Here is a 288,358-nt window from a genome sequence, read left to right on the forward strand (position 1 = left end):
ATCTGCCGACATGATTGCACGTATTTTCTGGGCATATCTGCCGACATGATTGCACGTATTTTCTGGGCATATATGTGTATTTTCTTGAGAAAACCTGCACAATTATGTGAATTTTCTGGGGAAAGGGTCACCAAAACTTGGGCCCACTGTCTTTGCGTTGCACTTTTCAAGGGAACCTGAGGTGAGAATAATATTGAGGCTGCCATATTTCTCTCCTTTTAAGCAATACCAGTTGCCTGGCTGCCGTGCTGGTCCTCTGCCTCTTATTCTTTCAACCATAGACCCTGAACAAGCATGCAGCAGGTAAGGGGTTTCTGACAATATTGTCAGAACTGAGAAGATTAGCTGCATGCTTGTTGCTGGTGTAATTCAGTTTATTACTACAGCCAAATAGATCAGCAGGGCCGCCAGGCAACTAGTATTGTTTAAAAGGAAATAAACCCTCACCCCGGGTTCGCTTTAAGTTACAGTTAGCTCCGCCCTCATCCGGTCATTGCCACGCCCATTTTTTTTGCGCGCCGCAGGTTCTATCCACTATTTTTTGCCACGGCGCGCGATGTAGCCACGCCCATGTTTTGCATAGGGGGCCCACAATTACAATTTTGCACTGGGGCCCACTGCTGGCTGTGTCCGCCACTGAGTAGTAACATTGACTATTTCAAGTTGAAGTAGGAGGGGGAACTATACCCCTTATAAAATCCACTGTATCAACTTGTATTTAAAGTAACGATGGTGACAGCCTATTCTAGTGAATTTTAATGGAAACAAATAAATGTTAAGTTTTATCCCCTTGTGAGGGAAAATTTTGTTAAGTATCTTAATCAGGTCTGTGTTTATATAAGTAAGATAAACCCCCAGATATTTGAATTTTGAAATTGCCATTTAAAATCAAAATTGGCCTTAAGTTATTTCACTGCAGGCTTAGGAAGATTAATGGGCATTGCAGGTGACTTGGCAGAATTCACACTCAGACCCGAAAAAGAAGCACATCTTTCTAGAAGAGGGAGCAAAATAGGCAAAGAAGTGACTGGTTGGGATAAAAGTAAAAGAATATCGTCAGCATACAATGCAATTTTATAATTTACATCAGCGTAACCATGTATGTCAGGATGCTGACGGATAGCAGCTGCCAAGGGTTCAACTGCCAAGGCGAAAAGTAGGGGGAAAGCGGACACCCTTGACGAGTACCCCTTCGTAAGGTGATAGGTAAAGAACTTGCTCCTGGGATACGAATGATAGTATAGGGATCTGAGTATAATATATAGATCGCAGATAAAAAGGGGATGTGGAAACCAAAGTGTTGTAAGGTCAGGTGTAAATACTGCCAACCCACCGAGTCAAACGCCTTATTTAAGTCAAGGCTTAACATAAGGAATCGAGAGTCTGTAAGCTCTGTATCTTGTATCAAGTTAAGGGCTAAACGAACATTATCGTGACCATGACGACCAGGAATAAATCCTGATTGTTCTTTACCAATTAGGGCCTGGACCATTGATGCCAACAGACAGAGTATTTTAGAGAACAATTAACATCATTCATGATGGAAATCGGCCTAAAATTATTAGGTACTGTGTGATGAGTTCCTGGCTTGGGGATAAGAGACATATTTGCTGTCAACATTTCTGAGGGAAACCTGTCCCTTTGTAATATGCTGTTAAATAAAGGGACAATGTGAGGGACCAAGAGGTAAGCAAATTTTTTGAATTATGTAGAAGAAAATCCATCTGGACCAGGGTCAGAATTAGATTTTAGAAATGAAATATATATTGTTTTTTTCAAGACGAACCAGGCTTTCATTGTATGCCATTTTTCCCCCCTCGAACAATTTTGTTTTCTTTGAATTTTAATGGGAAAACAAGGAAAAGGATAGAAAAACACATGATTTCTCAGTTTTACCAATTCCAGTTTAAAAATAAAAAGTGTTACTGTAGATAAAAAAAAACCGCATATTTTGTTTGCCCATTCTTACCGCTTATCACAAAATTTAGATTACATTCCTGTCACAATTTGTGGTGAAGATATTTGATTCTGAAATAATGCTACAGAGTGTATTTTTCACTATGAAATGAGAAAATAAAAGTATTTTTAATGGTAAAACTCAATCTCATTAGCTCAGGAAACCTACATTCCCGTTCACCAATTAGTGCTGCAGCAGATAGTGCCAGAAATGTGCACAGGAGCAAGACCAATCCTGCACAGCACTGCTTCTGCTACAAGACGTATATCTACTGACTCGTGGCTTAGATGAAGTCACAGAGGACGTAGGTATACTGTAGTGGTGGATAAAAGTGGTTAAAACAAGGAACAGCACACAGGGCAACATTACAATCCGGGCAGGTGAATCTGGTTTCTTTACGGACTTTCTTGCCCTTGCTATCAGTCTTGCTGCAGCATACAACACACATCCTGGTTGGTGTAGCTTTTTTTGGAGTGGGAGGTATGTGCTCCGTAAAGTGATGGCCAGTGAGATGCTCAGGATTTACAATGTACGATGCACAGCGCCCAACTCTTGCATCTGCTGTTGTCGTCTGGTACTTCATGCAGATGCATTTGCACATTTTCCAAATGAAATCTGCATGCGTTACTGGCCTGTCACTGTGTTGTTTGTACAAAATGAACGCGTTCCAAAGGCTCTGTTCCAGCAGATGACTAAATATTTTTTATAATATTTTTTCTGTCGTTTGCGGACTGCGGGGTAGAACGTCATCACCTGATCAGCTCTGTCCACCCCACCCATTGTGTTATTATAGTCCAGGATGACTTGAGGCTTGTCAAGGACTTTACCTCCTTGTGTTCTGGTGGTGATAGATAGTTACATAGTTACATAGTTATTTTGGTTGAAAAAAAGACATACGTCCATCGAGTTCAAACAGTATAAAGTATAACACCAGCCTGCTCCCTCACATATCCCTGTTGATCCAGAGGAAGGCGAAAAAACCCTTACAAGGCATGGTCCAATTAGCCCCTAAAGGGAAAAATTCCTTCCCGACTCCAGATGGCAATCAGATAAAATCCCTGGATCAACATCATTAGGCATTACCTAGTAATTGTAGCCATGGATGTCTTTCAACGCAAGGAAAGCATCTAAGCCTCCTTTAAATGCAGGTATAGAGTTTGCCATAACGACTTCCTGTGGCAATGCATTCCACATCTTAATCACTCTTACTGTAAAGAACCCTTTCCTAAATAAATGGTTAAAACGTTTTTCCTCCATGCGCAGATCATGTCCTCTAGTCCTTTGAGAAGGCCTAGGGACAAAAAGCTCATCCGCCAAGGTATTATATTGCCCTCTGATGTATTTATACATGTTAATTAGATCCCCTCTAAAGCGTCTTTTCTCTAGACTAAATAAACCCAGTTTATCTAACCTTTCTCGATAAGTGAGACCTTCCATCCCACGCATCAATTTTGTTGCTCGTCTCTGCACCTGCTCTAAAACTGCAATATCTTTTTTGTAATGTGGTGCCCAGAACTGAATTCCATATTCCAGATGTGGCCTTACTAGAGAGTTAAACAGGGGCAATATTATGCTAGCATCTCGAGTTTTTATTTCCCTTTTAATGCATCCCAAAATTTTGTTAGCTTTAGCTGCAGCTGCTTGGCATTGAGTACGATTATTTAACTTGCTGTCAATGAGTACTCCTAAGTCCTTCTCCAAGTTTGATGTCCCCAACTGTATCCCATTTATTTTGTATGGTGCTAGACCATTAGTACGTCCAAAATGCATGACCTTACATTTGTCAACATTGAATTTCATCTGCCATGTATGTGCCCATATAGCCATGCTATCCAGATCCTGTTGCAATATGACACTATCTTCCTGAGAGTTGATGATTCTGCACAATTTTGTATCATCTGCAAAAATAGCAACATTGCTCACTACTGCATCTACTAGGTCATTAATAAATAAATTGAAGAGCACTGGACCCAGAACAGACCCCTGTGGGACCCCACTGCTAACAGTCTCCCATTTTGAGTACGATCCATTGACCACAACTCTTTGTTTTCTGTCCATTAGCCAGTTCCCTATCCATGAACACAGACTCTTCCCCAGTCCTTGCATCCTCAACTTTTGCACCAGACTTTTGTGGGGAACAGTGTCGAAGGCCTTTGCAAAGTCCAAGTATATCACATCTACAGCATTCCCAATATCCATATTAGCATTCACTACCTCATAAAAGCTGAGCATGTTAGTCAAACAGGACCTGTCTTTAGTAAACCCATGTTGATGCTGAGAAATAAGATTATTTTCTACTATGAAGTCATGTATAGTATCTCTTAGTAACCCCTCAAATAGTTTGCATACAACTGATGTTAAACTTACAGGTCTATAATTTCCTGGATCAGATTTTTTGCCCTTCTTAAATAATGGGAAAACGTGGGCTGTACGCCAATCCACTGGGACTCTGCCAGTTGCAAGAGAGTCACAAAAGATAAGATAAAGGGGTTTATCTATAACTGAACTTAATTCCCTTAGGACCCGAGGATGCATGCCATCCGGGCCAGGTGCCTTGTCTATTTTTAATTTATTTAGTCTTGCCTTCACTTCTTCCTGCGTTAAGTATTTAATATTACAGTTAGAAGATTGAGACTCTTCTGCCTCTGTAGTTTGCAACAGTGCTGTTTCTTTTGTGAAGACAGAAGCAAAGAAAGCATTTAATAACTCTGCCTTACCTTGGTCATCCACCATTGAGTTCCCATCCTCATCCTTTAGGAGTCCTATACAGTCAACCTTTCTTTTTTTAGAGTTAATGTACTTGTAAAACTTTTTTGGGTTAGATTTGATATCCTTAGCGATTTGTTTTTCAGCTTCAATCTTTGCCTGCCTATTTTCTTTTTTACAATTTTTATTGCACTCCTTATAATTGCTTAGTGCAGCCTCGGTCCCCTCCTGTTTTAAGACCTTATAGGCATTCTTTTTCCTCTTCATTTTATCTTTAACCTTTCTATTCATCCATAGAGGCCTTTTTTTATTCCTAGACATTTTGTTTCCATATGGGATATACATACTACAGTATTGATTGAGTATAAGTTTAAAAGCTTGCCATTTCCCTTCAGTGTCTTCCCCTTGTAGTACATTATCCCAGTTCACCAAACTTAGTGCCTGCCTAATTTGAGTGAACTTTGCTTTTCTAAAATTCGTAGTTTTAGTGGTCCCGCTGCCCCGTGGCCTATCAGTCACCAGATCAAACGTTATGTTGTGATCACTATTTCCCAAATGTTCTTGAACCTGCACATTTGATACATTATCTAGTCTATTAGAAATGATCAGATCCAGTAACGCATGCCCCCTAGTTGGTTCAGTTACCATTTGAGTCAAGTAATTGTCCTGTAGTGCTGCCAGAAATCTGCTGCTTTTACCAGAATGGGTAGCCTCAATACTCCAGTCAATGTCTGGAAAGTTGAAGTCGCCCATAATTATGACCTCATTTTTACCTGCAGCTTTTTCAATCTGCTGTAGTAATCGCAGTTCTGCAGCTTCATTAATAAGAGGTGGCCTGTAGCATACCCCAATAAGCAATTGGCAACTTTTATTTCCACCATGAATATTTACCCAAACGGACTCCACATCTTCGCAATCTTCCTCCATCTCATCGTTGAGGACAGCTGTAAGAGAATTCTTAACGAAGAGACAAACCCCTCCACCTTTTTTCATCATGGTCAGGGCTGAGCACACACACGTCCTTCTTGTCACGCCAGCGAAGTGCCAACATTTTTCCCTTTTGCCAAGCCACAATGTCCCACTCTTTAGTTTCTGTTTGGCGAAGGCTGTTGGCACTTCTTGCCGGTTAGGCCAAACAGTTTTGTTTCCGATCAAACGTCAAAAAGTTTAGGGGAACTATAGAAGTTGTCTGTGGTCTCACAGTATCCCTTGTTCATCAAAAGCTCCACCAAAATCAGCACAGTTGAAGTCGCCAGCCCATAGCTGTTGAAAGCAGGGTTAAATTTTGTCCCTTTTCCGGTATACATAATGCTATTCCAAATCTATCCTGTTGATGCTTCGCATAGCATATAGGATTTGACTCCAAAGCGGGCCCTCTTGGATGCAATGTACTGTAAGAGAGAGAGGTCCAGAGGAGGCAATGCAGAGGCACAGAAAGGGCAAAGAGGCACAGAGGAGGCAATGAGGGAGCAAAGCGGGGTCACAGAGAAAGCATAAACGGAGACACAGAGGGGGCAAAGAGGCACAGAGGAAGCATAGAGGAAGCACAAATAGAGATACAGAGGGGGCAAAGAGGGAGCAAAGAGGCACATAGGGGCAGGGCCGGATTTCTGGGAAGGCCAGAAAGATAAATAGGGCGGCATGACTTGGAGAAAGAAGAGGTCATATGTCAAAGTAAATCATCTCTTCTGGTCCCGCAGTGCAGCCAGCCAGCGCACTGCTCTTCACTAATAGCTGAATTCCAGAGTTCCCCAATCCCTGTTTCTCTCTCTCACTTTTCCTTGTGTGTTATAACAATCAGGATCAATCATAACTGTCACCTGATAATCCATTTCTCTGTATGATGGACATACAGATGATGTGAGAAATAGCAGAGATTTACATTACAAAGCAGATAGAACTAAGTTTCGCTGAGTTTTAATGCAGGCATTCACAAACATCAGTGAGCTCTGCTAGTTTCTTCACCTCTTTTATAGCTTTGACACTGACCCCAGCAGTTGTTAATTACTTTATCTAAACCTAATTTATGACTCTCTTTTTTTTTTTTTTTCCTAGCTAGAAGTGATCTCTTGTCTGCTTTAGTTAACTCTTTCCTGGCTCGTTTTCTGTCCTTCGTCTCCTACCATCTATGAGAACTGCAGGAATAAAAATGCTGTTTGTAAGTACCCTGTAGAAAATGGTTTACACTCGGCACTCAGGTGCATCTGCTGGGGGAAGGGGTAATACGGATCGCACCTGTAAAGATGCCGTGCTTAAGCACCACTATTGCACCTGTATGGCAGCCTTAGTGTAAAAGCCAGGTGACGTGCAGCCGGAAACATAAGAGCGGAAAACACTAGGTAAAGACACTGTACAACGAGGCAGACCGGGCACTGTCACCATATATGCTTTATTTCCTCTGTGGCCATACAGTTGAAATATCTTCATGTTTTGTAATACAACACATATACCCATACATTGAAAAGAAACGATCAAACCTTAGAAGTCTGGTGCTGGAGTGCTGGGGGTGGTGGTGACCAGGGTAGAAAGGACAGCACAACAGCCGTTTCACGCCTGACTGGCGCTTGCTCACGTGTGTGTCCTGTACAATGGCGGCGCCACGCGACTTCCGTACATATGTACGCAAGCCGCGCCTCCGGCGCTTGTCATTGGTTAGTGGAGTGAGGTTAGTGAGGTCGGGGGTGAAGGGGCGGGTACTCGTTACTACGAGACTTGTAAACAAACGTGTATTGCTTCTACATGCGCCCGATCTCATGTCACAAAATCTAATCTGTGCATGCATTATAAACTTGTGATACATATCATGCGTAAAGGCCTTGCGTGCTGGCCTGTAATGTTAAAACTTATAAAAACCTTCTCCGTGCGAAAAAATGTTTTTTCTATTCTGGTGATAACTCTTAACGTGTGTATAGACAACTTGTGTAAAGGTGCTTAGTGATTATATTGGAGATAAATCAGAGGCATATTTGCCTCTCTCACCATGTGTTATTAGAAGACATCGTTCTTCATATTTTGGCCTCTTTTTCTGAGGGCATATAGAGAGCTCTACACTTAAAATCTTATTAATTTATTTATTTCATCAAAAAACAAACAAACCTAAAACAACCCCTATATTAGGGGAAGAAGAAAACCCCAATAAGACCCCAAGACCTATAGGGATATATTTCCCCTCTTAGTGTCATAAAAGGGCACTCCACCTCCCTTGCTCTCCGCACTATTGAAATTGTGTGGATGAGCCTTAACTTAATCCCTCACTTCAAATGGTGAGGTGTAAGGAGTCAGGGGCCTTGGGGGACCAAGATTCGACCATACAGAAGGGGCTCTCCCTCAGGGCCCAGCTGGCACTAAAACACCCCCTAGGGCCATACAGGAGAGACCTATGAGACCCGCCATTGCAAGAAAGGGGGGAGAGAACAAGAGGGGAGAACCCAGATGTTAGTTGATCAGGACCTGGTGGTGAGGATAGGTAGGGAGATCATTCTCAAATTATTTACTGTGCTTATTGATCTTTCAAGACCACATAGGCAATCCCCTTAGTGGAAAAATCTTATATGGCAAACCCGAACACGGAAACCCAGATGTGAACCCCGGGTGCCGTGGTCAGAGAAGTGGTGGAAGGGAACACATTGGAGGCCCTCTCCCCGTTTTCCAAGCACAATGGGGATATATAACCCGGGAGGGACAATCCATGGGGAAATATGAATATCTCCTTGTTTATATACTGTGTCCCATTCCTCCACTATGTCTGCCATGAGTAGACCCAAAAATGTTTACTTATTAGCAAACCCAGGTGTACATTACACCTCTGGGGGATATAGAACATATCCCTCCCTTCCTCAACACACCGGCCCTGATGAAGGCAGGGCCGGGCCGAGGCATAGGCTGGAGAGGCTCCAGCCTCAGGGCGCAGTGTAGGAGGGGGCGCACAATTCATTCTGTCATTTCTAATTGTGTATGAAGCAGAAAGAAATAAGAAAAGGGGATACATAGCAGTGACAGCAAGCCAGATAACTAGATATTAAGGTGTTGGGGAGGTTGTGAGCCCTGTGGCCCTCTTAGCCTAATAGCAATCAGTGTGTGACAGCTGGGTGGGAGGGATGGAGGAGCGCACTTTGGTGTCTCAGCCTTGGGTGCTGGAGGACCTTGTCCCTGCTCTGGATGAAGGAATGAGCCGGAGGCCCATACCTTAAAGAGGGAAAGCAGGACACCCAAGGCAAAATGGAGGAGAAGAAAAAGGAGAGAAAGAAAAGGCAAAATGACATGCCGCCCAGTGAAGTCCTTCACAAGAAGGATAGAAAATCAAAAGAAGGATTAGAGGGAGGAACATAGACGGTAAAGGGAAACCTACTGATGGAACTGGGCTCTTGAGAACATGGGAGGTCTCCTATTGGGACCCCCAGGTCCCAACAACCAAACTATGGGTCCAAAAAACATGATAACTCCAGCCTGTCATTGAGGCCTACCGGCCCCATGGCTTCGGTACGCAGGATCAGTCGTGACTCTCGTCGAGTCAATTCTCGATCACGATCACCCCCCTACGTGACTGGGAGACATGTAAAAGACCAGCAAATCTCAAGCATTGAGCCCTACCATCATGGGACTCTCTCACATGTTCAGTAAGTCTTGTGCATCCTTTGCCTGACTTAATTGATTTGAAGTGTTCCTTCATTCTCTCTTTTAATGGTCGAGTGGTTTTGCCCACATAAAAAAAAACAACACATGGGCAAAGAATCACATAAGAGACAAATTTGTTTTTACATGTGATAAAGGCCCTTACCTCCCACTGTATGCCACCCAGGCGGTAATTTAAGCCCTCCCACATATAGGGACAGTATTTACAGTTCCAACACCTATGATTACCTTTCGGGCATGCGATTGTGAGCCAATTGTGTACCAGTGGTGAGCGATACTCACTCCGGGTTAGAGTAGCTCCCAGAGTGGGTGCCCTTCTAAATGCCACCCTAGGGGGGTCCGAGAAAACTTTCTGAAGCACCGGGTCTCTCATTTTTCACATGTCAAACCAAATTTGTCTCTTATGTGATTTTTTGCCCATGTGTTTTTTTTTTATGTGGGCAAAACCACAGGACACATTCATAGAACGAACGTTACATCACAAAAAGTAACTGTTGCGCTTGCGCATAAAAATGAAAGGTTCTATGGAGATATAATGAAATGCGCATGTCAAGCCTAGTACGAACGACTGTTTTCTAACGATGTAGTACTTTTGCAAACGATCGTCGTTTAAAAAAATCCACCAAGGCAGATCTTTCATTTTTAACAATCTAGCTCGTCCATCGTTTGACTTAATGATCGTTGGTTTTTTTTTTAAAACGATCGTCGTTTGAAATGATCGGGGAACGATCATTTCAAACGACTATAGTCGCATGTGTGTACGCACCTTAAGTACTTCAGGGCCACACAACTCTGATTAATTCACAGTGATCACAGGTTTAGGAGTCAAGAACATGCACGGAACTCCGCTATTTAGCAGTGGCAAGTGCACACAGTCACATTGGGAGCTGCTGCAGTTACATCTACACTCAGTCAGGAAGCGGAACTGAAATGACCAAAAATCGTAGCTTCACTTACCTGGGGCTTCTGCCAGCCCCGTGCAACCTTCCTGTCTGGCGCTGATCCTCCGTTCTCCCACCGCCAGCTACTTTCGGTTCCATCACCTCTGCAAATCCACCTGTGTGCCCCGGGACATGCATATCTTTCTCCGCAGCTGCGTCTTGCGCTATTAGTGCAGGACACTATTGTGGGCGAGAAAGATACACCTGGCTTGCCGTCAACTTAGAAGTCGATGGTACAACAGAACCAAAAGTAGCTGGCGGCGGGAGAACGGAGGTTCGTGGAGGACCGGTGCGGGACAGGAAGGCTGCACGGGGCTGGCAAAAGCCCCAGGTAAGTGAAACTCTGTGTATTTTTGTCATTTCAATTCCGCTTTAAGCAGCCACAAGTGCAGCAAAGATTTTACCATGTACAGTACTGGGAAGTGGGGGTGGGGTTAGCCATCAAAGGTAAAACTGCACAGGAAAAAAAAACACTTTGCTGAGCTGTAGTTTCAGCTTCAAAAAGTTAATTTCTGAGCACTAGAGGTAAGTGGTGGGAGGAGTTATGTTATCTGCGCTCCCTGGAAAAGATTAGCTGCTGGTGCCCGTTTCAAGCTCTACTCCGATTACTTCAGTTAGGTGGTGATGGGAATAGGGGGAGGAGTCTGAGTGACTTATAGACTTATGCTAGGGATACACGGCTGCTGGGGAGGATTATCAATTGAGCCTAATGGCTCGATTGATAATATCCGATGTGTCCAATACCCCGCCGGATCGATACTTTGCTCGATACCGGCGGGGAGAACTATAGAATAAACGAGCAGCTGATTAGCAGCCGCCCGCGGGGACGAGCGGGATCGATCCGCGCGCACAAGCGGGGATGCAGCGGCATGATCCGGCGCATAATCGCAGCCGTATATGCCCGGCATTATAGTTCAGTTAGATTGTGTACACACATCCAATTTTGATTGATCAAATTTTACCACCTCCACATAGCATAAAGGTCAACAAAATTTGAATACTATGAGCACATTGCATAGGTAAACTCTCATACTACAAGGTGGTGAAATTGGTCAGTGATTGGCCAATCAAAATTGAAGTTGTGTACCAGGCATTAGTCAATGAGCAGCTGACTTTGACACAGCAATACACTTCTGCAGACCCAGACAGCAAGGTAATAAAAACAAATGAATAACGTAAAAATGGTTTCTATGAAATACACAAAACTTGCCCGTACATTCCAACCAACGCTCCAAACTGGGAAGTCTGACATCAGCTTTGCAGCTTATATGTATATAATGACAAGTTCTGCTGAAGGTTATAGAGGTAGCAGCAAGCCCAAGAGCTAGAGGCTAGAAGTGCAGCAGCCTGTGTGCAGGAGGGGGACACTAGCTGCCAGCTGGCAGTCTGCAGCACTCTCTGGAAGGGAGGGGCAAGCAGCGGAATCCTATGCAAAGTTTAACCATCACAGAACAATAAACTCAATGCTGTGCCCGGAGGCATCAAACACCGCTATGCCCATGAGGATTGATCGGGATAGCTTATTATTGCCACCAGCGCTGAGCCATGCAGGATGGCAGACAGTCCCCGACCTGCACCGATCCGTCTAGCCATGTAGCACAAAGCGACACCTCCAAGTTATTGCAAACTATTTTAACGCGGCTGGAAGTGGCGGCGAGACGCTACAAGCTCCTCCTCACATGAAAGCATCACACTGATGATGAGCAGAGCCTGTATGTGCCAATCACCTTCACATTCGCACGTATGAGCGGCATCATTCATCATCCCTGTGCTGTGCACGATACCCCCGCCGCTGCAAACACAACACTAGTAGCAGGAGAGTGCCGAATGGTGCCCCCACCCCCCAAAAATCCTCATTCTCCCCGCCCCTAACAACGGTCACCAAGGAGGACTGCCTCCTTCCCTAACCCCTCCCGCGCTCCACCCTCTGCTTTCCTCCTATCCCCGCTGCTCCCCGCCCCGCCACCTCTTCCTCTCAGCGCTGCCTGAACTGAAGCGAACTCCTGTAGAGGGAGAAGCGGGCAGTACTAGACACACAGCGGCCGGAGAGCGGGCAGCCAGGCGACAGCATATCCTATCCATAGGGAAGGAGCGGGTGGAGGAAGAGAGCGTCACTGTAGTAGCCGGGAATAGAGCGCGTCCTCTCTGCTCCTCTGTCTATCCAGCCAGCCGTGTGTGCATCTCTCTGCAGCCTGCGGGATCGCATTGTGTGCAGCCGCCGGAGGACAGCGGGACTAGGAGGCACAGAGACCCCCTTACATGTGCCGGACCCCCGGGTGGAATAAGGGAAGCCTAGCTGCTGCCTTCCGTCTGTTTGCAAGTTTATTTCCTTCCCTACCCTTTTTTTTTTACTGTTATTTTTAAGTATTTTTTCTATCATCGCCAAAGACCAGAGGCTGAAGTCTCCACTTTTGTCTGGGTTATTTTTCTATCTACACAGCCATTTTTTTTTTTTTAGATTTTTTTTTTTTAAATTTTCACCATTTTTCTCCAGAGAGATTGGATAATGGTGGGGGAAATGGAGACAAAGGAGAAGCCGAAGCCGACCCCAGACTATCTCATGCAGCTCATGAACGATAAGAAGCTGATGAGCAGCCTGCCCAACTTCTGCGGGATATTTAACCACCTGGAAAGACTCCTGGATGAAGGTACATGAATGGTGATGATGGAATGGTGCTGCTGGGCTCCATCCATGCTCTTGGGCTGTGGACACATGCCTTCCTTGGTCCTGGGCTGTGGACACATGCCTTCCATGTGGTCAGCCATTAGCGCAACTCAGGCAGAGATTTCTACTTCCCCTACATAAAGTTTGGCTATTCAGCTGAGTTTGGTTTCCATTTGAGAGAGAGGCCTCCCTCCCCACCCCATGTTCCTGCCCTGCAGATCTGCAGCCATGTGACTTGCTGTTGGAATGTGGCTTTATCTGCTGCTGCTTACCAAACTTGTGATGCAATAGGGAGAAGAGGGGGGAAGGAGCAGAGCTGGGACAGAATAGGGCAGCCTCTGCTAATGGCCGTTCTGTGCATGCATGCCACTGCTGTGCCAATGTATGCACAGAGCCTGAATGGGTGGGACATTGTTGTGCACTCACAGCTTTAACCCCTGATAACCACTTCTGTTAGACTTTCAAATCAGTTTGCTGTATTAAAGGGACCGACAACAAGTGTTTAAATATTAAAGGGAACCTAAACTGAGAAGGCTATGGATTTTTCCTTTTAAAATAATGCCATTTGCCTGACTCTCCTGCGTATCCTGTGTCTCTAATACTTACTCAACAAGCATGAAGGTCAGGTGCTGTGACTGAAGTCAGACTGGATTAGCTGCATGCTTGTTTCAGGTGTGTGATTCAGCTAAAGAGATCAACTGGGCTGCCAGGCAACTGGTATTGTTTAAAAGGAAACCTCCATACTCCTCTGTTAAGTTTCCCTTTAAGTGTCTGGATATGGAAGTCGCACATGTAGTTAAGCTTTAATAATATACTGAGAGTTCAGCTGGAGAAATGAACACCTCACATTCCCTCAGCTAAATGGCAAGGGATGTTTATTTTCAATGGTAGTCTCAGTCTTGTATTCTTTGCAATAGCCAGAATCCCAGAGGATTTTGCCCTGCGGCTAGCATTCACTTTATCGTGTATACTCATTCCTATGTTGTCCTGAGATTCATCACCACTTGTATTGTGGAGCATTGTCTTTTGACCTTTTTAAGATCTGTCGTATTTAAAAAAAACAATAATTTGTTCTGCTTACTTGCCACCAAGGCATGTGACGAGGCCATATTTAAATCTTTGGCATTTGCTTAGCAGACATCTTTACTGAAAAGTTGTTGTTGACAGTGTATCCATTTCAGTGATTGGCCTCTGATTTCCTTTGCTATGGCCAAGTGTCCTGTATATCTTGCAGGAAGTGTGTTTTTCTGTTTATGCTGCATTGAGCTCAAGCTCAAAATTGGCAGCAATACAGATGACAACTGTTTAAAAAAAAAATCAGCTTTGTAAATTCTCTGAAAGAAGCATACAAATCATTTGCTAGTGGTATTGATCTGTCATGGCGAAGAGAGCAGTCCTTTTATTGTTTTGCTTTGTAATGTTCTGGACTCCAGTGATTTGAGAAAAGCAGCAAGAGCAAAGCACAGTATTTTATCCCTTTTCTGTTGCAAGGTTGTAAGCGAATAAATATACTTCCTGTATGCATTGTATTTTCCGGGCTTTCACATGACAAGGTGGTATGAACAGCTAGAACACTCTTGTGGTGTAGTGTCTTGCTACTGATTATGGATTGTCGGATATCATGCATTAATTGTATGCCTGAAATTCTCATGAGAGAAGATGAACTCAGTGTCAGCCTTGAAGTGATCAGTCTGCACTTGAGTAAATAAAGCCTGCACACTTAGTCTATTCCGCTCTTCTTTTCTCTTTTTGCTTTGAGCCTAAACAGTATGCCCTCTAAGTCAGGTTTACTGCTGATAAAGAAGCATAGTATAGATGTCGCCTGTTTGGCCTGTTCTTTCCTGATAAGGAGGCACAAGCAAGGTTCAGAGCTCAAGAAATACAGCTGCAGTTTATACCTTTTTATACATATTGTTTTGTAGGGTTGTTATACAGTTTATTAGACTTGATGTGAATAACAAGGATCAGTGATTTACGCACACTTATTAACACGAAATGCCTGTTTTAGGCCTTGCAGATCATATACTTGTATGTGGTCCTTTCTTTCTTGCTGTATGATTTAAATAGCATAATAGTAAACCTCATTGATCATATCATTGCATGACTTTTTTATTTTGTCCCTAAAGCAAACTGGAAATCTGCCAGTCATACTGAACAACCCAGTCGTACAGATTTCTCCATGTGTAAATAGATAATATAGGCCTGCTACTGTAACATTCAGATGCAGTTTAAGCATTAGCTGTAAATTTTGGGTGGGTCAGAGGTCAATATCCTGATTACAGCTATTTTGTTTATACACTCGATTGTATTCTGTTTGGCCTGCCCAATACTGGTCACGTACGTTACAATATGATTGTGTGATCTTCCTTATACCTTTTAATATAAAAGGAGGCATGCCTGTTTAAACTGTGTATCCAAATGTTGTTCATTCTGTTGATTCAGATACTATACAGTTGTTTGTCCAATCAGGCTGTAAAGTGTAACACATTATTGGGCTGCTAGTGATCAATACAGTCGGTTTGAGCAGCAAAGTCTTTGCGGGTAGGGCCAGCATTAAGTCTGTTTGTGGGGTTGTTCGAGTATATCATTGTTACTGATAGCTGTGCGTCTAGAAATACTTGAGGCCTTTTTGTGTTAATTGGGAATGTGTTTGTTAGCTGGATGTGGAAGAACTGTTTACTGGATTCCTCTTTTCATGTGGTGGGAGGCGGAGGGACTGTAGTTTTTGCAGCTGTCGGTCAAATGCAAATATGTAAATATTTGTCTTTTAGTCATTGCAGCTGACTCTTCGTGTGTGTGTGTGTGTGTGTGTGTGTGTGCGTGCGCGCGTGTAGTACGCAGCATATAAATATTTCTATTTTTTTTTCTTGACGCATATCATTGATTTCACATCCTGCAGAGTGTATTTCCTTGCATTATACCTGGAAGTAAAATGGGGAATATTGTTTACCTATTTAATGCTACATTTTGAAATTGCTTTAAGTTTGGGGGGTTTCCTAAAGTTCCAGATATACATTGTAAATTGTGATCAGTACATGGGTTTGCACTGTGGTGGGTTTGGCTGGGAATTTTATGGCCTATGTGAGATCTGATTTGTGTAGCTTCTGTTTATATTGTGAACATCAAGGCGTTTAGGTGTAAGGAAGTGGCCATGGAGAAGGCCCTGTGTGCAACACATCGCACAGGAAATGGTGGCAGAGTGTAAATGTGAGACAACACTTCCAGAAAAGCAGGCCATTGTTCAGAAGGCTGTCGCATACAATATCCTGTGTGGACGGAGCCCAATCTGCTGTGCTGTGGGACCTCTGGGGCCCTAGTCTGTGTTTTCCCTGTCCCTTAATAAACTATAAATAGCAAGGTATTATACCATAGCACTGGCATTGGCTGAATGATCTTTCTCACTTGAAAGAATAATAGTAAATCTTCTATATCTGTTAGTGGGGCTATTTGAAGTGATAGCACAGCTGTTGTAGCATTTTTCCATTTGTCATTCCAACTTGAAAAGCCACCGATTAGGCCTATGTAACCAGTTTATCTGCATTTTATTCATGTAGTGCTCCATAACACAAATATGATTTGATGGTTTGAAGCATTGCGCTGTTCTAGTTGTTAACTGAGGAAGACCTGCTTTGTTCTGCTGGGTAATTTTGTAATCCCTGTTTTTCACAACCGTGCCAAAACTTTGGAATAAGTATAGCATGTATAGGCATCGTGGCTGAAGATGCGTGATCTGATTATCAAAGGTGCGAGAGTCATGGTTTTACTTTTGTTTTTGCATTCAGGTTGACACTTTTTATATATTTATTATGTAAGCTACTTCAAAATATATAATGAGCAAATAACAGAATTAGTACATTGGATATAGCATTTATTTCTTATCACTCATCATAGGTGACAATAAAGGGTTTGAATAGCTTGCAATAAATGTTATCCTCTCGCCAGTTTTCTCCCTGAGATTTGTGAATAGAGTGGGTAATGGACAATTCCTCTGTGTGTTAGGTTGTCTGTAATGAGATTATGTGCTCTAGAGCAATGTTTGTGATTTTTTTTTTTTTTTTTTTTTTTTTTTTTTTTTTTTTTAAATCCAGTTATCTTTAGTTTTCTGTTTTCCTTTCTAGTAAGTGGAAAGATTTTGAGTCGTCACAGTACTTTTTGTATGATTGCTATAGTTGTATTTGTGTGTAAGATAGAAATTAATGTAATTACCATTCTAAAAATAATGGTGAAGTCAAGCTCTGACCTATCATCACTACCTTCTTACGTTTTCCGAATCAGCTGTTATGTTTAGTTAGAGTAACTCGATCAGACAGGTTCAGACTTTTGTTTTTTTTCTCTCTCAGGCACTTGGTTGATCTTCCTGTTGCGTGTAGGGCTGTGCTGGCTGCTGGAATCTTTGTGTAGAAGAAGGGGGGAACTTAAAACTTCCAGGAATGCCCAACAACATGCTGGGAGGGAAAACCGTGCATGAAAAAGAACTTTATAACCATTGCTTTAAATCCAAAGCCACTAAGGGGCGCCAGCACATCCTGTACAGCTTGAGATGAATGGGATTTGTGTTTTCAAGAAATCTCATTGACAGGGGTTTATTACAAAGACTAGTGTTGGCTAATATGTTTTTAGTTTCACATGGCTTACATGATAAGATTTTTTATGATGAGGCAGGCACATATTTTGACTGTTTAGCTGCAGATCTCATCTATTTGTCTCTGTTTCTGTAGAATGTTGAGTGCATCTTAAAAAGAGAATATGTTTATTGCAATCCATTTAATATCAAATCTCTCTGCACCAGTTTTCCACCTGGGTGACAAAATGTGTTTACTTCCCTAATACACAGGAAACAAAAAGGAGCAATGTGGCAAATGAGCTTTGCACTTTTACAGCCTGAGGGATGGCCCTTGTTTCCTTGTGGAAAATGACACCTTTCTGGGCATGCATACATGCTTTTGTATTAGCTATGGTGGACATTGTTCATGGATTTAGCAAGATCACGCTTGTCCTTAGATAATTGTGAAATTCCACCAGCTGTCCTGCTGTGCTGTTTATCAGTGTGATAATGAAACAGAAAACACTACACTTGTGGGCAAGAATGCAGACTCCCATGTCTGATAGCAAGACTAATGTATGGAGGAGGTGATCGTTGAAATGCCCACTTTTGTTTCTTCTTTTAAACCTGCAAAGACTTTAATGCCTGGTACACACCATGCAATTTCTTGTCAGATCGATGGGTCAAATTGATAAATTGACAGGTCCAATCCAATTTCTGATCTTTTTTTTTTTTTCCTAAACTCTTCTGCACAAAATTGATCGTACACTTGATCAGACCTGTCGGAAATTAATTCAGCCCATCGATCTGACAGGAAAGTGCATGGTGTGCACCAGGCATTACACTATTCTGTTAAATTATTATATATTTATATAGCTCTGACATTTCTTTGCAGTGCTTTACATAGTGCAATGAGTAAATAAAGAGGAACACACAATCTGATGTCTTTACCAAGGGTTAAGGTCCGTACACACGCCGGACTGGAGGCAACGACGGGTCCGTCGTCACCTCCCGCTGGGCGGGCGTTCCAGCGACAGTCCGGCGGGAGGTGACGACGGACCCGTCGTTGCCTCCAGTCCGGCGTGTGTACGGACCTTTAGTCTTCTATCTCTACCATAGGCTTAAGCTATGTACAGACACTAGATTAAATTTGGCCACTGTAGCTAGACTGTAGCATGTGTACAAGAACCCCCATGACGTCATGCCTGATCTTGATACCCTCCCTGACCCTAAACTGTTGAAGGATTTAGTCCCGATCCCTTTTGGGTGACAATCCTCATGTGTACAGCTTTAGGTTTAATTTTGGTGCTGGTGGGGGGTTTAGGTAAGCTTGCAATTAATCCAAGGAGAGAATATACAAACCCAATGCTGACAGTATCCTGGCTAAACCTGAACCTGGGGCTCTGGCACTGCAGTGAGTGTGTGATCCTCCTAGCTAGAATTTTGTTTTCTTTCAAATGAGTGGCTTGTTACATTCTTTAACGTGATGGATGTCTTTGAGACATCCTTTCTACAATGAATGCTTGATAACATAAAGCAAGGTGTGTATATCCAGCTAAGCTGCACAGGAGTGGTTTATGCTTATGGAATAGGAAAGGGACTTGAATGAAGTTGCCAAGCCTGGGCTTTTGTCAGTGGAAGCATTAACGCTTGGGCAGGGGCATTCAGACGGTCTTGTGGTTACATGTCCAACGTATAGGGTCTGACTTAAGTTACCTGTTATGTGGGACGATCTGTCAGAGCAGCCACATATGATTTGTAATCGCATGCATGCTAGAGTCTTAGTCAGTCGTAGAGTTGTTGGGTCGTAGTTAGGTGTCCCTTGCAGTTTGCAAGGATTTCTTAAGGGCCCATTCACACTAGAGCGTTTTCAGCGCGATTTCAGCATCGCTGGGAAAACGCTAGTAGTTAAAAAAACGCCAGTCCAATGTTAGTGGATGGGATGGTTCTCATCTAAGCGTTTTGCGTTTTGCTGAAACGCAAACGCGTTGCATGCAGCGTTTTTGGAGCGTTTCAGAGCGATTAGCGTTTCAATGTTAAGGATAGGGAAGCAGGAAAACAGCTCTGAAAACGCTGGTCTGTTCATAGTCAGGAGCGTTTTGCCAGCGATTTTACCCAGGTAACCTAGCAAATTACTCATAAAACGCCTCTTCTTCCTGTTTAGATGGCATTTCCTGTCAGAAGAGACAGACAGAGACAGCTAGCTAGCCTGCAGCTTGGAGAGAGTATCTGGAGCACACCATGAGCTGGTTTTGCAGCGAAGATCTCATTACCAGGGTCCAGCCGCACCCCATACTGTATGAAAAGGGGTCCTCATCATATAAACTTAACAAAGATGCGATGCGTGTGTGGGGCAACATTGCAAAGGACTTGTTTGAGGGAAACTGGGATGTTCCTCTCTCTCTCTCTCTCAGCACCTCTGTACAACCCACACACACTGCAACTGTACTATGCCTTTTATCCCAAGTCAGTGTAGCTCCAGTAGCTCCAGCAGCCAATAGGAGTGTTGCAACATCCAAACAACCAATCAAATCAAAAGAAAACAATTTTGTAGGCTAATGACCCCAAAAACGTAAAACGCTGGAAAAACGCTTTCTATACAGTGAAAAATCGCTTGAAAATCACTAGGAAAACCAGGGGAAAAACGCCAGAAAAACGCTCAGCGTTTGCGTTAGCGTTTTGCGTTTTTAAGTGTGATTGGGCCCTAAAGGTACACAAGAGAAAGGAATAACATTTCAACAACTTTCACTTTGTACTTCTACCACACTTCCTTCTGAGAATGCACACAGGCTTCTGTGTCCAACATTATTTCCCTTCTAGAATGTTTTATTATATGGGTTTGTCCTCCTGTGAATTGTGCAGGTTTGTTTGTTTTTTGGCTGCATTATAGCTGGATTTAAAGGGACATTTCTGGTGTATCACAAATTTAAATAGCAAAAAGTTTGCACAGCATATCTGATAAGGATTTGTTGGAAAACGCCACAGAGGCATGTTATGTTACATTACTCGGACGCATAGTCATTATCTTCTCATCATCTTGCTGGTCAGTTTATCAGCATTATTATTCAACTATGCAGTTTCTTTTTGGAGTTTGTGGGTTTTTAAATGATAAAATCAGAGCAGTGTAGCGGATGTGTGAGCAGACCAGGCCTTTGTATCCGCATCGACCTCTTATTGAAGATGTTCTAAACAGGGAAGCAGAGGGACCAGGAAGGAATCCGCTTTTATCAGCAATGAGCAAACCTGCAGGAAAGGGGGCTCTTCCGGCTTGTGGAATACAGCGTTTCCTGCAATTGTCTGCCTGCTACTATGCTAGAACATAAGGTATATTGCATTGTGCCCAATCAGCGTAGTGAGCATTTGCATAGGCTTTGCTTCACATCTGTGTTTATATATAAATATATGTACTTCGCATAATTCAGATGTAGACACTGTAAGCTTAGAACAGATGTGTGAGAAAACAGCACATCTCCTCTTTGTAACCTCTAAACATCCAACTCTCTCCAGCCAGTGTGGATTATCTGCAGTCATTCCTGAGATATTTGCCATAAGCCATCCTCTTGCCAATAAACTGCTCTATGTACCTCTAGGTTTAGTAATTAAAAAAAAGAAATAAACGCTAAAAAATGTCAACTCATTCTCTGATGCTTTTAAAGCCCACAGACGCCATAGATGCTTTTAAATGCCCATAGACTCCACACGAGGAATAGTTTCCTTCAGTGGCACACATGTTGTGATTGTTGTTCTGTATTATCTGTGTAGGAACAAAGGAGATTCAGCAGGAAATGTCTTCATCCACAAGTTGGCTTATTGTGAAATATATAATGTCACACTTTTATACTGTCTTGTTGTAATGCATATACCATATTTCGACCACCTAGAAATTCAGAGGTCATTAGTGAGCAGCCTCAGTTGAGATGTGTTTCCATCGAACAGTTCTAGCTCACAGATGAGGCTGCTTTTAAGACTTAGTGCTTGTTCTAAGGCATTTATAATTAGCAAAGTGAGAGGAGGATTTGTAATAATATAGCTGTAAAGTATCTCTGCTGTAGAATGTATAATGGTCGCCAATCTCTGAGACAGCTTACTGATCTGTGGAATTGCTATCCTGCTCTGCCACTGAACTGGCAAGTATAGTTAGATCTAACCTTCTTGAAGAGCTACGAGGAATTTTTTTTTAGGCATCTGTTCTATTGGCAGAAAACAAGTCAGGAGGTCTATTCAGGTAGCCAAGCCTCCATTTAAATAATACCACTGATGTGTAACTTCTCTCTAATTAATGAGAAGGGAGCTTGCCCCTAAAGTTGCCCTGCTGGGTCCTGAATTGTTTATTAATTTGGCCTGAGCGATGGATATGCTTTTATCATGGTGGTTGTGCTCAGGAAGAATGGGTCCTTGTTTATTCCCACACAAGGGACAGTGAGTTTGTGTGAGTTACTCCCGCAATTTGTAGATTTACTTGGTTTCTTCGCAGAAAGGTCCAGAAAGGTTTTTGTCTGGTGGTGACTGGAGAAGTGGCATATAGCAATGACAGTGATGCTTTGGAAAGCATGGTGCATTCGGAGCAGTGCTTTTCAGCGCTGCTAGATTTGGGCGCAGCCGGCGCCTCCATAGACTATAATAGGAATCACTCCTATTGCAGCGCTCAGTGAGTAACTTTGGCGCCATCAGAAGACGGAGCCGAGGTTGCTTAAAAACACAATAATTCGGCCTCCAGCAATCGCTGGAAGCTGAATTATTTCATTCCCCCACTATCCATGGCGGCCTGGAGGGGGAATAGTAATTAAAACGGCCTGGACTTGTGCAGAAGCAGGATCAGCCATATACCGGCTGTATTCTGCGCCCAAGTCTACCGGCGCCGATTTCAAATGTACTCCGGTGCACTTTATACCCATAGCACCAATGACCTGGAAGGAATGTGTATCTGCAGTTACGTGCTGCTAAGTTACATATTAACTTCACTTCATGTCTGTCATGCGTATAAATGACCAGATAGACGGTTTGCTTTTCACTGAAGAGGTGTTTCATTCAGCACTGTGTGAATTGTGCTTCATATATCTGAGCTGTACAAACCCTTTCATCGATAATTACCCAGCTTTGTGTAAACGCATTGCTCTTCTGACTAGTTGACATGTTTGCTTTATATATGGTTTATTTATTTCCTTTGTAATGAATACCAATGCTTTGATATTCACGGAGATGTGGTCCTCTGTCAGAATTCATTCTTTGCACATAAATAGGCTTGAATGATGCAGTCCCCTTTTGGGGGTTTGCATAAAAATTTCTTTATTACGGCTGTACCATTTGCTAAAAACGGCCTTGGACATGGTGTTATTTGTGAAAGGAATTTCTGTTTTAGCGACGTGCACAATTCCTTTACGGAGCCTTGTCCTTCTGCATTGTTTTCCTTCCTCCCTTCCCACCAGTCTGTACAAGTCTATGAATGTAATAATGTCCTTTTTGTCTGCGATATTGTTGAATATGTCCTAATTAGGGCTGCCTGTGCCATGGATGTGCGCATGCCCCTACAACTGACAGAAGCTGCTGTTCTACTAAATAGTGCTCCTTCCTGACAGCTCCGGCTGATAGAACTACAGCAGGAGTCTGCTACACTAAACAATGGGCCTTTACACACGGCACAGCTGAATGAACGCTCTGCCTTGTCTGGTCCAGAGAAGTGCTCTGCACTGAATTTACACTCCCAACTGTTTGTGCTTCTGTGCTATTTTTTGTGTGCCACTATATACCTATTGATATTTAGGAGTAAGATGTTTTGTCGTATACAGGACGTATTTGTTTAGAGTCCCTCTGATACACAACGTGAGCTTTTGCATCCAGTTAGCGGCAGCTGCATTTTTTTTCCCAGCTAGCTGAAGGATTGCAGTTCCACTGCTGTGATATCCAAATATATGAATACAAACAAAGACCTTATTCATTCTAACATGGAGCTTACTCCACTGACTTCCCCTAAATGGATGCCTTCTCTGTAGCAGCCTAGTATCCTACCCTTTTTTTTTTTTTTTTTTTTTTTTTTTTTATAGAGACCTCCATGAAAAATCATGCCGTTATTTACAATATTCTACGTAGTTTTATTTATCTTATTCATAATACTGTCCTCAGGAGCTGGAAGACTCGCCACACAGGCCCAACATTTCTTGAGATTTTACATTTCTAATAATCCAGCTGTCATATTTATAATTAAGCCAGACCATGTTCCTAAAGTACATCTTATATACATATTGTTTACCTCAGAAAGCAGTGATTCATTATTGATATCTTTCAGTATGAAGCGTATGTTTATTTTCGTTGGCGTATGATGGCGGCTGTTTTGTTTTTTGGAGCATTTTTTTTCCTTAGCGGACACTGACTTGGAAGGATTAAAGGCCCCCGTGCACACGTTCAACCAAAGTGCCTGATTGTTGTCTGATTTTGGTCTGTTTGATAACTATAAGGTGTGTGCACGGGTGGCAAACGACTAGATGACAGATAACAGGCGGTTTGTCTGATTCAACTGGTGGCTTAACTCATGCGACTGTTGTGTTGATATCGCACAATTGGCTACGTGTGTACAAGTTATTTGAACAACTTGTACTTGTTTTGAATGCGGCCAAATCGCGCTGTCCGTCATTCTGCTTGTGTGCACAGTATGCAAACGAGTTGGTTGTTGAATTGGTTGGTGCACGGAAATACAAGTCATGTAATGGCTTGGCTGTGCAGTCAGTCATGTTGTGGAGTTGGTTGCGCACTGTGTTGGATGTGTGTACGAACCTTCAGTGCCTAGTTTCTCAGCATGTGGTTTGTGTACCCCAGGGAGTGCTCATGTTTGGGTCGGGGGCTGCTTCAACTTGTCAATGTTAATCTATTATAGGTTTTGAGATTTTAAAATGTATGTCATAGAAACAGATCTGAAGTTACTTTAGTTAAAACCATAAAGAAATGTTTTAAAATTTATATCCAAATTTTTATTACTTTGGATTCATACAGCGCCAGCATTCTATGGCTCTGTACAATAGAGAATACATAGTACTTATAGTTGCATCAACAATAATGGGATCCAGCGAACACCATATAACTAGGGCAGAGAATGAATTGTATATTGGAAGTGAAAATGTGTACACATCATACAGCATTAATGGAAACGCACTAGGAGAGGCAGCCCCACCCTTTGCAGGCAGAAACCTAAAGGTAGCCATACACTGGTCGATTTTCCATCAGATCGACCAACAGATAGATCCCTCTCTGATCGAATCTGATCAGAGAGGGACCGTATGGCTGCCTTTACTGCAGAGTGTGAATCGATTTCAGCATGAAATCTATTCACCATCTGTGAAGCTGCCACCCCTCCCCCGCCAGCTATACATTACCTTCTCCGACCGGCGCGAGTCCCCCAGTCTCCGCTGTCTTCTTCTCCGCGCTGGGCTCCGAGTCCGGCTGGCTTCACTGAACTTCCTGTCTGGGGAACAGTAGAGGGCGCTCTACTGTTTAAACTTCCTGCCAGAACAGGAAGTTCAGTGAAGCCAGCCGGACTCGGAGCCCAGCGCGGAGAAAAAGACAGCGGAGAGAGCGGGGACATGCGCCGGCGGAACAGCGAGCAAAATCTTCCGCATGGACGGATTGACGGGAACGATTGATTTTGGGCGGAAATCGATCGTTCTGTCAGCGTTTGCTCAACGATTTCACAGCAGATTCGATCAGTGATCGAATCTGCTGTATATCGGCGGGAAAATCGTGGTGTATGGCCCCCGTAAGGAAACATGGTGTGCTCCTTTAAAGAAAAAGAGTCCATGTTGAGATATTGAGTAACACTGCTGAAGGTGATTACATAGTGGTGCAGACCCATCCCTGGCTCTTTTGATTATGAGATGTGCCTAGCTCTTCGAAACCTTTGTTTATATTTACTGTAGTCACAATTCCACTTTGCTTATTGCAAGTAATTGATTTTTATTTTTTTTGTATGGTTTTCTACCTAAATGTGACGACTTGTCTTCTGTATATTTATTTTATAGCACATGTGGGAAAAGGAAAGCAGATTGCTTCTCACTTTACTGGTTCCTGACTAGCTCCCCTAATCATGTCATTTGTATGTATAAGATTTAAAGTAAAAAAAATAGTGAATAGCTGGTAGAGCTGTGCCTGGCAGAATGGGTCCGGATTACACGTGGTTGGTTTCTGCATTTAACGCCACTATCTCTAATCACTCCTTACTATTCAAGTGAAACGACTAGGGAACCGAAGGACAAAACAAGAGCTATTTAGATAATGGGGTGCATAAACCTACTGCCTATTGATTTACTGACTGTATACTTTCCATAACTATTCATGAGGAAAGTGGTTGGTTCCAAATGGGAGGTTTAATGCACAGTGTGGCAGCTTGATAGTGCTGTGTTTTAATATAGCCAAGTGTCTTCAGTCTAAAAGGTACACTTGCATCAGCCTCTGATTAACATAGGGTGAATAACACAGCAATTTATCACACACGCAGCCATGAAGAATGTCAGCAAGAAGGCTGACTATGATAAATTGTAGGGGAATGGGCTCTGAAGTCGGTGGCCACAGTGTCCCACAGCTTAGGCTAGAGCGCTTCTGGGTGGCAGCTGATATTTAGGTTAGACGCGGGGTAATTAAGTGAGGAGGAAGAGCTGCAGTTGTCTGCATGCCTGAGTGGGAAAGACGCTAGTCCCTTTACACTTCACCAATTTTAGTGACTTTAACATATTTAACTGCCAGATGGACAGTAGAAGCTCGCTACTTGGAAGGATATCTATCTACAGATGTCACCGTGCTGCAGACTTGGTGCACAGTACAGTGTCATGTTGAGAAGGTGTAATTTGTTCTACAGCTTCCCAGAAATGTTTCCTTTTTCAGTCTACGTGGATTACACTCCATTAGAGCTGCAAATCTTCTTCCTTTTTTTTTTTTTCTTCCTTAGTCCATCTTCTGTAAATTTACCCCAAGTGTCTAGTATTGCACTTTTGGAAAAAGAACCATATGGATGGGTGAGAGTTCAAACACAACACAAGATAACTGCAATTAATCACGGGTTTGACTTTCCAAAGGGAAGTGAAACTGGTGGATGTACTGCAGGGACATTTCAATAGTTCCTTTATTTAATTATGCTATATGAATGTGGGTTGTGTTTTCAGTGGATGCCACTAATATACTACCTCAAAAGGTAATATTATTAAATTACTTAAGGATTTTTACATTCATTTTCATTTTTCCATTTATGATTTTTGTCATTGAATTCTTACAGTAAAACTGGAGTGGAAAAAAATGGTGAGATAAATATCAGTACAACTAATCCTGAATAGAACTTTCCTGGAGTCGTATTCTTTTTATTTTAAGGGTTAACGTTTCAGTCAGATATTATGTCACATTGACATGGCTGCTGTTTGGTTTCCACATTGACAAATCACCTTTTTAAGTTTTCATTGCTTTTCTGCTATGATAAATGCCTGCATAGCCACACAGAAGCTTTATGGCCTCTAATTAGTTTTCAGGAGGTTAGCTGATGCAAGTCAGACTGATCCCACTGTTAATCCATTGGATATTAACCCTTAGAATACAATGAATAAAAACAGACAAGTTCTTTGTAGCATGGGTTGCTACATGTTCTCATGTTTATATTATGTCACATGTGTCTTCAGGTATGCTTTAAACCTTGTTGGGAGCGTTACATATTGTTGTTAAACCGTTTTATCAGTGTTCTCCCCTAAATAGAATATAAAATGTTGCTAGGCAGGGTCCATGCTTGAGCATAGAATACAGGATGCAGCCGGAGAGGTCTCTGGGTCACCATGTCTATTGAATACAGGATGCAGCCGGAGAGGTCTCTGGGCCACCATGTCTATTGAGAAAAATCAAGCTTTGTGCCAGTTGTAATTATGAAAGTACATCAGGGATTTAATTCTTGGAGTTTGTCTGATGAATGTATTATTTATGAGCTAATAAGATGTGAAATATCAAACAGTAGAGTGTGTGTGTGTGTGTGTGTGTGTGTGTGTGTGTGTGTGTGTGTGTGTGTGTGTGTGTGTATGTGTGTGTGTGTGTGTGTGGCAACAAATGCAACATGGTACAGATAATTACCTACTAGGTTTAGTTTACTGTGAGCTAAATCTATCCTTAAATTTTCAGATTTTTTTCATTGGCTGTGAAATAAAAATGGGAAAATTCTGCTTGTCCTAGCGGATAGTTCCTGCTTGGCTCAGCCCAGCAGCGTGTATTGTCTTACAGACAAGGGAGAAAAAATTCCAGCTGCAGTGGACTTGTTGTTGCCCATGTTTTGAGCAGGGCTGTGGAGTCAGTGCAAAAATCATCCGATTCCTCAGTTTATGAAAATATGAAGAGGAAAAAGCACTTGCACAAAATGCAGCAGGGGTGGATACTGCCACACTGGGCTTACCTGCAGCGTGCTCCAATTGTAGTTCACAATTTCAATCAGAAGAGAGGAAGGAAATGGGCACAGCTGCTAAAATACCCTTTATTGTGCCTGGGTTGACAGATACAAAGGTCTGTGCTTCAATAAATAATCACCACACTGCATGACCTCACTTGGGATTATTATTATTTAGTATTTGTATAGCGCCAACATCTTACGCAGTGCTGTACAGAGTATATATTGTCTTCTCACTCAACTGTCCCTCAGAGGGGCTCACAATCTAATCCCTGCTATAGTCATATGTCTATGTATGTAACGTGTAGTGTATGTATGGTAGTCTAGGGCCAATTTAGGGGTGAGCCAATTCACTTATCTGTATGTTTTGGGATGTGGTAGGAAACCGGAGTACCCGGAGGAAACCCACGCAGACACTGGGAGAACATACAAACTCCTTGCAGATGTTTACCTGGCTGGGATTCGAACCGGGGACCCAGGTTGTGAATGCTGCATTGGGAGAAATCAATTGGAGACTGAGCATCAAATAACATGGCCAGCTTTAGTGATTCTGTATATGTATCTTTGCATTACTGTGCATTTTGTTGGCATTTTAACAACCTTTTTTTGTGTGCTGAAGAGGCTTCTGGTCACAAAAACTTATTGAAATCCGCAATAGAACTGCCCAGCTCCCTTTTCTCACATTTAAAGGGAAGGTTCAGGCACAACTTAAAAAAAATAAAAATACAAATCCTCTTACCTGGGGCTTCCTCCAGCCCGTGGCAGCCAGGACGTCCCTTGTCATGGCTCCGCAGGCTCCCGGTCTTCTCCGGTGGCCGACCCAACCTGGCCAGGCCGGCTTCTGTGCTCCAACGCGCGCCTCACGGGGGCGCGCTGACCTCATCGGACGTCCTCCGGGCTGTACTGCGCAGGCGCATTAGTTCTGTGCCTGCGCAGTACAGACTGGAGGACATCCGATGACATCAGCGCGCCACCGTGAGGTCGTGCCTGAACCTTCCCTTTAAGTGTAATTACTCCCCCCAGCCCCCCCCCCCCCCCCCCCCCCATGCCAAACACTGCATTGAGGTGAATGCTGTTAGTAAATAGAAAGGTTTGTGGTGCAGAATTTTACTGTTGGCCTGTGAGGTCTCCTGTTATAGCGATGAGACAGTAGTAAGGCTTATAGTACAGAGGAGAAGGGTGGAGCTCAGCACCGTTGTTGCTTGAATATATGCGCACGCATGAGCATGTTCGCTGAAAGTTCTGTGAGGTACATGGCGTATATATTGTGTGCAAAATATTGTGTGCAATTTTGGACTCAATTAGGATAGTATTTATTGTGTTCATTTTATACAGGGTCAGTAAATCCCCAAAACATTTCAGGGTACCCAAAGCTTTCAACATTAGAGACTGCATATTAAGAAAAGTTTGTATAAATATGACCGCAGTGAAGAAGTGCAAGGTGTCCTCTGCGACGTGACATTGGATTTAGCTATTACATAATGTAGAAGTAATGCAATGTATACCTTGAAATAAAAATTGTGTTCTAGGTATCTGGGCAACTCCTCTTTGAGTCCAGAGACCACAGGAGAAATAGATTACAGTAGAAGGGCCTGTTTCCACCAAGTACATATTCACTATGTTTTTTTGCAGTAAAAATGAAACCAATGCATATCAATGGAGTAATTTACATTAAATGCTAATTTTTTGCATGGATTACGACGCAGAAAAGAGTGGTGGGTTGCAGGGGGGGGGGGGGGGGGGGGAGATGCAGCACCAGCGCAGCTCTTGCATATCAATGGAGGAGGAGGTGAGCCAATGACAGCCGGGTGCTCACAGAAAGTAGCCGGGTAGAGCACCCAGTTAAGAGCCCCGGGGAGAACACTGCTTTGAAGACTGGCATTCTCTCTAAACACAAAAGAATGCATGGGTGAAGCTGCTTATCAGTATTAAAAATTATTTCAGGATTATCTCTTATTGATTTGAGTAAACTTCGGGGGTCTTCGTGTATATAGCGGAGTGGTTTGTAGACATTGAGGGGTTAAACAGTAGAAAGTGGGGTTTGACACAAATGTGGATACGTCTTTGAGTTTTTAATGAGAATGTTATACATGGAGTGTGGAGGCAATGTGAACAATCCCTTCATACAATGTCTGTGGTACTGCAACATTTCATTTCTTTTGTCACATGAGAAAACTTTCACCTTTCGCTTTAAAAATTCTAAACTTGTATCAACTTCTCCTGCAGGTTTTTAAAAATCCTTTTTATTTTTTTACATTTGGTGTGTGGGCGATTAATTATCCCAAAGGATCTGGAAGGCTTACAACATGACTACTATTAAAATTGCATTTCTCTTCCCTTGGGGCAGATAAATGTGCCTGAAATAAAACTCTTGAAATATTCTTGAGACCACAAACAAATTTACAAGCAGAATATATTAGTTCTACCTTTCAGTGTGACTGCTTCAAAACTACAAAAGAACAGTGGCTGAAATTCTTCTGAAATTTTTCTTTTACTTGTAACAGATAGTTTGTTTCCCTCCCTTCACAAACCATGCCAGGCTAGTCTAGTCCACTTTTTTTCTGCAATAGAGTATGTATTTAAAGGACACCTGAAGAGAGAGGGGATATGGGGGCTGGCATTTATTTCCTTTTCTTGGAGGTGGAGCAGGCAAGACATTCCACAGTGATAAAGATTGCCAGCAGCGCTAATGAATTGAAGAATGCAAATCCTGGGAGAGAAGACTTTGACAGGCAAACGTTCATGCAATGTTTTTATACAGGAGTGTCATGCCGGGGCAACAGGTGACCTGCAGTCTTCTTCAGATGGACTTTGATCTTGGTTTAAAAGACCACTATCACAAGAAAAAAATTGTAAATACAAGTAAACAAAGAAGTATGTTTCTTTCAGAATAAAATGAGCTATAAATTACTTTTTTTTTCTTTGTATACATGTATTACATGTATTTTGAATTTGACTGTTTTCACAATAGTGGTCATTTAAGCATATTGCTAATTTTTTTTTTTTTTTTATACCCAATTACTTGTGCAAAGGTACTCAGAAATTTGATTACAGCGGAGGTACACTAGTGGACCAATACTTATACTGCTTGTATTTGTTTGCAAGCAAGGGTAGCTTTCCTCCATGGCTCCAAATCCCTCCTCCGAAAGCAGCTTAGTTGAAGCAGATTGTAAATTGTGAAAGGTTCAGATTAATCATATTGCCCTCTCTTATGCTGGGTACACACTATGAGATTTTCTGGTCAATTTACTGTCACATCGATTATTTCCAACATGTCCGATTTGCTTTTTGATCGTTTTCCGAGTATTTTTCGATCGATTTCCGTGCACTTTAATAGGAAATCGATCGGAAAATGCTCGGAAAGCAAATCGAACATGTTGCAAATAATCCATCTGACAGTAAATCGACCAGAAAATCTCATAGTGTGTACCCAGCATTAGGAAGTAGGTGGATGTTGTTACTCTTTTTAATCCTTCCCACAGAAAACACTTTCCTGTTTGTAGCTCTGTGACCTCCTGCTGGGTCACCTGCCTGCTCGTTTACCTGTGAATTGCCATCCTCACTATGTCTGCAGATTATAAAATGGGTAAGCACATTACTAGGGCACTTGAAGAAGCAAAACAATATTAAGCATCTGCTGAGCTGTAAAGCATGCCAGAAGTGATACAAATGTAAACTTCTTTGATGGGTAAATGTTAATATACTCAAAATATACCTTACTGATTATTTAGACGTTATCCCGCAAATCCTTTTTAGGATGAGGAAGTCTGCTAATTGTTTGACTTTGGTTAAACAGTAGATAAGCTGGAGTCCCTAGTAGTTCTGAGAAGTCATAAATTCTTATCTCCTTTTACTACTGGATTCACTGTGTAAATAATGAAATGACTTCATATACTTCTGCTCTGAGATTAATGTGCAGCTGACTCACTAGTCCTGATAGGAAGCACTTTTTATGACTTTAGTCACACTTTTCCTGTTAGCTGAAAAGCTTTTATCTTCTCTGTGCCAGTCTTTGTAGTTCCGCCTGTGTGTGTGTTTTTTTTTTTCTCATTGGTGCATCTGGGGGCATAATACAGGGTAATAAAGTCATGACTTTTTAAATGATAAATGAAATTGCCACTGGAGTATTCACTTAACTATCTGTAAGCTTTCATATCTGTGATGGTATAGATGTGCTTCCTGTCTATCACTAAGCAAAGTACTAATAAGTGTCAGGAGGTACCCAAAGAACCCCCTACATGTTAGACTTGTTCATCCCTAGGAAAGAACAGGAGGATGGTTGGGTGGCTGTAACTGCCACATTCACTTCCCATTGGATGTTTACCTACATGTAAGAATATATTAGGACTCTGGCTGGAAGACACCATGTGACATCACCATTGTACCTTGTGTGTGTGGTCCGGTATTAGTCATGGAGAGAATCTGAAGATATCACAAAAGTTTAGGTGATACATGTAATGACTAACTGTAAAAGATTTTTCTGCAAGTTTTCGAAACATTTTCTTCTTCAGGCATGTTTCATAACTGGTTCAGAAGCATACATACTGGTTCAAATTCAGGTATGGTTCTGAAACATGCCTGAAGAAGAAACCTACATTTTTGAAAGCTTGCAAAACAAATCTTGTTAGTCATTAAAGGTATCACCTAAACAACTTTTGTTATGTCTTCGCATTGTGCCTTTGTCAGTATTAAAGGGGAGTAGGAGTCTTTTCTTGAGGGGAATGTTTAATTGTGGAGGAGGGAGTCGTTGAGCACCCAGGAAGAAGAAATCACAGCCATAATTTTTATAAACCCTGCAGTTTGGAAAATTGATATGAACAAATATTTAAAGCGGTTAATCTCAAATTGTGAATGGTAAGTGTGTATTAGGGTAACATTTTGATAGTAAATATTAAATGACCTTATAGAAAATACTGTGTTTTGGGAAATCTTGCTAGCAATGTGGTGTTTATTCTTCATTGACTTAAAATCTACATGTCTTGGAACCCTTTATGTAGATCAGGGAACTGAGAAATCATTGCACCTGTATCTGGAGTATTTATACAAATTGTCCTTAAAGCAGATCCGGGATGAAAAACTAACTATAGCTAGTAACTAGTCTATATATCTTATCTAAAGTTTAGATATTTTACACAGCAAATCTAGCTGCAAACAACTTTAATAGAAAATCATTATTTCTTCCTGTGATACAATGACAGCAGCCATGTTGTTTGTAAACATTACACAGAGGTAGGCTTATCTGTATAATGAGCACCCAGCCTGTGAAAAAAACCTAATCCCCCCTCCCTCCTCCCCTCTGCCTCTGAAATCAATGGCTAGTAACACCTCCTCCTCCTCCTGCCCAGACTGAGCTTCCATGAGCCCTTGCTACTGCCAAGGCTCTCTGAAAACCTCTCTGAAAACCTGTGGGCGTGGTTTATTTAGTTTATAGGGAATTAGAGTATTAAAACAAAAACAAAAAAGTATTTGGCTTGAAGAATGCCCTATAAACAATAGGAAAGGAACACAATTATGCAATGAGTAAAAGTTCACCTCGGATTCACTTTAATGGGGATTTGCTGAGAAAGGAATGAGTACTCGCAGATCTCATTAATTTCAAGTCGATCCCTTTTGGAGAAAATACTTGTTCGGTATTATGTACTCCTTCATCTGCATGTATGTTTAGCCTAAATGTGTGTTCTGGTTTAGAATACTGTATCGTTGGAAGCAAAGGCCGCATTTCAGAGGGCAATTGTCATGGCGCAATGTGACCACCTGTTGTGAGACAGTCTGTGTACATGCACATACCTGTGTGCTCATTGCATTGCAGGAGGGAGGAATGGAGATGTCACAAAGTAGCTTTCATCTCTTATTAGACTTCATACAATTAAAGGGAACCAGAGACTAAGCACCTTTGTGTATTTTACCATATATATCAGTAAGAACATTAGAGAAAACACTTACCCTGGTCTTTTTCATCCTCGCTGCTAAAAGTGTCTGTTATCAGCTGTGATAAGAATCCCGGATTGAGCATTCAGTTTGGCTTTGCAGGGAATAATTATAGCTGAGTCATTATAGCACAGCCACAGGGGGGCAGGCTTGGGCTTGAAAAGACACCAGAGAAGACAGACTCAGCTATAATCTTTCCGTAGCAAAGCTAGACTGAGTGCTCAGTCGGGGATTCTTATCAGAGGTGATAAATCAGATTAAACAGAGAACAATGAAACAAAGAGCAGATTAGGTGTTTACCTTATAAATCAGTGGGAACATGACAGTAAAATACAAGAGGGTGCTTCATCTCTGGTTCTATAAGTGTTTTTAAATGTCTTTGAGACCCTGATTAATTTATCAGTAATACTTAATTTTTACAATATAAGCTGTTTCTCTGCTAAAACTTAGTCCACTAGTCAGTGTGTCTTGATCCATGTTTGAAAATGATGCTCTAAAATGTTCCCGCTGATTCCACAGTGTTCTGTCTCGCTTGCTTAAAGTGGACCCAAATTAAAAATACAAGATTTCAGAAGTAAAATCTATTTTCTGACTAATAATAATAATAAATAGCAGCCTTTTTTTCAGCTGCATGATGACAGATATAAAATATTTTACATTTATTGGAGGAACCCCTCCTTTCCTCTTCATATTGCCGGGACAGAATCCGGCAGACTGGTGGAGGAGATAAAAAAAAAAACCCAAAACACATGCTGCTACTGATGATGTCACAGGGGAGGTGATCTCAGCTTGTGTGGTTTGCAATGGCAAATTAAATTGAATCCCGATCGGACATGTCGCATTGAATCAGTGAATCGAATCGGACAAAACATTGTATGATGTAGATGGGGCTTTATGCAGGGAGTAGACGGTTCTGCGGCATGATCGAGCCATTAGATAGCTCGATTGATAAATTCTGACGTCCGATCACCCGCCGGATCGATTCCGCGCTCGATACTGCGGGCGGGACAGTGGAAAAAGATAAGGGAAATGAGCAGAAGATGAGAAGCGCCCGCGGGGACGAGCGGGAATCAATCCAGGCGGCCGCGGGTACGAGCGGACGGCATAATCGAGCCGCAGAAACGCACCGTCTATTCCCAGCATTACAGAGATCTCCGACTATTCATTGTTTGAATCTCGACATTGAAGTCATTGTATGTCATTGTTTTACTGACCAAAGCACATGACAATTTCTTGCACAGTCTCTGCCCCATATCAGCACCATTAATTCTTATCTGTTTATTTATAGGCGTATCTTATCTGAAAAAGTATGAAATCTAGTTTCTCTTTGTGGTTAAGCAGGCCATACACTGGCCCGATTTGCGCCCGTTTCGACAGCAGATTCGATCACTGGGATCGAATCTGCTGCCAATCGTTCACGCTACACGCCGAATTTCGATCCATTTCGTCCGATCCCGTCGATCGTGCCGTGCGGAAAATAACCGTCGATCGCCCGTGGGTAAAGAGCGCATCGCTAGCGGCGTTCGTGTGCCCGACGACCGACGCAATAGAGCCCGCATACATTACCTGCTCCGCCGGCGCGACTGCAGTCTCCCGGTCACCGCTGCTCTGTCTGCGCTCTGGTCTCCAGGTCCGGCATGCCTCACTTCTTCTAGCCCGGCAGGAAGTTTAAACAGTAGAGCGCCCTCTACTGTTTAAACTTCCTGCCGGGCTAGAAGAAGTGAGGCATGCCGGACCTGGAGACCAGAGCGCAGACAGAGCAGCGGTGACCGGGGGACTGGAGTCGCGCCGGCGGAGCAGGTAATGTATGCGGGCGGGCGGGGGCAGCAGCAGCAGCACCACCACAACAGATTGTGAACGGTTTCAGGCTGAAATCGGTTCACAATCTGTTTGCTGTAAAGGTGGCCATACGATCCCTCTCTGATCAGATTCGATCAGAGAGGGATCTATCTGTTGGTCGAATCTGATGGCCAATCGACCAGTGTATGGCCACCTTTAGACTTTGTAAATAAATGAAAAGACAGAATGACCTCCCTGTGCTTAATTCTTTTTTCAGATGTGGTAAATGGTCAATATCTACCTAATATCAATCATTTGTCATGCTGCCCCAGTGGTATACACCTCCAATTTTAATTGGCTAATGACTGGCCAACACTTCATGTAGTTTGAGAGCTTATCTACACAATATTTATAGTATTCAATGTCTATTGGTCCTCATACTACATGGAGGGAGTAAAATTGGTCAATAATTGGCCGGTCAAAATTTGATGTATATGCGCCTTTAGACGAGATCTAAGGGCAGATCTGATGCAGTATTCTCCTCCCTTGTCACAGCCACAAGATTTGTAGTTTGCTGCAGTTCCAAGCTATGGAGGTATGTTTTACTGCTCATTCCCATCTCCACCAGGCCTTTCCTTGGCTATATTCCCTCAAGCATTGATCAAGTAGGCATCCTTACTTCATAGATTTTTATTAGATTCAATGTTAAGTACCTAAGGTAAAAATGAGAGCCTGTCTTAAAGGACAACTGTAGTGAGAGGTATGTGGAGGCTGCCGTATTTATATCCTTTTAAACAATCCCAGTTGCCTGGGAGCTCTGCTGGTCTGTTTGGCTGCAGTAGTGTCTGAATCGCACCAGAAACAAGCATGCATCTAATCTTGTCAGATCTGACAATAATGTTGAACATCTGATCTGCTGCATTCTTGGTCAGTGTCTATGGCTAAAGATATTAAAGGCAGAGGATCAGCAGGGCTGCCAGGCAGTTGGTATTGTTTAAAAGGAAATAAATATGGCAGCCTCCACATATCTCTCACTACAGTTGTCCTTTAATCATGGGGGAGGGAGTGTTATAGTTAAACACCTGCCTCCCTCCAGCGAGATGATTGATTGCTTCTCAAACAGCCCCCCTCCCCCCTTTGGAGAATGGGCCCTGGCAATAAAAAAAAAAATTGGGGGGGGGGGGGGTGTTGGGGAGAACGCTGCCAAGACTTTAGCCACTTCCATCTGTGTTGCTGTGGCCTTCCCTAGCTCCGCAGCCGCTGCCTAATTGGTATCTGCCGACCTGGGGGTTGCCCAGTGCAACGCAAGCGGAGGTTTCCTAAAGGCTGATGCACACGGGGCACCGTTGTTGCTATTGCTAGCACACAGGAGACGTGTGTAACAGCTTGGCGACAGCTCCGCCTGAGCGTCAGCTGTCTACACGTCTCTGCCCAATAGGCAGAAACGCGGCGGAAGCTGTCGCCAAAAGTTTAGTCCCCCTGCCGGAAGCTCCCTTCTGGCTGTGGATAGCTGTCGCTAGTCCGCACATACCACGCAGTACGCGTGGCGGACTACCGTCCGTTGCTGCGACAGCTGTTGCTGGCGATTGGCCAAGTAAATCGCCTAGCGACCGCTCTGAGTGGCGACCGCTCTGAGGACCTGTCACCGCAACATCCGTGTGCCATGTGTTTGTGGCGACAGTTGTAGCCTGTGTGTATGGGCCTTAAAAGCTCCGGCAGTCTTTTTAAACATGGCTGCAATAACAGCGCCCAGGAGGGCCCACACCTCTTCCGTCCTCATTAAGACAGAGCCTGTCACTTTTTACCTTAAATCTATTGTGCAATGTGCTAATGCTTGGTGGTGTGTATGGCCTATGTAAATATGATGTTTAACCTCCCTGGCGTTCAGTTTTCCCAGGATTTCTGTGCAAAAAGTGTTAATTTATTTTTAAAACCTTTTTTTTCCTGTAACTTGCCAAAATGTGTCAAGCAAGGGTCTTGTATACAGTGCAGGAGAGTATTGATGTGTATGCACGTTTATACTGTTCACAGCATGTTTTTATGGACGGATATATTTCTGTCCATACCGCTAGGGAGGTGTTAATGATTGCTAGTCATTGCATAGTGTAGGCATTCAGCTCTTGGCCAAGCAGCCCATTTTGTTCTTTGTAAAGGGGAGTACAAGCAGGTGTCTCACTACAGCTTGCTATAGGAACTACAGTAGTGGTCTGCTGAGTTGAAGTCTGACTTGGGGAATGGCCGAACGAATCGGCCAAAGTCTGGCACATCTGTACTTGTTTGATTTTTACCTAAAATGATCAGTTATTGCTTCAGGCAGGGAAAGTCTAGTCATGTGACCCTCTAGCCTTGGAGTGAGCTTGCCTGCTCTTCTGTGCAGAATCCTCAGGCTATGTCCCTCCCCCCATATTTGTGCCTCACATCTTTCTATAACATTGGAGGGAGGTTAAAGGGACACTGTAGGGGGGCCGGAGGGAAATGAGTTAAACTTACCTGGGGCTTCTAATGGTCCCCCGCAGACATCCTGTGCCCGCGCAGCCACTCACCGATGCTCTGGCCACGCCTCCTTTTCACTTCTGGAATTTCAGACTTTAATGTCTGAAAACCACTGCGCCTGCGTTGCCGTGCCCTCGATCCCGCTGATGTCACTAGGAGCATACTGCGCAGGCCCAGTATGGTCTGTGTCTGCGCAGTACACTCCTGGTGACATCAGCGGGAATGAGGACACGGCAACGCAGGCGCAGTAGTTTTCAGACTTTAAAGAGAACCAGAGACGAAGCACCGTCATGTATTTTTACATTTTATCAGTGGGAACATGACAGTAAACACCTATCATGCTTTTAGTTTTATTCTTCTCAGTCTAATCTATCTGTTATCAACTGTGATAAGAATCCACTGACTGATTCAGTCTGTTTGACCTGGAATCATTATAGCGGAGTCACACTTCTGTGGAGTCTTTTCAAGCCCAAGCCTGCCACCTCCTGGCTCAGATTTCATACTCAGAGCTGTTGACATGGGAGGGGCTGCTGCTGCCGAGAAAGAAGCTCTGACACACACAAGTGTATCTGTGTGCAGTGTGCAGCCAGTCATTATCCACTGGATGCAGTTTAATTTCTATGAGAGACACTTCCTACAGGCAGCCACACAGCATACCAGAATAATAGTTGAAAGCAGACAGATGAAAGGCTGCAGCAACCCTGCTTGTCTATAGTCTCATAGAGGCTAGACAGCACATGCAGAACAACTCATAACCCGGAAGCAGAACAGGTATGAGCCGGCGGCCATATTGGATATTTCCTGGAGCAATAATGGATAAAAAACACTCAAAAAGGCACACCAGAGTGGCGAAATCATCAGGTAGAGCATTTATTCTTTACAAGCTATCAACTGATATGTTTCTTTTGTGTGAATCGTTCGTCTCTGGTTCCCTTTAAAGTCTGAAATTCCAGAAGTGAACCGGAGGCGGGGCCGGAGCATCGGTGAGTGGCTGCACGGGCACAGGATGTCTGCGGGGGACCATTAGAAGCCCTGGGTAAGTTCAACTCATTTTCCCCTGACCCCCCTAGTGTCCCTTTTAAGTGACAACTTCTCCCAGAGCCTCACATTCTGCATCCCACAAGACTTCACAGTGAACATGGAACTGAATGCAGACTGTGACCTAAGGGAAAGCTCAGTGTACACAAACTGACGTATACCTATGCTTTTGCTATTGAGATATGGGAAGTTGACCAGGATTATGCTGGCAACCTGTGATGCAATATACCGGGTGATTGTGCAAGAAGTTGTAGAGTGTGTACATGTCCAAACTGCTATGTTTCTCTGAAACAGATCAGACATGTCAGAAATCAACTGATTCCCACCGATCGGATGGGAAATTGCGTTGTGTGTTCCCAGCATTTGGTTTACATAAACAAAATATAGAAATTCCCCCCCAAAAAACAAACAAAAAAAACCCAGACCAGTTGTTGTCTAGCTTCTAATCTCACATTCCTGATGTTTACCTTTTTATTTTTTTGTAGCTGTTTGATTCCAGTTTTAATTTATTCTGCTTGTATTATTTCATGTGTGCAGTATAATTGTGTGGTTTATTTTTGTTGTTTTATTTTTTTTTTTTGGCTGGCTGTGAAACTTGTGCGATGATGACCTTTAGCGTATTTGGGTGTATTTGTCGCTCCACCCTTACAAGACGTAATAAGTGGTTTGGCATTAGAGAAGGCTTGCATATGACTGCTCTTCCATAACTGGTTACCTGCCATGAAGATTAATGTTACATTGTGATTTAAACATTTCTGAGAACAACACGAAAGCACAAACACAATTATCCAAGGAGATTCGGCCTTTCTTTTCATTTAATTTCTCCTTAACCTCTTTATTTGTGCTTCTTCTGGATGTTACATTGTGAATGATGTAGAGTGAGTGATGGATGTCTACTACACACGAGGCTCATAATATTCGCTGGAAATTAATTTTATACTGGCGTGTGGGTAATATTGTCCCGTGGAAGTCCTTTTTAGGAGAATCTTATGTGGCAGGATTCCAAAAAGCTGAAGTGAAAGATGCCGCCTGTGCAGAATTTGGTTTCTCCAGGGTATACAATTGTTAAGGATTTGTCTGCTATGAGTGATAGGCCTCCTGCATCAAGTTGGAGCGGCTAATGCCTGAATGGATGTGGTAGCTGCCTGAGAATGATGCAGCCGTTAGCAGTGAAAAATGTCTTCCTTATAATGCTTGTGCAGCAAGGCATGGAGTGAAGCGCATTTTTATAATAAAGGTGATGAATTTAATCGCAAACTGGCAGCCAAATGGAAATTGCAGGCCTTGATACTGGTTGAAAATTGCCTATAAAGCAACTCTTCAGAGAGCAGGCTTTAAATTTATCCACCCATTTCGACATTGAGGAGAACATGGGAATAGCAAGATATTTTGGCCTACTTAGTTCAGATGAATGGTGCTTAACATCTTTTATTTAAAAAAAATAAAACCTTTAGAATATACTGTTAAATGTGCTTACTCTTTCATTAAGTTATGTAAAAATGGATTTGGAGGAAGGCTTTAATAAAGGCTTAAAGGGAGTGTAAACATTTTATGAAGTGAGAACGGTGTAATTTTTTTTTTCCTTGTACCACCGGTTTTATGTTATCTTATTATAATATTGTACAGAAAGCTCTACAACAAAAAGGCTGTGAGATGCAAATGTTCTGGGTTTGCATGCAAATCACTTGGAGTTCAGCTAAATAAAAGCAGGAGCTGTAGCATTTTATTTGCTAAATTCCAACTGTATGCAATTTACATTTGCATAGAGCTCATGTGGTTTACACAGCCCCTTACTGAGAACACTGACTCAACTAAAGAGGGGCTGGAGGAATTTTATGCAAATATAGAGTGGACATACAGACTCCATGCAACTGTATGGTTGTAAAATGCTTTGTACCGTAATTGCCAGATTAAAGGGAACCTAAACTGAGCAGGATATGGATTTTTCATTTAAAAAAAAAAAAAAAAAACAGTTGCCTGACTCTCCTGCTCATCCTGTGTCTCTAATACTTTTAGCCACAGCCCCTCAACAAGTATGCAGATCAAGTTCTCTGACTGAAGTCCGACTGGATTAGCTGCATGCTTGTTTATGGTGTGTGATTCAATTACTACTGCAGCCAAAGAGTTCAGCAGGACTTTCAAGCAACTGGTATTGTTTAAAAGGTAACCTCCATATCCCTCTCAGTTTAGGTTCCCTTTAACCTTACAGCGGATCCGAGATGAAAAACTAACTATAACAAGTAACTGGTCCATATATCTTATCTAAAGTTTAGATAGTTTACACAGAAAATCTAGCTGCAAACAGATTTAATAGAAAATTATTTCTTCCACAGCAGCCATGTTTTTGAAAACATTACACAGAGGCAGGCTTATCTGTATCTTGATCACTAAGCCTGTGGAAAAAAACTAACCCCCCCCCCCTCCTCCCTCCTCCCCTCTGCCTCTGAAATCTCTGGCTAGTAACACCTCCTCCTGCCCAGACTGAGCTCCCATGAGCCCTTGCTACTGCTAAGGCTCTCTGAAAACCTGTGGGCGTGGTTTATTTAGTTTATAGGGAATTATAGGGAGTATTAAAACAAAAACAAAAAAGTATTTGGCTTGAAGAATGCCCTGTAAACAATAGGAAAGGAACACAATTATGCAATGTGTAAAAGTTCACCTCGGTTCCACTTTAATGCTATGTTCACAGTGGGATTTGTGTTCCCTGTAAAAACAGGAAGGAAATAGAAAAGTCGCATTGCACATTATACCATTGTTGCTTTGCATCCAGTATCCTTCACTGTCAACACACACTCCATTACATTGCAGCGCACCCGCCTCACTGAACGTCTCATAGGTTGTTCATTTAAATGTGATTTCCATGTTACAAATGTAAACTGGCTTTGACTGGCTCAAAATGTCAGACGGTCAATGAGATGCAAATCATTCCAAGTTCAATCAGGATTATGCAAAACCCATATGCAAATTTATACAGCTTGAAAAAGAATACTCAAATACTACCAAGGTGAATTTGATCAGGGCTGTGGAGTCGGTCCAAAAATCCACCGACTCCGACTCCTCAGTTTAGGATTCCACCGACTCCTCGACTCCGACGACTCTAATTTGCATATTACAATTTTGTTGATTAAAAGTATGTAACATGAAATTCGTCTCTTAACTGCCAACGCTTAGGAATTTTACAAGACAACTGAAGTAAGAAGGATATGTAGACTACTATATTTATTCCCTTTAGACTAAAACTAGTCCTTGGTAAGAGTACTTGGAAAAGGTACAAACCGGAACAAAGAACATCTATCAGGCCCTAGGCAATGTAAGTGTGGGTACATGTAAGAATGATGTGCAGGTACTCTGCAGGGGAATGAGGAGATTGTAAACAGACAACACCTCTGTGTTCAATGTGCACAGCATTCTCAGTGGATTCCCTACAGCTCTGTGAGGAGTGCATATGTAGAGTATAGTACTACTGTGTAACAAAGTAAACCTGAGACAGGTGAAATTAAAGTTTTTTTATACATACCTGGGGCTTTCTCCAGACGCCTTCAGGATAATCAGTCCCTCGTTGTCCTCCTCCACCACCTGGATCTTCTGCTATGAGTCCAGGTACTTGAGCCAGTCGGGCGTAGTGCGCATGCACACACTACGCCGCCAGGAGCATACTACACCTGTGCAGCACTATTGCGCAGGTGCAGAATGTTCCTGGCTGTGGGAGCGGCATGCGGCCGGACAGCGCTGACTGGCTGAAGTACCAGGACTCATAGCAGAAGATCCGGGTGGTGGAGGACAGCGAGGGACTGATTAGCCTGAAGGGGGCTGGAGGAAGCCCCAGGTATGTATAAAACTTTACTTTTCATCCGTCTCAGTTACCCTTTAACCTCCTTGCCGGTTATCCCGAGCTCAGCTCGGGGTAACCTGCGCAGGAGGATATCTCAGGCCCCGCTGGGCCGATTTGCATAATTTTTTTTTGTTACAAGCAGCTAGCACTTTGCTAGCTGCTTGTAACTTCCGCTCGCCGCCGATCCGCCGCAATCCGCCGCGCCGAGTCGCTCCCCCCCCGCCCCAGAGCCCTGCGCTGCCTGGCCAATCAGTGCCAGGCAGCGTTGAGGGGCGGATCGGGATTCCCTATGACGTCCCGACGTCGGTGACGTCATCCCGCCCCGTCGCCATGGCGACCGGGGAAGCCCTGCAGAAAATCCCGTTCTCAACGGGATTCCCTGCATACTCTGATCGCCGAAGGCGATCAGAGTGGGTGGGGGGATGCCGCCGCTTAGCGGCTATCATGTAGCGAGCCCTTGGCTCGCTACATGATTTAAAAAAAAAAAAAAAAAATGTGCGGCGCTGCCTCCTTGCCGGATTTTTTAGACCGGCAAGGAGGTTAATTTGTAGTCACCAAACCAAATTTTAACAACATATCAAATTATTTGATTTCATCAGCAAAGGGAGTGCATACATTTGCATAAATCAGCATCAATGCAGAATTATTTCCATCTCGTTGACCATCTCTATTAGTGACACAGCTACACATCAGGCTTTATTCTTACAGCATAGATGTGATTTAGTATATATAAGAGATTCCTGTGTACACATCATATATACAGTCACAATCAGATATGTATATCTGACCTTAAAAATGCGGGGGCTGCTTTATTGAAGCAGCACAAGTAACTAATTTTGATTGGTTTATTTCATTTTTGTGGACTAAGCACAGCTATTACTGTATATATACTGTATATATACATTACTTTTAATGACTTATCTGAGAAATAGAACATTTTATCATATTTTCTATTTTAATTACAGTTACAAATTCATTAGGAGTCGGAGTCGGTGCATTTTTTCCCGACTCCAGGCACCCAAAATTGCCCGACTCCACGACTCCCGACTCCACAGCCCTGAATTTGATCGGTCTATTTTATGGTGCATACATTTGCATTTAAAATTTGCATAATTCTGGATGAATTTGGAATTTATATGCATATAATTGATCATCCCTACATGCAGTGTCATTTCCCTACCACAGCCTAAACCATGTCTATGATAGAGTTTTTTTTTACATTCATTGAAAGCATTGTACACTGGTACGAGCGAGGACTGTTGCCCAGGAGGGGTCAAGGCTCGATCCCTTGCATGATAATGCGTGCTCGAGTTTGCAGAGATGCATGTGTTCTGTCATGCAGTGGGGAGTAGGGGCAGATGGTGGTGCACAGTGTGCTCTGTCGGGTGAATCCACCAGATGGCGTGCTGAGGGCGATCGGGTGCAGCGTTACACACTCTAAGTTCTTGCCCCATGTGGGCATTGTCAGACGAGTTTAAGCAAAAATAAAATACCTATTCATCTAGATATTATCTTGTGCCAAAACTATTAGCATCTTGTTTTGACTGACTGCAGCAGCAACTGCCCAGCTACCTGTTGCAGCTACAAAGGATCTTGTTTGTCATAACACTTATTAAAGTGCCCATTCCACAGCTGGAGATAAATCTAAAGGTGCCCATACACGGTACAATCAATAGTTTGAATTTCCGGTTTATCCAACCAAAAAAGAAGAAACTGAAAAGAATCCAAAGATTTTCCTTGTTAATAGTGAACAGTCTATGAATAGATCATTCCTACTAAGAAATAAATTGGGTGGAACATGTACAACTGATTAAAGATGGCTTCCTGTATGGCCAGCATTTAAAGCCTGGTACACACCATGAAATTGATGGGTCGAATAGATAATTTCTGACCGGCCTGATCTGATTTCCGAAGGTTTTTCTGATCAATTTGCATAGAAATAATCATAAAACAGATCAGATCTGTCGGAAATGTTTGGTGTATCTATCTGATGGGAAATTGCATGGTGTGTACAATCCTGTCATGCTAAGTATCCTACAGTGTGCTCCCCTAGAGGCATGCAGTATATAGTGTGCTACAGAATGTGAGAGGGGAAAGAGATTAGAGAGACACCTGCTGTGTGGAGGTATGGAGATGCCCAGGAAAAGAGTGTCCGAATTCTGTTCTGGGGACTGTAAGGAGAGACACAAGTTCCTACATGACACTGATCAGATCCCAGACAGTCATTTCAGGTGACTGTATGTGTATAATTGCATGATATTTACAGTTCTTCACAGTTGTAAATGGGGGTGAATGCCCCATGCTTGATGTAACTGTACCGGTTTTGGGAAGTGTACTCTGTAGTACATGCTGCGTTTCGGTTATAGGTTAATGAACTTTGAAATCTCTGTATTAGTGCTGGTTAGCCTAGGAACAGTATCTTTCTTAGGAAGCACTGTAGATGTTTGTTCTCTGTTGTAAACCGCTTGTACAGTACAATGTATTCCTTTTGTTCTCCCAGGGCTGCATTTATGCATCATCCACAGTTCTGTTAATAGCGGATTCCAACAGAATTAATTGTCAAATCCATTGTTTTAGCATGCTGGCAGTTCTTGGATAACAACCATGTTGCTTTAACATTAGTTTTGGTTGGATTTTTTCATATTGGGCCAACAGAAAAATATATACAGATGGTATTATGCATGAGCCCTTCATACCATGTAGATCCCTTATTTAACATATGAGGAGGAGATTTGTGCATTCCTGAAAGCTCATGGACGATAGATGCCATCTGTGCACATTGATATTCCAATAGCAAAGTTGGAATGCTGCAAACTGTTATTTTTTTCCCTTTGAAATGAAACAGTAAATGCAATTAGATACTTTTTTTTTCTTTAATAAAATGTTCAATTTATTCTTTTAAGACCTGGAAGCAATTTATGGGGTTACCGGTATACACACAGTTTGTAATCTATGTATACATTTGTTAGCAATCAGGTAATTTAAAAGCTGCTAGTAAATGATGGTCTTGAATTTCCTGCACATCGCTTTGCAGCCTGAGATGTGTATGGGCAGCGGTTGCATAGTACAGTCAGGTACTGAAGGCATGTACACTGGAATGAGGAGCCATTGAGGTTAATCCATCATTGTGATGCTGCACCACTGAGGCCGTGGGTGGGCGAGTGAACAGCCTGTACTCCTCATCTGTCACTGAAGAGTGATGTCACTCTTGGCATTGCATCATGGTTCTGGTGCGAGTACACACTGAACAGCATTACACATTTTATTTGGCAGGTAAACCAAATGATGTTCATGCATTACAAAAATAATAAAGCCAATTAATAATCTGGCTCATCTAAAAGTGCCCATTGGTGCAATTTTTAGGGAACAATCTTTTCGATAAGATCATTCAGATCGAAAGAAAAGATTGTATTAAATCATTCCACTGCATTAAAGAACCCAACAAACCTATCTAAACCAGTTACCATCATATCTATAACAAAAATGAAAAAACTTTCCACGCTTATCAACCATTTGTTAGGGAAATGAGTGAAAATTCAACTGTTCAGGTTTGATTGGGCCCACCAGTTTTCTATTTTCGTACAGTATGACCTGAATAATCTGATTAAAAGAAAAATTTGGTAATGTGGCTGGGTGGCATACCTGGTTGTTTTCCGTAGCTGGCCTATATGCTTGCTGGAACACCTCAAAGGTTCTATTGATGGCATATTTTTGAAGAAAGGGTAGGAAACCCTGACTAAGTTCATATCGCTAAATTGTCTTGGCTGCTGCATTGGAGATTGAAACAAGTTTAAAAAAACAATTATAGAGAATTAAACAAACAAGCATGTAGCACATGGGTGGGTAGTTGTGGGTACTCGTGGCCTTTGGGGATTTATATAGGGGGCTTTAATAAACTGTGTTAAAAGTGCATGTACATCTTTGCTCATCATTCTTTCTCGTGTATCTGGCAACCCTTTATAGGGCAGGCAGAGAGGCTCTGTGAGACATTAACCATTTGGAAATGCAGAAATACCCCTCCTCTCCATTGAATCTTACTACAGACGCACATTTCTCAGCACAGAACTAAGCCAGCCCTGTATAAACATTAGAATTTAGACCGGAAAATAAGTTGGTATTGTTTTTCTTGGCACTCCTCCAGTGGTCTGTGACAGTTCACGCATGGCCAGCCCAGCCAAGTGGCAAGTACATCCTGTGGAGGGGAGAGATGGGAGATGAGGCCTCCTGCAGTGCCTATGTGCAGAATAGTCAGATTAAAAATCCTGCCTCTGCTCCTGCATTTGGGTACAAGGAGGCTGGAAATACTGATGTGAGACTGACGGCTGAAATTATCATTTTCAGTAAACAGATGTTTTAGAGTCCACACTGTACTTATGTTTCCAGGCAGATAGTATTTTGTGCATGTTTTAAGCATTAATTATTTCTTGTGAGAGACCTAGTTGCCTGTAGTTTCCTCAGTCGGTCACTTAAATCTGTTAACTCCATCACTTGCCCATGCGCAGTAGAGCCCGGAGGACGTCCGATGACGTCAGCGCGCCGGCGTGGGACGCAGAAGTTCCGGGCCTTGGAGCGCAGAAGAGCCCGACCTGGCAGCCGGCCTGGCCAGGTCGGGTCGGCCACCGGAGACCACCGGGAGCCTGCGGAGCGGCGGCGAGGGCACCTTCTGCTTGCCACGGGCTGGAGGAAGCCCCAGGTAAGTGGAAATTGATTTTTATTTTTTCTCCACCCTCCCTGAACCTTTCCTTTAATTTATTTTAGTGTGTTGCAAAAAAGGTATTTGTCAAAAGGCGCTTGTTCTCAATCTGTTGGCTAAACTGAAGTCTCAGATGTAGCAGAGTTACTTATTGCATCATTTTATACTGTTCTGGACAACCCTGTCAGTTTCTCTGTCACCAAATGCTAAGGGATTTACTTGTTAGATATATGAATATAATTCCCGTGGTTCCTCCTAATGTCTGAGCGTAGTCATTTTTAGGATGAAAAACGGAGGTCTGTTTGTTCTGAATAAAAATAACAAAATTGGTTCACAAAACGTCTTAGTTTTAAGGAGAGAAATACGTTGTTGTTTGGACTGAGCAGCATCTCTGCATCTGCTGCTGTAGAGGCTGTGCTCACAACTAGCACCTGCAAGTGTCAGTTAGCGTTAATACATTTGTTAATTATTGTTGATGTGCAGATCAACCTGCTGTGCATACCTAGTTGTTTATATCTTCTTCATTACACTTACTTGTACAATGTGATTGAAGAAAGAATTGTTAAAACTGTAGTAATTACATTTGATTATATGTGTGAAGGGGAAAGAAACCTCTAGTTTCTAATTTACCTGGCTGGGAGGAATGCATTAAAATCAACTTCAGCCAGCTGTTAAGATCTATCACAACAGGATGATGGATTTGAAGACGCTAATGAATTTAGATGCGGAAAGGCATTGACTGCACTGCTTTAAGCATTGTTAGTGTAAGTTAATTGCATGTACGAATGACAGAACGTGAACGTGTTGGGTTTGGGTGTCAAGTGAACATAAACAAGGCTTTCACTCTAAAATGGTGGGTAATGCAAATGTTTCCTCTTGTGTGGTTAGGTGTACATAATAGTATGAATACTAACAGATGTTTTATGCTCTGAGGAAAAGTAAAAAGTTTTTCTTGAAAGTTGTATTTTGAATTATTGGGATGTAGCATAGGGTTTTACTGACGGATTGTTTTGACGGATTGTAACGATTAGGCTACTTTCACGCTGGTGCGTAGCTGCACACACTATAACACAATGCGATTGTAATGGTCACGTCAGTATGTTACAAGTGCAGTGCAACAGATCCATTGGACATAATTATCTATCTCTTGCACTCGTAGCAACAAATGCTGCCATATGAAGCGGAGGATCTTCATTCTCCTAAAATGCTGATTTGTATTGGAATACAAAGTCCTGTCCAACTTTTTCAGAGGCCGCGTACGCTATGAATGTAGCGTGCAAAGAAAGCCTATAGAGACTGACTAAATTTGTTGTCACTTGTGGCTGGCCTGATTTTTGGATAATCTGCAGATCTCATCTCATCTGTAGATACAGCAGCATTTTATTAGCTAGGGGACTAGCAGCAAGTGGGACTGGAAGCAGATGCACTCATGCAATGCTAGTAGTCACTGGTTCCACCACCAGAATATAGATTGCTATCAAACACTGCCTATCCGTGACTGACTCCTTGTTATAATGTACATTTTTAATAGGTAACTTTGCATGATCTATTGTTTGTTTGTAATAAATTACAAACTTGTGATAGGACTACAGAAATGAGGTGCACATTAACTGTACAATCTCCCAAATTATCGACTGTACAATCAGGTTCTATCAATGGTACTGATCAACAACAAACGATCGATCATTCCGGCAATCCGAATTTCCGAACAATTCTTTTGTTCTGATTGAATTGCTTCCTCCATTTAGTGGGGCTAAACGATCGGACAGTCAATCGTTTGGGAAATTTTACTTTTAGAGGACACCTTCAACTCTTCACAACCATGGCTTTCTGTCACTCTACAACATGCAGTACCCACAACTGAGAAGCACCCTAAAGGCTTCTGTAGCATTGACTACTGCATATGCATGAAGCAGATTATTGGAGCCAGAAGTGCTCAGCAGCTGGGAGACAGCTTTAGCAGAGGTAGAATTGCTGTCACAGAGGTATGTGAGATTTGCAGCTTTGTACTTATTCCTCCCACAAACTGGAGGAGCTCTTGCTTCTAATTACACTCTGCTGTTTGACCGGTCACTGATTGCTTTTTTTATTTTCCTTTTCCTTCCCCCCCCCCCCCAACACAATTGTTTAACTCGAAAATAGTATCAATTTTGTGTAAATTGAGAGCTGCTGCCAGAATACCCAGGCAATGTCATTTCTCTGACTTGCTGGCTCTGTCAGGTGAGCGAAGATGGATGTTTTTTATCTGTGTCCTGTCAAGCAAAGACACCGGCAACTGTGGAGGTTATCTGTCTCAGGATGTATGTCACATGACTTGCAACACTTGGAGATTATAATCTCTGACTACATAAATCACTTGTTTTGTCTGGTAGCCAGGCAGAGTCTAACCTTTTAATTCAGTACTGCTGTTTAGCATAGGTTTTCACTTTACAGTATACCGTGTTTCTCTAAAAATAAGACCCTGTCTTATATATTTTTTTTTCCAAAATATATGCTAGGGCTTATTTTCAGGGAGGTCTTATATTTTGTGGGGGTAGCCAGATCCCCTACTAGTATTTAGCCAGAGTCCCCCCGTGTGTAGCAGCGTCCCCCCAGGAGGTCAGGTAAAGCGGGCGGGTGAGTGATCGGGGGGGGGTGTGAGTGGGTTGGATGGCCGAAGGGAGCAGGAACACAGCACTGACAGTGTCCCCGCCTCGCCCCTTTTCTTATTTTTAGGGGATGTCCTATATTTAGGGGATGCCTTATATTTAGGGGATGTCTTATATTTCGAGTACACTCGAAATATATACTAGGGCTTATATTAAGAGGTGGTCTTAAATTCTGGGAAACACGGTATATGGTTTTAAGAAATTCAAGAAAGTGCAGAAAAATGCTCGAGTGACCAGAGGTTGACCTCCATTATATTCAAACCGAGGTGACATTAGATAGACATGTGTATGTACATTGCCAAGCACACACATCACTATGCTGTTAGCTTGTTTTTTGTTTTTTTTTCTCTGCCTGAAAGAGCCAAACATCATGTATATAAGTGAGTTTCTGTCCATTTGGGGCCTGGTTGGATGTAATCCTCACTGATGAGGAGTTACAACCATAAAACTTTTTCCTGGCAGAAAATGGCTTTGGAAGGTGCGTACACATGATGCCCGTTGAGGTTCGGGATCCTCTGTGTGTGTGTGTGTGTGTGTGTGTGTGTGTGTGTGTGTAGAGATGACAGAGCAGCACGTGTGTGACATCATGCAGCAGGCAGGAGAGCGGTGCAGACAATGCAATCAACCATTGTGGGGGTGAATTGGTCAGCTGGGTGGATCGCTTGCAGGTCTACAGTTGCTGTACACAGGCCTGACTTTTGGCTGAGGCGGTCCTTATCGGCCACCTCGGGCAGGTATGTGTGTATGGGCCTTGAGAGCAGGAACGAGATTAAAAAGGGTCAATAGTTAATATACAGTATTTTATGTTTAGCATACTTCAATTAATGTGTCATTGAACAGAGACCATGAAACAGTAAAAACTTATAGTTGATTTAAATATAAAATTGTGGAATACCTACAAAAGTCATTTTGAGGAGGATAGATACAAGTGTTAATATCATTTTATAATCTCCGTATTCCTTTAACTAGACTGACTTACATGCACATGTCCATCAAGTTAAAGGGAACCTTAACTGAGAGGGATATGGATGTTTCCTGTTAAACAATACCAGTTGCTTGTCAGTCCTGTTGATCTCTTTGGCTGCAGTAGTAGCTGAATCACACACCTGAAACAAGCATGTAGGTAATCCAGTCTGACTTCAGTCAAGCACCTAATCTGCATGCTTGTTGAGGGGCTGTGGCTAAAAGTATTAAGAGACACAGGATCAGTAGGAGAGTCAGGCAACTGGTATTTTAAAAGGAAAAATCCATATAATTTGTTTAGGTTCCCTTTAAGCTCTCTGAACTCCAGACTTTTTCACATATATGTGCCGTCTTTCCCACAATGATCTGGCTCCGTGTTGCTACAGTTTCCTGTGTTGTCGGTATTTGCCTTGCATAAGCAAGAAATTGCTTTCCTGTCAGATTTCTGTCAGATTCAACTTGACAGGCATCTGACAGAAATCTGATGGTCAAATCTGCTGCAAATCTCTATAAGGGCCCGATTCCACTAGAGCGAATCTGCATGCGTTTTTCGGCATACAGATTCGCATAACCAATATAAATCAATGGGCCAGTTTCCACTTGTCAGAAATTCTGTGCAGTGAGCCATCAGAATTCGCACACCGCAAGGCTAGTATGCGATTCGCCTGTGATGTATTTAATAGGAAATTCGCCTTCGTTTTCGCTATGCGAATTTTTTTACATAGTTATTTTGGTTGAAAAAAGACATACGTCCATCGAGTTCAACCAGTATAAAGTACAACACCAGCCTGCTCCCTCACATATCCCTGTTGATCCAGAGGAAGGCGAAAAAACCCTTACAAGGCATGGTCCAATTAGCCCCTAAAGGGAAAAATTTCTTCCCGACTCCAGATGGCAATCAGATAAAATCCCTGGATCAACATCATTAGGCATTACCTAGTAATTGTAGCCATGGATGTCTTTCAACGCAAGGAAAGCATCTAAGCCCCCTTTAAATGCAGGTATAGAGTTTGCCATAACGACTTCCTGTGGATTTACGTAAGTGTTTGCTTAAAATCAATGTAAAAGCACACTGACATGGTTACATTTGCATACTTACAGATGCAAATTTCAACGCGTTATTGAATTAAAATTCACATACAAATGTGTATGAATTTGCATGCGAATTTGTTTTCGCGTTTTCCGCAACGGAATCACACCACACTGGTGGAAACGGGCCCTTAGTGTATGGCCACCTTTAAAGAGAGCCCAAGGTGGGTTCGTGAAATCATATTAGGACACAGAGACATATTGTGTGTACTGTGACCAACCTCTGCGCCTTCTATAGTGCCTTCAGCCCCCCCCCCCCCACGCTCTGCTGTCCTCCCTTATAAAAAGCACCAGGCTAGCGACGCGCCGATTGTTGCTAACCTGGTATTTACCTTGAGACTGTCAGTCACTGCCGCTCCCCCGCCTCCTGTATGTCGCAGCTCCCTGCCTGTGTCACAGGCGGGGAGCCTCGTTACACAGGAGGCGGGGGAGCGGGTATGATCACGGCTGGCAGGCTGTACACGGCGGCCGTCTCCCTGTTCCTCCTGCAGTGGATGGGCGCTCGCTAATCTCACGCATCACAGGATGATGCACCAGTGCGTCCTGGGGAAACCACTCTGTGGCCGCCATCCTGCCATATTTTCTTTTAAACAAGACCAATTGCCTGCTGTCTTGCTGATCTCTCAGTCATCAGTAGTGTCTGAATCACACAACTTAAACAAACATGCAGCTAACATAGACTTAAATCAGAGACATTTGATCTGCATTCTTGTATAGGGTTTATGGCTTAAGGTATTAGAGACAGAGGATCAGCAGGACAGCCAGGCAACTGGTATTTTGAAAGGAAATAAATATTGACAGTGGGAGACTGTTGGCACTGCAACCACATGGGACTAGGCCTCACATGATCCACTCCTGGCCATAAATGCCGGAAGTCCAGCTTAGCGACCTTGTACGCCTCCGCAGAAGTGCTGACCGCGCAAAATTGCTGTCAGGCTTCAGTGCCTTGCACCAACCGCAACCACCCGCCTGCATGGATTGGTACGTGCACAGTATTTCCACAATTTCAGTTGTTTGGATAAACTCCTGTAACGTGCTTATGCCTCTATATGCTGCAAAATAAACAAGCCCACACAGTGCTGACCTTTCTTAGCATCTTTATTCCAGAAGGAAATAATAATGGCAACCTTTATAGCCTTCTCAGTTCAGGTTCCCTTTAAACGTTTACCCAAGTTTTTTCAAAACCTTTTAAACAAAAAGAAAAATTGTTTTGTCTGTCTGCTATAAAAGTACGGTTCTTTCCATGAGCTCTGGGCTGAATGCGTGCCAGCTTTAGCCTGTGACTGCATTATGGAATAAGGTGTTAGTCAATAGAAGATCTCTTGCCTAAAGGTCCGTACACACGCCGGACTGGAGGCAACGACGGGTCCGTCGTCACCTCCCGCAAGGTGGGCGTTCCAACGACAGTCCGGCGTGTGTACGCACTGTCGGTGGACTGATACGGCTGTTTCTGAGCGATCCGCCATGGAACGCCCACCCAGCGGGAGGTGACGACGGACCCGTCGTTGCCTCCAGTCCGGCGTGTGTACGGACCTAAAGACTCACACAGATACGATTCAGCCTGCTTCCTCAAACGTATCCTTAACCACTTCAGCCTTCAGTCGTTTTCACTTTATGCATCCGAGCAATGTTCACCTCCCATTCATTAGCCTATAACTTTACCACTACTTATCACAATGAACTGATCTATATCTTGTTTTTTCCGCCACCAATTAGGCTTTCTTTGTGTGGTACATTTTGCTAAGAGCTACCTTACTGTAAATGCATTTTAACAGGAAGAATAAGAAAAAAACTGAAAAAAATCATGATTTCTCAGTTTTCAGCCGCCATAGTTTTAAAATAATACATGCCTCCATAATTAAAACCCACGTATTGTATTTACCCATTTTTCCCGGTTATTACACAATTTAAATTATGTCCCTATCACATTGTATGGCGACAATATTTTATTTGGAAATAAAAGTGCATTTTTTCCGTTTTACATCCATCACTATTTACAAGCTTATAATAAAAAAAAAAGAAATATTTCATCTTTACATAGATATTTAAAAAGTTTAGTCCCTTAACCAGCCTGGCGGTATGGACGAGCTCAGCTCGTCCATCACCGCCGGAGGCTGCCGCTCAGGCCCTGCTGGGCCGATTTTCATCAAATAAAGTGCAGCACATGCAGCCGGCACTTTGCCAGCCGCGTGTGCTGCCTGATCGCCGCCGCTCTGCGGCGATCCGCCGCGAGCAGCGGCGAAAGAGGGTCCCCCCAGCCGCCTGAGCCCAGCGTAGCCGGAACAAAAAGTTCCGGCCAGCGCTAAGGGCTGGATCGGAGGCGGCTGACGTCAGGACGTCGGCTGACGTCCATGACGTCACTCCGCTCGTCGCTATGGCGACGATCTAAGCAAAACAAGGAAGGCCGCTCATTGCGGCCTTCCTTGTTTATTCTGGGCGATCGGAAGAACGCCTCGAGCGCCCTCTAGTGGGCTTTCATGCAGCCAACTTTCAGTTGGCTGCATGAAATAGTTTTTTTTTTATTTAAAAAAAACCCTCCCACAGCTGCCCTGGCGATCTTAATAGAACGCCAGGGTGGTTAAGTAAATATTTACGTGTTGTTTTTTTTCTTCATTTTTTTTTATTGTAATGTTTTGTTTTTATTAAACATTTTATTTGGGTAATTTTGGGAGGGTGGGATGTAAATGGTAATTTTTTTTTATGTAAATATGTTTATTTTTTTTTTTAATGTAGATGTAGTTTTACCTTTTGGCCACAAGATGGCAACCTTAGGTTTGTTTACATGATGTCACTCTAAGCGTAACATGTACACTTAGAGGGATGTAGGGGGCAGAAAAAGCGACTGCTTCTCTCGGAAGCCTTTTCTGCAGGGGAGAGGAATCAGTGATCGGGCACCATGGCCCGATTCATTGATTCGTGGGCTAACGATCTGCGGCTGGGAGCGCACATGGTCTTCTGGACGTAGCTACCATTAAATGGTTAATGATGGCACAGCTGTATCTGTTTGTCACAAACTTGCTGGTGTTTGATTTGAGGTGCATGTGTACTTGGCTGTCTCCATTTCCTCTGCTGGAAGATGGAGATGCAGCTTTTGCTTGTGCTGCCAGTGCTGTCATGCACATCCTGCGTCTTAGAGGAGTCAAAGAACTTCATGCTTGAAAATTGTCAGGTTCTTTCTAATGAACCATAGACCTGTCTTAACTCAAAACTGTGTAACGTCTATCGGCTCTGACTGGCGTCTGGCTATTTTTTGCTTTTCATTTTGCAGTGGTTTTAAAAGGCAACGCTACAGTCTAATATATGGACTAGTTTTAGAACTCTATGCAGCCTACCAATTATTATTACACTGTACTGACCATAGTTTAAAGTGACACTGAAGCGGAGAAAAAAAAAAGTGTGATGTAATTAATTGTATGTGTAGTGGAGATAATTAATAGAACATTAGTAGCCAGGAGTCTCATATTTTTATTTTCAGTTTATATAGCTTTTTCTTTTTATAATACTGCATCATTTTGTCATATTGTCAACTACAAACCACACTCTCTGTATTTTAAGCTATGAAACCGAACAGAGCTAATGACCCTTTGAACTCCCCTGCAGTAAAAGCTTATCTGAAGCTGTGTCTTACTGTTTATTTATATAGAAGTTCTTCAGAAAATAGGACTGTCTCTGACTGTTAGTCAGAGAGCTCAGAGAAGCTCTTTTGCATAGATAAACAGTGAAGTTTCTTAACTCGCCCTGTACTTGAAACAATATCAGAATCTGTTCTGTGCTATTAATGTCCTATGTCTTAGCTGTACTAAACATAGTGTTTTCCCCAGAATTTTTTTTCAGCCGGGTGGCATGAAAAAGTAGCCGGGTGGGGCGAGATGAGGGAATGCAGGGCCGACGCTTCTCTGCACAACTCTGCTTACAGCAGAGAAGGAGGTGAGCCGATGACAGCCGGGTGCTCACCAAAACTAGCTGGGTGGTGCACCCGGCTACAAGAGCCTGGGGAGAGCACTGATACATAATTCATTATCTCAGAAGTTTATTTTCACTCCAGATTCCTTTTAAGTATATGTGGTTAGAAAATTTCAGCACAAACTGTCATTGGATGTGTATTTGGCATAGGCATCATCATTACTTTTCATTTGGCATACATTTTCATTTATGGACTTGGGCTTGACTTTTCATTTGTAAGTGTTTGGTAAGGGCTGAGGAAAGTAATGATAGTTTTGTCAGCAAGTACTGAAAGGTTAGGCCACGTTCACACTAAACATATACATGGTTTATGATGCATGCTATGTGCATCTGTATTTATTAAAATATGCTGGTTAATGGCCGTATAAAATATTTAGATGTCAAAACACAGATCATCCAAAACACCTTAGTTTGCCTTATTATTTTTTTCACTAGGCATGTTCTAGACGTGGATTAACACAGGTTGATTATTGATTAACACAGGTTGTAAGTTCTAATACGTTTCCATATTGTGGCAAAATGCTGAAAAATATGCATAGTGTGAATGGACTCGGGCTACATTTACACTGGGGCATTGAGGTGCATTGAGTCGAACAATATAACTGCATTGCTTATGGAATACAATTATATTGTACTGGTCCATTCACATCAGTGTGAGAGCATTATGGTGCAAGGGATTATGTTGGCAAAACATGAGGCATGCCGTGTGGTACCTGACATGCACTCGTACAGTAAAACACAATGCATCTTCCCCTCTGTTGCATTGTGATCCTGCTTTTACAGGGTACACAACTCCACTCCCTAATGTGAGCCTTACCTTAAGGCATTGGTATGGAAAGTTAGACTACATACACTTTCCAAACTTCCATTTAACCACTTCTCTACCACAGGGTTTTTCCCCTAAAAACCACAGCAATTTTAACATTTTAGGGAGGCAAGGGTTAATGGGGGTAAAATTTATTTAAAAAAAAACCTAACTGATGCTGATCACTCACTAATGCTGTATTAGTTATCTGAGATCCTCTCACGAGTGATCTCAGTAACTGTAACAGCATAGTGACTGATTCAGTGTTTACACACATTCTGAATGAATGAGCACTGCCATTGGCTTTGGCAGTGCTCATTCAAACTTGTAAGCACTTTGATTGGCTGACCAGCGGGTGCCGATCGCGACCGCAAATCCGCGTGCACGCGATCGCGCACGCGAACGCTCACAGCGGGAAAACAAACAGGAGATGCCTATCTACGCCCCTGTGCCCCAGGTGAATTTTAAAGGGGCGTAGATAAGCGTGGCAAGGGTTGCTAAGTGGTTAATGCATCTTGACTGGTTGGCTGATCAGAAATGCTGGAAAACCATGTCCAATCACTACTGTTATTTCCTTCAGCATCTCATTCCTGCTCGTCCTCGCCCCTTCCTTCGCCATAGAGCAGAACCTGCAGCTCATTGGACAGCTGAGCAGTATGTATGTTCAGGGAAAATTAGCACTAAATGAACAAAAAATGTTTGTTCCATACGACCATTATGGAAGGTGAGAATTGGGCCTTTCCATTGGTTAAGCACTAATAATGAGTAGGGAAATTATTGACCTAAAGTTAACGCCAGTGCCAAAATAACTCTCACCAAAATTCTATGTATGCTATTGAAAATAATTTGCTCAAGCCAGATAATTTAAAATTTTAACCTGCATGTATCTCCAGAATTAATAATTGGCTGTTGAAAAAACATAACTTTCTTGCTCTTTAGCTAAAGCATGTCTGTGTATGACCATTTTTACGTGTACAGCTTTGTGTGCTTTTCAGAGTCCTAGATCCTGCTGGCAGTGCCAGGGTTAACAGTTCTTTTGTATAGCTGAAATAATAGCAAAATATGAAAGTGAAGAGGCCATTGTCATTTCATATATAGTCAAACTTTGTTATTAACTGCGTTGGGGTTGTGAGGAGTTAGCAGATCCTGCTCAAACAGATTAGCCTACATTTGAAATGATAAGAGCTGTCAGCTATGTTTCCCCTATGAAATTGCGCTGCATGTACGGAAAGATGCATGCATGTTTTTATAAATATTGAATTGGTTTTATTATCTTGCTGTTCTGGCAGATTAAGTAAATTGAAGATGTGTACATATTTTCAATCTAAACCAGTGAGTCGCATAGCAGTGACCTGCATTTCGTCCTTCTCCCAGAGCTCCCCTCTCCCCTTGTGCTGTGTTGCTGTTGTAGCATAATTACGATATTTTTTTTATTTGTGTGTGACTGATCTCAACTGTGGGTTTAGATGACTAGTGATGCACAAAGAGAAAACAGATGGACGCTGAAATTCAGCTTTGCATATCTATGGCATCCACGCAGCAAGTTGAGCGATCATAATGATGCTAATAAATTTGCTTTCATAGAGATCTCAACCAATGTTGAATATAAATTGAGCATGTAAGAATGCACAAAATGTAGTTTCCAAAACTGCTGTAATTTAAATTGCTCCTCTGTCAACCATTAAGGTTCTATAAAGTTGGTGTAGCAATACCCGGATGCTAGTTCTGATTTATTAATGAGGGGAAAGGACACTGCTGGGGTGGCCATGGACAGTGATATCTGCTCGGTGGTGTTAGACCCGTGGATCAGCTTTATTGTGCCATCTGAAAGACACTTCCACTATAGCGTGCGGAGGATATCCCCAGTAATGCCTACTATAGCAGTAATTTTAGGCTCTATTCATCCGTACTGTTAAATATTAGGGAAAAAATATCCAGCCTATGCAGTTCCATTCCACTGATGCGAATGTCTTTTTGTCCTTATGTTTATACATTTACAGTTTTTTTTTTTTTTTTTTGTTTTTTTTTTTTTTTTTTTTTTTTTTTTTTTTTTTTTTACACAATACTGTAGCACTAAAAACTGAAAATAAAAATGACTGTCTGTTTTATTTACCATTCGTACTACCGTGTTTCCCCAAAAATAAGACAGTGTCTTATATTTTGTCCTTCAAAATATGCGCTAGGTCTTATTTTCAGGGAGGTCTTATATATTTTAGGGCAGCAAGATCCCCATTCCCCCACCGCCCCTTTACCTCCTCATGACCCCATCCTCCATAAAAATACATCCCCACTCTCCGCTGCCCGACATACCAGTAATTCAGGCGCAGATCAGCGGTAAACTTCTGATTCCCCCACCGCTGCTTATCCTCTGCTGGCCCCGGTCTCTATTTCCAGCCATCATAATTCAAACCGCTGATCAGCAGTGTGGTGAAGGCAGCTTGTTACACTGTAACAGCACTTCTGTGTACAGGAAGTGACATCTCTGTTTATTTCCTGTACACAAAAGTGCTGTTACAGTGTAAGGAGCTGCCTTAACTGCAGTTTACCGCTGGTCCGCGGTTTGAATTATAACGGCTGGCACTGAAGAACGGTGCCAGCAGAGGATGAGCAGTGGTGGGGTAAACAAAAGTTTACCGCTGATCTGCGCTGGAATTACTTGTATGTCAGGCAGCGGAGAGCGGGGATGCATCTTTCTGTAGGATGGGGTGATGAGGAGGTAAAGTGGGAAGAAGGTGGGGGGCAGACGGACGGGTCTTCCAAAGCCACTAGGGCTTATTTTAGGGGTAGGTCTTATATTTTGAGCATGCTCAAAATATGTGATGGGCCTTTCTTTAAGGGGATGTCCTACTTTCGGGGAAACACGGTACTCATACAACTCTCATTAGTTTTTATTCACTCCAGGTTTGCCATAAAGTAAACCTGGCAGCCCCCTGTAGTCCATTTGCTCCCTTGTTGTCTCTCCGGTTCCCTGTGGTGCTCGGCTTTAAGGCATGCGATCCCGCTGGGTTGCGGGCCAGTGCACATGCATGGCCGGGAGCGTCCTGCACAAGCACAGCTACAGTCTGTGAACTGTGCATGCACAGAATGCACCTGGCCACAGGAGCATTATTGGGGATGCGCAGCTGTGACACTGCATGCACAGTGGCACAAAACTCGGCTGAGTTGCAGAACTTACTTGGCTGACAGCGGCAACACCACGGGAACCGGGAGGATGGCGAGGGAGCTTATGGACGAAACCCAAGCTAAGTGTATAAATCCTTTTACTTGTCTTGTCTCAGGTACACTCTAAGCAGTACTTTTATATCACCTGGCGCAGTGGAGAAACACTTAAATCACGGTACTGATTCCCATCAGCCTCCTATTATCTGAAATTGATGCAATTTGGGTACCATATATTGTTGGTGACGGCATAGTGGAGTGAAATTGTGTTACCAAAATACTCTTTCTCCTTTTTTCTTCTGCCTGCATTCTGGTATATACAGTCTAGTTTACATTTTAAGTGTTATGTGAGCTTTACCAGTCTATTTAAAAACAGGTACAACCTTTTGTTGCTTAACATAAAATAAAATACTGCATTTGCTGCTGCCTGATTCAAAGCCTAGCGTTTATTCAAGGTCATTCTTTGTCTGAGCAAAGTGGCAGAAAAATAAAAATGGCATACGTGTTGGCCATGATATTGAAAAGAAATGTGATTCTGTCTTGTCACAACCAACCTTTTGTGAATGTAATTTTAGATCTGTTTTTGATGAAGGTATTGCTGTCCAATTTCAGTTAGTTTGTATATGTTTGGGACATATCCATATTGCAGAAAAGGGACATATCCATATTGCAGAAAAGAGGCTAAACTGAACCTTGAATGGTAGCATGATGGTCTGTGCACTGTACTACAGTAAACCTTTATTTCTTTAAAAGCAAGCACAGGTTACCTTTTTTTGCTCCACTTTAATTTGCCGGTGTCAAAGGATAACTGTACGTATTATAGGACTGGCATAAAAATTACGTTTATAGTTTATTATCCAAAAATTAGTTGCTTACATAAACCTTTCAAACTTTTTTACTTTCAAAAAAAAATCTTTAAATTTAAATCAGAGTACACTGTAAAATTCTCAATATTCCAATGAAAAAGGAACTTGATAAAACGAAGCACCATGAATCATGGGAAATATTTTTTTTTTACTGTTTATATTTCTGATTGAACTGTGAAGTGTTTATTATTATTGTAATTTAATGTAATGCATCAGTTTTGGATAATTAGGAGCTATAAATTTGGCATTTTGCTTCTGGTTACGTACTACATGCAGCTATTCTTTTCAATGTTCTGGCTAGAGTAGACCTAAAATTCTACATATGGACCTTGCCCCAAATTATTTTGATATCCTCCTAGCCAAAGCATTTGCTTGTGTTTTGGACAAATGCTTTTCTGCAAGCGTGCAGAAGAGTATTACTGCTTCTGGTTACTTTTAGCGGTTTTCCACTCCCGCGGGGAGAAATGGAGAAGCGGGGGTAAGCGGCCCTGGAAGCAGTCTTTTGCTTCCAGAATTGTCTGAAATCACGGGAAAGATCAGGATTGGCATGCGGTGCTCATGCAAATGATGGTACAGGCACTGCCCATACACCTTAATAGGCGGCACATTAATGACGAGCGCCGCGGCTGGTGGTAAAGATCCTGCAATCGCCCATGGGAACTGGCCCTTAGTGTCTAATGAATCCTGTTCATCATCATCATCATCCTATTAACAACAAGGGCGACTATTCCATTCACTTTTTCTCAGAAGTTTCCTCCTAGGAGATAATGTTTAATCTTGTGTTTAAAATAACTTTTCAGAACTCTTCAGCTAAAAGTCCCAAAAATAGGTGAACAAGTACTGTCAATTTATTCTGAGTATTTTCTTGCTTGATGGGGACTTTATTGATAAGGTGTGAAAATAACTAGGAGAAAACTTAGACGAAAAAGTGAATTGGGCCCAGGTGCTACAGCCCAACTCTAGTTTACTATGGAGTGGAGAAATCATGGCAATCAGCGTGTCTGGGTTTGAGCGGGACAGCTGTCCAAGTCTATCAAGCACAGCCGATCCCTCATCTGATGACTGAGGACCAGCAGCAGTTGTGTAATTGCAGCTGTTCCCAACAAAATAAAGGTATTTTTTTCCCTACATGATACTATATTACTCACAGCCTTAGAGAGGGGGAAAGCAAAAATGTACCATGTAAGTAACATGTTAAGCTTCATAGAGGGATCAGGATAATGCCAGTGGTAATGTGATTTCTTTGCATAAAAGAAAATATTGAAGTTAGAAAAAAATTCTTAGAAGGGATAATAAATGCTTCCCTACAAATTTGTTGTTTTGTCACGTTGACTGGCTGCTTTTTACTTTTTTAGCACGCTTCACATTTTTCTTTTCTTGTGTTCAGCAGAGACCCGGTAACTGTTTAAACCATCTGCTTTTGAATAAAACATCTGTTAATATACCCGGTTCTAATATCACTTCGTGACAGGAAGCTATCATTTCTCTTACAATTTCTGCCTGAACTGAGGTTTTTTAAAAAGCACTACATGATGCAATAAATTAAAGTATTTGTTGGTTATTGCAATCCATTTTTAAATAACTTTTTTTAGCTTGTTTGTCACTAAAAGATAACAAATAGCAGTTGGCTGTTGTTCAACACCTGATTTTATGTACACCTTTTAGGTTTTCCTTGGTTGTAAAACATAATAATTAAATACAAACTCTTTATTGGTGCTTTCAAATAATAATTAGCATATCCATTTCTTCACGTTAAGCTGTGTTGCCACTTGTTCCATACCATGTGCATCCAGTGAGTGCCGATGGTCTGCTGTGGTCCAGCTGTAGCCATGGGCAGATGCGCTCCCCCGTTTGCTACATCGGGGAACTCATCCATGTGCCCGGGATTATTGTGGACTCCACAAAAGTGTGGTCCGTGTTACGGCATTGGATTCCACTGATCCGATGCAGCGTGACAAGTGTGAACAGCGTCTACTTATAAAATAGGAGCCATTCAATGTGGAGTGGAGAACGGACAAACAGTGTCTGTTCCTCCACTCAAATGGGGTTTGAGCCTAAACTCTTCTTTGACTGCCTTGATGGATAAAACTTGTGCTAGCTTAATGGACAACTAAAGTGAGAGGCAAATGGAGGCTGCCATATTTATTTCCTTTTAAACAATACCAGTTGCCTGGCTATGCTGCTGGTTCTCTACCTCTAATAGTTTTAGCCATAGCCCCTGAACAAGCATGCAGCAGATCATGTGTTTCGACATTGTCAGATCTGACCAGATTAGCTGCATGCTTGTTTCTGGTGCGATTCAGACACTACTGCCGCCTAATAGACTACTAAATACTAAAAGTGCTTTAGTAGTCCTTCATTACATAGAACTTGTAAGACTGTACAATCAAGATTGTATTGTGTGTGGCCACCTTGATGCAATCTATTCTTCTTTAGATGTAGAAGAAGCTATTAGGAAGTTGTCGATTTCATTACTGCCAGCTGGAAGTGGTCTGTGATTTAGACTATATTGGAGGGAATCGCACCAGTGGGGTCACCAGTGAGAGCTAGGATAATCCACTTTAAAGGACGCCGAGGCAAAAATAAACGAATGAAATAAACGATTGTATCTACCTTCCCTCTCTTAAAAATGACTTTTTAAGATATTCCACGTTTCATTTTGTTTAAATCTACTTTTTAAGTTTTAACTGTTTTGTTTTTTGCTCAATGACCCATTCATTGAAGTATGCCAGAGCTAAAATCTATGGATTGACCCTTTTTATCTCTTTCCTGTTCTCAGAAGCCATTTTCTGCTAAGAAAGTGTATTATAGTTGGAATTTATTATCAGTGAGGGCCCCACTGTAGTCACTTCCTGTCTGAGTCAGGACTGAGTCTGCCACTTACATACCCGATATTTAACTCTTTCAGGCAGAGAAAGGAAAAACCGGAACACATCATAGCTATTTGTGTGCTAGGCATTGTACATACCGATGTCTAGCTCATCATGTCACATGTCACCTCTGGTATCCTTTAAGGATAGAACTCCTTTGCTAGGTACAAAAGGATAGAACTCCATTGCTAGGTACAAAAGGTAGAGCAGGATCATCCACCAGGCAACCTAGGCAGGTGGATGGGGCCCACCAGCCAACTTCTTTGACATTTCTCCACTTTAGCTTACCAAAAGCACCACAAGGGGGCCCCAAATCTACTGCCTTGCCTTAGGCCTCATTACCTAGTTATCCATCTCTGACAAAAGGAGTAATTTAACATAGTTTACCCCAAATTGAATCTATATTTATGTAATGATCTGATTTATCCTGCAGTGCCCAGCAAGGAGAAGGTGCCGGGCAGAAGCTCGGAAGCTCTCTGACTGTCACACTCACACTCCTCCCTTGTAATGTGTCACTTCGGCAGTGGTTGGCACATCACTTATAAACAGACTGAACTGTGCGGCTTTCAATGGTCTGATCGTACTGTCAGTCACTGTGACACTGTTCGGTCCATGCAAGGAGGATAGGTCCTATATTTACCCATGTTTATTTCATGATAACACACGTCAGTTCAGGTATGCTTTATAAGTGATTAGCTCGGGAAGCTTTTCTCCAGCCACTTCTGAGGGAAATAAGAGAGCCATTCATGGGTTGTTAATGACCGGATATGGTCGCAAGCTATCATTGCTGCCCAGACCTGAAGTCTATTAGTTATAGTCTCAACCACATTGCTTATGCTATCCTTGATCAAATTTCAGTGGAAAACTGTTAAGAATTAGTAGAACTGCTAATGTACTGTTTGATACCATTTTACACGATGTGGCCATTGATCCCTCACTTGTAGTAATTCCAAAATGTTAAACTTTCAATTGGTTTTAATCAGTTTATTGGTCTAAAGGTACCCATTAACGGTACAATTTTTCCTTCAGACTCGATCTTTTGATGCGATTTGAATGATCAAAACTAATCAAAAGGCAATTGATTGTTCTCATTAATGGAACAATTTAAGAAGGTCTACATTGCTATTCTGTCATAAAATCCAACTTTTGGATCTGTATTTTCCAAGCAACCAAAGAATAGTTTCAAATGATTTGCTCCACAAATAGCACAGTTTTCTATACAATTCGATCATAAAAATTGCGTCAAAAGATCAAATTTGAAGAAAAAATTGTACCGTTAATGGCAACATTAAAGTTGATCATTCGTGTATGCTGGGGGCAATAAATAGTATGCTTGGATTGAGATGCATGACCAGTTGGGGCACTTGGACATGTGTGCTATTTCACAGCTATGGGGATTTGGGTGCGTCCAGAATCGCTCCAGTGTGTGTGAGGTCAGACAGGAAGGTATAAAAGAACTAGGCAGTGGTTACCCGTGCAGCTCGCATTCGGGGAAATGCCGAAGATTCCTGCTGTATTTGACACTAGTGGAAATGGACCCTTAGAAGTCAAGAACATCCTATTTTACAGTTTTTTTTTTTTTGTTTTTTTTTTTAACCTAGCTGGTGGGTAGCACCAGGAGTCTTTTTCAAACTCCTATGAAAAGTCTGTTGCTTTCACTTTAATAATTTAGAATTGTATGCGCACACAGGGGCCCCCTGCGTCCTCAGAATTGTGCGCTCACAGAGGCCCCCTGCGTCCTCAGAATTGTGCGCACACAGAGGCTCCCTGCGTCCTCAGAATTGTGCGCACACAGAGGTCCCCTGCATCCTCAGAATTGTGTGCGCCAGTGCAGTTTCTAGGCTAAAATGCACCCAGGGTGAGGGTGTAAAAATTGCGCCCCCCTCCCCCCCGGTATAGGTAGCCAGCTATAGGTCCCCCCCCGAGTATAAGTGGCCAGGTATAGGTAAGCCAGTAAAGTTGCCCCTAGTATAGGTTAGCCAGGTAGTTGCCTCCAGTATAGGTAGCCAGTATAGTTGCCCCCAGTATATGTTAGATAGGCAGGCACCCCCCCCCCGGTATAAGTTAGATAGGTAGGTGCCCCCAGTATAGGTTAGCTAGATAGATGCCTCTAATATAGGTAGCCAGTATAGTTGCCCCCAGCATAGGTTAGATAGGTAGGTACCCCCAGTATAGGTTAGGTAGGTGCCTCCAGTATAGGTAGCCAGTATAGTTGCCACCTGTATAGGCTAGCTAGGTAGGTACCCCCAATACAGGTTAGATAAGTGCCCCCAGTATAGGTTAGATAGGTAGCTTCCCCCGAAGTATAGGTTAGATTAGGTAGCTGCCCCTCAGTATAGGTTAGATTAGGTAGCTTGCCCAGTATAGGTTAAGTAGGTAGGTGCCCCCTCATAATGGCGGAGGGGGGGAGCCGGAGCCGCGGGGAGGGCAGCCCTCCCTCTCCCCGGGCCGCCCTCCATGCTCCCCCCTCGGACTGCAAGTAGCAGAGTTAGCTCACAGGGAAGCGCTGCTGTACACAGTTGTTACTCACCTCCCTGGATCCGATCGCCGCTCCCGCCCTGCTGTTCTCCTCTCTGCAATGTAGCCGCTGATACACACGCTGTCGCTGCGTCCTGTTTACACAGGAAGCAACCGCGTGTGTATCAGCGGCTAGGCAGAGAGGAGACCAGCAGGGCGGGAGCGGCAATCGGATCCAGGGAGGTGAGTAACAACTGTGTACAGCAGCGCTTCCCTGCGCGCTAACTCTGCTGCCTGCAGTCCGAGGAGGGGAGCATGGAGGGTGGCCCGGGGAGAGGGAGGGAGAGGTCGGGCTGCCCTCACCGCGGCTCTGGCTCCCCCCGCTATCACAGCGCCCCCCTTCCTCTGCGCCCAGGGCAGCGGCACTGGCCGCACGGCCCTAGAAACGGCCCTGGTGTGCGCATACAGAGGCCCCCTGCAGTCCACCCTGCGTTGTCGCAGTGTTTACACCTCTCTGCACAATGTAGCGACATTTCAGTTACTGCTGCCACAGCTTATAATGAAGAGTTAAAAAATAAAATCTGGTTTTCTTCTGTGAGCACTATTTATAAAAGTACTTAGGATGATTAAACTGTCACATTAGTGATTAATGGACAGTGCTTTTGCTGATTTGTCAGCTTTCTCAGTTTCAAAATTCAATCATTTTCTTTTGTGTGTAGAGCCTGCAGGCCTGTAGAAGTCTTCCCTCCCTTGTTCAGCTGCATAGCTTTCATCAGCCCCTCTCCTTCTTCACTCCAAGCAAATCACTGCAGGCCTCTCTCCCTTCGGTTGACATTTTTAAACTCACTTGACATTATTGATGTACTAATGTTTCATGCAGTTATTGGATATATAGATACATGACGAGTCTGAAGTACGTATGAGAAGATTTTATTTTTTACTATTACGTAACAGTCTTTTCACACATCAAATTTGTGTTGTACTGATCTAATTTTGTAGAGCTCAGCCGTTAAACGTTCACGAGTTAACCCTGGCTCAGCTCTCTCTTCTCCTTCATTTCCTCTAGTTTCTTCTAATTGACTGGTAAATTGAATGTTCCTGAGCCAGGTTAAGGAAAGCGCAACACTGTTTTTATTATACCTCTCAGTAAGAAAAAAAAAACCTCAGCTTAAATGGTGGTTTATAGTTCAGGAGCAAACCGGCATAGCTTGTCAGCTTTGGCAATCCTTCCTCTCATTTAAAGGAATGCTATAACTATTTTAGTTTTCTTTTTATAATGTACACTTTGTACAGCTAGCATTTTTACATGAAACCATATTTTATATTTTTCTGTATTTTCATTTGCCTGTATTTTCATTCTGTGAGCGATAATGTCTGCAGCCTAATTAGTGACTAGCCTGGGCATCTCCCCCTCCGCATGCTCTGCACTGCTTCCAGCTTCATTTGCATGGCAACAGCTGTCTAGCAGCTCAACCTACCTCAACCTGCTTCACTTTTCTCTCTACTTTCCTCTGACCTCCAGCAACAAATTAGTGCAGATTATATCCACCGCATGCTGTGTACCAGAGCTCTTTCTGCTACAGAAAAGCACAGCTCGAGATAAACTGTGATACATTGCCCCTCACGTGTGCTGTGATTGTGCCCAGTGTCTGCCGAGTGCTGAGGATATTGCAGTGTTTTGTCATGTTTTTTTTTTTAACAAATAAGTTTTATTGAAGTTTTGGTTATACATCACAACAATTAACATACAACCCTCAGCATCCCACCCCAATCCCCCCCACCCTAATTTACTTGCCTCTTCTAATCCTCTGTTTAGAAGTATATTTATAGATCTGGAAACATCTATGGGGGCCTATTTATGAAAGATGAAAGGCTAACGCCAGAAAAGGGGCTTTTTTATCCCTTCAGAAATGATAGCAATTTACTTCCCCAGTCCAAAGTTAGAAAACATGAAAAGATCACCACTTAATATTACAGCTGGTGTCTTATTTTTGAAGTTTTTGCCAGTAGTTGTCAGTGGAGATGGCTGCTAAGAACTCGCTGTCTGTTCCTGAGTTGGAGAAACTGACTATTGAATTCCACATTGGTTTGTGCACTCTTGCATGAGGTTCTTGCATGGCAACAGAAACCTTAACGTTGCATTCTCTTTATTTTCAAACTCTTGGACTACAGTCAAATGTTGTAAAACATCTGGTTTGCAGAAACTCGATTCTTTACTCATTAAACAAAATAGTACCATACTTGTATTCTGCACAAATAAACCTTAAGTGAAATGTAAATGGCAATCTCCTTGTCTTAGCCAAATTTGCTATAGTCCTGATAGGACTTCTTGATGTTAGAGGAGCTGTCAGCCATACTATCTCAGAAAAAAACCCACATGTATTAAGTAGATAAATACTTGCTCTACTTACATAACATTTGTATTGCACTGTCCACGTTTTGATTTGAGTGATTTTTCTACAGTAAAAAAAGGAAAATCCTTCTTCGCTTTTCCCATTTTAAGTGTGGCTATTTTGAAGCCAATCCTGATGTAATTTCCTCCCTAAAGCTGAGTACACACGTACGATAACGATCGTTCAAAAACGAACGATAACGACAATTGGACCGATAATCGTGTGCTCCAAATTTTCCAACGATCGTTTTTTGGGACGATAACGACCGTTATCGTTCAATCCGACCGATCCAACCCGGCGGATTTTTTCGAAAGATAATCGTTCAATCGTTGCAGTGTGTACAAAGATCGTCCGATAACGCATGTTCTTATTGCCTGTCATAACGTCACTTCCGTTTGCGCACGCATTTTTTAATCGTTCGTCGTTCAGTACTTTATACTTATATCGTTCACGTGTGTACACAATCGTTCATTATGAACGATCTTTTCCGTCTAATTTGAATATCGTGTAAACGTCACGAATCGTTCGTAACGAACGATCTTTATCGGACGTGTATACGAACCTTAACTCTCCTCTGCCTGATTGTGTATGCATTGCCCGCCCTCCACTATAGAAAGTACATTGTCTCAGCATGAGAAAAATTGACCAATCAGAGAGGAACAGAGGTGTTGTAACGGCCCAGCCATCAATGAAAGGGATTATAGATCCCTTTCACTGATCGGACCCCCCCCCCCCGGAGAAAAGCCGACAGCGTCTCTTCAGACGCTGCGGCTTTTCTGAGATCAAAAAGTTCCCCGTCTTCATACTTCTTCCTGGGAGCGAGATCGATCGCTCCCAGGACTTTTTGACTGTGGCCATCTTGTGGCCAAATGGCAAACTACACCAAAAAAAAACCTTTGTATAGAATAAATACATTTTTAAACATTTAAAATCCCCTGTTTACCTCCCACACCAAAAAATACCCACATACAAGTTTTAATAAAAAATTACAATAATAAAAAAAACAAAAACAGTTACTTAAGGGCCCGTTCACACCTGAGCGGGAATCGAACGATTCCCGCTCACGGCAAACCGCTGGCGATTCTGCAAGAACCGCTACACATTGTAGTGAGTGGCAGTGTTCTCACTGCCGTGGTTGCGGTTAGCGATAACCGCAACCGCGCTGCAGCAGCGGTTTGCCGGCGACGGGCCGTTCCGCGATTTGCAATCGTGATTAGCGTGTTTAGCACGCTAATCGCAATCGCTCCAAAACCGTCGCAGTCTCCAGTGATTTTTTTCCGCGCTAATCGCGGGAAAATCACTCCCGCAGCCGGCGTTCTGCGATTTTAAGTGTGAACGGGCCCTAAGGGTCTGAACTTTTTAAATATTCATGTCAAAGGAGGAAATATGATTTATTAAATTATGGGCTTTGGACGCAAATTGAAAAAATGCACCTTTATTTCCAAATTAAATATCGGTGCCATACATTGTGATAGGGACATAATTTAAATGGTGTAATAAGCGGGACAAATTGGTAAATAAAGTACATTTTATTTATGGTAGCAGGTATTAATTTCAAAACTTAATGGCCAAAAGCTGAGCAGTAATGATTTTTTTCCATTTCTTTCTTAATATTCCTGTTAAAATGGATTTAGAATAAATTAATTCTTAGCAAAATGTATCGCCCACAGAAAGCCTAATTGGTGGCAGAAAAAACAAGATATGGATCAATTCATTGTGATGAGTAGTGCTAAAGTTATTGGCAAATGAATGGGAGGTGAAAGTTGCTCAGATGTAAAAAAAAATCTCAACCCTGTAGGCTGAAGTGGTTAACTATCGCCCAATTCAGTAATAATAAACCAGTGGCTCAGGCCACAACTCTCTGATTCTGTACCTAGGCTTTATTTTTTATGGTCCTGAAATTATCTACTGCTAATGAACAGAGACCATGTAGGATTCGTAACTACAGAAAGTTCAAATTCATTTTAGCATCTATCACTAAATACAGATTTTCACTGAGAAGAGGGAAAGCTAACTATCTAAATATGTTTCATTTTCTATATTTTCACTAATAGCACTAAAAAGCTTTATCTAGCACTCAATAGTCATAAGAGTTTGGGCCGAACCTCCGATTTTCGGTTCCGCGAACCCTGTTCGCGAACCTCCGCGGAAAGGCGGTTTCGCGAGGAAAGTTCGCGAACCGCAATAGACTTCAATGGGGAGGCGAACTTTCAAAGTTTTAAAAAATTCTATACACTGCAAAAATGATAGAAAACATGTTTCAAAAGCTCTAATGTCTTGGAGTCACACCTAATTGAGTGAAATACACTTCACTGCTCGAGGACCCACCCCTCCCTCCCTCCTCCAAGCAAGGTCTTTATACCATTTGCCTACCTACACTAATTAGTTATGGAACAGCTGCTACACACTCTGCTAGGGAGTTTTTACTCTCCCACCTCCCTCCTCCCACCTCCCACCTCCCTCCTCCCACCTCCCACCTCCCACCTCCCACCTCCCCACCCCCTCCCACCTCCCTCCACCTCCCTCCCTCCTCCCTCCTCCCTCCTCCCTCCAACCCTCCAACCCTTCAACCCTTCAACCTATTCCCTCCTCCCTCCGGGAGGAGGGTGTCTTCTGGCAGGGAATTATACTTTTTTAAAAGCCAGTATATATCATACCATAGCTGGGAATCGAACCCAGATCACACTGCATGGTGGACACGTCAGTGCATCACCCTAAGCACTGTACCACTACAGTAGTAAGTGAAGCTACCGTAAAAATGTACCATTAATGCTCAATGCAATAGAACCATTAGGTTGCTTAAAGGAGAACTGTAGTGAGAGGTATATGGAGGCTGCCATATTGATTTCCTTTTAAGCTATACCAGTTGCCTGGCAGCCCTGCTGATCTATTTGGCTGCAGTAATAATAATAATTAATATCCAAACATTTGTATAGCGCTTTTCTCTGTCAGACTCAAAGCGCTCAAGAGCTGCAGCCACAGGGACGCACTCAAGAGGCCACCCTGCAGTGTTAGGGAGTCTTGCTTTGAACTCCTTACTGAATAGGTACTTGACCTAGCCAGGATTCGAACCCTGGTCTCCCATGTCAAGGCAGAACCCTTAACCAGTACACTATCTAGCCACTGTCGTGTGAATCCCACCAGAAACAAGCATGCAGCTAATCTTGTCAGATCTTACAAAAATGTCAAACACCAGATCTGCTGCATGCTTGTTCAGGGGTCTAGGGCTAAAAGTATTGGAGGCAGAGGATCTGCAGGATAGCAGGTAACTGGTATTGCTTAAAAGGAAATCAATATGTAGCCTCCATATACCTTTCACTACAGTTCTCCTTTAAAGGGAACCTTAACTGAGAGTGATATGGCTGTTCCTGTAAACAATACCAGTTGCCTGGCAGTCCAGCTGATCTTTGTGACTGCAATAGTGGCTGAATCACACCCTGAAACAAGCATGCAGCTAATCCAGTCTGACTTCAGTCAGAGCACCTGATCTGCATGCTTGTTCAGGGGCTGTGGCTAAAAGTATTAGAGACACAGGATCAGCAGGCAATTCAGGCAACTGGTATTATTTAAAAGGAAAAATCCATATCCTTCTCCGTTTAGGTTTCCCTTTAAGGATTTGTAGCATAAAAGCCAACTCACATTGGCTGGGATTCGAACCTGGGTCTCTCTGTATGGTGGACAAGCACACTATCCACTATACCAACTGAAGCTGGCCTGAAAATGCTGGCCTGAAAATGCTGGCCTGAAAATGCTGGCCTGAAAATGCTGGCCTGAAAATGCTGGCCTGAAAATGCTGGCCTGAAAATGCTGGCCTGAAAATGCTGGCCTGAAAATGCTGGCCTGAAAATGCTGGCCTGAAAATGCTGGCCTGAAAATGCTGGCCTGAAAATGCTGGCCTGAAAATGCTGGCCTGAAAACAAGCTGCATGCTTGTTTCAGGGTGTGATGCAGCTTGTTTTCAGGCCAGCAATTTCAGGCCAGCAATTTCAGGCCAGCTTCAGTTGGTATAGTGGATAGTGTGCTTGTCCACCATACAGTGAGGCCCAGGTTCGAATCCCAGCCAATGTGAGTTGGCTTTTATGCTACAAATCCTTAAAGGGAACCTAAACGGAGAAGGATATGGATTTTTCCTTTTAAAATAATACCAGTTGCCTGAATCGCCTGCTGATCCTGTGTCTCTAATACTTTTAGCCACAGCCCCTGAACAAGCATGCAGATCAGGTGCTCTGACTGAAGTCAGACTGGATTAGCTGCATGCTTGTTTCAGGGTGTGATTCAGCCACTATTGCAGTCACAAAGATCAGCTGGACTGCCAGGCAACTGGTATTGTTTACAGGAAACAGCCATATCACTCTCAGTTAAGGTTCCCTTTAAAGGAGAACTGTAGTGAAAGGTATATGGAGGCTACCATATTGATTTCCTTTTAAGCAATACCAGTTACCTGGCTATCCTGCAGATCCTCTGCCTCCAATACTTTTAGCCCTAGACCCTGAACAAGCATGCAGCAGATCTGGTGTTTGACATTTTTGTAAGATCTGACAAGATTAGCTGCATGCTTGTTTCTGGTGGGATTCACACGACAGTGGCTAGATAGTGTACTGGTTAAGGGTTCTGCCTTTGACATGGGAGACCAGGGTTCGAATCCTGGCTAGGTCAAGTACCTATTCAGTAAGGAGTTCAAAGCAAGACTCCCTAACACTGCAGGGTGGCCTCTTGAGTGCGTCCCTGTGGCTGCAGCTCTTGAGCGCTTTGAGTCTGACAGGAGAAAAGCGCTATACAAATGTTTGGATTATAATTATTATTATTACTGCAGCCAAATAGATCAGCAGGGCTGCCAGGCAACTGGTATAGCTTAAAAGGAAATCAATATGGCAGCCTCCATATACCTCTCACTACAGTTCTCCTTTAAGCAACCTAATGGTTCTATTGCATTGAGCATTAATGGTACATTTTACGGTAGCTTCACTTACTACTGTAGTGGTACAGTGCTTAGGGTGATGCACTGACGTGTCCACCATGCAGTGTGATCTGGGTTCGATTCCCAGCTATGGTATGATATATACTGGCTTTTAAAAAAGTATAATTCCCTGCCAGAAGACACCCTCCTCCCGGAGGGAGGAGGGAATAGGTTGAAGGGTTGAAGGGTTGGAGGGTTGAAGGGTTGAAGGGTTGAAGGGTTGAAGGGTTGGAGGGTTGGAGGGTTGGAGGGTTGGAGGGTTGGAGGGTTGGAGGGTTGGAGGGTTGGAGGGAGGTGGGAGGTGGGAGGTGGGAGGAGGGAGGTGGGAGGAGGGAGGTGGGAGGTGGGAGGTGGGAGGAGGGAGGAGGGAGGTGGGAGGAGGGAGGCCAATTAAAATCTCACTAGCAGAGAGTGTAGCAGCTGTCCCATAACTAATTAGTGTAGGCAGACAACTGAGTCAAATGGTATAAAGGACCTAGCTTGAAGGGAGGGGTGGGCGGGTCCTCAAGCAGTGTGTTTGACCATAACATGTCTGCTGACAGTGAAATGGAGGGTAAAAATTTTGTTTTTTGATGCGAACTGGGCGAAGCGAACTTCCGCAAACGTTCGCCTGCGGGAGGCGAACGCGAACCACCGAAGTTCGCCAGGAACCGTTCGCCGGCGAACCGTTCGGCCCAACTCTATAGTCAATTACATTTTGAATTTTTATTTTTTTTTATTGCTTTTTATAGAAAATATTTGTGCTCGAATTTTGAATTTAGTTTTTACTAAATTATAAACTGAAGCATATTGGGAATGCGTGAAATATATTTTTACTAGTGGCTAACGTCAGGTTGTAGATGGCACTTTTTACTAGTGGTAAAAAATCAATGAGGGTTTTGCCTAGGGTACTGTAATCTTTGAACATTTCCGCCTGTGTAGGCTGAATATAACCTTATGGCCACAGAGGAAGCATAATAATGTAAAGACTGTTACAATAGCAAGAGAGTACAAACCCCTAATCCAGTGTAATCTCTTGCATTGCTAGGGATTTGGTTATCATTTTAAAATCAACCAGCTGATTATGTAAAGCAAACTCCAGTCTAGAACAGAATATGGAGGCTTGTAGCCTGGGAGCCTGTTGTGCTTACTTGCTTGGAGCAGCATTTTTTTCCCTGGTCTCTCAGGTCCATTATGTTGTGGTCTTTTCAATAAATTTGACACACTTGATATATTTCTACCAAGTTCTGTTAGAATGACCTTTCAGATTTAAAGAGCAAGTTGTGTGCTACCTTTTTTTTTTTTTTTTTTCGTGTGTGATTTTATTTTAGCCAATGTTGATAGTTTCACGTCTACTGTGCTCATTGTAAGAGACAGACTGCATATAGAAGTATCAGATGATTTCCAGGAAATCTGTCAGGCTGAATATAGATGGGCACATGTCTCTCCTTATGTCATGATCTGTGGGAGATTTACTTATTTGTGGCCCTGTACTATTGTCAAGTGAGCAGACCTAGAGTTAGCAGTGTGGTGTTGCTCTTTCTACTTTGACTCTAATGACCTAAATGGGACATTCCTTATGACTTATGAATACCCTCTAGTGCCAGACAGGTAACAAAAGTTAGTCTTTAAGCCCAATCTACACGATACGATTCTTTGTGCGATTCAATTACGATTCTATTTACGCTCCGATGAATGCTGCCTAAATGCTGGAGGCCACTGCATTCCCCTGCATGATGCTCAGACTCCATTCAGTTATAGTAAATGGGGCAGAACCGAGAATCAGGCAGGCATACCTGTAGCATTGGACTGTATCAATAAATAAATAAATAAATAAATAATAAATAAATATCACAATGCATTAGTTAGAACATCAGACATTTGTTTGCAGTGTCATATCCTTACATTTTTGGAAACATTGGAAAAACACATATAGTGAAAGTGAGCCCCGAAGCTTCCCTTAGATATTGGATAATAGTTGTACATTTGGCCATTCTCCCATTCCTTGTACACACGATGAGATTTTCTAGCAGATTTACTGCCAGATCGATTATTTCCAACATATCCGATCTGATTTTTGTTCAATTTTCCATAGAAGTGAATGAAAAATCAATTGTAAATCAGATCGGACATGTTGGAAATAATCGATCAGGCAGTACATCTGCCAGAAAATCTCATTGTGTGTACCAGGCATTTGGTTTACCCTGGTGTTTTTATTTTCCATCCAGCCTTGTCTGGGGGATTAGTATTCCACTAGGTGGGCCCTAAGGCTGGTTCACAAGGACGGCAGGCGGTGTCGGGGCGGCCGGAAGCAACGTTGTCCTGTGACGTCTCATTCGGGGGCAGCAGAACAGTGATCGTCTGCTTCCTGTCACGATCGGCGTTTCTCATCCCCCGCAAGGGGACATGAAGCCACGGCGGCTAGGTGACCCTGGACGTCGCATGCAGCGTCTAGGGCCGGCTGAAACAACGTGTTAAATCAGGATCAGAACGCCGTGTTCGCGTATTTGCCGGTAACCGTGCGATGCTAAACGCTCCCATTCACTTGAATGGGAGCGTTTATCCGATGAGTCCTGGACGCTAGGCGGTAAACACCGTGTGAACCAGCCCTTAATTCTATTGATTTCCCTGTAGCAGGAATTCCACAGCCTCTTATTGCTCAGCTGATAACTGTGTGATTTTTGCTGTGCAAATCGCTTAACCACCTGCTTTTCCCCTCAGCTGTAACCGCTCTAATGCTGGGAATACACGGGTCATTTTTTTCTGTTTTTTTTTTTTGTTTTTGCTCGCTTCTCTGCTCGATCGAGTTTGCCACTCGATTCTCTTATCTTCCGCTCGTTTTCTTAGCTTTGTCCATTCACCTCTATCAAGAATCGAGCGGCAAAACGATGGGAGATTGGACATGTTGAAAATTATCTATCTGTCGCAAAAATTACCCATGTATTCCCAGCATTACCTTTTCCTGACTTAAAGAGAACCCGAGGTGTGTTTAAAGAATGCTATCTGCATACAGAGGCTGGATCTGTCTATACAGCCCAGCCTCTGTTGCTATCCCAAACCCCCCTAAGGTCCCCCTGCACTCTGCAATCCCTCATAAATCACAGCTGTGCTGTGAGGCTGTGTTTACATCTGTAGTGTCAGTCTCAGCTGCTTCCCCGCCTCCTGCATAGCTCCGGTCCCTGCCCCCGTCCCTTCCCTCCAATCAGCAGGGAGGGAAGGGATGCAGGCGGGGACTGGAGTTCTGCAGGAGGTGGGGAGAGCAACAGACTGACACTATAGAGATAAACACAGCCAGCTCTGACAAGCTGTTTGTCAGCAGCGTGGCTGTGATTTATGAGGGATTGCAAAGTGCAGGGGGACCTTAGGGGAGTTTGGGATAGCAACAGAGGCTGGGCTGTATAGGCAGATCCAGCCTCTGTATGCAGATAATATTCTTCAAACTGACCTCGGGTTCTCTTTAATATGCAGGTAGAGAGGAGACTGTAGCATCTGACTTGCCCTATACGACGTTAAGAATTACTTCCATGTAAAACACTTCATTTTTTTATTTAAAAGAAATTAAGATAATACAGATATCTTATCTTGCTAGATTGTTACCTTAAAGAGAAACTCCAACCAAGATTGAACTTTATCCCAATCAGTAGCTGATGCCTCCTTTTGCATGAGAAATATATTGCTTTTCACAAACAGACCATCAGGGGGCGCTGTATGACTGATTTTGTGCTGAAACCCCTCCCACAAGAAGCTCTGGGACTGCAGTACTTTTGGCAGTTTGTTACAATGTAACAAGGTTCACAGACAGGAATTAGCTGTTTACAGCTGTCTCTAACAGCCAAAACAGCTAGCAGCAGCTACATAACCTGCCCACAGTAAAAATGTCACCATGTAATAAATGTCAGCATGTAAATCGGGGAGAGGAAAGATTTTACAATGGGCAAACACTGACTAAATCATTTATACATAATTATGGTAAAAATGAAGCACTTTTTTTTTTATTGCATTATTTTCACTGGAGTTCCTCTTTAAGTACCAACTCCACTAGGGTGCTGCGTCAGTTCCAAATCGGATGCAGCAACTGTGCTGTTGCGAAGCCGCAGCCGAATGCAAATGCGTACTGCAGAAAATTGCAGCATATTGTCTGAATAGGCAGTGTTTATACTGTGTAAATACTGTGTATGTGGACGTAGTAGAAATGAGCCCTAAAACGTGACCACCAGCATTGCCCTGCAAATCTTTCTGCCTCCTGCTGCTGTTTTCTATAGGTAGTGATTTAATTGGCCTCCTTTTTTTTTTTTTCAATAAACATTCCTTATTTGCCAGGACTGTGGCTCTGCTTGCTTTTTTTTTTTTTTCCTTTAAATTTTGCTTGGCCAAGAAGTGAGGCAAGTGCCCTGTAGGTGGAAGTGGCAGCTGCAAATACCATTATATGTGAGGAATAGCAGTGGGAGCAGCAGCAAGAGCTGGCTTAATAAGTTTTTAATTGTACGAATTGAAGTATGTTACATGTAAGACTAACGCAAATTTCCCTTTTTACTTTTTCAGAGATCAGCAGAGTGCGGAAGGATATGTACAATGACACAATGAATGGCAGCAACCCTGAGAAAAGGAGTGCAGAGTTACCCGATGGTATCGGACCTATCGTGCAGTTACAAGAAAAACTTTATGTGCCTGTAAAAGAATACCCCGATGTAAGTATATCTTTATACGTGTTTAAAGGATAGGCTGTACATAGCCTCAAGGGGACAGTTGTTTTTTTACATGAGGTTTTGCATACATTTGTTTATGAATCCAAAGCTTAGGCACATTTAATAGCGCTTTATTTTGAGTAAATTTAATCTTTTTTTTTCAAAATACTAAAGGAAGATATTTTGTTTATTTACTTTGCCACATGCCTGCTCAGGCCAACTAACAACCTAGTAAAGGTGCGTACACGCACTACAGAAGCCAACGACGGATCCGCCAGACCCTCCCGCTGGGCGGACTTTCAGCAGACAGTAGTGCGTGTGTACGCACTGTCGGCGGACTGATAAGGCTGTTCCTGAACGATTTGCCTACCTGATAGGCAATGTTTTAAATAGATGTGGCTTTAAGTGCCATGGCAATAACTCCTACCTTCCCCCGATTACCCATGTGACTAAAGGGAAGTGGTACAGTTTGATTGAGATTGAGCAAGCAGCTGTTTGAGGGGTAGTTGCGCTGGTGCTGCAGATATTTATTTTTATATGTTGCTGAAATGACAATAGTCTACAAAGGTTTTTATGCATGATTAGTTGAAAATAAAGTTATGTGAGCTACCATGGTTTGGTTGACCCAGTGAGAAAGTCCATAGGTAAACTCCACTAACCTAATTGGGTGGTCAGCACCCTCTCATACTTCTAGGTTTCAGATGGGATGTAGTAATACTCTCACACTATTTGGCCAAATAAAATTCTTCAAGTTGTAGATGTTGCTCTGATTGGAGAACTGTTCCCTATGGCCTTACTTACTGGGTCACCTAAACCAAAGTAGCTCCAAGTTCTGTTTATAAATTCATAGAAAAACTGCATAAACCCAAACTTTAATTGAAGTTTTAATTTGTATTTTACTTGTTATATTTGTCTAATATTACAGTTGATTCCAGGATTAAGACCTTCAGTTTTTTTTAGTATGTAGTAATAGTTATATCAAGATGGTTGTCTTTTTTATAAAACCAAAATAAACCCAAAATGGAGACATTATTTATTTATAGCAATCAGGTTAATATGCAAAGTGGTGGATAGAATGTGTCTGGCAAACTTCACTACCATATAAGATGAATGCTTGTGATCAGGTACTCTGTTATCAAGCTTGATGGCTTGGCGCTGTTAATAGGTTTTAATACATTATTTCACACTGGGCGAGACTTTCCGGTGTTTCAATTTAGGTATGTTAAATTGTTAATTGATGAATAATTGTTAATATAGCTCTATTTAAGTCTTTGGTTTAGAAGTACTTTGGATTTAAACTGTGCATCCTTATTTTGATGAATGAATGTTTTTAAATTCTAATCGCAAAAAAACTGTTAACTCTGATTAATGTAAAATTCACTGGTTGTGTTCCTTTGTGGCTTCTTAGCCAAATTCAAGAACTCAATAATTATCACATCTAAAGCGCAATGTCCTCTGTGTATTGTGGAGCTCAAAGGGCAGCCGTGATAAACAGCTTGTGCATACTTTTTGACCATTTTGTTAAAATGTTTAATTACGGCAACAAAATGATGAACCTGGGGATTAATTGTACCATAGGGAATTAACCATCCAAATAACATTGAATAATTGATCGCTGAATATCAAGATGCTCTCTTGTATCTTACTAGATCGTGAGTATGGGAGAGCAATTGGAAATGTATCTCACTTGAATACTTGTAACACAATTGCATATAAAATAGTTTAATGTAAAAATACGTGCGGCAAAACTGACCACATCTAAGGGTGAATAGAGGTTGTGACTGCTATGTGTAAACAAAGCATGGTTCACCATATTAGATTGGTGCACTACAAATACTAAGTAGCTGTATACACCATCATGTCATATGAAGAAGAATCAGTGACTGGCCATCTGGGATGCAAACATTTTTTGGAACCAACACAATGGTGCTGGGGTGTCATAAAGTGACACTCTCAAATCAATAGACGTTGCCAGGATATTTGGTATGGATTTGCAATGGCTAATTAGTACAAAGATCCTTTTGTTTCCACATGGGTGCTCCCTGTCTTTCTCATCAGTCCCACTCAGATATTGCACAATGATATTTTTACAATACAGGGTCTCCCCAATATTATGAATAACCTGCCAATTCGATCATATTGGAGGCTTCTATTGTGCCACCTGCTGTTCTTGAGCCCAGAGTATAGCACAGCTGGAAGCTACTCATATCGCAGAGTTTCATTTTAACCACACTTTTAAGGACAACTGTAGTGAGAAAAATATGCAGGCTGCCATATTTATTTCCTTTTAAGCCATACCAGTTGCCTGGCTCTCCTGCTGATCCTCTGCCTCTTTTAGCCATAGACCGTGAACAAACATGCAGCAGATCAGGTGTTTCTGACATTGTCCGATCTGACAAGATTAGCTGCATGCTTGTTTCTGGTGTTATTCAAACACTACTGCGGCCAAATAGATCAGCAAGACTGCCAGGGAACTCGTATTATTTAAGCGGAAATAAATATGGTTCCCTTTAAAACTGTTATAAAGAAGGGTTAAAATTTACCAGAACCCCAAATAACACAAATAAGGTAACAGGTGGGCACTCTGCTTTCTATTCTTTTGAAATTGTATATTTAGAGCTGCAGTCACTGCAATATTTATACTGAGAGATTTTGATATGGTGCCAATTTACCATGCTGTCAGTTTTGCAATTCTCACATAGCACAATTTACCTCCCCTTCAAAAGCAGGTATAGCAGATATAGGTATAATTGCCCTAACCTATTAATGATCTTCCTCCCAGTTGGCTAAAGTTTAAATAGCCTTACTGCTATTTTACAATTTAATTATTAATGATAATGCGTATTTGCAAGATTTGCATGCAGGATCTCTGTGAACAGTCTGTGACATTTCACACTAGTACTTTGAAGATCATGGATGTTGAAGGCAGAGAGAAGGGCAAGATCACATAACACATTTGGCTGGGAGATGGTTTCCCAGCATCACTCTTTCCTGGACTGCAAATAGGGACTCTGATCTGCCTCCAGAAGCAGGCAAATACCCAAGGCTGAAGGAGGGGAGGGAAAAACATGTGATGTAACCCATCAAACTCTAAAGGGTTTCAGGATTTTGCGTACGGAGATATATGCAGACATGTTCTGCAGTGGGCGTTTTATTTATTTCCCTGGCTGTCATCAAGGAATCGGCATATGGAACGCAAATAGCGGAAGTACTGGCATAAATGGAAAGGGTAGTTGGAACGCGGAAGTGGGAGGAGGCGGTGCGCAGAGAGGTGGAACGCAAATGGGAAATGAAAGTAGGAGGGCCACAACTATGCGCATGCGCCAGCTAAGATGGAGCGTAGTATGGGCAATAGCAATGAGTGAAGTCTGCGGCGGAGAAGGGGAGGCGATAACACTGGAGATGTGTACATACGTATGGACAAAAGATAATTTTGCTTGGAGCCAGGTAATGTATGAATAAGGATTAGAGTACATAGGGATAATTCTGCTACGAACAAAGGGGCTGGCAAAGTAACGGGCAACCAGCCTCACGGAATCCCGGCCGCATTGATGACACCCAGGTGTACGTAATATTCTAGAGAGGGGAGGTGGATTTAAGACTCAGCAAACGTATTGGTAGTAGCCCCTGATGAGTCATGTGATGTGACGAAACCGGTAGGGCGGAGCTACAGGACACGGAAGCTGAGTCCATGAGGGGATCTGGAGGCACGGTAGACGCGAGACGCTGAAATCCTGCCCGACCAGAGGGATGGTGATATACAAAGCTCTGTTTTTTAACATGTACGGGCATTACTTGATTTTAATCTAAGTATTAAAAGTGGTTTTACACATAGTCCGCTCTTCGCAGTTTACTTACAGATAAGTCCATGCGGAAGTGCCCTGGTGGCAGAATATAGATGCTGAGTCAAGTATAAATCTGGTGAGCAGGGACATAAAGGGGGGGGGGGAGCGCCTGAGCCCGCAGGTGGTGGAACCCTTCCATGTTGTCACACCCCGGTTTTTGATGAGTGTCTGTCACTTCAGGGTGATATAGTTAGATTGATACAGGTTGCACTATATGTGTTTCTTTGTCTTTGAAGGTGTTTTCTTGCAGCACAGCTTGGGGATGGCAATGTGACTCTGGAGGAAGCGATCGCACTACTACATAGAAAGAAGTAAATACCCAAGGCTACAGTGACACAGCACATGAAAATACAGAAACCTTTATACACCATGCAGTGGTCTGGAAAGACATTAATATCTTCTGTCAATGTAGCCTGTGTTTCTGTAGCCACTGGTGGGCTTCTATTTTCTTTAAACAATATCAGTTGCCTGGCTGTCCTTTTGAACTCTTTGGTTGCAGTAGTGCCTGAATCACCCACCTGGAGCAAGCATATAGCTAATTCAGTAACACTTCAGTAAGAAACCTGATCTATGTGCTTGTTCAGGGTCTATGGCTAAAAGTATTTGAGGCAGAGGATCAGCAGGGGATTTGGGCAACTTGCATTGTTTAAAAGGTAATATCTCTCACCCTTGGTTTCCTTTTAAATGTCAATGAAAGCTACTCATTTATAGTTGTTCAAAAGTTTTCTCTGGTACTAAGCATTGTATTATATAAAATCTTGGGGGTGCTCTAAGTTCTTTAGCCACTTAAGCCCTCAGTCGTTTTCACTTTATGCATCCGAGCAATGGTCACCTCCCCATTCATTAGCCTATAACTTTACCACTACTTATCACAATGAACTTACCGATATCTTGTTTTTCCCGCCACCAATTAGGCTTTCTTTGGGTGGTACATTTTGCGAAGAGCTTCCTTAGTGTAAATGCATTTTAACAGTAAGAAAAAAAGGGAAAAATTCATTTCTCAGTTTTTCGGCCATTATAGTTTTAAAATAATACATGCCTCCATAATTAAAACCCATGTATTGTTTTGCCCATTTTTGTCCCGGTTATTACACCGTTTATGTCCCTATCACAATGTATGGCGACAATATTTTATTTAAAAATAAAAGTGCATTTTTTCCATTTTGCATCCATCACTATTTACAAACTTATAATAAAAAAAAAATAGAAATATTTAATCTTTACAAAGATATTTAAAAAGTTTAGACCCTTAGGTAAATATTTGTTTTATTATTTTTTATTTTTTTATTGTAATGTTTTTTTTTATTATTATTTAACATTTTATTTGGGTATTTTTGGGAGGGTGGGATGTAAATAGTAATTTTTTTAATGTAAATGTTTGTTTATTATTTTTTTTTAATGTAGATGTAGTTTTACTTTTTGGCCACAAGATGGTAACCTTAGGTTTGTTTACATGACGTCACTCTAAGCGTAACATGTACGCTTAGAGGGACGTAGGGGGACTTAGGAGGCAGAAAAAGCAAGGCTTCCAAGATGTTGCTTTTTCTGCGGGGGAGAGGAATCTGTGATCGGGCACCATGGCCCGATGCATTGATTCCTGGGCTAACTATCCGCGGCCGGGAGCGCACATGGCCTCCTGGACATAGCTCTACGTTCAGGATTTCAACATCTAGGCTGCTTAGAGCGGTATTTCACCTTTCATGAAAATACATCCCTGTTCACCAGATTTTTATATAGTATATTCCTGTATGATACCTTTCCTGTTGGTATGGTGCCCAGCCTATCCAGAGATTAGTGACGAGTGACAACGGGTATGCTATTCCCCAAACTCTGGAATTATGCAGAGATGGACATGGATCTGACACAGGGGTTGGGCAAACTGTCATGCACTGTTTTCATGGAGCCACAGAAAATGACATGTGGTGGTGTATAGTGATATTTGTGGTTTCACAGTTAAATGGAAACTTTTTTGATTCCTATGTATGCAATATCTGCTAATTATGCAACATTCTCCCTTATTTATGGCTAGGTTATCAGTTGGATATATTTTTTATATTCCGTTACTTTGCCACGAGTGGGGAGAGCCGTCTCTCGGCTTTTCCCTGCCCCCGTCGCTGGGACAATACGGCAGTGTTTGGGGCTTGGGAGATAAAAATTGTAATCTACTGTATCAGCTAAATTACTTGGAGCTTCCTTTTTGCATTTCTTACAAACTTTAAGCTGGACCATACACTAGCCGATGTGGCCCAATAGATCCCTTTCAGATCAATATCCGATCAGAGCAGGATCTATCTGATCAAAACCTTCACACTCTGGCCTTAACACATTTGCTGATTCAGAAATGCCCACCAGGCACGTTTGAAATTGGTGGATTTCTCTTGGACTACTGGCCATGGGTTTCGCTTGTATTACCTTTAGCCAAGCCATGTCTCCTCCCTGCAATTCAGTAAGCTCAGTCTATAAAATGTTTCACAGTTTTGAAACCCAAAAATCTCTACTAACACTTATTCTGTTTTCCCAGTTCTGTTCAGTATCTTAGCATATGCCAAGCACATCCACAGATATATAGATGGACTTTATATCTGCATATAGTTTACAAAAAATGCCTGTTTTGTAGTCCGCTGCCATTGCTTGGTAATGCAGTGTCTATAGGTTCTCTATTTATTTTCTTTGGTTACAAAGTTTTGCTATATCGTAGTATGGCAGCCTTGGCTTTTGTCTTTCGGACATTATTCCCCCCCCCCCCCCCCCCCCCCCCCCCCACCCCCCTCCCCATCCTTCCAGGTTCTGTATGATGAGCCAAAACCAATTCCGGGTACAATCCTCCGTTTGCACTTGGCGGATTAAATGATTCTGATATCACACACCACCTTATAACAGAACTGTTGTTACAGGATTCTTCCCCCTGAAGGTGCTCAGTCTGTTTTTGCCATACTGTAGGGCCAGTATTGGGGAAACAGTTTGAGATGCATGGGTGCTTTTCCTGTTAAGATGTCACACGTTTTTGCGCTCTGCTCAGTGTAAAGAGTCTCTGACATTTCATACATAGTGATTCATGTTGGTAAGCATGCAGACTGCAAAGTTAATTCTCATAAACAAGTCTTACTTGGCAGATTTATAATTGGAGATCTGCACTGATGAGCACCATTTGAACAGCAGGGTTAATTAATGTATTTTCCCCTCTTCATCTTGGCCTTTAGTGTCCTGTAGCTAATATTGTTTGAAATTATTTAGCCAGAGCGTTTTGTGTGACATCATTTTAATTAAATAGAACAACATAGGCAAAATAAATTAACACTGAGCAAATTTGCAATAGAGTAGACAAAGCAAATGTTACTAGTGCTTGCACTCACATTTATATGTAGAATGTAAATAAACGTCCTTGTGTCCACGCTTGCATGGGTTTTTTGGGGTGCACACTGGTTTCTCCTACATCCCCAAAACATACTGGTAGGTTGATTGGCCTCCCCTTGGTTTGGCCATATATGGGGATTAAAGCCTCATCACCATGGTACAATTTTCCGTCAGATCGATGGATCTATTACTTTCCAACCGGTCCAATCGGATTGCGATCGATTTTGCAATAGATATTGGGTATTTAGCAATGCAAAATTGGTTAGAAACCATTTGGATGTCTGCACACAATGCAATTTCTTATCAGATCACCGGCTGATCTGATGGAAAATTGTACCGTGTAGATGAGGCTTTAGGGATGGGCAATGAGATACAAATAATCCCGAGTTGATGCAGCATTATGCAAATTCAGGCAGCTTGCAAATGGACCAATCTAATTTCTCCTTGGTTGCATACATTTGCATAAACCTGCATCAGTTCGGGATTATTTGCATCTTGTTGACCATCCCTATCAGGACATTACACAGGAACTACGTAAAGATATTGAGTACAGTGAAAATTTAACTTGTGTTCAGCAGAGTATGTTAACACCAAAATATACTTTTATCCATTTCTCAAATAGTGATATATTAAAGTACAACAAATCTGATCAAGAAAGCCCTTTTGCTAAGGTGCAACTATTATTCCATTTTTGTATACAGGTATTCTAAAAATGTCTATAGCTTAAACCTGCTATGCTGATGAATCCAGTTTTAGTGACTAAACTGTATCAGATTATTTTTCTGATTAGTAATTAGTGTCTCCTAGTTTTATGATTTAAAAGAACTTGATACAGTATTCTGTTTATGTAGTTACGTCCTGTCTGGTAATCTGATTTATTCCTCAGACAGTTTTACTTTTAGTCTGTGGTTTAAGAAGCATTAGCATGTGGTATTGGCTGAGACCGATTCTACACAGTCGCCATTACAGTAAATCACAAACCTGACATTTTAAATGGTTCTAGCTGTTCTGTCATTTTACTAAAGTAAAAAAAAAGATTGTAATTCTCTGCCAGGACTTACAACTGAATTTTCTAAGTGAAGTTGATGCTGATCAGAATAGTTACCTGCGCACATTCCAGTTATTTTAAGTAAATTATTCAGTGTCATAGTCACAAGGTTACTGTAAAATTTGTACTTAGACTCTGTAACAAAAAATGTCATCCTTTTTTCTACTATCCTACAAGTTCTTAAACCTATTCTAATGTGCTCTGGCGTACTGCAGCACTTTCTACTATCACCCTCTCTGTAATAAATCAACTTATCTTTCCCCTGTCGGATTTGTCACCCTGTGTCTGGAAGGCTGCCAACTCTTCAGTGTTTATCTGTTATGCACACCCCCCCTCCCCCCTTTAGGCCCCCTCTATGCACACTCCCGTAAGTGTTATTTACATTAGGCAGCGTCTCTGCTCTCTTGTCAGAGAGTAGAGAGCTGCCTTTTACAAGATGCATAAATCGTCCTCTGTTAGACGTGAAAGGAGCTAGGCTGTCACATACTGAGGAATTAGACACACAGCTGTCTGCAGGAAGAAACGGTCAGCCTGTCACTCTTCAGTGAAAGATAGCTGCAGGGAGAAGAAGGTACACACAAATGATCTCTTGAGATTCAAAAGGAAGTGTATGGATGTATTTTCTATGTGTGGACATACTGTACATCAACCTACCGGTTTTGGTGGGCATTTTGTTTGTTTATAAACAAACTGTTAAACAGTTTTTGACTACCGTATATACTCGGATACAAGTCGACCTCGTGTATAAGTCGACCCCAATATTTGAGCCCCTTAAGCTGGAATTGTTCTGTTTTCCAGTATAAGTCTACCCCTAAAAGTTAACGACTGCACTTGGGGACCAGGAGTGGTTAATAGCTGCACTGCATACAGTATTGTGGGTATTGTGGGTATTGTGGCCATTAACCCCTCCTGGCCCCCAAGGTGCAGCCATGCATTGTCTCTCTCCCTCCCTGCAGAGCACTAGTGGCTGAAACCATTGATCCTACCTCCCACCCACCATCACCCAAAGGGTGAAAGGGAATTTAATCCTCCTTCCCTCACCCAAAGCATGTCTACATCTCTCTATCTTCCCCTGTGTAATTGAATGCTGTGTGCAGCAGCAGTGAAGTGCCTGCCGGGATCTTTAATCCTCCCTACCTTCCACCCACCATCACCCAAAGGACGTCCACCACTCTCTATCTTCCCCCTGTGTAAAATGCTGTGGAATCGCCGCAGCCGACTTACGATACCAGCACCAGCTTTCATGCACTCTCCACTTCCTCACTCATGTTGCATCATGTGAGTACGGGAGCCGGCTGTATGCAGACTTGCGTGCATTAGAATACCGCCTCCAGAAGTCACATGATGTTGCGCGAGCGAGGAAGAGGAGTGCGAATGACGGCTGGTGCTGGAATCGTAAGTCTGCTGCGGCGATTCCACAGCATTTTACACAGGGGGAAGATAGAGTGGTGGAGGTCCTTTGGGTGATCGTGGGTCGGTGGGAGGATGAAAGTGCCCGGCCACTAGTCCACTACAGGGAGGGGGAGAGAGAAAGGCAGCCCTCTCATCCTGGCTATAAGTTGGCAAATTTAGGACTATCTCAAGTACAAGTCACCCCCCCCCCCCCCACTTTTACACTTTGAGTTAGTCCTAAATTTCTCAACTAAAGGCCGGTTCACATTACAAAACGCGGACGGCCACGCATGCGGAACGCAACGCATGCGAACGCACGCCATCCGTGTTTGTATGTGTTGCGTGGCTGATCCCATCACTGAAAAGTGAATGGGACAGCCTCGCGGTTTTGCAAAATCTGCGTGCAGCATGCGTTCCCGGACCGCACTGGTCCGGAATGCATGCAGTGTGAACAGCAGACAGTGCCCTCTATGCACTGTCTGATGTCGTGCGTGTCTGCCTCCTGCACGCGTTTCCAAAACGCGGCTGGAAACGCGTGCAGTCTGAACGGGCCCTTATAGCCGAGTATATATGGTACTTTTAATTCGTCGGGGAGCTGCGAAATTGTGACAGAGGGGAATAGGAGATGTCCTGTAACTCACTGGTATGTTTACTTTTGTGCGATTTTAACAATACAGATTCTCTTTAAGGGAAACTCCAGGCAAACAGAATAGCAGAGTACACCTCACACTGGCTCCTGCACTGACCTCAAACACAACATTGCTGTCTGTTTTCTGTTATAAGCTCCATTTATGCTTGAAAGTATCACAAAGTGAAAACCACTTGCAGCGCGAAACCATGTTTGTATTGCCTGGATTTTCTGCTGGTAATACTGGTTAATGGTTTACAAAACTGCTTATGGTTTATATGCATGAAGGTAAATGTGTGTTGTAGTTATTTTCAGCCTGTGCAGCAGATGCCTGCTGTTTGGCCACTTTTAGGTAGGTGGGTGGAATGATTGGATTGTTAAACCATTTAAGCCTCCTGGACGTAGAAGCTACGTCCAGGAGGCCATGTGAGCTCCCGTGGCTGATCGCGCGCGTGTGCTTCCAGCCGCGGATCGTTAGCCCAGGAATCAATCAATCAATCGGGACATGGTGCCCGATGATCGATTCCTCTCCCCTGCAGAAAAAGCGACGGCTTCTTTCGAAGCCTCGCTTTTTCTGCCTCTTGGAAGCCTCGCTTTTTCTGCCTCTTGCGTCCCTCTAAGCGTACATGTTACACTTAGTGACATCATGTAAACAAACTCATGGCTGCCATCTTGTGGCCAAAAAGTAAAACTACATGTAAAGGTAAAAAAAAATACACATATTTACATTTAAAAAATTACTATTTACATCCCACTCTCCCAAAAATACCCAAATAAAATGTTTAATTTAAAAAAAAAAATTACAATAAAAAAAAACACGTAAATATTTACCTAAGGGTCTAAACTTTTTAAATATCAATGTAAAGATGAAATATTTTTATTTTGTTTTAATTATAAGCTTGAAAATAGTGATGGATGCAAAACGGGAAAAAATGCACTTTTATTTCCAAATAAAATATTGTTGCCATACATTGTGATAGGGACATAATTTAAACAGTGTAATACCCGGGACAAATGGGCAAATACAATATGTGGCTTTTAATTATGGAGGCATGTATTATTTTAAAACTGGTTTTTTTCTTCCTGTTAAAATGCATTTACAGTAAAGTGGCTCTTAGCAAAATGTACCCCCCAAAGAAAGCCTAATTGATGGTCAGAAAAAACAAGATATAGATCAGTTCATTGTGATAAGTAGTGATAAAGTTATAGGCTAATGAATGGGAGGTGAACATTGCTCGGATGCATAAAGTGAAAACGACAGGGCTGAAGTGGTTAAAATGTTGCAGCAAGGCTCTGCACTTTCCCAACAAACCTCCCCATCCATGATTACTAATGGGAGAGTTCGCCTTTCAATGGGGGCTTGTAGCAGCATTCTGATGCTTGCATCATTTCTCGATGATATGCACCCAATATGAAGGAATTTACAAACTTGCCAGCTGTCAGGACGTCCTGTGTTGCTGTAATAAAGGTTTTGTGAAATCCATGCAATTCATTTGTGCTTATGCTGCAGCTTGTGTGTAGTGCAACCATTAGGTTTCTTTTCTACATAGAAAAGTGAGGCAGGTGGATCTGTTTGCATTACATTTTCTTCAACCAATTAGAAAATATTTGAATTGTGCTTTGAAGAGCTTGTTGCATTATAAATCATAATCCCCAAAATCTATGGAGCTGTTTAGCCTCTGTTTGGGCAAGATCACTGTCCTGAGACATTATTGGGCTCTGCTGAGCATGTTCTGCCATACGGAGAGAGCATTGTCTGTTAGTGATGTGGAACAATGGTGTACTAACTATTATGCCAGCTATAGTGGGGGACACCTGTACTCCAGATTGTCACCTGCGATGATCACAAATCTGTCATTTATAGCTGCAAAATGCTGAAATACAAGGAAAGTTTTGAAAACTTGCTGATCCTATAATCTAATGCTAAATTACATATAAATCAAGTATAAACACTGTACTATAAATTCTAAATATGACTAATATACAGACTGTTTATGTATTACAATGTACAGCATGCAGAAGCTTCGTTTCCATGGTCATGCTCACAGCTAATATTTTTACAGGTCCAGTTTTAAAATTAATCAAAAAAATCTTGTAATGGACGACAGATTTTTTTTTCCTTTACAACTCTTTTCATTCATGTGCCCCCCTAGAGCTAGCTTGGGTATCTGTTTACAACCAGAGCTAGTCATTTGGAATACCTCGTGTATTTTGTACTTGTTAGTACATATCCCCAATTCGCTGCATAGTTGCTTTCTTTTAACTATATGACTAGAGCTTTCTGAGTGATGTTATCATGATATCTTTCATTTCATGCTGAAATGTGCGGAATGTGGCTGTGTCTCTCCTAAAGTTCACAAATGGCCAAAAGCTGTGTTGGGTTCTTGTTTTAACTGGGTATTCAGTTTGAGGGGGAAAAGGCAAAAAAGCAAAAGCATTGCTGCTGTTCTGAATTTCTGCACACTTGGAGAATTTGCTGCATAAGTACTTACAAGCTGGAACTTGTCCTGAGGAAAACTGTGCTATAATTACTGCTTATAATAATATACTTTTTCTGTCAGACACCTTGAAACAGTCCTATTACAGCACTGGCCGTATGACTGTAAAGTGACTGAGGGAATCTGGAACAAAGAAACTGCAATTCTGTTCCAAGTCAGGTCTCACATTTCATTCTTAATATTTAGAGTAAAGAAATTGGTCAAGTGGGTAAGAATTCAATTTTTCTTTCCGCTTTTAAACACAAGTATGTTATCATGTGCTGCCCCAAAAGGTTTTCATCTAAAGCATTATCCGTGTACTTCTAAAATACATTATATTATACTGGCTTCTGACTTTGTCTGCATTAAGTTGCATGACATCAATAAATCAATGTAACATGTATTATTTTGGTGATTGAAAAATCTAGCAGTGTATTTTTGTTAGTCAGTTGATCATTTCTTTTGTGTTCTTTTGTGCCCCTGGCTCCCACTTTCTCTTGCTCTCTTAAGGGGCCCATACAGTTATATACAGATATACACCGATATACAGCAGATTTGATCACTGTGATTGAATCTGCTGTGATCATTGTGCAAACGCTGACCAATGGATCGTTCCCGTCTCCGTCCGTGCGGAAGATTTCGCTCGATCGACGGCGGGTCAGGAGTGCGTAGATAGCGTCGTTCGAATGTCCGACAACCGACGCTAATGGCAATACATTACCTGGTCTCCGCTTTCTTCGGGTTTCGGCTGGCTTCATTTCCTGCCCCGGCAGGAAGTTTAAACAGTAGAGCGCCCTGCATTAAGTTGGGTTCCGGCAGGCTTCACTTCTTCCTTTTCCGACAGGAAGTTTAAACAGTAGAGTGCCCTCTACTGTTTAGATTTCCCGGGACAGGAAGTACAGTGAAGCTGGAGCCCAGAGCGGAGAAGAAGGCAAAGACCGGGGGACTCGTGCCGGCTGGATCAGGTAATGTATGCAGGGGGGGGCAGCGACAGCTTCACAGGTGGTGAATAGATTTCATGCTGAAATCGATTCACATCGATTCACAATCTGTTTGCAGTAAAGGCAGCCATACAATCCCTCTCTGATCAGAGAGGGATCTATCTGTTGATCGATCTGGTATGGCCACCTTTACACATGCATTTATTTTAGATTTCAAAGACCACTATAACAAAAATTCTAAAATTTAAAATACATGTGCGCATATACAGTACATATAAGAAGTACCATACATTTATCCCAGAGTAAAATGTATTAAACATAACTTTTCTCCCATGTTGTCATGTTTGGGAGGCAGTAAAAATCAGTCAGGTTTTGGTCTAGTCAATCTCCTCATGAAGGATTCTCAGAATTTTCTTTTTATTCTTTACAAAAGCACTCCCTGTAAGGATCTATACAAAGATACACGCCAGCCTACCTACTCACTTGCACACTATTTTAGCAGTTAGATTGAGAGCCTGCTGTGCAATAAACTGTCTTGAAAATAAAGAAAACCCTGAGGATCCCCTATGAGGATTTAAACTAGTTCAACACCTGTTGGATTTTTACGACCTACTGAAAAGGTGCTAATTAACCGTGACATTTTTATTAATTGGAAGGAATAAACTGTAAAAGATCATATTTACCTAACCATGCAATTTTATTCTCAAGGAAATCAGACATGATCATTCATATCCAACAGGCGGATTGATTAACCTGCTATTTATGATCGACTGTATGATCATCTTCAGTTCTAAGGTGATCTACTGCTGACTTTTTTTTTTTTTTTTGCTCATGATTTCGCAGATTCTTTTGATCAGATAAAAGAATTGTTCACAAACCTTGTACCCTTAGTGGGCAATTAAGGTGACTGCACATGGGGGAAAATTACAGGTTTACATTTTTATTTATTTTTTTAGGAAGTGGTACCTTACACTTTTAGGGTTTTTTTTTTTTTTTTACTAGCCCTAAAATGCTAGAGAAATTTCCTTTTTACAGTAGATCATGAGACTGCAGGAAGCATGGCCTTCCTGCTTCTAGTGCGTCGCTGACTTCCAAGTGATGTCATTCTCTTCCCTAACCTATCCATATTGCTGCCTGCACCAAGTGCCTGCCTTGTATGTACGTGTGCATGTTTGAAGAGAAACCGTGACCAAGAGTTGAACTTCTTCCCAATCAGTAGCTGATGCTCCATTTTCATGAGAAATCTATTCCTTTTCGCAAATGGATCATCCCTGTATGGCTGATATTGTGGTGAAGCCCCTCCCACAGTAGACTGTGAGGACCATTTTCCTGGAAGTTTTCTGTCTGTGAACCTCGTTGCATTGTGGGAAATAGCTGTTTCCAACTGCCAAAAAAGCAAGCAGCAGGTACTTCCATCGACATCACCTGCAAGTAGTAAAAATGTCACCATGTGATAAATGTCAGAATGTAAATCTGGGACGGTAAGATTGAATGGGCAAACACTGACTAAATCATTTATACGTAATTATTGTAAAAATGAAGCACTTTTTTATTACAAAATTTTCACTGGAGTTCCTCTTTAAAGCTTGATCTTGTGAAAGGTGTTGTAGCTAGCCTTATGGAATTCCCCAACTGTAAACAGTTGTTCTTTGAATGTGATTTTTAAACATTTTTTTTGTTATATAGCAGAATGTCAGTAATTTTGTTAATTGCTGGGCTGTAAATTCCTGTTAAAAGACCTACCTTTTCAGTTGAAACGCTTAAAGCAAGGTGGGCATATTTTTAAAGGCAGGCCCACCCTTAGTAACAGAGAGAGGAAAAGTTGGGAGAAGAGTTGTTTCTCAGTTGCAGTTTTATCAGTCAACTACTTTTGGGAAGTGGGGGTGCAGTGTTCTCCACAGAATGCTTTTCCAGCCGGGAGGCATGAAAAAGTAGCCAGATGGGACGCGATGGGGGGGGGGGGGGGGGAATGCAGGGACAGTGCTTCTGTGCAACTCTGCTTACAGCTTAGGAAGAGTATTGGGAGGTGAGCCCATACAGGCGGGTGCTCACCAAAGTTAGCTGGGTGGAGCACCCGGCTAAAAGTACCTGGGGAGAACACTGGGGTGCTTCCATTAAGGCAAAGCGGCTGGCATAAAAAAAACACAGTGCTTCCATTAACCAGAATCAACTCTACTCCCTTCTTATACTGTCCTTGCAGTTAAACCATACCCCCCCCCCCCCCCCTTCCCATCTGTATTTGCATTTATGGGTCACTTGAGGACATTGTGCGCAGCATGTATTGTGAATGGTTCAGGACCAAGCTACTGGGAGTATCTGCCCAGCCCTATGTGCCTATGCAGTGGAGGAGCAGGGGAACATGGGGCAATGGATGCTGCCAGAGGGACATTGCTGGATTTGCTGCTATTTGCCACAGCAACATTAAGGGGTCAGAGAGTCGCAGCCTAGAAAAAATGGTACGCCACACTTAAGTTGAACTTCTCTTTTTTTTTTTTTTTTTTTTTTGCAAAACACGTCTGAGACCTAGTGACAGTTGGTATTGTCAGACTTAAACCTGTGTGTCAACACACTTTTTTCCAGTTCACACATCTGCAAATCATACTGTGAAAACGGATGGACTTTTTTATGTTGATTTCTCTTTATGGATGACTTACTTTGTTGCTGTGCGCTCGTTCCGTTTTATCTATTTAGTCAGAAATGTTGACATAGTGGAGCAAATAGGGACATTAGGAGGCTGACTTGGAGCTTAGCAATCAATGAGCTCAGGGCTAAATATATAGGTTTGTGACATTCTAGCAGCTGCTATAAGCACTGCTGTTTGTTGCAGGGGTGTAATGTCCTTAAAAAGGAAGAGAATGTGTTGTAGCTCTGGGAAAAAAAACAAGCAGCTGGTGGTTTTATCACTGGCCATTGACAGCTAAGGTCAGATATTTGGAAGGACAAGCAATTGCTCAGAAAGACAATGCTTCTGTTAGTGCTCCTTCCAAAAGGCAGTCTCCACTGGAATCAAATGAAATACTCTCCCTATACAACATGTTTTTTATAAACTGGTTTGGAGAGAGTGCTGTATTTCCTACTCTCATGCTAGAGTGCAAACTATTGTCCTTGTAGGCAAATAAGTGTGTGTGTGTCCACCTATTTAAATCACAGTTCTATAATGAATATGGACATAAAGATCATTTTGCTTGAATTTGAGGTTATCATCATCCAAATTGAAGGGTTTAGACGTTACTGCTCTGTAAATTATTATGCACCACCCTCTTTTTAAAAGAATCAAATATAATTGGACATCTGACTCCAAACCTATTGACAAGCTTGGGCAACTCCTTTAAGCAGGCCATACACTGGCCCGATTTGCGCCCGTTTCGACAGCAGATTCGATCACTGGGATCGAATCTGCTGCCAATCGTTCACGCTACACGCCGAATTTCGATCCATTTCGTCCGATCCCGTCGATCGTGCCGTGCGGAAAATAACCGTCGATCGCCCGCGGGTAAAGAGCGCATCGCTAGCGGCGTTCGAGTGCCCGACGACCGACGCAATAGAGCCCGCATACATTACCTGCTCCGCCGGCGCGACTGCAGTCTCCCGGTCACCGCTGCTCCGTCTGCGCTCTGGTCTCCAGGTCCGGCATGCCTCACTTCTTCTAGCCCGGCAGGAAGTTTAAACAGTAGAGCGCCCTCTACTGTTTAAACTTCCTGCCGGGCTAGAAGAAGTGAGGCATGCCGGATCTGGAGACCAGAGCGCAGACGGAGCAGCGGTGACCGGGAGACTGCAGTCGCGCCGGCGGAGCAGGTAATGTATGCGGGCGGGCGGGGGCAGCAGCAGCAGTACCACCACAACAGATTGTGAACGGTTTCAGGCTGAAATCGGTTCACAATCTGTTTGCTGTAAAGGTAGCCATACGATCCCTCTCTGATCAGATTCGATCAGAGAGGGATCTATCTGTTGGTCGAATCTGATGGCAAATCGACCAGTGTATGGCTACCTTAATGATTTCATTGTTAGTTATGTAGATTAAAGACCTGGAGTTTTATACCAGGTCAGCAGTTTGCACTTGGAAGATTTTTTGTGAACCTATATCCCACGGATGTCAAAAAGGCCATCCTTAAAGAGACTCCGTAACAAAAATTGCATCCTGTTTTTTATCCTACAAGTTCCAAAAGCTATTCTAATGTGTTCTGGCTTACTGCAGCACTTTCTGCTATCTCTATCTCTGTAATAAATCAACTTATCTCTCTCTTGTCAGACTTGTCAGGCCTGTGTCTGGAAGGCTGGCAAGTTCTTCAGTGTTGTGGTTCTGTGATGCATCTCCCTCCTCCAGGCCCCTCTCTGCACACTGCCTGTGTATTTAGATTAGAGCAGCTTCTCTCTTCTCTCTTATCTTTTACAAGCTGGATAAATCCTCCTCTGAGCTGGCTGGGCTTTCACATACTGATGAATTACATACGGGCAGAGCTGTCTGCACTCTGCAGGAAGAAACAGCCTGACACTTCAGTGGAAGATAGCTGCAGGGGGAAAGAAACACACAAATGATCTCTTGAGATTCAAAAGGAAGGCTGTATACAGCCTGCTTGTGTATGGATGTATTTTCTATGTGTGGACATACTGTACATCGACCTACTTCCTGTTTTGGTGGCCATTTTGTTTGTTTATAAACAAACTTTTTAAAACTGTTTTTAACCACTTTTAATGCGGCGAGGAGCGGCGAAATTGTGACAGAGGGTAATAGGAGATGTCCCCTAACGCACTGGTATGTTTACTTTTGTGCGATTTTAACAATACAGAATCTCTTTAAGCCCCATCTACAAGATACAATTTTTTGTGCTATTCGATTCAATCCATGTCTGATTGGGATTCAATTCGATTTGCATTTGCAAAACAATGGCAAATTGAATCGAATCCTGATCGGACATGCTGGATTGAATCGAATCGATGAATCGAATTGCACAAAAAATTGTATTGCAGCCTTAGGCTGCTAAAAACAGGAAAACATTCCATCAAACAATATTTGGAATTGCGGGACTCGCGTTTTAGTTTGAATAATTTTTGCGTACATATCGTAGCCATGCGCTGGCTTTTGGAGTGTCGCCCGGGCCCCTTGGACGTAATGTCATCGCTTCTGTGCAAGGAGGCAGGGCTATGCGCTGGTAGCTCAATCAAGCTGCAAAAACGTACCGTGTATTCCCAGCATAAGACACAAATCATTTTCAAGCCCTTTGTAGACATATAGCCGCTTAGCATGTGTTACCTTTCCAGTGGTTACTTGATTAGCATAAGTACCTTTTTGAAAGTGCCTGCTTGGGAGCTCCTGCATCCATTTTCTGTAGACCAGACTGATGGAGCTGCAGGCAGTGATCTGCATTGACTTCTTGTGTATGTGGTGCCTCATTGTGATCTGAGTAGCATAATGATGAACATACAGCCTATCACATGAGCCTGAAGTGAGAGGAATATAGAGGCAAACATGTTTGTTTCCTTTTAAAAAAAATGCAAGTTGCCTGGCTGTCCTGAAGATCCTCTGCCTCTAATACTTTTAGCTATAGACCCTGAACAAGCATGCCAATCTGACTGAAGTTTGACTGGATTAGTTCCATGCTTGTTTTGGGACTCTGATACTATTGCGGCAAAGAAAGCAGCAGGACTGTCAGGCAACTGATATTGCATTGAAACAAATATGGCAGCCTCCATATGCCTTTTACTGAGGTTCCCTTTAAAACCATTTTAAAAAAAGGATTATAATTTACTGCAACCCAAATAACACAAAGAAGGTAACAGTTGGGCACTCTGCTTCTTATTCTTTGAAATGGTATATTTAGAGCTGCAGTCACTGCAATATTTATACTGAGATATTTTGATATTGTGCCAATTTCCCATGCTGTCAGTTTTGCAATTCTCACATAGCACCATTTCCCTCCCCTTCAAAAGCAGCATAATCTGTAGGTGTAGAAAGCCCAGCTTAAACTGGTGATTATTTTTGGGTTCTTGTAAAACAATCTTTTACAAATAGAGTGGATTAATAGTCAGCATTTCTAGCAACCAGATTTAGTTTTGTAGTATTTCATACATCCTCTCTGAAGTGAGATTAAATCAATGATTTTTAACTTGTATTAATGTTAAGCACTATAGCTAGTGCTAAAACGCCACATCCCCGCGGCAAAACTAGGGGTTTATACCCCCAAATCCCCTCTGCAAAATCCACGACTTTCTTGGTCGTGGATATTGCTGCTCATGGAGGCAGAGCTTTGAGGGCCCGTTTCCACTATCGCGAATCCGCATGCGTTGCCCGCATGCGGATTCGCACAGTCAGTACAAGTGGATGGGACTGTTTCCACTTGTGCGTTTCCCCGCACGTTTTTCTGTGCAGAAAAAATCTGCAGGGTAGGGCCCTCAGAATTCGCCTGCGTGTGGAATGCAGGCGAATCGCACGCAATGTATTTAATAGGGAAATCGCATGCGGTTTCCCCATGCGGTTTTTGCCGCGATTTCGCATAGGTATTAATGTTAATTTACACAGGCAGTGACATGGTTAAATTCGCATACAGCCTTACCTTTGCGAAATCGCGGCAAAAAACGCATGCGGAATCGCACCCGCATGCGATTTGCCTGCGGTGATTCGGCGGCGATTCCGCAACGCTATAGTGGAAACGGGCCCTGAGCTGCAGCTCTGCCTCCATGCGTGTCAGTCTGCCAGCGGATCTCCGCTTCTCCCAGCCCCAATCAGTAAAGGAAGACTGAGAGGGTCGGGGATTGACGCGTGAAGAGGCAGTGCTACAGCCTTTAGCTCTGCCTCAAGCAGGAAGCGCTCCCCATAGTTTGCAGAGGGGATTCCGGGGTTATAACCCCTCGTTTTGACGCGGGATATCGGCGTTTTAGCACTAGCTATAGTGCTGAACAGTAATACAAGTTAAGATCATTGATTTAATCTTGCTTCAGACTCTTTAAAGCAAAGGTGCACAGAAAGACTACAGAACTCTAAAATTACTATCTTATAGGCCATAGAGGTAGAATTGTGACTACACAGAGTGATATGGACTCATTCATTTATAATGTATTTGGCCACCTCAGAGGCAGCGCTTGGTGCGTGACCATGTCTAGCAAACAAGCTCAACATTTCATGTCATTGAGGTACTTAGCTTGTGGCATGCCTTTAGGACTTCAGTCCACTTTGACAGGCACATGCTAGCTCTTTTCAACATGTTTTACCTTTTTTTTTTTTTTTTTAATCATTATTATTGAGAACTGTGGGTAATACAGTACCAGTTTAGTAAACCTTATCACTTTTAAAGGGAACCTTTGGTCACTTTAAGTGGATAATCCTATCTTTCTAGCATGCCCTGGAGAACATCAGCTAGTCTGAGTCACCAGATAAGTTTTACCCCTTGCCATATCTAGATAGCATATCGTTGTGATTGGTCTGTTGAAAAACTGAAGAGGAATGAGTTAATGGAATTCATCCGAAGGTTGCGACTTGGCAAGGCAGAAAATTAGCTTGAGTTCTCTGGGAATTGAGATTTTAGGATACAGGAATCCATAAGTTAGAGGAATAAGAAAGGTGCCATTTCTGACACCCATTTAACAAGCAGAGTGTCTGGTTGTTGAGTTGATCCTATGCTTGTAATACATTTTGAATGAGTGACCCACAGCAAGTGTGAAGAAAAATGCTCTGATGGCTAACACCACTGACCACATGCTTTTTGCAGCTTAGACACTACAGAAGCCAGAAAGTTAGCAATATAATCATATATACATTAATGCATCAGGCTGCAGCATCACATGGGGCTTAGTGGAGTCAAATTGTATAATAAAGAAAAACTTAACATTTATTAATTGCTTAAAGCTAGGTGTTAAACAGCTGGGGATCTAATCCCTGCATACACAACACATTATATGATGCTACCACGTGCTACAACGTAAATGATCAGATAAACTCATGCCACGCAGCTGACCTTTTTAAAGCCCAATCTACACGATACGATTCTTTGTGCGATTCAATTACGATCCTATTTACGATCCGATTGAATCCGTCATGTCCGATAGGGATTCGATTCAATTCGATTTGCCATTGCAAAATAATGGCGAATCGAATCCCGATCGGACATGTCGGATTTAATCGGATCGTAAAAAGAATCGTAATCTAATCACACAAAGAATCGTATCATGTAGATTGGGCTTTAAATATGTTAAAGATGACCACACCCATGTTCCTTTCACCATAGGCTTCATTTAAAGGCAGTTTAGTGAATAGGCAGGCATCTTACATGCATAATAGTTTTACCGCTACTATGTAATCTGGATGCATAATTAATTCTAGTGCTGAATTCTTGTGATCTTTAACCCAAGTAATTAGTTCCTACACATCCATACCAAAATAGTAAAAGTACTCCAGCAAATGCAAGCTTCATTACAGTAATGTGGAGGATCTCAAATATGAACTTGTAGACTGATGGCAAAGCGGTTAACTTACTAGTAATGACCCTAATGTTGAGAGAGAGATTTGAATTGAGCAGAATGACCTCCGAGCCTCATTAGATATGTGAAATTAACACTGTGTATAGAGCTGGGTATAGAAATAACCCCTTTAGTAAATTAGTAAATCACGACGAAGGGACAGACGCACACAGAGGCAGCTACTGCGGGGGAATGATGGGTGTGGAGACATCCGCCTCTACTGTATTGCACAGCTGGTGCATCGGGTCCTGCTGGAGTACTGCATGTCCAATGTATGGAAATAGCACATGTGAAATGACATCATCCTTCCTGCCTCACCAGGAAATGTGGTGATTGACAACGAATGTTCAATTTTTGCCTTCTAATGATGCCATTTATAAGCCAATGCTAGGCTCTCTTACTTCCTAACGAGATCGTATATGTCTTGAATTCTTAGCTTCCCCCACTTGCACACCACTACTTTGCTGTATAATTCTATTCACCTCTGCCGGTCCCACTCCTGCCTCCACTATACCTGTGTTATCTGTGTAGCTGAAGTCTGGTTGGAAAATAATCCACAGTAGGAAAAAGTCATACCAATGAGTTCAATTCACATTGACTGGTAAGGTCAAGAGCACTGGCTGTTTACAGTTGAAGCTTAGTTTTTGACTGAAAACGGGCAGAAAAACAATTTCCGGACTTGTGACATTCTTCCACATGCCTCTTTTGTACAAAGCAATTTGATTTGTGGCAAATGTACTCCTTTATTTACACTTTCTGTAAATACAAATAGAGAATTTGAAAGCGACCGTGGCTACACTGCAAATAATTGTGCTGATCCCCAAGGATTACAAAAATAATTTTCATTCATATTGCACTTGTGTCGAAAGGTCAGTTCAGACTGTTCAAATGCTGGGAATGATTGTCTTATCAACAAGAGACTAATCTAGCCAAAAGCAGACCAATGCTGCTGATCTTGATAACACGCTCATTCCGCAGAGCAGGTGCATGAAGGCTTAAGAAGCAAAAATAAAAATGCATTTAACTATAATGCATCCGAGATTAGACAAGCTGCTTAAATCCCTTAAATCTACATTATTCACATTCGGCAACAGAAGCATGGTCAGGGTTTTAGCTATTGTTCAATACAGATTAAGCTTTGCAATCACTGTGTAAACGCAATGGATCCTTCTGTATGAGCTGGTTTTATTTCTGCAGCTGAATATATCATGTACTGCAGCATCCACACGGCTTTACCTAAAACAATTTATCAGACACTGATTTTTTTTTAAATGCCTTTATCTGTAGACTTCTTCACTTTGCATCAGCCATGCTTTTGCTCCTCAATTTTGTCAACAAAATGTACAGACTAAATGCCACAGTAAATATTATCAATAAAGAAAGCTGCACATGTATTATGAAGTAGCAAAATAATCGGACAGTAAGCTTAATGTGAACACGCGTGGTGTGTATGCATGAAAATGTAATGGGGTTCCAGGCATATGGATGGAGATTGCATAAATGGGAGCTGATGCCCTAAACCACAGTAAAGTTGTCATGCACAGGAAGTGCATGGCAATTATGCCAGTACTAATGTTGGGTGCACCACCCATTAACCAAAAAGTGCCATGTGCGTTACTGGATGGGGCTTAGCTTGGCTGAGGGGTGAGTGACTACAACTGCAGCTATCATGTATTACAACCCATAATTCGTGCTCCTGACACGAGTTGTAACTTACACTAGAGGAGAACAAAGAGAAATGCACCCTGTGTAGAGAATTTAGCCTGTCTATTTCCCCCTCATTGGTGTCTAATCACAAGTTGTGATTTGATCTCTCTCCTGTGTCACCTGACTGCCACTGCAGATAAGCTCATTTGAAAGAACAGGATGTTAATATTTCTGCTTCCATGAAAGCAGGAAGTAGAAACAGTGCAGATTTATTTCAGGATTTGTCAGCTGTGACAAAGAAATGTTTTCCTTTAAAGAGAATCTGTACTGTCGTATTTGTACAATAAAAAAAAACCTACCAATCGAGTCACTGTGATCTCCTGGATCCCTCTGTGCCGTTTCTGCCGCTCCCCGCTGTGATCTTGGAAACCCTGCAGGAACGCCCCTGGCGGGTGTTTTCAACAAGGAATCCCTCTCCCCCTATGTTTACTTCAGAGATGGTGACAAATATTGTCGCTAATCTCGGGGGGGGGGGGGGGGGGGGGGCGGGGAGGGCAGAGAGCGGAGGTGTGGGGACACAGAGGTTGCTTGTCCGTCCTGCTGATCTCTTTGGCTGCAGTAGAGGCTGAATCACACACCTGAAGCATGCATGCAGCTAATCTAGTCTGACTTCAGTCAGAGCACCTGATCTACATGCTTGTTGAGGGGCTGTGGCTGAAAGTATAAGAGACACAGGGTCAGCAGGAGAGTCAGGCAACTGGTATGTATTTTGAAAGGAAAAATCAATATCATTCTCAGTTTAGGTTCCTTTAAGGCTCGGTCACATTGCAAGGCAAAAAGGGCTGTTTTGCTGGATCGCAATGTATCACAAAAACTGACATCCAACAGATCCCATATGTCATTAATAGTTCACATCATGGCCGGTCTCCACTCGTCAGTTTTTTCTCCATGAGTTGTCTGACAGTTTTGCATTGCGGTCAATTGCTTTTCTGCATGGGAAAAATGCATTCTAGTGTGAACTAGCCCATTGATTAACATTGTTTCTCTGTTTTCCTGTGCAGAAAATGCACAGGAAAACAGGAGTGGAGACAGACCTTTAAGGCACTCTTCCATTAGCAGCGATTGTGCTGCTGAATTGCAAAATCGCTATCGATTTTTAAACCAATAGCCGTGTTCTCCCCAGAATTTTTTTCCAGCAGGGTGGCATGAACTAGTAGCCGGGTGAGGTGAGGTGAGATGAGAGAATGCAAGGCCGGTGCTTCTCTGCACAACTCTGTTTACAGCATAAGAGGAATAGGAGGAGGTGAGCCAATGACAGCCGGGTGCTCACCAAAACTAGCCGGGTGTAGCACTCGGCTAAAAAAGCCTGGGGAGAACACTAGAAAAAGACAGAGTTCAGCACATTGAAACAGCACCACACGTAATTTTAAATATATATACATATAACACTTTATTCAATTTTGTACTTCCAATATAGACATTAAAACATTGAAAACATGACATGCCACAACCATTCCATATACAATTATAAATAAATCATAATGGTTAGAATGTCAATTGGCTGTAAATATCTCTGTGCTAATATCAGGTGTGGGTGCTCAACACTGAGCACACAAACACCTTAAAGAACCCGGGTTCAGTACCTCCTATATACATATAAAGTGCCCAAGTGCTAATACAAATAAATACCAGTGAGTAAATTGCAACAACCAATAATCCTATACATGATCTGTGCGAAAAAGAGCTCAAAATAGTTATTATATCTGTGTGCGAAGTTTGAAAGAGACACAGTCAAGAGGCGTGCATGCAATGTGAACAAGAGGAGGAATACTCAGCCGGGGTCAGATGTCTCATGGAGGAATGGTAATGGCAGTAGAGGCCCTCGGTGGACAACTCCACCGGTTCCGCGGCCGTCACGCCGCTTCTTCAAAGAGTGCGAGGGGATTTCTATCTTGGGGAGAACACTGCAATAGGGTTTGCACAATAACATAGGAATTGCAGTAGATATTTTCCATACCTACCACGATTCGATTTTTACCAAAACGTGTTTTTTTCCCCTGCGATTTTACAATGTAATGCATTGCATATGCAAAATTGTTGAAAAAAATTAGGGACTTGTGCAATCGCTAGCGTTTAACAATTGCGATTGCTAGTGTAAAAGGGTCCTTAGTCCGGATTTGAATCCATTTTCCATTCTGGCAAATGTAATGCAAAAATCTGACCACAGTTTCTGCAGAGACTAGATTCATTCTCAAAAGAAGCCCGTGGTAGAAAAGCATCTGCTCTCGACTCCCAACAGGACACGAAAGACCTCCAGAGTGGACCCTGCACTCCCTGCTCCGAACAGGCTATTTGTGATCCGAGCCTGATAGTGAAGGCTTCAGTTGTTAGGTTGCAATTTTGAATTTCTTTTGAAACCTGATCAGAAAAGACTTATTGGTGACAGTGAGGAATCCACAACTGTATGGTTCTGTACATTATGCAGTGAATAGTACTGCACTGCATCAGTCAATACAAAGCTAATAGTAGCTTTAAATTCAGTTTAAAAAGCAGCTAAATGTATCAATGCAAAATGGACAAAATCCGTTGTGGTAGAGCAAGAGTGTAGCTATAAAAGCAGCTTGTAAAATGTTTAAATAAAATGATTGTATAGACAGCCATTGAGACAAGAGGAGACTGCATGCCCCTCACGGAATACTGCGTGTTTTATAATTGCTGGAAATGTACTGTGTAATCCGTCCACCTCCTGACTGTCAGCCTGATATTGAGACCAGGTTGTGCTGTGCGGGTCAGCTGTGAATCGGCTGTCTCCCAGTGTTGGGGCTGTGACACAGTTTTGTGAGTGAGACCAGGAATTGAAAATTACATCTGTGTTCACCTCAGCTTGATTGATTCTGATCAGTGTTGATTTACGCTCTGGCTCTTCAGCAATCAGACAGTTCCTGTGTGAGCCACAGGGAATTGCCATGCTGTGATCCCCCCAGCTGCAGTCCTTTGAATTGTTAGTGGTGCAAAGTCAATATAAGGACAAGTTTTGCATTTAGAGGTTAAAGAAGAAATCAACACTCTATTGCACTTACTTAGTAAAGGCTTTGCAAAAAGCTGTAATGGTGTGCAAAGGCCAATAGCCCGGAATAAGCGACTGCAATAGGTTACTGTGAATTTTACTTCATAAGCCAAAATGTATCCTTTATGATGGGGCAGTGACAGGAGGTAATGTAATGAGACCACCTAACGGGGGTTGTATCTTTATATCAAGGGAACATCAGAATCATTTTATACTTGCTTCAAAGTGCTAATTCTCATTAAGTAGGGAGTCTGATGCGTAGTAGTGTACTCACCCTGGCTTAAAGTGAACCTGAACCGAGTAAACACATGGTGAGTAAAAGCGTATGATTACATACATACCTTGCTATCATTTTTCAGAAGCTCACCATTTTCTTGTCGGAACTGAAAGCCACATACCATACAATTAAAAGATCCAATTTGACACCAATTTGATAAATACGCTCGGTTGTCCTGATAAATCAAAACTTTTTATTATTTTTTTTTTCGATGAAGAAATCCAATCACATTTTTTTTCGATTTCTTTTGATATTGTTAAAAAATTCAGACCAATTTTATCAAGATTGTGAAATTGTATTTAACCCCCCAAAATTGTATGGAATTATTCAGTACATTTTCTCTTTTTCTAACCAACCAATTTTTTCGGAGTTTACGGTCTTTCGGCCACAAAATCTCAAACACACACGTGTGTGGTACCTCAAAGATTTTGATCGAAACTTCCGATCCATCGGAAAATTAGATCGGAGTGCTCGAATCAAAATCCAATTTTTTATTTTTATGATGTGTGGCCACCTTTAGGTCTTTTTCTCTATATTAGTAGCTGTCAGTTATAACTGAAAGGGCAACTGATGTGCATGGTGATGTCCATTTTTTCCTATGGCTCAAGTACGTAATATTAGTTTTAAGTAATGCTGACCCTGGAAGCTGTGATGGGGTCATCAACCTTTTTAAAATGGAGAATTGCATCGATCACAGTGGATAAACAGGATTCAAAAGAGATTTATAAGCAGACTACGCGGGAGGTAAATATGACTTGTATGTTTAAGACTTTTTTTTTTTTTTTTTATTGTAAAGGTTTGCTTTAAGGGAGCAATTGTTTCCAGGTGACTTTACAAACAGTAGGTTGATGTCATGTACACTGAAGCAGACAGTAATGGCGTTCAACAGTAAAAAGTCAGATGCAGTATTTACACATCCCCACCAGCCAGCTCCAGCCAAACCTAGCACGGCCAGCCCACTGAAGCTCACAAGTACATGCCCACAATCTATGGCTGTAATCCCAGATAACATGGTCAAGCTGAAGCACTCCAAAGCACAGAAATCTGTCTATTCCCTTTGTATGGACATCTTCCACAGACACCATGCCACTTCATACAGCCAATAACTTACACAGGATTGGTAACTCACTAGTCATAACTCCAAACAAATGCAAATTATGACATGCTCTGTAAGTCTTTCACAATGCATGGTGCAAGTATGGTCATCCTCAATGCACTTTTTGGTTTCATCTACTGCCACAGAGCTGTATGGCAACCATGCCATTGTTTCCAATTTCAATGGCTCAGAATTATCAAACTATTTTCTGTCACCACCTCCGCTTCCCCATATGAACTCCCCAGAACACTACCTACTCGCCACTCAGCTATTTGCCCAATTACTGTATGCACCCTTCATGTGCGCTCTCTTCACCCCTAACTTTCCACCCCTCACCATATCGAATAAAGGTAACCTGAGGTGAGAGGGACATGGAGGCTGCCATATTTATTTCCTTCTCAACTATGCCAGTTGCCTGGCAGCCCTGTTTATCTTCTGGCAGAAGTAGTGAGTCAAAACCCAGACACAAGCATACAGCTAATCTAGTGAAACCTGAGTGAACCAAGTCAGAGTACCTGATCTGCTGCATGCTTGTTCAGGGTCTATGGTTGAATGTAGTAGAAACACAGGATCAGGAGGAATGCCAGGCACCTGGTATTGTTTAAAAGGAAATACAATTTGGCAGCTTCCATATCCCTCTCACCTTGAGTTCCCTTTAAAGAGAAGCGGTCAGCCATACTATCTCAGAAGAAAACACATATATAAGTAGATATACTTGCTCTACTTAACATATGTATTGCACTGTCCACGTTTTGATTTTAGTAATTTTTATACAGTTAAAAGAGAATCCTTCTTAGCATTTCCCATTTTAACTTTGGCTATTTTGAAGCTAATCCTGATGTAATTTCCTCCCAGAGACCTGGTTCACATTAGCGTTTTTCTGCGGAGCCGGCCGTAAGGATCCGGCCATCAGAATCAGGAAAAACTGTCAGTTTTTACAGCCAGTGTGCTGTAAACTGTCAGTTTTCTACTATGTAGCTGCAAAATCTTCCGTATCTGTTCCGCTGAGCAAAAAGGTCCGTAAAGTTGGGTCTTGCATCATTTTTTCGTCCGCTCAGCGGAACAGACCATGGAACCGTACGGCCGGTTCCGTTGGCAAATGCTAATGTGAACTGGCACGAACTCTGCTCTGCCTGATTGTGTATGCATTGCCCGCCCTCCACAATAGAAAGTGCACTGTCTCAGCATGAAAAATATTCGCCAATCAGAGAGGAGCAGAGGTGTGGGAGGGGAAAACAGGAGGGAAAGAGGCTTCAGGCAGTCAGGCTGCATTAGTTAAGTTTGCGGGGAAAATAGAGAAGCAAAAAAGGATGACCCAGCATGCCCTGCACCTTCCTTTGTGCATTTCAAATTTTGTGCATACCAAATAAGAGTCAGGTAAAAGGTTCCCTTTATTTCCCTGCCAGCTTCTTATCTGAAACCTAATCCCCTACTTACTTGTGTTTACAAGCAAGGCTGAGGCGACTCAGCGATTGGAGGAGACGAGAAAGATAGTAAAGGGCGGAAATTACATCACGAGTTAGCCTTAACTGTGGGCAAAAGACATGGCCCCCACCACTAACAGAATTATCGTCATTTACTATATAACATTCACTGAAATCAAAACGTGGACAGTATAATACATGTGTTATGTAAGTAGATAAAGTATTTATCTACTTATATATGTGTTTTTTTTCCCTGGCATAGTATGGCTGATCCTACTGCTTTTGTTACACTGTACAGTGTATGACACCAATATTTTATTTGGAAATAAAGGTGCATTTTTTTCAGTTTTGCGTCCATCACGATTTACAAGCCCATAATTTAAAAAATAGTAATATGCCCTCCTGACATGTATATTAAATAAGTTCAGACACTAAGGTAACTATTTGGTGTTTTTTTTTTTTTTTTTTATTATTCTTTTTTTATGACAAAGTTTTATTTGGGTATTTTTGGTAGAGTGTGGAAGGTAAGGAGTTAATTTTAAAATGTCTAGGTTTGTTTTTTAAAATAAATGTATGTAAGTGTAATTTTACTATTTGGTCACAAGATGTCGTCACACATTACTTTCTATTGCGTAGTATTAGTACGCTAAACAGGAATTAATGCGTGGATGTTATTTCCGACATCGCAATGACGCAGGCATCTCATTGAGGGGACTTAGATCAATGAATGGGAACCGCGTTCCCATTCAATGATCTCTGGCCCAACGGATGGCGACAAGTACCCACGTGGGTGAACGTACGATCGGCCGCATCGGCGTCTTTTTTTCATGGACGTAGCTACTACGTTCAAGTTTGCATTTTTGGATGTAGGAGCTTCGCCCTAATGCTGGGTACACACAATGAGATTTTATGGTCGATTTACAGTCAGATCGATTATTTCCAACATGTCCGATTTTCTTTCCGATCGATTTTCCGAGCATTTTTCGATTGATTTCCGTTAACTTTAATTGGAAATTGATCGAAAAATGCTTGGAAATCAATTGGAAAGCAAATCGGACATGTTTGAAATGAATCTGACAGTAGATCAGCCAGAAATTCTCAGTGTGTGCCCAGCCTAAAAGCTAAATCCTCCGTAAAAGTAATGGGCAAGATTTCCATTTGCAAACTTAGCCAGTATATTGCATTTTCAAGCTTGGGCGCTTTTTTACTGAATACTAACTCATGTTAATCACTTCATCTTATCCCGCTCCTTGTGATATATCTACTCTGTAAAGAATATGTAATAGGTGCCCACTTAAAAGCGTATGAAGAACAAAACCTTAGCATGATGCACTGTTATATACATCCGATTGAAACATTTAGTAGTGAAGCAGACCAGTGCAGAAGTGCTATTACAGTATAGCTTAAAAAAAAATCACGATTTTCCGGTCACACTCACCTATGCACTCACTGTTGCCCATAAAGATCAAGCTCAGTCCTTTAGACAGTGCTTCCCAACCCTGTCCTCAGGTACCACCAACAGTACTTGTTTTGCAGAAAACCACAAATATGCACAGGTGAGGTAATTAGTGTCTCAGCAGAGCTATTTTATCTACCTCTATGTATTTCCACAATACATGCACTGTTGGGTGAGCCTTGAGGGCAGGGTTGGGAAGCTGTGCCCTAGAACAGTGTTCCCTAGCCCTGCCCTCAAGGCTCACCAACAGTGTATGTTTTGTGGAAATCCACAGAGGTAATCAGCTCTGCTGAGACACTAGTTAGCCCACCTGTGCACGTTTGTGGTCTTCTGCAAAACATGTACTGTTGGTGAGTCTTGAGGACAGGGTTGGGGAACTGTGCTCAGTCTAGAAGACACTGCAGACAGCTAGCACTATATAGACAGGTTTCAGTGGACAGGAAAGTAGGAACAATGCATGATATAGCAACTTACTAGATTCACTGCTGGCCTGTATTGTCTAGCATGAGTATACTAGGTTAATCAGTCATCTGCAAAATGTGTAAATGCCCAGTGGGCGTCAGCACAGAACCCACACTTTCTCTCTTGTCCACCCAATTCTAAAGAGTGGTAAGGTACACAAGTTGATGGCTTGTTACAGGGTAAGATATGAAATGTGTGAGTGTATTGTATATAAAAATTGACATTATTTTTTTATACTCCTATGCAATCTACATGCATTGGGCTTTTTTATTCGGACTGCTGAAAATATTTGTGGAAAGAGAGCTATGACTAGTTTGAAATGTTTTTCATGCCATTTGCTTTTAGACGGGGGAAATCTATCACATTTAGCCTCTTACTTGGTTGGCTTATAATAACCTAGCTTTAAAAGGTTACTAAAAAGTGCCATTAGGAACTAGGCTGCAATGCATTGGAAGGATGTGGTTTCTTTGTTTTTGACGGATGATAGAGGAATATATTTTTTCTGTCTGTTTTTGCTAATAGCTTGTATTTTATACAAACAGGAACATTTGGTAAGACCTTGCAAATCAGTGTTAAGGGGCCCATACACTCAGCCGATTTTCTGGCCGATCGATCGATTGCAAATCGGTTGGCCAATCGACCGATCGATGGCCGATTTCGATGGATTTCCATCGAACTGGCAGGGTGGAAAATTTAGGTCGATCTGATGAGATTGCTTATCAGTTTGCATTGGCCTTAATGGAAATCTGATGGCAAAAAAATGCCATCAGATCGAATTTCAATAGATTTCAAACTGAAATCTATTGGAATTCTATCCTGGTAAAAAATGTTCTAAAAACGCATCAGATAGATCATCAGATGCATTTCTTATCTATCTGCTGCCATTCTGACGGGTGTATGGGCGCCTTTAGGCTGTGTATAGCCATTCTAATCTAACAGTCTGGGCAACACAAGTTAAATCCATAAGATTCTTACCACTTTCTACACCATTAGAAACTGAAATGTTTTTACCTTTAAACAATATTTTCTTATTTGTATTTTCTTTTTTGTGTTTTCTCTATTAATACAAAAGAAAAAGAATGACATCAAGTGATAAACATTTGACCCTGTTTTTTTTTTTTTGTGTGCTAGTTTTTATTAAAGTTTTGCATAGGTAGTTGTACAAACATAAAGGCAGTGTTGGTGCCGCAAACACGATGATCAGAAGTAGCATACACCGTCTTCTGCAGACTAATGGAAGTAATATTCCCTTCTGACAATTAGTGATGCTGAGGCTGTAGTTCTCTACATGCACACTAGAAGTACATTTGAATAGCATGCTTGTTGCAGTTTTGATATTAAAGAGCTTTATTTGTTAAATGCATGGTCTAAAGCCAACCTGATGTAAAAATAAAATGATAAACCATTATATATAGGCCTACTCCTAAATGGGACTTTCCCGGTATTCCATATTCTTATTTTGTTATTAGAGCTTAAAGGGAATCTTAATTGAAAATTTATGAAATAATGACTTGTATGTGCAGTACAGCTAAGAAATAGAAGATTAGTAGCAAAGAAAATGTCTCATATTGTTTTGCAGTAAAGAAAGAGTTGGGAAACTTCAGTTATCTGTGCATAAGAGCTTCTCTGAGCTCTTAGACCAAGCTTGGTCAGCTGCAGTGCTGTTTTCTGAAGCAGTTATCTCAACCTGTCTCTCACGTTTTTTTGTTTAAGGTTTTACTGCAGGAAAGTTCAAAGGGTCATTAGCTCTGCTCTGTTTCATAGTTTAAAATACAGAGTGTAGTGTATAAACTGCAAATATTAGAGAATGATGCAGTGTTATAAAAAAAGCTATATAACTGAAAAAAAATGACTCTCTTCTTTGATACTAATGTTCTATAAACTATCCGTACTACACGTACAATTCATTATATTGTATCAGAATTTTTTTTATCCTTCCGGTGTCACTTTAACATGTATATGTACTAATTTCTCACACACACACACACTCACACTCACACATGTATGTGTGTGTATGTATGTATGTGTATGTATATGTGTATATATTATTATTATTTTTTTTTTTTTTATGCTGTCCAGCTCCCAGACAAATGTTGAACTGCTGAACTTGTCAGATTCCCGCACTTAGGACCTGAGCTCACTAACACAGTTGTCCGCTTTCAAAATCTGTAACTTTGATGTGTAATTGAAAGGTGGCCACAACTGTGTCGGGCCCAGGCCCTTATGCTGGGAATACACGGGTCGACCGGCGGCTCGATTAGCCGCCGGATCGACCCCAGCCGCGTCTGCGCGGATCGATTACCGCTCGCCCCTGCCAGCGTTTCCTAATCCCCGCTCGATTCCCTGCCATTGTCTGCAGGCGGGAATGGAGCGGGCGGGGGTCGAGCGGCATGATCGGGCCAGCTGAATATGATCACCTGGCCGGATCAGCGGGCTGATACACAGTACAGAAACGTACCGTGTATCCCCAGCATTAGAGATGTTTTTCTCAGCCACACAGTTTAACTGCCTCTATTAGTGAGAGCTACCATAACTGCAATATGACTACAGAGAAACTGCAATTAAGAACCCTTGTTTCTTACCTCTTAAATGAGAAAACTGAGAACACAGTTCAGTTCTAAGTAGGGCAGCAACTTTTCAAACGCCTGTTTTGTATCACCTATGACTTAAGTCTTAAGGTATCATTTAATGGGATGAGAGCAGGTTTTTATTCGAAAAACTTTGGCTGCTAGCGCTTAATGTTACATTTGACTCAGCTCAGAGTGCTTTGGAAGGAGACAAATGGCAGAGAGGAGGAGCGCTTTGTAGTGTGACAACGTTTTGATGAACAAGCGCAATTAAAATACACTTACTATGTGAAGCTTAAAATCAAGCAGTGATGTCACCAACACATGAAAGTCCAGCAGTGGTTCACCCGGGCACCATCTTCCATCTGGTCCACAAACCACCCTTGGCCACAACAGTTCCGAGGCTGCACCCATTCAGGACGCATTGAAGGGCTCCAAGTCCACCTACATACTTGATTTTAACCTTCACGTAATATTTTAATAGCGCTTGTTAATTAATAAAAACGTCACACTATGGAGCGCTCCTCTGCCCTTTGTCTACTCTGAGAGATCAGCTGTACATAGAAATCTGTAGCATGCCTTCTTTAGGAAATCTGAGATTCTCTATTGTTTTAGTTTACCTTTATGATTTAATTGAACTCCTTGATGTCTTTTCACAGACATGGATGGCGAATGCAGGAAAGGGAAGGGTCTTTCACTCCTGTGTAATATTGCTGATCTGCTTCAATATTTGGTTCAAAATATATTCATTTCTAGATGGAAAAGCAGGCGTTATTGCTGAGCCCTGCTCTACTATAAAAGCTGTCGTCTGGACATTATCTATTTATAGCTTCATGACTTTGAAAAGTGAAGTCCTGGAGTGACTTGCTTGTCTTTTTAGTGGCAATCCATTAAATGCATGTTAAGGTGTTAGTGTTACCTTAATAAAACCAGCAGAGTGACTCTCCTTTGGTGGACCAGTGAACTAAAGGATTTATGATTATTCTAGGACTGTGGAGTCTGAGCCAGGGCTTTTTTTTTTTTTTGGTACCTGAAAACTACTAATAAATTTAAGCTGTAATTGAGAGAAAATATGATTAAATGTTCGATCTAGTTTTCAGATAACAGTCATCATAAATAACATGTATACAGTAATAGCAGTGCTTAGTCCAGAAAAATGAAATAAACCCAGTGTTCTCCCCAGATTTTTTTTGAGCTGGGTGGCATGAAAAAGTAGCTGAGTGGGGCGCAACGGGGGGAATGCAGGGCCAGCACAACTTTGCTAACCGCATCAGAGGAGAGTGAGGAGGCAAACCAATGACAGCCGGGTGCTCCCCAAAATTAGCCGGGTAGAGCACCTGGCGAAAAGAACCCGGGGAGAACACTGAAACCAATCAAAAAAATTAATTGTGCTTCTACAATAGAGCTCTGATGTGTACGCAGCAATAATTTATACATAACCTGTCTCCTGTAAGAATAAAGTCTGATGTGTAGTTGTCACTAGTTGGGATGGTCAGTGAGATGCAAAAAATTTGGCGTTGACGCAGGTTAAAGCAAATTTTGTATGTAAATGAATGCACTCCCTTTGCTCATGAAATTAATTAATTTGATATGTTAAATTTGGGGTTGGTGACTACAAATTAAGCTACACAGTAGTACTATACTCTGCATGTGCACTTCCCACAGAGCTGCTGTGAACCCACTGAGAATGTTGTGCACATTGAATGCAGAGCTGTTGTCATCAGTAAACCTGGTTCAGATTGTGCATGAACAATGCGTAATAAAGGGAGAATCCACCCATTCTTCTGCAGAGTGCCTGCACATCACTCTTAAGCTGCGTACCCACGTTTCAATTTTTCAGACAACTACAATTTTTTTGAGTGAGGAGAGGTAGTTTCCACGTTCTCGCAAAGTGGGTACAGACGCATAATAATAATGACTGTCACGGTGGATCGGATCTTTAAAATCCATGATGAAAATAGGTACGTTAATGTGAGAGATCGCGGAAAAGCCGCCGCGAGTGCTACTGAGCAGGCGGCTGATTCCGCGTCCAGTGCGGCGGTTTGCACGCGGAAGCGTGTCTGGCGGCAGAGCGGGACGCGGAAAAGCCGCCGCATGCAACAGTTAGGCGGCTGATTCCGCGTGCAGCGCGGCGGTTTGCACGCAGCAGTGTGCAGCTGGTGTGGCTGAGCCTGTTAGTTCACACAGGTTTAGAGCTACGCACGCACGCACGCACGCGCGAGCCAGAATTCAGGACCTTTATGCCAGCAGGAGATGTCAGCTGATCAGGATGATCAGCTGATTCCTGCTGGACTCCTGATTGGCTGAGTGGTTCGGGCGGGGCGGCAGAGTCATGCAACTATATATACAGCTTGCTTGTCAGTTGCTGGTTGTCTGCTGTTGCGATCACTACGTGGAAGCACTCAGACCTTTAGTCAGATCCTACAGTGTGTTAGAACCAGGTGGACCTGGGAATTCACACTTAGCCAGTTTACTAGTACTGTTAATCTGTGTATTTATTCAGACTAGTTCCAGGGTGCTGAGACCAAGGACCTCGCACTCAGACTAGGCATTGTTTGATAACTGTTATGACTTATTGCTTTTCTGACTACTCCTCTGTCTTCTGATTCAGTACCTCGCATATCTGATATACCGTTGCCAGACCCTGCTTGCCTTGGATACCGAAGCAGCCTTCTGTCTTTGTACTTTATCTGTCAGTGTGTTACCGACCAGGCGTGCCCGACCTCGAGAGCTATCTCTCCCCTTAGGAGATAGTCTCCAGACCAGATAGTGACATCCACTTTCGGGTGTCACTCACTCCCTGGTCCTTCCTACCTCCAGCCTGACTCCTCCCCTTGGAGAGCCTCAGGCTGCTGAAAGGTTCCTGTGCCTTCCCGAGCAGTATTCCAGCACTGCTGGTGCATTACTCAAAGTATTACTGTTACACCAAACACTCACATACCTATAGGTGTCCAGAGGTTAGCAATACATCTGTATTATCGGTGATGCTGCAGATCATCAATAATCAGGCATATATCTGCATTTTGGTGATACTGCAGATCACCAATAATCAGATTCTCTCTGCGTGCTGACACCAATCGTTACAGTTAATGCTTAAAAGTTGGAATGTCCCCAACACATTATCTGTTCACTGGAACCCTGTATCAACTGGGTTTCGGTGCATTGATCTTCCACCCTGCAGAAAATTGCCATGGACTTTTCTGTATCGGATATAGAAAAGGTAGAGGCCTTTTTCTGCAAGGTGGCAGGGCTACACACTGGAACCTGGCTGATATGGGGCTCCAGTGAATCTTTTTATACAGACAACTTGCCTGGGAATTCACTTTGGCAATGACGGGAGGGATCGCTGAAAGGTTAGTTTGTCAACTCCTTGGGCACAAGCTTGTTGTTCCCAAACGCAGATGCCATTTTAATATAGCTTTAAGATTTAGCAGTGATGAAATGTCTTTTATGTTAGGGCCAGTGCACACCAACAAGCGCTAGCGTAATCGCAAACGCTCATCACTTTTTGATGTGATTTTTCTGAGCGACTCTAGGCATTAGATTTTCTAATCACTCCTAGCGATTTTTGTAGCGATTTGGTGTAGTGTTTTTTTTTTTTTTTTTTTGTTACAGTAGAGAGAGCTGGAACTGAACCGATTCTGTAACAAAAACGCTTGGAAAATTGCTCTGATCTAGTGCTTTTCAGAGCAATTTTCCACTTTCCTATACTTAACATTGAGGCTGAATCACCTCAGAAAAGCACAGAAATGCTGCAGGACCCGTGTTTGCATTTGGGGGGAAATCACATTGCTCTGGTGTAATCGATCCCATTCAAATACTTTACCCAAGCGCTTTTCAAAGTGCTAGCATTTTTAGTTTCAAATATTTTTATTGAAAATTCTGATAAAAGATAACAGCTTTGAAATGTTCCCTTAGCAAAGGGCATTTTGCTTTCACATGACAACAATAAAAACATGAATTAACAGAAACAGAACATGCAGGTTGCAATAATATTCATAGATTAAAGGGACCAAAAGGGTGGACATAACCCCTAGAAGGAGAGAGCACAGGATCGCAGTCCTAGCGATTGTGAAGCTGAGTCCCAGGGTTGCCATGTTCGAGTGAACGACAAAGTATTATCATTAAGAATTGCTAAAAGCCTTTCTGATATAAGTAAGTATATCCATAATAATGGCATCTGTTGAGTCAAATGAAAGGGTTGGTTTTAACCACTGGCGGGCAATATGGAGTCAGGCCGCTTTGGCTACATGTTGGGCCAGTCTGTGCTGTGGGTATTTCCACTTCATAGGCTTATTTCCCAGTAGGAGTTGAAAGGGGTCGGGAGATAGGGATGTTTCAAGAGCTGTGCTTATGGCAGAGGTAACTTGGGCCCAGAATTTTTTAGCTTCTGGGCAGAACCACCAAATGTGGGGAAGATCACCCAACTGGCCACATCCCCTGAAGCAAAGGGGAGACTTGTCTCTAGAAATGAAGTGCAGTTTCTGAGGAGTAATGTAGGTGCGGTGCAAAAATTTGTAGTTTGTTTCAATGTGTGTAAAGTAACTACTTCCTTTTGCAAGCGTGAGGCAACATTTAGTCCATTGTTTTGTGGTGTTTGGCCCAGATCTTCTTCCCATGCTATCATTGAACGAGATTTATCAAATTCCAGGGGTTGTGGTATTACTGAGTATAGGTAGGATATAAGACCGCCTGTCAATGGTCTTTGAGTGCACCAGTGTTCATAAATAGTGCGATTTGAGGAAATGGGTAAAAATTGTGTAACAGCTTTTAAATAGTGATAGATCTGCAGCACTCTGAAGTATACTTTCGGTGGGAAGGAGATGTGGGAACAAAAATCAGGCCAGTTCGGGAGTTTATCATTTACTAAAAAGTTAGTCACAGTACAAAAATTATGGGAAATCCACCACTGGAAGGGACGTAACTCCCATCTTGGTGGGAAATCGGGGTTTCCAAAAATAGAAAGCTGAAGAGGCAGGTTAGATTGCAATTTCTTAGTAAATCTCAGTCTTTGCCATATAGAGAGGGAGTGGGCGGTTAAAGGCGACTGTTTTTTATATTGTGCTGGAGAAAGGCTTGGGGCCCACTGCAATGCTTCCAAGTTAATTGGTGCCAATAAGTCATTTTCAATGTCTGCCCATAGGGGGCGGTTATTAGAGGAATGCAATTGAGCGAGCTGAGCGATCTGGGCTGCCCTGTAGTAACTATAAAGATCAGGGACACCGAGGCCGCCCCTTTCTCTGTTAAGAACCATAGCACTCTGCCTTATTGTACTCTTTTTTTATTGCTTGAAATAAACTTAAATATGGAGGTTTGCAGATCCTTAAAGGGAACCTTAACTGAACGGGGGGTATAGAGTTTTACTTACCTGGGGCTATTACCAGCCCCCTGCAGCAGTCCTGTGCCCTCGGCGCCGCTCTGGAATCCTCTGGTCCCCCGCTGTCACTTAGTTTCGTTTTTGACGACTCACCAGTCGCCGGCCGCCATGCGTATTATTGGACGCATTCACCAATGCAATTAGCGCTATTGCGGACCGCAACGCGTACAAAAATACGCGTTGCCGCATTCTATTTTTGTACGCGTTGCGGTCCGCAATAGCGCTAATTGCATTGGTGAATGCGTCCAATAATACGCATGGCGGCCGGCGACTGGTGAGTCGTCAAAAACGAAACTAAGTGACAGCGGGGGACCAGAGGATTCCAGAGCGGCGCCGAGGGCACAAGACTGCTGCAGGGGGCTGGTAATAGCCCCAGGTAAGTAAAACTCTTTACCCCCCGTTCAGTTAAGGTTCCCTTTAAGGGCTGCTTTAGTTATCTGAAAGTGCTAGCATTTTTAAAAGCACTCAGGCGATAGAATTATAAGCAGAGGAGTCAGAGGATTTTTGTACCGACTTCACAGCCCTGGATTATTCTAATGCCTGGTACACACTATGCTATTTCCTGTCAGATTTCGTGTCAAAACGATAATTTCCAACAGGTCTAATCTGAATTCCAATCATTTTTCAGATCGATTTTCCAGTAGGTAGTCCCCGACTTACGAACACCCCGCCGATACAAACGGCATGGATTCAGTGTTTTCATGGAAACAAGCCCCCCCCCCCCCCCCCCCCCCCCAAAAAAATTCAAATTGGACTTGTATTTTTTGAGAAAATCTATTTTAAAAAATTCAAAGAAAAAATGGCTTTTAAACTTGTATAAGCCGGTACAGAGGACAGGGGTGACACGGGGACACTGGAGGCACAGGGAAGGTACAGGGGACAGAGATAGCACATTGTTCCGACTTAACAGATTCAGGTTAAGAACGAAACCACAGTTCCTATCTCATTCGGTAACCGGGGAGTACCTATACTTTGACTCGAAATCTGACCAGAAATTGCATGGCGTATACCAGGCATAAAACCTTCAAAGAACAGAGCAGAAAGGCTACCCATAAACTTTTGGTGTACTACCGTATTCTTGTGGTTAAAATGTTGTGTGATGAAACTGATTAATACTGCAATATAATTGCATTACTGAATTTTAGTTTTATTTTAAATTGGTAGCAAAATACCGGTAGTGGTGTGCCATGTTTACACAGAGAAATGGCTCCTCATTAGTCTGTACTCAGTGTTGCCTGTAGTCTGAGTACTGAAAAGGAATGAGCAGTGGAGACAAAGTAAATTGACTGATTTAGACCCCGTCTCACACTTAACAATATAATAGGTAACAGTAAGTAATTACGCTTCTTTCGTTTCCCTGGACTTGTCACAACAACCTCTCTGCTCTTTGAGAGATACAAAGAGTAAAATTCTCCATGATGCATGCTCTCAATGTCATCACTTTATTATAAAAACAAACATTTACACACACTAGGTGAAAAAGTACTGTCAGAATTATGCAAAGTATTGTCTTGCTTGCTGGTGGTGTGAAATATGTTTTATTGATAATTTGAAAGTATAGCACCTAGGGGAAAACCTAGAAGAAAAACTGAATTAAATAAGGGCTTGTATGTACAAACACATGAGAGTAAAAAAAAATCCTAGTCCAACAAGTTTTATCAGAAAGAAGCTATAACATGAACAACTCATTTAACTCAAAAGAGGAGTGCAGCCACAGGAAGCTATCATTTCCCTCATTTACCCACCATTTGTGAATGTGACAGTCATCTTGTAAGCAGAGACTTTGGTGAAGTTGTAGCATGGGTCATTTTGTTGAAAGGTGTTCTAACAGTCTTTTTTTGCCCCTCTTTTTAACAGTTCAATTTTGTTGGACGTATTCTGGGTCCCAGAGGACTAACTGCAAAACAGTTGGAAGCAGAGACTGGATGTAAGATTATGGTCCGAGGCAAAGGCTCCATGAGGGATAAAAAGAAGGTAATGTTTATAGTTTCACACATGCATATTTCTAAAACCGCATTTTTCTGAAACAATACTTCTGTTGAAGCTAAATCATCTCTGTGAACAAGGCAAGTCTTCCTATGACAACCATCACCATAATGTAACATTTTCCCTTTGTTTTGTCATTGATGGTTTTAGCTGCCTGTCATTGTGAATATCTGACAAGCCGATAAAAAAGTCAATAGAGATGGGGGTGGGAGAATGTCTGATATTTGCATTATGGAGAGTTGTGAAAGACTACAGCTTGGTTTCAGAGACACCCTAGTTGAAAGCAAGAGAGAGCTATGTCTATATCTTGTATTTCCCCTTGTCCTGCTTGTTTTATGTTCTTAAAGTAAATATTAGATGTTTGATAACATGCAAGGAGAAAGGTGGTTTTATGTATGCCACTTTACATGTACAATTGCTTAAAGGGACTCCGAGCAGTGCAGAAACTATGGAAAGATGCATATCATTTTAAAGCTCTCTTTCTCCTCTTTCCAATGATATATAAACCGCCACCCTACGCCTTTTAGTTTTCGCTATTTTCGCGATTGAAATTGCTGTGGCCGCGATTTCAATCACGAAAATAGAGAAAACTAAAAGGCGTAGGGCGACGATTTAGGTGTCGCCAGAAAGAGGAGAAAGAGAGCTTTAAAATGATATCCATCTTTCCATAGTTACTTGTATTACACAGGACGACACTTTCCTCAGTGTCAGCAGCTCCATTCAGCAGAATGAAGCTACTGACTTTAGGAAAAAGTCGCCCTGTGTAATACAAGTAACTATGGAGAGATGGATATCATTTTAAAGCTCTCTGTCTCCTCTTTCTGGCGACACCTAAATCGTCGCCCTAGGCCTTTTAGTTTTCTCTATTTTCGCGATTGAAATCGCGGCCACGGCAATTTCAATCGTGAAAATAGCGAAAACTAAAAGGCGTAGGGCGGCCGTTTATATATCATTGGAAAGAGGAGAAAGAGAGCTTTGAAATGATATGCATCTTTCCATAGTTTCTGCACTGCTCGGAGTCCCTTTAACCGGTTCAGCGCCGCAGTGCCGAAAATATCATGCATCCGAGCAACGTTCACCTCCCATTCATTCGCCTATAACTTTATTGCTACTTATCACAATGAATTGATCTATATCTTGTTTTTTCCGCCCCTAATTAGGCTTTCTTTGGGTGCTACATTTTGCTAAGAATTATTTTTTTCTAAATCCATTTTAACAGGAAGATTAAGGGCTCGTTCCCACTGTTGCGACGCGATTTCGGCCGCATTCCGACGCTTGTAAAAACGCATGCGGATGAGTTTCCGCATGCGTTTTTACCCGCGATTTCGCATGCGATTTCGCATGGCAGGGTGCCATGCGAAATTAACCATGACACTGCCAGGGCTAAATAAAATTGAAAAAGGTGCGAAATCGCACGCGAAATCGCGGGTAAAAACGCATGTAACAAACGCATGCGTTTTTACTATTAAATACATTAGCGGCGATTCGCACGGATTCCCGACGCAGGCGAAATCGTTGGCTCTTTTGTGCGTTTTTTTCACGCTGAAAAAAACGCACCTCAACAACGCTACAGTGGAAACAGGCCCATCCACTTTCATTACATGTGCGGATCTGCATGCGTTGGACGCATGCAGATTCGCGATAGTGGGAACGAGCCCTAAGAAAGAAATGAAAAAAATTCATTATTTCTCAGTTTTTGGCCATTATAGTTTGAAATTAATATACGCTGCCGTAATTAAAACCCATGTATTTTATTTGCCCATCTGTCCCCTTAATTACACCATTTAAACGATGTCCCTATCACAATTTATGGTGCCGATATTTCATTTAGAAATAAAGGTGCATTTTTTCAATTTGCATCCATCACTATTTATAAGCTTATAATTTTAAATAATATAATAACATGCTCTCTTGACATGTATATTTAAAAAGTTTAGACCCTTGGGTAACTATTTATGTTGTTTTTTTTTTTTTTTTTAATTGTATTTTTTTTATTTATTTTTTTTAATAAAAAATGTATGTGGGTAATTTTTGGTGTGGGAGGGAAACTGCTTATTTTACATGTAAAATAAGCAAATTCTTTAATTAAAAATGTATGTGGGTGCAGTTTACTATTTGGCCACAAGATGGCCACAGTGAGAAAAGTCCTGGATGCGAACAATCTCGCATCCAGGAACTAAATTTCAGAGGAGTTGTTTCCTGGGGACAGAAATACCACGCTCTCTGGAGAGAAAGCGTCGGTATTTCTGCGGGGAAGTTAGATCGGTGAATGGGAATTATATTCCTATTCACTGATCGTGGGGCTAGCGGCGGGTGTGCGCGCGGGCACGTGCCCGATCGCGCGCACCACGCATTGAAAGCAGCAGTGCCTTTCTGGACGAGAAAGCTCGTCCAGAAAGGCCGAACTGGTTAAAGGACAACTGTAGCAAGAGGTATATGGAGGCTGCAATATTTATTTCCTTTTAATCATTACCAGTTGCCTGACTATCCTGCTGATCCACCTCTGCCTCTAATACATTTAGCCATAGACCCTGAACAAGCATGCAGCAGATCAGGTGTTTCCGACATTGGCAGATCTGAACAAGTTTAGCTGTATGCTTGTTTCTGGTGTTGTTCAGTCATTACTGCAGCTAAATATACCAGCAGGGCTGCCAGGTAACTGGTATTGTTTAAAAGGAAAATATGGCAGCCTCCCTATTCTTCTCACTACAGTTGTCCTTCAACCATTTAAGGACCGAGGTGATTGAAATCTACGTCCTGTTTTGGTGGGCTCCTGGCTGGCAGGACGTAGATTTCAATCACCGTCCGCAGCGCGCATTTGCAGTTTCCGTCACTCCCCACAGATTGCGCCACTCAAACCAGACGTGGCTTGCCGCATTCATTGGCTTACACTGATAGACACGGTCAGGAGCCAATGAAAGCAGCTCCTGACCGGCTCACATGACTCTGCCATCATAGAGGTGGCAGAGTCTGTCCTGGGGGTCCCGGCGTGCGGTGATTTGTCAGGATTCCGTTGTTGTTGTACCAGTGGTCTCTGGTCCTTAAGGGGGCAGAGACTGCTGGTACTTAAGTGGTTAAATTATAACATTACTACATGTTAAAGCATACTTTTAGAAAAGATAAAAAACAAACTTGCAAGTCCTTATGTTTATACATCCTGCGAAAGTATCATGTTTGCTAAGTGATAGTGCAAAGATACAAGTTATTATGTGCCGTAATAAGTCTACATTAATTTGTGCTTAGCCTGACAACTAGATAATGTATGCACATTTAAATAGAAATCTGAAATCTTATTTAGTGATCAAAAAGCAAATTTTATTTTTACATTTCAGAAGTAACAGCGCTTTATCAGTTTAACCTTTGTTCTAGCTTTTTCATTCTTAATGGTAGTCCTTTTTAATTTGAGAATTTTTAATTAGAGACACACGAGTAGTAAAATTCTATATATTTCCATTTTGTTTGACACATCTACTGCTAACAAAAAATAACAAATTCAATATTTTTTTAGATTTTAAAAGCTAGAATGCCCAAAAGCTATTAGGTTTTTGTTCAACAGTTTAGCACCTAAATCTCAATTAAGCTTTTAAGCAAATACCGTATATACTCAAGTATAAGCTGACTCGAGTCGGCACCCGCTTTTTGTAGCTGCTATTTTTTATAGGGTATTTGTAAGCGATATTAGTTGCCCACTATTTTATAGTGGTTATTTGTAGCCGCTGTTAGGTGCCCACAATTTTTTTTCCCCAGGCACTGCTGGCCCCTGCTAATTCTAGCCGCCCCTGGTGCCCAAATTTCCTGCTGTTGCCGATTATCATGGCTTTTTATAAGGGTACCTGTGATGGCCCCCAAAATTCCTGAATCTAATAACTGTCAAATTCAAGGAATGCATTAATTGCTGTAAATTAAAACCTGAAATGGCAGTTTCCTTTAGGTTTTAAATTGGGTAGTTAGGCTTTCTCACCCAGGTAGAATGCAAACTGCCTTTTCCACTTTTTAATTACATAATGGATTTCTTAGTTTTGTTGAGCTTATTTTAGTAAATCTGTTTTTTTTTTCTTTTGCTTTTAATATTTTTTTTCAGGTTAGTAGCTTTATGCATGAAAGAAAGCATTATCAATTGTATTTAGCACTAAGTAAAAACAGACAGAGTTTCTCTTTTGCAAGTCTGAATGAGCACACAGAATAGCGACACAGAAAAGCCTGTGTATATCTACCCCAAAACAGATTAAAAAGTCAGCCTGGGCAAGCCCAGGAGCCCAAACTATGCTGGCGGATTGTTTTTTTTTTTTTTTAGAATAAATCACTGCTGCCAGATATGACAGCTGTGCAGCCTCCAGCAGCAAAAATATCATTATTGTTTTGTTCAGTTTGTAACAGAGATAATATTGCTTGTGCTGTTTTGTTACATTAGTGTAATGAAATATTAGGAGTTATTGAATGGCAGGCTATTCATTTGACAGGACAGGTTTAAGGATTTTTTTTTATTTTTTTTGTATTCTAACCCCTCTGTCTTCACATGTTATATTGTTAAGTGTACTTCACTATGCATTGTCCTAACTAGCAATTATTACTGTTTTAACACGCTGCATGCAGGCTGTTACCAACATACTGGAATGCAGTATGTTGGCTCTAAACAAGGTAAGCAAGTGTTGTATTTTATTCATTGTACCGAATGTCTGACATAATTTTTGTGTTTGTGTTATCTAATTGCCTTTACCTACAACTGTTCAATTAATGTGGTATAGAGTACTTGTACCACTCAGTAAATAATTAACTGCTACCCGTAGCCAATCACAGGTCTCGCTGTACTTGTTGATGGGAGGAGATCTCTGGCTGCTGCTCTTTCTATTGTTCAATTCAACTTACATAAACATGTTAAACTGACCCTGAGATGAAGAAAGCTACCGTTTTTACTTACCCCGGGGCATCCTCCAGCCCCATAAGCATGGCTGTGTCCCTCGCCGTCTTCCTACGATGTCCCGTTAAGCCGCGGTGAGCCCCGGTAAACAGCTCAGTGACGTAAGCGGCGGACCTTCTGCACAAGCGCAGAAGGCCTCGGCTGACGTCTCTGACTGAGTCCGACTGCGCCGCTTGCTGGGAGTTGACTACGGCTGAACAGAGGATTTCAGGAGGACGGCAAGGGACGCATCCATATTTATGGGGCTGGAGGAAGCCCCGAGGTAAGTATGGGTCGCTTTAAATGAGCATGGATGTTACTGGTGTATACTTATCGCAACTATCCTTTCGTCATTTATATTAAATTATATGTATACAACTACTGTAGTTTTATAACACAAGTTGGGTGAAGTAATGACAGCAGCCGATACTACAAAAATGTCAATGAAGATTTGTCTACCACAGTTCTTGTTTGTAGTGCCAAACTTGTATGATACTTAGCTTAGTACTCCACCTGATAAGTGCTTTTTGACAGATTTGATATGGGTTTAAAATTTTTTTTACCACTGTCTGTTGGTAGGTAATGTAGTTTATCTAAACAGAAAATAAAGGGGGGGGGGGGGGGGGGGGGGGGTTGGGTGTTACAAAGCTAGCCTTTACATTTGTACAATCAAAGCGGAACTTAAAGGGACTCTAACAACATTTTCAGTCTTATTTCTTCTATCCTATAAGTGCCTATACCTGTTCTAATGTGGTCTGTCTTGCTGCAGCCTTTCCTAGTTGCACAGTGGCTGTATTATCTCTGTTATATAATCTAATCTTCTTTCCTCTGTCAGCTTTGTCAGGCTCAGACACTCAGGCAGGAATGTGCTGCTCTGCTTGTGATAGGATAGAAATTATACACACCCTCTCCACGCCCCCTGCAGGCACTGTGTGAGTCACAGACTGAGCTCCTTTCAGCCTATCACAAGCTGGTTAGCAGCCATGTCTTTTGTTTGTAAACACTGCCTAAAACTGGCAATTACAAGCCAGGATTGCAGCAGGGAGTGGCAGAAACAGCACAAAGGGGCCCAGGAGAACATAATGAATAGAATGGTATGCTTTTTATTGTAAGAATTTTAGAGTACAGATTCTCTTTAAACCAAGGATTGGACTTCTTCCTAATAAGTAGCTGAAAGCAAACCCCCTTTCCCATGAGAAACCTTTACCTCTTCTCAAATAAATCAATTTGTCAGTATGGCTGATATTGTAGAGAAGAAACCCTCTCACTGTGTGATGTTATGACCATGGTCCTGACAGTTTGCCATCTGTGAAACTTGTTGAATTGTGGGAAATAACTGCTTTTTGCAACTGCCAAGCAAACCTTCTCTCCCTCTGTGCGCAGAACTCTCACTAAACGAAGATTCCTTACAGATCACCTGGCAGGACTAAAGATGTTGCCACCAGTGTTAAATTTCTGAAAATAAATCAAGGGGAGAAACTATTTTACAATGAGCAAACCATGACTAAATCATTTATAAATGAATATTGTAAAAAATAAGTGTCAGGAACTGGCCCGCGGCACGCCTGCGTTATACGGTTCCCGACTGCGGGTTTGACCAGATTAAGCGGGGAACAGCCTTATTTAAGCTACAAACAAGGCTGGAACCCCTCAAACACTTCCCACTGCCACCACTAGCGTTGCTAGACACGTCCCCTCAGCTGTCGAGGGCTAAACACGCAATCTGCGTTTTCGTATTTGGGTCAGCTTTGCGCTTAGGCCGAATACGAGAACGCCACGCACCCACACACACAGTACAGTTGTACAGTAACACAGCACAATCAGACAATGATTTGTAATGCAAGTTACACTGTCGTGCAGCAAAACCACTAACAGTCGTTCCGAACGATACTGTTAGCTACTTGCACTGGCGTTTCGTACGTTGGGTCAGCTGCGCGCTTTAGGCCAACGTATGACAAACGCCCCACACACACAATGCAATTACAATTCCATGTGGTAGTGTTGCTCAAGCATACAATTAGGCACGGACTTATACACAGCTACACTGCAGTCTCTTCTAGGCTATGAGGGTTAATTTAGTATAGCAGAAGTCAAGCTTATTAAATAATTTAATATTCCAGGAAAAAGTGGAACAATGCAGAACAGAATATATACAAAGATTACAAAAAACAAAGTAAAAAAGTTACAAAATTAAGAGTTACAAAGATACACACAGCGATTTTGCTTACCAAAATAAACGGGGATCCAGATAGAAGAATCTTGGACTTTTGTGGACGGACACAGTTCTGGCTTTGACCAGGAGCCCCTTAGCTTGGGCCGGGAGTCCAGCTGCCGCTACCGTCAGAAGAGAACTGATTTGAGGTATCTGTCCCCTGGTTTTTATAATGAAATATTCGCCTCGAGGCTGTAAGCCTGTGTGGACGGGGGGGGGGGGGGGGGGGGAACGACGACGACGACGACGACGACGACTAGATTTAATTACATCCTCAGTCATAATTGGATTTCCAGAGATCCAACATCCACTATAGTACACACGCCCCACAGAGGACTTCCTTAGTCCAATTTCCCCAGGTTACAATGTCTATACATCTAAAGATTGCCTGTAAACAGACACAGACAATCACATCCGAGATTGTCTGCTATTGTTCTCCCTCAGGTGACTGCTAGTGGCCTAATGAGCCCCTTCCTTGCCTACTGAAGGTGTCTGGTCTATTCAATAAGACACTGGCAGTTCCTTTGATCTCTGCCCTGAATGACTGTTTTAATCTACATACAGACATATCCAGGTGACACCTTTCAAAAGCCAGACTGGCTGGCCTACCTACACCTCTGACAAAATATATAGCTGAAGGCGATAGAAAATGAAATAAATATGTTCCTGTTATCCTTACATCATCAGCACCCCAATATATCACCACAATAAGCAGTTCTATTCACCATTTTCACTACAGGTCCTCTTTATCCTCTTTTTAATTAAAAAAAAAAAAATCACCCCTTAGTTTTCAAACACAAAGACACAAAGGAATCTTCTTACATCTATTGTTAATTTTGAGTAAAGATGAACATGGCTTAGGTTTTTATTTATTTATTTTTTTGTGTGCACTAAAATCACACAAAAAACAGATTAATATTCGCCATGTAATTCATTCATGTTGTTTGATCCACAATGAGCCAGGATGTCATCATCTTTACTACTGATAGACAAGAAAAAAAAATAGACAGCACCAACTGCCATTATCTGTAACTACACCCACTAACAACGTGATAGGCCAAAAGGTTTTTTTTTTTTTTTTTTTTTTTTTTTTTAGATATACATATGCACATTCTGGTTGTTTGGCAGTTGGAAACAACTGTTATTTCCCACAATGCAATAAGGGTCGCAGAAAGGAAATTGTCATGACATGACACTGTGGAGGGGTTTCACCACAATATCAGCCACACAGATTCCCTGGTGATCTATTTGAGAAAAGGTAAAGATTTCTCATGGGAAAGGGAGTATGATGAAGTTTAATCCTTGGTTCCTCTTTATTGCTATGAACGGGAGTCATCGGAACATTGACTCCAATAGTCTTCAAGTTTTTTTTTACAATATTAAAAACATGTAACTTTTAAAGTTTCAAGTTTGTGAATTCTTTAATGCAATATGATAATGGTTTCATTCTTCTGCGTCTTTAGAAACATTGCATGTATAAGAGTTGATACAACACAGAGCAGGCCTTGTTTGGTTGCATTGTTTGAGGAGATTCAAAGCAGTTTTAATACATTAAAAATGAAGAGTTGCTTATGGTATGAAAAGTGGAGGACGCATAAATGGAAATAAAAGCATATTTGCAAAATGAAATTAATAGCGATGTTAAGGACTTGCAATGTGTAATGATTTGTTTCATTATGAAAACCACAGATTTTAAGATGAGTTGTCAACAAAAATTCTAACCACTTTTTTTTTCTCCTGTACATGAATTGTGTATTTTCCCTTTTTGGATGTAATCATTTTGGCATTTGTGCTTGGTCAGGCAGACATTTGATTGCTGCATTTTCGTAGGTGCTGCAGCTTTGTCCCTGTTCAATTAGGGCCCGTTCAGATCACAAATGCGGATGGCCATGCGTGCGGAACGCGTGCGGACCGCAACGCGTACGAACGCATGGCCATCCGCGTTTGTGTGCGTTGCGTGGCTGATCCCACTGAAAAGTGAATGGGACAGCCACGCGTTTTAGCAATATCTGCGTGCAGCATGCGTTCCCGGACCGCACAGGTCCCAAACGCATGCAGTGTGAACATCAGACATTGCACTCTATGCAATGTCTGATGTCGTGCGTATCGGCCACCTGCACGCATTTCCAAAACGTGGCTGGAAACGTGTGCAGTGTGAACAGGCCCTTAAGCCTTTCATTTTCAATAAGCTGATCCTGTTGAGCTGAGAGAGCCATAAACGCCACATATTTTAAAATGTAATTCCGTGAGGGCCATACAATGTTTCAAACTGGGACACTAGGGCTCATGTCCCTGTTGCCATGGTGATGTGTATACAATTGATCCGCCAGACAGTGGAAGTGTCAGATAGTGATGTCCAAGTAGATGCAAATTTATGTACCTTGAAAATGAACCAATCAAATCCTGCTGAGGTAAAATTTGATTGGTTCATTTTCAAGCTGCATACATTTGCATAAAAATGTGCATACATTTGCATCAACTCGAAGTTATTTGCATTTACTTGGCCATCACTAGTGTCAGACACGTCTTCAGCTTCTCTTGGGTTTCAGCAACATCTGCAATTTCCCCAAGAGTCAGACAGGAGAAATACCAACTGAGGGCTGGTGCACACCGAGCGGCTTTTTCAGCGTTTCTGCAGCCGCTTGCGGCTGCGGATACGCTTGGTCAATGTATATCAATGGGTTTGTTCACACCAGAGCGGGAGGCGTTTTGCAGAAACGCATACTCCTGGGGTGAGGCATTTTTTGGATTGTGGATGCGTTTCTGCCTCAGTGTTAAGGAAAAACGCAAACCGCTCTGAAAAACGGCAGTTCAGAGCGGTTTTGCAGGCGTTTTTGTTACAGAAGCTGTTCAGTAACAGCTTTACTGTAACAATATCTGAAATCTACTACACCAAAAACGCTTCACAAAACCGCAAAATGCTAGCTGAAACGCTACAGAAAAATAACAAAAAGCGTTTCAAAATCTACTAGCATTTTGCGGATCTGCTAGCGTTTTTTGGTGTGCACCAGGCCTCACAGCTTGTACAATTAGCTAGCTTATTTGGGGGTTGATTCACTTTGTAGGATGAGATCCCCACACTTTGATTGGCCCAATAGGCTGCCTGTCATACTGTACAAGATTATTGCTTAAATCTTGCCTTCTATCGAACTGTAAAAAGGGGTGCAGCGTGATTGCACAGGTAAATGATCCATCATAGTATAGGGACACCCTTAAAGTGAAGTGGGTTGTGTAAACTATAGTTAGCCATTATTGGTAAAATGACTGTACAGATACAATTAAGATTATAGACAGCCACACACTAATTTTGAGGTATAAATCTTAATAGTTTTACTACATTGGATCACTTGGAATTCACTGAGAAGTTGTGAAAATAATGTGATCTGAAGGAGTATTTTTAAAATAAGAGAAATACTGTTATAATTATTGGCTAAAAATTGTATGCTCAAGTTGTAATATAACCTTATAGCCCCAAAATTAGATAAGTTTCGTAATTCATGGAATATCCTCATAGGTATACGTTCACAAAAATGCCAGGCATCAGCATGTGGTACAGGTGCGCTTGACTCACACACATCTTTGAGAATGCTTGCTGGTTCAGATATCTTTTGAAGCCTGTAAAATATTTTTTTGCTTTGTCTGCCATTTAAATGTCAGGTGTGAAAAGTGTCAATTCATCCATGTTTTGGGAGATTGTGTGTGTGTGTGTGTGTGTGTGTGTGTGTGTGTGTGTGTGTGTGTGTGTGTGTGTGTGTGTGTGTGTGTGTGTGTGTGTGTGTGTGTGTGTGTGTGTGTGTGTGTTTAACCACTTCCCGACCGCCGTATTGACAAATGGCGGCCGGGAAGTGGACCCCGCAAGGACCGCCGTATAGACAAATGGCGGCGGTCCTTGTAGGGGCATGGGCGGAGCGATCGCGTCATCTGTGACGCGATCCTCCGCCGGCGCCTGTCTCCGCTCACCCGCCGCAACATCCCGCCGGCCATACGGAAGCGCCGGTGGGATGTTAACCCAACGATCGCCGCATTCAAAGTGTATAATACACTTTGTAATGTTTACAAAGTGTATTATACAGGTTGCCTCCTGCCCTGGTGGTCCCAGTGTCCGAGGGACCACCAGGGCAGGCTGCAGCCACCCTAATCTGCACCAAGCACACTGGTTTCCCCCCCCCTGCTTCCTGATCGCCCACAGCACCCCTCAGACCCACCCCCCTGCCCACCCCCCAGACCCATGTTTACACCCAATCACCCCCCTAATCACCCATCAATCACTCCCTGTCACTATCTGTCAACGCTATTTTTTTTGATCACCCCCCCCACCCCATCAATCACCCCCTGTCACTGCCACCCATCAATCAGCCCCTAACCTGCCCCTTGCGGGCAATCTGATCACCCACCCACACCGATAGATCGCCCGCAGATCCGACATCAGATCACCACCCAAGCGCAGTGTTTACATCTATTCTCTCCTCTAAACACCCACTAATTACCCATCAATCACCCCCTATCACCACCTGTCACTGTTACCCATCAGATCAGACCCTAATCTGCCCCTTTACGGGCACCCAATCACCCGCCTACACGCTCAGATTGCCCTCAGACCCCCCCTTATCAATTCGCCAGGGCATTATTTACATCTGTCCTTCCCTGTAATAAACCACTGATCACCCATCAATCACCCCCTGTCACTGCCACCCATCAATCACCCCCTGTCACTGCCACCCATCAATCAGCCCCTAACCTGCCCCTTGCGGGCAATCTGATCACCCACCCACACCAATAGATCGCCCGCAGATCCGACATCAGATCACCTCCCAAGTGCAGTGTTTACATCTGTTCTCTCCTCCAAGCACCCAATAATTACCCATCAATCACCCCCTGTCACTGCTACCCATCAGATTAGACCCCTATCTGCCCCTAGGGCACTCAATCACCCGCCCATACCCTCAGAACGCCCTCAGACCCCAGCCCTGATCACCTCGCCAGTGCATTGCTTGCATCTATTCCCCCCTCTAATCACACCTTGCGACACCCATCAATCACCTCCTGTCACACCCTAGCACACCTACCCATCAGATCAGGCCCTAATTTGCCCCGTGTGGGCTCCTGATCACTCGGCCAAACCCTCAGATCCCCCTCAGACCCCCTTCCGATCACCTCCCCAGTGCATTGATTGCATCTATTTTCCCCTCTAACCACCCCCTGAGACACCCATTAATCACCTCCTGTCACCCCCTAGCACTCCTATCCATCAGATCAGGCCCAATACAACCTGTCATCTAAAAGGCCACCCTGCTTATGACCGGTTCCACAAAATTCGCCCCCTCATAGACCACCTGTCATCAAAGTTTTCAGATGCTTATACCCCTGAACAGTCATTTTGAGACATTTGGTTTCCAGACTACTCACGGTTTTGGGCCCGTAAAATGCCAGGGCGGTATAGGAACCCCACAAACTGACCCCATTTTAGAAAAAAGACACCCCAATGTATTCTGTTAGGTATATGACGAGTTCATAGAAGATTTTATTTTTTGTCAAAAGTTAGCGGAAATTGATTTTTTTTTTTCACAAAGTGTCATTTTTCACTAACTTGTGACAAAAAATAAAATCTTCTATGAACTCGCCATACACCTAACGGAATACCTTGGGGTGTCTTCTTTCTAAAATGGGGTCACTTGTGGGGTTCCTATACTGCCCTGGCATTTTAGGGACCCTAAACCGTGAGGAGTAGTCTAGAAAACAAATGCCTCAAAATGACCTATGATTAGGACGTTGGGCTCCTTAGCGCACCTAGGCTGCAAAAAAGTGTCACACATGTGGTATCGCCGTACTCAGGAGAAGTAGTATAATGTGTTTTGGGGTGTATTTTTACACATACCCATGCTGGGTGGGAGAAATCTCTGTAAATGGACAATTGTGTGTAAACAAAACAATTGTCATTTACAGAGATATTTCTCTCACCGAGCATGGGTATGTGTAAAAATACACCCCAAAACACATTATACTACTTCTCCTGAGTACGGCGGTACCACATATGTGGCACTTTTTTACACCCTAAGTACGCTAAGGGGCCCAAAGTCCAATGAGTACCTTTAGGATTTCACAGGTCATTTTGCGACATTGTTGGTTTCAAGACTACTCCTCACGGTTTAGGGCCCCTAAAATGCCAGGGCAGTATAGGAACCCCACAAATGACCCCATTCTAGAAAGAAGACACCCAAAGGTATTCCGTTAGGAGTATGGTGAGTTCATAGAAGATTTTATTTTTTGTCACAAGTTAGCGGAAAATGACACTTTGTGGAAAAAAAACAATTAAAATCAATTTCCGCTAACTTGTGACAAAAAAATAAAAACTTCTATGAACTCACCATGCTCCTAACGGAATACCTTGGGGTGTCTTCTTTCTAAAATGGGGTCATTAGTGGGGTTCCTATACTGCCCTGGCATTTTAGGGGCCCTAAACCGTGAGGAGTAGTCTTGAAACAAAAATGACCTGTGAAATCCTAAAGGTACTCATTGGACTTTGGGCCGCTTAGCGCAGTTAGGCTGCAAAAAAGTGCCAATCATGTGGTATCGCCGTACTCGGGAGAAGTAGTATAATGTGTTTTGGGGTGTATTTTTACACATACCCATGCTGAGTGGGAGAAATACCTCTGTAAATGACAATCTTTTGATTTTTTTACACACAATTGTCCATTTACAGAGTTATTTCTCCCACCCAGCATGGGTATGTGTAAAAATACACCCCAAAACACATTGTACTACTTCTCCCGAGTACGGCGATACCACGTGTGGCACTTTTTTGCACCCTAACTGCGCTAAGGGGCCCAAAGCCCAATGAGTACCTTTAGGATTTCACAGGTCATTTTGAGAAATTTCGTTTCAAGACTACTCCTCACGGTTTAGGGCCCCTAAAATGCCAGGACAGTATAGGAACCCCACAAATGACTCCATTTTAGAAAGAAGACACCCCAAGGTATTCTGTTAGTAGTACGGTGAGTTCATAGAAGATTTTATTTTTTGTCACAAGTTAGCGGAAATTGATTTTTGTTTTTTTTCACAAAGTGTCATTTTCCGCTAACTTGTGACAAAAAATAAAATCTTCTTAAATTCATTTAGGTGGTAGGTTGTATGAGCGAGCAATAAACCGTGAAATCTGCAGTGGTCTGAATGGAAAAAAAGTGGCCGGTCCTTAAGGGGGGTAAAGCCCTAGGTCCTTAAGTGGTTAAAATAAAAATATATATAATATATATATTTTTTTTATTTAGATTGTGTATTGTCTCTGGTGCTTACGCCTTTTTAAATCAAGGAGGGGGGAGGGACAACGAGGCAGTACACAATTGGCTTTTTGCTAGAAGGGCATGTATGAACACAGTGGGCTTCTTAGCTGTTTTCTATCCTGGCAGCTGTATTGCAGATATACAGTATGTGAATCCAAGGATCGACTGGAGGTGGTTAGACATCACAGATCTGCCTTGATGTTCTCCTGACTGGATACTCTTTGGAGATTGAGCGTATATTATTATGCGAATGCCACATAAGCGCTTTAATTATCCACATGTGTTTGCAATGGGATATGACCATACATGAACTGGGTGTAGTTTTGCTGTGCTGATTAGAGAAAAACTCAAAAGATTTGCACCAGCTGTTCCACTCCTCCTTCCTCTAGTAGCATGCCATTGAAGAAGCATGCAGTTAAATGCCTTCGCTTAGAAGGAAACCGCTTCAGTTATAGGACTGCACTTCCCTGTGGATCCTACTGTCCATGTTCTACCAAGCCATGCTCCGATATAACCGAGCTATCTCTCACCACTCCTCCTTCCTCTAGTAGCATGCCATTGAAGAAGCATGCAGTTAAATGCCTTCGCTTAGAAGGAAACCGCTTCAGTTATAGGACTGCACTTCCCTGTGGATCCTACTGTCCATGTTCTACCAAGCCATGCTCCGATATAACCGAGCTATCTCTCACCACTCCTCCTTCCTCTAGTAGCATGCCATTGAAGAAGCATGCAGTTAAATGCCTTCGCTTAGAAGGAAACCGCTTCAGTTATAGGACTGCACTTCCCTGTGGATCCTACTGTCCATGTTCTACCAAGCCATGCTCCGATATAACCGAGCTATCTCTCACCACTCCTCCCAATCAGGACAGATGAGTAGTGTGACCAGCAATGCCGTTTAAAGTGAACCTCCGGACTAAAAATCTACTCAGCAGAACTGAAAAGGCATTGGGTTTCTTTAACAGTTTCACAGCATCAGAACTTGTTTCTCTTATACAAGCCTCATTTTTAGCTGCACAGAGGAAAACTGCCCGGGCTTTTTTCCACTGATGCTGTGCAAAGCATGATTGGATTTCTGATTTTGTTGTTCTCGTTCTGCTGTTTTGGTGCAATTTTTTTTTTTTAACATTTTGAATTTGACATTTGAAGCCTAGCGTGTGCAGCTGGGAGGGGTTATCAGGACACAGGATGGTTGGAACTGTGTCTCCTGCTCCTGGTCACCTCCTTTCAACCAAAAAGATGGCTGCCCCCATGACAAAGATGGCAGCCCCCATGAATCACAAACATTTGCCTGTTCTTTTAAAACAGGGTAGGTAAGAGATTATATGACCTATCTATTCTAATTAACATAACTAATGTAACTTGATGACAGTATGTTTGTTTAGGATGAAATTCCCCTTTAACCTTTTCCACATAGAGGTCTATGGGTGCTGAAGGGGTGTGCCCAGCAAAGGATGTTGGGGGAGGGCTTGGGATGGCAAGCTCTAGTAGTCTGTATGTTAGAGTCTGCCCATTATTAGGCGAATACAGTTACCAGAAATAGTCAGGTTACAGCTATTTTTTCTATAGGAATAAGGGCATTTAACAGTGGTTTTTAATAAGTTACATGAAGGTTATGAGATTAAAAGGAGAGATGAGTATAATCAGAATTCAAGTTGGATGTGTTTGATTTTTATTGCTTTTATCTAGATTGTGCTAGCAGATCACCAGCTTTGCATTGTTGTGGGTTTTCATACCGTTGTTCATTTTTACTGTTACTATCTGCCATGAAGAATGGTCAATGCGATGCATATGGTTTAGAGTTAATGCGAGATTATGCATGTAGTTTTACATGCAAATATATGCAGCTTGAAAATGGCCCAGTAAAAATTCGCCAAGGTGAAATGTGGTTGGTCATTTTTCAAGCTGCAGAAATTTGCATTTTCAGTTTGCACAATCCTGCATTAGCTCAATTATTTGCATCTCATTGACCACCCATATCTGGCACACTTTGGCATATTTAACCTAATAGCTATCACCGTCTTTGATGCACACTAGTGTCAAGACCTATTGTGTCAGCAGATCAGCTCATGTGAATTACTTGGAGCGTGTGAGATGCCGTCAGTGAAGTGTTAGCACGTAGTATGCTTGAATCTTCCACACAGCAATTACAGTATGGTGAAAGGCTATGAGCCCTAAGGCCAAAAAGCAGACACTTGCACACAAAGGTGGACATGTCAATTAATGCTTGTGCCTACGAGACCTTTGCTATTTTTTACGTTTCCACATATCACTTTGAATTTGTATGGTTAGTGAAACTTGATAAAGCAGTCACTGTTGCCCCTTTTTTGCTGAGCTCACTGCTTCAAAGTGTTGCAGGAAATGTTTTGAAGCATTGCTAACATTCTTAGAAATCTCTCATTACTTCAAGGGTAAATATATAGTGATTTTTTTTTCTTTCAAAATTATTTAAAAATCTTAGTACTTAGTACTTTAAAATAGATTTGTGTAATATATTCAGTTTTGGAGTTTTTTTCTTTTTGTGGCCTTACCTGATTGTTTGACAGGCCTTTTTTGTAACCATATAAGCAGTTTTTGTTAGGCATGATACCTTGGCTGCACTATCAGCCAACCATTTGTTATAAGAATGTCTGCTACTGCCCAAATAATGACCTCTCCTTGCCAAAATCCAGACCCAGCACAATAGATAAAATTACATTTTTTGCTGCATCAGTACCTATGGTCATACTTTGCTGATTGGAATGTTTTGGCAAGCATTATGCATTGCTCTGCAGAATCTATGGGTAGTCTGCAGGTGTTTGGCGAGCTGAAGGTCCTTGTTGGCACTGCAGCGATGTACCGAAACTCATCTAGCACGACACACCCAAATTGAGAAACAAAAGAACATGAATACCAGTAATTTAAAAAATTAGGGTAAGCCCACCGTTATTGGGTTTACCCTAATTTTTTTTAATTACTGGTAGTGTAACTAGATGTCACAGGAGTTGAAAAAAATATTTTGTTCTGTAGACAATTTGCCAGATTTATCAAGTAGTTACGAGTGTTTTTATTATTTAATCACAGTTGGAAGAAAGTAGTGATCTGCACATGTTTTGGGAGGTCATTACTCCTGAGGTAAGACGATACTGCATTATATTTTCATGCTGTACTGGTAAAGCAATGTGAAAACATTGTAAAAATCTGTAGTAGTTATTCATAAGTGTAAAGCATGTGCACAGCCATCTCACTGACATATCAAACTGTCCTGTCTTGCTGATGATTCACACAATAGTAGTGTGTAAAAGATTGATGGTGGTAACTACATCTGCAAAGGTGCGTACACACATGCGACTATAGTCGTTTGAAACGATCGTTCCCCGATCATTTCAAACGACGATCGTTTAAAAAAAAAAAAGCAGCCAACGACCATTAAGTCTAACGACGGACTAGATCGTTAAAAACGAACGATCTAGCTTGGCGGATTTTTTCCAATGACGATTGTTTACAAAAGTAGTACTTTGTTGGAAAACGGTTGTTCGTACTAGGCTTGACATGCGAATTTCGCTATTTCTCCATGGGCTTTTTCATTTTTATGCGCAAGCGCAATAGTTGCTTTATGTGATGTAACGTTTATTCCAATGATCAGATCGTTACACACCTTCAAAAGCGAACTTTACTTAGGTCGTTCTTTCGTCAATTAAAAGTTTGTTCGTCGTTCACACCGAACGATCATTGTCGTATGTGTGTGTACGTAGCTCAAGTATATGCCTAGCATCAGTAAGTTATTGATATTCAGATAGGGCTCGTTTCCACCATAGCGAATCCGCATGCGGCGCCGACATGCGGATTCGCTTGGTACATTGAAGTGACCGGGGCTGTTTCTATATGTGCGGCGTGCGGGAGCGATTTGGCGGCGGGCCAAATCTGCACGACGGGACCCACAGAATTCGCCTGCGTCGGGAATCCATGCGAATCGCCGCTAATGTATTTAATAGGAAAAACGCATGCGTTTTTTACATGCGTTTTTACCCGCGATTCGCGTGCGATTTCGCACCTTTTTCAATGTTATTTTGCCCTGGCAGAGTCATGGTTAATTTCGCATGGCACCCTGCCATGCGAAATCGCACGCGAAATCGCGGGTTAAAACGCATGCAGAAACGCATTCGCATGCGTTTTTACAAGCGTCGGGATGCTGGCGAAATCGCGTCGCAACAGTGGAAACGGGCCCTCATACCATAGGCCGTAGGGTAAGAGTAGATAAAGTAAGTAAATGTGGAAAGAATGAGTTGGGTGGAGGTCACCATATGGGATGGTAGGACAGGTGAGGACAAAATGTCATATGCTATTTGTGGCGTAGTGCCTAATGAAAGATAAAATTGTGGCTTCTGTTATTGCGTCTCATGTTTGTCTCCTTTCCCCACACTCCTGTATGTTTGCTTTGAGCGCACAAATCCTCCTGCAGGCCAGAGGTTTACTGGTATGTTATGGTATGAATGCTAAACAATCATATAAGCCTGTGTATAGAAATGCAGGTGGTAAGGTGTTATAAAGTTTATATTCAGTGTATGTAGACATACATATGTTAATGTGTTATCCTGGCTTATCAATAACAGTTTGATTACCCAGAGACAGTTCTGAATTGTTTTTAGAGGATGGAATTTGTTTTAAAATTGGGATGAGCTTACTTATTAGCCATGTTTGACCTCACCTGAGCAGTTAAATTGAGAACAACATAGATCTTCTTTCTAGTTCTAGCTTTAGTTAATTAACCATGTCTGATTAAATAAATCTGGAGTTTCTGTAAAAGAGGAAAGTCCATTTTATCAATGGATGTTGTTAATTAGACTTTTCAAATTAAGTCTTGATTAGATTTTAATCGATGCTACTGAAAGATACACATGCACGTTACATTTCTGTTGGATACAGCAGATTTGTGTTTTTTTCACACATTGTACTAGGACTGCAGCTAGAAACAGCATCAAGAAGCGTGTGTAAATTGATTTCCACCCGTACCATAAATCCTTTCACAAAGAGCTTTGATTTGAAAATAATTTTTCAGTAGTAAACCATAGCAAAAAATGCAGAATTGATGGAGTCAAGATATTTGTTGCTCTCAGGTCTTGTGTTCAGTGTATATATTATTTCCCAGGCTGTCTCGTTTTATGTAGTTCTTTGCAGAGCATATTAGATTGAGAATTCCCAGAGGAGCTCACATTCTAATGGTCCACATGCTGTGGGGTTACAAGTGGCAATTAATCTGTATCACAGGAGGAAGCCAACTCCATGCAGATAGTGAAGCTGGTGGAATTTGAACCCAAGGTACTGGAGCTGTAGCTAAACTTAAAAAGCGGATGGAAGCTGCCATCTATTATTCATTTACAAAATACTTGCCTGGCTTGACTTTTAGCCTTTAGAAGTGCCTGAGTTGCACATCTGGAACATACATGCAAGTTCATGGCGAAAAATAGGTTTTTCAAAAGTGAGTCTTCTATTGCTGTTTACTCCCCTGAAGCTGCAGCTGTCCAGAGACACCTACGCCTAACACCTGGGTTCTTTAAAGAAAACCTGTACTGAAAAGTCAAAATAAGCATACACAAGTCATACTTACCTTCCATGTAGTCTACTCCTCAGTGTCTTTCTCCTGTCCCGCGTCCTATTTGTTCACTATGATCAAGGGAATTTTCCGTCCTCCATTTTGAAAATAGCCATTACCCATAACAGCTTTCTGGTCAGCACACAGTTAAACTGTAACATCGCCCACTTGAGACATAGGGAAACATGGACATTACCTGGTACATCCGTTTTCCTCTCAGCTATAACTGACAGCAACTGATATTTTACTGACAGCAACTGATATATTTCAGATCTGACAAAATATTGTCAGAACTGGATGGGATTATTGTCAGAAGAAAATGGTGAGCTTCTGAGAGGAATTGATGGCAAGGTAACTATGTAATGTTCATTTGAAGTTACCTCATGTGTTTATTTTAAATATTTTTACTCAGTACAGGTTCTCTTTAAGGCTAGTTACACACCAGGACGTTGCGCTTAGGGGACGTTATAGGGCACATAACGTGCCCCTAACGCAACGCATGGTGCTCTCTGGTGTGGACGTTGGAGTGAGCCGCGTTGTGCAGCTCACTCTGGCGTCCGTGATGCGTACTCTTGGACGCATGCGGCATCTTGTGGTCCCGCCCGGCCAATCGCCGCACAGAGCGGCCGCTCCAGGAAGTAAACACTGTACGTCACTGAGTGCAGTGAATATTAATTAGCCATGTGCCCGGCCGCTCTCCCCTCCTCCCCAACATGACTGAGCATGTGCAAACAGTCTAACGCAGCTTAGCCGCCTATAACGTACTGCATGCAGCACTTTGCTGCGTTACAATGTAACGCAACGTGGGCAGTGTGAACAGCCCACTTGTGTTACATTGCTGTGCGTTGGGGGAGCGTTACAGGCTGCACTAACGTGCGCCTGTAACGTCCCTGTGTGCAAGAAGCCTAAAAGGAACCTGAAGTGAGAAATATATGGAAGCTTGCCATATTTATTTCCTTTTACCGCTTGCCTGGCATCCCTGCTATTCTGTTTGTCTGCAAAAGTGTCTGAATCGCATTATAAAAAAAGGATGCAGCTAATTTTGTCAGACCTGACAATGTCGTCAAACACCTGATCTACATATGCTTGCTCAGGGTCTATGGCTAAAAGTATTAGAGGTAGATGATCAACAGGGCTGCCAGGCACCTGGTATTGCTTAAAAGGGAATAAATCTGGCAGCCTCCATATCATTCTCACTTCAGGTGTCCTTTAAAGCTACATTCACAGTGGGGTGTTGTAACACAGAAAGTTGCGCTGTCTGCAATATTAAACCTGTGCCATGTGACAGGGTGTGGTATGCAGGCAGTGCGTTACAGCATAATGCATACTGTAAGGGCTTATTTCCACTGGAAGCTCTGGGCATTTCCAATTCAGCCGCAGCTCCTGTTCTGCTGCGCAGCTGCAACCCGAATGGCTTGGGGATGAGACTGCACGCTGCATCAATGTGCAGCATGCAGTCCATGTTCACACTGAAGTGCAATGTGGATGGCAAGCCATGTTTACAGATGGGCACGCTTTCCCCATGCAGCTCGCATGCAGGGAAACGCTGGAAAAGGGCCCTAACTGGGATATTTTTCATTGACCGTTTGCGACACAATGTGTGCATAATGTGCGGTTGGACTTTTCTGTTGCTCTCCTGTGTGTACAGGGAAAGGTGAACATAGCCCAATCAGCTCTTAAACTGAAAAAACACATTTTTCTTACTACCCATAGTTGGCTCTTATGGGGTTTTGTTTTCATACACCAGCCTCCTCTATTTATTGGAAAAGCATTAGAAATGTACATTGCAAACTGGCAGGATTTTAAAAGATTAAGCAATGTTTCAAGATTTAGAAATTGCCACTTGTGTACACTTATGCTCATGAGCCTGTTTACTGGTCAGTTAGGGCCCTTTCACATTATAAGGATTCTTTCACATTGAATCTGTTGTGTTCCACTGCAGTGAACATGCAAGGATATTCCTATGGTCCTTTCACATTGCATGTGGTGCGGCGGGTTCTGTTGGGGTAACGCTCAACATGCTGTGCATTTACAGTGACACATAACGTGTGTTTACAATGGCAGTGAAGCATACTTTCATTGTACTGTATGGACACAATGTACATAGGGCTTGATTCACAAAACTGTGATAACACATAGCACTCCCGTGCTAGCGATTGGGCACAAAAATTCGCGATTGCGCTTGGAAACGCTAGCGCGGCCGTGCTATGAGTTATCATGGTTTAGTGAATCAAGCCCATGGTGTGAAAAAACCCTCAATCACAAAACGCCATAGTAAGAATGCAATCGTTTTTCCTTTTTGATTTTAGTACAATTGCAAAGTCCCTTAAGCCCCATCTACATCATACAATTTTTTTGTCCGATTCAATTCATTGATTCGATCCAACATGTCCGATCGGGATTCGATTCAATTTGCCATTCTGTTGCCTGGCAAAACAATGGCAGATTGTATTGAATCGAATCCCGATCAGACATGTCGTATTGAATCGAATCAATGAATTGAATCGGACAAAAAATTGTATGATGTAGATGGGGATTTAGAATGACGATAAACGGCATCATAACAAAATTGCAGCATGCAGTGTTTTCCCCAATTGCGCAGAATTGCATCGCACTTAGCACAGCTGTCCTTGGAGTCGGCATACAGTCCGATAAAAGGATCAAAACCTATAGTGTGACTGACTGGGGCCTTTGAAATGCCGGGTTTCTTTTATGGTAACCTTCATGAGCCTGTCTGTTCAATTCTGGAGCCAGCAGAACATTTTCAGAATCCAACTCTATCAGCAACAGTTGTGGAAAACATCAGCCTTCAGCAGCCAGCTCTAATTTCTAGGGAGGCGCTCATATGATTTGTGTGAGCCTGGTGTATAGAAGTGGACAGGTTTAAAGCGGACCTGAACTCAGAAATTCCTCTATGCTCTTAAAGATGCACAACAGCATAACCTTCAAAGAAAGAAATTTCTTTGTTACAGCTGATACTCAACCTGCAAGAAATATGGCGTATCTACTTCCTGCTTTCATGGAACCAGACATTAACATCCTGTGCCTTTTAATTAGCTCTGACACAGCTGAGCGATCAAATTACAATTTGTAAAAAGTCGCAGAAGAGGGGGAATTGGACAGACTAAATTCTCTAAAGCCATGCAGGGTGCATTTCTCTGTTTTCCTTCCGTCCTGTGAAAGAGTTCAGGTCTACTTTAAAGGACAACTGTAGCGAGAGGTATATATAGGCTCCCATATTTATTCTCCCTTAAAGAGAACCCGAGGTGGGATTTAATTATGTTAGTGGGGCACAGAGGCTGGTTGTGCACACTAACACCAGCCTCTGTTGCCCCATGGTGTGCCTCCAGGACCCCCCTGCGCGCCGCTATACCCCCCGCAGTGCTAGTGACACACAGCGTGTCACCAGCACAATGTTTACCTATGTGCTGTTAGCGCCGCTCCCCCGCCTCCTCCGTATCGGTGCTACCCGCCCGCATCCCTTCCCTCCCGCTGATTGGAGGGAAGGGTCGCGGGCGGGTAGCGCCGATACGGAGGAGGCGGGGGAGCGGCGCTAACAGCACATAGCGTGTCGCCAGCACAATGTTTACCTGTGTGTCACTAGCACTGCGGGGGGTATAGCGGTGCGCAGGGGGGTCCTGCAGGCACACCATGGGGCAAAGGAGGCTGATGTTAGTGTGCACAACCAGCCTCTGTGCCCCACTAACATAATTAAATCCCACCTCGGGTTCTCTTTAAGCAATACCAGTTGCCTGGCAGCCCTGCTGATCTATTTGGCTGCAGTAGTGTCTGAATAACACCAGAAACAAGCATGCAGCTAATTTTGTCAGTTCCGACATTAATGTCGGAAACGCCTGATCTGCTGCATGCTTGTTCAGGGTCTATGGCTAAAAGTATTAGAGGCAGAGGACCAACAGGACAGGCAGGCAACTGGTATTGCACAAAAGGAAAAAAAAAAAAGACGGCAGCCTCCCTACAGTTGTCCTTTAACTTGGGCCTAAACTTTTGCAGGACCAGCTAGTGACGATGAAATAGGTGTGATTAGAGAATCAAAGATGTCCTGCAGTTGGGAGACAATGACCACATTGGCGACACCTATCAAACTTCTAATATACTAGGCATTTCTAAATACATTACTACAGTGAATTTGCTGCAAGTTGGGCTGCTTTGACTTTAGTTCTGCTTAAATTTTAGTCAATGACGCCAAGCAGCTGCTTATCAATTAATAGGCAGTTGGCTAATTTACCAGCCGCTAATTGGCTGAATTGAATCCCTTTGCTTGGTGAATGGAAACTTGCTTGTTAGGAGAATTTTGCTTACTGCTATCTGGAAGAAGTGTACCTGCATGTTGGAACATGAGCTTGAGGTAGCGGACGCTGTTTTGTTGAGTCACAACAGCAAGCCTTTGAGGCACGTGGCAGTAATAAATATTTTATGAAATATGCCTGTTAGGAAAAAACATTTATATAGTGAATTTGATGCAGGGCCAATTCAAATCTGCATTTTATTTAGTATTTTTAAACCAGGAAGGAGCTTGCAGGATATAGCAGAAACACTAGCATTCATGTGGCGTTACAGGCAGAGAAAGGAGGCATTGTGCTGGAGCTTCCTTCCTGCTTTCAGACATGGGAGAAGAATTAGAAGTAGCTTGACTGAAGTAAGACGCTTGTGCGCTCATTATTTCACTCCCCTTAAAGGGCAATTCCAGTTTTGTTGAGAAAAGGCAAACTGTTCTTTTGAGTATTATGTTACAGGGATTATTTCAGACCACCATTTTGTATGCATATTATTAAACACAGTCCTTCTACAATGTTTCTAGCTTAAATTAGCCAAAAGAAGTGACAAGCTAATTACTCAAGCTACAAAGTGGACATTTATATACAGCCTGTTCTCCAAACAGAGTGCTGTTGCCATGGTTGTAAGAAAGTGCAATTTAATCTTACTGTCAGTTTGGTAAGTCATCAACTAGCTGCAAATGGCTATGGAAGCATAATGTTTAATAGCATTTAAATGTAACTGCCAAAATATTAGCTAGCTTGCTTTCTCTTTTATAAAGCACTGACATTCCACAGTGTTTCTAAGGCTGCGTTCATACTAAAATGTTGAGAACAGAACTCAGAATTAAATGCCTGTTCAGACATGGCTTTTGCATTGAACATGTCATAGTGGCATTGCTATAAAGGCAGGTCCGACTTCTGTGCTATGTCCATTATTATTGTGCAAACAGTGAGCTTTCATTCTGTCACTGCAATGGACGGAACTAACACCGACCAGAACAGACAGAAGGAGCATGATGGCATGTTTAAAATAGGATCTTTTGACGTGTCTGCTGTTGTTCGGCCTATAAGATGGACCATTTTTGTGTAAACCGAGCATAACAGTACCTGGGTGATAGACTTGTCAAAGATTTCTCCCTGTAAGTGGCTTAGTCCAGGTTCTGATATTCAATAACAAGTGCTGCGTGCTTTGTGCATATTACTTCTGCAATAAGGTGGGTGTTTCAAGACTGACAAGTGTTCTTAATCAGAGTAGAGTGGGTAATTTTGTCATTGTTTTTGGTGTATTTCCCCATCAAACACTTAACCTTCCTGGCGGTAACGTAGTTTGGGGTAAGCCGCGCAGGAGGATTTCTCAGGCCCTACTGGGCCGATTTGCATAATTGTTTTTGTGCTACACGCAGCTAGCACTTTGCTAGCTGCGTGAGCACACCGATCGCCGCTGATTCGCCGCTACCCGCCGCGCCGTATAGTTATATAGTGTTTTTCAGTAATAAAGTGTGGTTTTTTTTTTTTTTTTATAAGATTGCATAATTCTCTAATATTTGCAGTTTAGACACTACTCAGCAATCTAAATCAGTGGGTTCACTAGCCTGCTCTGGAAAATCTTCCCTGCAGAGGGAAAAAAGATACATTGGGCTTGAGTCACAAAGCCGTGCAAACTGTTTAGCACGGGTGAGCTAAACAGTTAGCACATGAAGTGCCGTTCGTGGGCTTTTGCGCGCACAAAGTGCCGTGATTCGCGTGATCACGGACTTTTGCGCACGCAATTTGCCGTGAATCGCCACTTCACGTGCTAACACGGCTTTGTGAATCAAGCCCATTGTCTTTTAAAGCTTATTGTCTCAAGTGTCTGGGAGAGTTCTCTGCGACTTTGAAAGTCGTGGAGCTCAATGGCTAATTTGCATAGATAACAACTGGAGTTTCTTAGCTCTTCCTTTACTGGAAACAATATTAGACTTGTGTCCCTGCTGCTAATGTTTTTTTTCTTAGCTGTACTACACATACAAATCATTAGGTCATAATTTTTTTTTTCCTTTCAGTGTCACTTTAACCTCCCTAGCACTCTGATTATATGTGGCGCACGGCCGCAGGAGGGGTTTTTTTTTTGGCTAATTTTTTTTTTAATATGTAGCTAGCTTAGCGCTAGCTACATGCTTCCCCCCCCCACCCCCACCCCCCACCGCCCTTCCCTATCCCACCCACCCCTCTGATCACCGCTGGCACAAATACCCAACAGGAAATCACGTTCTGAACGGGATTTCCTGTATGGGCTTCCCCCGTCGCCATGGCGAGGATCGGACTGACGTCATCAACGTCAAGGGGAGTCTCGATCCACCCCATAGCGCAGCCTGGCGGTGATTGGCCAGGCTGCGCAAGGGGTCAGCGGGGGGGGGGGGGCTCTTTCGCAGCGTATTGGCGGCGAGCGGAGCAAACACGCAGCTAGCAAAGTGCTAGCTGTGTGTTTGAAAAAAAAATTATGCAGATCGGCCCACCGGGGCCTGAGCAATCCAGCGCAGCGGTACTGGACGAGCTGAGCTCGTCCGTAACGCCCAGCTGGTTAATGGCTGCAAACCGGAAATGTGAGAGTATAGGGTGTCTGCTCTTGATTGAAACGTACACCTCTGGGATGTGCACCACTGAAACGCACACCTCTGGGATGCGCACCACTGAAACGTACACCTCTGGGATGCGCACCACTGCAATGTCCACCTCTGGGGGGGCCCCACCACTGCAACTCCACACACTAAGCTACTGGAAAAGGGTAGGGCAGGAATATTCAAAATGTTCTTTCCAATGTTCCTGGCCTTCCGTATTTGGGAAAATGTATAGAATCTATGGTAGAATGTGAAAACCATGAATTTATAGTTATGTAATCATTGGCCTACTTTATATCGTACATTTTGTCTCTGTTGTGAGCAAAGACAAACTTGTTTAATGTTTCAGCAATATTCTCGTCTTTTATGGGATTAGTTAATGCTCCGCCTGGCACAATACATATGCAGGACAGTCCCCTTCCTCCATTGTGTGAGTGAACTTTGGAACAGATGAGATCAGTCGGCTACACTCTGTTCACATGAACATTGGTTATCATACAAGTCCCAGTGTACATCCTTGTGTTGTCTCCTTGCAGTCTTCTTACGTAAGTTAATATATATATTTTTGCTGAACAACATATTTCAGGCATTTCGGGAAGTACTGGTGACATTGTGTAACAGTGTACACAGATGCCTGGGAGAGGAAGTGAGAATGCTGACAACCACTGCTGTGCTGTGAATAACATTTTTCATTTTTTGACACAGTGTAGCGAAGTAAATACAGTAAATTCTGAGGTATAAGACTACTTTTTAACCCTTGAAAATCTTCTGAAAAGTCAGCTGGTCGTCTTATATGCCAGGTGTCATTGATGCCGGGTGTGTAAGTGTTACTGACTCTCAGATCTCACTGCTGAGAACTGTAGTGAAGTGGCGTAGGTGCACAGTGCGAGATCTGAGAGGCAGAGGAGGTGGTAAATAGGATACATGGGCGGGCTAGATGGGTGAAAGAGGCGTGTTTTATGGGCACAGCGCAATCTATTATTCCATACTGCTCTGTAAACAGGTAGACAAGGAGAGCTGACCAATCCAACCAGTCAATCGCCTATATACTGGGTACCACATACAGTACAGCACCAGTATCTTTTTATACATAGCACCAGTTTATGATTTTTTTTTTATTTGGTGTGCGTTGGAAGAGGGGTAGTCTTATACGGTGAGTATATGCCGAACTCTATATTTTAACTGGAAAAGTTAGGGTTTCATCTTATACGCCCAGTCGTCTTATACGCCGGAATATACGGTATGTCATATTAGAGTAGCTGGCCATGCACTGTACATTTTTCATGCCCAATTAGATGTGGAATTGGGCAAAAATTTTAGTGTTTGTGTTCCCTACAGTAAAATCTTATCTGAAGTTGTCTTCAACTGTTTCTTTGATGTATATGTGCTTCAGAAAATAGCACTGCTCTGACTAAATTAATCAGAGAGCTTAGAGAAGCTCTTTTGCATAGATAACAAGTGAAGTTTCCCAATGCTTCCTGCACTGGAAACAATATGACACATCTTTGCTACTAATGTTATATTTCTTAGCTGTACTTCATACAATTCATTATATCATAAGTTTACTTTCACTTTTCCCTTTAATATCCACCATAAATGAGCAGATGCCACGTACTGTATTGTGCAGCTAGTGGCATTGCCGACCGATCGGGAGTAGACAGGATTTCTGCTGAAAACTTACCTGTTAGTGAATAGTGCAAGGTGGCATACAAGGCAAATGACCAATATTAAGAATGTATCGGAAATCAGATAGGACCTGTTGGAAATTAATTTGACCTGTCGATCTGACAGGAAATTGCATTTGTACCAGCCATAAGAGGCGGTAGATTTTTAAATCAGGTTGTTTTGCTTAAAAAAAAAAAAATTATCATAATGAAAAGTCTTATGCACGGTGGCGTAGTGGTTAGCGCTTTTGCCTTGCAGCGCTGGGTCCCCGGTTCGAATCCCAGCCAGGTCAACATCTGCAAGGAGTTTGGATGTTCCCCCGTGTCTGTGTGGGTTTCCTCCGTGTGCTCCGGTTTCCTCCCCCCCCCCCCCCAAAAAAAAAAAAAAACCATACAGATAAGTTAAATGGCTTCCGCCTAAATCGGCCCTAGACTACGATACATACTGTACACATTACATACATAGACATAGGAGTAGGAATTAGATTGTGAGCCCCTCAGAGGGACAGGTAAGTGAGAAGACAATATACTCTGTACAGCGCTGCGTAAGATGTCGGCGCTATATAAATACTGAATAATAATAATATTATTATTATTATTTGCTGTTGCATGTTATTTTTGCAAGGTTATTGAAGTCCTTTTGAATTTTACAGTCATTCTAATTTTGAGAACTACCATTCAAGTAGCTGGTAAGAGTGTTGCAGAATGATTGCTTTAATTGTATTGCAGATGTGGAATATTTTGTTGGGAAAACACAAGCTTTATGAGCTCAGCATGCAGTTTATGATCATATTCCTTTGCTTAAAGGAGAATGTTTTTACTCCTCGGTTTTTTCGTGGGATGCCGTCAACTGTAGATTATCTGTCATTTTTGACAAATAGATTGGAAATCTATTGAAAATCAATCTAAATGCATTATTGGACCATTAGATCCAATGTAACTCTATGGGCCATCGATCTGCTGCCAGCAGCAGATCGACCTAGATTTTCCAACCTGTCAGATCAAATCGATCGAAATCGGACACAGAACGATAGATTTTATAGAATCGATTTTTGATTGATTCCATAGAATCGATCGATGGCTGAAATCGACCAGTGTATGGGCCCCTTTACATGTAAAAAGATGAGGTGAAATGAGTTTTTTTTTTTTTTGTTTTTTTTTAAATAATAAACCTAATTTTGAGCATGCATTTTTAATTCCCACCGCACAAGTGGAAACGGGCCCTTATACTTTTAGCGATAGACCCTGAACAAGCATGCTGATTAGATGTTCCTAAACTAAAATGTACTAGATTAGCTGTATGCTTGTTTCAGGTGTTCAGATATGACTGCAGTCAGAGATCAGCAGGACTGCCAGGCACCCAGTATTTAGAAGGAAATAAATATGAAGGAGGTAAGTCCACCACTGCCTCCTCTAATTACCAAATTTTTGGCTTTTAAGCTCCCTTAAAACCCCTTTTATCCTTTTGGCGCCTCTGTTCTCTCCTATATAATACTGTACCCATTCACGCAGCACTGTTAAATTAGTCTGCAGATTAATTGTCAATAAATTGAGAATAAGCAAAAATAAGATTGGGGAGCCATTTCCCTTATGTTGTTTGCTGTAGGAAAATGAAATTAGGGGAAACGTCTACTTACAGTATCAAAAAAGTTTTTATTGAACAGAACCAAAAATGATTGCACAGTGTATTCCCTTATCCCCTCCTAAAATACACGGCCGTGTATGCCTCTATTGTCAGCTGACCAACCACATTCACTCATCAGTGCAGACATTCCTCATACACAGAACTGTAAGGCATCTTACAGTTCTGTGTATGAAGAATGTCTGCACTGATGAGTGAATGTGGTTGGTCAGCTGACAATAGAGGCATACACGGCCGTGTATTTTAGGGGGGGATAAGGGAATACACTGTGCAATCATTTTTGGTTCTGTTCAATAAACTTTTTTGATACTGTAAGTAGACGTTTCCCCTAATTTCATTTTCCTACAATAAATTGAGAATGGCTTGGCGCTGGGACAGATAATCTTCTCAATAGACATATTTAATGAACCTCTGGCAGACACTCCAGTTCTTTGTCACGCTGAAGTGAAACTACCCACAACCTCAGCTTTTGGATGGTATGAGTAGAGATTGAAACCAGTGTGCGGTTTATATTTCCTGGGTCCTGGTAGGCCTTCTTCTCCTCACTTCCTGCCTCAGACCATTGTCTCCAAGAATAGAAAATGAGTGACTCCATGGAATGTTGACATGGACAACAAAAAAAAAGCCTGACAGAAGGGTACATCATCCTTCCAAGTAATATAATGCATATTTGTATTGCTGTTAGATCCAGTCACCTTCTGTTGTGCCACGAGAAACCGGAGGAAAAACAAGTATTCTACTAACTGTGGGAGACTTGGCATTATGGCATCATATGACACCTCCAATCTTACTCTTCTGACTATCAGGCAGACAGCAAGCATGGTTCTGTCCCCATGCACACAGGCAGTGTGTATGTAATCATTAGAAGCCACCACAACAGCTGAAAACTATTGGAAATTTCAAGGAAAAAGAGATTAAATCAAATGATGCTCGATGCTGCATGTTATACAGATTCAAGGGTATCGCTAGCAGTAGTTGGGCAATAGGTGCTAATGAGTCCGGTGTATACAAGGCAAGTAACCATGATTGCTGGCAGTTCAAGGTTTTTTTTAGCACATTGGCTATCATTCATAAAGCATTTCCGCATGCGGAAATGCATAAAACAGCTGACTTTACCGAACACTCGGCAAAGTCAGCATTCATAAAGGCTCTTTCCGCATGAAAAGAATGACACTACCGAGCAGAGTGATAAATCACCGCCTTGTGCGATGATTATCGGAACAAATGTAGCAAAATGTTAATTCATAAAGATCACCGCAAGCGGTGTGAGGTCGGGAAGTACCCCGCTCCCTTTGATGTGGCGATACCAATGTAAGTGAATGGACACACACAGACCTCCCAGGCAGCTGCAGCAGAGCGGAACACGGAGAAATGTATCAACTCGGCAGCTTCCGTGTCTCCGCAAGCCTACCACCTGCCTACCGCCAGCCTAGTTCGGGGAATCTCCGCACTGCTTCCGCACATGGATACTTTTTTATGAATGCCCACCCAGAAGTCTAAAACACAGCCAGCTATGTTTTCCCGCATTGATTCCCCTTACCGACAGCTCCTTTATGAATGATAGCCTTTGTGTGTTTCGCCTTTATTTTTTATTTCTTATGTTTATTTAAGCAATAAGTTTGTCTAATTGCTATGCAATCAAAAAACTATAGCTACTTGAAACCGTACAATGAAAGGTAATCATTTAAACAAAAAAAGGGAAATGTGCTCAGATCTAAGCATTCTGAATATTGGAATTATTTTCTCTTTTGTGTATAATTATAGGTGGCTGGCTAAGCAATGAATTTCTGAATATGACCCTGGAATATCATCTAGGCTTTGTTGCTGCGGAGTGCTGGTGTTGAGAGAGCTCAGCAGCATTGTGTGTTTCCCTGATAATGGCTTGTGCCAGAATAGCTGTTAAATAGCTACTTTTGTTTGATGTAGAAAGTATTGGTTCCAGAATTGTTCCTGCCAGCTTCTCAATTCAGCTGAAACTTGAACTGACAATTGATGCTGCTTATATATGGGCTTTTCAATACCTTTCTTATGGGGTAAAAACTGTATTGCTGGTTTCTAACGGCTTTCCAAGAATGTTTTTGTATGTGAAGGTTATTGCATGGGAAGGTTAAACTGGAACTCCAGCCTGAGGAGGGCTAGAGCATGTATCAGGTTGGTTACAGATTTGTCTGTGTACACTAGAAAAAGATTCCTCCTCACTTCCTGTGACATTTAGCAGTAGGAAGGAAAATGTGGCTATTTCTAAACACAATTTAAATTAAAGTAGACCTGTAAGTGTGACATTATGGGTCTATCCACACTACATCAGACTTAGCAGGAGTCTGATGTAGTGCATACAAATATGCTGTACTGCTCCATTGATGAACTGTGGTGCATTGCAAGCTCAACTGCCACTTTACGCAGCTAAGTGGTGAGATTGTCCATCGCGGTTCTGATTGCTTTGAACTGGCCCATAAAAGAATCATTGTAGGCTTTGCCTGATCGGTTTATGGCTCTGCATGGTGTCTGATCCAATGTGCGGCAGTGTTTTTATTAAAAAGTGCACACCTACATGGCCAAAAGGAATTTTATGCTATAAATTGCTGCTGCCATAGATGTAAATGTCCATGCAGCAACTCTGTGCCCCATCAACTCTCCACTTCATTGAAGGTGCCTGGCCTGCTACCCACACAGTCACTTCCCTGCCCTTCTATTGGTTTAAAGGGTGGAGCAAAACTAAACAGAGGTTCCAACCTCTCACCTTTTTGTTCAACTAAAAATAGCAATATGGCTGGTTTCCTTCGCATGATGGCTATCGTTGGGGAGCAAAGCCTGAGTGATGCTCCCATGTTATAGACGATGGGGAGCAAGGTTTTACCCTGAAGTGCTGTCCTTCACGCTCCCCACACATGTGCGAGCACCTGACGAACATCCACCGCTGTATCTGGGGGTCTCTTTTAATAAGGAGACCTCAGAGCTCCCCTTCAGGTTGCCGCATATTACCGAAGCCCCCCCCCCATGTAGCTGTGCCGGGCGCCCCTGTCAATGTACATACCACCGCTAATCACCAGCCGCCTCTCGCCGCAACTCTCCCAATGGTGTAAATGCAATGTATGTGTCACTGTAATTGCTGTTATCGGAGACCCAGCAAAGCATCTTTGAAGCTCCCCATTGGTCTACTGTCTGAGCTAATGAAAATGGTCTAGACAGTGGACCAATGGAGAGCTCCGACTGGAGCTTCAAAGATGCTTTGCCTGTAATTACACTGACACTTACTTATAGGATTTGGCCGATGGTTATTCAGCCTTGCCACTGTCTTTTAGGAAGAGAGCTGCAAATAAGGGTATTATGTCATGCACCCTTTATAGAGGCTTGAAGTGTGTGTGTGTGGGGGGCATTTTGTCTGCTTGGTATGAATTTCACTTCATTCTAGATTCATTTTTTTTCCAACCAGTGCTTCTTTCCCTTCTGCAGTGTATATACTTGTCTGAGCAGCAGAAAGTATCTGACTGAGGAAGTTAATCGTCTGTAATGACCTCGAATAAAGTAACATACAAGCTATCTTTCATTTCTATAAATTCACTCTGCAGATCACTAGCTGTTAAGTTCAGTAATTAATTTTTATCTTATTGTAGCTGTATAGCAATTTCATGTGGAGCTAATTCACTAGCGGCAATTCAGAGCTCAGAATTGCTATACTTCAGCAGGTAGCTTTTCACACATTCCTTTATCTGCCACAAAAAAAAATTCTTAGCAGTCATGCAGGCTGAGTACATCTCTGAGGGATCTTCATAGAGGATTTAACAAAGCTGAAGCTCACTTTAATATTGCTGTAGTCTCAGGAGGCGTCACACCTTACAGCATTATAATAGCGGATGTGTTTCCCAGCTGCAATAATATGGCTAGTCATGTTTTGATTTAATAGAAGCTGAAATGTTAACAAGTGCTACTACAGTATACAGTGAACAGCGATAGAGTATGAGTGGGGATGTTTTCATGGCAAATAATACTTTGTCTCAAAAGAGGCAAAAGAGTCGGCACTCCAGTGAACTCTGCTAGCAGAGGGCATGTTGCATAAACATGCACTCTCTCCTGGCAGCCTCCGTAGAAGCGCATTTTGCACAACTTATTGCTTCCATGTTGACATGATGTGTCCTTATTGTCATGCAAGTGTATTGTGTGCTGAAGCATCTGTGTACATCACTCTGGATTAAAAGTTTTATCAGCAGTGCCGATCCTTTTCTTCAATTGCAAAATAATACTTTGTACTGGAAATCTGTATGCACCCTATAGCTGTGGTGATTGGCTTGTGCTCTCCTGCAGCTCACCCAGAATGCCTCCTTGTGTGTGTTTTCACGCTCTTCTAGTTACACCAATGTAAATTGATTAGGTTGTGTTGCTTCTAGTTTGTGCTTCAAGCCTGCCAAACACTATTAAGACTTTTTCTTTTTATATGCTAGACTTTACAAAAACAACACATATTTTGCCTATGTAATGCAAATCCAGCTCCTATTGATCAAACATTGATGCGTAAAGGCAGGTGTTCCAAACTTACATGTCGTGACGTTTGGTGGTGGGGGCAGGACTCGCAGCACCTGAACAACATTCCAATAGTTTTGTACTGCAACAAACATTATGAAGCAGCTCTTTTTGATATGAAGCCAACCACAATGCAGTTTGACTTCTATGGGGCACTGGTTGCTTATGTGCTCAGATCGGTTAGTGTTGGGCGATAAGATAGCAGGGCCCGGAGGCTAGTGTTAGATTAGGCGGTAGGGATGTTCTTCAGTGTTAGACGTATAGATAGAGGGGCATTATGCCTAATAGACACCATACAATTTTCTGTTCGATTTTCTGTAATGCTGGGAATACACGGTACTAGATGGCTCAATTGATAATTTCCGACATGTCCGATTACCCGCCGGATCGATTCCGCGCTCGACACCGCATGGCGAACAATGGAAAAAGATAAGGAAAACTAGCAGAAGATAAGAGAATCGATCAGGCGGCATAATCGAGCGGTACAAACGATTCCTGGCAAAAGATTTTCTGCAAAGGTGCGTACACACGCACTACATCCGGCAACGACGGGTTCGTCAGACCCTCCCGCTGGACGGACGTTCAGCCGACAGTAGTGCGTGTGCATGCGCTGTCGGCGGACTGATAAGGTCCAGACTGATAAGCTGAGCAGATCGTTCAGAAACAGCCTTATCAGTCTACTGACAGCGCGTACACATGCACTACTGTCGGCTGAACGTCCGCCCAGCGGGAGGGTCTGACGGGCCCGTCGTTGCCGGATGTAAAGCGTGTGTGCGCATCTTAAATAGATTATTTTCTGTGAAGTACTGGTAGAGACTGGTCATTATCTCTGGTGCATTGTCTTCTGGCTATCTCATGCTGAGTAGAACAATGCTTAATTGCTAGGCAGATAGATGGTTAGATAGATCATTTCCAACATGTTGGAATTTATCTATCTGGCAGGTAAATCTAACAGAAAATCTTAAGAAAATTGTATGGTGTGTACTAGGCATAAGGAAAGGGTATTTGTATTGGGTGTATAGATGGGGGGGTTTTCTTGGGGAGGGGGTTATGATTAGGCATATTGATAAAGATTTTGAGGGTGGGGGAACTTAGTTGGGCAAATAAGGATTTGCTTTGGGAGGTGGGTTATTGTTAGCAGATAGGCAAGCAAAGTAGATTACTGGTACAGTCATAGGAAATTATTGAAATTCTACCTATCAGCACTACACCGTACCAAAAGTAGTGCTGGGCATTCACGGTAGGATTCTTGCTTATCAATCGAGCCGCTGATGGCTGAATTGATAATTTCCGACGGTCCGATGACCCCGCTCGATCCCCGTGGGCGGACAATAGCGGGGAATCGAGCGGAAGATGAGGAGCGCCCACGGGGATGAGTGGGAATCGATCCGGACGGCGGCGGGGGTCGATCCGGTGGCTAATCGAGCCGCCAGGTCTACCCGTGTATTCCCAGCATATCAGGCGCCTGTGCTAAATGTACCTACCATCAGATCCATGTCACATCAGAGGTCTTCTGACAACTGTATGGCAGTATCCACGTAGGATATCAATATTGTTTCGATATATTAAATATATGAGCAACGTTTTTTCATTTACGAAAAAGGGTGGAGGCGGGCTACCAAATACCACTTTTCCAATTGTTTTTTTCTCCAATTGGATTGGTGCCCAATCAGGGTGAACATTCAGTTTTTTCCAAGTTGTCATAAATAGCGTCTACTCTCTTATGCTAGAGTCAGGCCAAGTACATGACTACATCCGAGTGACTGTTTCCCATTATTCTCCAGTTAACTGGTTGCCTCGTGGGCCACTGCTTTACTTATTTGGTAGGGCGATATTTATATTTAGTTTGTGTATTTTGCAGTTTGCCCTGAGCTCCGCTTTAACTCAAGCTGGGCTGTCAAATGCATATGCAAAGTATTTCCTTTTGTTTTTATCATTCCTTGCCATGCTGTAGAAATAACATTTTTCCAATAGTGTGGCTTTTTTTATTTCAATGCTTGAGTGATGATTACAGTTTTGACAGATGTAGATTAATCTTCAGGTCAAGACTGTACACTATAAGGATTAAAATAAAATGGATAACATTTAAAGAAACTATCAATCTTTCTCTGTAACTCACAGTATAACAAATAGAGAATACTAATGAAAAATTGCACAGGTCGTTCTATTGACCCTTTTTAAACTTCTCCTGTGTGTGGGTGGCTTACTTTCAACACTACATCATTTAGGATGTCTGTTCATTAAAGATCTATTCATTCTTGCTCTTACGTGGCATATATATATTTTTTTTATTTTATTCTTTATTTCTCCAAAAATTTACCCGAATCTTACAAAAAATCCAATACAAAATCTTTACAAAATGTGTTCCAGAAGAAGTTCCTTTCCTCCCCCAACATGACTTATCCCAAGTCTGACCCATTTCCTCTGTTCCCGGAACTATTCTTCATATCTCACCCCCTACTATTATTCCGTTATAAATCCCGTCTCCTTCCTATCAATTCTTATATGTAAGGGCCAGAACTAAGGGCACATCCTCTGGTTATATGCCCCCTCCAAAAATGTTAGAGTAAATAAAGGAACCTCCTTCCAAGAAAGGTAGCACCACCACCCAAAAATAAAAGTAGATACCCACCAGTCCCACTTGTCTGTTCCTCCATACTCCCCACAATTTCCCCCCTAGATCTCCCTGCCCATGTGGAAAACAACCCTTCTTATTACCTATCTTATGCTACCCCACTACAGTATTCATCAGTTTCTCTGAATTCCAGCCATTTATCCCAACCCCAGTTTTCTTTTCCTTTAATTATGCTCGAAAGTTCTTCCATCCAATAAACTTGGTCTACCTCCGCAAACCATTCCTTTAGGCTACTTACACACTAAGATGTTGCGTTTTAGGGGACGTTATGGTCGCATAACGTGCCCCTAACACAACGCATGGCGGTGTTGAAGTTGGATGTCAGATTGAGCTGCGTTATGCAGCTCTCAAAGCAGCCGATCCAGGTTCGTGATAGGAAGTACGGATCTTTTTGAGGATTCGGATCATTTGAATCGGATCATTGAAAAGATCTGGATCTTTGAACCAAATCATTTGAATCATTTTACTAGGGAAGCAGACTGGGGGTGAAATGACCAGCAGGACAGGACTTTCCCTGCACTGTTCCTGTTTCTTCCAGACAGACATCCACTGTGAACCGAATCTTTCATTGTGATGATCCGGATGATTCAACTCACAAAAAAGATTCGGATGAAATGAACGATTCGTTCATGATCCGGACAACACTACAGTCCCACCACGAGTCTCTGCAGTGCAGTGAATATGAATTAGCCATGTGGCTGGCCACTGAGGAGGAGGGGAGACCTCCTCCTCCAACATTACTGAGCATGTGCAAACAGTCTAACGTGGCTTACCCCAGTATAACATACAGCATGCAGCACTTTGTTTAAACATGCTGCGTTACAAGGTGAGGCAACGTGTGCACTGTGAACAAGCACATTGATTTTACAGTGCTGTGAGTTAGGCTGCGTTACTGGCTGCTGTAACGTGAGACTTTAACGTCCCACTGTGATACCAGCCTTATAGTTGGGGCCTGTTGGCATTTCCAATTTCTTGCAGTTAAGATCCGAGCCGCATTAATTAAATGCATCCCCAGTGACCCCCTGTACTCTCTAATCCCTTTCTCCACTAAATGTAATAGATATACCTCAGGACCTGCCAAAATTGGTATCCCCGCCAGCTCCCAGCCCCATTTTTTTACTCTCCCAGTATGTAATGAGGCCTTCGCATGTCCACCAGATATGCATGAAATCCCCTCTTTCTTTACCACACCTCCAACATATTGGGCTTACCCCGCTTATCTTATTTAACCTATCTGGTGTATAATACCACCTCATCACTATTTTATAGCCGGATTCCTGTATCCTGGTGGACATCAAGGCCCCATATGTCATTTTAACTATTCTTCTCCATTGGGAACACGTCCGTTCCCTCCCCGTGTCCCTTTCCCATTTTATTTTATATTTTAAGGTGTGATCCTCCTCTTCTAACGTGGCATATATTAATGGAGTATACCACACCATATTATGTTATTAAACCTCTGTATTTAAAGTTTGTCTGGGTTTAGACACTTTTTTTTAAAACAAAAAATATGGGTGAGTTCCTCTTACAAAGACAGTTCCACACATGCCTTTTGTTTACACTCGTGATGCTCTTGTCAGTACATAAAATATTTTCATGGCCTTTTGTTTCTGAAATTGATACGGAGGCTGCCATATTTATTTTCTTTACACAAAACCAGTTGCCTGGCATCCTGCTGATATCCTGGTTGCAGTAGCATGTGAATCACACTAGGCTCTCAATGTGTAGTACGCATACCCCAGGGGGTACTTCCGAGGATTCCAGGAGGTACTCTGGCTTTCACATTAGTTCCTTCTAGGGAATTGTACCCAGCTGCAAGATTATGCATAATGCATGTCCTGGGAGCAGTGAACACCAAAGTGTATTGGTGGGCGGGGGGGGGGGGGGGGGGGGGTGCACAGATAGCCCCCCCCCCCCATGAACTGCCACCATTGGAGTAACCATCTGCATCCACACCCAGGAATAAGGAATAGTGTGTGTGTGTGTGTGTGTGTGTGTGTGTGTGTGTGTGTGTGTGTGTGTGTGTGTGTGTGTGTGTATAGATATATAATGTATACATACAGTTCTTGCTCAACTTTGCCGCTTTCTTCCTTCCATTCGGGTCGATACATTACACCACAGTGGCCGTTCTATACACGATAATGTTTTCAGGCTTGTTCTTATTTTCTTTCTTGGGCATTCTTTGTTACACAGCTTCCTCTGTGTGAACTCTTGCTATTAGAAGCACAGCGGGAGCAAAGGTTTTTGCTAATTTCCCTGGCTATAAATGCCCAATTAAAACTGTGTATCAGCAGGGGTTAGGACAATCAGTGTGTTCTAATGCTGAATGTTACAGAATTGCCGCTGCTGTTCAAACAGATAATTAGTGTGTCATTTGAAACCTGTTCTTGGTGCAAGCCAATAACTTTTATGTTTTCCACCAAATATTAAATGCTTCATACAGTCTTTTTCAACAGTATTCACAACTTTCACAAACTTGTATCTTATTAAATAATACATTTTAACAGATATGTTGTGTGCTGAAGCTCTTTATAGGGGCATGAATTCCGCATAAGAATACGATTTAAAAACGTTATCACTATACAAGTAATTATGTAACTAAAAGCTATCAAATATTATACTTCAACATCAGTCTATAACTTCTCCAACTTTTTTTTTTTTTACATTGTTGGAACTTGGAAACCATAGCAACAATATACATGTGGAACAGGCACCCAAAATACTCATCTGTCTACGCCACTGGTTTGAAAGTTTGAACGAACAGAAAACCTTTCTTCCTTTTCACCCTTTACCTACAATGACCCATCCCTTCCACAGAAGGTGTCAGGACAACATGCAAGCGGCTTTACACTGCGGAAACTGCCTTTTAGGCTGGAATTACACTTGTGTGCGCGATCCTGCAGGCATTTTCTGGGTTTGCAGTGTTGTGCATTCGCTTTGTGATCGTGGTTTCCGGACAAGATATTCTGCATTTGTTCACAACTTTTGGTTTGTGTATAGAATACAGGGATGCACATTTTGTGCAGGAAGAAGCAAATTGCTGAAGGATTTGAAATCGTAGCACAAAACATGAATGCAAAATGCAAACGACATGCAATTCCCGAGCGGGCCATTGCCAATAGTGGCCAGTGCAAAATGTGGACAGAACTAGCAGTCAACAAGTGGTAAACTATTCGTTCTACATTTTTATTTCAAGTCACTAGGGATTTTTAGTGCAACTTTAGAGAAATTATTCTTTTCCATGTTTTAAAAGGTTGATCATCAGGAAAAGAAAAGTGTTTCCACTATTGTGGCATTGGAAAATGTTCCAAAAAAATCACATTTTTAAAAGTGGAGAACTTAAGTGGGGGGAAGTTTGGCAGTGGCTGGTTTATACTATGGTACTGTTGTTTTACTATGATGCTGTTTGGTTTTGAGGCTAGTTGCACACCGGGGCATTGCAATGTATTTCCTGGAAAACAGGATTATAAGGCACCGGAGGGATACAGTACATAAATGTGCTTCACTGCAACTGTGAACAGGCGCACCGTCCAGTAATGTACAGCATGCCTCACATATACTGATGGATTCTGGCACACCGCTAACGCACACCAATGTGAACATGCCATTGCAAGGTAATTGCATCATGGTTTTTATGGGATTATATTGTCCAATGCAATATGAAAGTGACCTGACAGAACTGGTTGGATATCTTTAGAGATAGGAAGAGTGGATTTTCTACAGTAATTGAAATACTCATGCAATATGTTTGAGTGCCTGTCAGCTGCTCCCCCAGCACAGGGTGGGCACTTGCTAGTGGTCAGCACAAGCAATGGAAAGGCAACCCTCCTATAGATGGGCCATGCTCACACGACCAGTCGCTTTTTTCCCACCGGATAACGCCACCACGTATCACAGTGACACAGGTAGTGTTTCCAAAGCTGCTACTCATCTGCATGGAAGTGCAGCCGAAAAAGGCATGTTTGGCCGTGAGGCCCAAACTGTCCAACAAGCTGTCACTGAAAAAGGGGCCCTAATTGGTTTTCTCAATAACAAGGATTTTTTTTGTATTCTTATTAAAGGTGGCCATACACTGGTCGATTTGCCATCAGATCGACCAACAGATAGATCCCTCTCTGATCCAATCTGATCAGAGAGCGATCGTATGGCTGCCTTTACCGCAAACAGATTGTGAAGCGATTTCAGCATGAAACCGATCACAATCTGTGGAGCTTCCCCCCACGTACATTACCTGATCCGGCCGGCGCGACTCCCCCGGTCTCCGCTGTCTTCTTCTCTGCGCTGGGCTCCGGGTTCCGGCTGGCTTCACAGAACTTCCTGTCCAGGGGAAGTTTAAACAGTAGAGGGCGCTCTACTGTTTAAACTTCTTACCGGGACAGGAAGTTCAGTGAAGCTGGAGGCCGGAGCGGAGAAGAAGACAGCAGAGACCGGGGGACTCGTGCCGGCAGGAGCAGGAAAAGTATTGCCGCTGTATTGCGTCGGGCATTCGAACCCCACTATCGACGCACTCCTGACCCGCCGGCGATCGAGAAAAATCTTCAGCACGGACGAATCGACGGGAACGATTGATTTCAGTCAAAAATCGATCGTTCTGTCAGCGTTTGCGCGACGATTTCACAGCAGATTCGACCACAGTGATCGAATCTGCTGTATATAGGCGGGAAAATCGTTAGGTGTATGGGCCCCTTAAGGGAGACAGCAGATTTGTTATCTAATGGTATTGTCCTTATTCTGAACTTTCTCTTAGAATCTTGTTTAAGAACTCTGTTTTTTAAACTTTGGCTTACTTGATTAACATATGTGGGCTTCTTGTGACGTTAATGAAGACTGAGTGAAACAAATCCATGTAGGTAGACATTTCTGCTTTAGCTACATCAGGATAAGCTTTGAATAAGCCACGTTTTCAATTTTACATTTCCTCCTCCATGATTTATGCTCCCCTGTGCTGGACACATAGCTCTGGCAGTCAATTAGAGAGCTGTGCGCCCTTCTAAACTCAAATTAATTAGGTTAATAATTCAACAATATTCCCCTATGTGTCAGGAATTACCTGCAAATGATAATTGTGTTTGCCTCGATCACTGAACTATGCTGGGAATTTACCTGGAATCTTCCTCTGAGCATAAAGCCTTTTGTTAGAAACTTTCCATCTAAAATGCTTAAATGAAGCATCAATTGATCTGCAACTTCCAGTTGTCTAGGAGTGCTCAGAGATCTGAAATTTGTAAACATCAAAGGTACAATTCTCAAGGATAAGTTTCACTCAGGTAACATGAGTGTTTTCCTAAATGGAGATTTTAGCTGCCTTAAATAAAAATACTTTTATTTTTACAAAATGCTTTAGTTTTACTAAATTATTTATTTTTCATCAGCAATACAGAATACATAAAACATTTGCTATCAAAACTATTTTATCTAAATTCTGACTTCGCTCCAGTACCCCTTTTTCTTAAAAGTTGTATGATGACTGCCAGCAGCTGTGTACATAGTCTCACCGATAGCACAGTCTAAGGCCTTATTCACATCTGAAATCGAGATCGGTGACTGCAACGATTCTCATTTTTTGGTACGTTATTTTTCCCCCTCTTGGCGCTCCACTGCACGGTACGATTTTGTGCAAAGCACTTTTGCAGAGCGATTCTGTTTTTTTCACTTCCTGACATCAGCGTTGATATGAACTTTCTCATAGAGATTCATTTCACAAGCGTTTTGTGGGCGATTTTGAAAATCACCTGCACTTTAAAGAAGGCCGAAAATGCTCTAGATGTGAATGAGCCCTAAAGCTATGTACGCATGTCATGATTTTTACTACAACCGGCAATTTTTTTGCACGCTGAGTGATCGCTTCTGCAATTTCGCACCATGGGTACATGTGCGCGATTAAATGAACAATGTTTTGAGACATGCAGCAATTAAGACAGTCATGGCAGATTGAATCTTTAAGATCCTGATGACTTTCACGCAATGTTCGCGATTGAACTCTCGTTTATCGGCAAGTAGGAATCTGGATCGAGGGGATGCTCTGTAGTCTGGTCTGTCGCTGTGGGTTCCTCCACCCTTCTTCCGGTGAGTAGGAGCCTAAGGAACACTCCACAAAAAGGGCGGATCGCTCAGATACAGCCGTATCAGTCTGACGACAGAGCGTACACACGCCGGACTGTCGCTGGCACGCCCACCCAGCGGGAGGCAACGACGGACCCGTCGTTGCCTAAAGTCCGGCGTGTGTACGGACCTTTATAATGCACTGCCCTCTTCTGCAGCACTTTGAAGAGTACATAGTCATGTCACTGACTGTCCTCAGAGGAACTCGCAATCTAATCCTTTCCATAGTTATAGTCTAACAACCTACCATAATATTTATATACTTATACAGTGCTGACATCTGCAGCACTTACCACGTCCACTTTTTCCTACATGGGTACGCCCACTTTTTCCTGTGTTCATTACTCCCCCACCAGTTAATCCAGCTCCTGAATAGCACGCCTACTAAAAATTCCTGGAGCCACCCTTGCCCATAAGGTAGGTTTGTAACACAGTATTACTCTTAGGGGGGAATGCTGATGCGCCCATAATGGAGGTTTGTAACACAGTATTGCTATTAGGGGTTAGAAGGAATGCTGTTGCTTACTTATGGGGGGCTGCTCATGTAGCCCTCCTGTCTTTGTGAAGCCTCCATATTCCTCTCACTTAAAATCATGTGCGTCTGTTAATAGTGCATTAAATAAAAAAAATTCCATGTAGAAAGCAAGCTTGCATATCCAAGATATTTTTCCTGCAAATAGTAAAAATGCTTTAGACTTAAATGAGCCAGTTAATTAATATGGGTTTTCAGTTTTAATGCTTTTCCAGGTTGCAGAAAATTCTTAATAAAAAAGAAAGGAAAAAAGTGTGAATTAGGACCTGAGTGATTAGGAATTTTCCTTTCAACCAGGAGACTGGTGGTTTTATGTTTGTTATATTACTGCAGCCTGCATTAACTTTGATTCTACATATAGAATTGCGGCACACACATCCTGGGCGACTCTTTTGTGTCCCTTTACCATCTGATTTCATTTTCATTTTGTTCATACTTTCCTTGTAAAGATTTATTGGTAATTGAAGTCACTTACAATTGACCAATTATGTCATATTATGTCCTATATCTCCAGAGAGTTTTGAGTAATTTGCATCATGCCAATCTGGGAGTAAACTGTACCAGCACTATGCAGCACTTGTTCCTACACAGCTTGATCTTTCTCCTAATGGCTTCCCTTTCCCCCTCCTCAGTATTAGTCGGCTTGTATGCTTTTAGGATCAGCTAATAATGGTGAGACACTGTGCATACAACTTTGTACAAAAACTATGCAGAGGAGTTGTGCTAATGGTCCTACGTATTGCATGCTGACATGCTTTGGAAGGAAAGTTGTATGAGGAGAAAAATGAAAGAGAAAAATCTTTTAGCAGCAAAGTTTGTACAAGTATGTCATGTTTGTTTGCCCCCAATAGCGCCACATCTTCGCATTAGTTAATGGCATTAATTGCTTGTGCATTTATGCATACTGTACATGGGAACTAGATTGTGATCCTCTCTGAGGGACAGTTAGTGACAAGACAATATACTCTGTACAGCGCTGCGTAATATGTCGGCCCTACGTAAATACTTAAATAAATACATATAAGAATCCGCACATATGTTCTCCTTCAGAGTGCAGCACAAAAACTAAATGGGACATTTTTACCTGTAAATGTGCATTCAGACACTAGATTTTAATGACTAGAGCTTAATTACAGGCAATTCCTGATTGTTTTGCTGGAAAATCTTGTCAATATAGTTGTTCCATCATGTCACGTTTGATTGCTAAATGCTGAACAAATATACATTTTTCTTATTGTTCTGCCATGGGTGCCGTGCCTCTCACTAATCTTCCACTCATTGTCCCTCACCTCTATATAGAACAGAACAAGCTGCTTGGCCTACTTCAGCCTACATAGCATACAATTAATACATTCAAAGTGAACCTGGCTAGATGGGTCCTGTATTGTCTGTTTCCTATTCAGAGTATATTGCATTTTTAATTTGACAGACCAGTTCTCTGGTAGCTGTTCATATTACTCCAACTAATCCATCATTGTGGGCATGAGAGTTTAGGGGAAGGCACCAATCCAGTCTTTCCCTACAAGTAAATACTGATCAACTGACCCCCTCCTGCTTGCACTTTCCCTGTGGTGACACTAACTCTGACCAGTACTGTAGTACTATGGTTGAGCAATAAGTGTATTAAACCCTTACCACACTCTAGCCAGAAGAGCTGAATAAAAGCAGTGGGCAGGGTGGTGAACAGTACTTATGGCTTTTATCAACACATTGGCGGGAGTTGATGCTTCATTGCATTCTGAGCAATCCCTCAGCAGCAGAAGGCAGCATTGGGTGAGGTCAGGCTCTGTGCATTTGAGACCGAAGGCTAGTTGTGATGTGGTGGCATGCTGTTATAACATCTGACCATGGTGATATAATGGCTATTTATGAGGTTATTTCAGGATATTGTTAAATATATGTTAGTATAAGAGGAAAAAAGTTTGGTGGACCCAAAGAAAAGATGTAAGGTTGCGTGTATGTGAAAGGTTTGTGTCACAAGTGAAGGATATGTTATAGACACTTGATTATTCACAAATGGCAGGTGACCTTTATGCAGTATGTTCTGATAACTGATAAAATGTATACAATATTTCTACCCAAACAATGATGTGTAATCAATGGCCACCAAAAAAAGAGAGCTGCAGTGAAGCCTCCTTAAAAATACCCTATATACTCACGTATAAGCCTAATTTTTTCAGAACAAAAAATGTGCTGAAACGTTACCCCCCCTCTGCTTATATGCGAGTCATTGGAGCAGAACAGATGGTGGAGCAGGTTTTGTTCCAGGCAGAGGAGCATAAGTATATTGTATTGCACTAGTAATCCTGCTCTTGCCAACTTGCTCTCTTCTGTGTCGTGCCCCCATCTCCTGCAACATGGTTTGCAGAGTGCGTTGCTCAAGACTACCGGTGTTCCCTGGCTTGTGGAGCGGATCGTGCAAGCAATGTATCGGTGCAATAATGTGATATTTGTTGTCCTGTGTGGCAGTCGCTGTGTCTCATATCTATGATGCCATCTAGTGGCGTCCTAGGGCTCGGCTGTATCATTTTGAGGCACATCTAGCTACTGTGGAGGGTGCTATACTGGAGAGGGGGCTTATACACGAGTCAAGTACTTTTTCCTGAGGGAAAATGTGTGCCTCGGCTTACATGTGGGTCTGCTTATATGCGAGTGTATACAGTAGTTGGGTGTAACTAAATGTGTGCAGAGTTTGAAATATATATATATATATATATATATATATATATATATATATATATATATGGTATAAAGATCTGTTATGGTTGTACACACTTCCTAATCTAGGTACTTACTCAGACTCACTCTTTGCAAAGCTATTTGTAATATTTATATTTACCATACTTCAGCAGTTCAAACACCAATTGTTCTCAGTTTGGAACTGGGCCAAGTTAATCTGCAGGGAATGCATTTGCTTAGCCCAGGTCCAAGCTGCATACATGAAGGTCTGCATTATTTGCATGGTATTGACTGTTGGTTGAGTAGCATATTTAACTGTTTTTTTTTTCTCCTGTAGGAAGAACAAAACAGAGGGAAGCCAAACTGGGAACACCTGAATGAAGACCTGCATGTACTGATCACAGTTGAAGATGCTCAAAACAGAGCAGAAATTAAGTTAAGAAGAGCAGTTGAAGAAGTGAAAAAGTTACTTGTTCCAGCTGTAAGTACATCATATTAAACCTCTACATATTCTGTCAAAACCATTACTTTTGTTTTGCCAAGTTGTATGTAGTATGTATGTAGTAGTTGTATGTTTTTATGCCCACCTCATGCTTCTGTAGGTGTTTATCCTTGGCATCTGTGGTCGTGATGCTGTTTTGTTGGTTTTTGGTAATATCTATATCTGTCAGAAAGAAAGTGTTTTACTTTGCAAGTTTGTGGTACATTATAGTTCCGGGTGATAGGAGTATCTGAAGTAAAAATAGTGTCAATTTTTATATTCAAACTAGATTACAGCCTTCTTGGTATCAATTTACTAATTATCATTAAACCTGATCTATAAAGCACTAACCAATTGTGCAGCGCTGGTCCGTGCAATTTTCTTCTTTTAGTATATTTTGTTTATTATGCTTTGGGGTAGCACATTGAAAAGCTAAAACTAACCTCTTACTACTGAAACGCAAAGGTTATTTTATATGGCAAGCCACTGCATAGAATCTTCCGAGTCAGGTCTTATTGATTGCAAGTTCAGTGTTTTGTGTGAAAATGTACACTCCTTTAGCCTTTTGCAAACTAAAAGCCCTTTAAACAGCAGTGTGAAGGATAGTGTAGAAATTCCAATGGGCCTAAAGCAAGCCGTTAAAGTAATGCTATATTTTCCGAAGCAGCATGTTCAGGTTCAGTGGATATATATCAGCTAACAGGAGCTTCAGGTGATATTTTTCTTACAATGTGGTGTAAAATGTCTCATGGGCCTCAGGCCCATCAGCGATTCTGTGTAATGTTTATGTAAGGAGTCCTATCTTCTATACCTATACTTAGCCCTGTCCTTTATTGTGAGTTCTTAAGTGTTGTCTTTTTTACTACCAGTAATGCTGGGAATACACGGTTCGTTTTTGCCTTCGTTTAAACCTTCGATTCGTTCGGTAAACGAATCGAGTGTTGAAAACGTATGTGAAAATAGTCATAATCTCATTATAGTTTCGATTAATAGACCCCAAAAACGAACGACTAGTGATCGAACATGTTTGATATTATCTCTCTTTATCCATCTAATCGAGCCATTGGTAGGCTTGATGGCTGTTCAGATCGATTATACATTCGTTTTTGCTAGTCCGTCCCTGTAAAAAGGGATTTTCGTTTCGTTTCTTTGCAGCCTTCGATCATTGGAAAAACGAAACCATCAGAATCGGAAAAAAAAACTAAACCGTGGGTGGTGATATTAACCGTATGACTGATTATTTCGGGATCGAAAAGGACAAAAGGCACAATCGAAACGAAGGTTTAAACGAAGGCAAAAACGAACCGTGTATTCCCAGCATTAGGACTACTGTTTTTGTCAGCTTGTTTAAGAAACTTATTCTAGTGCTGCTTCTACATAGTAAGAATTCTTAGTGTCAGTTGGTTAACATTTTAATTGGAGTACATTTGCCCTGAATTCAATTCAATCTGCAGTATCAGTGTTCCATTTACTTTATAAACTTCAGATAATTGTTCTATGTAATTTTCTGCCTACCACCCACATTGATATTCTCTGATTAGATCAGGATCGCCATATTAAGAGCCCTTTCATATGGACCACAAAATGGCACATTTTACCACGCTCCTCAGCTGACTATCACTTTCCGGTTGTTGTGTAATGCAGCTTACAGGGAGCAGCATTTGTAATGGCATGTGTGTCAGCAGTTGTCATGTGATGCAGTTACCTGGTAGTAGTAATAAAAAAACAAAACAAAAAACTTGTGTACATGCATGGGGGGGGGGGGGGCCACTACGCCACCTCCATAGCTGGATGCTTATAACTACCCACAAGTGTCTGATGGATGAGGAGTAGCATCTGACAAGTGTTAAACGTACTGCTGTCAGCTGTCCATGTGAATGAGCACCAAGTGTTTGGTGCATATACACATAGTTTTGTTTTTCAGGGTGGGGGAGGGATTCGTAACATTGCCATACTTCACTATGTGTGTCTACCCCATAATGACTAGACTCTCCAATGCCTCCATGGGCGGAGTTTATTGGCTAAGTGCCATTTTCTTCCCATGTCCATCAAATCACTGAGTTCGGCTTTGCACCTCTGAGGGCTCGTTTCCACTATCGCGAATCTGCATGCGTCCCAACGCAGGCAGATTCGCACATGTAATGCAAGTGGATGGGCCTGTTTCCACTGTAGCGTTGTTGAGGTGCGTTTTTTTCAGCGGTAAAAAAACGCACAAAAGAGCCAACGAATTTGCCTGCGAGTGGAATGCATGCGAATCGCCGCTAATGTATTTAATAGTAAAAACGCATGCGTTTGTTACATGCGTTTTTACCCGCGATTTCGCGTGCGATTTCGCACCTTTTTCAATTTTATTTTGCCCTGGCAGTGTCATGGTTAATTTCGCATGGCACCCTGCCATGCGAAATCGCGGGTAAAAACTCATGCGGAAACGCATCCGCATGCATTTTTACAAGCGTCGGAATGCCGGCGAAATCGCGTCGCAACAGTGGAAACGAGCCCTCAGTAGTCTGCTGGTCATGCTTGGTCTGTACTCGGACATAGAAAGTTATAACAAGGCCAAAGCTTTTTGCTTTGATATAAATATACCTGGGGCATAGATGCACCCACAGGAACCTGTATTTATTTAAAGTGGATCCGAGATAAACTTTTACTCATTTGCATAATTGTGTTCATTTCAAATAGTTTATAGGTCATTCCTCAAGCCAAATACTTTTTTTGTTTTGTTTTAATACTTTAATTCCCTATAAACTAAACAAGCCTCGCCCACAGCTCCTTTTGTGCCTTGGCACTGTAGCAAAGGCTTATGGTAGCTCAGTCTGGGCAGGAGGAGGAGGTTACTAGCCATTAATTTTAGAGGCAGGAGGGAGGAGGAGACTCCTGTGACAAACAGAACATGGCTGCCCTCATTGTATCACAGGAATAAATAATCATAAACGTTTGAAGCTGTTTGCAGCTAGATATGCTGAGTAAACTATCCTATAGTTTAGATAAGATATATAGACAAGTTACTTGTTATAGTTAGTTTTTCATCTTGGATCCGCTGTAAAGTGAATAGTAATCAATGTTCAAATCTGTGCTGAGTACTGTTTATCTGTAGAAACAACTCTGCGAGCCTGTTAGTAAAAAAATGTTTTGTGGGGTAGCTGCCTTCTACCAGCATAATGCTTTTATCACCTCCACAGGTCATTTATGCTAATGCCTGTACAGGTGCCTTCTAGTCTCCTTCCCCGGACAGTCTTTCTATGTATTAATAGGCCTTTTCATGTTGGTCAAATTGGACCCCAAAATAATTACCAGGAGAGAAAATTGGCACGTTTCTGTCCTGCACCCTCACATCTTCCAATTGATCTAGAGGAAAGTATAAAAAAAAAATCCCTTACAAGACTTGATCCAATTAACCTTTAAGCCCAATCTACACAATACGATTCTTTGTACGATTCGATTACAATTCTATTTAGGATCCGGTTAAATCCGACATGTCCGATCGGGATTAGATTCGATTCAATTCGATTTGCCATTGTTTTGCAATGGCAAATCGAATCAAATCCTGATCGGACATGTTGGATATAATCGGATCGTAAATAGAATTGTAATCGAATCGCACAAAGAATCGTATCGTGTAGATTAGGCTTTAAAAGGAAAAAAATTCTTCCAGACACCTGGTGGCAGTCAGATAAGATCCCTGAATCAACACTGCTGGAAATTACCTAGTAATTATAGCCATAAGTGTCCTTCAATGCAAGGAAAGCATCCAGGCCCCCTTTAATCTTATTTTTCACATTAAACCACTCTAATGGTGGCCATACACTGGTCGATTTGCCATCAGTTTCGACCAACAGATAGATCCCTCTCTGATCGAGTCTGATCAGAGAGGGATCGTATAGCTACCGTTACTGCAAACAGATTGTGAACCGATTTCAGCCTGAAACCGTTCACAATCTGTGGTGGTGGTGCTGCCGCCGCTCCACCCCCTCCACCCCATACATTACTTGCTCCGCCGTCGCGACTGCCCCCGGTCACCGCTGCTCTGTCTTTGCGCTGGTCTGCTCTGGTCTCCGGCATGCTTCACTTCTTCCTGCCCGGCAGGAAGTTTAAACAGTAGAGCGCCCTCTACTGTTTAAACTTCCTGCCGGGCAGGAGGAAGTGACGCATGCCGGAGACCAGAGCAGAGACTGATCAGTGGTGACCGGCGCGACTGCCCCAGTCGCGCCGACGGAGCAGGTAATGTATGCGGGCTCTATTGCGTCGGGCACTCGAACGCCGCTAGCGACGCGCTCCTTACCCGCGGGCGTTGAACGGTAATTTTCCGCACGGAGCGATCGACGGGATCGGACGGGATAGATCAAAATTTAGCGTGTAGCGGGAACGATGCAACAGCAGATTCGATCCCAGTGATCGAATCTGCTGTCGATCGGCGGGGAATCGGCCTAGTGTATGGCCAGCTTTAATGTAAAGAACCCTTTCCTAAATAGATGGAAAAACTTGTTTTTCATCCATACGTAGATCATATCACTTTGAGTTTTTTGCCCCTATGCTTTTAAAAATGACAAACTATTGTATTGCCTTCTGATGTATTTATAATCTGGTCACTCCTTAGCTATCTTTTTATCCAAGCAAAACATAGCATTTGTCCAACTTTTCTTGGCAAGTGAGACCCTACATTACTCATATTAATTTAGTTTGTCAATGTTCTTTCTATAGTGTTGTGCCCAAAACTGTATCCCATATTCCAGATGTGGGCTCACAAGTGATTTTATACAGAGGGAGTAGTATTCTGGTATCCTGGGACTTGTGTGTGATGTGTATTTTAGTGTGCAGGGCTTAAGCATTCTGCAGGCACTCTTTAAAAAAAGAGGCAAAGCATCTTTTTATATAGTACACAATCTTCCAACATGATTTTATGTTGACCACTACAGGTCTTTGTAGGTTCATGGACTTTTTTTTTTTACACTTTTTTTTACCGGTTGTTGTGTTTGTGTTCAGAGCTATGCCAGAATCCTGTGGTTTTAAATTCTTGACTTAAGAGGGTTGAATAATTGAATCAATATAAATATTATTCGGTTTTGGAAGATCCATTTTCAAATGTTTGTTTTTTTAATTTTTGTGTTATGGAGAGATCTAACTTCTAAATGGTGCCAACAAAATGGGAGTGAAACACCCTCCACTCCGGAGAAAGTGTTTAGACGTTTCAAATGACACACATTTTCATTCAGACGTATATTCAATCTCACATCTTCTAATGCTATACTTTGTCCATAAGCCGGAGAGGGTGACATCTGCTAAATAGTTTTTTTCTTTTCAGCTTTTCTTTTCCACTATGTGAGAAAGAAAGGCAATTTCTTTTTCTATCCCAGCAATATAGACATGACACACTGGTATTTCGTCAATAGTAGAAATGTGAAATTAGAGCTCACACACCTACAGATTAATGTATCAACACTACAAGATTGAGCTGCTTCTTCGCGAGGCAGAGAGAGTATTCTTTGAAGAGATTTAGGTTACAAAAATATCAAGAATAATGGCATCGCACCTTCAGTGCCTCTGCAGCCAGTAGTAGCCCAGTTAACTGTTTGCTGTGTGTGTGTGTGTGCGTGCGTGTAAGAAAAAAAGGTTGGGGGGGGGAGTTCAACTTTACTCTTAACGGAGTATTTGTATTTTTACATACATGGATTAATACCAACCTGACCTAGTAAGGAAAGGACCACTCCCCAACTTAAAGGGACCCTGGGCTGTAGTTAAAAATGGAATTTGAACTTGCCTAGGGCTTCCTCCAGCCCCCCTGCGCGGTCCTCCGGCATCCTCTTCTTCCTCCTCTCGATCCCACTGGCGTCTCCGGTAATCGATGACTTTGGGTGAAGTCACATGTTCGTGCCGCCAGTTGCCGTAAGCCTTCTGCGCATGCATGGTTCTCTAAAGACTGAACTGCGCAGGAGACTTACGGCAACTGGTGTGATGACATGAAGGGTCCGAGGCGTGCACGTGTGACTTCACCCAAAGTTGCCTGTTACCGGAGTTGTCAACGGGACTGGGAGAAGGAAGAAGAGTATGTCTGAGGACCTCGCAGGCTAAGGGGGGGGGGGGGGGGCTGGAGTAATCCCCAGGTAAGTCAAAATTAAGTTTTTAATTACAACTCAGGGTCCCTTTAAAATCTGGTCAGTTTGTAGTGATCTGTAATACTGACTTTTCTGCTTGATCCCCGTTAAATGTCTGCAGATGTCTAATGAAGAACTGATTCAATTGCTAGTATTGGACCAGTCAATGCAGTACAGCTCTATACTACTGTAGATACCATGCTACTTCTCAGTCAGCTGAAATTTTTCCACAGGCACGATCACCATTTAAATGAAGACTGCCCAAGATCAATTGAAAGTTGTTTGATTGTGCATGTTAGACCAATACATCACCGTCTGGTTCTGTGGTACATGTGTGATTTGGAGTGGTAAAGCTGAGTGAGAAGCATTTCCGCTCACTGGCCTTTTTCCCTTGCTTAATGCAGAGAGCTTCAGTTTCATCCTCGTGATCGGTATTTGGCATTACTTCTCTTGATCCCCTTGTCCCCTCTTCTTCTACTTATGCTCAAGCATGATTAGTATTTGAACACTATTGAACTTGCTGTTTATTAAGCTGAAGCATATGATTTTTTTGTCTAGGAAAATGTATCTAGAGTAGCAGCTCAAACATTTGGGCATATTGTGTGCCTGGCAGCAATCTATATACGTGGGAAGGAAAGCTTACGTTTATACTCTGTCATTTCATGCACTGTTGGTCTGTTCTACATTTAGACTGATCAGATCACTTTACAGTATTGCGTTTAATGCATGAGCACATTTTTATTCATTATCTTGCAATTAACAGTTGTGCTACCATAGTTCTGAGAAACTGAAAGAATTGTCTTCTTCAGATTAAAAATATACAGAAGATTTACACACACACACACACACACGCACACACACACACACACGCACGCACGCACGCACGCACGCACGCACGCACGCACGCACACACACACACACACACACACACACACACACACACACACACACACACACACACTACACTTTATACTATGAATAAATAGTGGTGCAAATCAGCCAGCAGTAGCATTTTAGAACAGAGAAAGCTGTTGTGCAGTCAGCCAGCTCTGCAAATGTACCCTCTAATTAATTAATTAAAATCCAATGTCAAGGTAGTGAGATACAATCAAGAGGCTACTCATGTTCTCAAACTTGACAGGCAGAACAGAGCTGGTTGACTATCATTTCGTGCATTTGCAGCACTTTATCAAGACTTGACAAAGTTCTGTAATTGAAAAAACACACACTGACATTAGTTCTGTATCTTCTATTCTTCTCCTTTGTGGGCTTCGAGTAGTCTGCTAGGGCGTATCTTTTATCACTCTAGCAAAAGTATTAATTGATGCATTGAATGTTAAAGTGTACACAAGACTGATGGAAAAAAAACTTGGCTACCAATGAAGAGATATGGTCCTATGGTCCTCCAGAGGTTTTCCACATCCTCCTTGACCCCCACTGTTGCCACACGTGCATGCTCTGAGCATATCGAACAAGGGCTTGTATGCTGTGTACAAGTGCAGATGCGTCTGCGCAGCAAGCAGAACTCTCTTGTTAGCAAGTGGCTCTGTGCTACTAAACAGGCAGGGCTGAGCTCATGCATGAAGGTGAGCATGAAGGTAATGTAAAAGCGGGTCCCGGGCAGCAGCAGTAGTCTTGAGGGAAGGCGTGGGAAGCCCCTGGAGGATCCAGAGACTTTCCTATTCATAGGTACATTCACCTTTGGTTCACTTTACGTTCAAAGTGCTGGCTGAGTGTGACTTTCTCTCAGCTCTATGCTGCCTGAAGTACTGAGCTGGGCAGCCCTACACAGCCCTGCCTTTCAGTTTGTGCCATTTTTGAGCTTATTTACAAGCATGCAGTTAGTGGTGCCACAAGTCCTGCCCCGTGTGGGTAAGTGACTTATTTACTTTGCTGGTGTAAGTCATCCTGTAGCTTCACTATCCGCTTACACTGTTTTTACAGATTGTGTTTTTGTATTGTTGTTTTGATGTCAAAGCAGTCAATGTTACATGTAGTCGAACTCCCGTACCTCACCAGTGATTTTTCATTTGCTTCACATGAATGTGTCACCTCTCAGGCCGTACATCTATTCTGTGTTTTAGCACTGCTGCTTCCTGTATCTCCTGGGAAGATGCTTGACACACAACTTTAGTCACAGACGTATAATTATCCTAATAGTCCCTTGATATATATTTTCATTCCTGTTTATTCCCAAATGTTTTGTGCAATGTCTCTGCTTAGCAGGCACAGCATACTGCTCCTCCTGTGTGGTCAAGAGGCCGGGAATGATGTGCAGATGTCTGTTGGGCGTCTTGTGGGCACAATGCTTTCATTCCTGAACCCTTTAGGTGGCAATTGCCCATGTGTGCACAGCCTTATGCTGGGAATTCACGGTTTTGTTTTTGAGCCATTTAGATGGCTTGATAGATAATTTCCGACATGTCCGATCTCCCACTCGATTGTTTCGCCTCTCAATTTGTGATAGCAGTGAATGGAAAAAGATAAGAAAAACGAACGCAAGATAAGCGAATCGACTGCAGAATCGAGCGGTGAAACGATCGAGCAGCAAAAACGGGCCTTGTATGCCCAGCATTAGAAGCAATGAGCTCAGGCTGTACATTAGACAACCTCATTAGCATCCTTAAAATACTGAGCTAATGCTATTTCAGTACAGGTAACTCTTTCCTGTCAGATAAGTTTTGAAGTGGAGATTAATTATTGGAAAGATATGTTTGTGATTTGTTCGCTGTATGAAAGCTGGCCAGAAATCTCACAGTATGTTTGTTTTATAAAGATTAGACCAAGACCGATCATCTGTTAGCTTTTCTCGTATCTGTCACACAAGTTGAAGCATACCTTTCATTTGTAGCAAACATGCCTGTGTGTTGGTTAGTTAAAACGCAGTCTCCCAGTGTGCAGCTAGGTATACATTTTATTTGAAGTTTTTATAAAATAAAAAGCAGCTTTTAAGTACAGTTATTTCAAGTGGTCTGTTTGATGAAACAGTGGTTGGAACAACACATAGTTCATTACTTGTTCCCATCTCCCTGTCCAGTTGTATGGCTGTTTCCCTTCTAGCGAGCTGGAATGTGGGAAGTGGGTGCGGCTTGTTTGGTTATAATTATAACAGGATACGTCTATGTCTTAGTTTGTAAAGGAAATGAGTCGTCTGGTATATTTTGGTAAATGGAAGCAAATGTTGATGTGAAAAGTGTACACGTTCATCTTAAAGAAAACCTGAACTGAACATTAAAAGTCAAAATAAACATACACAAGTGATACATGCCTCCTGTATAGTGTACTCATCAATCTATTTTTCCTCTCCTGCATCCTGTTTGTCCACTGTGATCAATGGAATTATCCGTCCTCCATTTTGAAAATGGCTATTACCCCATAACAGCTTCCTGGTCAGCACACTGTTAAACTGTAACATCGTCCACTTGAGCCATAGGGAAACATGGGCACATCAGTTCTCCTCTCAGCTGTAACTGACAGCAACTGATGTATAACTGACAGCAACTGATATATTTCAGTTCTGACAAAATGTTGTCAGAACTGGAAGGGATCACTGGAAGAAGAATATGGTGAGCTTCTGAGAGGAACTGATGGCAAGGTAACTATGTAATGTTAATTTGAAGTTACCTCGTGTTTATTTTAAATAATTTTACTCAGTACAGGTTCTCTTTAACCACTTAACATCTCAGTCGTTTTCAGCTTATGCATCCGAGCAATGTTCACCTCCCATTCATTAGCCTATAACTTTATCACTACTTATCACAATGAACTGATCTATATCTTATTTTTTCCGCCACCAATTAGGCTTTCTTTGGGGGGTACATTTTGCTAAGAGCCACTTTACTGTAAATGCATTTTAACAGGAAGAATAAGAAAAAAAAATGAAAAAATTCATTATTTGTCAGTTTTCGGCCATTATAGTTTTAAAATAATACATGCCTCCATAATTAAAACCCACGTATTGTTATTGCCCATTTGTCACGGTTATTTCACCATTTAAATTATGTCCCTATTACAATGTATCGCGACAATATTTTATTTGGAAATAAAAGAGCATTTTTTCCGTTTTGCATACATCACTATTTACAAGCTTATAAAAAAAAAAAAAATAGAGAGAAATATTTCATCTTTACATAGATATTTAAAAAGTTTAGACCCTTAGGTAAATATTTGTTTTTTGTTTTTTTTATAGTAATGTTTTTTTTGTTTTTTTTTATTAAACATTTTATGTAGGCATTTTTGGGAGGGTGGGATATAAAAGTGTTTTATTTGGGGAAATATTGGTGTATTGTAATGTTTTTGGGAATTTACTTGTAGTTTTACTTTTTGGCCACAAGATGGCAATCTTGATTTTTTTTTTTTACATGACGTCACTCTAAGCGTACAATGTACGCTTAGAGAGACACAGCTTCAGAAAGAGCGAAGCTTCCGAGAGAAGCTGTCGCTTTTTCAGCGGGGGAGAGGAATCAATGATCGGGCTCCATAGCCTGATAAATTGATTCCGTGGCTACCGACTCCGCGGCCGGGAGTGCGCGTGCACGCGCGCAATCGGCCGCGGGAGCGCGCCTGTCCTCCTTGACGTTTTTATACGTCAAGGAGGACAAAGTGGTTAATGTCACCCCCCACACATATATTACCTGATCCGGCCGGCGCAAGTCCCCCGGTCTCCGCTGTCTTCTTCTCCACGCTCGGCTCCAGCTTCACTTCACGTCCGGGGAAGTTTAAACAGTAGAGGGCGCTCTACTGTTTCAACTTCCTGTCGGGAAGTGAAGCCTGCCGGAACCCAGCGGCGAAGGAGCAACGGGGACACGCGCTGGTCGAGCAGGTAATGTATTGCCGCTAGCGTCGGTCGTTGGACATTCGAACGCCGATATCGACGCACTCCCGACCCGCCGGTGATCGAGAGAAATCTTCCGCACAGACGGATCGACAGGAACGATCGATTTCGAATGCAAATCTATCGTTCGGTCAGCATTTGCACAACGATTTCACAGCAGATTTGATCACAGTGATCGAATCTGCTGTATATCGGCGGGAAAATCGTTAGTTGTATGGGCCCCTTTAGCGTTCAACCCAATATATAGGGTTTTTATCTTTAATCATTTCCTGATATACTGGCAACACACAGCTTGTATGCATTTGTACATTAGAAGGTGGTACATCCTTTTACTTGAAGGGAGTGACTAATCTCCTAGTGGTCACTAGACTGCTTCTTTTTCCTAAAAATCAAGCATAATGTTGTAAAAGGTTTAGAAAAGCTGTGTATTTACAGTAGCAGCTACTCAGGGCTTCAGCACCTCTCTGCATTCTGCTATGGTATTCTGCACAGGCATTTCTGCTGTGAGGGGGAGTAAACCTTCTTCTGAGAACCAATAGTTCACATTTACACATAACTGGAGAGGGGAAGAAGTGTTTACCCTCCAGTTTCTCCTGATCAAGACTGCAAACGGTTGTGATTAGTCATTTGCGTAAAAAAAAATAGTATACAAATTTAGAGGTATTGCTGCTAAAGTAGAATTTCACTTCTTGTCCTGCCTTTAAGGCCCAGGGTGACCTGGATTTTCCATCTTGTAGTTAAAGTGAACCTCCGGACTAAAAATCTACTCAGCAGCACTGAAAAGGCTTGGTGTTTAACAGTTTCACAGCATCAGAACTTTGTTTTTCTTACCAAAGCAGCATTTTTAGCTGCATTTTTAGCTAAGCTCCACCCATCAAAGAAAACTGCCTGGGCTTTTTGTCCATGATGCTGTGCAAAGCATGATGGGATTTCCTATGTTCACGTTGCCTAGCAACTGGGAGGGGTGATCAGCACACAGGACAGTTGGAACTGTGTCCCATGCTCCCTGTCACCTCCTTTCAACCAAAAAGATGGCTGCCCTCATGAAATCAAACATTTGCCTTTTCTATTAAAACAGGGTAGGTAAGAGATTTATATTACCTATCTATTTTAATTAACATAACTTATGTAACTTAATGACAGTATGTTTGTTTAGGCTGAAGTTCCTCCTTAAGCGCCATTCATACTAGCTACAGTGCAGTTTGGCTCTTTGTAGAAGTTGCTGTTCTCTGACCTGAAACCGTGCTGAACTGTCTGCACTACTTGGCACCCCTGCCAATGGGAACACAGGCCCTTATTACTCACTCCTTAAATATCATGAATGGTTCTTTTATTCATAGGCTCACAATAAATGCTAGTTAATCTGGCTGTCAAGGCTGATTATACTCTGCATTCACTTTAAAGTGGTATTCCACTGTGTATAAAAATTCCCTCAGTTCATATATTTACATCAAAAGAGATATTAAAAATCTTTTCAATTTTCTCATGGATGCATTTGCAAACAGTCTTAGCTTTTCTGCCAGGAAAATGATTCAGTTTTATGATTAACACAGGTAATCTTTCAGGGATGATGTGCACTCTTAAGTACAGCAAACTACACATGCAGGAAGAGGAGAATAGCTGGGTGATCTGTATTTTTGCATACAACAATAAAAGCTGCAGACGTCATACTTGGAAAAGGTAGCTATTTGTCTACCTCTGCAAAGTGTCCAACTATAAAATGTAAAGGTCATTTTAAAGTGGACCTGAACTCAGGACTTCATATCTGCTCTAAAAGATACACAACAGCATAACCTTTAAACAAAAAACATTTCAACATATTGTTTGCAGCCTGTACTTTCAAATGGGATTATCTGCTTATCAGCCATAGGCAGTCATGTGACACGGGGGGGAATCAAATTACAACTAGTGATTAGAAGGGAAATTAAATGGGCTAAACTCTTTAAATACGTACAGGGTGCATGTCTATTATGTTTTCCTCGTGTCCTGTGCAAGAGTGCAGGTCCACTTTAATAACATTAAACCATGTTTTTTTGTGTGTACCTCTGTTGCATGCCATAGCAAGATAAACGGTTCAGGACCGCACATACCATAGCTAAAACTGCGCAGCACTTGTGGCTGCTTAAGCCTGATGCAGTGTAATTTTAATGCCACAGGCTCCTGTGCATGGGACACGATAGCATGTCCCCGCCGGCACAAAATTGAGCTGTCTAAAGACAGCTGAGCTCCGTGCCTCGGTCAGGAGACAATTTAATTTGCTTGTGACCCCTTGATCATAGTGAGCCAATCACAGTGATCTGAAGGTTAAAAAAAAAAAAAAAAAAGACTCTGCACTTTAAGAGGCAGGAGCCTCATGGTTAGAAATGAGTTGAGAATCCTGATAGAAGAATTTCTGCTGCTGCCGCTTTGTGTGTTGTTAAAGATATTCAACTGAAATGTTTGTATTTTTTTTATACTGTGAATAATCTTTTGTTAACCGCTGATTTAAAAAAGAAATGAGTTGAGAAGGTTAACATGTTACACACACAGTCCACCTAATACATAGTTGATATCTTACAAGTCATCCTATCATCATCATTGCCTGTAGCAGGAGTAAGGCCTGATTCACACAGGCAGCGCATAGGGCTGTACTTCCACCTCTGATATTCCTTCTAGTTTTATGACAGAAGTTGTAAAGGATAAGTGGGGAGTATTTGGGTAGGTAAACGCAGGTAGGCACAAGCTGAACATGCATGCAAAGTGTGGGCCAATCTGCTTCGGCAAACCTCCAAATACATTTAACTTGGTTATAATCTGCAGCGTCTGTATTTTCTGGCCTTATTTCCAATCTGAGAAAATTGCATCAAAATTGCAGTGAGTTCTGAAAATCTGAATTTCATTGATCATATCTAAACTAGATTTCATTTATTGGTATTTTAGTGAAGGCTGTCTGTTTCTTAGTACAGGACAGTAGGTGTTGCTTGTGGTAGGCAGTATGAGGTTCTGGGAGTGGCCAGAAAGAGTAGGTTTACTGGCAAGGAGTTATGGCTTCAGGTATATTTGAAACCGTTTTGCTGACATGTAAAGATCTGTGGAATATTGTGGCAATAAATGTCAATCATGTCTATATTGCTAAAGGCACAAGTCTTTGTCATGCTTGCTGCATGTGCTCAGCATTAGACTTTCCCCATGTCATTCACTTTGAATGACTATTCAAACGGAATGCAGGAAAACTACTATTAAAAGTGGGCAAGTAGCTTTCATCACTAACTTGTTGCAGTGTGCTTTTACATTTTACAAAACCGCATCTTCTGCCCTATAAACGCTGCATCATGTAGTAAATCTAATTCTATTTGTTGTCTTTTGGCACTCAATGAGAATAGGATTTCTAATTTTACGATCTTTAAATTGGCTTTGACTTTTGAAAGTTATCGTCTGCTGAAGTTTCAAACACTTAACCTAGCTGGCCAAGTTTCAAATCTCTGAAGCAATATAGTCAGGCTGTTGCGATATTGCGTGCCATTACCACTATGCACGCCGGACTGAGATTTTCCAGCTTGCTCAATCAATGCATTGACAAAATTGTTGATTGGACATACTTGTTGCGGCACAGATTTTCATTTGATGAATTATCGTATGGTTGATCGGGCTGCAATATCGCTAGATGTATGGCCAGCTTATCACCAGGAGGCTTCCTGGTGATTGTAAGGGTGATTTGATGAGCTAGGTTAGAAGGTGGCTGCAGTGAGCCGTGTGTTTATGGATTAGTCTTAGGGGTTGTTAACACTCAGATCACACAACACAATTTACGTCACAAATGTTTTGCTATTTATTTTCAGCAATTGTTTTGAAAATCCTGCTCTGGGCATGAAATACTGCATGCAGCATGTTTGCGATTTATACAAATCGCAAATGCTGCATTGAGAATGGTCCCATAAGGGATACACTACAGTGTTCTGCCCAGAAAAACTTTCCAACCAGGTGGCATGAAAAAGTAGCCGGGTGGGGCAAGATGAAAGAATGCAGGGCCGGTGCTTCTGTGTGCAACTCTGCTTACAGAATGGGAGGAGGTGAGCTGATGACAGCCGGGTGCTCACCAAAATTAGCCGGGTGAAACACCCGGCTAAAAGAGCCTGGGGAGAACACTGCACTATACACAGCACTTTCTTGATCACTGCCTATGAGCAAACTGTACTGAAATTCTGCATAAAAGTGCTCTAGGGTGAACCAAGCCTTAGCTTGAATATCCTAATCAAGATCAGATTGCGGCTGCATGATCAGTAGGCCTCTTAAGCCCTGTACGCGTGTTGAAGTTGTTTGAAACACTATCGGGCGACATTCGGTATAAAAAAATCTAGCCAAACATCATTAAATTATGACAAGCGACCAATATCATGTATTCTGCCCAATTCAACTGTTGGATCAATTCACATGACTATATTGTGTTCATTGTCATTCAAATGACATTGCTCCAGAGCATGCATATGTCATGTGAAATGTCACTTTTTTTTTTTTTTTTTTTAACTCTATGGACTTTTTTTTTTCAACCCAAATAACTATGCAACTATTCTAATGGACAGTATTCGGATGATAAATAGTCGGTACATGAGTGAACAACCTCATTTAAGATATCCACTCATTTGTAAGGCTTTCTTAATCACCCACAGATCATGCATGACTGTGGCCCTGTTTTCCTGCTTGCAGTCAGATTGGGAAGTCCTAATCTATGTAGCACTTGCCTCCATGCTTCTTGGCTGACCCTACTAGAGAAAAGCCTCATCTGGATTAAATGTTCCTACTAGTTTCCCTTGAGACAGTTGTAGTTTGAGATGTCTCTCCGCATGGACATAAGCAAACAAGCATGTTCACGGAAAGATCTTTTATAAACCATCTGAGGTTTGTAGATACCGTAAGTTGTGTTTTTTCTCTCCCTCTTTGATAAGGCTGTGTAAAACTTAAATCTATAAGCTTGCTATACACCAGCGGTTCTGGATGCTTGCTTGGCTTACAGGGGCGAAAAGGGATAATTTGCATATTCAGTAGAGCATTGTGGGTAACCACATATGTTCACTTATAACTGAATTATTGCAAATTTTCTTCTGTTTTAAGAAGGCAAATTACACCAAGCTCTCATAAATGTGTATCAAAAAATGAAATTATGTACTTGTCTCTTTAGGTAGACCAACTTCCACTTTGTAAAACAGACATTTTGACAGTGTTTGTCTGTGTTGTTTAGACTTCAGATGGTGTCAGAGTGGTTAGATGAAATCACATTGAGCCTGGCTGCGCACAAGCCCCATGAATATGTGATATTTCCAGACCGCCTATCACAGGACAAAGAGGACACAGCTGTCTGACCTACAGTGTAGGAAAGCCTACTCAACTCTGCTCTCCTTTCTTTCAGCTAGGACGTTTGAAACTGGTTTGTTCACACATAAATACATTTGACCTTGAATATGCTGTACTGCAATGTTGAAGCATCATGTACACTCATCAAGAATAGTGTCTGACAAAAGGAAATACACACTTTGATTCTAGCTATGACATGGAAAGACAAAGAATATGTAAAATATCACTTTCCTGGCTACTGTGCTGCATGTTTTGTTAAACATTGTAGCTCAGTAAGTGCTGTATTCTCATTTGCTTTATTTCCTTTGTGGCATTGTTCCGTGCTTAAAGCTGCAATCTCTTTTTTATGTTGGGAAAACTTGATTTAATATAACAAGCAACTGTTTTTACTTGAAATTCAGTGACTGCTAGTTGTACATGTCAGAATTTTTTATTTTTTTTTAGGTTTAAAATAAAACTAATGCAAATATTAAAGCAACATGCCAAAGCCACAGTTCAAGCCTTAAAATACAGTTATTGTGATCCAGAATAGTGTGCAGTGAGTAGGCAGGCTGGCCACATCTTTATATAGGTACTTTCTAGGCAGTCCTTTTACTTATTAAAGGAAATGTTGAGAATCCCCCATCAATGGAAGGACTAGTCAGAGCCACTTAGATGTGTCAGATACCTCCTTTAAGTGACCGTGAAATAGGAAAAAGTTTTTTATACAGCATTTTACTGAAGGACAAATGTACCAGTACATCCTGTATGCTGTGTGCACACATTACACATTTCTGTGATAGTGGTGCTTTAACTTCCAAGCAGATGGTAAAAGGTTAACCTGTTACACACACAGCCCACGTAGTACATGGAGCGGATTACTCCATAGTTCTCCTATCATCACATTTTGTGTAGTAGTGTGTTAGGTTGGATTCACACAGGCTGTGGATACAGCTGTGCTTCCACCACCTGTGATGTTCCCCTTAGTTGCTGACAGAAGTCCAGGAGAGTGACATCTGGGAGCTGCTGAGGGATAGAAAACAAATGCATAGGCACCGGCTGAACATGCATGCAAAGTTTGGGTATGTCTAATGTGGATGGTCTCTGGGAGCAGCCATCGCTCAACACCCCATTTCCAGAACCTGAAACCGGTTTTGTGCTAGCTATAGGCATTAGACACTAGTTATAGGTATCAACAGTCGCATGCAGCTATTCTTAAATCCAAACTTTGCTTGGATCATGTTATGATCATCTGATGTCTCCATGTATCAGAAGCATGGAACTTAGATTTAGAACTAAAACCGACATCTGGCACTGTGTTTTGCTAACACACTTACATATTTATAACATTATTAATTTGACATTGGTTAATCCTTTAAGCTACTCATTTGGAGAACTGTATTTTTAAGTCTTATGTTGATCTTCAGTTTATATATGTAAATAAAATCCCTCAGTCCATCTGCTGTCTTGCAGCATAATAATTTCTTATATGAAGGTAGTTGTGTAGATCTGCTCTGGAGCTCTTCCCTTTGTGACCTCACAGCATAGAGCTGAACATTCAGTCAGCATAACACCGGAGAAATGTACGCCTCAATCACTCACTACCTGAGGGTCTTATTCAAATTGTCAAGAATGGTCAAGTCAACACAAATCAACTGCTTCAGGTACTTTAAAATAAAAGGCCGTAGGCAGGGAGTCATGAAGCGAAGATCCACTCTTTCTTTTGTAATTGACTTAGGTTGAAGGCACTTAGTGGTCCCTGTGTAATGTGTGACATTACACCATCATGTGCAGACATTAGCCCTACTCCTTGTCATTCACAGCAGGCAATTTACATCATATGAGACTAACCACTGCTCAGTATAGTCTGCTACAGAAAAGTAGAATAAAGCTTGAAGAATTAGTATCCTTATATCCCAGCCAGATTGTTCATCTGTGTTGGGATTTTTTTCTTTCTTAATTAAGTGACTTATTTAGAGGAACTGCTTAAGTAATTTTACAGTGGTGCTTCTCTATGCTAACATTATGATGAAAACCTCTTCACTAGAATGTTGATTAGCCTCACATACATATAGATCATGCATACTATGTAGAAAACTAAGCTATTTCCTTCCTTGTCTGCACAAGCATGTTGGATTATTATGGCTCTGTACAATTTAACAAGCTGACACATCATTGCATTCCAGCGGTTCTGGAGGTGTGTTTAGCTTCTAAGGGTACAATGGTTAATTTGCATATATTCAGCAGTGGTGCTCTGGGAGACATCTCGAGCTCACTCCAACCTGAATTATCGCAAATTCTTTCTGTTTTAGGAAAGCAAATTTTTGTTTTTCTGCACAAGCAGAAGTACTTAACACATTCTAAATGTATAGGATAAAGGTGCAACTATATAAATGCACCTGTCAGTTTGTATAGATGTTGAACTCAGTTGTGTCGGCACCGAAATTCTGCATACACAGCTAATTTGTAAACACGGGATGTTAACCCTTTGCCTGCTTTCATGAAAGTAGGAAGTAGACATACTGTAGATTTATTGCAGGACTTCTGTATGCTGTAACAATGTTCCTTTTTTTTTTTTTTAAGATTATTATGCTGTTGCTTCTTGTTTGGAGCAGAGAAGAAGTTCTGAGTTCAAGTCCACTTTAATTTCCCCCCTCCTACTGCCACAGCTTACTGCCCCTCTCACAGCAAACATCACCTAGACAACAGGCTTATATCACTGTGTAAATCTCTTCAAAAGGGAGCGGAGAATTGAATTACCTTCTGACCACAGTGTCCTTATCTTATCTGACACTTAAAACAGGGGTGGAGGCGCCCAATGCATAAAAGATAGGCTAATGAGCTATTAATCTTATAAATAGAGAGGGAATCTTACCTCTCTTGAAGAATGTGGACCAGTTTATTGAAAAAAGGTCTTTTATTCAAGCACATAAAATTGACAATGCGTTTCGTGGGAACTTGCCCGCTTCCTCAGGTCAGTGAAAAAAACAGGTGCCTTAACTGCTATAGCTGTATAGCAAGCATGAGCGCCTCTCTGCTCTCTCTTGCTACACAGCCATAGCAGTTAAGGCACCCGTTTTTTTCACTACCTTCAAGACCTTTTTTCAATAAATTGGTCCAAATTCTTCAAGAGAGGCAAGATTCCCTCTCTGTTTATAAGATTAATAGCTTATTAGTCTATCTTTTATACATTGGGTGCCTCCACCTCTGTTTTAAGTGTCTTGGCATACCTCTTTTAGAGGTGATAGTTTTGTAGTTGTCCTAAAGAACTTCCGGAGTGCGACCACCCAGTTCCTGTCACAGACCTGGGAATCCGAGCGGGGACGGTTAATTTCCCGCCTGCTCTGATGGTGGTTGCACGGATTTGCATCCCACCTTTGTGAGTAATACATCCTTAGCAATTTGCTTTCCTGAATCTTACACAATTCTGCACCATTGGGCTCCTGGTCTCCTTTCGTCTTTAAATGAACCTAAGGTTGTTATAACCACAGGAACTATCAACATAAGTTATCTTATCTGAAATTGGAAGCTTTATTTGCATCCTGATATACGCGGTGTACTGTATCTATAAGAAAAAACATACTTCCCACAATGCCGCTGGCACTGCACAGTTTCCGCAGTTGGGGGGTCACATGGGGACTTAATTTACATAAAGGGTTTACATATATTTTGGGGAAATAACCTAATTTTTTTGGCAATAGATGTTACAACTCCCTTTAAAGTGGTGCAACAGTGGATCGTAGTTAAAATCTGGGGCACAACAATATCGGCTTGGAGTGAAATCTGTGTAATGGTAGAGTCCCCTGTTCATCTGTGTTAACAATTTTAGCCTCCCATAAGGCTATTTAATTTATTTATTTATGTTATATAGTAAATTAAGAGTATTCTGTTCCTGGCAGGGAAGATTTTCTGCCTTAAAGGACAACTGAAGTGAGAATACTATGAAAGCTGTCATATTTATTTCCTGTTAATACTAATTGCCTGGCAGCCCTGCTGATCTATTTGGCTTCAGTAGTGTCTGAATAACACCAGGAACAAGCATGCAGCTAATTTGACAGTTCTGACAACAATGTCAGAAACGCCTGATTTGCTGCATGCTTGTTCAGGGTCTATGGCTAAAAGTATTAGCTGCAGAGGATCAGCTGGATAGCCAAACAACTGGCATTGCTTAAGGCTTCTTGCACACAGGGACGTTACAGGCGCACATTAGTGCAGCCTGTAACGCTCCCCCAACGCACAGCAATGTAACACAACTGGGCTGTTCACACTGCCCACGTTGCGTTACATTGTAACGCAGCAAAGTGCTGCATGCTGTGCGTTCTCCGCGGCTAAGCCGCGTTAGACTGTTTGCACATGTTCAGTCATGTTGTGGAGGAGGGGAGAGCGGCCGGGCACATGGCTAATTAATATTCACTGCACTCAGTGACGTGCAGTGTTTACTTCCTGGAGCGGCCGTTCTGTGCGACGATTGGCCGGGCGGGACCACGTGATGCCGCATGCGTCCAAGAATACGCATCACGGATGCCAGAGTGAGCTGCACAACGCGGCTCACTCCGACGTCCACACCAGAGAGCACCAGGCGTTGCGTTAGGGGCAAGTTATGTGCCCTATAACGTCCCCTAAACGCAACATCCTGGTGTGTAACTAGCCAGTTATCCTAAGTTTTTTTGTTTTGTTTTTCTCCTCTGGTCTGCTGTGTCATCTCTGGCCTGCTAGTAAACACGTGTGAGCACAGGATCATGTTGCAGCCTCAGCCTGTCGCACTGAAGTGTGCTGAGACCAATCAGTGAGAAGGAATGTGGGAGGGGAGAAGCTTTCCTTGATGATGGCATAGAATAGAGGCTGGGTGACTGAGATAAGATAACTGCAGCAGAGACAGTTCTGAATAGATTGGATAGCTTGCCACTGCAGGGTAAGATTCCTGGCAGCATTACAAACACATTGCAGTGTTTAAATGGAATTTGATTTTGTGGCTGACAATCCTGTGTTAACTCCTTTTAACAGAACATGTATGTGAAGAATTGTATTACCATATCACTTATTTTATATAAACTAGAATGGCTAGAATATACTGTAACTAACTTTTTAAGTACAGAATAGTGGACTTTTTATTTTGGGGTTGCAGGGGATCAACAAAATGTCAGCGTTCCCTATATTTGTCTTCTTTCTACGTTATAAATAGGCACTGTCATTGAGTCCTATTTTACTAGTCAGGTGGCTGCACTACCTCCAGACAGATAAACATAGCCTACCTTTTTTTAGCTTGTGTAGTCAGCTCTTTTAGTACAGACTGTTTGTGTGTCATTATGTTCTGGTCACTGTATTTAGTGTTCCCAACATACAAGCAATTTATTGCTCATAGAACTGCAATATAGCCACTCTGCTACATGGTTTCCCCTTCTTCTCTCTAACACAAGACAATATGGTTGTCTTTTTAATTAAAGTTCTGTCTAATGCTGCAGGGCTCATAAAATAGATTGATGTTTAATTGTTAGCTAAATTACAAGACAAAATTAAACAAGGGAGTAGTTTGTACTTTACATAGCAGTTAGCTACACCTACCACTATATGCAGGTCAGACCCAAAAGCAGTGGGCAGGGTTGAACAATTTGCTATAACAAATGAGCTGCATTTGTCATGTTCATATTAAATATTTTTTTCCTATTTTGGAAGGCTCTGAAAATAACAATCCATTTCCCACTACATATTTTAGTGTTGATGCAGTAATTTAAGAGCAGTACATTTAGTGGCTAATTTAAGTACCTGTAGACTCTGCAATTTACTCGCAGCTTAACAAGCACCCTTGACTGAATCTGCTGCAGACTAACCTACAAATACTGCAGACAGTTGTCTTTTTTTTTTGTTCTTTTTAAACAGTTCCTAGTGGCACTGATCAGACAAACACATCTTGGCTGAGAGTTCAGAGAAGACTGGGATGGCTTCTATAAATGTAGATTATTCAGAATTGCAGGCGTCGTCAGTTCTATATAAATATAACTGGTTGACAGTACCATGCATAACCGGTACTGAAGAATCTGTCCAGGTGGATTCATTTTTGTCCAATATCAATTATTTGGTACGACAGCATATAAATTGGCAACAGTCAAGCAAAGCATCATAGATATATGGGTACTGTTATGGTCTGTTATGGTTGAAACAGAATTTGGTGAATGGTGAATTTTGCCTTCTTAAAACAGAAGGTTGACTTGTGAATGAAAAAATAAGTGTGTGTGTGTATGTGTATATTATGAGGCTTGATGAATAAAATTGTTTATTTGTATAATTTCACATCTAAATTTAGTCAGTGTTTGACCATTGTAAAATCTTTCCTCTCCCTGATTTACTTTCTAAAAAATGTATTACAGGTGGCAACATCTTAGTACTGTCAGGTGATATCTGCAGAATGTTTATTTACGGAGATTTCTTAAGCCAGTAGAAAAGTCTCTGGTCTCCCAGAGTGCTCGTGGGGAGGATGGGGGGTACATATCAATACTATACTTAAATTTAAAGCTATAGGAGGTATTTTTTATGCTGAAATCAACGTAAAAGTAATCTGTTTCCAAACGTCTTCCTTTGAACGACTTGCTAATCACCTTCTGCTGTTTGAGGTAAATGTCCTGTCATGAATATCCCAGTAGCTCAGATGATCACGTGACATCTCAGAGCACATTTGCCTCTGAGCTTTCAGATTTTAACATTACGGAATGCTTTTTTTTTTTTTTTTTTTTTTGAGGGGGTGCTGCTGCTGTATGTTTTTTTTCAGTTTAATCAGAAGATACTCCTAGATTTTTTTTAAGCAATCAGCAATGGTGTGAGATAATGTGCATTTATGTAATGCTTATTTTTTTTTTATTTATTTTTTTTGCGGTTTGTAAAAGGATTTAATCCAATCTGCAGCTGGTTTAGCTGGCATTAAATGGCACAAGTGAGTCATTTCCATATGACTCATCAGGCCGGAGTTTTCAGGAATGCAGTGTCAGAACTGTGATATAAATTAACATTTAGAGTTTTCAGTTTGGATTGGCTAACACTCCACCTGCTGGCTGATTATTACTATTAAATCTAGAATCCTGTCTTATTTTATCTGATATAAAAACTGAAAACTACAAAGAAGTGCTCAGTATAAAGGTTGCCACTAACTATACAATCCAATTTTACCAAATCTATGTAGTATAAGGGTAAATTGAGTGAATATATGGAATGGATAATTTAGGCAGGTCCCTTATATTAGATATAGACATAGGAATGGTAAGATTGGATGAAGAAGATTGGATCATTAGTGGCCACCATAAAATGTCTGTTAATGGTACAATCCAGATTGTAACATTATGTGGAAATGAGAAATTAAGTCCTGATTATTATAATTATTGTAGTGGGCAGAAGTATTTTTAGCACTTTGCTTTATCCTTCCTGGCAGTGCCACTTTATAAAATGTATTAAGGTAGCCATACACTGGTCGATTTGCCATCAGATTCGACCAACAGATCCCTCTCTGATCGAATCTGATCAGACAGGGATCGTATGGCTACCTTTACAGCAAACCGATTGTGAACCGATTTCAGCCTGAAACCGTTCACAATCTGTGGTGGTGCTGCCGCCGCTCCCCCCGCCCGCATACATTACCTGCTCCGGCCGGCTCGACTGCCCCTGGTCACCGCTGCTCCGTCTCCGATCTCTGGTCTCCGGCCCCGGCATGCTTCACTTCTTCCTGCCCGGCAGGAAGTTTAAACAGTAGAGCGCCCTCGAAGTGAAGACCCGGAGACCAGAGCGGAGACGGAGCAACGGTGACCGGGGTGAGTCAAGCCGGCCGGAGCAGGTAATGTATGTGGGCTCTATTGCGTCGGTCGTCGGGCACTCGAACGCCGCTAGCGACGCGCTCCCTACCTGCGGGCGATCAGCGGTAATTTTCCGCACGGGGCGATCGACGGGATCGGACGAAATAGATCGAAATTCGGCGTGTAGCGGGAACGATGTGACAGCAGATTCGATCCCAGTGATCGATTCTGCTGTCGATCTGGCGGGAATCGGCCTAGTGTATGGCCAGCTTTATAGTTTATTTTTAGGTTTTGATATAAAACAAAGATAAAACCCAGTGTTTCTCTGCACTGTTAATGGAAACTTACCCCCAGATGTGCTAATTAGTTGACTCTCTGCCTGAATAGAGCTGGGTTGTGTAGTGTTTGTTAATCCGCTCCTCCCCATGAATGAAATGTCCCACAGGAAGGGAGATTATCCAATGGCTCATTTCAGTATTTATCACTTTTCCAACCCTTGGTTGTTAAAAATAGATGTCGAAGTTTGTTTTTTTTAGTTTTGTTTTTTGCTTAGTCTAGCAGCATTGACCATGGAAGTGGTAATCTTCTTTTCTTTACAAATGCCCAGTTTTACAATTTCTTGCCACAGAAGTCAGTTTCAAAAGGTGCAAACTAGTCATTCTGGTGAATATTCATGCTGACAATAATTTTTGAAGCAAGCACTTAAACAGTATTGGAAAAAAGCAACAAATCTCATCTTTAGTTTCTACTGGCTAGAGGATACTTTGGTTAGGGTGGTCATACACCATGCGATTATTTCAACAGAGCGTACATTCGGTTTATTATCAACACAAATGCTGTGTTTTACAGGTACCATTAGATAAGGCATCATTTGTTAACATCTGTCAGTTAGAAAAATGATAGGAAAAGAGCCTTTTAATGTGAAAGAAATGAAAATGAAGGCAAGCTTGCTATGATAGAGCATATGATTTTATATTGGGCGGGGTTCCTTGGGTTTAGTTGGGCTTCAAAGGACAATGGATCCCACCTGAAGTATCTTCCCTTTCCTCCTTTGTGAACAGGACTATGCTTCCAGCAAATACATGTCTCAGTTTTTTTATTAGGTATATAGAAAATACTGCATGAGATAATACATTAGTAATTTCCATGTAGCAGCTGGCAGGTTTTAAATGGCAAGCTTTTGTGCTGGATTATAGTACTGAGTACAGCGACAGTTCCAAAATAGCCCTGAAACCTACAGAGTTCAGATTACACTCTGTAAACTTTATCTCAAGGATAGACACTAGTTCTCCTTTTTATGCATGTAAAGGCTCATACACACATCCAGCATTATGCACAACCAATCGCACAACATGACCAACCGCACTACAGGTTTGCACGACAAGTGCATACACACACGCCAACCAACTCACTTAAATACTGCAAGCGAAACGTCAAATTGCACAACATGTCCACATTCAAAAACAGCAAAATTGTTCAAACGACTGGCCAACCTGCAAGACAGTTGTTCAGGTTGATCGGCCGGATGGATCTAGCAAACCACGTGTTATCAGTTGGTCGTCTTGTTGTTTGCCAGCCATACACATGCCCAACTGTCTTCAAACAGACCAAGTTTAGTCTTATGTGGAAGCTCGGCATGCTTTACAAATACGTCATTGTGGAACTGCTGTATAGTAAAATACATAAATATTTTTTTATTTTTTTTTTATTTTTTTTTAAATTTCCCATCATGGGGACCCTAGTGTCTAAAGGTGCAATTGCAGATGAATCTTGAAGAAAGCAATAATAATTAGTTACATAGTTGATAATTGAACACAAATGGCGTGCAGAAGCGAAATGTGTTTTTGGCCGGCTAGGATTCCCAGACCCTGCTACAGCTTGCTTCCTCTCCCCTCTACTTGCAGCTGGTGGGCAGGTTAATCAGCTTTGCCTGTTCAGCACCCAAAGTAGCAAGAAGTATAGTAGACTACATTTCCCAGCATCCCTACATTACAGTAAGGGCCCTTTTCCACTAGCAATCGCTAGCGTTCACGCTGAACGCTAGCGATTGCTGAATCGCAATTAGCGGCGATTCCCCGACGTTCGCGGCCGCGATTTTGCTATGCTATGCACTACATAGCAAAATCGCGGCAAAAGTCGCTCCGCGGCGCGATCGCGATCAAGTAAAAAACGAATCGCGGTAGTGGAAATGACCTACCGCGATTCTTATGTTAAAAAGCAAACCGTAGCGATTGTAAAATCGCTAGCGGTTTGCGTTTTTGCGATTCAGCGCTGGTGGAAAAGGGCCCTAAGATTACATTCATTATCCTGTTATCAGCATCAGAAACACTTCCTATAGATCTATACCTATATTTATTTAGCCTAGGCTGATTACTTATGCAGATTTATCCACTCGGATTCTTGGATACCAGATGTTGTTACTCCTGACTTCGGAACACACAGTTAAGCTGGCCATACACTGGCCCGATTTGCGGCCGTTTCGACAGCAGATTCGATCACTGGGATCGAATCTGCTGCCAATCGTTCGCGCTAAACGCACCCGCCGATCCGATTTCGTCCTGAAATCTGATCGGTCCATCGATCGCGCCGTGCGGAAAAATACCGTCGATCGCCCGCGGGTAGGGAGCGCGTCGCTAGCGGCGGCCGATCCGATCAGGTATACATTACCTGACGCTGGCTCCCGGGCATCTTCTCCGCGTCTTCTCCGCTCTGTTCCTGCTTCCATCCCAGCGTACATTAACTACCTGTGTCACTGCAGTGACCAGGAAGTTCAAATAGAGGGCGCTCTATGTGAACTTCCTGGTCACGGAGTGACACATTGTATGCTGGGATGTGGTGCGGGGTGCAGCGCGGAGAAGAGGACCCGGAGCCAGCTTTAGTTAATGTATACGGGGGGGGGCAGACGGCAGGAGCAGCTCAACAGATTGTGATCGGTTTCAGGCTGAAACCGATCACAATCTGTTTGCGGTAGAGGCAGCCATACGATCCCTCTCTGATCAGATTCGATCAGATAGGGATCTGTCAGCTGGTCGATCTAATGGCAAATCGACCAGTGTATGGCTACCTTAAAACATTCTGCAGTGCTGCATCTTACCAGCAGAAAATATGTTGCCACTAAATCGAGGTGAAGAAAGATTTTACAATGGACAAACACTGATGAAATACATTATGCAGTAATAAAGTTTAAAATAAGCAATTTTATTTATTATGTTCAGTAAAGTTCCCCATGAATGTACAGTGTTAATTGTCTGCCTTCTGCTGTGCGGTTTCAATAAGCCCCTGACTAATACTCTGGCCATACCTTACTGACTGCATTGCTGCTGCCTCTTAGGGCCCTTTTCCACCAGCGCGTTTGCGCTGGCTGAATCGCAAAACCGCAAACCGCTAGCGATTTTACAATCGCTACGGTTTGCTTTTTAACATAGGAATCGCGGTAGGTCATTTCCACTACCGCGATTCGCTTTTGTCGGGAACGCGAACGCGCGGCGGAGCGATAATTGCCGCGATTTTGCTATGCAGTGCATAGCATAGCAAAATCGCGGCCGCCAACGTCCAGGGAATCGCCGGTTTTGCGATTCAGCAATCGCTAGCGTTCAGCATGAACGCTAGCGATTGCAGGTGGAAAAGGGCCCTACTGTTTACTACCCCTTACTACCCAAAGTCCCTGTTCCATAACAAGTTGGGTGCAAGTGAATCCTACAGGGAAACCTTTGCTGAAAATGTTATAATTGGCTTTGGGGGTCATCGGGGTCCTAAAAGAGATTTGAGTATTTAGGGAGCAATTAGATTTGATAAATTTAACTCCACTTTAGTGTAAGGCAATAGTCAGATAATTTGGTTACATTGCCAGTATTGACCTGAATGGCTTTTTGATACATCTATTAGTTTTTGCCACTCGTAGCATTTGTATGTTTTCTAAAGTTTTCAAAATACAAAAGCATGGTTTGGATTCTTACAGTTTCTGCACTGTGTAATTAACTGCAGTAATGAACTTCTCAGCATGAGCAGCTGAATGGCAATGCAGGAGTTTTGTGCAAGAAGGTGTTGCCTTTGCTTCCCTCACGCATGTTTTAATCTGAACGGCCAATCTGTCTGGGGACCAGGAGCACAGTAATTAGCAATCTCTCCTGACTGTCAGAGCGGAATTGCCATTATAGTGGTTTAGCCGTAGGATAAGAAGGATTGGTATGGACCTGCCTGTCTACCACGGTAAATGAGTTGCCATGGGAATTTTCAAATATAAGAGGTGTTCCTTTCAAGCAGTTTCGCGAGTTTGAATAAACCCATAAATTGATGCTTTGAAAAGTAGGATTCCTTCTTCCTCTGGTATAGGTTGAACAGCCAGAAAGGCTGTTAAAAAGCAGCTTCCATTCTTAATGAGGAGCAGTTCAACCATGCTCCCTCAAAGGCGATCCGCTTATTAAGGCTAAACTGTTTCTGCTAAATACAGTACTGTAAGCACATTTTATGAGACAGTTTGCATGAAGTCCCTTGAGTGAGACAAAACGAAATAACAAGTGCATTGTTCCAAACCAAGACTGAATATCCTTTTGGTAGATTAAATCTGTTTTTGAGTTATCCTGCTAAACATCAATGTATTGTTTCAATGTACATTATGCTGCTATTGATTTTTAACTCCTGTGTATGTGGTGTTCAGCTCTGTGCTTGACAGTTCAGCCTGATAAGGCACACAGTGTGCGCATGAAAACTTGAAACAAGAAAGGTTTCTGAACTTGGACGCTTGCTAGGTCACACTTTAATGCATTTGCAGCCGAGGCGCACGTTCACTTGCAAGAAAGCCACGCTTTGACCTGCTGACTCGTTCATTGGCTCGAATGCCACTGAAATGTGAGAAAATGGACTTTGTATTTTCACAAATGCCTAAAGTGATGAACATCACTTATGCTTGTTTAACCTTCAATTGTACTCGGAACGTCAGCTGTAACCATCAGAACTGATGCTCTGTTGCTTTGCAGGCGGCCTCCGTAACATTTTAATTAAAGCTTTTGTATGTCTAGATTTTTTAAATCACCTGAGTAGATATTTCCTTTACTTCATTTCCATGGATTGTTCAGGCACAGGATTGTTCAGTATTTTATTGTATGTATGGAAAATGTTCTTTTCTGCACATTTTGCATTAATAAATAATCAAGTCTTTATTTATAGGCTGACTGTAAACTGTAGCTTTGGAGCTTTTTTTTTTTTTTTCCACAGTGTAATACATCAGTCTATTTTAGTTATTTCAGGTTGATACAGCATACTATACTTTTTCTTTTTAAAGTGAACCTGAAGTGAAAGTGATATGGAAGCTGTCATATTTGTTTCCTTATAAACAATACCAGTTGCCTGGCAGACCTACTGATCTATTTGACTGCAGCAGTGTCTGAAGTAGACCAGAAACAAGCATGCAGTCAATCATGTCAAACACGTGATCTGCATATTAAGAGGAAATAAATATGGCAGCCTCCATATAACTCTCACCTCGTGCTCACTTTAAAAATCACCCCCAAGTACTGATCGCATTATTTTGCAGAGTTTAGAATCCAGGTATTTCGACATAATTATTATTATTATCGGTCATGTGACCTGAAGTCATTCAGCTAAAGGAATTAACATTCCATGGATGGAGTTGCTGATTGGCTCAGACTCCAGAAAAGCAGACAGAGTGTGAGAAGAATGCAGTCTGCAGCTTGAAAATCTATACTTAAGTGGATGGTGAATGGGGTTCCTGATCAAGTGAATTTTAAGTGGTCCACACAAGACTGGAGTTGATCAAGTTTATGCTCAGGTGGATTCTCACCCAATTAATAACTTTCTAAAGGGGCCAATACACTTAACGATTTTCCCGCCGATATCCAGCAGATTCGATTACTGTGATCAGTCTGCTGTGAAATCATTGCGCAAACGCTGACCGATCAATTGATTTCCGTCCGAAATAGATTGTTCCTGGCTATCCGTCCGTGCGGAAGATTTCGCTCGATCGGTGGCGGGCCGGAAGTGCATCGATGGCGGCGTTTGAATGACCGACGCTAGCGGCAATGCATAACCTGCTCCGCCGGCGCGTATCCTCACTGTCACGGCTGCTTCCTTTCTGCTGGGCTCCGGCAGGCTTCACTTCTTCCTGTCCCGACAGGAAGTTTAAACAGTAGAGTGCCCTCTACTGTTTAAACTTCCCCAGACAGGAAGTACAGTGAAGCTGGAGCCCAGAGCGGAGAAGAAGACAGCGGAGACCGGGGGACTCGTGCCGGTCGAATCAGGAATGTATGCAGGGGGGGTGGCAGCAGCGGCAACTTCACAGATGGTGAATCGATTTCATGCTGAAATCGATTCACAATCTGTTTGCAGTAAAGGCAGCCATACGATCCCTCTCTGATCAGATTCGACCAGAGAGGGATCTGTTGGGCGATCTGATGGCAAATCGGCCAGTGTATGGCCACCTTAAGTAGATGTTTTGAACTGCCAAGTCAGTTTTTTTGTTTTGTTTTTTTGCCGTGCATATAACTTACCGTATTCACATAATTAGTATGAACATATTTGATCAGTGGGAAAGATTAAAATCTAATTTGGAATTTCAGAAACTCTAGGTAGCAGACTGTTATTTGGGTGCAAATCCACTTTAGTTCAAACACCAATACTGCACCAGACTGGAAAAATCCATGTGCTTGCAGTTGAACTTTAAAGTGTAACTGTCGGGCATAAAATCAAAAATCAATTCTTTATTTTTATCTGGTAAACCAGTAATAAGGATGCTAACCAGGCAATCCAAAAGTTATTTTTTCTTCTCCATAAATTCATCCCCCAGTTTCCCTGGCTTTTACTTGGTACATCTGCCACACAAAGGAAGTTGCAGGGCATGCTGGGTTTTCTTTTTTTCTTCTTTCCTTCCCCCTCAGACATAACTAATGCTGCCTGATTGGCTGAAGCCTCTTTCCTCCCTTTTTTCCCTTCGCACACCTCTGTTCCTCTCTGAGTGGCCAATATTTTTCAATGCACTTCTACTGCAGACCTGGGTGGGAGGGCTAGTTTCCATTCCATGTGCGTCACTCCCAGTGTGTTTTTTCTTTTGGGGGGGGGGGGGTGGTCTTCCATTCATTACTGAATGGGATTGCGGGCTGAAGCACCCCGAAATGCAGCATACCGTACGTGGCGATTTATTACTGAATGGTTGTGCATGAATGGAAACGTGTCCCTGCGACCTTGTTTCCAGAAGTGCGCATGAAAGCGCGCTAAATGGAAACGAACCCTAAGGGGAAAAATGTCAGGATTGGCTTCAAGACACAGACAAAAGAAAAAATCCTAAGAACTATTTTTTTTTAACTATAGAAAAATCGACAAAATCAAAATGTGGACAATGCAATATGTGTGTTATGTAAGTAGAGCATGCATTTATCTACTCATATAACCATAAGTGTTGTAAGTGTTCTTAAAGTATTTATTTTTGCCTGATCAAAATAAATCAGTAGTATAAATTTAAAGGGAAGGTATAATGGCCTGAAACATTCACATTTAAAACCCGTACAGTATTTCTGTGTTGCAAGACATCTGCAAGGAATTGTTTTGTAATGGCTTTTAGTTAAGTTGTAAGCAAGCATGATTCAGCTTCATTCCTGTGTTTTGAATTCTTCCTACTGGAAAATGTTCTGTTCCCAAGTTCCTGTTCAGTTGCATTGATGACTTCTGAGAGGTTAGAACACATGGAAACAGCTGCTGGAAGAGATTCCATTAAAATGCGATAAAGCTCAGTGGTAAGCAGCCAGCTGTAATGGAAGGGGTGGACAAAAACCAACAACTGAAGCTACTAGAAGCTGTCCGAAGCAGCCTCCTCCTGGAAGCTCCTGTCGTTATCTGTACTTTTAAAAGCCATTACGTTCCTAGCAGGTGTCTTGCAAGATAGAAGGTGGCATAAAGGCAGTAAACCATAAAATGTGCCCTGCAAGAATACGGAGATACATGTGTAATTTATATTTATTTTCAATGACAAATTTAGTGCTACTTTTACAGCCTTTTTTAAAAAAAATTTTTAGGGATTTAATTAACGGAAGATCTGTTAACAGGCGTTCCAGCATTTAGATTCCTTAGATTTTTTTTTTTGCTTTGGCTTTGGAATTGCTTACAGTGGGGTGCTGCATTCCCGCACTGAAGCGTAAGTGAGAACCCTGCAGATGGCCATCTGTTCTGTAGTGCCTCTGCAAAGCACGGCTTACACCCTGCATGGCTCTCTAATGGATGTGCTAAACAGCATGCAAATGTGGCAGCTTGGTCACCGTAGCTTGGGGGGAAGGAGGGGGGGGAATGAAAAACCATAGCTTGGGGGGGGGGAAGGAGGGGGGGGAATGAAAATAAATTTACCCGGAAGGGAGAGTAACACGGGTGGAGGGAACACTTCCGGGTACACAGATACAGATCTACACAGATCCCAAGTGTTTCCTCCACCCGTGTTGCTCTCCCTTCCGGGTACACAGATATAACGCCAGCCAGCACAACCACTGGCTTGGCGCTCAGGCTATCCAGAATCCGTTCAAGCACCTGTACTTGACCTGAGGAAGCGGTTTGAGCCGTGAAACGCGTTGTCTATAGTGCAAATAAACTTTCGAACTCTCTACCCAGTGGAGTCTCTTTATGCAAAGCGAACACCGAATACAATACAAGGGCGCCTCCTATCCTCCTCGCAATACAACATTTTATCACCCCACTAGTGGGGTCCTTCGTTACTATCCAGAAGTGAAGTTTTTGTCCAAAGGAGCAGCAACCAACCATTCCAAAGACCGAGTGGGGACGGGACTTCCCTACATGCTTGTACAAGTGGTTGCCTTTCTAGCAACCCACAATTGTGGGTATAACTACTCTTACCTTTATTTCAGTTACTTGAAGATAATACACCATAAGGGCTCCTGGTACCCCTGCGGTTTTTTCTTTTCCTTTTTTCTTAAAGCCCCCAGATTTGTTATTTGTTAGTTGCATAACATCCAGAATTTTCCGCTTTACAGTGGGCCAGGTGCTGAAGTATTTCTGCAGTTAAGTCACACCACAAGTATGTACACAAAAATGTATTGACTGGTTCACATTTTATGTGCTTCACTTTTTTTCATATATAAATAAAAATGTGTACTTTTTCTTATGAGCATTATTTCATAACAAAAATGCATATACAGTGTATATAGCTACAGTACATAGGTATAGAGATGTAAAAGCATGTAAACCTATGCCTCTTTGCTTTTAAATCCGGATCCCCGTGACCCCATTCCTCTCTTCACCAGGGTAAGCTCTGTTCAGCCGCCATTACAACTTTGCTCTCATACTTTGGTGGGATGCTTTTTGTCTTACTTTCTTTGCTGGCCATGGTTCATCACATGTGGTTTTCTAATATCGGTTATTAGAGGTTGTTTCCTTGTTTCACTGCACCTGGTTTTTCTCCTTGGAAAAATACTTTTTCCCCTATCTACATATTGTGTTTCTTTTCTAATTTAACCACTATTGATTCTGATCCCTATGTTGGGACAAGCATTTGCACCTTACTAATTATGATTACACACTTGTTGCACATTTATTCATGTTTCATGAAATGACCTATGATTAACTGTATCACTTAGCACTTTATTCAATTGTATTTTGCACACTGCTAAGCCAGCATATTGTGGTTTGTCAGTTCCACAAGACCATTTTTTGATTGGGGTTCCCTAGACTGTCGGCAATGCTGATACAAATACCTAGCTGCTGTGTTTTTTATAATCTATACTTTCAATAGAGGAGCCTATCATTTTTACCAGATTTTTGTCTGTATCGGCTTGCTGACAGCCCCGGGACCATTTTGTGCTGAGCGGGGCCAAAAACACCCCACATGTTAATATTTTACATTGTAATATAAAGGAATTTATGGATGGCAAGAGGTCAGGGGATCCTCAGTATGTTTTTAAAGTGTTTTTATGATTGTTGTTCTTTAAATAAACTAATACATTTATATTTAATACTATTGTGGCTTGAATATTATCTTACTATAGATAGGAGGGGACTACTTTTTCTTTCATTTATAAATAGATTACCCCCGGATCGTTGATCCTAGTCCCCAGAGATGATCACCATTTACTGGGTAGTACTGTCAGTGGATATGACTAGACAGGGATTTCTAGGGCTCAAATCTTTGTGGAAACTCAGCTCTAAAAGCAACAGCATAATAACCTTTAAAGAAACACATGATACATATCCTGGAATAAATCTGCATTGTCTTCTTCCTGCTTTCATGGAAGCAAAAATATTGTTAGCACCCTGTGTTTACAAATGAGCTTATCTGCCATGACAGTCAGCTGACACAACTAAGGGCTCAAATTACAACTTGTGCATTTCTATAGGTTTTCCTTCTCTCTTGTGCAAGAGTTCAGGACCACTTTAGTGTTATTTACAAATCTAGTTGCAGAACACATCAGACAAATGACACATCAGACAAATGATCCACAATAGCTAGGATTCAGTTGATATTCTAGAGATTTCTGCTTACATTTATGTAATTCTATATGGAAAGAATTAGTATACTTTTTTTAGGTAGTCTCTCATATTACATTAAAGTGGTAAGATTGTACAATCAAGATTGTATCATAAGTGGATACTATAATTCTGTTGTGTGTTCCATTACAAGTCAAATTGAAGGTCCTATTTATAATGAGAAACCCTGTAACAGCACAGGCCCACATTTCTTGTCAGATCTATGTAGAGTAGCAAACCTTAAAGGGATACTGTAGGGGGTCGGGGGAAAATGAGCTGAACTTACCCGGGGCTTCTAATGGTCCCCCGCAGACATCCTGTGCCCGCGCAGCCACTCACCGATGCTCCGGCCCCGCCTCCAGTTCACTTCTGGAATTTCTGACTTTAAAGTCAGAAAACCACTGCGCCTGCGTTGCCGTGTCCTCGATCCCGCTGATGTCATCAAGAGCGCACAGCGCAGGCCCAGTATGGTCTGTGTCTGCGCAGTACACTCCTGGTGACATCAGCGGGAGCGAGGACACGGCAACGCAGGCACAGTGGTTTTCTGACTTTAAAGTCAGAAATTCCATAAGTGAACCGGAGGCGGGGCCGGAGCATCGGTGAGCGGCTGCGCGGGCACAGGATGTCTGCGGAGGACCATTAGAAGCCCCGGGTAAGTTCAGCTCATTTTCCCCCGACCCCCCCCCCTACAGTATCCCTTTAATGTGCTCACTAATAATACAATCTTTATTGTACAATCTTAACAAAATCTATGTAATATAGAAGGGTAATGTAGCCGAATATACTTTGAATTGATGATTTAGGTAGTCCCTCATATTACATAGTAGTAAGATTGTACAATCATGATGATTTATCTTTAAGATGCCTACACACAGTATAATTGTCACTTGTAGGGAACAGGACTGGACCCCTAGGGGGACAGTCTTGGCCACAAGCTCATACACATGTCCTGTTAGGCCCAGTGCACACCAAAAACCGCTAGCATATCCGCAAAACGTTAGAGGTTTTTGAAGCAAATTTTCAGAGCGATTCTAGGCATGTTTAGAGAGATTTTCTATGCCATACCTAGTGTTTCTTGGAGCATTTTTGTGTAGCAGATTTCATATATTGTTACAGTAAAGCTGTTACTGAACAGCTTCTGTAACAGAAACGCTTGGAAAACCACTCTGATCTAGCGTTTTTCAGAGCAGTTTTCCACTTTCCTATACTTTAACATTGAGGCAGAAACACCTCAGAAATCTAAAATATACAGCAGCCCCTGAGTTTGCGTTTTGCGTTTAAAGCATCTGGCCATGGAATCAAATTGCCACACCATAGACCTGCTGCTGTCGGCTGAATTCTTCACAGAGAAATTGAGGACCGGTTCAGACTGACTGCTTCAGCCTTTGTTTATCGATGGGATCCACCACATTCTGCATTGAGATGAATGGGGGCATTTATCCCAATGCATTTTCCATAGATTGGGAAAGCACTGCAGTCAGCGGCAGGTATTCACGGTTACCTATCCCCTTATTGTGCAGTCATGCGCCTGCGCAGGGTGCTCCTGGCTGTGGCAGCACACCATACATGCCAGCTCCCTCCATTTCTCATATTCCTTTGCGTCCCTGGTATCCTTTAAGCATGCCAAAACGAGCTGCTGGCAGCCAGCCGTGTGAACCAGCCCTCATCCTGCACCCTCTGTACAATCCATGCAGCTGAGACACCCACAGAGCCTTAAGGTAGCCATGCACCTATAGATCTGTAGCAGATTCGACCATCAGATAATTTGTCCGATGCCTGTCAAGTGGAATCTGGCAGTAATCTATCTGATGTGTGCCACCCACTAGGAACAGATTTCCAATAGATTTCAGAATCGTACTGAATTGAATCAGAATGAAATCTATGGGAAATCGATCTAAATGCATTATTGGACTATTATATCCAATGCAACTCTATGGGCCATCGATCTGCTGCCAGCAGCAGATCGACCTATATTTTCCATCCTGTCAGATCAAATCGATCGAAATCGGTTGATAGATTTGATAGAATCGATTTCTGATCAATTGATGGCTGAAATTGACCAGTGTATGGGCCCCTTTAGGGCTTTTTTTCACCAGATGCGCTTTGATCCAATTTCTGAAGAGGTTGTGTTTTGCCAATCACAGGGTCCATTTTTATTTAATAAGGTAATTTGTGGGGCTTTGTTACCTCTATGGGAGGCAGGCCGGTGCTCTTTTATGTCGAAACTGTTCTTAGTCTTCTTTTCATCTGTTCTAGCACAGTTGGCCTTTTTGCATTATACACGGTTTTACCAGACAAACTCATTTTTAGTAGGAAAGACCTTCTTTAGTATGTACTATTGGGGGTGGGGGCTGGGGTTAGATCTGAGAATCACACCCTAGCAGTGCTAAACATAGTCATGTGTTTTGTAAGGCTTCTCTATGTGGATTGCCTAGAATGTTTTTTTATTAAATTTGCTATAAAGGTGAGTTCCAGCAAATCTAATGTGATCTTGTGGTAGCTGCGTGAAAGGGATCTAAACATTAGGCTGTCAGCAGTGCAGTAGTGAGCTTATACTTATTAATAGGCTTTCTGTTTTTGAAAATAAAATGTACAACTGTAAATAGACCATGGTTTAATCTCTCGGTGCTGAATGTAAAGGCATGTTTGATTAATTACAGGCTTTTAGCTAGCTGGTCACATGTTTAGCAGCCAGTGCAGCTTTTTCAAAGATCTCTTGGTCAAAGGCTCTTTGTTTTCAGTCTCAGACTAGCAGATCCAAGCTCCACACCACAGTACTTCTCAGTACTATGAAAAATAACCACCGGCTGGTGAAAGGGGGCCCAGGAACAAAACGCAGCAAACAGTATAGCTTTCTCCCAGGCAACACTGTGTTTCTAGCTTCTAAATAGGTCATGTGACTGGCACATTTGTCCCCATAGAGAACATTTTCAATTCTTTAATTCTTTTCAATTGAATATGAATGGATGCAGGCCTGGCTGGTAGACAAACAGTGACTAGCTATATTTCCTTTGCTACTCCCTAGTTTCTCCAGCCGTGTTTATGCTTATATGCTTAGTACAGAGAATATGTAGCACTTATATTTTCTGATATGTTTTATACCTCCTCCTACCAAGAAAATTTGCCAGATTTAATAAGAATCTGTACAGAATACTTACAGGATTGCAGTTATTTATTTGTAGGATTTTTTTTTCTTTCAAACTATTAAAAATGTGGCTGCATTTGGGTTTGCGAGAGAGAAAGAGGGCTTGATAGTAAGGCCTTCCTGCAGCACAGCTGGAAGCAGCAGAATGTAACCAATGCTGCGCTACAACAGTCAGCCTTGTATCTGCATCATCCTAGGTGCTGTACAGTTATACCAGTTTGACAGCGGTTTATTCTTTTTTTTCCACGGACAGGAAGGTGAACTTTCTGTTTAGTGCAACAGTGACAGTAGAGCTGTGTTGATGACTTATTTATCTCTGTGCCTGGTGCAGGGAGACCAATGGCTCGATCCCTGGTTTCCCTCTCTAGAAAACTGCTTAGGTCATCTCTCCTCCTCTTCCATAAAACAGTAGGCGCTGCTCACTCATAGCTGAGCACCATTTCTGTACGGTGCTCATAATCTGGCCTGCCGCTCCAGCAATCCGTAATTAAACTTGTGCATGAGGCGTTCCCTTCTGTGCCTGTGTTAGAGGAGCTGTCAGTCATACTATCTCAGAAAATAAAAAAACACACACACACACACACATATATATATATATATATATATATATATATATATATATATATATATATATATATATATATATATTGTATGTATGTATGTATAGATATAGATATAGATAAATACTTGCTCTACTTACATATCTATTGCACTGTCCACATATTAGTGATTTTTCTACAGTACAAAAAGAGAAAATCCTTCTTAGCATTTCCCATTTTAAGTGTGGCTATTTTGAAGCCAATCCTGATGCCATTTCCTCCCTTACTCTCCTCTGTCTGATTTGCCCGCCCTTCACTATTAAAAGTGCATCGTCTCAGCATGAGAAATATTGGCCAATCAGAAAGGAACAAAGGTGTGGGAGGGAAAGAGGCTTCAGCCAATCAGGCTGCATTAGTTAAGGGTTAGGGGAAGTAGAGAAACAAGAGGACAACCCAGCATGCCCTGCTACTTACTTTTTGAATACCAAATTTTGTGTGTACCAAATAAGTCAGGTAAACTGGGGAATGATCATTTATCAACAAGAAAAGTGATTTTAACTTTTGGATTGCCTGGTTAGCACCCTTATTACTTATTTACCAGATACAAATAAAGAATAGATTTTTGATTGTATGCCCAATTTTAAGTCCTTTTGAGGACACTTTAAGTCCTTTTGAGCTTACAGAATTCTGGAAATAATGGCAGTCTGTTTAGGAGGAGATAAAAAGCAAGAAAACACTACCAAATGTTTTTTTTCAACTCCACTAAGATTTCATGCAGTTTTTCTGGACATTTTTGGGACACCCAAATTTAGATGTGGTTTTGTACCTCAGAGTCTGTAAATTTTATGGACTGAAGAGAAGAAAGCACAGTTAGAAAAATCTTGGAAACTGCGTACTTTTTAAGGGTGATTATATATGAGAGCTATGTCTTAAAGGTGGTGTTTGGATGTCAAATGTCTGAGGTGGAAAATTAACACATACGAAGACTGGAATGTATATGATCAGTATGTGACCATTTCCTTTGCTGCCTAAACAATGCAGCTATTCAGTTCATATACCACTGAGATCTGACCGGAGCTGCATGGCTCTGTATAGCAGATTATGCACAGTTTCATTTCATTACTGCAAAGAATGTTGCGGTTTGTCTCTTGATAAAAGCATGTACATGGGTACTGCAGAGTTTGCCTTTTCTCATGCATGGGTAACAATGGTGAAATAACTCCCTTAGCTATCTCTGTCATTTGTATCCTGTGTTGATGCTGTCCTATTTTTCACTGAAGTCAAAAAAGTTCACTGAAGACTCAAAAATGTCTGTGCTGTCAAAGTAAACCTTTTACCTGGTGTTGCTCTGAGGAGATTCACATGATTAGCTACCAGCCACTGACAGCACTTGGTATATGGGGTGGTTAGAACCTCTGACCAAGAAGACAGGTGCTGATTGGTCATCTTGCTTTTAGTGCAGATTTCTTTTAAACCTGAAGAATATATTTAAGAGTTATAGTATAGTTAGCAGCAGTAGCCTAGGGTGTAGTGTGAGTGCAGAATAGTTGTACCAAAAGTTTATGGTATTTTTTATATTTTCAGATACCACTAGCATTACCGTATGTATATTGATTCCTAGATCACTATCAACTTTCTAAAGCATTATGTATATGGATTCCTAGACATATATAGCTCTCGCACTCACTCATGCACACTCATACGCGCACACTCATACGCGCACACTCATACGCACACACTCATACGCACACACTCATACGCACACACTCATACGCACACACTCATACGCACACACTCATACGCACACACTCATACGCACACACTCATACGCACACACTCATACGCACACACTCATACGCACACACTCATACGCACACACTCATACGCACACACTCATACGCACACACTCATACGCACACACTCATACGCACACACTCATACGCACACACTCATACGCACACACTCATACGCACACACACACACACACCCCCGCCCACACACCTCGCGCCTCTGTCACATTTTCTCTCCGCTGTCTCACTCTCCCCTCTCTCTCGCCTATGTTACATTCTCTCTCTCGCTCTCTCTCTCTCGCGCGCGCCTATGTCACATTCTCTCTCTCTCCTCTCCTCTCTGTCCCTTTCCCCTCCTGCTGCCCATGTTTGACTGGAGAGTAGTAAACACCTGAATGTAAAACTCGGTTAGATTAAATGGGATCATGTCAGATAGGGTGATGGGCAATGTAAGAAAGATAATGCTAAGACGTTTCCCTAGTGTATCTTTAACATTATGACCCACAAATTTGTCAAGTGAATTAGTGGAGTCATCTTTGCATATCATTTCCACTGAGGCTGTACTTTGAAGAAGATAAGCAGGCTATGTTGCTCCAGAGAAATAATGATGCTAATTTATCTTTGCCTGTCCACCTAGGAAAGGAAAAGCTCGGCAAGGCATTCGGAAAGGAAATTGAGAAATAACTGAGCCATGCTGTGCAATTTCTTTCAGTTTATTTTTCTGCTATGGTTTTCAAAATTCTAAATTGTTTGTCAGCTGGGACTTTTCCTGATTTCTATACTTCACTTTTATCTATTTAAGACTACAAATAAGACTTATGTTAATAAGGCACAATATATACAGTATGTGTGTGTGTCCATTCATTACTATCCAACAGATGCAAGTGATTAGAATAAGTATAGGCCCATTTTAACCAGTTGGTTTCCTCACCATAGTATATTTGCATCAGCTTGAACTTCACTAGGCGTTCAATAATGTAATAAGAAGTCAGCTGCTTGTCCTTTGCTATTTATCCTGAGGAATATTTTACCTTTCCTTGTCTTGTGTAGCTATTCATCTTTCCAGGATTGGGCGCTGGTGATCTACTGGTTCCCGAGTTGGTCATCTTGCAATTTTTTGACATGATTACCTGGTTTTATGGTGGTGGGAGTCTGCAGTGGAGCCCAAAGCAAAAATATCCAATTAAACTCCTTATTAACCCCCTTCTCCATGTGTATTGATAATTTGATGGCTTGTCTACAATCCTGCTTTCTTGGTGAAAGCAGAAGTTACAGAGATACAGAGACTTCAGTTGCTGGACTGGCACCTGTATTATGGACTGCAGTGCTTAGCACATACAGTCACCATGGCAGTACTGTGGGAAGGGTGTTGGGGTTGTTTTACACAGTGTTTTAAAATCTTTTTTTATTTTTTATTTGTTTTGTTCTTAACAATACTGGTAGGCCCAGATCAGACCTGCACCCAACTAGGCCCCTGCAACTGTTGTTGGCTACTGTGCTTTGTTCTTAATTACCGTAGTTAGGGTTATGTTTACTATTTATATTAACTTTGGTAAAATATCACTTGGTAATAGATCCAATTCTAATAAAAGTGACAGATTATAAATATCCTGTTCAAGATTATTTTCTCATTCTCTTGAGCTCTAGTTGCCTTTCATTAGCTTAGAGAGTAACCTTTGGTGCTACTATCAGTCGTCTGGTCATGTGAAGCTGACACAGGAGTGAGAGCGTGTTTCCTGTTAGTCATGGTTTGCAGATGAGTTCATATTGAAATGCCTCTCTCCAAGAGCAGCTGGGTCTGTTTACTTTTTTATTTTCCCATACTGTCTTTTTGTTGTGGGCATTGTACGTTTGTTTTTAAATAAAAAAAAGTCTGCTTTGATTTAAAGATGTAGTGTAATATGACTGATTCTTCTTGAGGCTAATAAAACAACATTCCTTTTTGCTGCTATGACCAAGCCCTGTCCTGTCCTCCCCATTACTGTATCTCTAAAACGTTCCACAGCTCACATTCCTAATGGCTTCTTGTATTGAGATGGTTGGAAGCAAGTTATGTCTAGTATTCTGCCTTCAGATATTTACTGGAAGTCTGCTATAGATCATGCTATACATGTACGGTCCACTCTTGCCTTAGGAATGCTACTATCTTTAGTATACTTGCAGGGATTTAAGCGCAGCACTACATTTTTGGTACTTGAATATCAAAGTATCTACTGTAAACAGAACAGCTGGGGTTTTCAGATAAAGTGAACAACTCCTATGCTACTTCATCATCCAAGATAACAATTCACATTTTCTTATAAGATACCCATTCAGGTGAATTAAGCATTTGAACCAAAAGTTCGGTCTATAAAGCAGGTGTTTTATAGTATACTAGTAGACCCAAGCCCGTTTAAAAACGAGCTCTAAGTCTTTTTCCTGCCACCACCGCTGCTGCCGGGAATGCAACCGCCCACCTTGCTCACCCGCCCACCTCGCTCCCTGGTCCCGTCCACCTGTCTGTACTGCGCACATGCGCAGTAGGCAAATAACAGGGACAGCTTGACACAGCGACACAGGGAGATTATTGTATAGGATTCTGTGGAATTTATCGTTTTCAGTGTACAAAGTTTTTTTTGTGCCCATGAAACATTTTTGCATTATTTGTTTAATTATGACCTGGGATGCAGGGTTTACACGACTGGATGCTTGTGCTAATGTTAGATGCTACTTGGAAGGACTGAATAGCAGTCTGTGAGTTGCCCAGACTCTTCCCCAGTACAGTCATCACCAAAATGAGGTACTCAGGGCTGGGAAAGACCACCTAACCAGCCTTTTCCTGTAGACACCGGGGAGCAGAGAGAGGAGGTGGGCAAGGTCAGATGATGACTGGGCAGAAAAAGAAACCCACACTCTGCGGGCAGATCATGTGCCTAACTATTCCAAAGGGAACATCTCTGGAACAGACATTTGTGACATTTGTTGGAGCAGTAGAATATTACTCTATTCACCTTTATGAACAGTGAAGAATATAGGAGGGTAAACTAGAGCTTTAATAAGTGGGTTTTCAAAGTTCTTGTTACAGAAGAACAAAAACACTCAATTGTCTTGACTGTAATGAGTTGTATAGAATGAGCTACTCAGCATTCCAAAGGCCTCAGAACATGTATGGCTGAGGCTAGACGCAGGTACCTGTGTAATGTTGCTCTGTCTGTATATACATAGATTTCTGTGGTGTACCAGAATGTTTCTATTAAAACATGAAAGCTGGTCAGTTTTGGTTATCACCACACACCTGCATGATTGACACTGTGTATTCTTTCTGTGCCTCAGTGTTTGTTACAATAAATGCAACATCGTTTGTCCTTATAGCTTATATGAGACTGTTGCATGGTAAGGTTTTTTGTTTTTTTGAATAATTACTAAATTGCAGTGGAAGGTTCCCCTTTGTTAGATACATAAAAGCATTCCACAGCATTCTTTGTCAGACAGGAGATTCACAGGGCAGCAAGCCGGGGAGGTTGCAGCTGTTACCATGCATGACATACTTCAGGGGCCCCGAGGGGAGGTGACAGGAGCGCTGTGCACAAACTGTGTGGCCTTCTAGATCCCTCGGGGCCAGGAGGCATGGCTGGTGTATGAATAGTGTCAGCACAACATTTCCCTTTTACTATTCTCAACCAGCAAGTTCCTCTTTATAAAATCATGCAAGAGATTTTTTTTTTTTTTCATAGTCATAGCTGTTTTCCTAGAGCACAGCTGCCTTACAGAAATCAGAAGTCGTCTTCATAGCAAGTGAATAGATGTGCAATCCTGTTTACGCTTCTCTAGTGTAGATCCCCTCCATATAGCCTATCAGTCCTAACATTTGTGTAAACGTAATATTGCAATATTTATGCTACATAACGTTTCTTAAGATTGTGTTTATCGTGTACATACGGAATACAAGGGGAATGTTGAAGAATTAAGAGGATGAAAGGCTTGAGTCAATCGCTTGGGCTTATCCTAAGCAATGCAAATCCGGCTTTAAGTGACCTTATTGATGTTTGCTTAAAGCGGCTTCTTCCTAGTACAAATGACTGAGCTTTGTTGTAGATACTATACAGGTAGTATTGTGTCCCGCTGGACATTGCTTATGCATCCCATGTGCATCCTCTCTTTGCTTAAACAGCTAGAGCCTCCAGGAATGCCTGGAGCTAAGATAGATTGCCTGAATGTGCCTTGTTTGATCAGCTGTCAGTTGGCAAGAGGACAGGTCAACAGAAAAAAAAGAGCCCCACTTTAGCAGAGGACACATCAGAAATCAGGCAGGAACTAAGGTGGGGCAGAATAACAAAAATGTCTGCATGGAATGTGAAGCTACGCTTTTTTCTTGCTGTGATTTTGATCCTGGCATAGTATTAGGTACTCCTTCTCAACACCACACAGAAACGCAACAAGAGCTATCCTGGGTTGAAAATGGATTTTATATGAAAATGCACCATCTTCTGGTGGCAAGTGGAATGAAACCTCCAGCTTGCTTTATCTATTTTTTTTCTTCCCTTTTTACTACAAATGCCCTTTATGCAATAATTGCATGAGCTCATAGGGGTGAAAGTAGAAGCTTTGAAAAGCATTTTTTTTTCCAAAACACATTGCAGACAAAGAATTTCTGTGTGGCACGAATGTACCAGAGACGTTTTTTCTCAGAGAATTGTTCAATATTTACCTCAGCGATTTGCTGCTGATCGTGAAGTGCTTGCAGTAGTAGAGGCACTCTTTTTAAAGGGCCACTTCATGTCTTACACTCTGCATCATGTACTCTGCAGTAAAGGGGGAATTACTGTGCTGTTTAGTCTTGTTGTATTTAAAACGTATTTGCAGAATACAAGGGCTACACACTTTCTATAATGTGTTATAACCAAAATGTGTTTTCCAAATAAACATTTTATATTGAGTACTGCAATGATCCTTTGTTTGACATATTAACTTGTCTTTTTCTGCATGCCTGGAGGCACCCTCTGTAAGACTGAAGTAAAAGGGCTGCAATCCCTTGTGTTTTGACTAGCGAGAGAATTGTGTTCCTCCTTTTAGTCGGCCTGCAGTGAGATTTCATCTCAGACCTAAATCTGAACTGAGATCAAAGAATCTGCTTTTGTTATTGGGAGTTTACTCCCTGCTGATTGCAAATGGCAAATATTAATTATTTAATGCTTTATATTTTTCCTTATCAAAATGCTTTAGATCTCCTTCGTACTGAACTTTTGTGTAAATAAACTGCAGTATAGTATATGTGAACCATTTTATATGGCAAAAAAGATGATTTTTTTTTTTAAACCAGTTTTATGATTTATATAATTCATCATTCATAGCACTTGTACAAGAACACCCAAACCTGGGCATAATAAAAATAGACACTGTGACGGAACCCATAGGAAACCATGGGTCCATTGTGTATGTCTGGAGCCTATTCTCAGCCTGAACTGGCAGGCAAGTGAGAATATGCTAGGAAGTGGGCTTGACAGAAGCAAAGTGAGGCCTCTTTTCCAAGGGGAGTTGAGCTGTGTGCTCAGCAAGCAGTTGCCGGGCAGTAGTAAGCAGTTGTGTGAGTTTGAGGCATTTCACTGCCTGTGGAAAAGAGGCCTCAGGGCTGTTGCACACCAGAGCGGTTCTGGAGCGGTTTTTAAAACGCTTGCAGGGGGAAAACCGCTTGGTTAATGTATTTCAATGGGCTGGTGCACACCAGAGCGGGTTGTTTTTTCCACAAACGCGAACTCGGGCGCTGCAGCATTTTTTTAGATTTCTGAGGCGTTTCTGCCTCAATGTTAAATTATAGGAAAGTGGAAAACCGCTCTGAAAAACGCTAGATCAGATTGGTTTTCAAGGCGTTTTTGTTACAGTAGTTGTTCAGTAACAGCTTTTACTGTAACAATATTTGTAATCTACTACACAAACACGCTCCAAAAACGCTAGGCATGTTTAGAAAACCTCTCTAAACACGTCTAGAATCGCTCTGAAAATCTGTTTCAAAAACCTCTAGCGTTTTTCGGATCTGCTAGAGGTTTTTGGTGTGCTCTGGCCCTAATGCTGGGTACACACTGTGAGATTTTCTGGACGATTTACTGTCCGATCGATTATTTCCAACATGTTCGATTTGTTTTCCGATAGATTTCCGAGCATTTACCGATCGACTTCCTATTAAAGTGAAATCTATCGGAAAATGCTCGGAAATCTATCGGAAAGCAAATCGGACATGGTGGAAATAATCGATCTGACAGTAAGGCTACTTTCACATTAGGATTTTGCGTTTGATGCGACATTAAGGTCGCACGACGCAGCCCTAACGCAATGAACATACACTTTCACAGTGTGACGTTAAAGTCGCACGTTAGGAAATGTATTTACTAGGGTATGAAAACGGCGCATGAGGAACATTTTAAAAAAGAAAAAACATTACTGAGCATGTGCAACACACATAACGTAGCAGAATCATTGCTAAACGCACAGCATACAGCACTTTCTAATAACGCTGCACGTTACACACTAACGCAACGTGTGCACTGTGAATGTCACACAGAGTTTGCATTGCTGTGCGTTACTCTGCATTAAAATATTTCATAACGTGCGACTTTAACGTCGCACTGTGGAAGAGGCCTAAATCGACCAGAAAATCTCAGTGTGTACCCAGCATAAGAGTATGGAGCTAATAATGCTTAACCCATTAGCAGCTTCAATAGTTATCTCGTTTGAGAGAAGTGCAATGCTTTTGACCTCAGTCAGCAGAACTCAGTGTGCTGTAAATATCTTGGAATGCTTCATCTCCCTGCTAACAGAAAATACAGAAACTGAAAGCAGAAGTTCTCTATTATTGTCTCACGCTAAGGGAGAGAAACAGGCGCCAGGGTATGATTAATTTGTTAAAAGCAACTACAAGGAAAAAAGTTTGAGGTGGCTTACCTCAATGATGACACCTTCAAAATAATTTGTAACGTACTTTAATATGCACTTGGCAACGCATTTCGTGAGTCTCGGCCTACTTCCTCAGGCCGAATACAGTGCCTAAAATCATTAAACACAGGGCGCTCAGTACTCAGCTGATATCCTTATACTCTTATAAACCTCATCACAGATATATAGATATAGGTAGAGGTTCAAAAACTTATTTCACTCAATGAAATGCAAATCAGTTGCTATCTTTTATTTAAGGTTATTTTTTTCGATTTTCATTTTGATGTGCTATCTGCCACTGTTAAAATAAATCTACCATTGAAATGATACTGTTCTGAGACTTTATTTCTTTGTCATTGGACAAACTTACAAAATCAGTGAGGGGTCAAATAATTATTTCCTCCACTGTGTATATATATATGTGTGTGTGTGTGTGTGTGTGTGTGTGTGTGTGTGTGTGTGTGTGTGTGTGTGTGTGTGTGTGTGTGTGTGTATGTATATATATATATATATATATATATATATATATATATATATATATATATATCACACTACATATAGTATATAAGAATATCAGCTGAGTTCTGAGAGCTCTGAATGTCTCCAAGCATCAGCGAGGCTACAGGTGCGTACACATGAACTACGGCCACCAACGACTGGTTCATCAGACCCTCCCGCTGGGCGGACTTTCAGGCGACAGTAGCGCATGTGTACGGACGGCGCACTGATGAGGCTGTTTCTGAACAATCCGCCGGGTGCCGGGAGGAGCTAAGCAGCTGTGAAGCAAGGGGGGGGCGGGGCGGCAGAACTCATTGTCGTGCACTGCCCTATCATATCTGGAGCTGCCTGGAAGGGATGGGACTGGCTGCTGACATTCATGCAGCCAGGACAGAGAAAAGAGGTGTGGATTTGCTCAGGGGAGAGTCTGCAGCTTCAGGTTCTCTCCCCAGCCTCAAGTCACACAGGACTAGTATGCCTGCGCTCCGCTCACATGTGCCACCTCCGCTAGATGAGCTGCCTGCAAGTTAATAGATGTGAATGCAATGCAGACACAGGCAGCAAGCAAAGTTGGGCGGTTGATTGCGAACTAGAAGAGAGGCTTTCTGTTATAGCGGGTGACCGGTATAGACAGTTTAGCTGTCACCTGCCTCACAGATTTCTGAGAATTTCTGCGTTCTGCCCCTTACATCCCACCCAGCCAATCACTGTTAATCCTTTAGCAGGAGGTCACACAGGCAGAGAAGCACTCCTACAGTGCTAGGCGAGCGGGTTTCAAAACATCCGGGCGGCCCGCCCACCTAATTAGCGTCAAGTCCTGGGGCTGCAGTTTGCAGGAGCATCTCCTGCTTGGGGGGCGGAGCTCCACCCCGCCCTCAGGAAGACTGTTATGCTGGGAATACACGTTTTGTTTTTGCCTTCGTTTAAACCTTCGTTTCGATTGTGCCTTTTGTCCTTTTCGATCCCGAAATAATCGATCGTACGGTTAATATCACCACCCACGGTTTCGTTTTTTTTTCGATTCTGATGGTTTCGTTTTTCCGATGATCGAAGGCTGCAAAGAAACGAAATGTAGTACAGGGACGGACGGCATAAACGAATATATAATCGATCTGAACAGCCATCAAGCCTACCAATGGCTCGATTAGATGAATAAAGAGAGATAATATCAAACATGTTCGATCACTAGTCGTTCGTTTTTGGGGTCTATTAATCGAAACTATAATGAGATTATGACTATTTTCACATACGTTTTCAACACTCGATTCGTTTACCGAACGAATCGAAGGCTAAAACGAAGGCAAAAACAAAACGTGCATTCCCAGCATTAGACGCGTAATTGCCGTCTATTTACATGTACAGCGCTGCGATCGGCAGCAGCGCTGTATTGGGGGACAGCCGTGTGACACGGCTGTCCCCTCCATAGGCTGGATAGTGATCGGCTGTCATAGGCTGAAGCTGAGGGAGGGAGCAGGGGAATAGAAATGAAAAAAAAAAAGCATTTTTATAAAAAAAAAAAAACTCTGGAGTGATCAGACCCCACCAACAGAGAGCTATGTTGGTGGGGGGAAAAGGGGGGGGGATCACTCATGTGCTGTTGCGTGGCCCTGCAGCTTGGCCTTAAGCCAGTACTGTTCTATAAACTTAGTAAACACATTTCAGCATGCAGCATTTACCCCGTAAAATAATCCCTAGCTGTAAATATGCAGAAAGACTAGCCCCGCCTTCTTACCTGTCCGTGCATTAGTACAGAGACTGCTATATCATGATTGACATATAGCAGAGCTACTGGCATTTCAGATGCCATCAATTAAACACGCATAGCAGATTTGCAAGATTTAATAAGGCTGTATGTTTATTGGACAATACACTGTTATGGAAATAGAAACCCTTTATCAGGTTCATGTAATGAGGGCATGTGTGTCAAATGATTGTGTACATTAGGCTACTGCTCCTTAATTGGCTGGATGTGCTGTCTGGTAAAGGTTGCTTTAATCACAGGACTGGCTGACAGGATTATACAGATCCTACAGTACAGCTCGGATGTTGTTTAGCTGTGCTTGGAGCTCCATATTTAGCATACTGTATATTATATGTAAAAAAGTATAACCGAATAATCCCCAGCTAACTGTAGGTAACAAGGCCCAGTGGCTATAATTATGCTGTAATGCTTATTTTTGTTAGGCATGAAAGTATAGAGTCATCACCAGTCTTGAGTTTTGCTCTTAATGTACAATTTATTACTAGCTGTGACTTGCGGATTGATTAAAAGTAATGAAAAGCGTGTTAAGACTACTGCATTGAAAAAACCACAAGTGAATGACTAGTCTAAGCACTATATTAACTGAAGTGATTTATTGCACTAGTACAGCACTCCGGCCTACAGTTAGCAGAATAGTGCACTCCAAACAAGACATCTGCTTACTGGTTCATATTCCCTAAAGGAAGCAATATTGCCTTAGAATTTGTAAAACTTTCATATTGCTGCATCTGCTGAGCAGGAGTAAGATTTTATAACCACAAGATCATAAAGCTTATACTGTACCTGCTTGAGAATTCCTTTTTCAACCATTGTATTTTCATTAAATCTGTTGAACATGTACGTATTTGACCACTCTCAAAGCATTGATGTCACCAACTTAATTACCTTTTATACGCTTGTCACGGCCAACGATGCCCATTCATCCCTGTGGAGGGATGAAAAATGGCTGGTCATCACCAGCCTGTCCATGTAGAATTGATTGGTTCACCATATTACTGTGCTAGATCTTAATCTGATTTCTGCTGAAATCTAATTTAAAAAAAATTCCTTAGTGGCCAGCTAGTATATTGCTGCTTGGTGCAGTACAGAGCTACACGGTTATTGAACCACCACCTGATCAGTAACTTATACCATCTTTTGTGCTTCCAAAAGATAAACTTTGATTTGTAAATTTAGCTTAAAGTGTATCCGAGATGAAAAACTAACTATAAAAAGGAACCTTTCTATATATCTTATCTAAAGTTGAGATAGTTTACACAGCAAATCTAGCTGCAAACAGCTTCAATAGAATATGATTAATTATTCCTGTGATACAATGAGAGCGGCCATGTTCTGTTTGTCATCATTACACAGGAAATCTGCAACTGCATCTCCAGCCCTCAGCTCACTCCCTCCTCTTCCCCTCTGCCTCTGAAATCACTGGCTAGTAGCCTCCTCCTCCTCCTCCTGCCCAGACTGAGCCCCCATGTGCCCTTGCTACATGGGTCTGAGTGCCTTGGCATTTTGGAGAAGCTGTGGGTGAGGCTTGTTTAGTTTATAGGGAATTAGAGCAGTAAAACAAAAAGAAAACGTATTTGGCGTGAGGAATGCCCTATAAACTATATGAAAGGAACACAATTATGCAATGTGTAAGAGTTCATTTCGGATCCACTTTAAGTAGGTCATACACATGTAGATGTCTGCCCAATGTACCTAAGCAATCGATTTATGGAGGAATAGATTTCTACCACACACTGCAGAACAATTTTTCAATAGATTCCAGCTACAAAAATTGATTGAACCGCAGCGAAAAGTGCAACACTATGGGACACCGATCCACCATCTCTCCCACCCCAATTGTCCAAAACCTTACATCTGGTCTAATGAATGCTTCTGATCAATTTTAGGACAAAATCGTTGAGGCGTTTTGGTGGCATCGATGCCCCAAAAAAATGCTGAGTTGAATGGGAAAATCGGTGTGTATGGCCTGCTTTAGGTTTTCGCGAAAGATTACTGGCAGATTTGATCAAAGGGATTAAATCGTCTGGGGAAAAATGAATGGTTATATTATTATTATTATTTTTATTATTATTTAGTATTTATATAGCACTGAAATCTTCCACAGCAGTGTACAGAGTATGTTGTCTATCTGATAGTTATAGTCGTATGTGTGTATGTATCGTGTAGTGTATGTGTCGTAGTCTAGTGCCACTTTAGGGGGAAGCCAGTTAACTTATCTGTATATTTTTGGGATATGGGAGGAGACCGGAGCACCCCAGAAGAAACCCACACAGACATGTGGATAACATACAAACTCCATAGTGCCCTGGCTGGGATTCGAACCAGTGACCCAGCGCTGCAGGGCAAGAGTACTAACCACTATGCCACTGTGAAAGAAAACTGACAAGATTGAAAGCTACCAACCCTTTCTATGTTTTTCTTAAAGTATAATCCAAGTATTTTGTTGTACACATCTTATCTTTGGATACTAACGCTTTCTGTTTTCTGCACTTGCAGGCCGAAGGAGAAGACAGTTTAAAAAAAATGCAGTTGATGGAACTGGCCATCCTTAATGGAACCTACAGGGACGCTAACTTAAAATCACGTAAGCATTTTCTTCCCCTTCCTTTCCTTCTCTCCCTGGTTTCCTTTTGTTTGATCTTTACAGTATATGGCTGATCAGATCATCATGTAGCTGATAGCATTTGCTCTGATTTTGCTTTCTATAAACTACACTAAACAAAACTTTCTGCCTTCAACACCATTACAAACATGACCAGAATATATAGAATAATTCAGAAATGTTGTTAGAACAAAATCCGTTTCATGGGAAGTGAGTTTGCAGTGAGTATGAACAACAAACTGTTAATAGGTGTTGTCTTTTAAAGCAGACCTATTATTAAAATTTTATTTTTGAAACATAGCACAGCAGTATTTCCTAAATAAATTGAGTTAAGTTTTGCTTTCATAAAAAAAAAAAAAAAAGTATTTGATTTTCACCTTCAGATGAGCAAGAAGTGGCTCTTTAAGTCATTGAGTGAACATGCAAATCATTTATTTGTCCCTGAAAGGCCAGGCATACATGCAGAAGTGTTGGTGGACAAGGGCTGTTTCACACTGGGCGCTTTGCTGATCGCTGGCAGTCAGCAAAGTGCTGCTACTAATGCAAGTCAATGGTAGTGTTTACACTGTAGCAATCACCAGTGATAAGTGATTTGCTGAAGTCTCAAACATGGCAGCATTTTTGGAGCAATTCCATTTCAAAGGTAAAAAGATCACAAAACAAAATCGCTCTAAAATCCCTTTCCTGTACAGTGAAAAACAGTGTTTTTGTTGATTCCCAGGTGATCAGCAAAATGCTACCAAAGTGCCCAGTGTGAACTAGCCCTAACGAATCTATAGTTTATTCAATTTACATACCTTTCTAACCCTACTTGCAGACTGTCTGGGTCAGGCTGTTTTGGTCTTTAAGGTAATTATTGGCTATAGCTGTAGACATAGGATTTATGGAAGTGGTATTCCAAGAGACCCAGTTAAATTATGGAGACCCAGAATTGCTAGGAATTCAGTAGAGCACTTAAAGGATACCTGAGTAGTAAATTGTAAAAGCGGGGGAGCAGGCATATTTAGGAAGCGGTCCTCATAAAAAACTGCTTCCTACACATGCCTGCTCCCTCTGTTTTTACAATTTACAACTGCTCTGGTATCCTTTTAGTGCTCTACAGAATTACTAGCAATTCTGGTTCTCCATAATTTAACAGAGAGCATATTTGCAACTATTCAATTGGTCTGTATTATGAGTTTGAGTACATGACGTCTGTGCCTCTCAGTTCGGCACGGGGAGAACCGACTGACTGCTCTCCCTGCTACCGCTAAACTCCGGGGTGGCGTTAAATACTATTCCCCCTCGGAGTTGTCTCAACTTGGGAGATATAATTTGGAGTCTGGCAGCCCCAGAACCCCAAATTACTGATATGCGGGGCGCAGCATCGCATTAATGCTCTGACGGTGCCCAGCTTTGGCGCTGAGCTGATTCGCTGTATTATGTACCCTATGTTTGTTTCTTACTTTGTACAGCACCACAGAATATTTTGGCACTCTATAAATCAATAATAATAATATTCAGATTCACTTGAGCAAAAAGTTACCACCATAATGCATCTCTTTAGGACAGTGAGTAAATACGCAGATCATCCCTATATGGCACTGAAAAGTCAGGTAAACATCCAGTGCCTATGGTTTTTAGCACAATTCATTTTGAGCAAAAGGAAGAAAACTTTTTTTATTAATATTGTAAAGATGAAAGCTTCTTGCCTACCATTTTCTCTGAATGCAGTAATTCAGGTCTCTGGCTTCTGGTAATGAGCACTCCTTCAGTGCAGCGGCCATTCAAATACTGTTGTCCATGCAACACTTTCCACCATTCGTTACATATGCAGTGGGCAACTGACATCCACTCCTTAACATGTTAAATCACTTCCATGATGGGTAATGGCACCCACGCCTTAAAGCACTAGGATCCCTGGTTCATATCTGGGCCAGAACAAATAACAAGCAAATATGGCTGCCACAATGTACCTACTGTATAAAGTTACAATCATTGCTTGGGATATTGACCCGTAAAACAGTCCTAGACTCCCTACTACAGGGAGTGCAGAATTATTAGGCAAGTGGTATTTTTGAGGAATAATTTTATTATTGAACAACAACCATGTTCTCAATGAACCCAAAAAACGTATTAATATCAAAGCTGAATATTTTTGAAAGTAGTTTAGTTTGTTTTTAGTTTTAGCTATTTTAGGGGGATATCTGTGTGTGCAGGTGACTATTACTGTGCATAATTATTAGGCAACTTAACAAAAAACAAATATATACCCATTTCAATTATTTATTTTTACCAGTGAAACCAATATAACATCTCAACATTCACAAATATACATTTCTGACATTCAAAAACAAAACAAAAACAAATCGGTGACCAATATAGCCACCTTTCTTTGCAAGGACACTCAAAAGCCTTCCATCCATGGATTCTGTCGGTGTTTTGATCTGTTCACCATCAACATTGCATGCAGCAGCAACCACAGCCTCTCAGACACTGTTCAGAGAGGTGTACTGTTTTCCCTCCTTGTAAATCCCACATTTTATGATGAACCACAAGTTCTCAATGGGGTTCAGATCAGGTGAACAAGGAGGCCATGTCATTAGTTTTTCTTCTTTTATGCCCTTTCTTGCCAGCCACGCTGTGGAGTACTTGGACGTGTGTGATGGAGCATTGTCCTGCATGAAAATCATGTTTTTCTTGAAGGATGCAGACTTCTTCCTGTACCACTGCTTGAAGAAGGTGTCTTCCAGAAACTGGCAGTAGGACTGGGAGTTAAGCTTGACTCCATCCTCAACCCGAAAAGGCCCCACAAGTTCCTCTTTGATGATACCAGCCCAAACCAGTGCTCCACCTCCACCTTGCTGGCGTCTGAGTCAGACTGGAGCTCTCTGCCCTTTACCAATCCAGCCACGGGCCCACCCATCTGGCTCATCAAGACTCACTCATTTTATCAGTCCATAAAACGTTAGAAAAATTGGCCCAGTCTTGACGTTTCAGCTTGTGTGTCTTGTTCAGTGGTGGTCGTCTTTCAGCCTTTCTTACCTTGGCCATGTCTCTGAGTATTGCACACCTTGTGCTTTTGGACACTCCAGTGATGTTGCAGCTCTGAAATATGGCCAAACTGGTGGCAAGTGGCATCTTAGTAGCTGCACGCTTGACTTTTCTCAGTTCGTGGGCAGTTATTTTGCGCCTTTTTTCCACACTCTTGCGACCCTGTTGACTATTTTGAATGAAACGCTTGATTGTTCGATCACGCTTCAGAAGCTTTGCAATTTTAAGAGTGCTGCATCCCTTTGCAAGATATCTCACTATTTTTGACTTTTCTGAGCCTGTCAAGTCCTTTTTTTGACCCATTTTGCCAAAGGAAAGGAAGTTGCCTAATAATTATGCACACCTGATGTAGGGTGTTGATGTCATTAGACCACACCCCTTCTCATTACAGAAACGCACATCACCTAATATGCTTAATTGGTAGTAGGCTTTCGAGCCTATACAGCTTGGAGTAAGACAACATGCATAAAGAGGATAATGTGGTCAAAATACTCATTTGCCTAATAATTCTGCATTCCCTGTATTTCCATAATATGCCATTTATGCCTTTAGAAACATATTTCTAATTAAATAAAATAAGTGTAAAAAGTTGATAAATGCAAATTTTTCCAAAGTAAACACGGTTTACAGCTTTAAATATATGCTGTTAAGTTCTTTGTTGGGAGTCTGGGAGGGTTGCCAACATGCAAATTGGCTGATGTAATTATCAGAGTGACGTGAATAATATAAGGGCCTATGCCCTCCATGCTTTAAGATGAGTTGGAATCTTGCTACCTCCACTCTCGTTGCATCATCATGGCTGACACACTAAAGGCATTGTGTTGTCATGCACCATGTTGGTGGCTCATTCAATTTGATTAAATAGGAAAATCTACATTGAGATCAGTATGCAGTGTGTCAGTAGTTTCTTTCTTGTAATACCACAGGGGTTTTTTTTGGGAGGGGGGGGGTTGTTGGAATTATTTTTATACCTATTGAACTAGAACTGTGATCTGAAAACTTGGTTCTCCAGCTGTTAAGGAACTACAAGGCCCACAATGCATTGCAGGAATCTGACAGCCACAGTCATGGTTCATAAAGGCAAATGCATTGTGGGACTTGTAGTTTCTTAACTTGTCGCTCGTCCCCGCCCGCCGGCGCTTCCTTATCACCGCTCTATTCCCTGCCATTGTCCGCCGGCGGGAATCGAGCGGGCGCGGGTCGAGCGGCATGATCGGGCCAGCTGAATATTATCAGCTGGCCTGATCAGCTGGTCGATACACGGTACAGAAACGTACCGTGTATCCCCAGCATAAGAAATGCCAATCTAGTATAGAACAATTAAAAACCTTTAAAAAGATAAGATAGAGGTAGACTTATCTCCAGCTAAAACAAATGCATAACAGTAGTAAACAGTCTGACCTCTCACCTTAGGTCCACACAGTAGCGTGCTTGCATTTTATTGCATATTTTAATTTGCATGTTAGTCATTGTTTTTATAACACTTCAACTGTAACATTCTAAAAAGAAAGTCTGCTGCATTATTAGAAAGTATGAGGTGACAATGGTATTAGAATATGTTCACGAAAAGCATAATTTTTACTTACTGATAACAAACATCAAAACGCCTAAATAGCTGAATAGTTTTAAGGAGCTGTGCTAGCTGCCATCTGTTTGCCATGGACAGGAAGCAGTTGAGAACATCACATCTGGCACCCCAGCACTAAGCCTTGTGAACCAGTGTGCCCTTCGCTCCTGCTCTGTTCCACACATTTCATACAATTTAAGAACAAATTCCAGTACCTTTATGCGTTCATTAAAATCATTCAACAGAGCTTTAAAATGTATTTGAAGTCTGGGTGAAAGATGTCCGTTTCATAACAAATTAGGGAGAAACTGCAAGCAGAATAACCAGTAATCCAATATATTTTTTGGGGGATGTAACTATAAAAAATTTAACAGTATAAACCCTGTATTCAAGAATTTATTTAAAAAAAGAGTAGTGAAGGTGCTAAGACAAATGTAGCACGCCCTAGATGAAAATATATACTAATAAATGTTACAACTAGTATCTGGCTGTATGTACAGTAAGAATTTAAAAGAAAATTCTTTGCTTGTAAGCTACTGCAGTTACAAAAAAACTATATAAATACCAACATAATATTGTGCCAAAAATATAAGCTTTGAAAAATATTAAACATAAATGGGAAGACATGGTATATGAAAAGTGAATAAACGTGCTCTGAAGTGGACACATAGCTAATCTAATGGGAAGGCCTGCAGTTGGCTCACACACAGTGCTTCATATCAGCATATCCTCTATGAGGCAATGAAAAGAGAGCTATACTTGACCCATATTTGTCAATGGCGCATTATTTCCAGCATAGTTTTTTTTTTTTTTTTGCCAAATGATTTAATACATATATCCATCAGTGTGTTTCAAGGCATATTCCTATGTACATTGGCAGCCCTATTTGCTGATTTCATATTTAGGCTCTGTGTTATGGTGGTGCTGTACTGGTTCAGTTCTCACGCTTGATTTGAAGGGGGAAAAAAACCCTCTGCCTAGCAGTATTTAGTCATGAGAAGCCTTTTCCCCACATATGGATAATCTCCTTTCTTGTCTTTCTGTTTTTTACACACATAAGAGATTCAAGCTCAGCTGTTTCAAATAACATTTTAGTGATCGATCTGCTTTAAATATCTTATGCTAATGCTATAAGCTTCTACAACACCTGTGTATTCAGCTGAACTACAGCCAAATAATTCTAAAGATGGTCTCCCACATGACCAGTCAATTCTGAGGGTTGTGCTGTTACTATTTGCAGCTTAGACATGGCATAGGTTGCGCTCGCCCTCCACAGAAAAGGGAACAGTCCAAGTGACAACATGGGAACCAGGTGGCTTCTTACTATCTCAATGGCTACCCGCTACTGAGATACTTCTCTAACCTATCACTGCAGTTTCTGTGTATGTAAGTTCTTCTGAGACTGGAGGAAAGGGAAAGCAGTATGATCTTTCATTTCTCCTTCTTTTCCCAGTGCCACTGATATGTATTTTACACTTTGTTGTCCAATACAAAGGGCAGCAGAAACCAGAGATGGCCAGTTAGTTCTTAATAGTGCAGTGCTGCAATGGTACAAAAGACTGTGCACTGTTGAGAGATAAGAAAAATAGTGTGCCCTAAAGCCACGTACACACGCTACAAGGAGTGGTAGCATCGGCTGAGAATCTAGTATGAGTAAAGTTATTCCCTGAGCTAGATTAATGTTTTGGCATGTCTGACATTGACCCCTGAGCGATTTGTTCCCCTCGGTACTTTGGTACATGTGTATATACACCTTAAATGTAAATGATTAAAGGACCACCCGAGGTGACATGTGACATGAGATAGACATGTATGTATAGTGCCAAGCACACAAATAACTAGGCTGTGTTCCTTTTTTTCTATCTCTGACTGAAAGAGATAAACACCCGGTATGCAAGTGGCAGTTTCTGTCCGGGTCAGGACCAGGTCAGACTGGGTCAGGCTATAGCATAAACCTTGCTGATAAGTAATTACAGCCATAAAACACTTTCCTGTCCGTAAATGGCTTTAGAGAGCAGGAAAAAGATAAAAGGACAATAATTCAAAGGTTTGAGCTTTGTCATACTTCAATGAAGATGTCATTGACATAAAACAGTAAAAACTTAAAAACTAGATTTAAATATAAAACTGTGGGATATCTTAAAAAGCCATTTTTAGGTGGAGGACAGATGCACTTGTTTTTCTCATCCATTTATTTTCACCTCGGAGTAAGGCAAAAAGATCCCTTTATGTTAGACACTGCACATGGTTGGGCATTTAAATGTGTGAACTCCAGCTTGCATGCTTATGTCTAAGTGTCAGGTCTAAAACCTGGTACATGCCTTCAATTTTGATTGGCCAATCACTGACCAAATTTACCACCACCATGTAGTATGAGCATTTACCTACACAATCTGCTCATAACAATTAAAATCTTCTGAGACTACATAAAGGTGGTAAAATTAGCCAATCAAAATTAAAGGTGTGTACAAGGCTTAAGGTGGTAGTTGATAAAGGCAATGGGAGACAGCTGCAGACACTGCCTGAGAGATTGCAGGCTTGATGCTTACGTAACTAACTTGTTTAATCAAGGTTCTGTTTCTGTTGCTTAAACAAGTTACTTAACCATTAACTTTGTGATTACTATAAAAAGTAACATTTTGGATGGTTACTACAATGGTTATTAATGCATTTCGACTGTATATTAGCTGTGTGTCTGAGTTATTTTTACTGCAATAAAGTTTTTATAGTTACCAGCTTTTTATTCTTGATATTAACTGTTTCCTCAACCTTTTTATAAATGTTTAAGTAATGCTGTTGTAAAAGTACAGTATGATGATTTGTTCCATCCTTCATTTTTGTGTTCGACATTCAGTTCTTCTTTCCTCCATTCTTTTTCTTTTGTGTTATGCATTTAAGCATGCTTTCTGTACACTGCCGAGGTATACAAATGCCACATAAGCTGTAGGCATTTCTGCATGCTTTTGCTGCTCTACAGCTGTTGATCCATATCAAGCTTTAAGCTGGGTGCTCTTGAAACATTTAATGCAGCTTTGTTATGGTATGCAGGATTAAATGAATGCATGTCACGGGACATTTACCCTTTGAAAATCAGATGTGCTCCTCCCTCTTCCCCCAGGCATCTGCTACTTGCTAGGTACCTGCTCCCTGCCGATAGCTCTGGTTTGTGCATCTCTCTAACCATGTGCATTGCACAGACATACCACAGAATTATGCCTTCCAAACTATTTACTATTTAATGTATTACTCCTCCGATACATTTTTCTGTCTTTCTGCAATTGTCATATTATTAGTAAACGTTTTTATATCATTCACATGTTTACCATAGCACGCAATAGATAATATCAGCATTTCCCTGCCTAATCAGATTGTAATAGAGCTAGTTTGTAGTAGTAATTGGAGATGATCAAAGAATTGCTAATTTTCCCATGTTTAGTTGCAATCAATTTGCAATACATGTGCAGACTGAAATTGGACCTATGAAATAAGGTTACAGCTGATTTGATCATCTCTAGTCATAATATTTTAAATAAATACTTCCCTCGGGAGAGGGAAGCCTCTGGATCTTCCCTCTGTTCCAGCACTGAGACCCCCGTAGCTACACAAAGCATGTCCGCACTGTGCATGTGTGACGGCTTGCACATGCACAGTAGCAGAAGCGAACCCCCCTTTGCATTGTGGGTGAGCTTTGACAGGTATGCGGGGTCCTGGCGCTGGAACGGCGAGGAGGGCGACGGGAAGCCTCTGGAGGACTCCTATAGAGACTTATTGTAACTTCCTGATAACACCACCCAGAAGTCTTGGCACCAAGATGTCCAATGAATCAAAATTTTGATAGTGTGATGGGAATCGATCCCTCTTTTGAAATTCCAAACGGAGGGGGATCAATTGTATTCATATTAGTAGGAAAGCAGTGGTGTGTGGCACTTCCTGTGAGGCTTGTATGTGAGCTGAAAGGGTCACACAGGTCAATGCATTCCGTGGCCATGCAACACTGTACGCTGCTAGTTTTGACAGTCACTTGAAAGTGTGCTCCGTATAAAGGAAAGAACAACTAGTATAATCTTGCTTGGAAGAAAAAAGGCAAGGCAAATATGCATCTTCTGTCCCATACAGTTTAATAGAGTGATATGACAGTCAATATTCATTGCAGCATCAAACACTCAGATGCAGATCCAGTGCAATAACAGTGTAATACCATACATAGCTTACATGTCCGGTGGTAGCAAGGTCATCGGTGTAGGAGGTGGGTGGTAGGCACTAGACGGAGCGACGGCCGTTTCGCGTCAGTATGACGCTTGGTCACGCTGCGTACCCCTATGGTACGGAGCATGCCCAAGCGTCACACTGACCAGAAACGGCTGTCGCTACACCGCCTAGTGCCTACCACCCACCTTCTGCACCGATTACCTTGCTACCACCGGACATGTAAGCTATGTATGGAATTACACTGGATCTGCATCTGAGTGTTTGATGCAGCAATGAATATTGACTGTCATATCACTCTATTAAAATTTGTGGGACGGAAGGTTCACGTTTGCCCTGCCTTTTTTCTTCAAGCAGGACCAATCGTTTTGCCAAATTGGGTGGCAGTCATACACTGGTCGATATGATCAATAGTTTATGGCTACACCACTCAGCCCCCTCCAACACCTGATGCACAGCCCTTTGCCACACGCTTTCCCTATTAAGCTCCTGTGGCCGGGAGTGCACTGCACCTGTGCAGTAAGCAAAAATTGCTACCGCAGATGTGCAGAGCACTTCCAGCCACGATATAGGACACGCAGTCAGTGCCATGCATGCACAATGACCGACAGACTTATCGGTCAGCTGGTTTATGGAGGGGGGCAGCGGAGGAACAGTTGAGCGTGGGATGACAGTGAAGGACCAGGAAAACTTCAGGGGGCTGGAAGAAGCCCCAGATAAGTAAATGGACAATATTTTTTTGTTTTGTTGGGTTCACGTTTACTACTTTCCGACCCACAGGCAGAAAGTGGCCACGTGTGTGCCCCCCCAGCAATCTGTGAGACTTGTTCAAGTGCATTACATGTTACTCCTATACAGCTGCCCACTCACAGAGCTCTTTTTTTCCCCCAAGATCTTAAAATGCCACATTTTGCATTCTGATGCCTGAGTATTTTTTTTAAATGATTTTGTATCACTGGCCTTTCATTTGAGCAGCCCTGCATATGTACAACTGTTTTTCTTTTTATGATTATTATTTTACCGCTGTGAAGTTTTCTTTCCTCTATGGCAAAATCACTGGCTCCTCTAGCATTATTTTCCGCCATGACACTTCTTATCTGCAGTGTTTTCTGTGTACTAATTTTCAATAATCAGTAGCACTTCTAAGATACCTTTCTGTAAGGTATTTGCTTTGGTTAAAGCATGTTTGCATTAAATCACATGGGTGATATTGGATAGCTAGTTGGCATTTGATTGGTGTGCTCTGGCTCTTTGTGTGATCAGCGCATGAACTAATGATTCTCCTTTTTTTCCCCTTCCTCCCTGCTTATTTTCTTTTCCTTTTCTTTTCCTTTTATCTATTTCTTGTCCTACTTTTTGTACTGCTGCTTCTACACTTCCTTCTAATTTTTCTTTGCTTACTGTAGCAGCCCTTGCCTTTTCTCTTGCAGCGACAGCTCAGGCCCCACGGCTAATAACTGGGCCTGCGCCTGTTCTGCCACCAGCTGCTCTGCGTGCACCTACGCCAGCTGGCCCTACCTTAATGCCTTTGATCAGACAAATACAGACAGCCGCTGTCATGCCAAATGGAGCCCCTCATCCGACTGCAACACTAGTCCAACAAGGACCAGAAGCTGGCTTGATCTACACACCCTATGATTATCCTTACGCTCTGGCTCCAGCTACATCAATTCTTGAGTATCCTATTGAAACCAGTGGTGTACTAGGTAAGATGATGTTTACGTGGTCATAATCCGTACCAAGAACTTCTTTTAAAATTTGTGTTAAAACTGCTTTGCTTCTGTTTGTTTATGTCATGAAGAAAAATGACCTGTTTTGACCTTTGCTATTAGATGGTAGCATATCAGGTTAAAGAACCACTAAATCTAAAATAAAAATTTACAGAAAATATTTATTAATAAAACTGTTAGACCACTGAAAAGTTTGTTTTGTAAAGTGTTAATTAGAAGTTACTATTTATCAGCATGCTCCAGTGAAATTTACAGCTCTTTTTTTGTGATCATGAAAGTTAAGTACAGAACACCTCTTGAATTCTAATGCCAAATTACCTTCTAAAATGTTAGAACGCTGAGTAATTCCTGGCAAATTTCACATTTTTTGCCTTTTCTTGTAAAATCTGATTTTGGCCCCACCCCTTCAACATGCCATATCTCTCTTGGTTCTAAAGCTGGCCCATGTCATACAATCTGCATTGTCCAGTCCTTTTGCTTCAGAGTTTTTAAACTCAACAATGCAAAGCTGGACTTTTTGCAATGATAATCCTGCCACGCCACCTCCCAGAACATCAGCACTGTATGGCAATCACTCCGTGTGAGGTCAGGTCTCTGTCAGATTTTGAGCGGAGTTGGACAACACACTAGGGCTTAATAGAGCCCCCTCTTGCACCACAGAGGAGATTGAAAGTCTGACAATTATGACAGGTTTTCTTCAGTGAATTTTTATTGGTGCTACTACAGTATGCTGTAACACTATTAAAAAAGTGCATTCACGTTTCAGTAGATAGAAGTTCATTTTCTGTGCTTTAGCAGGAGAGAAATCATCTTCTGTATCATTCATTTGTGGGGAGTCATTTAACCTATTTCCCTCCAGAGGTTGATTTTAGGCCTCGTTCACATCTGCTGCGCTGAAAAACGTGTGAAAGCGCGTGGTAAAAAACGTGCGTGCTGTAGTGCGTGTTTCTGTGCGTTGCGCTGCGCTTCTTTAAAGCACTTTTTGCTTATTGTAGCAGCAGCAGTTGTCAATAAAACTTTGTTTTTGTATGTAAATGAATTTTTTTCTCCAATTAGGGGTAAAAAACGCATGCGCTTCTATGCGCTTGTACGCGCTTCTATGCGCTAAAAAAGCCGACCCATTCACTTGCATTGATGTGCGCTTTACAGCTCAGAGCACAGAAATGCATGCAACACTACGTTTTTGTAACGCTGCTCAGCGCAGCACATAGATGTGAACCAGCTACATTTAGTTACATGGAAAAACCAATACCTTGCTGAACGCACAGGGCAGTGCGCTGTGAAAAGCGCACAGAAACGGCCCTGATGTGAACGAGGCCTTTCATTAAACAAGAACCGCACTGAAAATAACCAAATTTTTTAATAATTAATAAATATATAGTCAATGTTTGCTCACTGTAAAATCTTTCCTCTCCCCACTTCTGTGTTCTGTAGCCAGTAGAAAGAATACCTGGTCTCCCAGAATGCTCTGGGAGGCAAATACCGCATAGCTTAACAGGCCTAGGCTGGGACATCACTGTGACGGCAGGGCTAAATACCAATATACAGCAATACAGGTATATAGTTATAGGAAGTGTTTCTGGATGATGAACCTAAAAGTAGATATCCTGCATAATCGACTACTTTATTGCCACTACGGTGCCCCTTTAAATTGCTTTAGAGTTACAACAGATATTAAATGACAGGTGAAAATAGCCAGACCACACATGTACTGTATCTCAAGTTCAGTGTGTACTTTCTGGCCAATCACTCTTATGGACAGTTATAGAGGGTACCTACTGATAACTGAGTGTAGATAGCATATCATATGAAATCTATTGACTCTTAAACAGCTATAGCCAGGAGCGCTTAGTTGAGCACCCTTCTCCCCCTTATGAAGGAGACTAGGAGGAGCCATGCATAGACACTGCCAGCATCTGCTTGGATTGCCTTCAGGCCCGGTGTCCCCAATTTTACCTAAACTGATTTTGACTGCAAAGACTTCAGTTGCTGCAGTTGACTGAAAAATTTTGGTATTGTATATTTCACTTCAGATATATGATGCACACTTCTTTCTCCATGGACTGTATGCATATTACTTGGTGTGGCTTATAATCTCAATATTTGCCAGAATTTGTGTGGAAGCGCCTTGTTTATTTTGTGGCAAAATATATGCATGGCCCATAATGAGGTCTGTGTATTTATTAGTGTATAGCCATGCCTTTCCAATATTTCATTAGATGTGATTTAGAAAGATGTGTGTGGAAAAAAATGTGCATTTATGGACAGAACAATTTGAAATAATTCATTATTGCAACTTTTAGCCTATTTTAAATCAAACCAATGGTTTTTTTCCACTCTGCTTACATTCACCAATTTATCAATGGATCATTTAGAGCGACTTAGAGTTGACGTTGTCATTAAATGTGGGGATTGGTTTATGGATAGTAATTATTTAAACTCCAGTTTTTAAGCTTATTGAAAAAATGTGGAGTTCTCTCCCTCTCCCCATGAAGACTACAGTACTTTCTCCATTGAAATATTGCCCCAGGAAGTTTAATTCAGCAAAAAGGATTTTTATCATCTTATTTGTGCACTAATTAGTTGATTTATTAAATGTCCAGTCTGCTAAAGTGCACACACCAGCCCATTTTAACCCCTCAACGGAGGGTTGTTAAGTAATGTAGTCTACAGATGCTGCAGTTCTAGAATGGTTTCAACTGCTTTAAACAGTTCTTCCTAAATGATATGATTCTCAAAAGCTGTATGAAGGACCCTTAAGTTAACATAGATGTGATAGGAAGCCCCAACATATATGCATCTAAACTGCCATCTCATGCCTGTAGTTACCATAAGCCAGTGCAGGAAACCTGGGAAATCAAGCCCTAACATGATTTAAAGTACCCCTGAATCAGGGAAAATATTACTCGCTGAAGCCTATGACGGGCTAGATTTTCTCATCCTGAGTCTCCAGATGCTGCTGTTTTGGCCTGCTAGCTAGGTACTATGAAGGGGGTTATTTGGCATAAGCTAATCAAGAGGTTTTTCTACAGACCCTTTACTAGATCTGTGCAAACACCCAGTTGCAGATCATGTTGTCTCCCCCCCCCCCCCCCCTGGAGTGGGGCTTTAAATAGCTTTAATACCACAGCTGCCTTAATACCACAGCTAAGTGAATAATTATATGTATCATGACTTGGTAACACAAAACATTGTATGTTGTGGTGTTTTTTATTTTGTTTGCAAGTAAAGTCAGTGTTGTATTGCTTATTTGCAAAGATTGGTATTTTGTTCCCATTATTTCCCATAAAAATTAGAGCCAATATTAAATGCCACACATTTTTCAGTACATTGTTGCAGCTTACAGCTGTAACTGGGCTGTAGTTAGAGGAAGGCAGCAAGAGTTTTGACAAAGTTCTTAGCAGTTTCTAGATGGCCATGGCCAATGAGATGCAAATTAGTCTGAGGTGATGCAAGATTATGCAAATATAAACAGCTTTAAAATAGACCAGTGGAATCCCATCTGGGATTCATTTGATCCATTTTCAAGCTGTACACATTTGCATACAATTACATAACCCTGCATCAGGTCAGAATTATTTGCATCTCATTGACCATCCCTAATCCCAAGTAGTGGCTGCCATTGTAGTTTGGCATACTACCACCAAGTCTTAAACCTTGACTACCCTACCTTCTTAATTTAGTTTTAAAGGGTAATTTGAACTTCTAACTGAAATATTCAGAGTCACCACCAAATTGGTCCCTGATAAGCCGTTAAATTATGATTTTATTCTTTTGAATTAATGTGAGAATCCGACTGCCTAAGTTTTATAAACTCTTCCCTCCTTAACATCAGCTAGTACACTGACACTTCTTCTACCCCTTCTTGATCCTGTGAAACCTTTGCTGGCTTAGGACAGAGATTTCCAACTCCAGTCCTTGAGGGCCAATATCCATGCCTGTGTTTAGGATGGACTAAGAAATGGGGAAATATGTTTTACTTGATGAACCACACCTTTCCTGATTCAGTCCCATCAATTAATTTGACCTTTGCCAAACAAGTGTGTGAGGTCCTCGGTGCTTTAGGGACCGGAGTTAGAGATCCCAGGTTTAGGACAACAGGGTAAAGCGAAGTACATGCTGGATAAAATATGTTGCATATTAACAATGAGACCTGCAACTGTTCTGTACATAAAGCAATAATATATTTGTATAGTGCTTTTCTCCTGATGGACCCAGTGACTGAGAGCTGCAGCCATTAGGGGCACACTTAGTAGGCCACCATGGAGCCCAAGGACTCCTTACTGAATATGTACTGGCTTTAGCCAGGAGTCAAATCCTGTGTCAAGGGTGGTGTCTTTAACCAGTGCACTATCCAGCCACAGTGCAGATAGATTGGCGACATTTATTTTAAAACGGGCCTGAACTCAGAACTTCCTCTCTGCTCTAAAAGATAAGCAACAGTGTAATAACCTTTAAATAAATATATTTCTTTGTTACAGCTCACAGAACTCCTGCAATAAATCTGCAGTGTCTAATTCCTGCTTTCATGGAGGAAGACAAATATTTAACAGTGTTTACAAATTTGCTGAGGCTGCCAATATTTTTGTGCTGACACAGCTGAGAGCTCAGATTACAATTGTGATTACTTGCAGCTGAGGTGGAATTAGACGGGCTCTTCTCTCTAAACACAAACAGGGTGGATTCATCTGTATTTTCCTTATGTCCCCTACATGAGTTCAGGTCCACTTTAAAGTGCATGTTGAAAGGGTGTAGATACTTAGATCAAAACAATGATGACCATTGGTGCATATAACAAGATTTGTATATACTGTACAGTCTTCCGTGAACAATAATCACCCAAGTGGACCAGCCAGGATAAAGCTTTTATTGTGCCCAAAAACTAACTTTTTTTTTTTAATCCATTTAGATCATTAATTTTTTTTTGTTCAATGAGCCAGTGTCTTATCTGCAGTCATGGATTGTTTATTTTTAAATACATTTCCACTAGGAGACACGGCAGACTTGGAAACTGCTGCGGCTTCTAGTGGAAATGAGCCCTAAATCTTCTATTCTCAGTAAGCCGTGCATTTAAGTCGTGCTATGTACGGCTATAGGAATTCGTCTGCATGCTGCATATATGTGCAGCATGCTGTCCAGAGTCACCCCACATTGCGATCTGGACAGCAAGCCACTAAATAGGCAGTGTTTCCCCACCCCACTTGTAAGCAAGGACATGCTGCAGATTTGGCCCGGATTCAGGCATAGTGGAATTGGGCTCTTAGTTGCATCTGAATGTGCTGCTAACTGCACAGCAGATTTGTAATGTTGAGTCAATCCATTCCATTCCTGTGTGCACTCAGGTATCAGATCACAGATCTATGAGTAACCCTGAAACACTGAAACCTGATTGGGGATGCAAAGAAATCTGCTTTACCACCAGGCTGGTCCATAGCTTAGGTGTTAAACCATATATTTACTGCTGTTAAAAGGGAAGTGTTTGTAAATCGAAGGCAGCAAGGGGAAGCATTTGGCAGTCTGACTGGGTTAATTGGTCCCAAGTTTCAGTTCCTAGCTTTTGTATCTGTGCCCTTCTCGTAACCACCATTTCAACAATTAGACCTAGAACTCACTCTTGATTCCCTTCCTTTTGTCTTCAGGTATGGCTTTCCCAACGAAAGGCTAAGAATTCAAGAAAATCTTAAATGGCCCTTCATTGATGACCTGATTTTAATTTTAGCAGTTGCCTAGTTTCAGCAGTCTCGAAAAAAAAACTCTAAGAAAGAACTTTACCTAGCAGTCAGTGACTTACTTGCACTTTTTTGTTTTGTTTTTTTATTTTGCACATAGACAAAATAAGTATTTTGTTGATCAATATTTTATATAGTCTATACATTTAGGAATAGCAGTAGTGCGTGTGTAGTAGAATACTGACTGCTAAGTCTTTTCCTCTGTTGTGCGCTTTACTAATCACCTAATTTGTGTGGATCTTACTTCTTGACTTTAGATCTTAAAATGCCAATAATATGACCATATAAAACTGGATTCTTTTTTTTCTGTATTTTTATTACTGATGCCAGTATTAAAGTAAAATGAAATAAAATGCCATGCAGCTGCAGGTAAAGCACTTCACTGATTATGTGACTAGTAAAGCTTCATTTTACTTGGGTCTAACCAATTTCAAAAGATACTGCTACTTAATGGCAAATCATTGCGTTATGATGCCTGTGAGTGTCACAGGTGCTTGCATGCACCAGCTGATGTCACAGGGCAGAACATGTTAAAGTCAGAGGTGCGATATTTGATACTGAATGCAATATTAATCGGCACACGTTTCTTACACATACTGTAGCAAAGACTTTCTGCTACTGTGCCTTAACTTGTTGCTTTCTTAGTCTAAATGTTTTTGTAGCAAATCTTCATGTAAAACCCAGTTTTGAAACCTGCTGTTAATGTTGTTTTGTATTTTTGTTCTGTTTTCTAACTATGTCTTGGTAATTACAATTTAACTAGGTGCGGTGGCAACTAAAGTGCGAAGGCATGATATGCGGGTCCATCCTTACCAAAGGATTGTGACCGCAGACAGAGGTTAGTTTAGCTGTGTAGTTTTTGCTTTGAGAAATGCTATTTCAGTAAGTTACCTTTACAGCACCAGACTTAATAAGCACTCCAACTGCAGAGCAGATAGGTTGAGGTAGGGTATGGAGCTGTGTTGCCAGCTTCAGCTTTTGTTTGGTTTCCAGTTTGATCCTGTTGGCAGTAAATAGTTTTTGCTTTTAGAACAATTGAAACCACTGCTCACCGTTGGCATGCAGGATTAGTATGGTGTTGCAAAGAGAGAAGTGCTTAAATATGAAAGAAGCTTATGCATTTTGGGGAGCTGAGAAAAATTAATTTGTATATGAAGCCCACTTCCATCCAATAGCCTTGAAGTCCATCTCTACCTAGTAGTCCTATATAGATAGAGGCCACTTGTAGTCTTGCTGGTGAAGGTTACCTATTGCCAATAGTCTTGCTCATGAAGGCCACCTTTGGCCAAAACTCCTACTCGTGAAGGCCAGCTTTGGTCATTAGTCTAGCTGATAAACCCATCTACACTCAGTAGTTTAGATTCAACCTATCTTTACCTATAGACTTAGATGCCATGAACATGGTTTGAAATAAAGCTAGTAATAAGACTGTGGTACAAAACTGGGAGCAATGTTATGTTTTAAAGTGAAGCAGTTATGCAAAAGGAAATAGGAAAAAATCAATCTTCTGTTAATTTGTCATTTTGCGTTATTGGTGAACTGTAATGCAGATTTACTACAACCCGGATTTTGTGAGAAATGATGTAAAATCCCATTTCCTGCCTTGTATATCTAATTGCAGGAATGCCAACACTGAGCTCCAAGTGCTCCCCCATAGCTAGTCATGTGTGGTGCTTGAATAGCACAGTCTTGGGAAGAAACTGAGGGTGTTCATAGCCAGTCAGTGGAGTCTTTATTTAAAGTCTCGGCAGCATTACTCATGTCAGAGAAACACAGGTTTAGTTGTCACCATTTTCCGCACAAACATTTGTTGTGTTAAGTCTTCTGAGCCTTGACTTATCGTTTTTACTTTGTAACATAACATTTTACTGCAAAACATATTAAACATACATTTTAGAAATGTTATTCTGTGTAAATAAGCAATCTCAAAACAAGCTTTCCTTTCATTTATGTAACACTGTGAAATGGTAAAGCAAGACTAAGGCTAATATTACTGTTTGAGGGATAGATAGGAGCTAGGAGAGCGCACCTATAATAATAATTTTGGTTTAAGACTAAGGTGGTATTAAAATATAATGGAACCTTGGACAAAAATGATGATAGTATTGGAGCTGGGAACGGTTTGGAAAATTGATCCCTATGCAGAGCATTCTTTCCTGTTTAAGTACATTTGATTATTGAAGGGCAGCCAAGTGAATGGTTTTTCATGATCTTTTATCCTACAATATCCAGATGAATTGTTGTAATAAAGTGACTGAAATACATGTTATAATCTGTAAATGATGTTGCACAGTTATGAAACCTGTGTGTACTGTGTATAGCCAGAGACTTTGCAGAGGATATATCACAGGTATGACAGTCCACCTGATCTTGCAGCAATGCTGCATGTATATAACCTTGTAACGACATCTCATGGATCTTTTAATCCAGTTACATATAAAACATTTAATGTACAATAAAACATATTGTTATACATGACTTTTGACTGTATAAAGGCATTGTGGTATTAAGGAACCACATTTTTATTTATTTTATTTTTCTGCTTGTTAGCAAGCAACGTATCCAAGTCCCAGTTCTTAATAAGAACTAAAGGGAAGGCATTTTCATTTCACTGCTCCTACTGATGCTAAAAATACTGGAAGGGAAAAATGGTTAATGCGACCCAGTCAGCGACATGTCTCTTTGTTTTTCCCTTATAAAGCTGACCAGTAGCTAAATGTCTTTATGACAAAGCTATGTGTGAATCTACTGGATTTCATTTTACGAAATGCCACAAGTCTGACTTTGCACTGAATATTTCTCATTGACATCTCCTCTGCGTTAGTCATTATGGCTACAGTACAAAAATAAAGAAAATTGAACCTCATAATATATACTCAAGCTGTTGAGAGTCTTAAATATATACTACTGTTAAGTGGACCAAGTATAGTGAAGGAGAATGTGAGTTATTGAGGAAGGAAGAGCTCAAGAACACTGGAAATGTTAAACTTTCCACTTGAGAACTTTTTATGTTTTTACTGTATTTTTATTTTTTATTTTTTTTTTTCAAAAAGAAAATAGTATTTACAGATGGCGTAAAGAAATATAAAAACTATAATGCAGGAATGTATATGAAATTACAGATTTTATTGTATTTGCAAAGTATTAGCTTTGAAAATAAAGAGGGCTGTTTGTAGTTATAAATGCTTTATTAGTGTATAAGATTTTATGTACTTCAAATTTTTTGAGTCTAGAAATGTTTAAAAGAAAAAGCCAGGACTTTTACAGTGTTTACATAAAAATGCATTTTATATGTGTCCTATATATGTAATTTAGTATTTCAACTGGAAATGCTGCCAGTAGCAAATAGCATTAGCAGTTCCTGGTTCAGATGATGATGATGCCTACTGTGCTAGAACAGTGTTTATTATTGCTTTGTATTATGAGGCCAATATATTTTGTGTTTGTAAATAGAAAATGAGCAATAAAATTTATTGAACAAAACTTTTGTTTGGCCCATAGTTTATGTTAAACTGTTTTTTACTTATTTTCCTTTCATTTTTGTTGAATAAATCTTTAGATCCATTGCTCTTAACCAGTTAATAATCACATCATCATTAATAATAGATGCTTCAATGCTTGCACCATTGGGGAGTACTAATGCTTAATAGCAGTCAGATACTGATTGTGTGCACTGACTGTCTCAAAATTTCTTTCACAGTTTCAAGCTGATTTCATTATTTTGTCTCAAACTTCCGACTGCTACTAACCATTAGCCCTTAGTTTTATTTCCATTTTTTTCTTCTTGTTAACCAGTTTTTATGGTCGTGGGCTCCTCCTTCACACATTCGAATCATGATACACGGTGTCATGATTTTGTTGCATTCTGTAGATGGTGTCAATCAGTATTCCAGTATTAAACATGCTTGTTTTTATTAGTTGTGATTAGTTTTTTTCATGTTGTCATTAAGCAGTCACTAGCTGAAACTAATCTCTTCTCTATCTTTTCTTTCTTTTTTATTTTATTTTTTGTTGTTTTTTGTTTCTAACCACCCAGCCGCCACCGGCAACTAACCTATGACCTTCTGACCTCTGAATTCTTCACCCAGTGATGACCTGACCATGCCTGCCTGCTGATCAGTTAACTGGTAATCGCCTCTGCTTGTCTGTCTTCAGTGCAGCGAGCTGAGGCACTTGTCCGTTCGTCTTACCATCTAACAAAAGACACACGGAAAAAATAATTTTCTTCCAACATTTTTTTATTTTGTCCCCTGATTGGGTGAAAATGAATCTAGTACCTGCACTGATTAATAGCAAAGCAATAAGGTCCAATTCAGCCCTTCGCACTGATCCTATTTTAGTGTTCTAACCAAACGAACGGTCTAAAAGCTTCACCTACAGTACTGGCAAGACAGCTGATTTTCAACTACCAATGACAGAGGCAGTTACTGTGAGAAACTTTTTGGGAACTTTTAGTTTGTTTAAATTTTTTTTTCTCCTCGTATAGTAAACTAAAAAGCTGAATGTACTGTGTTGTGATGATGCATCATGCATGAACCTGATAGGTCAGGGATTTCACTGGTGAAGTTATTTACATATTTAAGACAATGTTTGAAACCTAAATTAGGACTTTGTCACTACAGTGCCCTCAGAGGGTCAAAACATTGCAATCTGTCTTTTTAATATTGCCTGCCAAATTTGTTACATTATGAAGGGTGCCATGAACAATTCTAACTTTTTAGTGTTAAAAAAGATACTTCAACACTGAGATACAAATACGACTGTTGCAATGCAGTTCGTGAAGTATTATCTTCAAAGCCTCATGTAATAGTGTGTTGGAATAAGGTACATGCATTATGTATCACATTACTGGGCAAACTGTTCAAATATTTGTTTTTAGACCTCCCTGTATAGAACAAACATTAAGGATGTAAAAGCCATGCTTGCCTATTTGCTGTATAACTGTAATGAAATTGTAGATATAAGTGTAGTGCATTGAAAAAAAAATGAACAAAAAGTAGATACTTTTACTATACAAGGGTGCTGGTGCAGAAAAAAAATATATTTTTGGAAATGTAGCGTTTTATACTTTCAAGTGTTATAAAAAAAGAGAAAAACAAAAAAAGTAAACCCTTTATTGCATTGAATGATTTTAATTTTTTTGGGTGGTAGTCAAGAAATAAGACCAAAAAGAGCCTTTTGTCTTTTTTCTCCCACTTTTTGTTCTCCTTATTTTCAGCATTGGTAGAAGTTTATCGAAAAGAAAGTGCCTTATTTTTCTCAGTCACTCTGTCCCGTGTCTCATATATATATATATATATATATATATATATATATATATATATATATATATATATATATATATATACAATATTATGTGTGTTACATATAGGGCCAAGGGGAGGGGGGCTATAGTTATTTTTTCTGTTGCCAAGCAAGTTTAAGGGCCACATCCAATTCCCCGCCTGTTTGAGAGATTCCAAAGTTGTTGCAAAATGCAAGTCAGTCGCTCAGTAGACGTAATAATTCCTTACAAAAAACTGTCTTTGCCAAGATATTTTAAGTAGCCATTTTCCACTGTTCATTTCATAGTTGGAGATGTCAATTTTTATATTGCCATATGTCTGCCTATTTAAATCTTTAAAAATGAAATCTCCATTTAACCAAGTTAGTTATAGCATTTAAGTGCCATACATGTGGCAGAGTCCTAACACATTTTTCTCACCACCTTATCAACATTTCTTCATATGCTGTTTTTGTTACGCAACCTCTGTTAAAGGTCAAGAAACAAGTCTAAAGCATTTAGATTTCAAGCACTTTTATGGTGACCTCATTTGCCATCCCCTCACACTGAAATAACTTAATAGTTAATTTACTATGCAACAGGCATTCATGCTTTTTTTATTCAGAAACATTTATTTTACATGCCACCTGCTTTGTCTTCCTGTTCAATTCAATTTTTATTCTGTTTAATTTTTTGCATCACTTTACTCTGCTTTGCTGGGAATGATTTGAACAATTTTGCGACACTTGCGCATCTAGAGAGAACAATCAATTTTAAAATCAGTATTTGATCCAGATTCATCTCAAGCTCTGATAAGACTGGGCATTTTTAAATGTTTGTTAGAAGACCTTTTAATTTTTTTGAAAATGATGGATAGCGTTCAAGTCTTTTCAGTAGACATGTGATACTCAATATGTAATTGCTACAAGCGAACAAACTGATAGGTCATCATTTAAAAAAGAAAAAATACTCGACTTGTGAAAAATCTCCAAATGCCTTGGATCTCAGTATTATGAATTTTATGTTTTCTTTATTCTTATTGCTTAGGTAGTTTCTTTCAGTCTTTTTCCTTTGACAGTATTATATTTTTTTTTTGTTTGTTTGTTTTTTTGTTTTGTTTTTTTAGAATGATTAGATGGGAGTGTTGCTGATATGTAACCATACAAATGAATTGTATTTGTCTTTTCTTTATAACCTTCGTAGTTTAATGCTATGTATGTATCATAACCAACTTATTGCCTAAAAACCTGTAAAATAATGTATTTACAGCCATTGTTACAAGTTTATAATGTATTTTTCTATCTTGTTTTATATGTACGTTATATAACATTCAAAAGAAGTTTTCCTGATTTGAGACAGAGGATACAAAAATGCAAAACCCACAATTTTGATAGCTAAAACAAAAATGCCAATTGTTTTGCAGTACTTTATTATATTGGGAGTATTGTCTTTCTTGGCTTTTAGTTAGTGACTGGATGACATTAGACCTATTGGGTTTTAGTTGGGTTTTTACATTGCTTGCATTTTAATTCTTTGGTTCTTTGCTGTTTCTATTAACCCCATAGCATTATTTTAATAAATGTTATAATACCAAGATACTAACTCTGGACTTTGTCTGTTTATTAACATTGTATGTTTCATTAAATATAAAATCTACAAAAACAAGAATGTAAAGTCTTGAGTTACTGGACTAACACTGAAGAGCGTGACAACAGATAACCCAGCGTTACTTGTTTAATACTGTTTGTCGCCTGACATTCTGCACACTGTTCTAAAAAAAAAAAAAGCTTTGGTCAATCTGGCTTTGTCTTGCCAGTATGTGCCAGTAGAGGTGGGAACAAATGATTCTTTACTACAACAGGCATTGTCTTGCCACTTGCCTTTCCAGCATCTGCATTACTAATGCCACACTTTCCTTCCTTGTTCTTCAAATAATCAGCTCTCTGCAGAAGAACAAGTTTTCACGTGTCCTTATAAATAACACACTCATTATAGCATTTTTATTTTATTTTTTTAAGCTAAAAATAATTTTGATTTTATGTTTGTTTAATATGATATGACATTGAAATCATTCTTCTATGCTCTAAATTATTGCACAGTTAGTCACCATCACTGTTTTCAAATCATTTTTCAACCTGTATTGAATATTAATACCTAATGGACTTAAAATTGTAATATGACTTGTATAGTCTTTACTAACTGGAAGCTAAGACTCCTCTTTCAAAAGTGTTTAATAGAAAATTAATCTGTTGGCCATAGCAACCAATCAGAACCGTTTAATGCAGGTTTAGGTTAATGCAAGCAAATCTATTCAATTTTGGATGCGGTGTTGTATTTTTAGTTCTAAAATATGTGCAATATGCTCTTTAAAATCTTCTTCTTCTGGCCCAGAGTAGCATAATAAAAGGTGTATTCTGATTGGTTATAAAGATCAACGCTAACGCTTTTGATATATGAGATACTTTAAAAGCTCAATATTCGCACATTCAGGACTTAAAAAGCTCTGTTCAGGGTAAGACTTAAAGTGAACTTGTGACAATATAAACATGGGAGCTAGTTTTTGTTTTATACGTTATTGGTTCTCATCTCATTACTTTTAGTACATCCTGTCCTGGAATAGGCATGCAGACCATGAAGCCCAAACAGGACTGCCTTGTGCTCTTGTTCACAAGCTTACCAAGTAATGGAGCTTTAGAATGAGCAGGGCATCCACACAAAGTTCTAAAAATTGCAACTGTGGTAGCTCCCATACCTCTGTCATCAGAAGTTCACTTTAAATTGCATTTCTTTGTTTAAAACTGATGCACAATTTTCATACTTGGGACAGCCAAGCCTATTTCTGTTCATATTTTTCAGGGACTACTGGTAAAAGTTGACAAATCTAATACTACTATAGAATTTATACTGTTTATAGATATGCTATATTTTCATATCAAGCTATCTCTGCATTTTGAAAAACACAGTGGTCTCCTAGGAACATAGAGGTACTTTTAATGTGTATATTGCTCATAGCAACCAATCCACCATATGAGCTTTCAGTCCCCATTTTGGGGAAGAAGGGGGTGCAAAAAAACTCAGGTTTGTTTAGGTGCCATTGGCAACTACAACGCTTCTTCTTTTCAGCGTTTACACATATTTTGCTATTTGATGGATGCTCACAAACAGTTCACAAAAGGATACTGCATTCTAAAGACATAGTAAACCTTGAAGAACACTTAATGCAAGAAATGTATGAACATGGCAATTGACTATCTTTAATTATTGTAAGATTTCTGGCTGTTAATAGTCTGCAATCCTTTGACAATTTGCAACTGTTTGTGTTCTTTTTTTTTTAAATATTGAACATAGAACTGGTTTACACCTAAAGCAATTCTGATGGCATTCTGGGCAGTACAAACATTTGATAAGCAATGTATTATGAGACATTACCTTCAATGAAAAGCGTACAAGAAGTTAGTAGTTCATCCCATGAATCAAGGCAGATTTGTGATTTGTAGCTACAGATTGCTGAGGCTAGCAGTTAAATGTCTTGTTACTGGAATGTTTCATTGTGCAAGTTACCGAATACATTGCTTTTGGGTAGTCATTTGTAATTAACAATAGAAACTCAATGAGAATATGTGTTGTTGGTACAGAACACTAATGAATTTTTTTTGGGTAGTTCAACCGAAAATTGTCATTAGTAACTAAAATTGTACTGAAAAAAATGCACAATTGAATAACCCCTCCCTTCTTCCTACCAAGCTTCTATATTGGTCCTTAATGTAATACAAAACATACAAGCATACATAAGAGTAAACCAAGAATGTCTAAAGGTGCCTATTAACAATCCAATTTCCAAAACCATCCACTGTCCTGTTACGGTTGTTCATTAGAGAGATTGTACTAATAATGGGCACCTTTATGTAATGGTTATATTGGCCAGCAAGAGCTCAACTCTCTTTACTTTGCTTCTGGTCTATCTGAAGCCATTGTTGGTTATGGTACACCAATTGATGTATTCTCTCAGCAAAGGTAATCCTCCTCCATTTAAAAACAGCAAACATTGAAGTGTTTCAGGCAGTATTTTTGCAGACCTCAAAAGCTCCTGACACCTTTCGCATTTCTGTGGCTATCCTTGTCACGCAAAGAGTCAGAGGTTTTTGGAGCATCCTGGCTGATGTAGACTAATACTTTTCACTTGTGCTTGCAGTTTATTTAGTAAGACGTGTACACTGTTTCACTTTGTGCACAGTTTTCTAGAGAAGGCCTAGAGGCTGTTTTTCACTATCTCTGTTCTGTGTACAATTTTCTGTATAAGAAATGTTAAACCAGTACACTGAATGGAATGCTAGACGGGGAGAGTGGATTACTAAAGCACCATGAGGGTGCCTACTAGATATGATCAGCAAGATGTGATTAATATAAGCTTGCATGCTAATTGTATGCAGATTAGAATTATACTAAGCAAAATTGTTGGGCAGGGCATTTAAAGCACAACTGTAAGAGGAATATGAAGGCTGCCATATTTATTTCCTTTTAAGCAATACCAGATAACTGGCTGTCTTGCTGATCCTCTGCCTCTAATGCTTTTAGCCATAGACTCTGAACAAACATGCAGCAGATCAGGTGTTTCTGACATTGTCAGATCTGACATTAGCTGCATGCTTGTTTCTGGTGTTATTCTGACACTACTGCAGCCGAATAGATCAGGTGGGCTGCCAGGCAACTGGTATTTAAAAGGAAATATAGTAGCCTCCACATTCTTCTCATTTCAGTTGTGGTTTGTCGCTGTTCCAAGATGTGTACAGTTAGCATTACATTTTCATTCAGGATGGAATTGTTAGCATCCCATTGACTAATGTCTACACCAAAAGACTTGTATGCACATTTACAAAGAAAAAAAAAAATCTGCGTGCATAGAAAGTAAGGGACTTTGCTATGATGAATCCCCGCTGCACACAATGGCAAAGCATTTGTTGCAGGGATAATGTTTAATAATCATCCCTGTAATAATTATTTTGATTTAAAATGCAACAGAGTGTCCCCCTTGCCCCCTTTTCCCTCCATCCCCTGCTCAGGCTGGTATAACCCAGGAATAGCAGAGTACACCAATCATGGTGCGCCTGCCTCCTGGGCTATACCAACCTACCAGTTTCATACTGCTAAGCATACACAATGTAAGTTCCCATCAGATCAACTGCTCGAATCAATCTCCGATATATCTGGTCTGCTCCCACTTGATAACATGTTCAGTCTGTGTAGTAGTGATTTGAATATCAATCCCGTTCTTGGGAGCAGATGGGACATGTCAGAAACTATCGATTTTGACCCGTTGATCTGACAGAAGATTGCATTGCGCATACCCAGCATAAGAATGGGGCAATCTGCAAAAGAGGGGGTGGTAAAGCCACCTGCAGAGGGGGCCTGTGTTGGAGTTTGGGAGCACTCACAGATATCTCCTCTCTACCAGGAAAGTGGGTGTAAAGGTGCGTACACACGCACTACATACGGCAACGACGGGTCTGTCAGACCCTCCCGCTGGGCGGCCGTTCAGCCGACATTAGTGCGTGTGTACGCGCTGTCGGCGGACTGATAAGGCTGTCTCTGAATGATCCACTGACTCGTCGTTGCCGGCGGTAGTGCTTGTGTACGCACCTTAAAGGTAATCCTTTTAATTAAACCTCTTTTTAAAAAAAAAAAAAAAAAATGTAAAACCTCTTTAGTTTAGTTCAATTACCTCTTTAGTTAAGTTTAGCGTGTGTATGACACTATTTATACAATAGGCTTGCTGTCTGGGTTGCATGCTGGTGCAATTCAGATGCCATGCTGCAGTTTGCCTCAGCAAGCTTCTGAATCCCATTGCTGCAAATGGCATGGATATAGCGATTTGGCTGCAGCTTTGCAACAGCACGGGTGCCACATCAGATTCAGAAACGGATGCAGCATCCAGCGACAACCGGCCTTATAGTGGAGGGAAAAAGGAACACAGAAGAGGGATTGGTGGTACTATATATACTCATCACTTCCTGCTTATTTTAATTGGCCCAGTTTCAAGGTTCAGCATTCAATTTGAATTAAATCTGCACGCAAGCTGGTATTTGTATCTCATTGGCCATCGCTAAAATTAAGCCAAAAAAGTCAGGAGCTCAGTCATGGTAATTTGTAAGTTATTCCAATACCCAGAGGTTAAAAGATTGCGCTCCACAGCACAGTTATTGATAATTAACAGATTTTCACCAGTTCCTTTAGGTAGGGGATGCACTTGCTCATAAAGAACACATATATTCTCCAGTCCAAATTTAAATCCAGTTAAAGCCGCGCTCTTACTCCAGATATCGTTATGTCCATAAACAAGAGGAATAGGATTTCCCTGCAGAAACAGACTTCACATAGCGCAATACTGCATAAAATTAGAACGCCCTGTGACCACTCCATGACAGATGTGTTGAGCCTCCACCAGGAACACTTAATTGCTTGGGGTACAATCCCCCTTAGTGGGTTACACTCACCATGTTACCTCTTGTTCTATAACCACATCAGCCCTCCAATCACCTGGGCGTAACTCCTTAAAACCAAAATCCTTTTAAAAGATACAAAGCGGGATTTGCATTGTGTAAAACCATAAGATATTTAATAGCTAAAACCTACATACAATCTGCGTACCAGATATAAAAGAACAAAGCGCTTATCTGAATGTGTCAGCCACCGCCGCGGTCGGATCCCGCTGCATGCTTCAGTCACCACTCAGCTCGACCCACTTCCTGGTTTGCGTCCCACGTTACTCCAAGCTCCGCCCTACACGCTTCGTCAGAATGACTCCTTAGGGGCTCTGAGTAAAAGCACTTTCACACAGTAAAATCGACTACCTTTTAGGAATCTTTCCAGTCAACACAGAGCTGAAGTTTAGAAAGACCATACAATTAACTGAACAAACATCTGTTACATACTGGCTTAACTTAATTTTTGTTTCGGTTTCTATAAGGGTTTTCAAAGTGCCATGAGAACAAATGGTGATTGTTTTTTTTTTTTATCCTGTACCGAACATGAAGGTGTGAGCAAATCCCGTAACCTCCATATTTAATTGAAAATAGTATGAAGAGAACTTAGACAATTTAAAACTGAGATATTTAACTGTAATTTTTTAAGCATTTTGAAGCATGCACATTTTTAATACATGCAATTGGTGGCACCCACCAGTGAACCCTTAAATGCTGCTGAGGTCTGCGATCCATAATGAGCTCATAATCGTGCAGTTTTCTGGGAGAGGCTGTGTGGCTGAGGACCATCTCTTGCTTCCCCTTACAGTCAAGTCAGAATTCTGAGAGGCCACTACTGCAGCCAAATAGACCAGTAGGACTGCCAGGCAACTGGTATTGTTTAAAAAGAAAGCAAATATAGAAGCTTCCATATTCTTCTCACTTCAGTTGTCCCTTAAAGGGATACTGTAGGGGGGTCAGGGGAAAATGAGTTGAACTTACCCGGGGCTTCTAATGGTCCCCCACAGACATCCTGTGTTGGCACAGCCACTCACCGATGCTCCGGCCCCGCCTCCAGTTCACTTCTGGAATTTCTGACTTTAAAGTCAGAAAACCACTGCGCCTGCGTTGCCGTGTCCTCGATCCCGCTGATATCATCAAGAGCGCACAGCGCAGGCCCAGTATGGTCTGTGTCTGCGCAGTACACTCCTGGTGACATCAGCGGGATCGAGGACACGGCAACGCAGGCACAGTGGTTTTCTGACTTTAAAGTCAGAAATTCCAGAAGTGAACTGGAGGCGGGGCCGGAGCATTGGTGAGTGGCTGCGCGGGTACAGGGTGTCTGCGGGGGACCATTAGAAGCCCCGGGTAAGTTCAGCTCATTTTCCCCTGACCCCCCTACAGTATCCCTTTAAATGAAATTCAGCACGGAGAAGTAGTTTCTAGATCCGCTTTCTACATTGTATGGTAGTTTTAAGTTGCGCTTGTAGTTGCAGTGACTATTTAGATAGTGTTTTTTGGAAGTGCTCTTCAACTCGTGCAGAGATTTCCACTACAGAAGGAAGTAAAAAAAAAATTAAATTACCCTCCACATAATGGAGGTTTGTAATGGAGTATGCTATAGGTTTTTTTGGGGGTAAACCTCACTGCTTATCTACGGGGGGGGGGGGGGGGGGCTGCTCCTCTGGCCCCAGGCCAGAATGGTATGTGCCACCTTTTCCACCTGTCTGACCGCATCTGCTGCATTTTGTAGTTCCTGGCAGTTTTTCTTGCACACGCTGCAATGCATGCCTGTATATGTAGTCTGTGGATGCGAGTACATGCCATACCGGCCAGGGGATCAGCACCCTGTAGGTGTAGGCACACTCCATTATGAACCTCAGTTATGAGGAGGTTCATTAACAAAAAAATGACCAGTGCTCATGTTGATTCAGACCAGTGCTGCCAGAGAGTCGAAAGATCTTGGCCATCCAATAGTAACATTTAACCTTGCCCTTAGGTACATAACTTTCTCTTGGTTCTCTGAGGAGCAAATGATAACTCCTTTGCTTTGTAGTGCACATGACAGTGCTTAGGTGTCTGTCCATTGGCTGTTTGCCATTGCATAGTAACAGTGAACCAAGTACTCTATGCTGGTGGAAATGGGAGGATCATTTTTAATAAATTGAGGCTTCTGCTTGTTTCTATGTCGCTCCGTTTTATTAAAGGAGTTCAGTCAAAAACGCATACCTTGATTGTTGTCCTTTAAGGGCCAATCTAGCGAGCAAACTCCTTAGATGCATTTTGAGGCATATTTGTATTTACTTTTGTACATAAAGGTACAATATACAGTGGATATAAGTGTATATCTCCCTTAAATGTCTGTTTTTTGTCATGTAAAAAAAAATGAGATCACAATAAATCCCCCACCTTTAATGTGGCTGAAAAGCTGTACAATTTAAAAAGGTAGAGGGAAAAAGTAAAAACCTACAATAAGCTGGTTGCCTAAGTGTGCACATTTTTAAATTATACTTTGTTGAAGCACCTTTTGGATTTAATTGCAGCATTCATTTTTCTTTAGTAGTAGTCTATGATCATGGCAAATCTTGACTTGACAATACTTAAAGGACTTACAATACTTAAAGGACTTACGTCCGTGGGGTCGGGAGCGGCACGGGGGGCGATCAGACTGCGGGGACCCGGCGGAACTGCACGGAGGGCGCAAGCGGCGTCCTCCGTGCATTTAAAACTGATTAAGGTACTTATCTTTTTTTCGCTATTTGGGCTCGTAAGTCCTTTAATAACTCTTGCTTACAAAAGCATTCCAGATCTGTCAAATAAGGATGCGCTAGAGCGATTTCAGGAAAAGCAAAATTGTCCAAAGTGCAGAGGGATTGGGCTGTGTAAGCAGGTGATAACTCACCTAGGCTGCCCCCCCTCTTAATGCATTCCACACTGTTCTCCATATTCTGACACTTATGCCTCCACAGTGGAAGTGGGGGTTTAGAAGGCGTAAGTATTCAGAAATGGGAGAGGCAGCAACCTAGGTGGGAGCCCAAATTCCACACATACGCTCATCTCTTGTGCACAACTCTCTTTCGGTCAACCCACAGATTTTCTTTTGGATTAAGGACTCTATTTTGGGTTTTCCATTCCAAAACTTCAATTTTATTCTGGTGAAGCCATTCTTTGGTTGATTTGGATGCACACTTTGGCTTATTTGTGTTGAAAGGTGAAATTCCTCTTCATCTTCAGTTTTCTTGCAGGCACCCAGTTTTACTACTATTTGCTCAGTATTGTTCAGAACTCCCTCCTCCTTGACTAAAGATCCAGTTCCAGCTGAAGAAAAGCAAACCAATGCATGATGCGGTCATGCTTTACTGTGGGTTTGGTGTTCTCTTATGAAACACACTTCTTTGGAATTGTAGCCAACAAGTTCAACCTTTGAACCTTTGATTTGAATGTTTTTATGTACTTGGGAGACTTTTTTTTATTTTAGTCAAGTCTAAAATAAATCTTCCATCCTACCCTATAGTCAGACATATTATTATTTAGTAGTAATTAACAGTGCTGTACGGAATATAGTCTTGTCACTTAACTGTGTCTCAGAGGAGCTGACATTGTTCCTATATAGTCTCCATTTTTTATGACTTCCCTTGCTGTGCTCCATGGTGTATCCAGTGGTGTAAAGATTGAAGGCAAGGAACACTCTTAGCAGAATCGCATGCATTTTCCCCATAGCGCATGTGTTTTTGCTAAGTGTGTTCCCTGAGTTGTAATTGTATCAAAAAGTGCTTCAACAAAGTTAGTTTAGGGATGTGCACACTTATGCAACCAGCTTATTGTATGTTTGTGTGTTCAACAGATTTGTTTTTCAATTGCATTGTACAGTTATAAGTCATTAAACATAAGAAAAACCCACAAATAATCTCAATCTTTCTTGCATTACAAAAACCTGACATATTAATGTGGGATTGTTCACGTTTTAAATCTACTACAGGTATTAATCTAGCAAAAGTACCTACATGACTGTAAGCTGCCTTTTTGATGGGTTTAAATTTGTGCAATAAGGGCCCTTTTCCACCAGCGCGTTTGCGCTGGCTGAATCGCAAAGTCGCAAACCGCTAGCGATTTTACAATCGCTACGGTTTGCTTTTTAACATAGGAATCGCGGTAGGTCATTTCCACTACCGTGATTCGTTTTTTACGCGGACGCGCGGCGGAGCGATATTTGCCGCAATTTTGCTATGCAGTGCATAGCATAGCAAAATCGCGGCCGCAAAACGTCGGGGAATCGCCGGTTTTGCGATTCAGCAATCGCTAGCGTTCAGCGTGAACGCTAACGACTGCAGGTGGAAAAGGGCCCTAAGTCTTTGTATTTTGCATGTTTTTGTCATTTGCATTTTTTCTTTTTTTTGATCATGCCGAGTTTTTCAGAACTTGGTTAGGAGATCATTAAAAAAAAAAAAAAAAAGTATGAATACTGAAATAATAGTGGTATTAAAGGACTACTATCGTGTAAAAAAAAAATAAAGAGTAGGCTGTTAAAATCTGACATTACCAACAGATTTTGGTCCAGTTCGTCTACTCATGGGGGATTCTCTGGGTTTTCTTTGTTTTCAACAGCATTTCCTGAACCTCAGTTGCAAAGTCTGACAAAATAGTGTTGCAAGTGATTAGGGAGGCCGGCTGGTATCTTAATATTTTGGCAGTTAAACTGCTGTTCAGGAAATGCTGTTGAAAACAAAGAAAATCCTAAAAATCCCCCATGAGGAGATGGAATAGGTCCAAAAGATGGAGGTTCTGTCAGATTTTAACTGCCTACTTTTTTCGCGATAGTGGTCCTCTAGGCTGCTTTCACATTAGGACATTACAGGCGCAAATTAGAGCAGCCTGTAACGCAGCCCAACTGACAGCAATGATAAATAAATGGGCTGTTCACAGTGCCCACGTTGCGTTGGAGTATAACGCAGCACGTTAAATGAAAGTGCAGCGTGCTGTGCGTTATACTCGTATGTGGCTGCATTCGGATGTTTGCACATGCTCAGTACTGTTTTTTTTTAATTTGCCGCATGCGCCGTTTTCGTTCGATAGTATGCGTCAAGAAGTACGCATCACGAGATTCGTAACGCGGCTTTATATAACGTCCAACTTCAAAGCTAACATGCGTTGCGTTAGGGGCACTTTTTGCGACCTTAACGTCGCATCTTGGTGTGAAAGAGCCCTTAATAAAAAGCTTTTATTCATCATGAAACATCAATCTTAAATTTAGATTACTAATGCAGTGTTAAAAGGGAAAACTTGCTGAGGATACTGAGGTTAGAGGATATTACAACTATGTTACTGCTTTAGATAAAGTTTATAGGGTATAAATACATTATCAAAATTGAGGCATGCTTAATGTATTTTTTTTACAAGAGCAGATGTTACACAAGAATAACAGGTTCATTATGTGTGGTGCATCTGCTTACACTTGGCTTTATAATTCGTACAGTATCTCTTAAAGTGAAAACCTACAGGAAAAGCGCAGCTTATTAACCTAGTAACAGCTAATAGGCACGTCTCTACTGCACCACTTAAATTCAATTGGTGGGGCCTACAACAACTGTGAACCTGGTCTGCACTGCTAATATTCTAGAGGTTCATGTCCATAGCAAAGCTGATGGCATACTGTGTTGGGGAAAGTTGCTGACTGCTGGAGAGTCACATGATCAGCTGATCATCAAAGCTGAATCCCTGGAAGCATGTAAGAGCCAGAGGGATGACCTGTTACCGTAGTTAGTAAAGGCTAGTTAGACCAGGTGGGCGATTTGGGTTCTAAGGGGGGCGGTAAATTTGTGGGGGGCGACAGGGGGGCGATCAGTATGAAAAGGCAGAAAAAATAGTGTCGCAGTGTCACTCGTTTTTAAGAAAATTATGGGCAAAAAATATGATCTGTAAAAAATATGCAAGTGTGCATGATAGTTGTGTAATTCCTCAGGGCTTGTTGGTCACGCGCCGGTGTAATGTCAGATATATTGCAGCCCGGAAGCAGCCTTCCTCACGGAGTATCGCGCATGCTTAGTGGGAAGTTAGATATTATTTACCTGAAATATCTCCGCTTCCGCACCACGTACACTCCCAAAATTTTCAGGGGAGGGAGGGGACCCCCAGATCTAGCTCTGTGTCGAATTGCAGCCCCCGAGCCCCGCTAGTTCCCGAGATAGGTTTGCTGCAATCAGTCTCGGGAACCAGCGGGGCTCGGGGGCTGCAATTCGGCACAGAGCTAGATCTGGGGGTCCCCTCCCTCCCCTGAAAATTTCGGGAGTGTACGTGTTGCGGAAGCGGAGATATTTAGGACGTTTTACGTGGCTGCACAATTTAACCTTCTGCCGCCCGCGTCACGCCAGTAGGCGTGGCCGCGGCGGCAGCCCCAGGACCGCCTAACGCCAATTGGCGTAAAGTCCTGGGGCTCTGTTTTGCATGAGATCGCGCGCATGGTGCGCGCGCATCTCATGCTCGGAGGGCGGAGCTCCGCCCCGCCTTCAGTCTCCGAGCGGCTATTGCCGCTCGGGAGACTGTTAGACGGCGATCACGCCGTCTATTTACTAGGTGCAGCGCTGCGATGAGCAGCAGCGCTGCACTGGGGACAGCCGTGTGACACGGTTGTCCCCATGGGGGACAAGAGAGCGATCGGCTCTCATAGGCAGAAGCCTATGAGAGCCGATCGCCGTAATTGGCCGGCTGTGGGGAGGGAGCGAGGGAGGGAAAGGAATTAAAGGAAGAGGTTTTGTTTTTTTAAAAAAAGTGACAACATAAATATTTATTAAAAAAAAAATAAACATGGGGGGAGCGATCAGACCCCACCAACAGAGAGCTCTGTTGGTGGGGAGAAAAGGGGGGGGGGGGAAATCACTTGTGTGCTGAGTTGTGCGGCCCTGCAGCTTGGCCTTAAAGCTGCAGTGGCCAATTTTGCTAAAAATGGCCTGGTCACTAGGGGGGTTTAGCCCTGCAGTCCTCAAGTGGTTAATGGGACGTAGGCTCCTACTGCGCATGCGGGGCTGCACAACGTGCGGGGCTGCAATAGCTGACATTACACCGGTAAGGGAATTGGTGCAAAGTAGTTGAGTCACCGGCTATTTTTAGCTGGCAAGGTCACAGCGCTACCCCCTCCACTGGCACTACCACCTGGCGTAAGGGTATACCGTACTAAGAGAAGGGGGGCGACAGGGGTGAGTCGTCTTCCCCTAAGGGGCGATACCTCATAAAAGGTTGGGAACCACTGAGTTAGACATTTTCAGAAACTATATGATTGAGTATCTCTACGAGTATCTCTAATGCCTGGTACACACTATGCAATTTCCCATCAGATAGATGGGTCGATAGATAATTTCCAACAGATCCGATCAGATTTCCGGTCATTTTTTTTCTGATTGATTTTAACACTTCTATGCAAATCGATCAGAAAATCCATCAGAAATCAGATCGGACTTGTTGGAAATGATCTATTCGACCCACCTATCTGACGGGAAATTGCATGGTATGTACCAGGCTTAAGATTTGTTTTACAGACTTGCGTGGCAGGTTTACTTGTATACTACACCTTTAGCACATAACACAGATAATACAATTTAGATATATTGAATCAACCTGTAAGGAGTAAGCAAACCACTGGAACTAGCTCAAACGGTTATCCCTATATTTGTAGACCATGATGGTTACAGTAAATACAGTAGCAGTATAGATATGTATGTCAGTTGTCATACGCCTACAAAGTATATGTTACAATATTACAAAATGTTATTAGTAATTGGCATTTCAAAACCAAAGAATCAATGTACTTAAAAAAATACATATTCGATCACATAAAGTTGTTTAATTTAAACTATAATATCTAAGCAAAGCAACGGCCTCAGAAATTTACACTATTAAAAAAACTGTCCACTACTGTAGGTATACCTGCTAAATATTTTATATACTTAGCAACGATGCAACAACCTAAGTACAAGGTTAGGACCAGATAATTAAATGATATAGAAGTATGTAAGTTGGTCCATAATGACAAATGTGCAAATAGTTTGCACAACTGCACAGAAGTGTGGCCCAAAAGGGGAAGGGGATGCTATAGGACCCCACATCTAATCGCATCCAAGTGCACACAAGAAAATATCCAGAAAAGCTTGATTAACCTGGTAAAGATGATTCCTGTATATAAAGATGTGCAGCATAGTATTCCTGAGAGCTCTCTGCAGAAATAAGATTATCATGAGATACGTCTGCTACTCGGTTACACTAATTGTGATCTCTTAAAAGACAGAACTGTATCTAACTTTTCTAAACACTACACTAATAAAAACTTTTCAATGGGACTAAATAACTGCATGTAAACTACAGGTTAGTAACCCAAACCAATCTTTCACACACACCATGCAATTTTTAACACATCTGATCATTTTTCTGAGCACTTCTTTACCAAATTTATCAGAAAAACAATTGGAAACCTGATTGGGCCTGTCAAAAATAATCGATTTGACCCGTCGATCTGATGGGAAATTGCATGGCGTGTACCAGGCATAAAGCACAGTCCAGCTGGATCCAACTTCTGGAGGGTCAGACCACAAGGAATGCCTTAGAAAACAGTAGACTGTTGCCCAAAATGATTTGTTTCAGGCGACCACTCAATGGCGACAGATGAGGGTATTCACTGTGCACAAACAAAAAAATGCCCAAGACTTTAGGAAGGTATAATGAAAACCGTGTGGTGAGCATGTCCATTACATGAAGATGCAGGCCAGATGCCCAATTAGATCATTTGTTCCTGGCATGTCAATTCAGCACCCATATGTGCACAATGGCTTTTCCAACCAATCTATGGTTCCTGGCAAGGTTTTTTTTGCGGTGGGGGGGGGGGGGGGTTCCTGCTCACATGACAGTAGATTGATTAGTTATTTGTGTGTCTACACAGCTAGACAGGTGCAAGGCTGATTCTTATTTACAAGATTGTCCAGTCGCTTTGCACACAACAAAATACATTTATAGGTTCTGATGCTCGGTTGGTAAAATCCCTTCCTTCAGCAGAAAATCTGTTCAGTTTTTTTGGCAATTAAATGCATTTCCTTTTATAGTATTCTGTTTGCTAATGTTACCTCTAATGTCGACAGGGTGTTGGAGACCAGACATAACAATTCAGATCTGGGCAGTCAGTCACCTGGGTAGTTAGCGGTAGAAAGATACCAGTAATCAATCGCTGATAGTTTAAAGAAATCTTCATACTGTATGGTTTTCAGTGCCATGAGTTCCAGTTTATAAGACCTAATGCACAGATACATTATCCAGATTTACAGGGTTCTCTATCACAGTATGTTTCCCAAACCTGTCCTCATGTCAGGCCAGACTTGAATGGTTGTGGTTATCCCCATTGCTATGACACTAATGTCCCTCTTTTCATAAATGAGGTTATACACTGTTGGTGGCACTTAAGGAGTTTGGGAAACAAACTTGGTTTGTAAATTGTCTTATGTTCCGCTAGATTTTCATTTAGGCTGGATTCACAGTGGTCAAAGTGCATAATGCACGCGTTAAAATGTGTGTGAACCACAATGGAGACTGGACATAGACTTTAATGCAAAGCCTGCATGCAGCGAGTTAGAATAATGTGATCAGTTATAACACAGTGCTGTGAACAACCCCATAGAATTTTATGGGCAGGGAGTTGACATGCAGAACTATTCTGCAACGCAACCGATCACTGTGAACAGGGTCTCAAGACTGTAAATAAATCAATTTAACATTTTAGTATAGAATCATTTTCCAAAGTTCACCTTTACCAAAGATATTTATACAAACTGACATCTTTATATAAAGGAGGGCCAATGGGACAAAACTGCCAGTTACTGCTCCAGCTAGGAGGAGAATTCCCATAAGTTACTGCTAAAAAATCAGAAATGTGACCATGTGTGAAATGTCATTTTGATGCATAGCACATTTTCCTGCTAGAAATAGCTTTTTATGAAATATTTTAGCTGTTCAAAACTCTACACGCATTGAGGAAAATTATTCTAAATTGCATCTCTTGTATAGTGTTCAACTTCCTATCAAATACTGGAGGATTAAAAAACACCGTCTGTCTGTCAGTTGATGGTGGCATATTGATAAGAAATTCCACATTTGAGTATGTTTTTATTTATTGCATATTTATTGCTGTATATGTAAAAAATAAATAACTCCCCTGTACATCTTGTGCTTTTTTATTCTATTGGTTTTATTAAACGTATTTTAACATTTTATGCTTTTATACTATAAAATGTATGCATTTATTTTATTATACGAATTTTAACCTATGAGAAAAGGAAAATCCTGAGGGATCCAGAATAATAAAGTTGAATTCAGGTTGAAGGCTAAAATGTCTTGTCTGAAATATATAAATGCGTCTTAAAATGGACCAATCAAATGCAGCAGCTGCAGTATTTGGTCAATTTCCAAGCTCCATATAATTTCCTACATTTACCATAAAAATTTACATCAACTAGGAAATGTTTGCAATTAATTGACACAAGGATTCCTGTTTGGTTGTAATGTGACAGCACTGATTTATCTCATTGACCATGCCTAATCCATAGTATGGCCAATTGCGCATTAGGAAAATTGCTTATCAATAGACAAAAAAAATAACCTCTAGGAAATACTGAGAAATGTTGGGGCAGAACACATTTCTTGCTGTTCACCTCCAGAAACACATGACGTCAGCTGGCTATTCACAGAATGTCCCTGGACTCTATTTGAGACACAGATGGTTGAAAGAAAAGACAATAACATTAAAGCGGAATATAACCCTGCATTTCAACTTTGCTCTAAAACATTTTTTACAGTATATTATATGCAACCAGCATTTTTTTTTTTACTAGACCAGCATTGGAAGGGTTACACAGGGCTTTAAAGTTCCTGGAGATTTCTGCAGACGCATCCGAAGCTGAAATAGATACATTTTGTTTACATAAATGTATCTAAGTGTTGAATGTGACTCATCTCTCTGACTGAGAAGGAGCTTGGAGGACAGCCAAAGAGTGTGTAACATTTATCAATAGATACATCTAACTAAATAGTATGTAACGATCTGAACTTCTGCATATCTCTCCACGGAACTTGAAACCTCTGTGTTTAACCCTTCCAATGCTGGTCTAGTAAAAAAAAAATGCTTTTTGCATATAATATGCTGTAAATAATGTTTTAGAGCAAAGTTGAAATGCAGGGTTATATTCCGCTTTAAGGTTTACCTGAGACAGGTAAAAAATGATTTTATGTGGTGCTTTTTCCAGCAACCGTAGCCTTACAGGTCCCTCTGTTTCCTTCTGGGTCTTTCCATTGTGCCTCTGTGTCCCTCAAATAACTTGTCAACTGGAGCAGTCTTGGGCTACTGCACATGCTAACATGCATGAGCAGTAGCCCACTATGGACGATATTTCAGAGGGGGACAGCGGCACAGCAGAGCAGTACAGCAGGAGGAAACTGAGGCCTCTTTTCCATGGGCAGTTGAACTGTGTGATCAGCAAGCTGTTGCCATGCAGCAGTGAGCAGTTACCAGGCAGCAGTGAACAGTTGTGAGAATTTGAGAGGCATTTCACTGCCCGTGGAAAAGAGGCCTCAAACTCTCTTTTCCACAGGCAGTTGATAGGCAGTGAAATGCCTCTCAAACTCACACAACTGCTTGCTGCTGCCTTGTAACTGCTTGCTGAGCACACAGCTCAACTGCCCATGGAAAAGAGGCCTAAAATAAATCTTTACCTTATCTTAGGAGTATTCTAAAGGGCACCTGAAATGAGAGGGATATGGAGGCTGGACCATTTATTTACTTTTAAGTAATGCAAATTGCCTGACTGCCCTGCTGGTGCTCTGCCATAGACCCTGAGCAAGCATGCAGATTAGATGGTTCCGTCTGAATTAGCCACATGCTTTCAGGTGTGTGATTCACACTACAGATCCCATGATGATCAGTAAGATTGTCAGGCAACAGGTATTGTTTACAAAGAAATGTGTATGGCCGCTTCCATATACCTCTTGCTTCAGGTTCCCTTTAATGGAAGTAGGGCTAACCTGGAAGAGATGGCTCTGTAAAACGTGACATTTCTCCAGTGGGCAGCACGTGTTTGTACATATATCTTTGCAGAGAGCATTACTGTGGAGTTCTATGCTTTGCAGTTGAGTTTTTGTTTTTCTTTCCCTTCCCTAAAACTACAGGGGTCTAAATGCTGGATACAAGCTTGTATTGTATGCTTCAAATTTCAAAAAATAAAATACATTTCACTTCACCTAAGCCTGGTAAACACACACAGTTTTGATTGGCCAATGACTGGCCAATTTTAACCCCTCCATGTAGTATGAGGACTTACAGATTTTGAATACTATGAACAGATTGTGTAAGCTCTCATACTACATGGAAGTGTTCAAATTGGCCAATAAAAATTGGAGGTGTGTACCAGGCTTAGTATACACACCACCTCCAGTAAACCAAAGATTAGTTGGAGGTGTGTATACATTGCATTTTTTTTTTCTGTACTGTGATCACCACTCAATATGTGCTCCTCACTAAGGATGTTCCATGCAAATAATTTCAAGTTCATTCAAATTGTATGCAGCTTGTAAATTAACTGTTGGAATGAAGACACTGCAAGATTTGCCATTTTCAAGCTGCATAAAAATAAGCATCAATTCAGAATGATTTGTATCTCATTGAGCATCCATACTCCTCACACATAGCTTATTGGGTTGGTTGTGTAAACTTCCTTTTTTTATTCTGTTCTCTGCTGAGAAAAGAAAAATCTGAAGGAGGGAAGAAATCTGTACTACAGCAGTCAAGATCCAAGGACATTACAGCAAAACCCTGGGTTGGCACTGGAAACATGGTATTATAGACTGTATAGTTTTAACACCACTGACGGAGGATAGTGTCAGTCTGCTGGCAGTCAGTAGGGGATTGCAGGTTGGTCAATCACAGGCATGATCAACAGCATACTAATTTTATAAATTGTTGCAAATTGCATGCATCTTGAAACTGCTAATCCAGGTTGGTTCCATGCTGCATTCAAAATACAATATTTGCATCAACTCAAATAGAAGCATCTCATTCTGGTGCAGATGTTAAACATTGACACTATGGCCCTAATTCACTAAGATCATTCTATAAATAATAAGGCAAGAGTAAACTTACCACCACACAGTGAGAGAGTTAACTTGTCTCTGTATTCCATAACCATTTCAGCCCGCTGAGATTTTTCACCTTATGCATCAGAGCAATTTTCACCTCCCATTCATTTGCTAATAACTTTATCACTACTTATCACAATTTATTGATCTATATCTTGTTTTTTCTGTCACTAATTAGGCTTTCTTTGAGTGGTACATTTTGCGAAGAATTATTATTTTATAAATGCATTTAAACGGGATTAATAAGAAAAAATTGGAAAAAATTCATTATTTCTCAGTTTTCGGCCATTATAGCTTTAACCACTTTCCCCTCCACTACAGTATATCTACGTCAGCTGTGGCATCCTCCAAGCCACAGCGACGTAGATATACTGACCTGGCTGCAGCCCTGCTGTGCACGGTCGGGTGCTCTTTAGAGTGCACCCTCCGGCACTATCAGCTGCAATACTAATTGGTGGAAGGGAACATGTTCCCTTTTGGCCAATTAGTATACCCCCTCCCATGAATGATCGCTGCAGTAGTGAACTGCAGCGATCCTTCACCTGTCCCCCTCGGCGCACATATAGTTAATAAAAAGGCACAAGCAAGCAGCCACACTCACCTACCTCGTTCCTGCGACTGTCCTGAAGGCTGATCCTCCGATCCCCGCTCTGCAGTCAGCCGCATATTGCCGGAAACCCGGGTCCCGGCTTGATGACGTCATCAAGCCGGGACCCGGGTTACCGGCAATATGCGGCTGACTGCAGAGCGGGGATCGGAGGATCAGGCTTCAGGATAGTCGCAGGAACGAGGTAGGTGAGTGTGGCTGCTTGCTTGTGCCTTTTTATTAACTATATGTGCATGGAGGGAGCTGCCTGATGGGGGGGGGAGGGGGATATGCAAAGGGGGGTATACATGTTTACTGGGGGGCATCTGAGGAACCAAGGGGAGGGGGGGTTTACAAATTTTGCACATCTGGGCACCTGGGGGGGGGGGGGCATAACTTAATACTGGGGGCACATTTGGCTATAATGGGGGGCAGCGCTAATCCTGGGGGTACATCTGGCCATAATGGGGGTAATCCTGATCTGGAGACACATCTGGCTATAAAGAGGGGCACTATTCCTGGGAGTGTCTGTCAATCTATTCTGGGGGTGGCAAACACGGGACACATCTGGCTATGCTGGGGGGGCTAATATTGTGGACACATCTGGCTATACTGGGGGGGTGGGGTGATACTGGGGACACATCTGGATATCTATACTGGGGCGACTTTAACTGGTGGCACAGTTTTTATGTCAATCGCACTTTTTATTTTTAAACAGAAATTGGTCAAAATTGAGAAATAGTGAATTTTTTTTATTTTCCCCCCTTTTTCCCATTAACATGCATAGAGCGGAACATTTTACTTGGGACCAAATATTCCCCAATGAAAGCTTAGTTTGTCTTAAAAAAAAGATATATAGATCATTTATGTGGCACGAGTACAGATTAAGTTATTGGTGATTAAACAGGGACACCGCTAAAGCGTCAAAACTGCTCTGGTCAATAAGGGGAAAACAAGGTCTGGATGCGAAGTGGTTAAAATAATCCACGCTACCATAATTAAAACCTATGTATTTTATTTGCCCGTTGGTCTCGGTTATGACACCATTTAAATTTTGTCCCTATCACAATATATGGCGCCAATATTTTATTTGCAAATAAATTTGCATTTTTTCCATTTTGCATCTATCACTATTTACAAGCTAATAATTTAAAAAAAAAAATGTTCGTAGTATACCCCCTTCAAATGCATATTTAAAAAGTTCAGACCCTTAGGTAACTATTTGTTTTTTTATTGTATTTTTTTTTTCCAATAAAAATTTTATTTGAGTAATATTTTGGTGTGGGAAATAGTTAATTTTTAATGTTATTACATGTGTAAATTATAATGTAAAAAATATGTAGATGTAGTTTTACTATTTGGCCACAAGATGGACACCTTGGGTTTTTCTCACTAACCGGAAGCACAAGGATGACTCAGAAAATTTTACGTGCAGAAAGACTGAAGCCTCTTTTAGGAGCGCTTCAGTTTTTCTGCTGGGGACATGGATCAGTGATCGGGAACCATGTTCCCGTTCACTGATCCCAGGGCTGCCGGGGGACAGCATGGGGGCGTGCGCCACTGCACCAGAGCAACCGGCCGGACGTGAGCTTCACGTCCGGGCGGCAGAAATGGTTGTTGCCTCCTGTGTAGTTATTTTCACACGCAGTTAATTAACAGCCCATCTTTAACTTTAGAATTCTGGAGTTATTTTAAGGATTGAAGAGTTAACTTGGTACTTATCCGTTAGCCGGGCGCATCCGGCAGGTGGCGCTAATTGCTATTCCCCCTCCAGGCTGACATGGATAGTAGGGAAAGATGTTACTCTGGTGGAGTTTTGTCGCCACCTGCCGGATGCGCCCGGCTAACGGATAAGTACCATTAACCACTTGAGGACCCACCCTTTACCCCCCCTTAAGGACCAGCGCTGTGCTGAGTTATCTGTGCTGGGTGGGCTCTGCAGCCCCCAGCACAGATCATGTAGCAGGCAGAGAGATCAGATCACCCCCCTTTTTTCCCCACTAGGGGGATGATGTGCTGGGGGGGTCCGATCTCTCATGCCTGCATGTGGCTGGCGGGGGGGGGGCAGCTCAAAGCCCCCCTCCGCGGCGAAATTCCCCCCTCCCTCTCCTACCTGCTCCCCCCCCCCCCTCCCGGAGATCAGGGCTGCACAGGACGCTATCCGTCCTGTGCAGCCAGTGACGGGACGTCCCCTGTCACATGGCGGCGATCCCCGGCCGGGGATCGCCGATCTGCCTTACGGCGCTGCTGCGCAGCAGCGCCGTACAAATGTAAACAAAGCGGATTATTTCCGCTTGTGTTTACATTTAGCCTGCGAGCCGCCATCGGCGGCCCGCAGGCTATTCACGGAGCCCCCCGCCGTGAATTGACAGGAAGCAGCCGCTCGCCCGAGCGGCTGCTTCCTGATTAATCAGCCTGCAGCTGGCGACGCAATACTGCGTCGCTGGTCCTGCAGCTGCCACTTTGCCGACGCGCGGTATGAGTGCGCGGTCGGCAAGTGGTTAACTTAGACAGAAGAGTTAACTTTAGGTTTGCCTGAGGTAAAATGTTTCCTGAATACTACATGCCTTATCACCATGGTGACAACTCTAGAAACGTTATTAAAGACAGGAGATAAGCTTAGTGGATTGAGGCCTGTGTCAGTTATTTATGCAGCTAGATGGCAGTTCCTCTCTAGTCTGTACTTGAGATTTCAGTTGCCATAGAATAAGAGCATATTTTGACAATTTTAGAATTTAAATATTCTTATTTATTTAAACCAGATCCTGTATTCTTTCTACAAATGGCAAAATATGGCCTGCAGTATTTTTTTTTTCTCCACTTCTCCAAAGCCTTAGCTTTTGCGCTCACAGCAGGTAGTTGCAAACCTCTAAATATATAAATGCAGCTTCATTAATGTGTACCAACTTTGGTTTCTTGTGTTTCTTCAATTGTGGTTGAAACCTAATGGGACTGGAATTGTGCACAATATGAAGGTAAGTGAAGTGTAGAGTGCACTCCTGAATTAATGTAAAACTTTGCACAGACATTGGTTCAGTTTTCAGTTCTTTCCCATTGTGCAGAGGACAAGGGGGGCATTAGTTCTGATTGGAGAGATATCTTGCCATCTGCTGGGAATGTATGTACAGGAAAGCAAACCATATGTAGGCTGAATGTTACCAAAGCGTCAGACTGATTAATCCCCATCCAACTGGAGTTCACTCCTATAGTAATTAAAACTTGGAATACATGGTACATTCAGTGTTTATAGATAGGAGTCTATTGAGCATCAGTTGGACCATCTATCTGCCACTGCTTCTTCACATCTCACCTTTGCATACAAATGTGTACAGTTCTTCACCAACTTGGAATTTTTTGCCTTCATAGACCATCTCCAGTTACCCTCCCTGGTGGTGACCCTGAGTCAGGCTTGGGGTGGAAAAGCCAGGAGTGGTGATCGCAAGCCTGACGGGGTAGCTGCTGGGGTATAGGCAGAGCCTGCAGCAGGTGTAAACTCCCATCCCCAAGGATCCAGGTGCTGGCAGCCATTCTTCCTGTCTTCGGAGGCTCTGGATCCCTCTGGTGAGATTGGGGTTTGTCATCATGATCACTATAGGGGTACAGTGCCTCCGGAGGACAGAGGGAGAATTGCAGTGCTGGATCCCAGGGAGCTGAGTAGGTGCAGGGCTGCTGCAGTATGATTTTTTTTTCTGGTTTTAGGGTCAAAAACCGTGAGAAAAAAATTGCACCGCTTTTAGACTCCAGAAATAATCATGCCACCAGGGAGGTTAAAGTGAACCGAGCATCATTTTTAACACCCAGGGCAGCTCTATAGCAAATAAAAAATGCATTCTAAAAAATGTGTTTTATTATTAAAAAAAACTTTCATTTTACCTCATTTTTTAACATCTAAGGGTTAAAATAGCCGCTTTGTCCGTCGCGGACGCTGAGCAGGAGATGGTGGAAAACAGATAAGAAATCGCCTCATTAGACTTAATTGACCACAAACAAACCCCCATTGTACTTCAAACAGAAAACTTTAGTTACAGTTGAAGAATTTTACACCTAGCCTGGATAATGCCAGTGGTAAAACAGCAGGGATTGAGCTTCTGAACAATGGCAGCCCTTGCAGCTATTTGAAGCCAGGAGCTGCTTAGATCCTTTTAAGGGGCTTACTGGAAACAATTGGTTGTGCCCAAATTGCCTCTAGTCCAATCAGATTGGATCGAAAAACTGATTCCATTAACCCTCTTGCTGGTCCAATTCCCACGGCAAGGGGGCAGCGCAGCACTTTTTTTTTTTAAATCATGTAGCGAGCCCAGGGCTTGCTACGTGATAGCAGCTGAGCAGCGGCATCTCTGCAGCCACTTCCGATCGCCTCCGGCGATCAGAGTAAGCAGGAAATCCCGTTCAAAATGGGATTTCCTGCTGGGCTTCCCCGGTCGCCATTGCGATGGGGCGGGATGACGTCACCGGCGCCATGGACGCCAGGACATCAGAGGGAATCCCGATCCACCCCTCAGCGCTGCCTGCCACTGATTGGCCAGGCTGCGCAAGGGGTCTGGAGGGGGGGGGGGGGGGCGGCGCGGCGGGTATCGGCGGCGGCGAGCAGATGTTACAAGCAGCTAGCAAAGTGCTAGCTGCATGTAACAAAAAAAATGTATCCAAATCGCCCCAACGGGGCCTGAGAAATCCTCCTGCGCAGATTACCCCGAGCTGAGCTCGGGATAACCGGCAAGGAGGTTAATCTGATTCGCTAACTGAAATGCATAAGTTTGCACACAAGATGGAATTGCTTGCATCTCTAACGATCTCTACCCAGATCCAGAATGAGAGAAAGGCAGAAGGTGCTCACTTTTGAAATGTTAGAAAAAGTACATAAAAGGCTGAATTCGTGGTAACAATCACAACTCACATTTCATTACACATACATATAAAATGATGCAATGAAGTATTCCAAAGGGAATGTATGAAATTCTTTTAGAAAACTATAAAAAGTAAAGTGATATCACCACAAGCAACACAAGATGAACAGGATGAACACTGCAAGCAACCCAAACCCCATGGCAGTTCAACTGAACAGTGAGATGAAGTACAGGTAAGGGGTTGTGGGCACCTAAGCACTTTCTGCCTCCAGCTGCTGCTTTCAAGGTTCATCACGCACTATTTAAAGGAGAACTGTAGTGAGAGGTACATGGTGGCAGTCATATTGATTTATTTTTAAGCAATACCAGTTGCCTGGCAGCCCTGCTGAGCTATCTGCCAGCAGTAGTGTTAATCACACCAGAAACAAGCATGCAAATTATCTTGTCAGAACTGACAAAAATGTCAGAAACACCTGATCTGCATGCTTGTTCAGGGTCTAGGGCTAAAAGTATTAGAGGCAGAGGATCAGCAGGCTAGCCAGGCAACTGGTATTGCTTAAAAGGAAATAAATTTGGCAGCCTCCATAATCCTCTCCCTACATTTCTCCTTTAAAGGATATACGTAAAAGGGAAAGAGGCGCCCTGATGTAATAAAAGCATCTAAAATCAGCTTAAAATCGAAAAGTGATATGAGGTAGCTTACCTCAATGACGAAACCTCTGTAGTTAATACAAGGGATTTTTATTAGCACAGGCAACGCGTTTCGCGGGTCTCAGCCCGCTTCATCAGGCCAGTAAAAGTGCCTATAATAGCAACAAGAACTCCTCAATATACTTGTACATGTATATCAAACATAATAGTAAAAAATGTTCTACCAAGATCATAAACATTGCATCATATCATATTGATCAAATTTTTAGATGCGTTTTTGTACATACATAATGTGTTTTTATAAATTATTATTATGTAAGAAAGAGTAATACTGGTGATAATCGTTAGCAGTAAAGATACTAATCGCAAAAAAAGGAGGAAAACTTAATGGGCCTGATTCACAAAGCGGCGCAAACCGTCCAGCACGGGCGCGCCAAAACAGCCAGCATGCGAAGCGCCGCCCGCGGACCCCCGCACGCGCAAAACGCCACAACCCGCGCGATCGCGGCCCCCCGCGAATCGCGGCAAAACGCGCGCGCAAGAGCCCGCAACCACGCGAACCACGGAACCCCGCGCGCGCAAAAGCCCGCGAACGGCACCCCACACGCCAACCGCCCAGCACACCCACGCCAAACAGCCCGCACCGCCCCGCGAACCAGGGAGTAAATTCAATAATAATTATAATAATAGTCGCTGCTTTATAAAAATAAATAATAAGTATCAACATTGTTGGTAATATTGAGAATCCATAGTAAAAGTATATCGCTCATAAAATCATAATATAAATTTGTATAAACACAAATAACAATTAGGACTTGGCCAGCTATTGAATATAAATATACATATAAGTCAAACTAAGGTGGTATCTCACAGCTACATAAGCTATTCGATCACAGCGCTAGTTGCTCTTTAAAAAATAGACTGGTCACAAATAGAAAGAAAAGACACAGTATTTCATTGTGCTAAGTTTGAGTATGGTGGGTGAACAGCAGGGGGAGCGTTAGGTGGTCTGCAGGAATGAGAGTCAGAGCACTTACCAAATAGAAAAGATCATCTAGCATAGGGAGCCTCTGTAGGGGGCTCTGCAGAGCTGTCTTAACCACCCTGGCGTTCTGATTAAATCGCCAGGGTGGCTGCGGGAGGGTTTTTTTTAAATAAAAAAAAAACTATTTCATGCAGCCAACTGAAAGTTGGCTGCATGAAAGCCCACTAGAGGGCGCTCCGGAGGCGATCTTCCGATCGCCTCCGGCGCCCAGAATAAACAAGGAAGGCCGCAATGAGCGGCCTTCCTTGTTTTGCTTATATCGTCGCCATAGCGACGAGCGGAGTGACGTCATCGACGTCAGCCGACGTCCTGACGTCAGCCGCCTCCGATCCAGCCCTTAGCGCTGGCCGGAACTTTTTGTTCCGGCTACGCTGGGCTCAGGCGGCTGGGGGGACCCTCTTTCGCCGCTGCTCGCGGCGAATCGCCGCAGAGCGGCGGCGATCAGGCAGCACACGCGGCTGGCAAAGTGCCGGCTGCGTGTGCTGCTTTTTATTTGATGAAAATCGGCCCAGCAGGGCCTGAGCGGCGACCTCCGGCGGTGTTGGACGAGCTGAGCTCGTCCAGACCGCTCAGGTGGTTAAATAACTTCTGTAATGTCTGAACAGCATGCTTGCTGAAAAAGGGGGCGGTACCGGAAGTTATTGATGACATCATCACACAAAGGGCCGCCCACCGGAAGTACTGGCGGCACCATTTTGGTTCTGGGCGATGTATAGGGAAAGGCTATTGAATGCCAGCACTTTGCTGATTTAATAGAGAACATCCAGATGCTGGGGGAAAAAAGATTTAGTAAATGGACACTAGATGGCAGCAGTGTTAACAATTCTTCAGTATAGATAGTGCTGGAGATTTGTGCTTGTTATAAAAGCTTCTTTAAACATAGGTGACTTATAGTGAATTCTCAAGGTTGGTCTGAACTTCACTATCTCAATTGGAACCAATTTTACTAATTACATTATATTAATAATACTAAAATAGTGAATAATAATTATTATGCTAAATTATTACAAAATGCTATAAGTGCATATTGTTGGTATCAGGTTGGGTATCATAATTTGCTCATAAATTTATTAAGAAGTGTGCATGAAATAATATTTTTAGTTATGAAAAATGATTAAAAAAAAAAAAATATGATAAAAAAATAAAAATAAATAAATAAATAAAAAATTACATAAATAAATGAATAAAATATATAATAATTAATAAATATGTTTCAAAGACATCATTATAATGCCGTCATATGTGCATAGTGCGTGTTGTGCTTGTCATTTGATAGCTACTAGCTCATAAGCATTACTATTGGGGAAAAGGAACTGGAGAGGTGGAGGAGACAGTTGGAAACTAGGAAGTGTAAGTATCTGGTCCAGGGGGAAATTATGTATGGACAGAGTTGGTAGATAGTATATCTTATGGGGATGCGTATAGTGAGCTGGACCTCTGAGTTAGAAATTGTGCTCTAAACATTCATTTAAACCCTCTGGTTTGAGGGTTCTCAATCTGAAGATCCAGAACATCTCTCTTGCCCGCAACCGAGCTATTCGATCGGAGCAGGAGGGATTGTCGGGTATCTGTTCTATGGGCATGAAGAATAGTGTTTTTGGATCCGAGTTGTGGCACTCCGCGAAGTGCCTTGAGAGACTGTGTTTGGTATATGCTTTGGTGATGTTCCTTCTATGTTGGCCGAGTCTGGCTCTTATTTGCTGAGTGGTACGTCCAACGTACTGTTTTTTACAGGGGCAAGTGATGAGGTAAATAACATGGGTGGTGCTGCAGTGGAATGAATGGGTGATTTCATACGAGTCTTGTGTGATTTCACAAATGAAAGAAAGTTGCCCTGGATGCAGATAATCACAAGCCAGACATTTAGATGACTTGCATTTTTGTATATTTGGAGTGGTATTTGAACTAGGTGCATGGGATACTAGTGCTCGTGGTCTGCTAGGGGCTACAATGTTTTTGAGGGTTTTTGCTCTTCTGAAGACCAGCTTGGGTTTAGCCTCTAGTTTGGGGCAGAGGTAGGGATCCTTTAATAGGGTTGGCCAATGCTTGTTGATTATAGATCTAATATTTTTGTGGTTAGAGCTAAAGCGAGTAATGAATGTGGGTTGAGGGTCTGGGGTTTCGTCTTTTTTAGTTTTTGTCTTTAGGAGGGTCTCCTGGTCAAGTTGTCTAGCTCTATGTCTAGCAGATTGAATAAGTTGTTTTGGAAATGATCGTTCTAAGAACTTGTTTTCCAGATTGTCTGCTTGGGTGTCATATATAGATAAATCGGAGCAGTTTTTTGTCTCCTGTGACTTTTTCTACAGGGTGTTCATCCACCCCTACTACAATTGCCTTTAAAGGATACCTATATTGATGATAAAAAAGGGTTTAACTTACCTGGGGCTTCTGCCAGTCGTCCAGTGCCCCGCAGTCAGCTAGTTTGGTTTCCGATGACTGGGCAGTCAGTGGTGACTGCACGCATCCTTGATCACGCTTCCGTCAGTGGCCACTGAGACTGCGTGGCCCTGCCCGCACACGTCCTCGATCATGCTTCCCTTACAGTTGCTCTTTAAAGTGAACCAAGCACCATTTATAGCACCTAAGGCATCTCAAAAGCATATTAAAAGTGCATACTAACAATGTGGCTTAAAGAGAACCTGAGGCAGTTCATGGGGGGGGGGGGGGGGGGGGGGCAGATCGGACACAAAGGAATGGTTTCTGCCTCAGTGTCCCCCCACCACGCTATGACCCCCCGAGATTAGCGACAATATTTGTCACTATCTCGAGGGTAACCAGGGAAGAGGGATTCCCTGTTCAAAACGCCCGCTAGGGGCGTTCCTGCAGGGTTTCCAGATCTGCCAGCTCTCTCTCCCTGGCCATGCCTCCTGCCGCTCCCCCGCCCCCCTGCGCGCTGGGAGAGAGAATCTCTCCTTGCAGTGTCATTACCCAGAGGTCACGAAAGTGAAACTGGGCCAGTGTGGCCCACAGTAGTGGTGGTTTTGTGGTCTACCTGATCCACTCAGCACCCCGGATCAGGTAGCCTACTTTTTTTTTTTCATTTCACGAGCCCACCTTGGGCTCTCTTTAAAAAGCATTTTAAGACAAGGTGTGAAAATATCACAAAACTTGGAGAAAATGTGATTTGCTTATGAGCCCATGTTGTAAAATCACTTTTATTAGCCCATCCAAAAAGCAAACAGAGACTGTCTGGCTAGGAACACACTAGACAGAAACACTAGCTTTGCGGAAATCGCGTGTCTTACTGCTAATGAAAGTCTACAGGCTCACTGGCGTAGGGCCCGCAATCGCATCAGCTGTGACTGGGCACTTGTGCTGGAGGTGTCCACACTGCCTCCCTCTAGTTATCCCTGCAATAGCCAAGGCTGTAGATCAGGAGGAAGTAGCAACGGGCTCACAGCTGCAGAGAGGGGGGGTCTGACTCTCACCTATACTTGGCTACCTATACTGTAGACCCCTATACCAGGCTACCTATACTGGGGGCAACTATAGCTGGCTAGCCTATATTGGGAGGACCTATACCAAGCTACCTATACTGGGGACCCCTATACCAGGCTACCTATACTGGGGGCAACTATAGCTGGCTAGCCTATATTGGGAGGACCTATACCAAGCTACCTATACTGGGGACCCCTATACCAGGCTACCTATACTGGGGGCAATTATAGCTGGCTAGCCTATATTGGGGGGACCTATACCAAGCTACCTATACTGGGGGCAACTATACCTGGCTACCTGTACTATACTGGAGGCACCTATAATACGTGGCTACCTATATCTAGTTAATATGAGTGATGATGATTAGACTAAACTGAGCAGCACAATAAAGGTGCGTACACACATGCGACTATAGTCGTTTGAAACGATCGTTCCCCGATCGTTTCAAACGACGATCGTTTAAAAAAAAGCAACCAACGATCATTAAGTCTAACGACGGACGACCTAGATCGTTAAAAACGAACGATCTAGCTTGGCGGATTTTTACCAACGACGATCGTTTGCAAAAGTAGTACATCGTTGGAAACGGTCGTTCGTACTAGGCTTGACATGCGCATTTCGCTATTTCTCCATGAAACTTTTCATTTTTATGCGCAAGCGCAATAGTTGCTTTACGTGATGTAACGTTTGTTCTAACGATCAGATCGTTACACACATTTTAAAACTAACTTTACTTAGGTCGATCTTTCATCAATTAAAAGTTCATTCGTCGTTCTCAACGAACGATCGTTGTCGCATGTGTGTACGTAGCATAAGAGGCTGGGGATGTAGTTCAGAGCTGGATAGCTAACTGACGTAGTTCAATCTGTGAGTAACACTCCTCCCCCCCAGGAAAAGTGACATTAGCTGGCCCCCCTTTTGCTAAGACACTATTTCCTACTCCCTGACCCCCCCCCCCCCCAAACAGTGAATAGTGGTCCTACTCACTGGAGCACCTGCAAACTATCAGGAGTGCTCTTCCATCAACCTGTGTGCTTCCACCTTCATCCTTGCGGCGCGCCTCTTTTCCGCAACAACCATGTTATGTGTGTGCGCTAATGCTGATGTGTCAAGGATAAGAGGCGCCCACAAGGATAAAGACAGAAGCACACAGGTTTTGGGGGTTTCAAACTAAGTTGCTAGTAAATCAGCGTAGAGGGGGGCTACATCCAAATTCCGCATCAGGGCCCAGAGGTCTGTAGCTATGCCACTGTATGAGTTGCATGTAAAAAAACAATGCATATTTATATTTATATTATTTATATTTATACGCTTTTTACAGTGCGCATTTTTGGAAAAACACAACTTGCTGCATAATTTTTGAAAAACATATAATGTATCTCAATGGAGACACAGAGAAATGTGTTTTTAGATGCGTTCTCTATGCTTTTTTTAAATTAGATGCTGTATTTTACTCCATTGATAGAGGGAAAATAATAAAGCGCAAATGCACCAAAAATGCATGAAAAACATGAAAGCAAATGCAAAACTCAAAAAATGCACCAAAGAATAAAACATTGCAGAAAACACATGGTTTTCTGCACGCCTAGTGTGCTCCCAGCCTTTTGGATGTGCTTATAAAAGTTTTCTGGATGTTACATCATGGTGTGCTGCGATCTTCTGTGTTGAGTACCTGGATTATGATCAAAGCACAACAGTCGAAACTGTCACTATTTAATTGGGAGAATTTTTCAATGCAAAAAGAATAGCTGCTTTGGTTCAAGATACTAATTGCCTTTACCTACTTGTGGACCGACAAGCTCTGGCACCTTAAGGACCAGAGCCTTTTCTTTATTTTACACTTCATGATAACTGTGATTGGCTCACAGTGATTAGGGGTCTAGAGCCAAAGAAATCGGATCCTGACCAAGGTACATGTCTTTAGCTGAGTTTTGTGCCGGAGGGGACACACGATCATGCCTCATGCACGGGATAGGGTGGCGTCAAAGCTACACTTAGGCAGACACAAGTCCATTGTAGTTTTAACCACTTAAGGACCATAGGCTTAAACCCCCCTAGTGACCAGGCCATTTCTAACAAAATAAGCCACTGCAGCTTTAAGGCTTTACTGCAGGGCCATACAACTCAGCACATAAGTGATCTCCCCACTTTCCTGCCCACCAACAGAGCTCTCTGTTGGTGGGCTGTGATGGCTCCCAGGATGTTGTAAATATTTGTATGATTTATTTGTTAATACATTTCTGGTTTTTTTTTATTTTATAACCCTCCCTCCCCCCGCCAGCCAATCAGTGTGATCGGCTGTCATAGGCTTCAGCCTCTAACAGCGGATAGCTTTGGTGTCACACGGCTGTGCCAAGTACAGCGCTGCCGTAGATTGCAGTGCTGTACAGACCAGATAGACAGCGTTTTGCCATCTAACAGTCTCCTAGCGGCAATTGCCCCTGTGAGACTAATGGCAGAGCGGAGCTCCGTCATCCAAGTGGAGATGTGTGTGCGATCTCCTGCAAATCCCCGCCCCAGGACTTTACGGTGATCTGTGTTAGGTGGTCCTGGGGCTGCCGCCGTGGTCACGCCCATCTGAATGACGCGGTCGGCTAGAGGTTAACTATGGCCAGCCCTGAACCTTATGTCCCTGCATTATACAGAACAGGTTGCAAACTATTTTTTGACTGGCCGCTCAGTAATACAATTAGGGCCCTTTTCCACTAGCAATCGCTAGCGTTCGCGCTAAACGCTAGCGATTGCTGAATCGCAAGTGCAGGAAACTTCCCGGCGATTGCGTTCACGATTTTGCTATGCAATGCACTGCATAGCAAAATCGCGGCAAAGATCGCTCCGTGGTGCGATCGCGTTTGAGTCAAAAACGAATTGCGGTAGTGGAAATTACCTACCGCGATTCCTATGTTAAAAAGCAAACCGTAGCGATTTCAAAATCCCTAGCGGTTTGCGATTTTGCGATTCAGCATCGCAAACGCCACCAGTGGAAAAGGGCCCTAAGCGTATTTTTAGCAATGCTAGCAGTGTATATTGAAACTTTTGGAGAGGGATCTAAAGGTGGCCACTAATGATACAATTTGCTGAACGATCAATTACAAATGATTCTTCGTATGTACGATCGTAAATGATCATTTGGGACCACTAATAGAAAAAAAATCTCATAACCAATGCCATCAGATTATTGAAATCAATCCGAATTTTGGTTCGATCCCATCAATCTGATCAGATTGGTTAGGAGATTTTTGTCCATTAGTGGTCCCAAACGATCATTTACGATGGTTCATATGAAGAATCGATCATTCAGCAAATTGTATCATTAGTTGCCACCATAAGATTATATACTGTATATATAACTGGTGTATGTTTGTATAGTTTTGTATTGGGAATAAAGGTTTCTTCTTACACAGTCTATCAGTCAATATAGATCAAGACTGGATTCATGCTGTACACGTTACATAATGCACATGTCATAATGTGTGGATTGAACTGCAATGGACACTGCACGGAATACCAAACATGTTAGTGCATGCAGCAAGTTAGAATAACAGAATCCATTACAACGCAGAGATGTGAACTTGCCTATACTGTGTAATTGTAGAGGCAGTGAGTTGACATGCAGAATGATTCTGCAACGTAACTGATGCAGTATGAATGCACCCTAAGATAAGATATACTGGAAGTGCAGAGAGAGCAAAAGGATACATTTATAGTGTTTTTAACAATGTTTTTTTAATACAAATATGGTATTTGTAATGTAAGAAAAGAATGACCAATAGTTGTTCCCACACTTGAAAGTTCAGATGCAGAGACACACTTCTGATCACATACGGAATTCAGAAATTTCAATTATAAACGATAACTATATAAACATCAGGCAAGTCCGTATTATCAATATCTTCCACTATACTGTAGTTGTAAATCCGCAATTAATTTACAGAAATTATTATTACAGGTTGACTTTAAAGTGTACCTGTACTAAAAAAGTTCCCCATGGGGTACTTACCTCGGGAGGGAGAAGCCTCTGGATCTTAAAGAGGCTTCCCTCGTCCTCCTGCACAGCCCCAATCCAGTGCTGACACCCCAAAGAAAGAGCTTGTTGACACTTATTGGCATTTTGCACCAGTGCACTAGCAATGTCCCGCATGGCTTTCTATAGAAAAGGTGGCCCGGATCAGGTCTGTGCTAATGTGCTGCAGGCCTGAGGCACCTGTGCAGTAGTATGGCCCTGATCAGGCTCTGCTATTTCCATCAGAGCCCAAGCATCCCGTACATGCACTGGCACCACCCCACGTGTACGTGCGCAGAAAGGCCACTCTTCGGGGGTCCCAGCACTGCAATGGGCTGATGTACAAAAAGAGGAGGAGCCTCTTTAGGATCCAGAGGCTTTCCTCTTCCAAGGTAAGCATCAGATTTTTTTTCCTTTTAAAAAGTCACAGCTAATTTGTGATAAATTTGTAACTGGCTGTGTGCATAGCAATACACAAATACAATTATTTCTGAGGGTTACCGTTTGGGCTCTTTAATTGTTAGTTACCAATTTTTTCAATTAAAATGTTATGAACTATGAATTAAAATGTACTGAAGAATAAAATTGTCATAGTTTTACAAGTAATACAACTTTAATTGTGTTCTTTTTATCAATCGTAATATATTTTTTAAATAAAAAGGTACACATTTATCATTTATTGTTGAATTAAGCTAATTTAACAAATTTAACAAATGTAATAGGATTTTTTCCTCCTAAAATATAATTTTGATATTTATTTTTCTATATACAGTGGGAAGCCTTTGCATGGTCAAGAAGCTTCCCAGATACTTCTACAGCCCACCAACCCAGCGTAGAGTCCCTCTATATCTAATCAACTCATGAGTCAAATACATTTTTGTCTGGCCATGAGCACATCCAGACTGGGCAAGCACGAGTAAACTCCAAGCATGCCCAGTAGACCGAAGCACTTGTGCACAGAGTAAAAAAGCCCTGCAGCAGCTTTGTTCTACTGGCTTGTGCGGACCGTTCTTGCACATACCTAATCTAGATGCACTCATTCATGGCTGGTAGTGTGACCAGAAGAACAGGGGCCCTTCACTGGAATGGTGGGATCTATGAGGATCTAAGAAGCCTCCAACCTACCAGAGATTCCCAGCTAGTAAAGTAAGTATCCAACTTTTTCCTCACTCCCCATTTCAGGCTTGTTTTCAGGACAAAAAGAAATTGGCTCTTGATTGATTCCTACACCTCAGCTCTCATTAGACAGCTGAGTTAGCAGCATATAGCATGCAAACAGTTAGGCCCCGTTCACATAAGCGTTAAAAAGCGGAACGGGAGCGAAATGTATACTGTACAAATGGAACAGATGCGAACGGATCCAATGTTAACCAAAGGAACCATTCACATGGGTCCGTTCAAACGGACGGACCGCAAAGTTGCTGCAGTACCAAATTTTCCGGAACGCTAATGTGTCTTGTAGTCACATGATGCAGAAGAAGATGGAAAGCCTGAAACCCTCTCTACCGCTGGCTTCAATAGACCATTCGGTATGTTTTAACTCTCGCTCACCCAGCTGCTGCACCCTCATTCACCCACCAGGCTGCTGCACTCTGCCTCACCTGGCAAACGGAGTGAAAACCGATCCGATCGATTGGTGATCGGATCCGGTGAAGCAGAGGCCGGCTTGATCCCTCGGCTTTATGCAATGTGAATTGGGCCTTATTTTGTTTATTATTTCTTTATAAAGTACAGTCATTTATTGAAATCACTTTATTTAAATGTTGTTCTTTTCTGACTAAATCAATGCTGTAGCAAATCCAGAAGAAGTGTTCGGTACATTGGTCAGGGATCCTGAGTTACTTTTGAACCAAAGGGTATAAAAAAAAGACATAGAAAGAGATAAGAGTGAATTATAATCGCCTCATTCCTGCAGTTTTTTATTTCCAGGATTTTTGCTGTGAATACAGACAGAAATTAGTAATGCATTAGTCACAAAAATAGCATAGTAAGATATGTAATATTCCAGGTGACAATGATGCATAATCCAAATATAGTTGATAACAAATTCAAACAGTGACAGCCTGTGAGCCTGCAGACAAAAGCAACATATTAGCTATGCCATAGATAGCAGACAAAAGCAACATATTAGCTTGGAAAAATACAAAAATTGAAACCGAGAGCCCAATATGGTGTAGTATGTCACAAAAATTGAATTACAATGTTACAATAACAAGTAATATACTCACAAGTCTGGGTTACCACAAAGGCAACTACTGGATGCACAGGTGGGGAGAATTATAACCTGACCCCACTCAGGTATTAAGAAGTCGCTCTCTGTAGACAGGAAAAAATGGGGATATACCCCTCCACCAAGGGTGGACTAGATCAGATTGAACATTTGTGATAACAGAGGCGCCAAATTAGAGTAAAACCATCTAAGATCAGTTTAAAAGGAGGGGGGTTGGTGGATACCACCCTCAGGTATACAAAGACCAGCCAATGAGTCGTTATATATAAATAATATAATTTATTATAGAATCTCCAGGCATGCAACGCGTTTCACGGGTCAAGTGCCCGCTTCATCAGGCAATCAGTGTTGGAGATACACGAGGCTGTATCAATTTTCAGGCCCAGCGCCTACTGGGCCTGAGAGGTAATTGTGTGTGTGTGTGCCTTACCAGCCCAGAGGGGCTGGTAAGGCACTATCAGTACACCGACTGTACAGCTATGAACAGACCTTCCCAGAGGACTGGAGAAGGTAACAACAGAGAGAATACAGAGAATAGGCTAACTAGTCCTTACCAGGGGAGCTGGCTAGGAACTACTGACGAATAAATAACGAGTGCTCATCAGTGGAGCTGATGAGCCTCAGAAACCAATCAGGCTAGGCCCCTTCAGAGGTGCTGGCTGGCACTAGCTGAAACTAATAAAGGCTAGGCCCCTTCAGAGGTGCTAGCTGGCACTAGCTGAAACTAATAAAGGCTAGGCCCCTTCAGAGGTGCTTGTGGGCACTAGCTGCGAGAGCACTGATAAGTACGGCCAAACCTTCCGGCGGGAATGGCTACGTACTATCAGATACGGTAACTGTACAACTTGTCTAGACCTTCCCAGAGAAGCTGGCAAGGTGCTTTCAGTTACAGAAACTATAATAGAGAACAGTAACTAATAGTTTAGCAGGACCTCACCAGAGGGGCTGGTGAGGTCCTATCAGTACGTACAAGAGTACAAGCCCCAGCAAGCTGGAGATGCAGATACTCTGGCGATAGACTCTCCCGAGGAGCGGGTGATTCAGACTGTACTGCAACCTAGTGATCACCTGGGAAGCGGTGATTAAGAGTGTACTGCAGCCTAGTGATCACCTGGGAAGCAGGTGATTAAGAGTGTACTGCAGCCTAGTAATCACCTGAGGAGCAGGTGATAAAGAGTGTGCTGCAGCCTAGTGATCACCTGAGGAGCAGGTGATTAAGAGTGTACTGCAGCCTAGAGGACACCTGAGGAGCAGGTGTTACAAACAATACTGCAACTAATGATCACCTGAGGAGCAGGAGATTAAGACAATACTGCAGGCTAGTGAACACCTGAGGAGCAGGTGATTTTATACTAAGAATCCCTCACCAGAGGCTAGGCCCCCTGGTGAGGACAGAGTAGTCAAACAGGCAAAGTTCGGTAACAGAGAGGTGAGTATTAGTACAGAAATCGTAAGGCGGAAGAGTAATCGATAATCAGGCAAAGGTTCAGCAACTTTAAGGCAGATAGGCGGAAGTACAGAATCAGTAAGCGAGATCAGAGTCAGAGTATAGCCAGAGTCATACACAGATATCAATAACAATTACAATATAACAGAATCCTAGTCTAGGTGTGAAGTCCTTGGTTTCAACACCTGGGGTCTAGTCTAAGGTCTGAGCGCTAACACATAATGTATTCACGACAGCAGACAGCGCCAGACTGAAGCCCGGAGGCTTAAGAAGCAGAGGAGACCTCACTGGCACGCCCCCTGCAGTCAGCCAATCCGGGGCGCCGTGAGGCTCCTCTGACGTCAGCTGACCAGCAGATCAGCTGACGAGCCTCCTCCTAGCATAAAGGTCCTGTCTGTGCATGCGCCCGCGCAACACAGTGACCTCATGGGAAAAAGACAGTCCCGTCCCCGGCGTCCTAGACACCGGAGGGACGGGCAGGGGCGCGGAGGCAGCCGCGGCGGCGGTGCAGTCCGCCGCGGCTGTACTCGTTACAATATGCAATTCACTTTTTCTCCTGAGTTTTCTCCTAGGAGATAATTTTTCTACCTCTTTTATACTAACTTTTCAGCATTTTACAATTAAAAAAGTACCAAAAAGTTTTTGAAAAAGTACTATCAAATGTATTTTGAGTATTTTCTTGCTTTCTGGTGGCTTAAAATGCTTTTTATGACAAGTTGTGACAATTTCACCTAGGAGAAAACTCAGGTGAAAAAGTGAATTGCATATGGGCCGATGTGTTGTTTTTTTTTGGTCGATTTTCCATCCGATCAATTTCCGATTCTATTTTCCAATCAATTTCCAATTCGATTCTGTTATCTTTTCTTATCTATTTCCATTCACTTCTATGAGAAATTGATCAGATCGGACATGTCAGAAATTATCTATCGAACCATCTATCTAACACAAAATTGTATGGTGTGCACCTAGCATAAAACAGGAGACCAGACTTCGAATCTCGGCTCTTCCTGTTTAGTAATCCTGCTCCTATTCAGGAGACCTTGGGCAAGACTCCCTAATGCTGGGCATACATGGCTCGATTTTGCTGCTCGATTCTGCCGCTCGATCGATTCCCCGCTCGATTCTGCTGGTGATTCTCTTATCTTCCGCTCATTGTTCTTATCTTTTTCCATTTTCCTCAATGCAGAATCGAGCGGCAAAACGATTGGGTGGGAGATCGGACGTGTCAGAAATTATCTATTGAGCCATCTAAATGGCTCAAAATCAAGCCGTGTATTCCCAGCATAACTCTGCTACTGCCTACAGAGCATGCCCTAGTGGCTGCAGCTCTGGCGCTTTGAGTCCACCAGGAGAAAAGCACAATATAACTGTAAATGTTCTCTGTCTTTCTAACTATGCAGTGGAAAACTTAAGGGGCCCATACACTGGTCGATTTCAGCCATCGATCAATTGATCGATTCTATAGAATCGATCGTATCGATCAGAAATCGATTCTTTCAAATCAGCAAATCGATCGATTTGATCTACCTGACAGGATGGAAAATCTAGGTAATTAATAGCCCATAGAGTTGCATAGGATCTAATGTTGCAATAATGCATATAGATCGATTTTCAATAGCTTTCCAAAAGATTTCATTCTGAAATGTATTGGAAATCTGTTCCTAGTGTGTGGCACACATCAGATAGTTTCCTGTCAGATTTGACTTGACAGGCATCTGACAATTCTATCTGATGGTCGAATCTGCTGCAAATCTTCAAGTGTATGGCCACTTTAAGACTACTGGGGTAATATGGCTATATATTCAGGGCATGACTATACTATGGTAACATGGCCATTGCCTTGGGGAAGGAAAGCAGTCAGGGTGGCCATTTGGTTTGTTACGTATTTGGGGAGTCATAGTGGTTGGTAGGGTAACAAGCTATGCTCCTGTGGTGTTAGGATGGGTAAAATTACTACACATGGCGAAATTACTGCACTTTTCTGTACCAGGATTGCTTTTACATGGGCTTCATCACATTCAGCTGACCATTACATTGACTTATTCAGCTGACTGTCATAGTGATTCCTGTACTTTATTAGCTATCATCCCATCAGAAAAAAATCGTTCAATCAAAATATATCTTTATATAAATATAGATTTGACAGCCTGCCTAATAAAGAAATATAATAAATATAATAAAGAAATATAATGGACTCCTTGGTCCCTAACAGATTTCAGATTCCTTTAGTTTCCTTGTAAAAATTACATTAGTTTTTATCTTATTACATTAACAGCAATAATTCATGTTCTTAAAGGGAACCTTAACTGTGAGGAATACGGATGTTTCCTTTTAAACAATACCAGTTGCCTGGCAGTCCTGATCTCGTTAGCTGCAATAGTGGCTGAATCACACACCTGAAACAAGCTTGCTGAGGGGCTGTGGCTAAAAGTATTAGGGCCCGTTTCCACTAGGGCGGAAACCACCGCAATTCCGCATGAGTTTCCCCGCACATGAATCGCACAGGGAAACTCTGCCATAGGGCATAACGCCGCCGCCGGTGGAATCGCTTGCTGTAGCGATTCGGCCGGAACCCCCCGCAGAATTCGCAGCTGAGGCTGCGAATCCCATAGCCGTGCATGGCACGGCTGATGGGATTCGCCTGCAATCTCGCCCACCCGCTCAGTGGCGGCGTGCATCTCGTAGACGCACACCGCACTAGTGGAAACGAGCCCTAAGAGACACAGGATCAGCAGTAGAATCAGGCAACTGATATTATTTTAACCACTTGAGGACCCACCCTTTACCCCCCCTTAAGGACCAGCGCTGTTTGTTTGGATCTGTGCTGGGTGGGCTCTGCAGCCCCCAGCACAGATCCGCGGCCACACAGAGCGATCAGATCGCCCCCCTTTTTTCCCCCCTATGGGGATGATGTGCAGGGGGGGTCTGATCGCTCCTACTTGCAGGCATTTTGCGGGGGGGGCACCTCAAAGCCCCCCTCCGCGGCGACATTCTCCCCCCTCCCTCTCCTACCTTCTCCCCCGGGAGATCTGGGCTGCACAGGACGCTATCCGTCCTGTGCAGCCAGTGACAGGACGTCCCCTGTCACATGGCGGCGATCCCCGGCCGCTGATTGGCCGGGGATCGCCGATCTGCCTTACGGCGCTGCTGCGCAGCAGCGCCGTACAAATGTAAACAAAGCGGATTATTTCCGCTTGTGTTTACATTTAGCTTGCGAGCCGCCATCGGCGGCCCGCAGGCTATTCACGGAGCCCCCCGCCGTGATTTGACAGGAAGCAGCCGCTCGCACGAGCGGCTGCTTCCTGATTAATCAGCCTGCAGCTGGCGACGCAGTACTGCGTCGCTGGTCCTGCAGCTGCCACTTTGCCGACGCACGGTATAAGCGTGCGGTCGGCAAGTGGTTAAAAGGAAAAATCCATATCCTTCTCAGTTTAGGTTCCCTTTAAAAGTCAACATAAATAAGATTGAATATTATTCATTTGCCGCATTATATATTTTGACCACAAGATGGAAGCAGAGCTCTTGCATGTATGCAGCATACTATCCTGTTCTGACAGTGTAACATTTTTTCCTACATCAAAAGTATTAAGACTGCAACAATATTTCCAAATTCAGTTAGTTATTAATAATAGTTAATGAGAGTTTATTTAATATTATGTAAATTATTAATTGCAAAACATAACATATTAATGATGAATACTATTTTATTCTTCCAAATCATTCATAGTATGTTATGATTAGAATTATCCTTTATTTTACTTATATCTTAATGCATTGAATGTATACAGTTCTACCTATTTAAATATTTCACAACCCAGTTACATTTATGTAAAAAGTACTTTATAGGCAATTACTATTATTAGGCTAGGTTCACAGTAGGATGTTGCACTGTGATGCGATGTTAAAGAGACTCTGAAGAGAACAAAAATTGCTATTTTTACCTGCTAGTTCGCTTCAGTAGTCTCATTAGATGCAAACCGCCGCATCCCCGCATCTCCTGATGTCAATCGCCGTGCGGCTCTCCGCCTCGCCCCCGCCCCTCTCTGTGAAGGAAGAGTGAGAGGGGTGGTGAGAGGCGGCGATCCACCGCGATTGACATCAGTAGAGGCAGAGCTGCAGCTGAAAGCTCTGTCTCTTTCAGGAAGCGCCGGCCGGATTGACCGCCGGGGATTAAGGGGGTCTAAAGCTCTCATTTTGTGGCGGGTATGCGGTGGTTTACATCTAATGAGAGTACTGAAGCGAACTAGCAGGTAAAAATAGCAATTTTTGTTCGCTTCAATCTCTCTTTAAAGTCGAAGCGCAACATTACAACACAACGCAACAAAAAAGTGGTATTGCATATTAATGCTGCTTTACCATTGCATTAAGTAGGTACAGTGAGTATACAGGCAATAAAAGGTATGCTTTCCTGTACCTGGTGAAGTGTGTATTTAGAGGTAACACTGCACACTGCAGCAGTGCATTACCATAACGCAACATGTTACAATGCGACACTAAAGTTGCACTGTGAACATTGCATAGACTTCTTATTGCAGTGCGGTAATCTGCATTATAAGACTTTATGACGCAGCACCGCAACGTCCTACTGTGAACCTAGCCTTTATCTTGTAATAGTTTAACCACTTGAAACCCCCCTAGTGACCGGGCCATTTTTACTTAATTGGGCCACTGCAGCTTTAAGGCAAAGCTGCAGGGCCGCACAACACAACACACAAGTGATTCCCCCCTCCTTTTCCCCCCACCAACAGAGCTCTCTTTTGGTGTGGTCTGATCGTCCCCACATTGTTTTTTTTTTATTATCAATATTTATTTCATGTATTTTTAAATAAATTTTACTATTTTTTTTCTCCCATTCCCGTCTCTCCCTCCCTCCCCCCAGCCAGCCAGCCAATCACGCGATCGGCTCTCATATGCTTCAGCCTATGAGAGCCGATCACTCTCCTGTGGGCCAGGGGGACAGCCGTGTCACACGTCTGTCCTCAGTACAGCGCTGCTGCAGATCGCAGCGCTGTACAAAGTAATCGCCGCTCAGAGACTGAAGGTAGGGCGGAGCTCTACCCCCCAAGCAGGAGATGCGTGCTTAGTTAGTGGTTAGTGTGTAGCCTACTTTTACAGTGGTTGTTAAGTAGGCTTTTCCAATGGCTCATGGATTGTAACTTGTTACTGTGTTTTGAGAAAATATAACATACCATTAGATTATGCAATAAATGCTATCAGAAGTACCTGTGCTTTTCATACATAGGCACTTACTCAATTCCCTTTTTCTACGAAGTGTTCTCCTAAGAAATATGTTTTTATCTTGTTTAACATACTGTAACTTTTTATAACTCTGCAATTGAAAAAGCACCAAAAAGTAGGTGAAAAATAACTTTCTTTCTTGCTGGTGACTTAACCAGTTCATGCCATGGGAATGTACACTCTTCTGCTGCTGATGTGTCTCTGACTCCTCCATGTATTTTGACCTGGTTCTGTTATTCAGAATCAGAATCAGAATTTATTATCGCCAAGTACAACGGTGGATTGTACCCGGAATTGGTTTTGGCGCATACAGGGTCGTCGATGAAAAGAAAACAGGAATAGCATACGGTTAAGCATACATAGACATGGGACAAGCATACATAGGACAACATTACAGCTTGTGCATACAATTAAGCAGAGTGCAGAATCACATACAGTTAACCACTTTACCCCCGCGCGTACGTATTTCTCCGCCCCTTTTTCCATCCTTTAAAAACCAGGGACGGAGAAACACGTACTTTCCGCGTTCCCGACGCTGCCCGCGCTCCCGCTCGTAAACACGCCGCCCGCCGCTAGTAAAACCGCCGCCGCCCGCTCGCCCAGAGATCAATGAACGGGAAAATCCATTCCCGTTCGTTGATCTAAGCCCCGCAATGATCAGCTGCTCTCCTATGGGCAGCGCGATCATTGTGAGAAAAAACTCACGTGTCCAGCCTCCTTATTCTTCCTCCAAGCTTCCGGAAGGAAGCTTGGAGGTCGCATTAAAACAAAAAGTTACTGTGGCCATCTTGTGGCCAAATAGTAAACTACACCCTAACATTTTTTAACATACAAATAAATGACTTTTAACACATAAAATTAACTCATTACCTCCCACACTCCCCATTTTTTTTTTTTTGTAATTAAAATTTTTTTTAAAAATTTACAATTAAAAAAAATACATAAATAGTTACCTTAGGGACTGAACTTTTTAAATATTTATGTCAAGAGGGTATAACACTGTTACTTTATAAACTATGGGCTTGTAATTAGGGATGGACGCAAAACTGAAAAAAATGCACCTTTATTTCCAAATAAAATATTGGCGCCAAACATTGTGATAGGGACATAATTTAAATGGTTTTATAACCGGGACAAAAGGGCAAATACGTTTCATGGGTTTTAATTACAGTAGCATGCATTATTTAAAAACTATAATGGCCGAAAACTGAAAAATAATTATTTTTTTCCCCACATTTTTCCTATTTTCCCATTAAAACACATTTAGAAAAAAATAATTCTTGGCATAATGTCCCACCTAAAGAAAGCCTAATTGGTGGCGAAAAAAACAAGATATAGTTCATTTCATTGCGATAAGTAATAATAAAGTTATAGACGAATGAATGGAAGGAGCGCTGAAAGGTGAAAATTGCTCTGGTGGTCAGGGGGTAAAACCCCTCAGTGGTGAAGTGGTTAAGCATGGTACATACATATAAACAATAAAAAAAGCAACAATAAAAAGCAAAACAGAGCATTACAGCATACACGTACGTAACGTAATACAAACATAGCAAGAACATACACTGATAGCAGGAACAAAAAAGAGTGGGACTGGAGGAGCATCCTGAGAGCTGATATGAGCGCTGCCATTTTCGGCACTGGACGCTACACAGCGACACGCTCCCAACAAGACAGGTGCTACCGATTGTCCACGAAAGTAGAGAGAAGGCTGTAAAAGCTGAGGGGCATCATGATGGAGGCGGACAGCAGAGTTCACTCGGACCAGGTTGCCCGAGGAGTAGCGCTCCTGATTACAAGTCCCGGCTGGTAATGAGGGTGCAGACACAGTGGGGGCCCTGTGGGGCCAGGGGGCACCTTTGCTGGGCCGCAGTGGTGGTGGACGTGGGGCCAGGGGGCACATTTGCAGGGCCGCAGTGGTGGTGGATGTGGCGCCAGGGGGCACATTTGCTGGGCCGCAGTGGTGGTGGACGTGGGGCCGGGGGGCACATTTGCTGGGCCGCAGTGGTGGTGGACGTGGGGCCAGGGGGCACATTTGCTGGGCCGCAGTGGTGGTGGACGTGGGGCCGGGGGCAGCAGTGGTGGGCAGGCCAGGAGGTTTACCTCGGTGGTGGCAGGACACTGATGCCCAGATGCAGCAGCCGGCTCCACTGGGAGGGGGGCAGCATCACCTCTGTGGCTGCGATGGGGCAGCATCAGGCCCTCCATTGCCGTGGTGGTGGTGTGGATCCAGGCAGCCCAGAGCGCTGGGTTGATGGTGCATGCAGAGTGGATCCAGGCCACTGCTGCATGAGAAGGCTGTCGGCAGCGATGGAGATCCGCAAACCGGGCAGCAATGGGGAGAGATCCAGAGATGGCTGCAGCTCGGGCGTAGAGAAATCCGGACCCTCCTTGGCCAGGTCCCACAGGCCGCATCGGGCAGCATGCCATGGTCTTCCCTGCAGCGGCAAGAGAGCGGAGGCCAGATCCGGAAACCCAGCCCAGCCAGAGCACGTGGGCGCGATCAGCTGAGTGCCCGATCAGCTGGCCACCCGCCACCAGGCCTGCGCGTCTCCACGTGTTCCCGCGCACAGGCTCCCCGACAAGGCCCCCCAGGCTGTGTGCCGGTGATGGAGCTGCCAGCGAACAGCAGCGGTGATGGGGCTGCCAGCGAGCAGCAGCAGTGACCCCCGCCACTTCACCATTCCCCCAGAGGGAAAGAAAGAGCAGGTGAAGGATCTCAGGGGAAGAAAGGAGGGTAAGGACCGGAGCCCTGTGGCCACGGCGTCCTGTTACGGCGCCATCTTGATGTCAAGATTCTGATTCTGTTGTGTTGCCTGGTTGTTTATATATTCTACTGTGTATTTGTGTATATATCTAGCTAGTCTGTGGCTTTGCTTGAGAGGTTATTACTATTAGATCACATTATTCACATGTACTAATACATACTATAGTACATTTTATAACAGCACCGTTTTCACTATTTTCAACTCCTGTTTCAGCTGTTTGTACACACTGCTAAAAGTGATCATCAGTTCTATTATCTGTGAAGTCCACAACAGTAAAGGGGGAGAGGGAGGGGAAGGTGAATAGAAGAAAGGGTATACAGATAGGTAAAGAGCATCAGATAATAGTGAAATAGTAAGTGAAATAGTGGTTTATAGAAGCAGAGCAAAAGTACACAGCAGTAGATAAGAGGAAGAATCATTCATAGTGGGAAAGGAAAGATAAAGGAAAGAGCAGGCGATAAAGGAGTAGCAAGAGGACAAGAGCATCAAATTCCTGTCTACCACAGAGAGCAAATAGGGTGCTGACCCTTTTCCCTTGAATACGTATGTTAATTAAAGCAGGGATTTCATTGTAACTCCATGCAAAACTGCTGTATTATTCTGCTTCAGAAATGTCTTCAGATTGTGAAAAGAAATCTACCTTAGTGGTAACATGATAGCAATGATAGCATGCCTTAACAGAGCGCACCTTAACCTCCTTGGCGGTTAATTTTTTTTTTCCTTTTTAAAAAAATCCTTTTTTTTTTAATTTTTTTTTTTTTGTTTCATGTAAAGCTACCAGAGTGGTAGCTACATGAAACACCACTAGAGGGCGCATGTGGCCCTCTAGTCCGATCGTCGCCGGCATCTATAGCAAACAGGGGAACGCGTATATAACGCGTTCCCCTGTTTGGCTTCTCCTGTCGCCATGGCGACGATCGGGATGACGTCATGGACGTCAGCCGACGTCCTGACGTCAGGCAGACCCGATCCAGCCCATAGCGCTGCCCGGAACTCATTGATCCGGGCAGCGCAGGGCTCTGGCGGGGGGGGGGGGCCTCTTCAGCCGCTGCGTGCGGCCGATCGCCGCAGAGCGGCGGCGATCAAGCTGTGCGCGCGGCTAGCAAAGTGCTGGCTGCGCGCACAGCAATTTATAGAATGAAAATCGCCCCACCAGGGGCTGAGATCTCCCCCTGCGCGGCATAGCCCGAGCTCAGCTCGGGCTTACCGCCAGGGAGGTTAAAGGACACTTAAAGCGAAAATAAAACAAATTAAATAAGCAATTGTATCTATCTTCCTTCTCCTAAAATTAACTTTTTAAGATATTCCACGGTTTTATTTCATGTTTAAATCTACTTTTTAAATTTTAACTGTTTTATTGTTTTTGCTTAATGACACATTCATTGAAGTATGCCAGAGCTAAAATCTATTAACTATTGAACCTTTTTATCTCTTTCCTGCTCTCAGAAGCCATTTTCTGCTAGGAAATTTCTGTTGGAATTTCTTATCAGTGAGGGTCACACTGTAGTCACTTCCTGTCTAAGTCAGGACTTAGTCAGCCACTTACATACCTGATATTTAACTCCTTCGGGCAGAGAAAAAAAAGGAACACAGCATAGTTATTTGTGTGCTAGGCATTGTACATGTCACATGTCACATCCTTTAACCTCCTTGGCGGTAACCCCGTGTGTGACACGGGGTAAGCCGCCGGAGGGTGTCGCTCAGGCCCTGCTGGGCCGATTTACATAATTTTTTTTCAAACACGCAGCTAGCACTTTGCTAGCTGCGTGTTTGGTCTGATCGCCGCTGCCGATGCGCCGCTACCCGCCGCGATACAGGCCCCCCCCCCCGCATACCCCTTGCGCAGCCTGGCCAATCGCGGCCAGGCTGCTCTATGGGGTGGATCGGGATTCCCTGTGACGTCACGACATCGGTGACGTCGATGACGTCACTCCGTTCGTTGCCATGGCGACGGGGGAAGCCCTCAAGGAAATCCCGTTCAGAACAGGATTTCCTTATGGGCAAGCGGCGCCGGCGGCGATCGGTAGGTACGGGGGGGACGCCGCAGGGAGGGGGGAAGCATGTAGCTAGCGTTAGGCTAGCTACATGCTAAAAAAAAATAATAATTTGAAAAAAAACTCCTGCGCCCGCGCAGCCGCATTTATCATACCGCCAGGGAGGTTAATGTGAAGGAGTGGCCGCTAATGCTAAGGAGCGTGCCTTCCTTAGGAGCATGCCTTACTTAGATAGGA

The 288,358-nt window shown here is 42.1% G+C and overlaps 1 protein-coding gene and 1 long non-coding RNA gene across 9 annotated transcripts; one reads left to right on the top strand and one right to left on the bottom strand.

Annotated features, from left to right (window-relative positions):
• The first annotated feature begins 12,184 nt into the window (after positions 1-12,184).
• On the top strand, positions 12,185-241,866 carry QKI (QKI, KH domain containing RNA binding). 8 transcript variants are annotated; one of them, XM_068231750.1, is made up of 9 exons: positions 12,185-12,884; positions 78,291-78,436; positions 119,800-119,916; positions 124,522-124,566; positions 166,867-167,010; positions 218,631-218,718; positions 228,952-229,248; positions 235,765-235,839; positions 239,038-241,866. In XM_068231750.1, the coding sequence occupies exons 1-9, from the start codon at positions 12,743-12,745 to the stop codon at positions 239,052-239,054; spliced, it is 1,071 nt and encodes a 356-aa protein (XP_068087851.1). In that variant the 5' UTR covers positions 12,185-12,742; the 3' UTR covers positions 239,055-241,866. The 8 variants fall into 8 exon arrangements, with proteins under 8 accessions (XP_068087851.1, XP_068087852.1, XP_068087854.1 ...); XM_068231751.1 differs by having other exon boundaries at positions 12,186-12,884; positions 228,973-229,248; XM_068231749.1 differs by having other exon boundaries at positions 12,187-12,884; positions 228,949-229,248.
• A 24,169-nt stretch (positions 241,867-266,035) lies between these two features.
• On the bottom strand, positions 266,036-267,057 carry LOC137570810 (uncharacterized). Its single transcript, XR_011031196.1, has 2 exons — positions 266,999-267,057; positions 266,036-266,113 (listed from the first exon to the last, which is right to left on the bottom strand). It is a non-coding gene; the product is annotated as an uncharacterized lncRNA (long non-coding RNA).
• Between the last annotated feature and the right edge of the window lie 21,301 nt (positions 267,058-288,358).

Source organism: Hyperolius riggenbachi, chromosome 4 (assembly GCF_040937935.1).
Source record: "Hyperolius riggenbachi isolate aHypRig1 chromosome 4, aHypRig1.pri, whole genome shotgun sequence".
NCBI classification, from domain to species: Eukaryota; Metazoa; Chordata; class Amphibia; order Anura; family Hyperoliidae; genus Hyperolius; species Hyperolius riggenbachi.

What these genes read in the sequence shown, in the direction of transcription:
- QKI (XM_068231749.1), top strand. Translation starts at nt 12,743, where the DNA reads ATGGTGGGGGAAATGGAGACAAAGGAGAAGCCGAAGCCGACCCCAGAC. An exon ending in GGACGCTAACTTAAAATCAC is followed by an intron (nt 218,719 to 228,948) that starts GTAAGCATTTTC and finishes TGCTTACTGTAG; the next exon opens with CAGCCCTTGCCTTTTCTCTT. An exon ending in TGAAACCAGTGGTGTACTAG is followed by an intron (nt 229,249 to 235,764) that starts GTAAGATGATGT and finishes CAATTTAACTAG; the next exon opens with GTGCGGTGGCAACTAAAGTG.